Source organism: Ictidomys tridecemlineatus, chromosome 4 (genome assembly GCF_052094955.1).
Source record: "Ictidomys tridecemlineatus isolate mIctTri1 chromosome 4, mIctTri1.hap1, whole genome shotgun sequence".
In the NCBI taxonomy this organism is placed as follows: Eukaryota; Metazoa; Chordata; class Mammalia; order Rodentia; family Sciuridae; genus Ictidomys; species Ictidomys tridecemlineatus.
In genome coordinates, this window is record NC_135480.1 from 172,741,365 (window position 1) to 172,947,976 (window position 206,612).

Consider the following 206,612-nt stretch of genomic DNA (forward strand, 5'->3'; position numbering starts at 1 on the left):
TGTAGGAGCTCAGTGACCAAGATGGGGTCAGGATGGAGCCTGGAGACAAGCTGCAGTCTGAGAGGTTGGGGGTTTTTGTTTGTTATTTTGTTTGTTTGTTTGTTGGCTGTACTAGAGATTGAGCCCAAGGCTTCTCACTCGCTAGGCAAGCACTCTATCACTGAGCAACACCCTCAAACCTTTTTATTTTTTGGTACCAGCACGGCCACCCTCAACCCTTTTAAGTTTTTTTTTTTTTTAATTTTGAGACTTGGTCTTGCTAAGTCACTAGGCTGGCTTCAAACTCCCAATCCTTTTGCTTCAGACTCCCGAGTACCTGTCCTATCACACTTAGCTCCAAGAGATCTTTTAGAGTCAAATCTTGGCTGGGTCTGGAAGGACAAGGTGGCAGCTGGGGATTTGAGCAGATGATACAGTGATAAGACATAAGGAAGATGTTGTTGGTCTGCAGACCACAAGGACACCTGCCAATGGAGTGGTGGACAATAAGCAGTAAGTCCAGGGAGCTTCTGAGGTCAGCAGCCCCCGGGGTATAAAGTTCAGTTATTCAAAATCCAATCTATGTATGAAATTCCTCTAGAGGGTGCCAAAGACCAGGCCAGGTCTGGAACCTGCATAGCCTCAGTCGCTTCCGATACACCCATCCCAACATGCCCAGCAGGTGGCAGCAGAGCAGGGGAGGGGGAGGCTGCAGTACCAGGGTTCCTGAAGTCAGAAGCCCTCCTTTAGGAACTAGCTTCCATTGCAGCCCCAGAAGTCTAAGGTTGTGCCCTTAATTCCCCTCTGGAGATCCTAAGTAAAATCAAGATGCTAGGTTTCTTCCTTCAGGGAGGAAGAGATGTGCCTGGAAGAGGAGGAGACCTGCCTTTATTCCTTTCCTGTGAATATTATCAGGGTAAGAGAGAAGATAAGGTCAAAAGTGAGATGGGATCTCAGGTAAGGCCAGAGCTTGGGCAGAATTAGATGGGAGTGAATTAGGAGCTATTTTGGAGTTGGGCCCTGAGGCAAATTTTATGGAGCTGGTTGCTTTAGAGGTAGTGAAGACAGTCCCTTCCCTCTCTGTGCTACAATATGACCCACCGCTCTGATGCCTTGCACACTGACCTGGGTTTTTTGAGTCCAAGCTGAACATCAAATTCACTGTATAACCAACCCTGTTTCACTCCTTGCTTCAGATTTCTGTTCCCCAATCCACAAAACAGGGTTGGAGTATATAGCTCCCACTCAGCTATTTTGGGCATGCAGAGAGCACCCAGGAAAAGGTTTGTGAAGGCAACAACAGATGATTAACTAAAAAACTAAATTGGTGGAAATGATACATTGGTTGAAAATTAATCAGTAATATTGATGCAGCACGGGAATTTTTTTTGCAAACTTTAGTGTGTCCTTAAGCATTTGGTCCCTCTTTAAGCAATTGTTTAGTTTTCTAATTTTAATTTTGTCTGCCATGCAGGCGATTGTTAGTAAAATGTTGGAAATCACCTAATGCTCATCAACTACTCACTTATTACCATACTAAAAGTTTTACAATGTAAACTGATGATTGGGAATATTAATGTTCATCTAACCTAAAATTTAAATATATATGAAGATGGGCTGGGGATGGCTCAGTGGTAGAATGTTTTTCTAGCTTGTGACAGGCTATGAGTTCAATCCCCAGCATCCCCCCAAAAATTATTATTATTTTTTGGTTGTTGTTCCAGGGATTGAACCCACTAGTGCTTAACCACTAGCCACATCCCTTGCCTTTTTATTTTTTTAAATTTTGAGACAGGGTCTCACTAAGATCCTTAGGGCCTCGTCAAGTTGCTAAGGCTGGCTTTGACTTGCAATTCTCCTGTCTCAGCTTCCTAGGATTACAGGCATGTGCCACCATGCTGGCTCTAATCTTTCTCTATATGTGCACATATATAAATCTCCTACCTAGTGTGTCATTAATAAGTAGAATGATAATAAGATTTTGTAAAGTACTTTTTTATTATTTTATTTTTTTTAAAATTTGTTCTACTTAGTTTTACATGACAGCAGAATGCATTTCAATTCCTTGTACACAAATGGAGTGCAAAATTTCAATTCTCTAGTTATACACAGTGTAGAGACGCACCATTCATGCAATCACATGTACCTAGGGTAATGATGTCCATCTTATTCCACCATCTTTCCTACCCCTTCACCCCTCCCCTTTTGCCCAATCCAAAGATCCTCCATTCATACCATGCCCCACCTCACCCCCATCATAGATAGGCATCCACTAATCAGAGAAAATGTTCGACCTTTCATTTTGGGGGGGATTGGCTTACTTCACTTAGCATAATATTCTCCATTTCCATCCATTTACCTGCAAATACCACAATTTTATTTTCTTTTTAAAAAATTTTTATTAGTTATTGATGGACTTTTATTTATTTATTTGTTTATATGCGGTGCTAAGATTTGAACCCATTGTGTATATATACCAAAGTTTCCCTATCCATTCATCTACTGAAGGGCATCTAGGTTGGTTCCATAATTTAGCTATTGTGAATTGTGCTGCTATAAACATTGATGTGGCTGTTTCCCTGTAGTATGCTGTTTTTAAGTCCTTTGGGTATAAACCAAGGAGTGGGATAGCTGGGTCAAATGGTGGTTCCATTCCCAGTTTTCCAAGGTTTCTCCATACTGATTTCCAGATTGGCTGCACCAATTTGCAGTCCCACCAGCATGTGGGAAAATGTGCCTTTCCCCCACATCTTCTCCAACACTTATTGTTGTTTGTATTCTTAATAGCTAACATTCTGACTGGGGTGAAATGAAATCCTAGAGTAGTTTTGATTTGCATTTCTCTAATTGCTAGAGATGTTGAGCATTTTTTCTTATGTTTTTTGATTGATTGTATATCCTTTTCTTTTTTTTTTGAGAGAGAGAGAGAGAATTTTTTAATATTTATTTTTTAGTTTTCGGCAGTCACAACATCTTTGTTTGTATGAGGTACTGAGGATCGAACCTGGGCCGCATGCATGCCAGGCGAGCACGCTAACGTTTGAGCCACATCCCCAGCCCTCTATATCCTTTTCCAAGAAGTGTCTGTTAAGTTCCTTGGCCCATTTATGGATTTGGTTATTTGGTTTCTTGGTGTTAATGTTTTTGAATGCTTTAAATATCCTAGAGATTAGTGTCTCCAACACTTATTAATGCTTGTATTCTTTTTTTAATGTCATTTTTTTTAATGAGAGAGAGAGAAATTTTTAATATTTATTTTTTAATTTCTGGTGAACACAACATCTTTCTATTTGTATGTGGTGCTGAGGAACGAACCCAGCGCCCCGCGCATGCCAGGCGAGTGTGTTACCGCTTGAGCCACATCCCCAGCCCAATGCTTGTATTCTTGATAACTGCCATTCTGACTGTGGTGAGATGAAATCTTAGAGTAGTTTTGATTTGCATTTCTCTAATTACTAAAGATGTTGAATACTTTTTCATATATTTGTTGGTTACTTGTATATCTTCTTCTGAGAAGTGTCTGTTCAGTTCCTTAGGCTATTTATTAATGGGTTGTTTTTTGGGTTTTTGTTGGTATTAAGTCTTTTGAGTTCTTTGTCTATCCTGGAGATAGACAAAGAACTTTATCTGATGATCTATACAAATGCTCTATCTGATGTGCATGTGGTAAAAATTTGCCCCCATACTATAAGCTTTTTCTTCACCTCAATGACTATTTCTTTTGCTGAGAAGAAGCTTTTTAGTTTGAATGCATCCCATTTATTGATTCTTGATTTTATTTCTTGAGTTTTAGGAGACTTGTTAAGGAAGTCAGGGCCTAATCTGACATGATGAACATTTGGGCCAACTTTTCTTCTTTTAGGCACAGAGTCTCTGGTCTAATTTTTAGGTCTTTGATCCACTTTGAGTAGAGTTTTTATGCATGGTGAGAGATAGAGGTTTAATTTCATTTTGCTACATATGGATTTATAGTTTTCCCAGCACCATTTGTTGAAGAAGCTATCATTTCTCCAATGTATATTTTTGGTACCTTTGTCTAGTATGAGATAACTGTATTTATGTGGGTTGGTCTCTGTGTCTTCTATTCAGTACCATTGGTCTACATGTCTATTTTGTTGCCAATACCATGCTGTTTTTGTTACTATTGCTCTGTAGTATAGTTTAAGATCTGATATTGTGATGCCTCCTGCTTTGCTTTTTTTTTTTTTTTTTTTTTTGCTTAGGATTATTTTGGCTATTCTAGGTTTCTTATTATTCCAAATGAATTTCGTGATTGCTTTTTAAAGTTCTATTGGGCCGGGCACAGTGGCTCATGCCTGTAATCCTAGCAGCTCAGGAGGCTGAGGCAGGAGGATCGAGAGTTCAATGCCAGCCTCAGCAAAAGCGAGACACTGAGCAACTCAATGAGACCCTATCTCTAAATAAAATATAAAATAGGGCTGGGGATGTGACTTAGTGGCCAAATGTTCCTGAGTTCAATCCTCGATACTCAGAGAAAAAAAAAAGAATGCCATTGGGATTTTATTTTATTTTATTTTATTTAGGTTTTTTTGTTTGTTTGTTTTTGGCAGACACAACATCTTTGTATGTGGTACTGAGGATCGAACCCAGGCCACACGCATGTCAGGCTAGCCCGCTACCGCCTGAGCCACATCCCCAGCCCCATTGGGATTTTAATAGAAATTGCATTAAATCTGCATAACAGTTTTGGGAGTATGGCCATTTTGACAATATTAACTCTGCCTATCCAAGAGCATGGGAGATCTTTCCATCTTCTAAGGTCTTCTTCAATTTCCTTCTTTAGTGTCCTGTAGTTTTCATTGTAGAGGTCTTTCACCTTTTGTTGTTGTTGTTGTTGTTGTTGTTAGATATATTCCCAGGTATCTTATACTTTTTAAGCTATTTTGAATGGGGTAGTTTTCCTATTTTCTCTTTCAGTGAATTCATCACTTATGTAAAGAAATGCATTTGATTTATGGGTATTGTTTTTATAATATAATTATAATTAATATAATCCTGCTACTCTGCTGAATTCATTGATTGGTTCTAGAAGTTTTCTGGTGGAATTTTTTGGATCTTCTAAATATAGAATCATGTCATTGGCAAATAGTAATAGTTTGAGTTCTTCTTTTCCTATGTGTGTATCCCTTTAATTTCTTTTGTTTGTCTGATTGCTCTGGCTAAAGTACTTTTTTCATTCAAAGATTTGTTGAGACTCTTTCCATGCCAGTAGGTTCCACCTTCACCTGATACATGTGGCTGTCCAGCATTCCACCTGATGGATCTTTCATAATGTAGAAACTCTCTACTGATCGGCATTTAGATTATCTCCAGTTTTTTTTTTATTAGAGCTTTATAGTTATATGTAGTAGTTGGGTTTATCCCAGTAAACCCATACATGCATGGAATTTGATTTTAGTTCACATCCCCTTCTCCCCAATATTGTCTCCTGTTTTAAAATGTATTCAACTGTTCTCTGTTGTGAACATCATGGGGCAGACACAGCTGGCTAACACCCAATCAGGAATGAAAATACACACAGAAATTTTTAAAAATCAGGATGAACAAATAAAAATGACTGAAGATTTTTTTTTAAGAGAGAGTGAGAGAGGAGAGAGAGAGAATTTTTAATCTTTATTTTTTAGTTCTCGGCGGACACAACATCTTTGTTGGTATGTGGTGCTGAGGATTGAACCCAGGCCGCACGCATGCCAGGCGAGCATGCTACCGCTTGAGCCACATCCCCAGCCCGACTGAAGATTCTTAAAACTTCTCTGAACTTCCTCCCCAAAGGCTCCCCAAGTGTTGACATATTTTAAAAAAAAAAAAAACCTAATATTTCATCAGGCATGGTGGTACTTATCTGTAATCCCAGCAACTCTGAAGGCTAAGGCAAGAGGATTCCAAGGCCAGCCTCAGAGATTTAGAGACCCTCATCAACTTAGGAAGACCCTGTCTCAAAATAAAAAATAAAAGGACTGAGAATGCCGCTCAATGGTAGAGCACCCCTGGGATCAATCCCTGGTACCAAAAACAAAACAACAAAATTCTAGTTTCAACTAATTATTTAATTAAGCCAACATATAATTTGATTAACATATAAACTTCTTTCCACCAAACTATGTAGTTTTTCATATTCTTTTGAGCCATGTAACTCTTTGTATAAGCCTATGGTATAAACAATGGATTAAAGAGTTGCTCTGGCAGAAGGGAAAGGGATGGGGTGGGTCTCTAGGGTCTGTGGAATCACCTGAAGCCATGAAGACTCTCAGACTGCTCCAAAAATGAAAGAACTTAAACCTCACCCAGTAAGTTTCCACCTCCAAAATAATTTTTCAGGTAAACAACTTCAAAGCAAGGTGGCAACTTTCCCAAGATCACCCACAAACTAGAACATCCAGACCAGGTCTCTGCCTGTCCCTGGGCCAGGAGGCCAGGGGTCCCAGAGAGGGAACTGGGGGCAAGGATGCTAAGCTGGAGAGGGGTGGTGGTTCTTTAACCCTTTAATTCACCAACTGCCAGACTGCAACCCCCTTCCACCAACCTTGCCAGCTGGATCCTTCTCAGAGTCATATATAGGCCTCCAGGACAGAACAGAAACTAATGCAGACAGGATCAGACATGGCCACTTGCCCAAGGGCAATAATATTTTAAGTCCAGGAACTAGAATTTAAACCCAGCCCTGCTCCACTCAAAAGCCCATGTCAAGCTGTGTGTGGTGGCACATGCCTGTGATCCCAGCTGCTTAGAACGCTGAAGCAGGAGGATCACATTCAAGGTCAGCCTGGGCAACTTAGTGAGACCCTGTCTCAAAAACATAATAAAATAAATCCCGTGTCAAGCTGCTTAACTTGGTGTCAGAAAGCAGAGAGAGAGCTCAGGCCTTTCACTTTCTAGTATCAGCTGGAGCTACCAGGGAAGAATACCTGGAGTAGGTTGTCAGCACAGAAACAGCTGGGGAGAGAACACAGGAGGTATTTGCCTGTGAGAAAAGGATTTGTGACTTTTTGTATGTCTATGTGTATTTATGTGAATGGACAAGTGTGTGTTGCGTGTATATGTATGTCTATGTTTTGGTATGGGAAAGCTTCTCTGTGGACACACACACACACACACACACACACACACACACGTGTGCACACATGTGCACACGTGAGCAAGCACTCATTCTTCTGGGTTAATATTTTCCTTCCTGCGTCAGCAAGGCCCCGGTCAGCAGGCAGCTAGCTGCAGGAACGTGCCGTATCTAATCTGGTCAGGGACTATGGGCTTGAAACAGGGGGTTTGGGGTGGGCATGGAGCCCATCTCAGCTCTCCCAAGGCAAGCTACATTCTCTCTACTCTTCTGCTCAGCCCGAGATAGGAAGCAGGCCGGGAGGCCCCATTATTCCCAGTGTGGTGTGACTGATAACTCCCCACTCGCTGGAGGCTCCCCAGTGAAGAAACCTCTTTGCCTCCCTCCAGATGAGTATCCTAAGATACCCCCTCTAGCCCACTCATCTTTGTCCAAATTATGAAGCCTTTTCATACATAGCTGTCTCTTTGAAGACAGGCAGGGAGCAGCGACCCCAGGAAATGCTAACAGTGAGCCCCCTTTCAGTAAGAAAGCAGCTCTGAAATGACCATGCGAACCAGTGGAAAGATGGGACTCCATCAACAGCTTTCCAGGAACACAGCGATTTCACTAAGGGCCTGCACACAAGTCTGTGTGGGCAGCATCTGGGGCAGAGACACCTGCAGGCACTAAGCCTCAGCTAGGAAGCGTTGGTAGAACATGGGGACCCCAGGCAGGGTAGGGCCTTCCCTGTTCCTGGGCCTCTCCCTGTGTCCCTGGAGGGAACTCCCACACCCTTACTGGTCCCTCAGGTGTAGGCTGGGCTGACTGGGTTTGGCAAGCAGACACTGTCTCTTGGCACAGCCCAAAATCCAGAGTGACTCAAACCCAGGTGTCCTGGCTTCTAGCCCGGCTTGAGGATGCCCCAATGCATCTCAACCAAAGAATCAAGGATGGCGTGTGGAGGAGGGGGACGATCACCACGGGGGTCATTCCCCACAACGCAGATGGCTTTATGAGATATAGTCAAATGACAGTGTGCAAAAATATCAAAGCCCCAGTCTGTTTTACTTAACAAGGAAAACAGTAACTTAAATGCTGCACGTAAAGTCCTCTGAAGATAAGAGGCCATCGTGTTCCCGTTGGTTCATCATGCTTACACACCAAAACCAAAAATGTTTTTCACAGTTCAAAGCACTGTGGACAGAATGAAAATCAACACCTATACTTAATAATGATCTCATTTAATCAAGTAAATGGAAAACTATGTTCAATCATCCAGAATACCTTCATCTACATTGATGTCTGTGTGTCAATATCTTCTAATGCCAAATAGTTCAAACCCTCTGGTTTAAGTAAACTCTTTTCATCTTCGTTGGCTGTTTGGGAGGCCACAGTAATAGGAGTAGGAAAAAGCAGGTTTCCCATCAAGTTCCTGCTGAGCTACAGATCTTGAGGGCTCAAAGCCTTTTTCCTCTTCTGTAACATTTCTCTTTTTCTTTGATGTGATGAGCAGGTAAATTGGCCATCTTAATTGTACATTTCAGTGACGGTCAGGGTATTAACACTGTTGCACAACCAACCTCTACAACCCATTTTCATTTTTCACAAATTCCAGGAAAAAAAAACTTGCAAAAAATTTGCAAAATGAAAATTCTATACCCATTAAATAATTCCCATCTCCCCCTTACCCCCCAGGCCCTGACAACTACCATTCTGCTTTCTATGAATCTTTCACCCTAGATATGTTGTATAAGTGGAATCATACGGTATTTGTCTCTTTATGTCTGCCATTTTTTAATATTTAATTTTTAGTTGTAGTTGGACACAATACCTTTATTTTATTTATTTATTTTTATTTGGTGCTGAGGATTGAATCCAGGGCCTTGAACGTGCTAGGCAAGCACTGTACCACTGAGCCAGAACCCCAGCCCCGAGTCTGCCAATGTTTTTAGATATTTTTTGCTTATTTACTCACTGGTGTCTATATGTGGCTTATGGACCGTGCCTGCCTTAGGTTGTCCAATACATATGGTCCTTACCCGTCTTCAGATGAGCTGACCTCAGGGCGTCAGCCTCCTGTCTTAGGTTGGTACCATTGTAATTGGATCTTACCCGTCATTGACTACCGGTCCAGTGCTCCAGGCAATCCTGTATGTGCCCTGATATGTCCTATAAAGAATGGATCTTTTCTGTCCCAGATTAAACTTTGTATAGTGGAAAACAAAGAGAAAACAGTAGAAGAAGGGGAAATTCTACCAGCATCTTCAAGGGATACTATAGCATTAACTATATACTGGCTATCAGAAAATAAATTAAATACAGAATCTTTAAACATCACAAAAGTTTGTAATACTGCATTAAGCTCTACCTTTTGAGCTGATTGTTTGGGTACTAAAAATGTAAAAGTTTGATCAGGTGTAACTATTGCTGCTGTACCATTATTTGACCCATCAGTGAATATATTTGGAGCATTCATGATAGGTGTTTTTCTTGTCATTTTTGGAAAAATTACAGGATGCAATGACCAAAAAGACAATAAAGGATTAGATGGTAAGTGGTTATCAAATGAAACATTAGATTTGCACATTATTATTGCCCAAGTATTTAACTCATTAGCTAATTCATCAATTTGATTCATAGTATATGGAGTAATAATTTTATGGGGAGAAATTCCAAACACTGCCTTTGCTGTTTTTATTCCTTTGAGTATTAATTGTCCTACAGCCTCAGGATATCTAGTAAGAATAGTGTTAGGAGAATAAGATAAATGTATCCATAATAATGGACCTTCTTGCCAAAATACTCCTGTAGGAATATTTTTTGTTGGTAGTACAATAAATAATAAAGGCAAACTTATATCAATTCTATCCAAATGCATATTTTCCATATATGTTTCAATGATTTTTAATGCCTTTCTTGCTTCAGGCGTTAACATTCGGGGTGAATTTGGATCTGATGGACCTTTTAGGATATCAAATAAAGGTCCCAACTCTCCTGTTGGAATACCTAGATAAGGCCTTATCCAATTTATGTCTCCTAATAACTTTTGAAAGTCATTAAGTGATTTGAGTTGATCTACTCGTATTTGAATTTTTGGTGGACGGACCATGGTTGAGGATAATAGAACTCCTAAATAATTAATTGGAAAATTTAATTGTACTTTATCTATTGCTATCTCTAGATTATAATTTTTTAATAAGTTTGTAAGTGTGGCATAACATTCTAGCAATGTGTTTTTAGCTTTGTGTGCTAATAATACATCATCCATATAATGAAATATTTGTAGTTCAGGATTTTGATTTCTAAGTGGCTGGATTACTTTGTTAACATAAATTTGACACATAGTTGGGCTGTTAGCCATCCCTTGAGGGAGTACTTTCCATTCATATCAGGACCTTCATGATTTAGTGCAGGGATAGTAAATGCAAAACGTGGACTATCCTCAGGATGAATTGGAATTGAAAAAAAACAATCTTTAATATCTATAACTAAAACATACCAAGTTTTTGGCAAAGCAGACAATTGAGGAATCCCCGATTGAGCAGGTCCCATAATGACCATTTCATTGTTAATGGCTCTTAAATCTTGCAGTAATCTCCATTTACCAGATTTCTTTTTGATGACAAAAATGGGAGTATTATGGGGAGATACAGAAGGTTGTATATGTCCTTCCGCTAATTGTTGTTTGACCAGATCATGGGCTACTTGTGTCTTTTCTTTAGTCAAGGGCCACTGAGGAACCCATACTGGTCTTTCTGATTTCCATGTAATTTTTATTGTCTCAGTGGCCCTTTGTGAAAATCCAACCCATGTCTGTCTGTTCCTTGATCTATTTGTATTGGTGCTGCTATACATTGTTCTTGTCTTTCTAATCTTTTTCCTTTCCTAAAACCTTGTCTAGCCATAATAGTGGGTGCATTTTGATTGATATTATTTGTTAATGTCAAACCTAATTGATCTAAGACATCTCGTCCCCATAAATTTACGGGAAGATGATCCAATACATATGGCTGTATAGTTCCTTCACATCCTTCAGGATCCTTCCAATCTAATAGCATTGCACTTCTATCAGGATTAGTCGCCACTCCTAGGCCTCGAAGCGATTGAGTGGCTTGTTGTAATGGCCAATGTTTTGGCCATTCTTGACGAGAGATGATGCTAAGGTCTGCACCTGTATCCAGTAGCCCATTAAATTCATGTCCTTGAATATTTAGTTTTAGCATGGGGCGAGAATCTAAATTTAAAGAAAGCATAGCCCAATCTACACCTGTGGAGCCTAATCCCTTGGAACCTCTTTCTACAACATGACTGGAAAATTTATCATGTAGGCTTGGTATTATTAGTAACTGTGCTATTCTATCTCCTGGTGAAATTACTGATATACCCTTTGGAGAACTGGCTATAATTTTTATTTCACCTTCATAATTGGAATCAATTACCCCAGGACTTATCAAAAGTCCTTTTAGAGTAGAAGAGCTGCGTCCCAATAATAAGCCTACTGTTCCTTTGGGAAGAGGTCCTTTTACCCCTGTGGGAATGATTTGAACTCCCATCTCTGGAGTTAGTACTGATTTGGTGGAGGCGCAGATGTCCAACCCTGCGCTCCCTCTGGTTTGTCTGATGAGGGATCTGATGTGCTGGGCACTACCCTGATGGGGTTGCTGGGGTTGCTGGGTTCCTCCAGTGCTCCGTATATTTGTGGTTTGGGGCCCCGGAGCATTGGGGCCCCCTGTCCATTTTTTGGCAACGGAGCCCGATGCCTTTGTCCACGATATTGTGGATAAACACCTTGTCCTTGTTCGTTTTTTGATAATGGAGTACCCTCTATGGTGGTTTGAGGACGGTATTCATTAGCCCAATATAATGGAGTACCCTCTATGGTGGTTTGAGAACGGCATTCATTAGCCCAATGTCTCCCTCTACGGCATCGTGGGCAAATACCCGGTATTCTACTTGTTTGATACCTAGTTTTGTTAAACCCTCCTCCTATGGGGCAATTCCTTTTAAAATGTCCTGTTTGTTGACAATTGTAGCATGTTCTTGGCCTGGCATCTAAAGCCTGTTTTACTGCAGCTGCCACAATTTGCCCTTGTTCATTAATGTCTCTGGCATCTAAAACCTGTTTTACTGCAGCTGCCACAATTTGCCCTTGTTCATTAATGTCTCTGGCATCTAAAGCCTGTTTTACTGCAGCTGCCACAATTTGCCCTTGTTCATTAATGTCTCTGGCATCTAAAGCTTGTTTTACTGCAGCTGCCACAATTTGCCCTTGTTCATTAATGTCTCTACATAATTTAATATATGTGTTTAAATCTTCCTGTTTCCATGGTCTAATGATATCTCTACACCAACGATTCGCTTGGTCATAAGCCAGTTGTTTTATAAATGGCATTGCTTGTTCTGTATTCCCAAAAACTCTGGTAGCTGTTTGAATAAGCCTATCTACAAATTCAGCGTAAGGTTCATTAGCTCCTTGTATTATCTTAGATAATTGACCTTGTAAACCTCCATGTTCTTGTAAAGTCTTCCATGCCCTGACTGCATCTATAGCAATTTGTGAATATACACCAGGATCATATGCATTTTGTTGCTGCCGATCCTCATAAGGTCCCTTTCCTAACAACATATCTAGATTTCTCTGAGGATAACCAGCTGCTGCATTTCGACTAGCCGTCTCCTTGCAAAATTCCTCATTGGCAACCTTCCATAACAGGTATTGTCCTCCATTTAGCACAGCTTTACACATACTAGCCCAATCTGCTGGCGTCATGCTTAAGTTGGTAATGGATTCGACCAAGCTTACAGTGAAGGGTGCTTGAGGACCATAGGTTGTTACAGCCTCTTTTAGCTCCTTCACTGATTTGAAATTTAAACCCTGGTAAGTTCGCTGCCCTCCTACCTCAAATACAGGGCATACTTGAGATCCTGTTTCAGGATCCCAACTATCAACTGCGGGGGTTGGGAGTCTCTTAGCATATGGAGGTGGTGCTGTTGATTGGACACTTATGCCCTCTGGTGATAGAGTGCTGTTAGTAGCAGTCTCCAGTAGAGGTGGCGCTGTTGGTTGAACACTTACGCCCTCTGGTGATAGAATGCTGTTAGTAGCAGTCTCCTGTAGAGGTGGTGCTGTTGGTTGGACACTTACGCTCTCTAATAAAAAGGTCTTATTAGCAGTCTCCTGTTTTAACTTTTCCCCTGATAGATTTTTCTGCTCTAAACTTCCTTCCTCTGTCTCACTATCTCGAAAGACCTTCTCTTTTACTTGAATCTTTTCCTCTTTCTGACTAACTTGAGAGACTTCCTCTTCTACTTGAATCAATATGTCTTCTTCTTCCTCTACCTCTGTCTGAACTGAAGGCTTTGGACTAAGCAAACCAGATACGTTCATCCACAATGGCAATGTGCCAACTGGCAGAGTCCCTGGGTTGTTCTTTTCTATTCTTTTTAAATCTTCACCATGATGGTTCCATTGTGATATATCTAACAGCTCCTCCTTAAAAAGCCATGGGCTATATTTTTGTATTATATCAACGTATGCCCTGACTGCTCTTGATTTTACTGGGAAGCCTCCTTCCTCTAACAATTTACTTAACAGTCTTTCGGTTTGTTTTTTACTAATTGCTGATCCCGTATTTCTACTATAATACAACCCAGCAAGATAACAGCAAATAAAACCGAGACAGAATCCAATAAAAATGGAACCACACAAAATCATTATATCAGCCTTTCTATCCTCCTGACGTGTGCATCCGTCCTTTCTCCCTATCTGTTCCTCAGACGCAAATAGTTTTTCCTCAGATGTGAGTGGTTTTTCTTCCCTCTTACTCATCTCCAGGGACAGGAAAGTTAAAACAAAAACGAAGCAAAACAAAAGAGGACACTTAAAATGGCTACCCATTCTCTCGCCCTGCCCTCAGGGGCGAGCAGTTTACTTACCCTCAGTTGCTCCCCGTGCGAGCCACCAAATGCCGAAGTCTGGCTTGGCACAAATCAGGAGCCACTTGTCAAAAAGAAACTAACTTTATTTTTAGAACTACAAACGCCAAACAAAACAGCTCCAGGGAAAAACCCTCAGAGCCCAACTGCCACCACCGGCTTCCACAAGCCTCTCTCTCCCACACCAGCCCCTCAACCTCCCACAATCCTCCTCCTCTTGAGGCCGATTGGCTGGGTTGCGTGGGCAGAGCCAAAGAAGTCACCCAATGAGCAGCTCCGTGGAGGAGACAATCAGCTAGATGTTGCTGGGGCCGCTGTGAGCCAATCATCAGCTGGCAGTCTGAAGGGCAGGGAAACAGCCCAATGAACATCACCGCAGAGGAGCCAATCAGCTAGATGTTGCTGGGGCAGTCTGAAGCTTGCTGGCAGCTGGAAGTTTGCTGGGGCCCCTTTGGCTGTGGCTCTCAACAACAAGTATAAGACTAACCTCAGCAATTTAGGCAGACCCTGCCTCAAAATAAAATTTTAAAAGATCTGGGGATGTAGTTCAATGGTAGAGTTCCCCTGGGTTCAATTCCGCACCAATATAAAAACAAACAAGGGAAAGTAAGGGTTAGGGGAGAAACCTCTCCTGAAACAGTCTACAACTTGCTCAACTCTACAGTGATGGTCTAAGTGTCTCCATTGCCCTGTTCTGTTCCCAGGAGGACATCCAAAGAATTGTTCCCATCATCTGTGCCTATTCCCAACTGGTGCTTCTGGATAGGTGCAAGAGCTCAGCACTCATCTTCCTGCCTCATTGAAGAAGGTACCAGTGTCTGTCTGATGTCCACAACTCTGAACCTTCCTTATCCCTGATACTGGACATCTTAGAGCAGGCTTGCCCGGGCAGGAGAGATGAGGATGAAAAACAGGAAGATTTGACTGACCTCAGAGAAAGTGTGAAGAGAATTGGGAGTAGGCAGTGAATCAAAGATGCCCCCCCATGCCATGTTAGGCTCACCCAGAGAACCTAACCCCCTTTAGTGGTTCAGTTCCAAAGATTTCTACTAAGTCTATGGCAGTCAGAGGAACAAGGTTGATGAGAGTAGTACGGGCAGAGATGAATTCCCAGGTTCAGGCAACTCAGGAGATGCCAAAACCTAATACCGGGGACATGCCCCACATCCCTTTGCAGCATTTCCAAAAGAAACTTTCAAACATGCACAATAGTAGAATTTAAAAAAAAATGTACAACCATTATCCTTTGGCACTCTAGATTCATATATATATATATTTTTTTCTTTTCTTTTTAATTTTTTTGGTGAAAGCAAAGTATGAAAATGTATTGAAACTGAGCACAGTGTTACACACCTGTAATCTCAGCAGCTTGGGAGGCTGAGGCCAGAGGATCATAAGTTCAAAGCCAGCCTCAGCAACTTCATGAGGCCCTAAGCAACTTAGTTGAACCTGTCTCTAAATAAAATTCAAAAAAGGGCTGGGGATGAGGCTCAGTGGTTAAGTGCCCCTGGTACCAAAAAGAAAAAGAAAAAAAAAGAAAAGAAAATTTACTGAAGTAAAGCAAAATAAAGCTCCTGCAGCTGGGAGGGGACCCGAGAAGGTTACTAGTGAATGAATGTCACCTAGAGTTTATATAGGTCTAGAGGTTTAAGGAAGTCAGTTCCCAGCTCAGTCCTGGGTAAGGCACTCAGTGTCCACAAGGCATTCATGCAGTCTTTAGTCCAATCAAAATGTTGATCAGGTACTTTTCCTTCTTTGAAGAGGCAAGGACTCCAGGTCACATATTTCCTCATTAAAAAATATTTGGAGGAGGGGGACTGTGGCTGTGGTTCAGCAGTAGAGTGTTTGTCTAGCACATGTAAGGCACTGAGTTCGATCCTCAGCACTTCATAAAAATAAATAAAATAAAGGTATTGTGTCCAACTTCAACTAAAAAATAAATATTAAAAATATATTTTTTTGTAAGTTTCTCAATAAAAGTTTATAGCTGCAATTTGTGCTCTTCTTAGAAAGTCACCCAGCAACCTACCAAGCTATCTACCTAGCCTTATCTCTTCCTCCTCCTGTCCACCTCACTGACGAGGTAACCATAACTGCCATTAGGGAATTTGAGTTGATGACCACTCTAGCTTCTTCAGTCTAATAAGGGGCTTCAAAAGGGGAACAGTAATCCTGATCCTCTTACAGAGTCCTGTCTAATGGGCCCTTATAGAAGTCAGGTGGTATTTTCAGGTTAAGTTGAATCTTCATAACTATCTGGTACTAAATGGACTTTGTGGGCATTTTGTGCATAAGGGCAGTTCAGAGGTCCATGGTGGCAACTGGATAACTGGATAAGGTATGCATATAGTAGGGATCGTGCCTTCTGCAAATCCTAGGTAAACCACCAAAAGATGTAATGCCAAGTGTGGAGTTTTGTGGGTTCTCTGTCTTGTGAATTCAAAGAATGAGGTTCATGCACATCAGAAGGTACAAGCAAAGTATAAGAATTTACTGAAGTAACCAGGTACAGTGTGCTGCACGCCTGTAATCCCAGTGGCTCAGGAGGCTGAGGTAGGAGGATCACAAGTTTAAAGCAGCCTCAGCAACTTAGCGAGGCCCTAAGTAACTTAATGAGATCCTGTCTCAAAAAATAAAAAGATCTGGGGATGTAGCTCCATGGTTAAGTGCCCCTGGGATTAGGAAGGGAGACCCAAGGGTTACCCTCATCTATAGTTTTTCTGAAGTATTTTAAAACAAATTCTAGCTACTCTTTTCATTTTATTCAGATATTCTTCAATGTTCATCTCTAAAATATATGAGCATTTCTGGGGCTGGGGATGTGGCTCAAGCAGTAGCGCTCTTGCCTGGCATGTGCAGGACACTGGGTTTGATCCTCAGCACCACATAAAAATAAAATAAAGATGTTGTGTCCACCAAAAACTAAAAAAAATAAATATTAAAAAATTATCTCTCTTTCTTTAAAAAATATAAATGAGCATTTTTTTACATAACTACAACACCATACAAAATTAACAATTGATATATATGTATATATACAATAGTTTCAAAAATGTCTTTTTGTATTGATTTATTGGTTTGTATAAGTCAGGATCCAAACATGATCACATATTACATTTGGCTAAATGTTCTCTTAGGAGCCGTTCCCGGCAGGGTGCGATGGCACACACCTGTAATCCCAGCAGTTTGGGAGGCTGAGACAGGAAGGATCTCGAGTTCAAAGCCAGCCTAAGCAATGGTGAGGCACTAAGTAACTCAATGAGACCCTGTTTCTAATAAAATACAAAAATTGGGCTGGGGATGTGGCTTAGTGGTTGAGTGCCACTGAGTTCAATCCCTTGTACCCCCAACCCCCCCCCCAAAAAAAAGGTACGTTCCCTATTCTCCATCTTCACTGGTTCGTGTCACTGACTTGTCAAGCAAATGTGGTCCTATAGGAAGTCCCGTGATGGGGCCAGGCACAATGGTACACACTTGTAATCCATAACTACAGAGGCTGTGTCAGGAGGATTGCAAGCTCAAGACCAACATCAGCAACTTATCAAGGCATGACTCAAAAAATATAAAGGTGTCCGGGAATAATGGTGCACATCTATAATCCCAGTAGTTTAGGAAGCTGAGGCAGGAGGATTGCAAGTTCAAATCCAACCTCACAAATTTAGCAATGCCTGAGCAACTCAGTGAGACCCTGTCTCTAATTAAAATATTTGTAAAAGGGCTGGGGGATATTGCTAAGTGGTAAAAGGTCTTTGAATTCAATCCCTGGTACCAAAAATAAATAGATAGATAGATAGATAGATAGATAGATAGATAGATAGATAGATAGATAGATAAATGGGGCTGGGGATGTAGCTCAGTGGAAGAGCTCCCCTGGATTCACCATCCAATACAAAAGAAAAAAAAAAGAAATAAAGGAAGTCCTGTGTTTGGGATTTGCCTCTTTGCTTCCTTGTAATGTCATTTAACTTTCCCTCCTGTATTTCTTAGAATCTATGGGAAGTTATCTTGGTATGTTTTTATTTCAGTTCAATTTTTTTTTTTTTGGTCTGGTAGAGCAGAGAATCCTTTGCAGATGGTGCTGTGCTTCCTATTGCATCCCACCTGAAAGCACATAATGTCTAGTTGCCCCATGCATAGTGATGCCCACCGTTCAGTGGATCCTTCCATTGTCTGTAGAGTTCTCCCATCAGACTTTTGTCTTCTAGTTTTATCTTTTGATTTCTACCCAAATCAATTTCAAAATCTTCCCACAATAAAGCATTTTAAAGAAGAAGCCACAAGCATCAATTTCTTAACCTACAAGGGAAAAGTCTCATAATGGTGGGAGTCTTAGGTTCTAGGTGAATTGGAACAGAGAGGGAAATCAGAATTAGGGACAAAAACAGAGTGACATCATGGCAGGAAGGAGCAGTGGAAAAACCTGGAGACCACCTTGTCAGGAGCCTGAGTTTGGGACAGGTTTGAAGTTTCCTTATTGGGTGGGTGGGGGGCAGTTGTCCCCCACCTGGTGGTGAGCTGCTCATAACGAGCAGCTGCTCATAATAAAGCTGAGCTGCTCAGGCTTTATAGATAGGCCCACCTAAGCTTGAATCCTGTTCAGATTCCTAATTGGTGCTGGGCATCTTAAAGCAAAATACGTAACAGGGTATCTTCATCTATAAAATGAAGATCCTAATCCTCATGTCCTGGCAGGTTGGTGGGAGAATGGATTGAGTTGGTGGATGTGACAAGTGACTGGTAACACTCTGGGTGGTGAATGGAAAACTTATTTGAGGAAGGGAAACCCTGCTGACCATTCTTGGCTGACGTTAGAAGAGCTGGGGGTGGAGTATAATGTGCTCATTCCACTGATAGCAGGACCTAAACCCAGAGACTTCCACCTAGATCTCCAGCCTGCTGTTTCTGGTCTCCCAGTCCTTCTCATTGCAGCCTGGCCTCTCAGCATCTGAATTTGAACCCCTGGTGGCCCCTCTGGTCTAGGGACCCAGCAGCCTCAGGCAACTCGCAATCTCCAGCTCCATCAACAGGCAGCTTGCTCAGGCTCACTGAGTGGCTAGGGGATCCAAGCATGACAGGGAAGCAGAGAATCCCGTGGGCAGGCAGCTTCCTGGAAAGGCCCCAGCAGAGGGGGGGGGGGGGGCCGCATCTAATGCCAAACAATTCGTTCCTTACCGGGAACGCAGCAAGTTCACATTAAATGCATGTTCAGAGAATTAAGCTCTCTCTGCCCTGAGTGGAATATAGTTTTCAAGGAGGGCAACTGCCTGTGGATGAGTTGGCAGGGGTGGGAATGTCTTGGGCATCCCCAGGAATTCCTGGCTCCAAAACCCTGAGCCTTTGCGGGTAGGGAGGCGGAGGAGCAGAGAGTCAGGAGCTCCTCTCTACTGTTCCAGACTGTGTGCTGCTACATGCTGCTCCCACCCACAAACTTCTTACTTGCTTTCTGCAACTGCCAAGGCAACCAGCCCAGGGGGAGGCATCACCGAGAGCCCCCATCTCCAGGTCATCACAAGGGACTGGCAGAGACACTCTTAGTCCTGGGGTACTGCTCTGAGGGGAGACATATGAACTCCATCCATCCCAGTTCACACACTTTCGTTGTGGCGTCCAGATTTTCTTTTGCACGTCACCTGTGCTGTTTTCTTTCTTGTTTTGTTGACTTTAGTGCTATCTCTGTTTGCTCTGGCTAATCCTACAGCCCCAGGATGAAACCTCTGAATTTGGAAAGTGTGAACCTGAGAGGCAACAAGCCAGGGTGGAGGCGGCTAAATGTGAGAGAGGAGTGATGTGGCCTCAGGAGGGGGGTGCTCCTCTTCACATCCCCCTCACCCCCCTGGTGGGGCCTAGGGGTAGGGATGGGTGGAGAGACTTTCCCAGCCTCACTGCAGGCAGGTCTTAGCCTGTCATATTGCTAATTTGTTTTGAAGCTTAGCCCCAAAACTCTAAATGCTTCCCATATTCAGGAGGTTCCAACACCTTGTAGGACTTGTTGTTTGGTAAGTTACCTGCTGATAGTCCCTAGTCCTTCAACTAAATGATGCAGACAGGGTCCACCTTTTTCCATGTGAAGCCCCCAGGACCAAGCCTTCCTCACTTTCCATACACTCCATGAATCTGCTACCCAACAGCCTTATAATGTGACCCCATGGGGATTACTGCCCTCTCTAAATTTTATAATGGGAAAGTTAAAGGGACATCTCCACAGTCAATTAAGTGTCAGCTTGGAGTAGTTCAAGCTTCCTGGCTTCTGGCCCAGATTCTTTCCCCCACTTCAGGTATATCTCAGATCACAGAGCATGATGGGAAGGCAGCACCAGGCCCCAGCGCTGGGGCAGGGGCCAACATACTCAGCCATGGTGTATGCACACAGCATATTCAGGTGCACACGAACCATACTAACCAAGGGAAGGGCCCTTAAGTCCTTCCCACCTGCTGAGGGGACAAGAAAAAGCTCCATGCCCATCTGGTGTGCTTACTACTCCTGGCCTGCCTGTGTGCCCTGCACAGCGTGTATTCCCTCTCAGGGCTAGGGTAGGGGAGCCTCCCTGGCCTGAAGCTGGGGGCTTAAGGGATAAGCTTAGAGAAGCTGTCACCGTCACCAGACTTAGGATGCCTGGCTCTGCCAGCTGGGCCAACTAAGCCTTTCTTGAGAATGATGAGCTGTCACCAGGGAGCCCTCCCCACCTACCACTTCCCAGGCCTCCTCCTCTGATGGCTCACAGCCTCTGAAGCAGCATCCCTCTTGCACCCCTGCTTACGTACTCCAGGGAGTGGTGTGTTCACTCACACAACTTCTGCCTTATGCCACAGGCACTCTTCTCCATTGGGGCCCACATCCTTGCACAGTCCACATGGACTGTGTACACAGCAACTTTCTGTGTGTGCAGTCAGACACAGGCATGCATCTCAGACCCAGGTGTGTAACACAGCATATCCACCCATACAGATGAATACACAGATACAAAATTTGACATACCCCTGCCCCTTTCTGAACAAGGGTTGTTTGAGGATAAGAAGTGACTCATCTACCAACTTGTGTGACCTGCTGAGCCAGCAGGATAAGAAGCCCCAAGCTGCCACCTGTGGCCTCAGAGAACCAACACCCTTTTTGGGGCCTGCCTAGCTACCAGCCTCTAGCACCCCTTGTCCTCTACCTCCACCTTTATTGCCTCTTGCCCACACCCTCAGATAGGACTCATACCAGAAAAGCATCTCTACTCCTTTAAAATACATAAATGATAGGGGTTGGGGATTTAGTTCAGGGACAGAGCACTTGCCTAGCATGCACAAGACCCAGAGTTCAGTCATCAGCCTTGAAAAAAAAATACATATATAATGGCTGGGGGATGTGGCTCAGTGATAATGCACATGTTTATCATGTGTGAGGCTATGTCTGGGTTCAATGTCCAGCACCAAAGTACACACACACACACACACACACACACACACCTACACATACCCCACTGAGCTACACTGTCACTGTGCTTCAAAGGCTACCATCAAGCACAATTGTCCTAAAGGCAAAACCAATGTGCCATGGGATACATCCTCTCTCCTCTCCTCTGCCCAGACCCCAACCCACCTAACTATGTGCCTTCATGGATGCCCCTCCTTTTAATAATAATTCACACACACCTCTACTCCTCTTAGCTCACACACACTTGAGTAGACAACCCCATTCTAGGCCTAGAAAGTCTCTCTCCCTCCTGCCCCCTTTCACTTGTAAATTTCTTCTCAGGAGTCTATCCCCAAGAATGACAGAGGATACAAGCTTAGTCTGCAAACAATCCAAGTAAGTAGATTGTCAGATGAAGGAAGCTGGTAAAAACCCTCTTTCCCTGCTTTACTTGCACATACAGTTAGTGACAAGTCAAGTCTTGTTGGTTCTAAAGTATATCCCCAACTAAAAAGAACAAAGAAAAAAGTGTTTAAAATAAAGAATATTTTATATTTTTATTAAAGAATATCCCCAGGTCCTTCTATAAGCCAGGCATTATCTGTAAATACATGATCAACCTTGAGCACACTTTAAAATGAAGAAATATCACTCTAATTCCCGCCACCTTTCTAATCTGAAAGTTTAACATAGTGGTTAAAAGTGTGGCCTCTGAAACAAGACTATCTGCATTCAAATCTCAACTCACCTGCTCGCTAGTCACTTACTCAGTGCCTTAGTTTCCTCACCTGTAAAAAAGGAGATCTAGAATGTGGCTCAGTGGTAGAGCACTTGCATAACATGTATAAGGTCCAGGATTCAATCGCTAAAACCACACACACAGAGAGAAGGATAATATTATCTATCTGCAAGAAGTTGTCATGAATACTAAATGAATTTATAATACAAATGAAGAGCTTAGGGGAGGACCTGGCATATAGCAGGTGCTCTTAAGTGTTTGCTGCTTGCTGGGTGTGTTGACACACACTTGTAATTTCAGTGACTGAGTAGCTGAAGTAAGAGGATTGCAAGTTTGAGTTCAGCCTTAGCCAACTTAGCAATACCTGTCTCAAAATAAAAAAACAAAAAAGGACTGCGGATGTGGCTCATTGGTTAAGCTCCTCTGGCTTCAATCCCAGTACCAGAAAAAAAAAAAAAAAAGAAAGTAAGAAAGAAAGAAAGAAAAATAAGAGTGCTGCTATTATTCTCCCTTCCTTCATTAACTTAGTCCCATATTAGTCTGTGCCCAGAGATGCAGTTGTCACAAAGCTATCAGTATGATCTTCTAACTCAAATGGGACAGGGTTGCTCCTGCCTTTGCAATCCTCCCTTGGCATCCCATGGCCCTCAGGATGGTGTTGGCTTCTTAGCCCTACTCACAAGGCCCTCTGCATCAGTATTTCAGCCCCACCACTTCCCATCTCACAATGTTTCAAACACAGGGATTTCCCTAGACCCTCTCTGCCATGGTGCCATGATGTGCTGGTAAATACTTAAAAACTGATTCTCTATTTAAATATATATATATATTTAAATAGAGAATCAGTTTAAATATATACACACACACACATACATATATATACATATATATGTATATATACTTTTATATATACATATATACATGCTCATGTTTATTATAAACTTTATTGGAATAAAATTTCACAAAATTTTAAAATAGGACAAAAATGTACAATGCTTCTTATTTTAAGTTTTAGAGTGTATTGCTCCATAGATTTCTTTATAGCTCTTTCTTTGTTTTTTGCCAACCTTTGTGAATACACAGAATATGACAAAATTCAACCATGAGATTGGGGATGTGGCTCAAGCAGTAACACACTCGCCTGGCATGCATGAGGCACTGGGTTCGATCCTCAACACCACATAAAAATAAAATATTGTTTCCACCTAAAAAAAAAAACCCTAAAATTTTAAAAAAATTAAACCATGAACAAATGCTTAATTACAATCCATTACTAGTCATTCATATCATTGACTAGTTTGTGATATTTCATTTACATTAGAGTAAGACAGCTGGATATGGTGGCACCCACCTATAATCCCAGTTACTCCTATAATCCAAACAACTCAAGAGGCTGAGGCAGGAGGATTGCAAGTTTGAAGTCAAGTTTTAGCACTTTAGCGAGATGCTGTCTCAGAATAAAATTAAAAAGGCTGGGAATGTAGCTCAGTCATAGAGTGTTTACCTAGCATGCCTGAGACCCCGTGTTCAATCTCCAGCACCAAAAATAAATAAATAGTAAAACAAAAATTTTGAATGAAGATATGTTGAGACTTCAGCAACTTAGCCAATAATGTAAGTGATCATTTTTTGCTGAATTGAATAACAGTCTTCAAATATTAGAAGAATATTTCCTTAACATAAGTGCAGCAATATAAATGTTACAGGCACATCAAATACTTTTAAGTTTAATCCACACACATTATTAACATTTTTCATCATCATTTTCTTAATTCTGGACCAGGGATTGAAAAACTTTTTTTTTAATATTTTTTTTATGTTGATGGATCTTTATTTTATTCATTTTTTATATGTGGTGCTGAGAATTGAACCCAGGGCCTCACTCATGCTAGGCAAGTGCTCTACCATTGAGCCATAACTCCAGTAACTTGAAAAACGTTTTTTTGAAGAAAATGTTTTATGCTTATGGCTAGGTGTATAGCACTTTGTAGTATTCATGAGGCTCTGTGTTCAATACCCAGAACCACACACAAACACAAATATATTTTACATATTATATTATTAATACTACAATGTTATGTTACATTATTATATTATTACATATATTACAGAATAATTACATTGCAATATATTAATATTGATGTGGGGCTGGGGATGAGTCTCAATATTATCAATACATATTATATTAATGCATGTAATATTATATTACCTTATTATATGTGTAATATAATAAGTAACATATTACAATATGATTATATATAATATGCTCTAATATATTAATATTATATATGAAATATAATAACATGATATATTATTGTGGTATGTTATATCATAATATTGTGATATATTATTATATTGTGATAAGTTTTTTTCATTTTTTAAATTTTTTCAAGTTATACATGACAGTAGAATAGACTTTGACACAACATATATAACTTCTCATTTGTCTGGTTGTACATGATGCAGAATCACATTGGTTGTGCAGTCGTATATGCACATAGAGTAATAATGTCCAGTTCATGCTACTATCTGTCCTACCCCCATAACTCCCTCCCCTCCCTTCACTCCCCTCTGCCTAAATCAAAGTAACCCTATTCTTCCCTAGCCCCTCTTATTGTGATTAGCATCTGCATATCAGAGAAAACATTTGGCCTTTGGTTTTTTGGAATTGGCTTATTTCGCTTAGCATGATATTCTCCAGCTCCATCCATATGGTCAATTCCATAATTTCATTCTTTTAAAGGCTAAGTTATATTCCATTGTGTACATATACCACACTTTCTTTATCTATCCATCTGTTGAAGGACACCTAGGTTGGTTCTATAGTTTAGCTGTTGTTAATTGAGCTGCTATAAACATTGATGTGGGGCTGGGGATGAGTCTCAAGTGGTAGCGCGCTCTCCCAGCATGCGTGAGGCACTGGGTTGGATTCTTAGCACCACATAAAAACAAAATAAAGATATTGTGTTCACCTAAAACTAAAAAATAAATATTAAAACAAAACAAAACAACAACAAAAACATTGATGTGGCTGCATCACTGTAGTATGCTGATTTTAAGTCCTTTGAGTATAGACCTAGGAATGGGGTGACTGGGTCAAATGGTGGTTCCATTTCAAGTTTTCTGAGGAATCTCCATACTGCTTTCCATAATGGTTGTACCAATTTGCAGTCCCACCAGCAATGTATAACTGTATCTTTTTCCCCCATATATTTGCCAACATTTATTGTTGAAAAGCCATCCTTTTTTAAAATTGCATTTGTTCTTTTTAGATATACATGACAGTAGAGTATATAAAAAGCCATTCATAGCTTGCTGACTGGATTTAGTTTGCAGGCTGTAGTTTGCAATCCTTTGGTCCATGAAACCAACAAAACAATTAGTTAGGGCTTGATGTGTAGTGTTTGCCAATTTCACTGTGGCCTTTCTAACCACTAGTGTGATGTCGCTGAACAAGGAGTTGGGAACAGATAAGCAGAACCACATCATTATATGGTCTCTCTCCACCTTAAAAATACAATAGATGTCAATACTTTGAAGAGCACAGATAATAGTAAAATATAATAATAATTAGAAAATGATTCTATATTACCTTTGTTTTCAAAATAGTTAATTATATGTTTTTATAATTTAATTTTTGAATGGTGGCTATGTTTAACAAGCCGTCTACAAAATCTCTAAATATTTAATTGGTCCCTGTGAGCCTGATGGAGTGACTTCAGCATACCCTGCTAGTGCTAGAGTTCTTTTCACAGCTCTTCCTAGGAAATGCTAACTTGTTCTTCAAGCTCAGGATCCACATTCCTTGCTCCAGGCTCCCCTAGACTGAATGTAATGCCTTCTGTGGGCTCCCATAGCTAAATGGGCTTCTGTCTTTCATAGCCACTAAAGGCTAAGCTCCCTGGATTATTTTCTTACCTGGTTTCCTTCAGGAGGAGTAGGGGATGAGAGAGGCACAAGGACCAACAGTCCTGCTCACCACAGAATCCTCGGGATTTAGAAAATGCCAAGCAGATAAAAGACACTCAATAAATATGTGTAGAATGAAATGAGGAGGGCTGAGGAGCCCTGCAGAGAGACTCTAGGACAAAGAGGATAAGGGAGGTGGGTGGTCTAATGAGAGGGACCTAATCCAGGACTCAAAATATCTGGGGAGGCAGGGTCAGAATGTCTCTCAGTTGTGGGACCTGCGGTGGGTCTGGTCAGGGTACAAGCATCCTGAAGCATCACTCTGTCTTCATCAGGTCCAGATGTCCCTGTCCCTACTCCACTCAACCCACGATGCAGTTGTATTTTCTTCTCACTCCCCAGATCTTCAAAAACAGCAATGTAAGGGGGCTGGGGTTGTGGCTCAGTAGTAGAGTGCTTGCCTAGCACGTGTGAAGCACTGGGTTTGATCCTTAACACCACATAAAAATAAACACATAAATAAAAGTTACTTGTAATTCAGTGTTACACATTACTTGAAAAAAAAAAAGTAGCATGTAAAGAAAACTCCTCAATCTTTGGTGACCATGCCAGGGGACACTTTGTCTTTTTTTTTTTTTTTTTTTTTTAAAGAGAGAGCGAGAGAGAGGAGAGAGAGAGAGAATTTTCAATATTTATTGTTTAGTTCTCAGCGGACACAACATCTTTGTTGGTATGTGGTGCTGAGGATCGAACCCGGGTCGCACGCATGGCAGGCGAGCGCGCTACCGCTTGAGCCACATCCCCAGCCCCGACACTTTGTCTTTAGGAGCCCTTTGGTAATCAGGGACCAGGAAAATTCTCCCCATTTCACAGAGGAATAACTGAACCCCAGAGCTGGCCTGACCCAAGCCTCAATTTCCCAGGGTCTCCTCTTCAACTGTGAACTTCCAAACCCTGACAGAGGGTTATTGGCTCCCTCGTCCCCCAGGATAGCCTGTCCATCTCCCCTGCCTTCAAATAAGACAGCCCTCCTCCCCTGACATGGCTCTTCCTTTCCCTTCTCTGAAACAGCCCAAACAACATGGCACCTCTTTCTCCCTGCTCTACCATCACCTGTTCCTCCTGTGGACCAACGTGAGTCTCTCCTCTTGCATGACACCTCCTTTCCTTCCCAGAAAGGGATCTTGGCTCCCATCCTAGAAGTGACTTCACCAAGGGACTGTTCTCCACCCTCCAGGTCCTCCCCAGCCCCATGGCAGAGCCATGACTGAGCCCAGCCCAGCATCTGTTTCTGTAGTTCCTGGGGGCGGTCACCAAGTAAAGGCAGCCGGCCTGCTGGAGCCACCTCTCCCATCCTTGACCTTTGCCAGGGATCCACCCCTACCTCCCCCGTCTCCACCACACACACATGCACACCCCACCCTGGGGCTCAGGCTCCACTGTCCACCTGTCCAGACTCGCCTTCTGTCCTGCTGCCTGACACACCCAACCTAGCCAGTCCCTGCGGTAGAATGTCTCACACAGGTCAGAAGGAAAAGCAGGAAGAGGGGCCTGAGGGGACAATTCCCTTTCATCTCCATGGCGATGTACCTTCCCTGGCTTGAGAAGTTTTCACGAAACTTTTTCTGAAAGAGACCTTCATGAGGACTCTGAGGACCAGTTTCCAAAACACCCCAAATTTATGTGGGGCAGAAGTAAGGTCCTGAGTGCCAGCCTAGACTTTGGGGTGGGTTAGTAGCAAGGACAGGACTGGATCCCAGGCCAGCTCCTATGCAGACGTTCTATTTCCTACAGAGGAGGGCCTCCTTCCCCCAGATAGCCTCTAGCAAGGAGACTCAAAGGGTTCTCCTGAGGGAAATGGGGTGCCAGAGGAGCCAGAGGGAGTGGCCCCAGCTCTGGGAGAGGACACCCTATAGAGTTTTGGATGGCTGGATCCCAGCTCAGTGCTGAGGGGATAAAGACAGATCAACTCACCCAGTCATCAGGGCTGCTTATGGCTGGCATACTAAAAAGAGGGGACAGGTCCTCTCAAGTGTCCCGCAACAGGGGATGTATTGTCAGACGAGAACTCAAAAACAATGAAACTGAATAATGAGGAAGGCCCTAGGTTCAATCCCCACCCAGCACTATAAAAAAAAAAAAAGGAAAAAAACCTAAAAGTCAATCTGCTCCTATTTAGTAGAAGCAGCAATTCTAAACACTGTCAGTGATCAAACACACAGATGGTTTGGACCACTCCCACTGTCCCACCCCATAACCCATCATCCCTAACTACATATTTACCACCACATTCCACAACTTATCAAATCATAACACAATTTTATCTTTGGAGAATTTTATGGGTTCTTTTGGATTTTTTTTCTGAATATTCACTTCTGAGAATCTTAAGTATTTACCTTTTAAAAAAAACATTTTTAAGTTGGAGATGGACACAATATCTTTGTTTTATTCTGTTAATTTTTTATGTGACATTGAGGATCGAACCCAGTACCTCATGCATGCGAGGCAAGTACTCAACCACTGAGCTACAACCCAGCCCTTAAGTATTAACCTTTTTAATTTTTTTTTCCTTTCTAGTGCTGAGGATTAGACCCAGAGTTTTCTGTATGCCAGGTAAATACTGTACCACTGAGCTATATCCCTGAGACGTATTATGTATTCATTACTTAATCATTCAGCAGCTGTGGAAGCCCTCGCAGGTGCTATGTGCATTGGAGAGCAGGTCCCATCTGAGTCCTGAAGGACTTACAGGGCATGTAAGAAAGCTGGTGAGTAAACAAGTGTTACAATGCAGGAATTAGAGATAATAAAAATGATGAGAGATGAGAAGAGTTCACTGAACCAAGGGAGTGGGGGACATCAGGGAAGACTTTCTAGAAGGGACATCCACTTTGTGGCAGTGAGAAGTCAACCAGGCAAAGGAATAGAGGAGAGAAAGGGTGTTCCCTCCACCCCATCCTCTCCCCCAAAAGAAACAACTCATGCAGAGGCCCAGAGGGAGCCTAGGAAATTCCAATAGTGAAATTCTGTGTGGCTGGAGCAGGGTGGGAGCACCGTGATAAGGAGCGGTCAGCCTGGGCTGAATCATGACTGTCTTCTATTTGCTCCTGAGAGTGATGGGAGCCATAGAAGGTGTGTAAAGGGAGAGTGGCAGCAGGAGGTTATTATCTTCAAGACCTCTAAAGCATGGCTATAGCTCAGAAGGCACAGACTTAGGGTGAGCAGAGTGGAACAGAGAAGCTGGCCAGGAGGTAGCTGCAATAGTGAAAGTGAGAGATGGTGATGACGAGAAAACTAGTCACTTTGGAGATGGAAAAAGAGGTGGGGCTGGAACATGGTGAATGATTGACTGTGAGAGTACAGGAGTGAGAAGCTGGGGTAACTCCCCGGCTTCTGGCTGGGGTGGTTCCCCTCTCTGAGACAGGAGCAAAGAAGGAATAGCAGGCTTACTGAATAATCCAGTCTTGTTTCATGTCTCTGATATGATTCTCTCAAATCCACTGTGTTCCTTAAATGTACCATCATGTGTGTGTGTGTTGGTTTTGTAGATCAAGGCAACCCCAAAAATATTCTCTCTTTTTTTGCGGGGTGGGGGGTATTGGGGATTGAATCTAAGGGCACTTGCTGAGGCTGGCTTTGAACTCATGATCCTTGTACCTCGGCCTCCTGATCCACTGGGATTACAGACATGTGCCACTGCAACTTATTATTTCCATGTAGGGTGGGTTTACTCTGGAGAATTAAGGTGAAAACAGGTGAAAAATGCAGAAAAAGTCACGTTTAATGATTTCCATTGCATGTTACCCACCACACTTTCATTCAGCATTTACCAGGTGAAAGCCAGGCGCAGAGGCACACCCTGTAATCCCAGTGACTCAGGGGTTTGAGGAAGGAGGATCGAAAGTTGAAAGCCAGGCACTAAGCAACTCAGTGAAATAAAATACAAAATAGGCTGGGTATGTGGCTCAGTGGTCGAGTGCCCCTGAGTACAATCCCTGGTACTATACCCCCACCTTGCAAAAAAGGGTTGGAATGTTGCTTAGTGGTAAAGTGTCTCTGAATTCAGACCCTGCCCTCCCACCCCCCACTCCCGCTCCCAAATATCAATCAGGTCCAGTGTTAGAAAAAAGAAAAATATCCTGTTGTCATAGAATTTACAGTCTAGTAAATCAAAAAAGTAATATGGGTTTATAAAACACTGACACTTTCACATAAAACATTATTTTTGTGTTTCTTTTAAATGCATAGCTTTTATTATAAAGGTAATAATGCCCATAAAAGAAAATATGAAAACTACAAGAAATAAAAATAAATTTCTCACAATTCAGAAGCAACATAATGTCTATTAAGTGCTTTTACTCCTTTTCTTTTTTTTCTTTTTTTATAAGATTCATTTAAGGGCTGGGGTTGTGTGGCTCAGTAGTAGAGCACTTGCCTAGCATATGTGAGGCACTGGGTTCGATTCTCAGCACCATATAAATAAATAAATAAAAATACATTCACAACAACTAAAAATTTTGAAAAGATTCATTTAAATACATTTGCTTTTACTTCCTTTCACCTCTGAATCTTTTAAAGCACTTTTGATATAATTGAAAATAATTCTGTATAAGCCTGATTCTGTAATGCATTTCTCATTAATGCCATGGTTCTAGAATAATTCTCAACTCTTCAAACCATGATTTTAGTAACTAACAGACAAACCATACTTCATTTAATCTCTCCTCTGTCACCGGGTATTTATTTTTAGTTTGTTTTCAACTTTTTTTTTTTTAAGTACTAGGGACTGAACCCAGAAATGCTCTACCACTGAACCACATCCCCAGCTCTTTTATTTTTTATCTTGAGATTTTTTTTTATCTTGATCTCACTAATTTGCCCAGGCAGATCTTATGATCATCCTGCCTTAGCATTCTAAGTAACTAGGATTACAGGCTTATTCTCAACTTTTCAATGTTATTTTTTTATTTTTATTTTTTTATAACATAACATACGTAAAGTCTTTTTTTTTTTTTGAGAGAGAGAGAGAGAGAGAGAGAATTTCAATATTTGTTTTTCAGTTTTCGGCGGACACAACATCTTTGTATGTCGTGCTAAGGATCGAACCCGGGCCGCAGGCATGCCAGGCAAGCGTGCTACCGCTTGAGCCACATCCCCAGCCCCTCAATTTTATTTTCATTTTTTTGTTATTGTATTTTTATACTTTTATTTTATTTATTTATTTTTATGTGGTGCCGAAGATCGAACCCAGAGCCTCACATATGCTAGGCAAGTGCTCACTGACCACAACCGCAGCCCTTTATTTTCATTTTTAATTCATAGATTTATATTTAATGTTTAAATATTTCAACGAATATCTGGGGACAAAGGCTTTTTCTATATCTCCAATTATTTTCCCAGGGATAAATGCTAAGAAATGAAATAAATGGGATAAATGATAAGAGATATATGTAAGTTGATTTTAATTCTTTATATATTAGCCTCTTGAACCCATTAGTTTTATGGTATGAAGGATCTTCTTTTTGCTTTTCAGAGATCAGAAGGGGTCTTCTTCAGATATCCCTTCACCCCATCTTCTTAGCTCCAAGCTTCTTCAACCTCCTTTGGAAAACAAGAAATGTGAAATCAAGAAGTGATATTACAAACCAAGATTCTCTTTGTTCTAATTATAAAAGTGCTTTCCTTGTTCTATGAGTAACTGGATTTCTCTAAGCATTCTCACTTTCTGATGAGTAACTGGAAATGTGCTTCTCTGCTTGAAATTTGTCAGGAGTGTTTGTGCCAAATGGGCTAAAAAGCCCTTAAAATGGCTCAAAAAATAAATAAAATAGAAAGAGACTCTAAAATAAAAGACAAGATAATAGGTGTGAAGTACTCAACACAGTGCCCAGTACATGTTAAGGGCTCAATAAATGATATCTATTCACTCAAAAGGAATTTATTGGTCCCCTACCAGGAGCCAGGCACTACATAAAGCTCTGGAGACCTGGAAGTGACCAAGATAGATAAATTCACTGCCTTCCCAGAGTGTCTTGTCTGGTGAGCAAGAGAGCCTTAAATGTAACTACCCAAATAAGGGGTTATCATTAAATGTTACGTGTCAAGGTCCTGGGAGCTATCATAGGCAGATGAGTAGTAGTTGGAGGGGTCATTGGGGAATTCTAAAAAGGGAAATAATAGTCAACATAATAAATAGGGATTTTAGGGCCAGGCAGGACAGAAGCAATTGCCAGATGTCATAGGTGCAGTCAGAGAAGATCCAGGGCTTACTGACCTGTATCCAGTATTCTTTCACGCCCTGGGATAAGGGCCTGGCCCCAGAGCCCTGACAACTTAGGGTTGAAATGAAGCACACCTGGCCGGGGCAGAGAGCAAAGATAAGGAGCACAGCAAACCCAGGTCCGGAAGCTCAACAGAGGCCAGAAGTCAAAAGGTAGGGACAATGGCTCAAAGGTGACACATATTGCACATATCCTATTCAGGGATATTGATGAAGAGCTGGAGACAAGGAGGATGTTGATGATGATGACAAGGAGGAGGCACAGATGGGGGCAATAAAGGTGAACAGAGCGGGTGGTGCAAGGTGATACCAGACCATAATACACAGCAGTGGTGGGGACTGGATGGTGGTAAAAGCTGAGAAACTATGTTGGGAAATGTACCATAAGGTTAATTCGGTGGCAGCAAAGATGACTAAGGTGACAGGGACAGGTGAGGGCACCTCAGGTTACACAAAGGATTGAAATGGAACTAGCAAGTGATGGCTAGGGTGGAGGCAGTTGATGAAGATGACAGGATTGGTTCAAATAGCAACAGCTCTGGGCTTGGGGCTAGGGTAGGGATGTTGGCAATGCTGGAGAAGATAACCGGGAATGGGAACTGGGTCGTGTAACAGCATGAGTGTGCAAGGGGCAGAGATTGTGATGCAGGGATGATGATGAGGGTGACAAGTAAGTGACAGGTCAGAGATGAGTGACGACCATGAAGTTGACCTAGGATGACAGGAAATGTGGGTGGCGATGATGTCTGAGCTGGTGGCAAATTAGAGATACCTACCCACCCCCTCCTCTGGGCCTGTTTCAACATTGGAACTGTTTCCTAGGCCTCAGGTCCCATGACTCAGATCAGGTATTACCCATGTCCCCGATAAGATCTCTAGGTGCAGCCACAGCCGGGGGGTGCTGGCTGGGTGCCCATCTCAGCAGTGCCCAGGCCCATCTAAGGATCCAGGCATGGAACCTCAGTGTCATCTCTGTCTTCTCCATCCTGGGTCCACATCCACCCCAATCCTGGATCTTCCAAGGTCCCTTAGAATACATTGTCTGTGACAACCCTTCTAATCAGGGCCTTGCCTATTTTACCAGACTTCTTTTACAGCTGACCCCATTAGAAGTTTCTGAGTCTTCAGTCAGGCGTGGTAGCACACACTTGTAATCCCAGCAATTTTTGAGGCTGAGGCAGGAGGACTGCAAGTTTGAGAACAGTTTCAGCAAATTAGCAAGGCCCTAAGCGACTTAGCGAGACTCTGTCTCAAAATTTAAAATAAAAAGGGCTGGGAATATGGCTTAGTGGTTAAGCACCAGTACCAAAAAAAGAAGTTTCTGCATCTTTTTATTTTTAAGCAGTGCTGGGGGTTGACCCCAAGGCCTGGTACATGCTAGGCAAGCATTCTACCACTGAATTACAACCCCAGCCCATTTTGGGGGGCATCTTCTTAAGCTTCCTCATAACCATTCCTTGGTAAGAGTAAGAAATGATATCAATAAATGATATTTATTCACTCAAAAGAAATTTATTGAGCCCCTACCAGAAGATAGGAGACAAAGGTAGGCATTAGGGATATAGTCTGAATAATCCCATCCATTCATCTCACTAATATTGTTGAGCTCCTTATTACATACTAGGGACTAGCTTTTACAGCCAGACCTATTTCTGTTTCCATGGAGCACTGTCTGGGAAGCAGACTTGAAAATGGCATTCTCCATTGGGAGAGAGTACTATTCACTTATAACCAAGGAGGACTTTTTAAACCCTGCTTTTTAAACCCTGAATAGAATGAGTCCCATTAAAGGAAATCTCAGAGTCTCTATGCCAGGGATCCTTTTGCTCAACTAAACACTGTACAAGAAAGTTTAGGTTATATTAAGCAGTCAGTAGGGAGAAAGGAAGGAAGGGACAATGGGAAGGTACAATCAGCAATTTGGCTAGAGGCTAGGGTGCAGGTACCAGCAAGAAGTTTCCATTGGTGGAGAAATGAAAATAATTTCGAAGGCCAGGCATGATGGTACATACCTGTAATTTCAACAAGTGGGGAGACTGAGGGCAGGACGAACACAAGTTTGAGACCAATCTCAGAAATTTAGCAAGGCCCTCAGTAACTTAGTGAGATCCTGTTTCTAAGTAGAAAATAAAAAGGTCTGGAGATATGTAGCTCAGTGGTAAAGCACCCTGGGTTCAATCCCAGTTCCAAAAAAATAAAATGATTTTAAAGAACAAGAATGTCTAATATCCCAATAGGATGTTTTGGGTTTGCACCCAGTAAACTTCCTCCATGTCCCCAAATCTCCCATACAGTATGTTACTAACATAGATTTTCTATGAAGGAAGGATTTCCCAGCCAGGCGCTGTGGCACATGCCTATAATCCCACCTGCTCAGGAGGCTGAGGCAGGAGGATCACAAGTTCAAAGCCAGACCCTGTCTCTAAATAAAATACAAAATACGGGCTGGGGATGTGACGCCATGTTGAGTGCCCCTGAGTAAAATTCCCAGTACCTAAAAAAAAAAAAAGATTCTATAAAGGAAAGATTTCCCTTCACTCTTCCTTCCTTCTTTCCTTTTTCTTTCTTTTAATAAAGTTTTATTGAGATATACTTTACATACTGTAAGATTTACCTTTCTAAATTGCACAGTTCAGTGGGTTTTCAGTATTTTCACAAATTTATGCAATCATCACCATTATCTAATTCTAGAGCATTTAATCACCCCCAAAAGAAACCCCATATTCATTAGTAGTCATTCTACATCCTTCCCTTCCCACAGTCCTGAAAACCACTAATCTACTTTCTGTCACGGTAGATGTGCCTATTCTGGGCATTTCAGATACCATGTGTCCTTTTGTGACTGACTGATTTCACTTATTTATTAAGTATTCAAAGTTCATTCATGTTGTAGCACACAAAAAGCATTTTCTTTTCTTTTTTAATGGAATGCCGAGAAAAGGAGAAAGTTCTATTTTATGTTTCAGGGATCCTAGGGTCTAGGCTGAAGTGGTGGCAGAAATATCAGGGCCTTAGTGTTTCCCCTTTGAATCTGGCAATTTAGGATCAACTTGGGACAAAATTCTTACTGTCTCTTGGCAGGCTTCCCACTTCCCTCTGGTTCTGTTCCCAACCAGTCTCTATCGATCAACGTTAATTACCATTTTTGACATATTTTCCTAACCTTTCACTTAAATCTTCTAATTCTTGCATTTGGCATTCCAGGTACTCACAGGCAAGTCTCTTCCCATTGCTGCTGCCTTCCGGTTTCCTGGGCCAGGCACCTTCAGGAACTCCCTGCCCCAGCTGTATCTCTGTCCCTTTGCTCACTCTTCAAGGAGGGCTATCTCAATGCACCCTTGCCCTCTTTCACCTGAATCTACGAATGTTAGGATCCCAGAAAAAAATCAGATAATGCTAGGGTTGGAGAGGAAGTTGTGATTCAAATCATCTCATGCAACACCCTTGTGGTCCTGTTGGGAAAACTGAGGCAAAGCGTGGTGTTGGAACTTGCTCTGGGTCTCTGAGCAACCTGGAGCTACTGACACTCAGGCCCCTCACCACACTGTACTCATCTGGTCTCTGTCCAAGCTAAGATCTGGCCCCCAGCTGGCCCCTTCCTGCCTCCTTAGTTTGGCAATGGACGGGCCCACAGAGTCCACTAAGCAAGAGCACTAGGAAGCCTTGGTTTTCTAGACCCTCCCTCACTTGCATCCTTTCTGCCCTAGACTCACCTACCTTTCCAGTCTCATCTGGCATGCTAAGCTCCAACACTCAACCCCTTCCAACCTTTCTAGGACACACACTGACCTCCTACCTCCAGGATTTTGCACAAAAATCTTTTACCTCTATCTGGAGCACCCTGCAGGATAATTATCATTCTCTGGGTCTCAATAGAGAACTGCAGGGCCAGCTTCATGGGCAGGTCACCTGAGTCTTAGAAAGACCCCAAACTTGATTGAACTCTGTTGTTGTATTGAATTCTAAACATTTCTTTTTTAAATTTATTTTTGTAGTTGTAGATGGACCGCATGCCTTATTTTATTTGCTTATTTTTGTGTACGGTGCTGAGGATTGAACTCACTTGTGCTAGGTAAGTGCTCTGCCACTGAGTCACAGCTCAGCCCTAAACACTTCTTGAATAAGGAGCCTTGTATTTTCATTTTGCACTGGGTCCTGTAAATTAACAGTCCTGTGTAAGTGTTTTGTTCTGGAAAAACATCCTGATGCCCAGTTTCCTTTACTTGATTGTATTTGCAGTCTCCTCCACTAATTAGACATTAAGTTCCATAATGGCAAGAATCATGTGGTGGCCTCCAGTTTTCCCTTTCCTAACAGTCTTCAGTTCACATTTTGGAATACATTTTGTTCAGGGGGGATGTAGTTCAGTGATGCAGTGCTTGTTTAGTATGCATGAGGCCTTGGGTTCAATCCCTAGAACCACATACACAGGAAGGAAGGAAGGAAAGAAGGAAGGAAGGAAGGAAGGAAGGAAGGAAGGAAGGAAGGAAGGAAGGAAGGAAGGAAGGAAGGTTGGTTAAGCTGGGAAAACATAGATGAACAAACTCAGCAAAAATTCCAGCCTCATGGAATTGCCATTCTAGTGGAGATAAACAAATTGAAAGGTAAAATATTTAGGAAAAAACCTGGAAACATGCTAAATATACATCAACTAATGAATGGATAGACAAAATGTGGTATGCTTTTACCATGGAATAGTAATAATAAGAAACAAACTACTGAGTGACACATGCTACATCAGGAATAAACTCCAAAAACACTATTATAGGTAAGAGAAGTCAGGCTATTATATGACACTGTTTAGAGGAAATGTTCAGAAAAGGCAATTATAGAGACAGAGAGTAGATTAGTGCTTGATGTGAGCAGTGGGTGGAAATGGAGATTAACCGTAAATGGGCATGAGGGGTCTTACTGAAGAAATGAAAATGTTCTAAATATCTAAGACTTTCTTGCAGCGGGCAGCAATAAGCTCTGCTGGGTCCTTGGGGACCATTTGGCTGAGGGCGAGGAATAGGAACTCTGAGTCCGGCTCTCCATGTGAGCTACCTCAGGCCTTCAGGGGCTAGTGCTGATAGGTTTGCCATTTACTCTCAGCTCTTAGGATGACCTGATTGCTGTTAGGAATGGTTGATCCCAAACTAAAGGCAGTGGGATAACTTAAAACATGGCAGATGCTAGCTGTGTGCACAACCACAGAGAGCCAAAAAGAGGAATAAAATGTACACACCACCATAATGAGATTCTAGCATGTTGATCCCATTTTCAGTGAAGAATTGTTTCCAGTTACTTTGTAACCACAAGGTCCCAGGCAGCTGGCTTTAAAAACACAACAGAAAGTGGGCTCATTTTACAGTCAATTTCCAATTATGTATATCAAAATTTGGCTGTTGAAGATTGGATCCACGACCATGCAAATCTAGAAGACAAGCCAATTCTTTTCTTCTGGAAGAGTTTTCCCTCTGTTGTAATTGGTAAGCATCAGAATCCTTGGCAAGAATGTAACCTAGGGGCTGGGGATGTGGCTCAAGCGGTAGCATGCTCGCCTGGCATGCTTGCGCCCGGGTTCGATCCTCAGCACCACATACAAACAAAGATGTTGTGTCCGCCGAGAACTAAAAAATAAATATTAAAAAATTCTCTCTCTCTGTCTCTTTAAAAAAAAAAGAAAAAAAGAAAAAGAATGTAACCTAAATCTGATGAGGAAGAAGGTATAAAACTGGCCTGGAAAGGAAATGGAAGAGGAATAGTTTACTACCATATGGGTAATATCAATTTGACTTTCTTTTTTTTTTTTTTTTTTTTTTTTAAAGAGAGAGTGAGAGAGGAGAGAGAGAGAGAAGAGAGAGAGAATTTTTAATATTTATTTTTTAGTTCTCGGCGGACACAACATCTTTGTTGGTATGTGGTGCTGAGGATCAAACCCGGGCCACATGCATGCCAGGCGAGCACGCTACCGCTTGAGCCACATCCCCAGCCCAATTTGACTTTCTTTACAACCAAACACAAGTATTATAGAATGGACAATCTGAAATTAGTTGTGAGATCACTGAATGCTGTTTAAGCCCAGCTGGATGTGCAGGCTACCAAAAGATTTGTCCTTTTACTTGGTGGACAATTTAAAATTCCAGGATCAAAGTTCGATCAAACTATGGCTTTTCACCATTACACCTTATTATGTAGTACTGATGGAATCTCTTTGTCTTCGTAACTAAAGAGCCCTTACCAAGGGATAAAGAACAATGACACTACTAGCATATCTTCTGTATTGAAAAATCTTTTGGTAAAAGATCCTGTTCTACCTGCAAAGTACTGATCAAAGCTATTGCTGCAGAGCATGCTATTTATCATCAGATTGATAATCATATTGACCTAATGAGTCCAACAGATGAAACACTGTTTCCTGGAATGAATAGCAAAGCCAAAGATTGACAAACCTGGGAGTGGATATATGGCAAAACACCAAAGTTTAGTATAAACACTACCTTTAATGTGTTATATAAACAATCACACTTGGAGATTGAAGTATTCATAGATTCGAAGAAAGGAAGACTTGAAATCTGCAATGTTGAAGCAGCCGATCATTGGTTACCACTGGAAATATGTGTCAAATTAAATTCAATTTTATTGGCAGCATGTTTTGCCCAACTGAAACTACCATGTTAACAAATATATTACTTAGAATATGTCAGAAGGCCTGGAACTACATAATAAAGGGAATATTCTCCATGAAAAAAATTAAAGGTGTAATGTGATTCCAAATAACTTTCTTTATACTGACAGTTTTAATGAGAAAAATAAAACTTTTTTTTTTTTTTTTGGTAATAGGATTGAACCCAGGAGCATTTAACCACTGAGTCACATCCCCAACCCTTTTTTATTTTTTATTTTGAGTCTCACTAAGTTGCTTAGGGCCTCTGACTTTCAATCCTCCTGCCTCAGCCTAGAAAATAAAACTTTTAAATGCATAAAATGTTCTAAAATAATTTATGGTGGCAGTTGCACCATTTGATAAAGTTATTAAAATCACTGAGTTGGGCTGGGGTTGTGGCTCAGTGGTAGAGTCCTCGCCTAGCTTGCATGAGGTGAGGCACTGGGTTCAATCCTCAGCACCACATAAAAATAAAAGAGAATAAAGATATTGTGTCCATCTAAAACTAAAAAATAAATATTAAAAAAGTATGTAGTTTCATTAAATTTTTTTTTTTAAATCACTGAGTGACCCAGGTGTGGCAGTGCAAGCCTTTAATACAATCTACTCTGGAGGCCCAGGCAGGAGGAGGCCCAGGCAGGAGGATTGAAAGTTCCTCCGGCAATTTAGCAAGGACCTACCACAAAATGTAAAAACAATTTTTTGTATAATGAATCGAAAGGCATTCTGCTGTCATGTATCAATAATTAGAACAATTTTTAAAAAGTTTTTTTTTTTAATTTTAAAGGGCTGGGATTGTGCTTTATAGAAGAACATTTGCCTAACATCCACAAGGCCTTGGGTTCAATCCCAGTACTGCAAAATGATAATAATAATAATATATGGAATTTCATATTTGAAAAAAAAAAGTGTTCATGGCTTGGGAGTCTGAGGCAGGAAGATGGCAATTTCAAAGCCGGCAAAAGCAAGGTGCTAAGCAACTCAGTCAGACCCTGTCTCTACATAAGATACAAAATAGGGCTGGGGATGTGGCTCAGTGGTGGAGCACCCCTGAGTTAAGTTCTCAGTACCCCTCTCCCCCAAAAAAATGTTCAATAGTATCTGCTGAACTAATAAACAAAGAAACCCAAGGCCTTTGGAAAAGGCCAGGAGGCACTATTTTACACAGGAGACCTTCCAAGGAGCCCTTCTCCAGATTTTCTATAGGTCTCCTTGATCCTGTATATTTCAAAGGCACCTACATCTTTCTTGGTGAGAGCCCAAATCCCTGGGACAGCCCAGAATAGTCACTTTCTGTTCATTCCCAGGGACCCAGGCTTGGACTGACAATTGCCTTACCCAGTAGCTTTATGCAAGTCACCTGTATTTGAGACTCAGTTTCCTATTCTGTAGAATGGCAGGAAGGATGTGGAGTGGTGACTTCAGAAGGTTAGATAAGCTGACTCTCTGGTTGCCTAGGATTCTAAACTTCTGTGTTTAGAAAGACAGACAAATCTATCAGTTGGATATTGGAAGATTTTCATTTACTTATTTTTAGTTGTAGATGGGCACAATACCTTTACATTTATTTATTTATTTATTTATTTATTTATTTATTTATTTATTTGTGTGTGTGTGTGTGTGTGTATGTGTGTGTGTGTGTTTTACTGAGAATCTAACCCAGTGCCTCACATGTGCCAGGCAAGTGCTCTACCACTGGGCTACAGCCCCAGCCCAGATATTGGAAGATTCTGTTCGCTTAACTGGCACCTATTTGCTGACAGTTACTATGTGCCCTGCTCAGGCACTGGGACTCAGTCAGTCTTCAAACCCACTTCCTGACCCCTTGCTCTAAAACTCTGTGTTGTGACCTCAAAAGATTTCCCAATCCCACATTTGACCTGCGACTTGTTTTTAGTACCACAATCTCTCCCCTTCCCCTTGTCTCTACACTTACCCCTAAAACACTCCAATCTGTCAAACTCAGTGCTTAGATGTATGACTTCTGGCCCCCTGCAAATAGAAATGTAGGTAAGTATATGTTCAAGTGTGAGTGCACTTGAGTGTGTGCACATGTTCTAATGCATACCCAATTATAAGAGTATGTGTGATTATAAGAATATGGAGTATAGATGTGTAGCCTGTGAATGTGGAGATTCATGAATGTGCATGATTGTATCTAAGTGGTTTGAGCATCTGAGCATATGAATGAGTAACAGTTAATATCAGGGTCTGAGTGTACACATATGAATATAGATGAGTTAAGTGTGGGGTGAGTATGTGTTGGTGTAAAGGTGTTTGTGTGAACATGTACATACCCCCAGTCCTTCATCAGTCACAGCAGCCACACCCTCCTGTGAATGCAAGTATATACATACCTCCAAGGACCGAAGGTAGTTCAAGTTGTAAATACTTAATCCAATAAAGGGATGACTTTGTCCATAGGTCAGGAGTCACTTTCTCCTCACTCCCCCATACATGAAGCTGGGGATCCTCCAGCTGAAGATTACCTCTAGCAGGAAAGTGCTTCCTCAGGCTGGGGCCTACAGCCTACCTCCCCTTCAGGCCAGCCACTTCCTCCCTTCTTCAGCCAGTTTCCAGCCCAGCCTTGGCAGTGACCTGAGCGAGAAGGAAGGATGAGGGTGGTAGCAGACATTCCAGGTGCCTCCTCAGCTATGGGGGGGGGGGTGTCTCCATGGAGATGAGCAATGGACTGTATCCAGATGATTATCAGGGCTCCCAGAGTTCTCTCTCCCCTCCCCCAGCTAGACCTCCTTGGATCTGAGCACCACAGGGAAGCCTAGTGAGAGTCCACTGCCCTTCACATGGGCTTTCAACAAAGGTGAAGTGGGTATAATCCCAGTGACTCAGGTGGCTGAGGCAGAAAGATCCCAAGCTCAAGGCCAGCCTGGGCAACTTTGTGAGACCCTCTCTCAAAAAATAAAAAGAACTGGACATATAGCTTAATGGTAAAGCACCTCCTAAATTCAATCCTCAGTACCAAAAAAAAAAAAAAAGAAAAAAGAAAAAGAAAGAAAAAGTGGATTGCTGGCTAGTGGTATAGCTCAGAGGTAGGATACTTGCCCGACACTGCTAAAAAAGAAAAACAAGATGGAGGCTAGAGAGCAGTGGAGGGTAATTGAAACAGGACAGGGAGGTCAAATTAGTCCATTTTCAACCCACTCACAACCTCACAACCCCACCCCACTGTCGCATAAGACTCCCACATGAGTGCTCCCTAGATTCCCAGTGCTTTGGCTGGGTGGAGGGACAGGAGGCAGCATAGACATTTTTTCTTATCTCCAAACTGTGTGGATGAGCCAGGTGGGGTGGCACATGCCTATAATCCCAGTAGCTCCAACAAATTCAATGCCAGCCTTAGGGGGCTGGGGTTGGGGCTTAGTAGTAGAGCACTTGCCTAGCATGTGTGAGTCACTGGGTACAATTTTCAGCACCACGTGTAAATAAATAAGTAAATAAATAAATAAATATCCATCAACAACTAATAAAAATATATATATTTTTAAAAAGCCAGCCTTAGCAACTTAGTGAGGCCCTAAGCAATTTAGTGAGACCCTGTCTCAAAATAATAAAATAGAAAGGGCTGAGGGGAATGGGATAATAAACAAGGAGGGAAATGAATTACAGTAGATGGGGTAGAGAGAGAAGATGGGAGGGGAGGGGAGGGGGGATAGTAGAGGATAGGAAAGGTAGCAGAATACAACAGTCACTAATATGGCAGTATGTAAAAATGTGGATGTGTAACCGATATGATTCTGCAATCTGTATTTGGGGTAAAAATGGGAGTTCATAACCCACTTGATTCTAATGTATGAAATATGATATGTCAAGAGCTTTGTAGTGTTGTGAACAACCAATAAAAAAAAAGAAAAATAAATAATAAAAAAATTCTTTCACTTTCTCTTTAAAAAAAAAGAAAATACAGATTAAAGGCTGGGGATGTGGCTCAACTGGTAGCGCGCTGGCCTGGAGTGCGTGCGGCCCGGGTTCGATCCTCAGCATCACATACCAACAAAGATGTTGTGTCCGCCGAGAACTAAAAAAAAAATAAATATTAATATAAATAAATAAATAAAAATAAAATACAGATTAAGCTAGATGCAGTGTCGCATGCTTGTAATCGTAAATTTGAGGCTAGTCTAGGCTATTTAGTGAGACCCAGTCTCTAAATAAATAAATAAAAGCACAGTTCTCCTGTCTGACAGAGGGATCCTCTGGCTTTCCTGGGGTGTGGCTCAAGTGCAAGGTCCTGGGTTCAATGCCCAGATTGGGATTTTTTGCTTTTGCCCTCAAACTTCCTAGAACTGACTCCCTCTCTAACCCTATTCATACTACCTCTAAATCCATGATTTATCACTCCCTACCCTCAACGCCCATCAGCTCCCCTGAGCCCCACAAGATGATGAGATACCCATCTTGAGCCCCACAAGATGATGAGATCTCAGCATTCTGAGCTTTCTGAAGGAGGCTCAGAGTGAGAAAGGGCCTCCAGCTTCCAACTTTCCACACCCCAGTCTTCCCAAAGAAAGCTGATCTCACTTAACTTGGAGGAATTTAGGCTAGACTCCCAGGTGCCTTATGCCCCATGGAAGTTCCAAGCTCCTGGAGTGGAAGGAGTCGGCCTAGGGGTATCAGATGTCCCCACTTCCAAGGCTGGCTGCAAGCTCTCCCTTCTTCACAGTACACAGGGAGTTTACAAGAAGGCATTGCCATCACCCTCACCATCTTTGTCATCTTCACCTCTTCTTCTCTAGTACCTACTCCTCCACCTGGCACTGTGCTGATACATGCTAATTCATTTAATCCTCACCTTATGCAATCGAATCAGGCAGGTACTATTTTACAGATGAAGAAACCAAAGACTGAGAGGTGAAGCCAAGGGTCCAGCAGAAACAGGCTGCACCCTCAGATTGCCTCGCTGAGCACTAAGAATGTTGCTGAAAGCTCCATCCTTGTCCCTGATGCCAATCCAATATCGAGGACACAGTTGAGAAAAAGGAAAAAGAAGATTTATTGCTTTGCTGGCAAAGGAGAAACACAGGGGACTCCTTTCCCGAAAACTGCAATTCTGCCTATTAGCAGGAACAGGGGGCTTTTAAAGAGGTGAGTCAAAGGCTACATTCCACGTGTGTTCTCTCTTGGAGTTGTAACTCACTTGTTAATCTGGGAGATAGTGATTTCTGAGATCCTCTAATACCATCCCCAAAGTCTGGATTACTTCATTCCTATGATGGGTGTGTACTCGGGGACAGATAACTCTGCCTAGGATGGGGAAGAAAGGTAATCCTCTTTCCCCTGAGATTAGGGAGAGGGAGAGATTAGGAAGGAGCAGGGAGAAAGGAAGAGAAAAAAACAAGTCTATTTTAAAAATAAGTGGCAGAGCAGCAAGGGTTATATTCAAAGCATAAAGTGGATCACTGTTACAAGAACAGGCAGCCATTGCTTTCTGGGATGTAGTAGAAGCTGGAGCTCTGGAAAAGGCATGAATACCAGACCTTTCTTCCCCCACCCTCCTGGCTCTCTGACTTTCTAACTACTCAACAAAGCCAGTTGGAAGCTAGAGGCAAAAAAGCCCAGGTGAGGTGACCCATGGAGATGTGCTGGACAGAGTAGGGAAGAGACTGAATCTTGGCGAATGGAGACTCTCACCTGCCCCAGGCCCCATGGTTTGGACACCGGCATTCTGGATTCAGAGCCCTGTTCCCTGAGATGTCACCAAGTGCTGAGGGGTGGCAGTGATAAGTGTGAAAAGACTGGACTCTAGTCTGGGCTCTTCTGCATTGCACTGTTCTGTGACCCTTAGTGAGACCCTAGGCTTTGTGTTTCTTCTTTACACACACAAAAAAGGAGGTGGTCCTTCTTGACACCTGCCATACCAAGGTGCTCAGGTCACATAGCCTCTTTGCTCTTGCTGCCACCCCCTCTCTTACCTCAAATAAACACGTCACCAAAAGCCAAAGCCCCAGGCATGGAGACCCTCTCTCAATTCCTAAGAAGGCCATTCCCAGCTATTGGGCAGATATACCCACTCCTTTCTGCCCCTTAGGACTCAGGTATTCTATTGGCAAGTCCTTTCAGCCTCCCTAAGAGCTCTCTGTCTCTAAGTCTCCTTCCTTCACACTACCAGCATTCCCCAGGCCCTCATCTCAGGGGCCCCACCCCAGGGAGCACTGGTTCCTACCTCCCCGTGAGGAAGTGCAGGCTCTACTTAGGACAGTACCTCCATAGACCCATCCTTGGGGAATCTGAGCTGTCTATGGCCTCTGGGGTCTCTGTACTGGGAGGAGTAGTCCCTTTACTCCCCTTCCCACCCCACCCAACTCTACTCCACCCATGTTTCTACAAGCCTAGGGGTGCCCCGCCCAGATTTTCAGAAAAACAAAATCAAGGAGAAAGAGTTAGCAAGGAGAGAGCTCATTAACAGGAATTAAAGAGGATGAATGCCCTGGGGTAAGACGAGTAAGCGGGACTGGGCTGGCAGGAAAGTCAATCAAAGGTAGAAGTTGAAATGTGCACTGAGTACACAGAGAAATGTACTCCAAGGTGCACAGGGTATTCACTTAGAGGTACACAGAGAGTCAGGCAGTGGCAGACAGAGCCAGAGACACTCAGCCAGAAGCTCAGACACGTGAGAATGTAACTCAACATATTGAAAATCAAGCCCACTCAGAATCACTGAGAAATGGACATTGCATATGTGCATAGGGACAGTCACAGAGGCAGATATGCAAGGAAAGACCAATCAAGCTCAAGTTTCAGGGAGGCTGATTTCAACTGGAGCAAATCAGAACTTTAAGAAAGCTCAGATGCTTCCCAAGTGGACTGTGGAGAGAGCTTGGTGCAGAAAGGACAGTGATGGAGACTTTGGTGAGCCATGGGATGTGGCAATGCTTCCAAGGGGTAATTCTCTATGACTACCATAGAAAACAGATTACATTGAGTGGAACTGATACATTACCACATTCCTGTAGGAGGTGATGTTTTCTTTCAAGAACTAACAGCCAGAACTGTCAAAGGAAGGAATCACTTGCAGGCCAGGTAGAGAAGCAGGGAGCTTCCCTTCTGTCCCTGGAGAGGTTACATGATAATTGCATGGCTCCAGTCCCCACTCATTGCTCTTGATCCTGGCCAGGCTTTGCCCTTTCTCATGAGATCTGACCCTCCATTCAACACACCCTCTTGCCCTGTACACCCATGTGTGGCACCTCTAATATCTCTCCTCTTCTTCCCAAGAGCCTTCTAGAATTAAAGCAAAGGAAGGTATCACCCCACTCTTTCTCCCTCCCCTCTCTCAGGAAATTCAGAACTGTGGAAGGAATTTGAGGTGGAACAGGATGTTGAATTCAATGAGCTTTAAAAAAAAACAGCCTTTAGCATCCCTCCTCTACACATTCCCCGACTTTTGCTTCCCCACCCCATCTCTGCTTCTGCAGGAAAAAGCCTGAGGTGACATTTTTGTGTATTTACCATCCATTGGTCATTGTGTTAAGTCCTTTTCATGAATTTTTGTTCATTACTTCCTCCTTGTTAACCCCCAAGTCACAGATAAGGAAACTGAGTTCCAGGGAAAAAAATAGGAGCACTCCCAGGTCACACAGCTACAGAGAGGCCAAACTGGGTCTGGAATCCAGGTTCAACTTCCCATTAATCATGGCACCAGAAGGCCTCCCGCCAGACTGGTCAGGGTCAACAGCAGAATTTGAAATAAAGGGATGACAGATGACATGGGACACACAGGGGAAGAAAGCAGGGTGGGGGCACCAAAGGTGGGACTGGTGTGGCTGGAATGAAACTGGGCAACCACATTCCACTCCTAAGGTTTACCCTTTCTCCCCTCAGGGCCTAGGAAAGGGACACTCCCTCTGGCTCTGGTCCCTCCAACATTCCAGACACGCCTCTTGGGAGCTGGGGACAAGGAACAGTTAGAGACCCGAGGTGGAATTGCCTCCTCCCACCCCTACCTCCCAGTCAGAGTCCTGGCTGTGTGACCCTGCATTTGCCATCCACTCCTCTCTGGGCCATGGTCTCCTCATCTGTGAAGAGGCAAGAAGCTTTAGCTGGCTTAGCCTCTATTAAGAGCACAGTTCTGTCTGACCCAGGGATCCTTTGGCTTTCATGGGGTTAACGTTGCATGTTGATTTGGGGAGGGAAGCCTTCCCTTGTATTCATGGTGAAACTTAAGTAGGGCCCAATAAGGAAGGCGGAAATGAGAAGAGATTCCTGGGCACAGGTGTGCAAAGCCCCTTATGTCCCTGGGCAGTCAAGGTGCTGGCAGGCCTCGGTGTAACCCCAGCCTGACTGATCATAGAGGGGCTTCAAACCCTTCAAAAATGAAGTTGGGAGAGAATGGAACAAACATAGTCATGGTTTCTGGGCTTAGGCAAGTTATTGTAGAATTTGGAGGAAGAATAAGAAAGAGCTGGGGTATCTTACTTCTTGGAGGATTTTTATTAAAATAAGTCAGGAAGATTTTTTTCTTTTTTTTTTTAATTTTACATTTTTAAAAGTTTTTATTTGTTCTAATTAGTTATACATGACTGTAGAATGCATTTTGACACATCATATATAAATGGAGTATAACTTCTCATTTTTCTGGTTGTTCATGATGTAATCAGGAAGATTTTAACCAACAAAGACATGAGCTGGAACTTCAGAGGGAAGGCCCAAAGTAGGAAAACACAGAGTTGGTAAAGCAGTCTGGGATAGGGTGGATGGTGATGGGATGAATAGGGCCAGGGGCTACGTTCTGAAAGCCCTGAATAAAGGACTTTAAACTACCTCCAGATAGACAAGGAGAACCATGAAAAGAGTCCAGTTTCAGCAAAGGTTTCCAAAAGATCTCTGAGGGCTTCAGAGACTGAAGACATAGGCCTAGAGGCAGAGAGCCTGCTTAAGGGGGTCATAGCTGAGGTCTGGGTAGAAGTGAAAGAGCTTAAACAGTTACAGGTAGCAGAGGACAATACAGATTCCCAGTCTATTGGTCTCATCCAACAATGGGGAACTCACTCCCTCAGTTCTTCCTTCGGGCAGCTCTGCCTGGGAGATGGTTCTTCCCTCCTCGGGGCTCAGCCTGCCTTCCTATGATGATGTGTGGGTGCAGGGACTGAGTAGATGTCATTCACTATGCTGAATGTGCCATGAAGGATGGAAGAGTCAGTCTGACCTCTCTGTGTGACTGACCCCTCTCCCCTTAGGCAGGACTAGAATATAACCCCTAGCGTACCCAGACCAGATTAGATACCCAGCTAGGCCCACTGGGAATTTGGGACCAGACATACCACTGGAAACTTCTTAAGCAGCCTCAGAAAAAACAGCAGAACAAAGCTATTTCCACAATTGGCAGTTTTAGACATACATTTTATTGTTGTTGTTGTTGATTTTTTTTATATAAAAAAGCAAAGGAGTCAAGTGAAGGATTAAAGGAGTGAAGACCGTTAAGTGGAGTCTCCCAACCTCTAGCCCTAAGACAGTAACATCTACTATATATATATATTTAAAAAATAAAACAAAAATAAAACATAAGCAAACATGAAACTTGTGGCCTGGACGTCCCCTGCCATGCCTATGTTATGACAGAAACATGTTACACAGTTCCTACTCAGGGATACCAGAGATCCAGACCTGAGCAGTGGTCTCCACCTCCAAATCCCACCTCCCCCAAACCTAGAGAAGCCTCACTAAGAAAAAAGGGCAGATACACACACATACTCAGAAAACACACATTATGTGGATCCTCCTTCATGTGGAGCCCATGAAACATGCACACCCTGGCATTGTCCTCACAGGTGGACACATCGCCTTCATTGTCTTCTCCCTTCCTCTTGGCTCCCAGCACCACTAGGATCCTTTTGGGAAAGTTTAGACAAGCTTGGTCCCTTGCCCTGAATATCTGGGAAATTGTGTATGTGCGCACACACACACACACACATACACACACACACACTGCTGCCCATTCTCTCCCTTTGGGAGACAAAAGAATGTACTGGCCCTTCACCCTGTCTCACCACAGCTTGAGGGTGGTGACCTAAGGTCCTATTGGCAGGGTCCAGTGAAAATCCTGGAGGGGGCTGTCCAGCAGGGTAGGGTTATCAGAGGTTCTTAGCCTGAGAAGGGAATCATGAGGGGGCTTCTAGGGAGTAACCCCTGCACAGTCAGTGGATGCTCAAGGGAAACGGCAGTGAGGGATGGCTGCTGCCCATTCAGACTTGCTCCTTGTGCTTCACATGGGCCAGCTTCACATTCTCCTGCTCGGTGGAAGGTGGAGGCTGCTCCAGATGGCAGCCAATCATGAGCTGGTATACGAAGACTCCTGCAATGGAGCCCAGGAGTGGAGAGACGATGGGCACCCACCACCAGTGCCGGCCAGTCCTGGGAGACAGATATACATAGTTAGGGTAGGTGGGGCAGGGCAGAGGAGAGGCAGCCTGGGGTAATAAGACGGTTAGGACTGTACTCACGTGAAGACTTCGGAGCCCCAGCCAGCAATGGCAGTGAAAAGGCGGGGACCAAAGTCCCGAGCAGGGTTGACCGCATAGCCAGAGTTGAAGCCCATAGAGGTGCCAATGACCAGGACCACGAGGCCCACGGTGAAGGCCTCCAGGCCTCGGGGGACAGGGTTGTTGTAGGGGTCAACAATGGCCAGCACACACACGATGAGGGAGGCTGTGCCTATGAACTGGAGAGTGGGGAGAACAGGGTGAGGGGAAGCCCACTCCCATCCTCTGGTCCCTCCCCTTCTGTCCTCCATGTTGCCTGGAGCCAGAATCCTTTCCCATCCCCTGAACTATAAAGCAGTGGCGCTGGTATATTTGTGAAGCTAAGAACTCACTGGGGAAGTCGCATGTTGTAAAAGAAACTGCCACCATGTTCTGATGCAGGGTTCCCCACATATTGAGAAGCTCTGCTGTTGTTAGGGAGTTCTGACCCATAGCCAGCCCCTAAGCAAGAAGAGCCACTTTTCCCTCCTCCCTGTATTCCCCTCACATGTCCCAAAGCTCATACATACCTGGTCAAAGAAGCCATTGACCATGTCCAAGTGTCCAGAAGGGTAGGTGGCAAAGATGCCAGCTGTGCCATTGGGGCCCGAGACTATAAGCTCATTGTTGGCGAAGCTCCAGATTGCATCTGGTGACAGATTAGACCCAGAGTGGGTGAGGGCAGAGGTGAGCATAGCCCCCCTCTCAGGACCAGCCCTCCCCTCTCTTCCAGGGGTCTTGGTTAAGCAGAATCACAGCTGTATCATTCTGGAGGCACAAGGGGTAGGGTGGGGTGGGGTGAGGCAAAGGGCCTGACACTCTGTTGTTGCCTAACTCGTTTCTTTCCCCTCGTGCCCCCTACCTTGGGGCCTGTGCATGAATGAGTGAGTCATGTGCCTGAGGCCTGGGCAGGCCCCAGCGTCTGTCATTAAAAGGCCTGGTGCCAACAGGTCCTAAGTTGAGGGAGGATGGCAGTGGAAAAAGGCAGGGTGTGGAAAGCTTACCATAGTACAGCCCGAACACTATCCCAGCACCCAAGAAGGCTCCCAGCGTCTGAGCCAGGGTGTAGATGGGCAGCTTGATCCAGGGCTCACGCGCGAGGAAGCACATGGCAAAGGTCACAGCAGGATTCAGGTGGGCCCCTGAGCAGAGAGGAGACAGACCCTATTATTTACAGCCTGCCACAGTGGGGAGAACAGCCCCCCCACACCACCACATATTCTTCCTCTCTGGCCCCTATGAAAAGAGGCATAGAGAAGGGTTTCTTTATAGAATGGCGGTTGGACTATTTAACAGACTGGCTAGGATAATCTTGGTGAAAGTCAAAGGTTCTAAGTGTCAGTTTCTTCACCCTCCTCTCCTAAGAGCCCAGACAAAGCTGAGGCCACTGCTCTGGCCTGTCCTTGGAAACCTCCTCCTCAACAGGACACCTGGTGGGAACATGGACTGAGGGTGAGGTCAAAGCCTTACCAGAGACTTGTCCAGCGACGAGGATGCCCAAGGTGACAGCAAAGCCAAAGGCCAAGTTAATGGTGAGGAAACCACCATGGGTGCCCCGGCTGAGCACCACCTGGGCCACTGACCCACAGCCAAACATCTGTGTCAGGAAACAGAACAAGGCAGAAAGGGTGAGGCCCCTCTAAGGCCTAATAACACTCACTCCAGAGGAAAGGAGTGGCGCTAGCAACCTCCCCCTGCCACCACCAAGAGTACTGGAAGTCCCTCCTGGAATCCAACTCAAATCCCTTCCACTCCCTGAGAAAAAGAGGACCTACTCTCTCACCCCTCATGTTTCAGTTCTAATCTAACAGGACCCTCGGAAAGACCTAAAAGTAGGTCTATGTCTGGGTGCCCAGAAGATGGTTGAATCATATTCTTTGATTTTTTTCTTGAGTCCTAACAGATGGTGGGAATAGGAGAACAGCTTTCACTGTAGCACAGCTTCTGCCCTAGCACTTCTGGCCTGGCCCAAGAAGTGACCCCTAGTTGCTCAGATTGGGGAAAGAGCTTAGATGGTGACAGGGGGTACAAAGTGTATAGGAGGGGCCAAAAGTGAGGTGGAATTCACTCTTCCTCAATCTAGGATGTCAGAACCCCTGGCCCTTGCCATGTTCCCCTTTTAGCACCCTCGCCTCCTTGACATGTCCCTGTCCCAGTATCCCAGGCATCTTATCCCAGTGCCTTCTCTCTCCAGCTGTCCTGACCTCTCTGCCCTCAGGAATTCAGGTTTACCACTTATTTGGAGGTACTAAATGCAGGGATCTCAGTGGCTCCTTTCACTGAGACCCAGGACAGAGAAAGTAAGGAGATTAGTTCTAAATTTCTTCCAAGGATGGGGGGATCAAAGGAGAGCAAGGCTCCCAATATTCTGCAAGCACAGAATGTGCTATGTTTATTCTTCTTGTATAAATGCGAAAATACTTCTGCTCCAGTTGTAATGAGCTGTTGCCCTGATCCCCCAAAGATCTTTCAGCCCATCTGGGTCTCCTCTCTGACTAAAGCTGCTATGCTGACACAGCAGGCAATTTCTGGAACTGTGCTGAGGGCCCAGTTCCTTCTAATGGGTCAGTGCCTATACACTGTGCTGTTAAGCATTTTGATTATCATCCCTCAGAAAGACCAAGAGATAGTGGGAAGTCAGCAGTGGTAATGCAGGGCAAAGGTGTGCAGGCAGGTGAAAGCAAAGATCAGAGATTATGAATGTATTGGGGGGGGGGCAGGCACGTGAGGGTCTGGGGCACTGTGCCCAGCCAGGCTCTGGCCTCAGTTCTTTCCTGCCTGAGGCCCAGACCTGGCTCCATCCCAAGAAGTCTTGGAGGGAAGATCTTTCAGAGCCAGTTCCACCACCTTGGGACTAATCTTCCTCTTCCTTCCCCACCTCCCTGCCTCCAAGTTCTTGGTAAGCACTCCCCACCCCCACTGTACTAGGACCCTCCAAAAAAAGGGGCTTCCCTCACTTCAAAGACAACCCCAATTCTGTAATCACTAGCTCTAGGTCCCCAACGTACAGAGGTATAGGAGGCTCTCATCCACCTGCTGGGGGGGGTCCCCCAGTTCCAGCCCCTACTGTTATGGGCAGCGCTTGAGGTTCTGCTTTTCACTGACACCTGATGCCTCACATCTACCTGAGCCTGAAAGCTTTCTGCACAAACCTAACACCCTTCTTTTGTGGTCTGGGATAAGCCAAATGATCCTGGGGCTCAGCATGGGGAACGACTGCTACCTTGCACGGGGGAGGGTTTCAACTGAGACTTGGGAAAGGATAAGGAGTTCCCTCTATGAAAATGGAAACACTCCCTTGTCCTGGCTGCTCCAAAACAGGTGGCTGGACTCATGAATCAGAAAGGGAGTGGGGGTTCTAAGGCAAGAGGGTGATAAATGCCTCCCACTACTCTCTTTTTGGCACAGGGAGCGAGAGAGTGGGGCAAACTGATAGCACTACTAGTCTTATGAAGCCAGATATAAGTCTAAGCCCTCCACTCCCCGGAGCCTGCTCCACCACCATCACCACCACCACCATTTGGAGTAGGCTTCCCAGAGTCCTACTTGCTCCTAACTAAGCTTCCTAGTCCCCAGGGAGCTAGCTAGTCTGCATTACCTAGGAATGGGGTTAACCCCAGTAACCCACCCACTGCAATAGAGCAACAGAGCTCAGAAGCAAACAGGTGTGACCACATGAGTGATTGAAAATCAGAAAGTAACTGGGACAGGAAATGAAAACCATAACTGTTACATCTGCCAGACCCAAGAAGTGCACAGAGAACCACCCAGGAAAAACCTGAGCAAAGCTGGTGTAATGGAGGAGTAACTGGGATTGAGGAGAACCCCAGACAGGGGGAAGTACCTCCCTCAGAGATCCCATGGCAGGCCTAACTCACAGGGCCAGCAATCTTCTGCACAGAGACTGACAGCTTCTGCCTAGGTGACTGATAGGATCTGGGAGTCACTTGGCAGGAAGGGAGAAACTTTTAGTAACCCCATGTCTTTTGCGTTAGGGCCCAGCTTCCTTCCATAGCCTCCAACCAACAGGACCTATCTTCCTACTTTGCTGTCTGCAGCTTATGTGGCTTGCGCCCTCTGCCCCCACCCCTTGGTAAACTGTCCTCACTTCACTGCAACTTTTGGACTTTCTGAGGCTTAATTATTCATTAGGGGCCAGACACAGGACCCAAATAATCTAATAGAGGTCCATTTGCCTCTATCTTCACTGCCTCACAGGGCTTGGACTCTGGGAACCAACCCAAGGAGACAGGAGAAGGAGTGGGAGGTCCCACTCTGTAAGGGTGAGTTCCCCCCGGCCTCCAAGCCTGTGCTGGGTCACCACTGGAAGGGTAAAGAAGCAGAACTGTCACTGGGGAGTAACAGCTGTCATTCTGGCAAGAGGCAGAACTGTCAGAGCTGGGGTTACAATTGTGGGGAAGAGGGCTTTCCCTCGGGGTGAATCCTGGGAGTCAGAGCTGGAGAATGGCTCAGGGCTATCTTGAAACACAGCCCCTCTGGTGAACAGGGGATTGGGACACGCCAGGGCTGGAAGGAAAAGAGCTGCCTGGCTCTCTCCACTCACCACGAGGATTAGGGTCCCCAGGCACTCTGCCAGCGCCTGGCGAAGCAGCCGGTAGCGGATGTGAAGCATCTCCCCGCAGCGGGACACCAGCTCCTTCTGTCGACCCATGGCTGGGCAGGCGGCGGCGCTATCCTGCGGGCGGGCGGGCGGCAGGCGGCAGTGGAGCCAAGCACTTGGCCTGGAGCGCCTGGTGGCGCCCTTTATAAAGCACGCGAAGACACGGCCACGCCCTCCCGGACCCCGCCCGCTGAGCCCCGCGCAGGGCGGAGTAGGCAGCCACCACCCACTGCCTAGCCTGGGGGTGAAGGTGGTTGAGGGACTTAGGGTGTGAGGAGATTTGAGGTTGGGTTAGCACCCACCCCTAGGAGAGGGAGTGTCATAGGGACTGAGAGAAGAAAGACTGAGGGCTTCTAAGAATTAGCAGGTGTGGTCTAAGTGTGTGTGGAGGCAGCTTGCAGGACCACTGGGGCAGGGACAGAGGAGCTGCCAAAGAGACCTCCTGAACCCATGAGGTCTCATGATTAGCTGTGTAGACAACCCACTACTTGGGGTGACAGGACACGTGTTAGAGAGGAAAGGAACCAGCCCCAGCCCTACCTATGACTGGACCCAGGAGGTCCTCAGGTCCAGAGCGCTAGAGGGAAGAAGCTGTGGACCCCAAGTGAGAAAAGACCTTCTCACAGTCCAGACCCAGGTGGGGACACAGAACATATGTGCGGAGTTCCAGTCAGAGGTCACAGGACTTCTTTTTAGTTCTATAAGAACATATCGCTTGTTGCATGTGTTGACCATCTGTGTCCACACTTACTGTAGGTCCTGTGTGCCACATCATACTTGCTGGGCATTCCTTGTGGCTTGGTTGAACATGGCCTTGTGAACTGAACTTGTCACATGTGTACATGGGTTCACTATTCACATGATTCCAGGGCTGAGGGGCAGTTGTCTGGACATGCCACACATACATCTTGCCAGCCAGGTGAGTTCTATTGTTTGTTTTTTTGGGGGGTGGGGGGAGGGCAGGGTACTGCCCATTGAACCCAGCAGGGCTTAACCACTGAGCCACATCCTCATCCTTTTTTTATATTTTATTTAGAGACAGGGTCTTGCTGAGTTGCTCAGGGCCTTGCTAAATTGCTGAAGCTGGCTTTGAACTCATGATCCTCCTGCCTCAGCCTCCTAAGCAGCTGGGATTACAGATGTGTACCACCATGATCAGCTCAGAATTTTACTGTTTTTAACCCTCTCCTCTCCCATTCTGGAGATCTACAAATCTCTCAACCAAGTCTATCACTTTAAAGAGACTGAAGGGCTGGTGATATAGCTCAGTTGGTAGAGTACTTGCCTAGCATGTGGAAGGCACTGGGTTTGATCCTTAGAATCACATACAAAAATAAGCAAATAAAATAAAAGCATGCTGTCTATCTACAACTGTGAAAAAAAAATTTAAAAGAGATTGAGCTGGCCAAACTTACGTGTCAGCTCTATCTGAGGGGAGATCATGGGGAAATATTTGTGCCATAGATATATATATATTGGGGGGTAGGTACTGGGGATTTTAACCCATGAATGCTTTACCACTGAGACATATCCCCAGTCCTTTTTTATTTTTTTGAGAGAGGGTCTCACTAAATTGCTGAGGCTGGGCTTGAATTTATGATTCTCTGCCTCAGCCTCCTGAGTCCCTGGGATTACAGGCATATACCACCACAACTGCTTTTTTTCTCTCTGTGCTTGAGACTGAATCCAGGGGCTTATACATTGTAAGCATGTGCTACCACTGTGCTACATCCCCAGCCCCTATGCTGCATTTAATAATCAGGAAATTGGCCTGAAGTTGTAGCTCAGTGATAGAGTGCTAGCCTAGCATGTGCAAGACCCAGGGTTGGATCCACAGTGCTGTAACAAAAAGAAGAGGAAGAGGAGGAGGAGCAGCAGCAACTGAGTTCTGACAGCCTGGGCCTGAAGCAGGACTCAGAGCAAATAACCTGCTCTCATCCATGAATCTTTGGCAGCATTGCCAGGGGAGACCAAAGAAACCACATTTTCCAGAGGGACTTAGTCCATAAGGGCCCCGGGATTTGTCCCTTGAGGAATAGCTATCAGGAGGAATGGCTGTCAAAAGTGAGGACTCCCAGACCCAGAGGCAGTTCATATCCAAAGAAGTGATGTTTAGAAAAATATGCACAGTGTTGCTGGGTGTGATGGTTCATGCGAGCAGCAACTCAGGAGGCTGAAGCAAAAGGATCACAAGTTCAAAACCAGCCTGAGAAACTTAGGGAGACTCTGTCTCAAATAAAAATAAAAAGATTGGGGTATAGCACAGTGATAGAGCACCCCTGGGTTCTATTTCCAGTAAACCCCCCCCCTCAAAAAAAGAGCTGGGCACAGTGTGGCATGCTTGTAATCCCAGTGAGGAGGTTGAAGCAGGAGGATGGCAAGTTCAAGTCCAGCTCAGCAATTTAGCAAGGCCCTAAGCAACTTAGTGAGACTCTGTCTCAAAATTTAAAAAATAAAAAGGGCCAGATGCGGTGCACATTCCTGTAATTCCAGTAACTCCAGAGGTTAAGGCAAGAGGAGCTCAGCAATTTAGGAAGACCTAAGCAATTTAGTAAAACCCTGTCTCAAATATTATATAAAAAGTTTTGGGGATGTGCTTCAATGTTTAAGTGCCCCTGGTTTCAAATCGTGGTACCAAAAAAATTTTTTTAATAAAAATAAATAAAAAGGGTTGGGAATGTGGCTTAGTAGCTAAGAACACTGGGTTCAATTCCCAGTACTGAGAGAGAGAGAGAGAGAGAGAGAGAGAGAGAGAGAGAGAGAGAGAGAAGCAAAGAAATACACAAGACCCTGAGCTCAGCTCACATGCTCATAGGATCGCATTTCACATATGGGAAGCTGGCTCACACATATACGGAACCCATATATGAGGCTTCTTACAGCCCTTGGCCCAGAGAGATGCACCCTCTGAAGACACTCCTCCCTAGGCTAGGAGGCCCCATGGTGAATCAGGGAGCCATCACTGAGTGCCTGCCCACTGGCCCTATTGCCAGCCTGTGACTCAAGATGGAACCATAGACTCCTGGTGCCAGAGCTCCAACCACAGGCTATGGGAGTGGGGTAAAACTTCTTTCTAGGGGCTGGGGATGTGGCTCAAGCGGTAGTGCGCTCGCCTAGCATGCGTGCGGCCCGGGTTCGATCCTCAGCAGCACCACATACCAACAAAGATATTGTGTCTGCCGAGAACTAAGAAAAAATAAATAAATGTTAAAATTCTCTCTCTGTCTCTCTCTCTCTCTCTCTCTCTCTCTCTCTCTCTCTCTCTCTCTCTCTCTCACTCTCTCTTCAAAAAAAAAAAAAAAAACTTCTTTCTAGGCTACCCTCTCTGTTCCTCTCAGCCCCTCACTGCCTCAAGTGGGGCGGCAAGGGCAACACAGGGCAGAAATTCCTCAACACGGAAAGAAAGAAATGGGGAACCCAGTCCATAGCACCACACCCTGTTGCATTCTGGGCCTGCTGATAGCTAAATGTGGCCTGGAAAGCAGAGCAGGGGGGAAAAAACAGGGACAGCTCTGCCACCAGCAGGCACACTCAAGGTCCCTGCATACACATGTGTTTGTGCTCAGCTCACATGGGTGGCATGAGGAGGGGATAGGTCTCCACACACAACTATGAATTTGTATTGTCTTGTTCACATTAAGCAGCATTTATTTACTGCAGTTCTGGAAATTGAACCCAAGAATGCTCTACCACTAAGCTACATCCCCAAAACTTTTTGTTTTTTATTTTGAGACAGAGTTTCACTAAGTTTCCAAAGTGACCTAGAACTTGCTATTCTTTTCCCTCAGCTTCTGGACTTGCTGGGATTATAGACATGAGCCACCATGCCTGGCTATATCAAGCAATATTTATTTAAGTGTGTAAAACTACACATACTAATATTTGTGTGAATGATGTCTGTGGCTGTCTGTAACCCTGGAGCTACAGTTGACCATAGGAGCATCTTTGTGACCCACCTCCAGTTGATGCAGCCCCATATCAAGGCACTTAGTTTGGCAAGTAAAGCAAGGGTTGGATCTCAGTACCCTAGATCCCCTTATCCCCTCAATTAGGGCCCAACATGTAGGACCATGATCCCATATACTCTAACCAACTCATTCATATACATAACTATGGTGTACACACATGTTTACACATGTATGTATGCCCATTAGAATGGTTAGGGTTGGAAGTGAGAAGGTGTGAATGGTAGGTCTTCATGCTTCTTAAGAGATATGAAAGGACACACTTTTTTTTCTTTTTCTCATCACAACATCATACATGTATTCTGTATAACGATGAGGGTCTCCTTCCATCTTCCGTGCAACTCCCCCTCTCCCTCTTTTTCCCTCCCATCTCTCTTCCCTATTTAGTGGTAGTCTTCTTCTAATGCTCTTCCTCCCTATCCCATTTTGAGTCACCCCCCTTATATCAGAGAAGACATTCGGCATTTGTTTTTTAGGGATTGGCTAACTTCACTTAGCATAATCTGCTCTAATGCCATCCATTTCCCTGAAAATGCCATGATCTTATTATTTTTTAGTGTTGAGTAATATTCCATTGTGTATAAATGCCACATTTTTTTTATTTATTCTAAGTTTTTGGCGGACACAACATCTTTGTATGTGGTGCTGAGGATCGAACCCGGGCCACACTCACGCTAGGCGAGCGCGCTACCGCTTGAGCCACATCCCCAGCCCCAATGCCACATTTTTTAATCCATTCATCTATTTAAGAGCATCTAGGCTGGTTCCACATTCTAGCTATTGTGAATTGTGCTGCTATAAACATTGATGTGCCTGTGTCCCTATAATATGCTCTTTTTAGGTCTTTTGTGTATAGTCTGAGAAGGGGAATAGCTGGGTCAAATGGTGGTTCCATTCCCAGCTTTCCAAGGAATCTCCATACTGCTTTCCAAAAAAAGTGTGTCACATTAGATTGGATAGAGAGAAATGATGGGAGGGGAGGGGAGGAGTAGGGGAGATAGGAAGGGCAGCAGAATAGAATAGACATTATGATTGCTGTCTGTATATAGGTGACTCAATGTATGTGATTCTGCAATCTGTACAATCAGAAAAATGAGAAATTATACCCCAATGATTCAAATGTATGAATTGCCAAAATCATTGTAATGTCATGTGTAGCTAATAAAAAAAGAGAGAGAGAGAGATGAAAGGACCTTGCCTGGAGGAGAAGAAGGCTCCCATGTTTTCCAAGGGCCTCTTATTCCTGTCATCCCTTCTTGGGTCACCTGGCATGGAGACAGGTTAGGGGATGCCTGTACAAAAGTGCCAGGCTGGCCTGAGTATGGAGCAGAAGTGTAGCTGCCTCACTATGCAATTCTGGGGGCATCATTCTAATTGTAGTGGGTGTGTAATGCCTTCTCTGAAGCAGAAGGAAGAATCCATAATGGCTTCACAGAGAAGAGGCAGCTTGGTGAGGAGGCCTCAACCCTCTGAGTCACACAGGTTACCTGGAACCCTTTAGGCTCCCTCTTGTGCTTTGAAGGAAGGTCAGGGCTGAGTACAGGCTGGGCGCCAGCCCCTCTGGAAACTCTGGGGAGGATGCTGATGAGGAGGTCCCACCTCCTCCTAGGGCATCTTGAGCAAGGTCTGTGTCTCACCTGGGCTGGAGGCTGAGCCAAGGAAGGGACCTGGGCAGCACATCCTCCCGTGGGAGGCCATGACTCCTTTAAGGTCAGAGCTGGGGGAGTGGGTTCCCAGGCAAGGGAAGGGCTAAAGATACAAGTCTCAGCCTGCTGGACCAGAGGGGCTGGCTGGGGCCCTTTAAGGGGTGGGGGTGACACACCCTTCATTTCCTGCCCCCCAAACTCTTTCTGCCTGAATGAAAACAGCCTGAACCAGCAAAGAAGACAGGGACCTTGCTATCAGAGAGTCAGAGGTGTGGTGGAAATGATAGAAAGCAACTCATTCTGGAGTCCCCCCCCCATGTCTCCCCTAACCCCCTTACCTCTTCTAGAGCATTAGTGGATGGGAGAAGGACAGAGCAAAACAGATATACATTTTCAAGTGTAGAAAGCACTTCCTCCAACTTTGCAAAACAACCTCCAGAAGTAGGTGTGTTTTCCCCATTTCTCAGATGTACCCAGCTGAGGTTTGGAGAGAAGCCACCTGCTAAAGAGTATTGAGCTGAGATTCAAACCCTTTGGGGATGGGGAGATGGTGAAGAAGGCAGAAGTTAGGGGCCACAGGGGGAACAGTGAGTTAGGACTCAGAAACCTACTGAGCTCTTCCATGCTCTGCCCTTTCCAGAATGTGTCCCCACTCTTAGGTCACTGTCAGACACTATTATTGTTACTGGTTTCAAGGGTCGGGGGCTGGCTCTGAACTAGAATGGGGAGTGGAACAGCAGAGATGAATCACCCCATTATGAGCATCCCCAGACTGGGGGGTGGGCAGGCAGCTTCTCCTCCTGCATCAACCTAGTTACCCTAGTCTCCAGACAGGGGAGGTAGCCCAGAGCCCATGAAGGAGTGCCTTGGGCACCTCTGGATGGATCTTCAGTTGGATCTTAAGAAAATCTCCCTCTGGGTTCACTCCCTGGTGTCCCTGAGTTGCCCTCAGCAGTCTTTGGTGGGTTAGGATAGTGGAGGGTCATAATAAGGCAGCAGAAGGATGGGACTGAGGTCCAGACCCTTGAGGAAGGGCCTAGAATTATAGAGATAATGCTGATAGGGCAGAGGCCTCTGAGGCTTGGCTTGGCCACCAAGCAGTCAGGTGACCCAGACTGCTCTCTTCCTGCACCCTTCAGAATTTGTTTCTTCATCAGTCATATGGAGGTTTCAGTTATAGGCACTCCCAGAGTCTCTGTAAGAATGCAATAAGATTGAAGATATTTCAGGCTTTGAACACTGTACCACATAGTCAACATGCAAGAAAGGTTCATGTGAAAGTTCACTCTAACCAGAGCTACATTTCCCCCTGTGCATGCTTAACTAGGTGTATGCATGTGTGTATCCATGGGGGTCCATATATGCATCTGTGTGCCCTTAAGGGTCTGTGTGTATACCCATGTGTGCCCCTGTCTGGGACTGGCTGTGGGTTTGGGTCCGTGTTTGTAAAGGCCAGAGATGGGATATGGGGATGTGTTGAGAGGTCTGGAAACCAACTGCCAGATATTTGGGTCATCCCCATGCCAGCCTCAGGGGGAGGGAGTTAGTGACATGTAATTGACATAGACCAGGCCATCAGTGAAAACAGGCCTAGGGTGTCTGGAGAGCTCTGGTTCACACCTCAGGGACCAGATCCCTGGAGTTCCTGCTTTCTGGTTTCCCATCTCCCTCCTCATGGGCAGGAATAGGTTACTTCAAAAGATGAGAGGTCAGGACCTGAGATCAAGGAGGAAAGGAGAGCTCACAGGCTTCCTGGGAGGCCCAAACGTTAGCTGTCCCTTATAGACAGAAAGGGAGCATGGAGCATCCTTTGAGCCAGGGCAGTCAGAGGGCTTCCTAGACAACATTTGACTGGGCATTTTGTGGAGGTGAAAGATTGCTGGACCAAGCTCTAGCAGGGTGACTATCTGGGCATGAAGAGGGCAATAATAGAGAGGATAGGGAAGCCCAGGGCTCTCAGGAAGTTCTCACAGGTACTGCTGCAGCTGGAAGTGGGGATAGGGAAGCCAAAGAGGCAGAGCCTAACTACCTATACTTCAACTGCAGCATTTTAACCATTTTACATCAGGGTTCTGAATAAGATTACAATTGGCAATCTTTCCCCCACTTAAAAAAAAAAAAAAGTGGCTAAGGGCAGCTCTGAAGTTTTTTTTTTTTTTTTAGAATTTTTTTTTAATATTTATTTTTTAGTTCTTAGCGGACACAACATCTTTGTTGGTATGTGGTGCTGAGGATCGAACCCGGGCGGGCCGCACGCATGCCAGGCAATCGTGCTACCGCTTGAGCCACATCCCCAGCCCCAGCTCTGAAGTTTTTAAGCAGGGGAGTGACTTAGTCTCCATTTGCCATATGAAAAGTCTGGCTGCTGAGTGGAGGATGGGTTGGAGTGGGAGAGACAGCGGCCAGGAGCCTGGGAGAATATCATAAAGGAGGAAAAGAGGCCAGATGCAGGGCAATATCTGTAGGGAGGGAGAGAGGTGTGAATTTGTGATTTTGAAAGCAGGCAAGGAGGGCACATTGGCGAGAAACTGAAGAAGTATATGGTGAGCAGAATTGTGTAGATAGGAACTGAACCTGATGCGGGGCCAGGAATTAACTGGATAATTGCCTTCTGAAGGGTCTGTGGTCTAAAGGCAGGAGGTGTGCAGTGGGGGAGAGGATCTGAATTGGGCATGCCGGAAAGGTGATTAGTATGTGTGAGCACCAGTACACTCTCTTCTCACTCCAGCCCAGTCTGACAGTTAATTATAGGGCAGCCACTAGCCACCCGCCCAAGGGAGAGGAGTCACAGGGGAACGATCCAGGGGAGGGGACAGGGTGCAGCAGGAGTCTGCAGTCAGGAATAACTTTTTCTTTTTTTTTTTTTATAAAGAGAGAGTGAGAGAGGAGAGAGAATGAGAGAGAGAGAGAATTTTTAATATTTATTTTTTAGTTCTCGGCGGACACAACATCTTAGTTGGTATGTGGTGCTGAGGATCGAACCCGGGCCATACGCATGCCAGGCGAGCGCGCTACCGCTTGAGCCACATCCCCAGCCCAGGAATAACTTTTTGATGGTCTCTAGTTCTGGGAGTCAGTGGGAACTGGGCTTCAGGGAAATCCTATAAGTGGAGACATGGTGGGGCTATGTTGTGGGAAGAAGTTAGGGAAAGGCCAGGACACTATCTGAACTGTTGGTGGACAAGTGGAACAGGGGCTAGATTAGTCAAAGCCCCAATCTTGGCCTCTTAAGTCTTTGGGAGACCCAAACCCTGTCCTGCAGGTTTCTAGTCTAGCAGAATAGCAGGGAGCTTGGGTCCTGCTTTTGAGGGTCTTCTAGACAGGGAGTAGATTTCTAGTCTTGATCTTAGGTAGACCAAAGCACTCATTCTCCCACTTTCTTTCCCTAATCCTGACCCTGCTCCGATAGGTCTTTTTTGATAACAGCTGCAACTCAGACCCAACTCTTCCTCACCTCATCCTTAGGCCCACAAAGGCCAGGCTTAACAGCAGCTGCTACAGCCAGAACCCTATGATTCTCTGCAGCTCCCCATGCGTATTCCCTGTGTGACCCTGAACAAGATCCTACACTTCTGTAAGCCTCATATAAACCAGAAAAAAAATATATATATATATAATCCCCACTCACATCTGAGAAGCTGAAGTGCCAGAGAAGGAAGTCTCCTTCTGGAATTGGTACACCCTTCTTTTTGGTTCCCCTTAGTTCTAAAGGACATTCTCCTTTCCCTCCTTACTGTGGAATTAAACCCTGAGATTCTTTACCGCTGAGCTATATCCCTAACTCTTTTTATTTTTTTAAGACAGGATCTTATTAAATTGCTTATGTTGGCCTCACACTTGCCATTCTCCTGCCTCAGCCTCCTGATTATAGGTATGCACCACCATACCTGTCCCATAAGGAAATCTGAGATAGGTCTTTCTCCCTCTCTGCTGCAGGGGTATGGGCAGGTTAGTCTATCCTGTGGAGGTTAGGAGTGACTCACATGCCTCAGGCAAACTCTCCCTTATCACTCACAGGGATTAATCTGTGACTCACAAAGCAAGTACCGGATGTTGGGGGGTGGCATGTATATCAAGGGGTGACAGGTTAGCCCAAATCTGACTTAACAGGTCAGAGACTGAGCAGTCCTCAAGTCTTCATTGAATATAGCCTGTTGCATGGACCCATAGGTTTTAGGGTCTTGCTCTTTTTCTTTCAAAGTAAGAATTGGGCAGAGAAAGAGTCTTCACTTAAAAGGATTCTGGTTTAGAGGTTGTCAATACCACAGCCAGATAGAAGGACTCTTCGAGGGTTCGCTAAACTGAACTAGAGAAGATTAGAAGATCAGTCAGAACTGGGGGAACTGGAACCCCAAAATGGGAAGATTTATTTTTAGCTATAGAAAGGAGACCAGGATTCCTACCTCCCATTTGAGAGGTTTTTCTTCTAACCTACTATCCAAACATGGAGATTTCCTTTTTTTCAGCAAACCAGAGCTGAAGGCAAGAACCTACACACACTAGTGTATGTGTGGCCAACCAGCACACACACAAGACAAATCATGCCACATGTCAGAGACTCCCACCCCATCCACATCTACCTACAGTTAAGTGCAGGAGCCAGCAGAAGCAGGCACACTATCCTGTGCACACCTACACATAAATTTTCCTGACAGGCTTCTCTCTTTCCCTTTTCCTGAAGCTCCAGCTTCTGACCACCATTCCCAACCCTCCTGCATCCAATCCTTCAGCCAAAGCCAGAATACCTTCCTACTCTAGAGCCTCAGTAGACTGGGATCTGAATGGTCAGACATCAGACAAATTCATGAGACAGAAGTAAGGAGCCCAGCTTCCTCACCTAATTCCCTGACAAAGTCTGAGGAAAACAGGTTGGAGCTGCCACGTGAGGGGCTTAATGCCAAGCAGGAGCAGAGTGCAGGAAGGGATGATTTCTGAGATTTCAGCCCTCTTCCCTTGCCACGTGGGGCGCTTGACAAAACCATTACAAGCCCATTCTATAGGTGGAGAGGCAGCCCAGCAAGAGTGACTTACTCAGGACCATATTAGGAGGTAGCAAAAAGCCCACACCAGGGCTAGGATTGTGGCTCAGAGGTAGAGCGCTTGCCTAGCATGCGTGAGGCACTGGGTTCAAGCCTCAGCACCACATAAAAATAAAATAAAGGAATTGTGTTCACCTACAACTAAAAAAATGTTAAAAAAAAAAAAAAAGAAAGAAAAAAAAAGCCTGTAGCTCAGACCCCTGATTGGTACCGGTGTCTGCACCTCTTAGAGCCAACTGCTCTAACTCTGCCTGGGGTGCAAATCCCCACCAGGATAATCTTGGGTTTGTGAAAGGGTCTGTAGGAATGAAATAGAATGGTTTGAAACAGACTAGCAATCATTGGCCCTCCCCAGAGCCTTATGGAGAAACTGAAGAAAAAGTCCAAGGAATCCCCAAGGTTAACAGACACAAAAGAAGAGCCAAGAGCAATTGTGGACCCTGAGCTGCAGGGATCTGTAAGGGATGGGGTCATTTCTTTTGCTTTAAAAAAAAAAAAAAAAAAAAAAGCCTGGCACACTGATGCTTATTTTAAAATGAACACATAAGCCAGGTGTGGTGATGCACACCTTCAATTCCAGTGACTCGAGAGGCTGAAGCAGGAGGATCACAATTTCAAAGCCAGTCTTGGCAACTGAGCAAGACCCTATCTCAAAAATAAAACCAAAAAACATATAGCACATAGACAGATATAGCCAACCAATTTATTCCGTACCCCAGTTTCAACCTTGGGCTGAACTCTCTCATGACAGTGACAGATCTATAAAGTCTTAACAGAGTTCTCTTGTGTGGGCTGGGGACAGCTCACGTGATAGAGTGCTTGACTCACATGCCCAAGGCCCTGGGTTCAATCCCCAGCACCGCAAAAAAAAAAAAAAAAAAAAAAAAACTCCTCTTGTAGCTTCTCATCATTTTAAGAACAGAGATTACAGGCCAGGCATCAAAGTCCTCCCATGACTGGCTCCACCTTGGAGCTTGTTCCCTCATCTACTCAGAAGGGAAGGTTAACTGGTATTCCCATACATAAAATACAGAAACAACACCTAATTGTGCCCAACACTTATTAGACACTCAATAAACATAAACTTTTTATTTTCTTTCAGGATGTTTCACCATCACTATCCCAACTGCTCTGGGAGAGTTCACAAATGATTTCTATATCCTTGTGGCCTCCATCTGCTTGGCTGGGTGCCCCTTCTGCATATATCTGTTTCCTAATTGAGCAAAGCCCTGTACTAAGTGCCATGAAGAAAACCAAATCTGTGTTCAAACATGTTCCCTGCTCTTTCAGAGTTTAGACACAGGAGATCAGGTTAAAACCATGTGAAAACAGAGACAAGCCAGGAAAATGGACAGAATTAAGCAATTTAATTTTAAATCAGAGATCAAGACAATAGAAGGGTTCACATTGCTGTGCGTGCCTGCCAAGTGAACTCAACTGGGAGTAACTGCTCTCATAATTCAGAAGTAGCACCTCAGGCTGGGGGCAAGGGCAGGGCTTAGGAGGGGCATTATTTGAGCTGAGTCTGGAAAAACAGCCAGGATTAGGGGAGACAGGAGCAGGGAGCGGCTGCCAGAAAAGAGGTGTGGACCAAAGTCAAAGAGGGGGCATACCCCTCCTGAGGTCCCAGGAGCTCTAGAACAGAATGTGGGTCTTGTTCATGAATGCAACTCCATTGCAAGGGCAGCCTATGAGATGAATGGGCAGCAGCACAGAGCTGGTAGGACTTAATACCCTGAGAGGCCGGAGATTAGTACCCAGTGCTTTCTGTATCTCTCCTGGACTGGGACCACCAGTCCCCCGACTCCTTTATTTACCCAAACCCCTCCTGTCCTTTTCCACTGTCTCTACCCTGAGAAACAGCAGCACCAACACTGGAAGGTATTGTGCCCCTTCAATGCAGTCTATTCATACACTCACAATCCCCTTTCCATTGCTCAGTGCTCAGGCTGTGACCCTCAGGAAGAGCCACACCTTCTCTGGGTTCCATCCAGGCCTGACACTATAGTGAAGGGCACACTGAGATCTGGGCACAAGTCCTGCCAGTGGGAAGGGGACAAACCCCAGGCACATATCCAAGTGCTCCAAATGCAAAATAAAGAACAAAATAAAATGAAAAGGTACAGGCCCATGGCTTCCAGGCAGATGGATCTCCTGGGTTCAGTTCCCTCTGAGCTGGCTCCTACTTCTCTTCTGAGAGTTTAGGTGGTCAGCACCAGAAGACTCCACAGGACCTCGAGGAAGGGAGCATCAGACAAAAAATTGGACAGGACTTTCTTTGGGGATGGTTCAGTATGTTCAGGCCAGCAGACCTTCCATGGAGGGTCCACATGCAGCGAGGGTGGCCATCTCATTGACATCTTGCTCCAGAGGTGCTGAGTCTGGATGTCCATCTCAGCCTGTTCCAGGGCTGATCACACAGTCCACCTCTCACTTCGGGCTTCTACAGCCTGCACCAGGCCTTCTCCCATCACAGCAAAGTCCTCAAGGATTGCTTCTATGTTGGGCAGCAGCACTAACTCTCCACTCTGAGATACAACCATGTGTCCCTTTGTGCTAGAAGCCTAAGGGAAATCAGAGAAGACATGTGGGTTGAGGCATCACAAGGCACACCCTAAAATACCAGGTTGGGGACAGAACAGGGGTGGTGGAGTAAAATACACGTCCACACACTCTGCACCTAACCCAGATCATTCATGGTGCAGATTACCCACAGATAAGCAAGTCCACAGGGAACCATATGTACACAATCAGAAAGACACACATTCTGTCATTGGCCAGCATACCTTGAAAGGCTGGGGCTGGAAGCTGGTGGGCTTCCAGAGGACACCAATCACCTCTCCACCATGCTGGTCATAAAAGAAAAGGGCCAGATCCCCAAATGCCGCCTAAGGAGGGTCAGAACACAAGTAAGATTACACATGGACACCCTAGAGCCTCCTCCATGGCCCTAGCTCTATCTGAAGTCCCCTCCTCAGGTCAGCTCCCCTTTAGGTTTTACCCTGAGCTGTGCAAGGTAGAGTTGAGGAGGATCATAGCCCAACACAGGCATCAGGGACGAGGGCCCTGGCTTATTGAGCAAACCACGGCAGAAGGAGGCAGCTGGAGAGTCCACAGCCTGGCGGTGCCGAGGAATATGGCGGGCATACAGGTGGATCAGCACATCATACATGTCCAAGGGTGGCCGGAACACGGTCTAAGGAGAGAATAAGTAGGAGTCAAAATAACCCCTTGAGTCACCCTTCCACATACCCACCCTGCTCCCCTCCTTCACCTGTGAATAACCATCTATCATGGGCCTTCAAGCCTACATGAAGGCAAGAACAGTAAGAACTACAGAAGGAAGCAGTTGATGCCAATTTGAGGCCATCAGGGGAGTAAAAGGTTTTATTCATGGTGGCTTCAATCCCATCTCAGGATTCAGTCTCACTAGACAACGGGACTGAGTTTCCTGTGTGGGGCCCCTTGAACTCTAGATTTCTAGGGTTCAAGGACAGAACCCCCAGAGCCCCTGGAGTCATTGTCAGTCAGAGGCTTACCCTGATGTCCCCAGGGCCCCAAGGATCCATGAGCTGCTTCTCTAGGACAGGCAGGGCCTTGGCTGCTAGGATCACAAGCTGCTGAAGGATCTGGTGGGTAGAGAAACATCAGGCTAGAATTGACCATGTGTCTCTCCTAGCTCATGATGGGCCTGTGTTTTTTTCTTGGGACAGAAAAAAATCAAATTTGGGGTCAGGCATGGGGTTGAACCTGGGCTGACGGTCCATCTTGTGTCCACACAGAGCTTTTACGGTCCTGGGGAGTAATAATGACCATGACAGGGAGTCGTGTCCGAGCTGCCAAGAAGCTACTACGAATCTCCACCTGTTCCTCCGCTAGAAAGAAAAGAGGGAAGGTCCTAGATCAGCCTTCCTCTGCCCAAAAGTCATATTTTGCTGCTCCGGGCCCTCCTTCTGTTTACCCAGCAGCTATTCATCAGGGATTTTCCTGTAACCTCCCTCAAGGGGCAAAGGTGAAGAAAGGGACACCGCATTTGCCTTAATTGTGTGGATGTTAATCTCATAGCCTCAACACAGAGTCAGAATTTTCCACTGCCTAGCACCCCATGTCTGGTTTCTGAGCCTGCACAAGCTGAGGCCTGCCCCTGGCCCCCTCCCACCTTGTGCTCCCACACACCTGCAGAATTAGGAACTTGACACTCTGCTCTCTGCTGAGACCCAGAGCTCCTCAGTTTACAACTGGAAATCAGCTAAGAGGTGTGTGCATCTAGTTGATGCCTCATTGCTCCCCACAGGATTTCTTAACTGTGTTCAGGTTCCTCCTTCTACCCTCCTCTAACTTCCACATTCCCCCAGGGAGCCTGCTCACCATCCCAGTCCAGTCTGTCTTTGACCACCAACAGGCAAACTAACCTACAGTCAGAATTATTTTCCTGATAATTCCCCACCCAAAGATAGGCAGTCTTAAATATCTGGACTGGAGAAGGCACACAGAAACCATAACAGACAGGGAAAACCCTTCCTGTACTACTCTGAAATCCCTAAAGCGTAGTTTTTCTAGTGTTCTGATACCTGTCTTACCACTTACCAGTAAGCTCATTGTTGAGATTGACAATGAGGGGGTTGTTCTTCCAATCGAAAGTTGATACCAGGGAAAGGAATCGAAGGAAGCCAACCTGTGGGGAGCTGAGTGGAGGGAGTAAGAATCTTACAAGGATATTCCCACAAGGATATCCCCAAAATCAAGAAAGTCTAGATCCCTAAGTATGGGTTGTGGGAGTGGAGTGTGGGCTGTCTTAGAACTTCCCCCCTAACTATTTTTTGGCGGGGGGTGGGGGGGTACTGGGGATTGAACCACATCTCCAGCCCTTTTAACATTTTATTTAGAGTCAGGGTCTCACTAAGTTGCTGAGGCTGGCTTTGAACTCGGAATCCTCCTGCCTCAGCCGCCCAAACTGTTGGGATTACAGGTGTGTGTCACTCCCTCCCATGTGGACAGCGGGTACAGTGCAAAGGATAAAAACCAGACCTAAGGGGAACTTCCTGGCTAGGGAAATAGAAGGAATTACCTAGGAGGGGTGAAGGGCTCAGGGTGCAGGAAAAGGGCAGCAGCCACCAGATCCAGGCTCTCATCAGAAAACCCCTCACCTAGAAGCTGGGCTCGCACCCACCGCTTGGCCAGTCGAGCCACACCAGAGAAAGCTGGATGCTGCTGTTGGAGTCTGAGGAGAGGAGGAAAGTGGCAGTGAGACTCAGAAACTCAGGAACAGTGGCTCAGTCCTACTGCGACTAATTATTCAACCCTGTTGGCCTCAGTGCTAGAGGTCTCATACTGCAGCCTAGAATGAGAACTGTCCCTCCCACTCCCTCCTAAGAGCCCTCTTACTGGACATGGGCTCCACATATGCTGGGTAGGGTTTATCCAGCCGCGGCAACAGATGCCCGTTCCCGGAGTTGCTCATAGAAGGAGCAAGCTGGTTGGACTGGGGTTGGTAGGAATACCTGTGCTAATGCATTACATGCATTATCTTATGTCTTCCTAACAAATGCCCTAAGGGATTGATCCTAGTATTATTCCCATTCTACAATGGGAAAACTAAAAAGTCCAAAGGGATATGTAAGTTGCAGGGCCAGAATTCCAGGACTTATATCCCTAACTATTATACCATCTGGCTTCCCAGAGAGACAGACATACAAAGGAATAAAAGCAGAAGGCGGCCTACAGATAAAAACAGTCTGCGCAGGTAGCCTTACCCATGCAGAGCACTCGTGAGCAGGGGCAAGTGCCTTGTGTCTCTCTCAAGACGGAGAGACTCAGGTGTATCCCTCAGTGAGATCATCCCCTGAGGGCTCCGCACCTCCTTCAGGATCTGAGGCTCCCGCTGATAGGCCACACGAATGCGGAACACAAACCCATCCTGTTGGAAGAGGGAATAAGACAGGAAGTGAATGTAAGTCTGGGTCCTGGAGGTACTAATACCTACACCCTTGCTCGCCAGCCTGATGCCCCCAGGGTATATCATCTTTACACCCTGACATCCCTGGAGGCCTTGTCTTGGGAATTTCCTGCCCCACACCAGTCTGACCTTGAGGACATCAGTATGTGTGGCAGTGGCACGGCACAGCAGTCCGTGCTGCTGCCTCAGCAGCTCTGCCAGGCGTAGCTGGAAGGCAGCTCGGACTCGTCGTATGGCCTCAGCTTCCTGTGGCCACTGACCACTGCCTTCCAAGTGACAAACCACTGAGGAAGAAAAGGAGTGACAGGTCTCATACTGCAGCCTAGAACGGGAACTGTCCTTCCCACTCCCTCTTAAGAGCCCTCTTACTGGATATGGGCTCCACATATGCTGGGCAGGGTTTATCCAGCCGCGGCAACAGAGATGCCCGTTCCCGGAGTTGCTCATAGAAGGAGCAAGCTGGTTGGACTGGGGTTGGTGGGAATACCTGTGGGAGAAGGGGAACTGAGGAAGGTGCCTGGGGTTGAGAAGGAATGTCCAGACAGGAGAAGGGAGGGATACTGGTAAACTAGGGAACAGGCCGGGGGAGTCATGCAGAAAGGGTTCCTTCCCCACTTGCAACTCACCTCTGTGTAGCGCAGCACTGGATGAGCTCCCTGAACAGCAGACACAGTCAGTGGGAGACCTTCCAATCCCCACAGCATGCGGCTGAGGTCGTCGTAGTAACATATGGCCACTGCCAGGGCCTCCTCACCTGTGCTAGAGGTCTGAGGGGGAGAGGACAAACAGGAGACTGAACTCTGAAAACTCCATAAAGGATTTTGCCATGGCTCAGGCTGAAGCAGAGCTAGCGCCCCCCCTGCTGGACAACCCAGGAAGTGCATTCTTGCTAGGTTGTAAAGGGCTTTCTCCCAGTCTTGCCACATAGATCTACAATCACTAGTTTTGACCTCAAGGTCCTTACCTCTTTCAGGCCTTGGAGCAGTGCATCCAGAAAGCCCCCCACATAGTGGACACAGTTATCTGGGATGTCAGCATGGCTGAAGAACAGATACAGACATAGTAAAGGAGTGAAGAGCCATGCTACCAGTAGGAGCCTAGGCTTCCCCCAAGAGCCTAGGCAAGATTCTCTTAAAAGCCTCTCTGACCATGACTGCCTTCTGGCATGCAGACGCTAATACTCACAGTGCCAAGAGGTGGGTGACCACTTTGTGGGGGATAAGGCGCTTCTGGCACAGAGAGGCTGCCTCCCAGACCACAGCTTCCCGAATGGCTCCATCCTGGAAACGCCGAAGCTCTGAACGGGACCCCCAGAACTGGCGGAATTCAACAGCCTGAAGAGAGGCAAGGGTTAGTGGTATCTCAGAAACCTCCCTGAGAGGGGCTGGGGTTGTAGCTCAGCAGTAGAATGCTCGCCTTACAAGTGTGCGGCCCTAGGTTCGATTCTTGGCACTATGTAAAAATAAATAAATAAATGGTATTGTGTCCAACTACTACAACTAAAAAAAAAACGTCCATGAGAAGTTAGCTGTGGTAGTACATGCCAGTAATTCCAGCTAGTTGGAAGACAGAGGCACAAGTTCAAGGCCAGCCTGGACAACTTAAAAGAAACACAAGCCTAGAGTGGTGGCACACACCTGTAATCCTAGGCTTGGGAGGCTGAGAAGGAGAATCATGAGTTCTCACAATGGTGAGTCTAGGTGCTAAACAACTCAATAAGACCCTGTCTCTAAATAAAACACAAAATAGGGATGGGGATATAGCTCAGTGGTCAAGTGCCCTGGAGTTTAATCCCCAGTACCTAAATAAATAAAAACCCCAAAAGGGCTAGGGAATGGCTCAGTGGTCGAATGTCTACATGAAGCCTTGGGTTAAAAGGAAAGCAAAGGAAGGAAGGAGAAAAAGGAGGGAAAGAAGGAAAAGGAAGGAAAAAGGAACCAACCTCTAACAGGCCTCAGCCCTGGTGGCATGAGAGCAAATCCACTCACTTCTTCCAACATATATGATGGGATTCCTCACCTCAGGCTGGTCAGCCTCTGGACCCAGCTCAAGGACAGTGGTCAGTCCCTCAGGCTGGAGGAGCAATCCCAGGGTCAGGGTCCCAGAGTCTTTGTGCTTTGGTGGATCTTGATTGATGTCCCACTGTAGGGTATAAAGAGGCTGATCTCAACCCAAGAACCCCCAGCCTGGACTAGAAAGGTCATGATAGAGGAATACCATGTCCTTTGTGTCCTTTAGGACCCTGGCTCCAGCCCCACTTAAGGCTCGCAAACTCCCCAACCTTATACCATCTCACCTCTGGGACTGGGGGCCGAGAGTGGGCCAGAAGCTGCAGCCGGGACCCCAGACCCTTCTCCAGGAGGGTAGTTAGTGGGCCCAAAGAAGCAGAGATATAATCACCACCATTGTCCTGCAGCTCAGGCCAGAGCTTCAGCTGGTGACATGCAGCCTGCAGGCGACTCAGTGGACGGAGACTGGAGGGCACAGAAGGACAAAAAGGGGGAAGGAATCAGGATCTGCTGGCCCCTCATACCACCTCTTCCCTGGAAGATGTGAGCCACCTGCCTCAGGATCTTTGTCCAATCACTTCAGGAAGACAAGACCCACCAACATATCCTGTCACCCCTAAACTCACTGCAGGACATGGTCAAAAGCCCGGATCATGGGTTTAGGAGTCATCAAGAGCAGCTGGAATCCATCATCAGTTTTGCTGTCCAGCAATGTCATAGATAGCCGTGCCTCATGCTGTACCTGGAGCCACAAGGTAAGGAGATGTGCTTCACCTTACCTCTTTGGAGAGGATTTTCTGGGGTCCTGGTACTAACAGATGGGACAGAGTCTGAGCTGGGACATCTGAGGAATATAGTAGTGGGGGCCCATTAGTACCTGGTGGTAAGTGGAGGCAGTGACATCAGCACAGAGGTTGAGACGGCCTGAGGGGTCCAAGAAGACAACAGGAAAGGCCTGGTGGAAATCAGCTAGAGCCGGCTTAGGGAGTAGAGAGAAGCCAAGTCAAGGGTTGGGTCTTACCTTCAGGCCTCCTGGAATAGATCTGGCCCTTCCCCAACTCACCAAAGAGGGATCTGAGCTGAGACATAAACTGATCCCATTGACTGTCAGATCTGTGGTGGCTGGAGTGACACAGAAAAAATGGATACATCAAAAGGTTCCTACCCTGGGGTCCCAGCCCTAATGACCCTCCCTCAGCCTAGGTAGCTACAACTGCATGCCTCCAATATTCAGTTTGCTCATCTATCTGATGGCAAGGAACCAAATCCCTAATGGAATGATAGGATTCCTGGGATGAAAGAAAACCTTGGTCTTTTCCAGGTTTTAGTTGCCTCACCCAGAAACTGCAAGACACTTCTCAGGACCTGGTAGCCGCTCATGGTGGTGTGGATCTTGCGTGTGGACACGAGGAAGGCAACCAACATGGAGATTAGGAATCCACTAAACCCACCTAGGCCCTGAAAGAGAGATAAAGAGAAAGGCCTGAGCTCAGAGCCAGCTCATTACAGAGCAAGAAGAGGAGGGTGGGTCACCTCCAACTTACCTTGTCCAGCTCCCTCTGCCTCAGCCAGACCTTCAGAAGTGCCACACCATCCTTCAGTCCTGGGGCAGAGCCGAGCACATTTGATAGCAGCTGCACATGGGACCCTAGAGCTGTATCCTGCAGAACCCATGTGTTGTAGTGGGGGGTAGGGGGGTCTGGTTTACCTGTGAGAAGAAAAGGCCATGAGAAGAAAAGTCTCCAACAGATCCCTTTCTTCCTGCACCACCTCAACCCCAGTGCCTGCTCACCATCCTCTGGAGGACTCTGCCCTCGGTACCAGGCAGAACGCACATTGTTCTTTGTTGGCAACAAGCGGCATGGGCGGAAGAAATCAGATGGAGGGCATGGATGCAAACGTACAGTGACCAAGCGCTCATCTTTCCCTTGGTGGAGACAGGGACTGTTAAGACCCTCCAGCTCTGGAACCAGGAGTCCCAGTACCTACCCTCTCAGAGTTGAAGGTCATATACCTTCCCATTTTTTTTTTTTTTTTGTCAATGGATCTTTTATTTTATTTACTTATATGTGGTACTGAGGATCGAACCCAGGACCTCACACATGCTAGGCAAGCCCTCTGCCACTGAGCCACAACCCAAGCCCAGGCCTTCCCATTTTGAGGTCCCTAATTCCCCACTCAACCTTGAGGCCCATGCCTCTCACCCTGGCCTTAAGGCTCCTATTCCTATTCCCCTAGTCCTGAGTACCCTGTGTCTTTCCCTTTAGATTTATCACCCTGTACTGTGTCCTTAGCCCAAGGTGTGCTTCCCACCATGTGGCCGCAGCAGCAGTGAGGGTTTCATGTGACAGCCATTGGTATAGGAGAAACGAACGCTGCCAAAGAGTGGATCTTGGGCCAAGTGGTGAGCCAAGTGGGCCAGGTAAAGAGCACGCTTGCGGAAATAGCGCTGGTTCAACAGGTCTTTGTCCTGTAGGATTTCCTAGAGGGGCCAGGGAAGGAAAAAGAGAACCAGGCAAATAAGCGCTTGGAGGCTAAGAGGCAACAGGTGAGAGTCCTGGGGCTTCTCTGTTAACAGTGGAGAGCTTGAGCCAGACTTGTAACACTATACCAATTTTCAGACAATGAAGACAAAGTTCCAAAGGCAAAACTGGCCAAAAGCCCTTCTAGGTACCCTCAGGATGACTGTAGTGGCTTGCTCCTGATTTAGAATTTGGATTTCTAACCCCTGGACAGATGGAAAGAGAGGGACTTGGATTTTTAAGTGGACAAGTAGTGGGCTTCTTTATTTCCCAAGCCCTGGACCTTACCCTGGGCATGGTCAGTGCCATATCCACAGTGATGTCTGGCCGAATGCAGGTGCCCAGAAGATAGCTGCCCACAACAGTGACCTGGGCTGGAGGAAGGAAGTGGAAAGAGCCCTTCACAGTATAGGGCACTTGGTGAAAGGGAACTCGAATTCCAGCAGGGAGCCATGCCTGGTCAGTGAGCTGTGGGTGCAAGAACAGTGACACATGGATTCTACTGCCTTCCTCACATGGCCTCTTGATGTTCACTAGACAAAACATGCCTTCCTCATGAAGGTAACTCCAACAGTTGCTCAAGCCAAAACTACCTTGACTTATCTCTGTTAAGAAACTATACTTGGGCTGGGGATGTGGCTCAAGCGGTAGCGCGCTCGCCTAGCATGCGTGCGGCCCGGGTTCGATCCTCAGTAGCACCATATACCAACAAAGATGTTGTGTCCGCCGAGAACTAAGAATAAATAAATAAATGTTAAAATTCTCTCTCTCTGTCCCCCTCTCTCTCTCACTCTCTCTTTAAAAAAAAAAAAAAAAAAAAAAAAAGAAACTATACTTGGGGGTTGAGGTTGTGGCTCAGAGGTAGAGCACTTGCCTAGCATGCGTGAGGCACTGGGTTCAATCCTCAGCACCATATAATAATGAAATAAAGATATTGTGTTCACCTATAACTAAAAAATTTAAAATTTTAAAAATTTATTTATTTTTTTAGTTGTAATTGGACATAACACCTTTATTTCACTTGTGGTGCTAAGGATCGAACCCAGGGTCTCACACGTGCGAGGCCAGCACTCTCCCGCTGAGCCACAACTCCAGCCCCTAAAATTTTTTTTTTTTTAAGAGAGAGAGAGAGAGAGAACTTTTTAATATTTATTTTTTAGTTCTCAGCGGACATAACATCTTTGTTTGTATGTGGTGCTGAGGATAGAACCCAAGGCCGCACGCATACCAGGCGAGCACCCTACCGCTTGAGCCACATCTCCAGCCCCCTAAAAAAATAAAAAAATACTCATTTTCTTAGGCAGGTGGAGCGGCACATGCCTGTAATCCCAGTGACCTAGAACACTGAGACAGAAGGATTACACATTTAAGGCCAGCTTCAATAATTCAATAAGGCCCTCAACAACTTAACTTTGTCTCAAAATAAAAAAATAAAAAGGGCTGGGCATTGGCTGGGGTTGTGGCTCAGTAGCAGAGCACTTGCCTTGCATGCATTGAGTACTGGGTTCGATCCTCAGCACCACATAAATGAATAAAATAAAGGTATTGTGTCCATCTATAACTAAAAATTAAAAGGCAACAGGGCTAGGTATGTGGTTCAGTAGTTCAGCACCCCTGGGTTCAATTCCCAGTACCAAAAGTAAATAAATAAATAGGGTTGAGGATGTAGCTCAGTGGTAAAATACCCCTGAGCTAAATCTCCAGTAACAACAACAACAAAATACCTCATTTTCTTTACCACAATGGACCTAACTGCCAGAACACAGGTATCATAAAAAACACTGCTAAATCAAACTCAAAATGGGAAAGGAAGGATTCAGGTGTAGAACACTTTCCTATCATGGGCAAGGTCCTGGGTTCAGTTTCCAGCACCATAAAAATAAAAACAGAATAACAAAAACAAACAACCCCAGCTCCGCAATAGAAGACTCATATCAGTGATTTACCAAACACAGAGATTTAGGTAAATCCTCCACTAACTGGCCATCTGATGTACAAATGTGGTAGAATCAATAAAAGGACTATCAAAAAACTTGAGAAAAAGGTTATGGAGTTGGAGAAGCCTCCTTCCAATAAACCTCCTTTCAAGTACACAGAGTCCATATCAGAAACGTTATTACATTTACATCTCAGGCTGACTGTATTGTCCTGACTGCTGACACTGGCAAATCTGAAGATGGTATCTCAAGAATGGGCAGACCCAAGAGCAAACTTCTGTCTTAAATACTGGCTGTGAAACAACTAATTTTTGGTGTTATCAAAATGGATTCCACTGAGCCACCAGATGGATCTAGATTGCTCCTACCAACTCATTCAACTGGTAAAATTTGAAGGGTATGGTGAAACAGACATATAATCTCAGCAACGTGGAGGCTGAGACAGGAGGATCCCAAGTTGGAGGTCAGACCGAGCAACTTAGTGAGACCCTATATCAAAAAATAAAAAGGTTGGTATGTATCTTACTGGTAGAACACCCCTGGTTTCAAACCTCAGTAGTATAAAACAAAAACAGTGAACAAACAAAAATAAAGTGGTGTACTATAAAACCCTCAAGAGAAGCCAGGTGCAGTGGCACACGCCTATAATCCCAACAGCATGGGAGGCTGAGGCAGGAGGATCCCAAGTTCAAAGCCAGCCTTTGCAAAAGTGAGGTGCTAAGTAATTCAGTGAGACCCTATCTCTAAACAAAATACAAAATAGGGCTGGGGACGTGGCTCAGTGGTTGAGTGCCGAGTTAAATCCCCAGTATCAACAAACAAACAAACAAACAAACCCTCAGTAGAAAAGACATGGGGTTTCACTGTTACCCAGGATGGCCTGAACTCCTGGGCTCAGGTAATCCTCCTGTCACACTTCCAAATTAGGTGGAACTAGAAGGCACACACCTCCAAGCCTATCTTTAACTTTTTAGTTTTAAAAATCATTACTTTTTTTTTTTCCCAGTGCTCAAGATCCAACCTGGAGCCTTGTGAATGTGGAGAGCATGCAACTACTGAGCTATATCCCCAACCACTAAATCAAAATGTAAATATACTTGTTTACACTATACATGTAAATATATATACTTATACATATTTTATATATATATTTTTTTTTTTAATTTTTTTTTTATTTTCATGTGGTTCTGAGGATCAAACCTAGGGCCTCACACGTGCTAGTCAAATGCTCTACCACTGAGCTACAAACCCAACTCCTCTAAATGTTTTTAATAAATAAGGTTTTGTTACCGGGGATTGAACCCAGGAACTTTACCATTGAACTACATCCCTAGTACTTTTTATTTTGAGTCAGGGTCTTACTAAGTTGCCTAGGATGATCTTTAACTTGAGATCTTCCTGCCTTAGCTCTCAAGTTACTGGGATTACAGGGATGTGCCACTACACCTGACTCCTAAATCAATGTTTTATTTATTTATTCACTCATTCATTTTTAAAGTTTTTGATACTGAAGATTGAATCCAGGGACACTTTTACCACTAAGCTACATCCCCAGTCCCCTTTTTTTAAATTAATTTTTTTATTTTCAGACATGGGGTTCTTGCTAAATTGTTGAGGGTCTCACTAAGATGCTTAATGAAAGAACTTGACCAAAAATCTGTTATAGAATTCTGAAAACCATTAAAATAGCTGGGGCTGAGGGTATAGCTTAGTGGTGCTGGAGTGCCACCAAAAACAAAATAAAACAAGAATAAAAAAACAACAATGAAACAAAGTTTAATGAGGGGGGAAAATTTATTTTATGATAAAAATGTATTCATCTATCTACTGTAGTTTGAGGTACCACATTTTTTCAGTGATCAACAGGTAACTAAGTAGTCCCCCTGATTTTACCTTTGTTTCCCTCCATTATACTTTCATCATAAGCCTGAAAAAAAGAAAATTTTTTTTTTTGGTACTGAGGATTGAACCCAGAGTCACTTTACCACTGAGCCACATATCAGTGAGCCTTTTGGTTTTTTATTTTGAGACAGGGTCTTGCTAAATTGCTTAGGGCTTTGCTAAGTTTCTGAGGCTAGCCTGGAACTCACAATCCTCAGTCTACTGAGTTGCTGGGATTACAGGCATGTGCCTGAATGAATTTTTTTTTTTTTTTTTTTTGTACTGGGGATTAAACTCAGGGGTATTTAACCATTGAGCCACATCCCCAAGCATCCATTCCCTCTGTTTTTGAGACAGAGTCTCACTAAGTTGCCAAGGCTGGCCTCGAACTTGAGATCCTCCTGCCTCAGCCTCCTGAATCACTGAGATTACAGATGTATGCCACATGGCTGACCTGAATAAACTTTAAAATCAGGGCAGGGGGACACAAAACACTAGCAGTAGTTTCTCATTTCACCTAGAGCAATAGCCAAAGTGCTTATTTTAGTGCACAAGGCACTACATGATATTCAACCTTCTCCTATAACCTGCCTGAATTCATCTCCTCTATCTTTTATTCCAAAGAGCATAACAGCACACTCCTGCCTTTGTGTCTTGGTATTGCTTGTTTCTCCCTCTTGGATGCTTACTCTGTTAGATATCTATATGGCTAACTGAACTCCTTCAAATCTTTACACGTAGTCACTTCAGTATTGTCTACTCTGGCTACACTACTTAAAATTGCAAACCACTCCCATTCCCAATACTCCTAATCCCTTTACCTTGTCCTGGTTTTTCCTTTTTCCATAGTATTGACCATCTTCTAACACTGCCATGCAGTTTATTATCTATTATCTATAATCCCAACATCATAACATAGGCTATTTTGTTTATTGACATATCTAAGAATACCCAATTAGTACCACACACCTCAATGCTTTCTAAGTGATAATACACGAATGACAACAATCCCAGCTGAACTTCCTTGCAGTGAGAAAGAACTCCCTAGCACTCTAACCTCTCAAGAGACATAGCAAGGCCCCTGAAGGCCTTGCTTCCCAGTTCGCCAGGCCATCTGCCTTACTTCTGACTCAGGGGTTGAGGGCACCCTCTTGATCCGATGGTTGACCTCCAGTAGGAAGGCATCAATCCGATCCTTCTTCTTTTCTGATAGCCTCACTTCCTTTAGTAGCTCCTCTACCTGTAAGGAGGGTGAGGAAAAGTCCAATGACCTCAGAGTCCTAAAAGAGCTCCTCTACCACAAGTCCCAACCACCTGAGTACCTGTAAACGAAGCAAGCTGGAGTGGAATAGGATCTCGGTTTCCCGAAGGCGATTTAGCTCCTCATTGGTAGGCTCCTTGTATAATTCTGCCTTGCTGAGCTTCACTGGTTGCAGAAGGTTCTCTGCTTGGGACTCAGTCACTCCACGCTTTCTTGAGGATGGCTTCTTCCCCTTCTTACCTGTGCCTTCAAAGGATGGTTCTATCACCTGTGGCCAGAGGCAGAAACCAACATGAGGTCACAGGTATCGAGCATCTGCTAGCTAAAGCGCCATAATATGCTGTCGGTAAAGGATTCACCTGCTTCATCCTTTCTTTGGACGTCAGACTCTGTTAAACTCACGATAACCACTACTTGGAGTAACACTATGTTCCCTAGACTGAAAATACCTTGCGTGTTCCCAGTCTATCTGACAGCACAAAAATGGAATTCTGCTGGGAGTTGGTAGAGGCACAAGTCGACTGGGGAGTGCCCTAAGCAATGCCTAAGCCCCTTTTTAGATACCATGAATCCCTGTTTCCTCTTCTGTTGCTACAGGCTTGAAAAGTCTAAAATGCCTTCTCCACTCCTGCTTTATCCAAATCCCGGCTTCACCTTCCCTAACAAAATCTCAGACTATTTTCAGTGCCCTAGGCTGAAAAAAATCATGGGAACAGGACTCCTCCAGAATGAGCTGCCCTCGTGTCTCCCACCAGCTAGCTGTCAGGCCACACCATCTCTGGTTCTGCAGTCAAGTGGAACCACATTGAGCCTTTTCCTTCAATTGGCTCAACCCACCTCGGGGCCTCCAGTTGCTCCGCGCAGCTGCTGTCCTGTAGGGGCTGGCCCCATCACTCTAGTCCAAATCGCTCTCGCTCACTTCGTTTTCAAGCCGCCTCTACACAGAACAGCTTCCCACGTGGGCTAAAGGCCTAATTCCAGGGCTCAAGTCCGGGGCAGCCCTGTACCATAGGACTCCACCCACTCCAGTGCCATTGGATATTGCTTACGTATCGTTCACCATTGGTCAGTTATTTTCCAGGACAGCCCATAGCGGGAGGAGCCAAACAAGTTTCTCGGACTTACGACTTCTTTGCGACGCTAGACCGGAAGGTGCGAGTAGTTCGGCGGTCGCTTCCTTTTCTTCACTTCCTTTGCTTTGGGAGGAGCCGGAAGGGCGGAGCTCCTGTAAGGACTTCTGGTGGGAATTTGTTTGTTTACACTAGTGATTCCGCCCGTTTTCCTCAGCCGTCACATCTTGTTTATTAACAAGTCTTGTGTTTATTAATAAATATTGTGTTTTTTTCCTCTTTTTCTCGGTACTGGAGCCTCATATAGGCTATGCAAGCGCTCTACCATTGAGCTTCATTCCCAGCCCAAGTCCTGTCATTTCTTCCTCCAAAGTATATTTTGAATTTGTTCATTTTTGACATTTCCTTGACTTTATTGTCAGGTGTCCTCTAAGTAACATCACTTTGTGCCTAGATTATTGTAATAATTTTTCTCTGTCTTTTATTAAAAATTTAAAGCAAATGCTTCAAGAGTAATAATTCAAAAATAATGTAATGAATGCCCATCTAGACCCACTTATTATTTATATTTTACAAAATTAGTTCTTTATGTATTTACATATTATTTTACCAAAAAATTGAAAATTAATTGTACGCAGCCGAGTGTGGTGGCTTGGGAGGCTGAGGTAGAAGGATCCCAAATTTGAGGCCAGCTTGGATAATTTAGCAAGGCCCTAGGTAATTTAGTGAGGCCCTATCTTAAAACAAAAAAAGAGGGGGGCTGGGGATGTGGCTCAAGCGATAGCGGGCTCACCTGGCATGCGTGCGGCCCGGGTTCGACCCTCAGCACCACATACAAACAAAGATGTTGTGTCCACTGAAAACTAAAAAATAAATATTAAAAAAATTTTAAAAAAAGAGGGGCTGGGATATATCTCAGTAAAGTGCTTGCCTCGCATGCATAAGGCCCTTGTTTGATCCCTGAAAAAGGAACTGGCAACTTAGCTCAGAGGTAGAGCACCCCTGGGTTCAATCCTTGTGCAAAAAAGAAAGGTTTCCTAGGCAAGATAAGGATTGTGCTAAATCTTTTTTTTTAAGCAGGGAAGTGTACTGGGGATTGAATCCAGGATGCTTAACCACTAAGCTACATCCCAGCCAGCCCTTTTTATTTTTTATTTTCAGATAAGTTCTTGGCAAAATTGCTTAGGGCCTTGCTGAGGCTGACCTCAAATTTGAGAGCCTCCTGAAATCCTGGAATTACAGGCATGCACCAACACACCTGGCACTTGAACCATGATTTAGTTTGAATTGACAAAGAGGAGGCAACACCACTGAGAAAAAAAGTCTTGAGAACAAAACAAAGAGCTGTGAAATTTGTTGCGCTTTCCTTCACACCTAAAAATGTTGAAGCCCTGTAGTCAAGAATGATCAAAGCAGGGTGATGCCTGTAACCCAGCTACTTGGGAGGCTGTGACAGGAGAATCACAGGTTCAAGTACAGCCTGGGCAACATTGGGAGAAAAAAAGATCCAGTCTCAGAAAAAAAAAAAGTCAAGATTTGACATCTGGGCTAGGGCTCTAGCTCAGTGGCAGAGCATTTGTCTAGCAGGTATGAGGCACTAGGTTCCATAATTAGCACCAAATTTAAAAATAAATAAAGACATGCTGTCCATCTCCAAATAAATAAATAAATAAACAAACAAAGGAACTGACACCTGGTCTCTGTGGTAGAGCATGTGCTTTGTATATGAGAGGTCCTGGATTCAATTTCCCAGCACCACAAAAAAATAAGTAATCGATAAGAAATGTCAAAGCCCTGTGCCTAGTGTCCATTATAGAGAGTTAAATAAGCCTAATAGCAAACCAGAAACCTGGGAGGATGTTCTCACTCTCCCATTTCACAAGTCAGTTCCCTTCATTCATTTAAATGTAACTTCACAAGTTTCTCCTGTCCCTGTCCTGCCCTCCATATAGAACTACATCCTGCCCCAGCATATTGTTTTAGGCACCCTTTTAATCACTTTGATTGGTACTCCCAAAACCTGTAACAATGTTATTTATCTACTAACTACTTGTTTTTGTCTGTTTCTGTCTTAGCCACTAGAATGTAAGATTCATGATGGCAGGGACCAATTATTTGTTTCATTCATTATTGTATCCCTGGCATTTAGCACAGGGCCTATCATGTGGGAAGCACTCAAAACATATTTGTCCAATGAAAGAAAGAATGAATAAATGGCTCTTTCTCAAGAGCACATCAGAGACTAGGAGGAAGAAAACAATTGCATTATAGTGTGTGGGTGCTGTGACATGCATAGATTGCTGTAGGAACATTAGGAACATTACAACATGGTAATTAAGGGCAATCACATTGGAGTAGGTTGGTTGAGGTTAACTTCAAGTTCTGCTATTTACTCTCTGAGTGATCTTGAGTAATTCTTTTAACATCTTTTTAAATGTTTTTTTTTCTTTATTTAGGGAGTGGAGGTGGGGAATTAAACCCAGGGCCTTGCATGTTAGGCAAGTGTTCCATTGTTAAGCTATACCCCAGCCCATATTTTCACCTCTTTAAGCCTTGCTTTATTCAGTAACATAGATATTCTACAAATAACCAGGTAATTGATTCTGCATGTAAAAATCCTGTCACATGGTAATGCTTAGAAAATGTTAGCTATTATTATTAGAGGAATATTGTGGCTTCTAAAAGCAGTGTCTAAATCTTACATATATGTTAATATGTTGAATTTGAAAAATGTTGGCCTCTTAAAAAGAGTCATTCTTAAAAGTCAGAATTATCCTTCCTAACCCAAATGTATCTTCCTCCACCTTAACTTACCAAGATTTCCTATCCTTTGTGTGTGTGTGTGGGGGAGGTGAACCCAGGGTCACTGGACCAGTTGGCCACATCCCCAGCCATATTTTGTATTTTATTTACAGACAGGGTCTCACCCAGTTACTTAGTGCCTCTCTGTTGCTGAGACTCGCTTTGAACTCACGATCCTCCTGACTCAGCCTCCCCCAACAGCTAGGATTACAGTTGTGAGCCACTGTGCCTGGGTAAGATTTCCATATTTTTTCTTAATTTTTTTTAATATTTATTTTTTTAGTTTTTCGGTGGACACTACATCTTTGTTTGTATGTGGTGCTGAGGATTGAACCCGGGCCGTACGCATGCCAGGCGAGCGTGCTACCGCTTGAGCCACATCCCCAGCCCCATATTTTTTCTCTTTGGAAGAAAGATAATGGATTATTTGCAAGTTCCCAGGTTTGCAAGTACTAAGTGATGCCTTAGTGACTGAGGGGAAGGACAGGTACAGTGGTACACACCTATAATCTCAGCTACTCAAGTCCAGCTACTCTGGAGGCTGAGACAGGAGAAATGAAAGCTAAAGGCAAACCTGGACTACTTAGCAAAATTCAAAATAAAACAGAAATAGAAAAAGGGCTCAGTGATAGGCACTCCTGGGTTCCATCCCCAGCATGGTGGGGGGCAGGGTGGAAGGTTGTTTTGTTTTCTTTACCACAAGAGGGCACTAATCAATCAAGTAAATTTCAACCTATCATTAGAAAACAAAGAAAGCTCTAGGAAGTTATTTCTACTATTTTCCATTAAAAAAAAAATGCCGTCCTAGCAGAATAAAATAGACATTATTATTGCTGTATGTACATACGTGACTTTATGACCAATGTGATTCTGCAACCTGTATACTCAGAAAAATGAGAAATTATACCCCAATTCAAATGTAAGATATGTGAAGATCATTGTACTGTCATGTGTAACTAATTAAAACAAATAAAAAATTTAAAAAAGAAAAAAATGCTGTCCTCTATATATCTAGATATATACACCTATCTAGTAGTTCTGGAGACTGAACCCAAGGCCTTGCACATAGTAGGTAAACTGCTGTACCATTGAGCTACTTCCAGCCCCTATTCTTTGTTTAGACTACAGTGGCTTAGTACTAAAGATTGAACCTAGTGCCTCCTGCATGATACGTATCCTGTATCACTAAGCCACAGCCCCGCTGCCCCCCCCCAGCCCCAGGCAGGATCTAACTAAATTGCCAAGGCTGGCCTCAAACTTGTGAGGAATCTTTCTGCCTCAGCTTCCCAAGTAACTGGAGTTATAGCCATGAACCACCATGCCTGGAAAAAAATGTTTTGAGCACTTAGTATGTGGCAAACATTGGGGTAGGTGGTAAATGGTTATGAAATTTATAGTCCTGAATACCTACTGTGTGTCTGAGAGTGCCTGAAAGCCTAGACTTGCGAGTGGAGTCCAATTTTTTTTTTGTGTGTGCATGTATGTGTGTGTGTATGTGTGATACTGATTGTCTTTCTGCCCTTGGCCATGAGTCTGAGAACAATTACTTAGTGTCTACTTTGTGTCACACTGTGTGCTGGTTTCATGAGATACAAGGATGAATAAGACACAGTTGCAGCCTACCAATAGGTAATGTTTTACTTAAGCTAGTTTTGTAGAATTGCAGTTCCTCTGACTTGAGAATTGGGAAGACTTGAGTACAAAACTCATTACCACACTAAGCTGCCAGCCTTCCAGCTTAGGATCATGTCCATAGTGGATACTTAGTATGAGTTTGTGAGTTGAACTCAGGGGACAGCTTCTGGTCTGGGTGGCAGATGTATATTCAAGTGGGTTAGGTGAGAGAGCTATCATTGTATAGATCAGGGTGAGGCTATGATTTCATATAGGTGAAATGCTTTGAAGATGAACTTTCTGCCTATTTGTCTACTCACAACCTTGCTATTAAAGGTGTCAACACCATCTCCCACATTTCCAGGTCAGCAATCTTCATGTCCCTAAATTGGTGGAGGACTGGAAGGCTGAAAAAGGCATACATCATTATTTTGGGAGGAGGGTTGCAATGAATAGGAGGACACTTCACCCTACTAGCTTCCAACTTAGGCCTGACAGTTCTCTACACTGAGCCACATCTCCAGCCCAACACTTCCCTTCCTCTGACAAGAGCTCTAATTCTAGTGGAGTTTGGTCTCAAGACTTAGATGGTAGGTAAGGCTGGGGGTTAGAGAATATTTATTTTTTCTTTTATTATTTTTTTTTTTAAAAAGGAGAGTGAGAGAGGAGAGATAGAGAGAGAGAGAGAATTTTTTAATACTTATTTTTTTAGTTTTCAGCGGACACAACATCTTTGTTTGTATGTGGTGCTGAGGATGGAACCTGGGCCATACGCATGCCAGGCGAGCGCGCTACCGCTTGGGCCACATCCCCAGCCCTAGAGAATGTTTAAAGTATGGAGACCTCATTCATTGAAAACAAACCCAAGAAAGAAAGAAAGAAAAAAAAGAAATAAAAGAGAAAGGCCCTTTATGATTTGTGCACACTGATTTTCTTTCAAAGAGTACAGTATAGAATGATGAAGAAGGATGAAGCTATACTTCACAATGAAGAAACCTGATATACTTATTACCTCAGCCAGGTGATCAAGGTCAACATCAACAGTGTTAAGTCATGTTGCTTTATCATGTGTCCTCGATATGGTATGATGAATATGGCATTTTTATCTCTATGATTTTTTCTCTTAAAACCCATAACCCCAGTCTTATCACAAATCCCAGGTGAAGGACCACCTACAAAACATTTGAGGCCAGAGGTGGTGGTGCATGCCTATAATTCCAGCAATTTGGGAGGCTAGGCAGGAGGAACAAAGTTCAAACCCAGCAGCTTAGTGAGGTCCTGTTTCAAAATAAAAACAAAAAGTTCTGGGAATATAGCTCAATGGTAAAGTTTCCCTGGGTTCAATCCCCAGTACACTCCCTACTATAAACAAAATTGTTTTGACCAATATTTTTCAAAAGTATCAAGGCATCAAACACAAGAAAAGTCTAAGAAACTGTCAGAGTCAAGAGGGAGTCTAAGAAAACATGAAAACTACAGTCTGGTAGCTTGGATGGAATTCTGGGACAGAAAAGGGACACTAGGCAAAAACTAAGGCAATATGAATAAAGCATGAACATTAATGATAATGTATAATACATTAATAATAATGTATCAATATTGGTGATAAATATACTACATTAATATGTTATTAGGGGAAACTGGGTAACAGGTACATGAGAACCCTACTGTCTTCTCACTTTTTCTGTAAATTTAAAACTGTTGTAAATATAAAGTGTATTAAAAAAAAATGAAGAGTGTATCCACAAAATAACTATACTGTTCTTTAAAGCTCCTAGTTATGGGCTGGGGATGTGGCTCAAGCGGTAGCGCACTCGCCTGGCATGTGTGCGGCCCGGGTTCGATCCTCAGCACCACATACCAACAAAGATGTTGTGTCCGCCGAGAACTAAAATAAATAAATCTCTCTCTCTCTCACTCTCTCTTAAAAAAAAAAAAAAAGCTCCTAGTTATGGATCACTTGCCAGTCACCAAGCTAAATGCCATACATAGATGACCTCATTTAATCATTACAATTGCTTGTGTTAGGTATAATTAATATAAGTGGTGGAACCAGGGTTGAAACCAAGATCTCTGTGATCTCAAAATTGAATGGAACTCTCAGTATGCTGGCTTTTCTGGGAAGAGGTTTACACAGTTACAACACATGCTTTTCTAAGAGAAATAAGTATTCTTTTTTAAAAATATATTTTTAGTTGTAGATGGACATAATACCTTTATTATTTTTATGTGTTGCTGAGGATCAAACCCAATACCTCACACAAACACTCTACCACTGAGCCACAATCCCAGTCCAAGAGAAAGAAGTATTCTAAATAATGGGGACTGAAGACTGTCTCCATATTTTACTTCAGTTATGATTATCTCAGGAGTTGGAGGTTGAACAATCAAGCTGAAGGAACTATAGGGATGGGTGTCAAAAGTCCAATCTCAGTAGTTTCACAAACCGGGATAAGCAGAGCAGTTGTCCATCCCATAGCACATTGAGAAGGGCCAGGAAACCAGGTTTAGTTTAATTCTCTTTCCTCATAACTTCCTCTTTGTAGTTATTAAGGGAAGCAGGAACTGGCCTTCCTGCCTTTTCTCTTTTGAAAACATGCCCTCTCTAAGATGGGTGATTTGCCCAGTGGCACACAGGCCAGGAGGTTGGATCTGCGGGAGATTAAGTTGGGAGAGAAGTTGGGAAATAGATGGACATAATACCTTTATTTTATTTGTTTTTATGTGGTGCTGAGGCTCGAACCCAGTGCCTCACACTTGCCAGGCAAGCACTCTTCCACTGAACCACAACCCCAACCTCAAGCTGGGAAATCTTGTTCCCATCGCTATGACCCATATTATCAATCCTTCTTATTCAAGCACCTACTAAGTTCAGGGACTGCAGACTAGGTGTCGCGGGGGTGGGATGGGGTTGGGGGTGGTCTGTAGAGGACTAGAGCTCTTTCGAGGACTAGTCCTAGAACTGCTGTTTGGAGGCCGGTGAATACACGTTGGGGGAAGTCACTGAGAGCTCTTGGACCTGAAAGTCCCTTCCGGGACACGCCTCTGGAACCGCGGCGCCAAGCCACAAAACCGACCCTTTGGGGCCAAGGCGATTCTCGACCGCCCGCCCTCAGGCTCCTACAGCCATTAGCCCTTTAAGGGCGGGGGACACGCGCCGGCGTCACAAAGCGTCGCCACAGCCACCGCGCGGGCGGGAGGGATGGAAGCCGGGAACGGAGGGGAGGAGGGGAGGAGGACAAGGCAGGCAGGCGGGCGGGCGGGGGAGGGAGGGGCGCGCGCACGCGCGTCGGGCCGCCAGCCGCCAAGAGCCGCCCCCCTCCTGGCGCGCGCCCCTCCTCCCTCTCTCCCTCCCTCCTTCTCGGCTCCGTCGCTCCCGCGGCGAGAGGCGCTCTCGTTCTCCTCCTCCGCCCCTCCCCCCGCGCAGCCGCCGCCGCCGCTGCCGCGAGACCCCCGCGCGCCACGCTCCCCCTCCCCCTCCGGCCCCACGCGCCCTTCGGCCCCGGCGGCCCCCGAGGCGAACGAGAGGGCGAGCGAGCGCGGCGCTCCCGGGCCGGCCCGGCCCCCTCCGCTCACCATCGCCGGCCCTTCGCCGCCTTCCTCGGCTTCCACCTCCTCTCCCCCCCCCCAAGTAGAGGCCCCCTCCGGGGGGGGGAGGCCCCGGACCGGGAGCGGATTCCCCCAACTCCTTCAACCCCTCCCCCACCCGGCCGGAGTGTGAGGAGAAGGGCCCAGCCCGGCCCGCGACGCGTGTGAGGACACCGGGCCGGCCCACGGGCCGTCTGGGGCCTGGTCCGGCCCGCCGGGTGTGTGAAGACCGGGGCCCCGTGTGGCCTGGCCCGAGGGCGAGCGGAGGGGAGGGGCCTGGTCCGGCCCGGCCGGTGCGCGAGGACTGGGGCCCCGGCCCGGCACCGCCGCCGCCGCCGCGATGGCCCAGCAGCAGATGACCAGCTCGCAGAAGGCCCTGATGCTCGAGCTGAAATCCCTACAGGAGGAACCGGTGGAGGGCTTCCGGATCACCCTGGTGGATGAGTCCGACCTCTACAACTGGGAGGTGGCCATCTTCGGACCCCCCAACACCCTCTACGAAGGCGGCTATTTCAAGGTACCCTCACCCCCTCCTGGACCCGGCTTTCCCCGCCGAGGCCTCGGTTCCTCCCCGCGTTGGACAGTTTTCGGGGCGGAGAGTGTGAGCGCGGGTGCGTGGAGGGGGCTTCTCGCCTCGTAGCCCCCTCCCCCATCCGTGGAGGCAGGAAGGCCTTGCTCACCAAGTGCCTTTTCTTTGTCATGGGGCGGGGGCGGGAGGCCAGACTGCACCGGGAAATAGGAAAGTCTCTCCGGCTGGGGTAGTGGCTACAGGGGAAGGAGGGCTGTCTTTGTTTCCCCAGCTGAGGGTGTGTGGAAAGAGGTGGTCTTTCTTTTCTTGCTCTCCCATTAGAGCTCTCCCTGCGCAGGCTGGAACTGCCCCAGAGGGCAGGGTGACCTGCACTTATTGGATTGGACTTTTCTTTTTTTGGGGGTGGGGGGTGGGGGGAGGGGAATTAGCCTGTCATTCCAGAGGCTGCCAGTGCCCTGACATTTTGAGGTTTCATTGGGCTTCTTGGATAGTGGTAGTTCCAACTTTGCATTCCAGTGTGCTGTAATAAAGGACCCTAGGGGTGGTTTAAAAAAGAGGTGCTTGCGTTGTCTTGCCATTTATCCACTTGAAGGAACTTTAGCCTTCTTTCTGTCCTCATTCTCCATTTACCTCAGTCAGTGCTTCTTTAAAAACGCCCTTTGTCCTCACCCCGCCATCAAGTTTACTAGCATTTTTTTTCTTCATGTAGAAACACCCACAAAGGGTGGAACGTGTCTTGAGAGGAGATTGATAGTTTCCCACTTTAGGGAAACAAAATGGAAAGATTTTGCTCAGGTAGAACTCGAGCGAGTGGAGTCATTTCACAGATGAAAAGTATCGCAGGTGAGATGGTTTTCTCTGGGTGGGATGGCTCCTTAGAGACCATAGACATTGTTTCTATTGTTTCCTGTGATTTTAGAACAGTGCTTCCAAAATTATTCTGGAATCCAAAGTATTTTTCTAAAAACTCCAAGGTAGATGACTTGGAGGTAGTTTTTCTTTTGTTTTGGGTTTAGCATTTTTGCAGGGAGGAATCCCAAATTGAGGATTTGAATTTTTAAATTTTGATGGCAAGACAGAAGAAATGAGTACTTAGGAATCCATTTTATTTTATTTTTTTATTTCCAAAATTAAGTGAAATAGGCCAGTGAGTCAGTTTTAGTTTGTTTTGAAGGGAGGGGTTATCTTGGCACAGGTTTTAAATGAGTATCTTAGTCATGTAGTTGTGATGTGTATTTTTAGGACTTAACCAATTACTTAACTCTTGTTTTCTACCCTTCTCTAAAGGTATAAGCTTTAGTTTCAGGCTTTAAATTGGGTCAACTTTGTAGAAGATAGTATTGATATGGAACTGTTTAATAGTGACACCATGATACTAGGAACACCTAGTAAAAAACACATTTTTAGAATATTATGTAACAGTGATATTCCTACCGTTTGCTTCATTTTTTTGAATATAAATTACACTTTATGTATGTGTGTATATTTGTCAACACATGCTATATTTTTCAGATGCAGGAATTTAAAATTACTAAGTAAAGGTGCAAGTTATTAGTGGCAAATGGAAAAGGTATTGCATTGTTCATGTTGAGGTACACTCTACTTTTTTAAAAAAAATTTTTAGTTGTTGATGGACATTTATTTTATTTATAAAATAAATTGAATTTATTTTATTTATAAAATAAATTGAGAATTGAACCCAGTGCCTCACGCATGCTAGTCAAGCACACTACCACTGAGCCCCAGCCCCAGCCCCATACACTATACTTTTAAATATAAATTTTTATTTATAGATATTGGAAATATTTTTGCACAAAACGGAATTTTTTTTATAAAAGCATTTTTAGCAAAATATTATTTAACTTCAATGGATAAAGTTTTAACCTTTAAAAAGTCTTTGGAATAACTGATGGTTAAGGCAAATGAGTACTAGTTAGAATAATCTTACTCCAATACAATTTTGTTAAAAAAAAAAAAACAGTGAAAGAAAATAATGGGTTGCAAATTGTAGTGTGGTTAAAAAAAAACCTCACAATTTGGGGCTGGGTTATAGCTCAGTTGGTAGAGTGCTTGCATTGCATGCACAAGGCTGCAGGTTCAATCCCCAGCACCACACACAAAAAAACCCCCACAATTTGGAATTGGTAGTATGCAAGGGTTCCTTGTAGCATACACACTGATTTAAAACAAAGGCTTTTTAATTTCAGTCCTGTTAAAAATAATGGCTTGAGGGGCTGGGGATGTGGCTCAAGCAGTAGCTCGCTCGCCTGGCATGCATAGGGCCCTGGTTTGATCCTCACCACCACATACAAACAAAGATGTTGTGTCCGCTGAAAACTAAAAAATAAATATTAAAAAAAAAAAAAAAGAATGGCTTGAACTGGGGTTGTGGCTCAGTGGTAGAGCACTAACACTGGGTTTGATTCTCAGCACCACATAAAAATAAAGGTATTGTGTTCATCTACACCAAAAAAAATAAATAAAGTTAAAAAAATGAATAGCTTAAATCTATTTTGTTGTATGTGTTAGATTTATTAGCCTTTGAGAGTGTTTACCTTAAATTTGATTTTTGTTTTTATTTTTGTACTGTGAATCTAAGTGCCTTGCCATTCTACTACCTCCAGCCCCTTTACCTTTAATTCTGAAGTGTAAAAAATGTGTGGAAATTTTTTTTTTTTTTTTGAACCCAGGGGTGCTTAAGCCATTAAACCACATCCCCAAGCCTTTTTAATTTATTTTTTATTTTGAATCAAGATCTCACAAACTTGCTTAGGGCCTTGCTAAGTTTTTGAGGCTAGCTTTGAACTTGTCCTGCCTCAGCCTCCTGAGCCATTGAGATTATAAGCTTGTGCCACCTTGCCCCACTGAAAATTCTTGTTATTTGTGGTGCTGGGCAATGAACCCAGGTCAGGGTTTTGTGCATACTAGGCAACTGCTGTTCTACCGAGCTACATCCCGAATCCTTTTACCTTTATTTATTTATTTATTTATTTTTTTTTAGAGAGAATTTTTAATATTTATTTTTCAGTTCTCGGCGGACACAACATCTCCGCTGGTATGTGGTGCTGAGGATCGAACCCGGGCCGCACGCATGCCAAGCGAGCGCGCCACCGCTTGAGCCACATCCCCAGCCCTATTTATTTTTTTTTTAAAATTTATTTTTTTAGGTGTAGATGGACATAACCCAATGCCTTTATTTTTTTATGTGTTATGCTGAGGATGGAACCCAGGGCCGTGCCCGTGCTAGGAGAGTGCTCTACTGCTGAGCCACAATCCCAGCTCACTCTTTTACCTTTAATTTTAACTTGTAAAAAACGTATGAATATTTTAGTCTTGTATGAAAATTTATTCAATAATGTTTTCTTCTGTTTTGTCCTTTATTGTATTGCCTTTTATCTCATTCGTCCTTTGTTGGAAAAAAGGCAAATTTAAATTTATGGTCATTGTTTTTTATTCCACTGCTTTTGTCTTAAAACAAGGCTTTTGGTGTATTCCACTACAGCTGCAGTTAAAAGTTGGCACAGAGCTTTTTGTACAACTCTTCTCCCTTATCAAATGTTGTTAATTTTTGAACATTTGGTATAATTTATTTTCAAGTTGAATTCTTTTTTCTGTTGGACATAATTGTTTGAATAACTGCCAATCATTCTTTAAAATTCTCACAGTATAACTTCTTTAACTTTTAGGTGTTAGTAGATTTCTTTTTTTTTTTTTTTATTTAAAGAGAGAGTGAGAGAGGAGAGAGAGAATTTTTAATATTTATTTTTTAGTTCTCGGCGGACACAACATCTTTGTTGGTATGTGGTGCTGAGGATCGAACCCAGGCCGCACGCATGCCAGGCAAGCGCGCTACCGCTTGAGCCACATCCCCAGCCCGTTAGTAGATTTCTAACATCTTTTCACCATGCAGTGGTTGGCACCACAGGAACTGTGGTGGAGACTGTAAGACTTATACTGTTTCTTAGTATTTTTGTTTTTTTATTCATCCTTTTTTCACTTTTTTAGTACCTCTAAATTGATTCTTAGCTTTGGAGGCAATGAAGGTATGATGGGAAAAGGTAGTTTCTTCTGTTTTGCATATTATAAAATTCTGCCCTCACCTTTTCTTGATGTTATTGAGGGAACATCTGAATTTCTTTGCTTCTTGGAATTTTTCCTCTATTAGTTCATGGTTTAGGACATAGAGAACACCCCTGAGCTCATTTTGATACTATGGAGCAAGCTGGAATTTTTATTATGTTACTGTTGATCAAGGCAGTAGTTTCTCTCCTTTAAAAGGAACTATCTTTTCAAATACCTTCTGATAATGATTACAATGAAGTGTGAATGATTTGGTATAGAACCTCCTTGGAATTCCTGCATTATTTATCTAAAAGCATGATAGTGTGAGATTATAGTCAGAAATCAGAGTGCCTTTCATCATATTCATAATATAAAAGTTTAGATAATAAAGAAAAACTTAAAATATCATAGGTAACTTCTGTAGATTTTATTCAGTAATCTGAGATAATGAAATAATAGATGCATTCCATTTTTAGAAAACCCCAACTGACAAAAAGTATTTGTTAAATACTTAAAATTTTCCCTAATAGGAGTACTTCCTTATCAGAACAACAAACTCTTCAATTCTGTACATGTGCGTGCACACACACTTTTTTAAAATAAAGGAATATGCATATTCTCTAGGCTGCATTTGTTCTAGGATAAAATAATCTGTTTTCTGCCTCTCCTTTACCACCGGCCCCAGGCTCTTGAGCTGCTAGGATTACAGGTATGTGCCACCTTGCCCAGCAATAATAATTCTTAATTCTTGTGGTTTTTTTGAGGGGGTGTAGGGGAAATCTTGTGTGTATGTGGTCCTGGGGATCAAACCTAGGGAGCTCATTGTACCCCTGAGCTATATTCCCAGCCCTTTTAAAGAATTTTTTTATACTGAGACAGGGTCTTGTTAAGTTGCCCAGGCCGACCTTGAACTTTATTAGTATTGGGAAACCTAGGGGTACTTTACCCTTGAGCTGCGTTCCCAACCCTTTTTAATTATTTTTTGAGAGGAGTTCTCTCTAACTTGCTTAGGGCCTGGTTAAGTTGCTGAGGTAGGGCTCAAAGTTGTCATCCATCTCCTGAGTTGCTGGGATTACAGGAGTGCACTACTGCACCCAGGCTGGCCTTGAACTTTTGAAACTTCTGCCTCAGCCTCCCAAGTAGCTGAGACTACAGACACCACAAAGTTCAAGCCCCACTCTTTTTTTTTTGTTTGTTTTTGGTACTGATGACTGAACCCAGAACCCAGGGATGCTTTACCACTGAGCTATGTCCCCAGCCCTTACATTTATTTTGAGACAGGGTATCACTAAATTGCTGAGGCTGGTTTTCAATTTGTGATCCTCCTGTCTCAGCCTCCTAAGTTGCTGGAATTACAAGTGCATACCACCACACCTGACCCAACACTTAACTACTGTGTAATTCTTAAAATGTAGTTGCAACAATTCTTAAACTTTTTGCCATATGAATCCTTTTGAGAAACTGATAGGTTTTTATCCTCAGGAAAAAAAATGTACATGTAAGCCAATTTGTATAGATTTTGAGGCCATTAACTCATGGGTTAAAAATCCCTGATTTAGTCAGGCACAGTAATCCCAGCGGTTTGGGATGCTGAGACAGTAGAATCACAAGTTCAAAGCCAGCCTCAGCAACTTCGAAGTGCTAAGCAACTCAGTAAGACACTGTCTCTAAATAAAATACAATATAGGGCTGGGGATGTGGCTCAGTGGTTGAGTATCCCTGAGTTCAGTCTCCAGAACCAAACAAAAAAAATCCCTGATTTACCCTGGTGTGATGGCATATCCCTAAAATCTCAACCTCTCAGGAGGTGAGGCAAGGGGTTAAAAGTTGGAGCCCAGCCTGGAACACTTAATGAGACCCCTGTCTTAAAAATAAAAGGGAAGATACGCAGCCCAGTGGCAAAGCCCTGGCAGGGTTCAATAACCAGTACTCCCCCTGCCCCCTGCAAAAAAAAAGAAAAAAAAGCCTGTTTTAAGGGATTTGAATAGGCAATTTGAAAAACAGAATTGAACTTTTTTTTGCGGGGGAGGATACTAGGGATTGAACCCAGAGGCACTTAACCATTGAGCCACATTCCCAGCTTTTTTTTTTTTTTTTTTTAGTTGGACACAATACCTTTATTTTTTTATTTATTTTTATGTGGTGCTAAGGATTGAACCCAGGGCCTGGAATGTGCTAGGCAATCACGCTACTACTGAGCCACAATCCCAGCCCTTTTTTTAACATTTTATTTAGACAGACGATCTTGCTAAGTTGCTTAGAACCTTGCTAAGTTGCTAAGGCTAGCTTTGAACTTGTGATCCTTCTGTCCCAGCCTCCCAAGTCCTGGGATTATAGGTGTGTACCACTGTGCCTGGAGGAATTGAACAGTTTAAAAATTATAACCTCCCTCCCCCCACATGAAGGTTTTGTCAGTTAACTTTGAGCTTTGAAAATTTACCTTGAGTTTTAGCAACATTATAAATGGAAATAGCTTAAGTCCAAGGGTTTGACACTAAATGGCATTTAGTTTAGTTTAGTTTTTTGTTTTTTAAAATTTCAAAGCAAACATGACAGATTTTTGTTTCCTTTTCTCTGTGTGTGTATCTGTGTGTCCGTCCCTATGCGCATGTTTTGCTGGGGTTGAACTCAGGTCCCTGTTCATCAAGGCAAGTGTGCTGCCACTGAGCTACAGTGTGTCTTAGAATCCATGAAATCTTTTTTTGAAATCACAAGTTGCCATCAGCCAATGATAGATAGGATTTAATTTTAAGAGAATCTTTCATTGAAATCTTTTATTTTTAATACCAGAATCGTTATCTTAGATTTGATAAAAGGAGGATTAATTCTTCTTGGAACGAAGGATTTGAGTCCTAATTTATATATATGTATAAATATATATAAATTTTATATATATATATATATATATATATATATATAAAAATATGTGTGTGTGGGTGGGGGGGTCTGTTTTGTTATTTTGGTAATGCTAGGGATTTAATGTAGGGCCTCCTGTATGCTAAGCACCCCCGTTGTTAAGCTAAACCCTGTCATCCTAATTAAACTTTAAAAAAAAAATATTGTTGTTAATGGACCTTTATTTTATTTATTTGTATGCAGGTGCTGCGAATCAAACCCAGTGCCTCACATATGCTAGGCAAGTGCAAGTGCTCTACCACTGAGCTACAACCCCAGGCTTGCCCCCCCCCATTAAACTTTTTTCACCATGTTGATTCTCCTTTCTTCAGAGATTTGTTTAGTAAATGGTGTTTATTGACTACTCATCAAAGGCCAAGTAATGTAGGAAAAGGCACTTCCTTATAGGTACTGAGGGAAAATAGTAGATAGGACATTGATAACTTTAGAAGAGAAAGTAGTAGGATGTTGATAACCTTAGAGCTTTTATGAATGATTCTCATAAAAAAGTTTAAAAATTTTTTATTCTTTTTTTTTCTTGTTTGTAATTGGACACAATACCTTTATTTTATTTATATATGGTGTTGAGGATCGAACCCAGGGACTTGCACGTGCTAGGCAGGCGCTCTACGCTGAGCCACAACCCCAGCCCCTTTTATTCTTTTTAGTTATGTTACATGACAGCAGCATGTATTTTGACATTATACATACATGGAGTATAACTTCCCATTCTTGTGGTTATACATGATGTGGAGTTATACCAGTTGTATGTTTGTATATGAACATAGGAAAAGTAGTGTCCGATCCATTCTACTGTCTTTTCTTGTCTCATCCTCTCTTCTCTTCATTCCCCTTTGTCTAATCCAAAATACTTCTACCCCCCACTCCCCATTGTGTGTTAGCACTAAGGCTTATCAAAATTTTTGTGTGAATTTTACTTATTTGAGATATTGAAGATTGAACCTGGGTACTCTATTACTGAGGTACATCTCCAGCCCTTTGTTATTTTGAGTCAGGGTCTCATTAAGTTGCCGAGGCTGGCCTTGAATTTATGATCCTCCTGCCTCAGCCTTCCAAGTACAGTTGATCACAGGTATTTGTGGGGGTTGAACCCAGGGGTACTCTACCTACTGTTGACCCTAGCTTTTTACTCCTTTCCCCTCTCCCAACTCTTTCCTGTTTGTAGTACTGGGAATTGAATTTAGAGCTTCATGCATAATAGGCTAGTGCTGTACCACTGAGCACATTACCAACCCTTGAATTTAAAAATATAGAAATGTGAGGTATAAGTGTTACTGATGTAATTATAAATGTTTATGAAAAGCAAAGTTTTTAAAGCTTCAAGGCCAATTAGAGAATGATAATTAGGTTGATAAGTATTATCCATCATGATAAAATGTTCTGTTCCCTCTTTCTAATTTAGTGTTAGTGATTCTAATCTAAAGTTCCATAAGAACTTGTCTATGGGGGAGACAAGTGGAGAATAAAGGAGGTTCACAACTCGATTCACCTCTGTTAATCTAAATATGGGAAAATAACAGGAAGAGTACAAAATTCAGAGTTTTAGGACTATAGATCTCCACCCTCTGGGAGATTACATTTAAATGTTTTAATTCTTTTGTGTTCCTGAACTGCTTTTGGATCGTTACACATATAGCTATAAATGTCTGAGTAGGCTTGGAAAGATGGTACATGCCTATAATCTGAGAGACTCAGAAGGCTGAGGCAGGAGGATTCCAAATTCAAGGCCAGCCTTAGCAATTTAAGCTTGTCTCAAAAATGTAAGAAAAAAGGATTGGCTTTATAGCTCAGTGGTGGAGTACCTCTGGTTTTAATCCCCAATACAGGGCTTGGCGGGGATGAGATTAAGCCTCTGTGTTCTGTCAACATAGAATTAAATTTCATCTTTATTCAGGGAGATGAGAAATTGTTATTTAAAGTTCATGCTAATATGCTTCTGAAGAGTAATTTTAGTTTGGATTGCAAGCATTTGATATTATTTAATAATCTTTCTATATGAGAATCAGGAAATTCACGTTAATAATGTATTTAAAATGTAAAGTAAGTAGTCCACTTTATTCATTTTATTTATATTTGTGATGCTGAGAGTTGAACCCAGGGGCAGTCTACCTACTGTTGACATCCTTAATCCTTACTTTTTATTTTTTTATTTTGAGAAAAATATTGCTAAGTAGTAGAGACTAACCTTGAGTTTGTGATCCTCTTGCTTAACCTCCCGAATAACTGTGATCACAGGCAGGTACCACTGTGTCCAGAAGTAGTCTACTTTTAACATATTTACATGATTTTTTTTTTTTTTTTGGTACTGGATATTGAATCCCAGTACCAAAAAAAAAAAAAAAAAAAAACCTCACTCAACCCCTGAGCCACATCCCCAGTCCTTTTTTGTATTTTATTTAGAGATAGGGTCTTGCTAAGTTGCTGAGGCTGACTTTGAACTTGGAATCCTCTTGCCTAAGCTTCCGAAAGCCTCTGGGGTTATAGGTATGTACTACTGCACCCAGCACATGATTTTTTTTTTTTTTAATTAAGAAATATAAAAATGTTTGGGGCTGGGGTTTAGCTCAGTAGGAGGATACTTACCTAGCATACAAGAGCCTGGAGTTCAGTCCCCAGAAGTGACAAAAAAAACAAAAAAAGTTATTTCTTAGTTCAGGCTATTAAAATAAATTACTGTAGACTCTATGGCTTATAAATAATAGAAATTTTATTTCTCAGAGTTCTGGAGGGTATAAGTTAGAAATCAAAGTTTAAAAATAAATATTTTTAAAAAAGTATCTCTCTCTCTTAAAAAATACAAAAAAAAAAAAAAAAGAAAGAAAGAAAAAGAAAAAAGAAATAAAAGTTTCACCGTGGTCAGATCCTGTTGAAAACCCTCTTCTGGTGTGCTGATAACTTCTCCTTGGGTCATCCTCCATATGGCAAAACAGAAGAGAGAGATTAGCTCTTTTCCTCTTTTGTGGGGGTTGGAGGCAGAGATGGTGGTGCTGGTGCTGGGTATACTCGGAATGGGCTCTACCATTGAGCTACACCTGAGTCTTGGTTTTCTCTTATAAAGAAATCCTATCTGGCGATTTTGCCATCATGACCTAATTACAAAGGCCTCACTTTCTACTATCATATGGGGTTAGTGCTTCAATATATGAATTATTTGAATGAACACTTAAAACGGTAAAATGTGGAATGCCGTTATCTGTTGCATATATATGCTATTAGTACAGTAGTGTAGGTATCATTGAATGCTTACTATGTGTTGTATACTTTACATAGAATATCTCGAGTAATCCTCCCATGAGATTATTACTGTTAAGTGCATTTAGCATATAGAGAAACCATGTCACATAGAGCTCATTTATTTTTTCCAGGGGTCTTCAGATAGAAAGTTGAAATATAAAGCTGTACTACCAGACTACTTAACTCTAAAGCCTGTGCTTTTTAACTGAGATCTTAGACCAGTTTGGAAGATACTTGAAGTTATGAAAGTGGAGGTTTTTGTTTTTTAGTAAAGTAGCAGTTTATATTTGAACAGGAAGCCAACCTTTCCAAAGAGAGGTCTTAAAAGGGTTGCTTGAAAATAGGGTTTTAAGAAAAATCAAAATCAAACTTAAGAGGTGGTTTTTTGTTTTGTTTGTTTGTTTTCAGTCCTGGGGATTGAACCCAGGGATATTTAACCAGTGAGCCACATCCCCAGCCCTTTTAATTTTTATTTTTGAGTTAGGTCTCATTAAGTTTCTTACTAAATTGCTGAGGCTGGCCTGGAACTTGTGATCCTTCTGCCTTTGTCTCCCAAGTCACTGGGATTACAGGTGTTACCAAGCCTGGTAAAATTTGATTCTTGTTTTTTTTTTTTCTTTTAAGAGAGAGAGAGAAAGAGAATTTTAATATTTATTTTTTAGTTTTTGGTGGGCACAACATCTTTGTTTGTATGTGGTGCTGAGGATCGAACCCGGGCCGCACGCATGCCAGGCGCTACCGCTTGAGCCACATCCCCAGCCCAGAACTTGATTCTTATACTAGAAGCTTTTGCCTTACTTTTAGTGGAGGGTGGGAATGGTGCTAGTATTGAGAGATGTAATCCCAAGAAGTTAGTTTGTGATTAGAAATGATGATAAAACACTTCTAAAATGACTGTGAGAACTTCATAGATGCAGTTAATTTTCTCAGTTCAAACTAGGTGTGGTGGTTGTGGACCTGTAATCCTAGCTACTGAGAAGGATCACAAATTCAAGGCCAGACTGGGCAACTTAGCAAGATCCTGTAAAATAAAAATGGCTGAAGTTGCAGCTCAGCGGTACAGCACTTGCCTAGGTCCTGGGTTCAATCCATAGCCCTGCCAAAAAACCAAAAAAGTCAATACAGTATTGTATTTATGAATTAAAAATAATGCCTTACACTTTTCCAAGTATATTTAAACAGCATGGGGAAACATCTTTTTTGATTATTCTTATGGTTGAACCCATTAAAGGATACTTTTTACCTCTATTACAGCTGTCTCCATTCCTTGTGCTAGAAATCAAATCAGGCCCTTGTCCATGCCAGGCAAGCATGACCACTTAGCTATCCTCCCAGCCCCTATTATAGCATCTTTTTATTTTAAAAAAAAAAATTGTTCTTTTTAGATATACGTGACAGTAGAGTGCATTTTGACATATTATACATACATCGAGTATAATTTATTCTAGGATTCCATTCTTGTGGTTATGCATGATGTGGAGTTTCACTGGTTGTGTATTCATATATGAACATAGGAAAGTTATATCTGATTCATTCTACTCTTTCCTGTTCCCATCCCCCTTCCCTTCTCCTCATTCCCCTTTGTCAAATTCACCAAACTTTCTCTCTCTCTCTCTCTCTCTCTCTCTCTCTCTCTCTCTCTCTCTCTCTCTCTCTCTCTCTCTCTCTCTCTCTCTCTCTCTCTCTCTCTCTTTTGGTTCTAGGGATTGAACTGAGGGGCACTCAACCACTGAGCCATATCCTCAGCCCTATTTTGTATTTTATTTAGAGACAGGGTCTCACTGAGTTGCTTAGCGCCTCACTATTTCTGAAGCTGGCTTTGAACTCGCAATCCTCCTGTCTCAGCCTCTCAAACCACTGGGATTGCACCGCGCCACTCTGTACCTGGCTTAATTCACCAAACTTCTTCCTTCCCTTCCTTATTGTATGTTAGCACCTGCATATCAGAACATTCAGCCTTTGTTTTTTTGGAATTGGCTTATTTCACTTAGCATGATAGTCTCTAGATCCACCCTTTACCAGCAAAAGTCATAAAGTCATTTTCTTTTTTATTTTTAGTTGTATGTTTTGGCTTGCTGAGGATCAAACTCAATGCCTTACATGTGCTAGACAAGTGCTCTACCACTGAGCTACAACCCAGCCTTAAAGTCATTGTTTTTTTTTTTTTAATGTGGTGCTGAGGATCGGACCTGGTGCTTCATCTGTGCTAGGCAAGTGCATTACCATTGAGCCACAATCCCAGCCCAATGTCATCCTTTTTTATGGTTGAGTAATATTTCATCATGTGTATACATCATTATTTTATTTATCCATTCATCGATTGAAGAGAACTTAGGTTGGTTCCATAGCTTAGCTATTGTGAATTGAGCTGTTGATGTGGCTGCATCACTTTAGTATGCTGATTTTAATACCTTTGGGAATATACCAAGGAGTGAGGTAACTGGTTCGATACCAAGTTTTCTGAGGAATCTTCATACTTCTTTCCAGAGTGATTGCACCAATTTTAGTCCCACCAGTAATATATGAGTGTACCACTTTCCCTACATCCTTGCCAACATTTATTATTTATTACTTGTATTCTTGATAATTGCCATTCTGGCTGGAGTGAGATGGAATCTCAGTGTAGTTTTTTTTGGGGTGGGCGGTAACTGGAGATTGAACTCAGGGACACTCAACCACTGAGCCACATCCCCAGCCTTGTTTGTATTTTATTTAGAGACAGTGTCTCACTTAGACCTTTGCTTTTTGCTGTGGCTGTCTTTGAACTTGTGATTCTCCTGCTTCCATCTTCCAAGCCACTGGGATCAGTATAGTTTTAATTTGAATATCTCCAATTGCTGGAGTTGTTGAACATTTTTACATATATTTGTTGACCATTTATATTTCTTCTCTGAAGTACCTGATCAGTTCCTTGGCCCATTTATTGATTGGGTTACTTTTGGTGTTTTTTTTGTGTTTGTTTTTGTTTTTTGTTTGTTTTTTGAGTTCTTTATATATCCTGGAGATTAATGGTCTATCTTAGGTGTAGTGGCAGTGATTTTTCTCCCATTCTGTAGGCTTTCTCTTTAGGTTCTTGATTGTTTCCTTTGCTGTGAAGAAGCGTTTTAGTTTTTGATACCATCCCATTTATTGATTCTTGAGTTTGCTTCTTGTGCTTTAGGAGTCTTATTGAGAATCAAACTCAGTGCACTCACACATGCTGGGCAAGTGCTCTACCACTGAGCTACATTCCCACCCTCAGATTATTCACTTTTTTCACTAGAGATGAATCTTTTTTTTTTTTTTTGTGGTTGTTATTTTTTATTTGTTCTTTTTAGTTATACATGACAGTAGAGCATATTTTGACTTTTTATACATACATGGATTATAACTTCCCATTCTTGTGGTTGTACATGATATGGAGTTACACTGGTCATGTATTCATACATGAACTTAGGAAAGTTATGCCCGATTCATTCTACTGTCTTTTAGAGATGAATCTTAATAACCTTCAGATGAAAAAGTGAAACAAAATTGATTCCACACCAAAAATATGGAGCTTTGCCATAATGACAGTAAGAAAAACATGTTTGGAAGGCAGTTCTCAAAACATGAATCCTGAGAAAAAATCTTGAATTATCTGGGGCAGTGGTGGTATAATACTGTTTTAGTGGGTATATGGTATAGCCATCCCTTCAAGTTATTTGCCTTGAAGAGGTCGATTCTTGTGAGTCCTGGTAATTTGGTTTAGAAGTAGAAGCTTTCAGTATCCTTGTTGGTTTTTTCACTCGTACTATTTTCCCACATTGTCTAAATAGGGGGAAAAATGAAATATATTTAATCAGATGCTATCTGCTGATGAGAAAATTCAGTGCTGACGTTGATTAAAGCAAGTATAATAATTCTGCTACTATGATGTAGATATGATTTGCCTCTTTCCCCAACTAATGCAGGAGTTTAATCCCCATAGTCATATGTTAATCATATTAAAAGTTGGAAACATAATTTCTGATGTTTAGAGGGGAAGTCTGGAAAGTGACTAGATTAGGTCATTAGGGTGGAGTCTGCATGATTGAATCCTGATGGCTTTACTAAGAAAAGGGAGGAGACAGCTGGGATACAGTGATGCATATGCATTCCTGCCATGATGTGATGCAGCCAAGGGGAGCCCCCATGAACTCATTTAGCTCACACTTTTTAATTTTCATTCTTTTAAAAGTAACTCTGGGGCTGGGGCTCAGCAGTAGAGTGCTCGCCTAGCACTGTGTGAGGCCCTGGGTTCGATCCTCAGCACAACATAAAAGTAAATAAATAAGATAAAGGTATTGTGTCCAACTACAACTAAAAAAATAAACATTTTTTTAAAAAAAAAACTCAGATATTTCATTATAATCAAAATCTGACTCATACATGTGCTCAGGGTTCCTATGCTGAGTTCTTTGGAAGTTTGTTAGTTGTGTTTAAACATTTAATACCAATAGGAAATTTGCTAGGTAATAACAGTTTCACTGAAAATATGGAAATTCTATAGAATTTAGATTTACTTAAGTAACCATGTGTTAAAATGTGTGTGAGGGGGTTAATGTTTTCTGAGTTCTGAATGGGTAAATCTCACCTTTCAATATAAACATTTCTAAAGTTGCTTTTTATTGGTAAACAATGAAGCAAATCTTTTATTTATTTATTTATTTTTAGTACCAGGACTTGAACCCAGAGCACTTAAACACTGAGCCATATCACCAATCCTTTTTATTTTGTTTAGAATTTTTTTTTTAATATTTATTTTTTAGTTCTCGGCGGACACAACATCTTTGTTGGTATGTGGTGCTGAGGATCGAACCCGGGCCGCACGCATGCCAGGCGAGTGCGCTACCGCTTGAGCCACATCCCCAGCCCCAACCAATCCTTTTTATTTTTTATTTGAGATGGGGTCTTGCTAAATTGCTTAGGTTCCTTGCTAAATTCCTGAACTTTTGATCTTCCTGCCTTAGCATTCCAAGTTGCTGGGATTACTGTTATGCACTGCAGAGCCCAAGTTTAATTGTGCTTTTTTGGGGGGTTGGGGGCCATTACCTGGGATTGAACTCAGGAACACTTAATCACTGAGCCACATCTCCAGCCCTATTTTGTATTTTGTTTAGAGAGAGGATCTCACTGAGTTGCTTAGCACCTTACTTTTGCTGAGGCTGGCTTTGAACTCATGATTCTCCTGCATCAGCCTCCTGAGCCGCTGGGATTACAGGCGTGCACCACCACGCCCAGATAGTTGTGCTTTTTGATAAGAAATTGTATTTTACTTGGGGTTTTTCTACCAGTAGTATTTATCTAGTTGCCAGGGTCACTTAGATCTAATTTTATTTTGTTTTTTGCCCTACTTGGAGCTTGAACCCAAGGACCTCACACATGTTGGCTCTACCATTGAACTATATCTATACCCAGCAACTGATCTACTGATCTTAATGACTGAGGGTTTAACTAAAAATTAATTATGGTTAAAATCTTGGTTATATAGTTAATATAACAAATTAGTATCTTTCTGCAAATCTCCTCTATAATTAAACTTATGTAGGGGTAAAGGTTAAGAATTCTGCAGTAGTGATAATGGAGGACATTAGCAGAACCTGCCAGCATGTAGTCCCATGAAGATAAAGATCACTTAACCACATTTGAACAATCTAATGAACAAAACAAACCCAGTTCCATTTTAGCCTTTATTTACTTTTAAAAAATACTTTTATTTTACTTATCTATTTTTTTTACCTTTGTTTTATTTATTTATTTTTACATGGTGCTGAGGACTAATCCAGGGTCTCACAGGAGCTAGGTGAGCACTCTACTGCTGAGCCACAACCCCAGCCCTGCTTATCTATTTTTATGTGGTGCTGAGGATCAAACCCAGGGCCTCGTACATGCTAGGCAAATGCTTTATTGCTGAGCCACAATCCCAGCCCCTAGCCTTTATTTTTTAAGGAATTGGAAGAAGTTAATTTTTTAAAAAAAAAAAACCTAGAAGTACATTTTTGAAGTGAATTTCTTAAAAAGTGGAGAATTTTTTTTCTTCTTTATTCTTTTGGTACTGAAGACTGAATTCAGGAATGCTCTGCCATTGAACTACAGCCAGCTTTTTTTTTTTTTTTTTGTACCAGGGATTTAATCCAGGGACACTTTACCATTGAGTCACATCTCCAGCTCTTTTTTATATTTTATTTACAGGCATTGTCTTGCTAAATTGCTTAGGGCAGTTTAGCCCAATAAGTTGCTGAGGCATATCCAGCTGGTTTTTAAATTTTGAGACAGGGTCTCCCTGAGGTGTCCAGGTTGACCTTAAACTTGCTATCCTCCTGCCTCAGCTCCCTGAGTAGCTGGGATTATAGTCACATAACCTGGTCCAGCCCCAAAGTTTTGTGATTGATTGATTGATTGATTGATTGATTGATGCTGTGTGGATGGAGCCCAGGGCTGTGCACATTCTGTCACTGAGAGCTATATCCCCTGCCCTAAAGTTGTTGAGAATTTTAAAATAGTGGCCTGTTATGAATATTCTGATGGGATTGGGAATGTGGCTTAGTGGTAGAGCACTTATCTAGCCAAATGAGGTCCTTGGTTCTTTCCCCAGCACTGAGGGAAAAAGAAAAAAATTTGATGGCTCTTTTTTGGGGGATGGAGGCAGGGTGGTGGTGTGTACCTGGGATTGAACCCAAGGGCATTTAACCATTGAGCCACATCCCCAGCCCTTTTCATTTTTTATTTCAAGACAGTCTTGCTAAGTTGCTTAGAGCCTTGCTTAATTACTGAGGCTGATCTTGAACCTGTGGTCCTCCTGCTTCAGCTTCCTGAGTTGTTGGGATTACAAGCATGCACCAGCATACCCACCTTTAATGACTCTTTTTTTTCCTTATAACTTTATTTATTTATTCATTCATTCATTTTTTGTGGTGCTGAGGATACCAAACGCAGTGCCTCACATAGCCAGGCATGTGCTCTACCACCAGGCCACAACCCCAGTCCTTTAATGACTCTTACTGTATTAAATGAATTATTATTATTATTGTTATTATTATTACATAGTGCTTGGAATCAAATCAAGGGCCTTGCTTATGTTAGGCAAGAGCTCTGCCACTGAGCCTCACTCTTAAGTATAAAAATACATTTTTATAGTTGAATTTATGTTTTTTTTTTTAAAAAGAAGTGGTGCTTCATTTATTTAAAAAGCAGGTAATTAATGACAAAATATTTCCATTTCATGTATAACTTGTTCCTACCTGTTATTGAAATTAGTATAGTAAGTAAGGTTTCTACAGCCTAACTGGCAAGATTTATGGACATCTGCCAGACAGGTCAACATGGACACTTCCACTGGGTTATATTTACAAAAGTGGTCAAATTCTTTTTTTTTTTGAATATTTATTTTTTAGTTGTAGTTGGATACAATATTTTTATGAGGTGTTGAGGATCAAACCCAGGGCCTTGCACGTGGTAGTCAAGCGCTCTACCACGGAGCCACAACTCCAGCCCAAAAAGCAGTCAAATTCTTCCTAACTCTGTTGCTCCAGTTCATGCTATAAAGTTTAGTGCATAGTTCCATGAAACAAAAGCACAAGTGCAGACACATAGAGAGAAGCCATAATGAATAAATACGTGGTTTGAGTAAAACTTGAACTCTGTGAATTATATGCTTTGGAACATAAATAAGACAAAAAAATAAAAAGCTAAATGACTATCTCCCCTATCCCCCATGAAAAACAGGCCTTTTCTTTTTGGTGGTATTGGGGACTGAACTTGCTAGGAAATCACTGTACCACTGAGCTATATCCTCAACCCTTTCTTTTTTTCTTTCTTTAATTTTGAGACAGGCTCTAAGTTTCCCAGACTGGCCTCAAACTTGTGATTCTTCTGCTTTGGCTTCCCAGGTAGCTGGGATTTTAGGTGTGCATCTGGCCATCTCTTCTCTTTGCCATGGTTGCTAGAATGCTCAGTGCTAAATTTGAATTTATGCTGTGATAATACTCTCTATGCATGCATTTTCTCAAAGAATCTTGATATTTAGCCAATTTTTTTCTATTCATAGTATATATTAAGTCTCTTAGTTATGGAGAATAACTGCATATAGCACATTTCTCTTTATTTGTATACCTTGAACAAATTGATGTTTTTTTTTCCTTACTTTCCTTTTTCCCCTCCTTTATTTTTCTTGTTTTGGTACTGAGGTTGAACCCAGAGGCACTTTACCAGCCATATCCCCAGTACTTTTTTTTTTTTTTTTTAAGAGAGAATTTTTTAATATTTATTTATTTATTTTAGTTTTTGGCAGACACAACATCTTTGTTTGTATGTGGTGCTGAGGATCGAACCAGGGCCGCACGCATGCCAGGCGAGCGCGCTACCAGTTCAGCCACATCCCCAGCCCCATCCCCAGTACTTTTAATTTAATTTTTAAAAAATATCTTTATTTATTTTTTGTTTACTTTTATGTAGTGCTGAGGTTCAAACTCAGTGCCTCACATGTGCGAGGTAATTGCTCTGCCAGAGCCACAATCCCAGCACCTCCAGTCCCTTTTAAATTCTTTATTTTGAGATAAGGTCTTAGCTTAGTAACTCAGCTAAGTTACTAAGACTGGTTGCAATCTTGCCTTAGCCTCTCAGTTGCTAGGATTACAGGTGTGTGTTGAATTTTTTTTTCCCCTTTACTGGTTACCACTGGAGATTTAACCCAGGGTGCTTTATCACTGAGTTAAATCCCCAGCCTTTTTAATTTTTTATTTTAAGTTGTTGAGGCCCTCACTAAATTGCTGAGGCTGGCCTTGAACTTGGAATCCTCCTATCTCAGGCTAGGATTACAGGTATGTGCCACCATGCCTGACAAAATTTTATATGGTGCTGAGAGCCAGGTATGATGGCGCAGGCCTGTAATCTCATCTATTGAGGAAACTGAGGCAGCAGGACTTACAAGTTGAAGGCCAGTTCAACAGCTGTCTCAAAAACAAACAAAAAATAGCTTAGGGGTAGAGTACCCCTGGTACTCAAAAAAATAGAAAATGATGCTGAGGATGGAACCCAGAACATAAGAGCATGCTGAGCAAATACCATTCCCATTCCCAAATTAATTAATTCTTCACAAGGAGGTACTCCTTGCTGGAGGGAACTTATGTTTTTCTTTTACTGGGTATTGAACCCAGGGGTGCTCTAACTGAGCTACACCCCCAGTTCTTTTTTATTTTTATTTTTAGACAAAGTCTTGCTAAGTTGTCAGGGTTAGCCTCAGCCTCCTGTTGCTTGGATTACAGGTAAGAACTGCCACACCCAACTTGGAGAAACTTTTTAGGTAGGGTAAAATTCCTGTGATGTACAAATGATTACAAACATGTTCTCTTGTGGTTAGGTCATTTATTACTGTTCTAGCTACCATATATGTCCTGAAAATGTTTGTTAAGTCTACGTCTCTAATTAGATCTCTTTTGAGTTTTTGCCTGCTTGTTATATATTTCTATGTTGTATTGACACTAAAGACTTAAAATACAGATGAGGGGGCTGGGGTTGTGGCTCAGAGATAGAGTGCTCACCTATCGTGCGTGAGGCACTGGATATATTCAATCCTTAGCACCACATAGATATAAAAAATATTGTGTCCACTTATAACTAAAAAATAAATATTTGAAAAAAATGCAGATGGGACTTTACCTTTTTCCATAAGCCTTCTATTCTCACTCTCCTGGATATTGGACACTACCAGGCCATGTAAGCATTAGAAATTGGGAATCATTTCCTCTTTTCACACATCCAGTTATTTTTTAATACATTGAGACCCTGGTATTTAGCTCCCTCCTGTCATTGCTACTGCACCATATAAGTCCACACTCAGTTGTCACTCACTTGAATTGTAACAGTGGCCCCATAACTTTATCTTACGCCCTTCTAGCTGTGATGCCACCAAAGTAACCTTTCTGAAACCCTAGTCTGACATATAACCCTGACCACATACACAAATGAAAAAAACCTATCAACTCATCATTTTCCACAGCATTAAATAAATAGAAATTTCTTTGTGTGATATACAAAGCACTCATGATCTTTTTTTTTTTGTTGTTGTTGTTTGTTTGTTTTGTTTTTTTGGTGCTGGGGATTGACTTGGGCACTTAACCACTGATCCACATCCCCACCTCTTTTTTGGATTTTATAGAGACAGGGTTTCACTGAGTTGCTTAGGGTCTTGCTAAGCTGCTACGGCTGGCTTTGAACTTGCAATCCACCTGCCTCAGCTTTCTGAGCTGTTGGGATTACAGGTGTGCACCACCTCACCCCCAATAATTAGGTTCTTGATTATTTTCCAACTTTATTTCCTATTTTTGTTCCATAGGTGGTCTCTGAAGGTACCATTGCCTAAGCTGTCCTCTGGAATGTTTTTTTGTCATGGGACTTTGCCTTTGCTCCCATTAGTGCAGTGAACTCCAGATATTAAGATCCAGTGCACTGTGAATGACCTCTTTAAATGTACTGGATTTCTCTTTACCAACTCCTTTTCCCTCTTAGATTGTTTTAAAGCAAACCCCAAACATATCCACAGCCCGTCATCTCTAAATATTTCAGTTCCTAAAATATAGGGATGCTCTTTTTTGGGGGGGTGGTAACCAGGGATTGAACCCAAGTGCTCTTAACCACTGAGCTACATTTAAAAATATATATAAATATTTAGAGACAGGGTCTCACTGAGTTGCTTAGGGCCTTGCTCACTTGTTGAGGCTGGCTCAGCCTGCTGAGCCACTGGGATTACAGGCATGTGCCACTCCTGCCTCAGCCTCCTGAGCCACTGGGATTACAGGCATGGGCCACTGTCCCTGGCTCTGGACACTTTTTTTTTTAATCATATTTTTTTCACTTAAAAATAAATAGTAATCCCTTTATATCATCTAATATCTGTCTACTCAGTGTTCAGATTTCCCTGATTTTTCTCGTAGTTTAAAAAAATTTTTTAAGTATATATATATTTTACTTACAGGTGGACACAATATCTTTATTTTATTTTTATGTGGTGCTGAGGATTGAACCCAGTGCCTCATGCATGCAAGGCAAGCACTCTTCCTCTGAGCCACAATCCCAGCCCCTCACAGTTTAAAATTTTAAGACAGTCTGCAATTAAATTTGGTTGAAATGACTCTTAAGATGTAATCTAAAAATTTCCATGTTTTTTTTTTTTTTTTTAGTGAGAGAGGAGAGAGAGAGAGAGAGAATTTTTAATATTTATTTTTTAGTTCTCGGCGGACACAACATCTTTGTTGGTATGTGGTGCTGAGGATCGAACCCGGGCCGCACGCATGCTAGGCGAGCGCGCTACCGCTTGAGCCACATCCCCAGCCCTCCATGGTTTTTTTTTGAGAGAAAATTTATAATATTTATTTTTTAGTTTTTCGGCGGACACAACATCTTTGTTTTTGTATGTGGTGCTGAGGATCGAACCCGGGCCGCATGCATGCCAAGCAAGCGCGCTACCGCTTGAGCCACATCCCCAACCCCAAAATTTCCATGTTTTCTTTTGCCTTTTTTATTATCAGCTTTACTGGTTATGATTCACATACCATTCAACTCACCAATTTAAATGTACAAACCAACAGTTTTTAGTATAGTCAAAGTTATACAACCATTATTATAATTAATTTTAAAAGCATTTTCATCATTCAGAAAGGATCCAAATATCCATTGATGGTTACTCCTAGTGTTATTTCTATGACTGTGTATTTGCCCATTCTGAACACTTCATATGTATAGGATTTTTAAAAAATATTTACTTTTTAGTTTTAGTTGGACACAATATCTTTATTTTATTTATTTATTTTTCATGTGGTCCTGAGGATTGAACCCAGGACCTCGAAAGTGCTAGGCGAGCGCTCTACTGCTGAGCCACAACACCAGCTCCTGTTTTTGTTTTTTGTTTCTGCTTTTTTTAAAAAAATATAGTCTTGCTGTATTGCCCAGGATACTCTCAAACACTTGGACTCAGTTGATCTTTCCTCTCCAAAGTAACTGGGACTATAGTCATGCGCTACAATGTCCTGTTTGGGCATTTCATATAAATGGAAATCATACATTTTAGTTTTGGGTTTTCATGACTGGCTATTTTCACTTAGCATGTTTTGGGAGAGGTTCATTCATGTTGTGGCTTTATCAATACTTACTTCATTTTTATTGTTAGTGTAAAATTAAATATTTTATTTATCTGTTAGAAACTTGAGTGGTTTTCACTCTTTGGTTTTTATGAGTAATGTTGTTACCAGCATTCATGTGATAGTGGGGACATAAGTTTTTATTTCTCTTGGGTATTTACCCAAGAATAAAATTGCTGGGTCATTTGATAATCTTACCTTAACCATTTGAGGGATTGCCAGACTGTTCCATGGTAGCCATACATGTTATATTCCCATCATCAGTGATAAGCAATTTCTCTAGATACTCCCAAATACATGTACACTTTTTTTTGGGGGAGTGATCCTGGTTATTAAACGCCTAGGCCCAGTCGGTCTCACTGGAAAAGCACTCTACACTGAGCTACATTCCTAGCCTCCTCCTACTTTTTTTTCTTTCTTTTTATTTAAAAAATTTTTTTTGTTGTCTGCCTATGTTGCCCAGGCAACTTGAGATCCTCCTTCTGCAACCTTCTGGGTAGCTGGGATTATAGATATATGCCACAATATTTGGCTCATTGTTTTTAAAATTAATTATTGGCAGTTGAAAGTACTTAACTGCTGAACTGCTGCCTTCAGATTTAAGGAATTTACTATAGGACTGGATATAATGACATTTTATTACAAATTAATTTATTCAGCACTAATATAATGGGAAGTTATTATGCTTCTAAAACTGGAGGTTAGGAGATTTGTGAATTATGGGAAATTCTAATTTCTTTCTTTCTTTTTTTTTTTTTTTTTAGTATTTTACACCTTTATTTTATTTATTTATTTTTATATGGTGCTGAGGATTGAACCCAGGGCCTTGCATGTGCTAGGCAAGCGCTCTACCACTGAGCCACAACACTTCTCCAGAAATTCTAATTTCTTTTTTTTTTGAAAGAGAGGGAGAGAGAGAAGGAGAGAGAATTTTAATATTTATTTTTTAGTTATTGGCAGACACAACATCTTTGTTTGTATGTGGTGCTGAGGATCGAACCCGGGCCGCACGCATGCCAGGCGAGCGCGCTACCGCTTGAGCCACATCCCCAGCCCAGAAATTCTAATTTCAAACTTAGCTGCCTTCTTGGTTTTGGTACCAAGGATTGAACCCAGGGGTGCTTAACCACTGAGTCACATTCCCAGCCCTTTTAAATTTAAAAAAAAATTTTTTTTGCGGGGGACACCAGGGATTGAACTCGGGGCACTTGAGCCACATCTCCAGCCCTATTTTGTATTTTCTTTAGAGAGAGAGTCTCACTGAGTTGCTTAGCCCCTTAGGGTAGCTGAGGCTGGCTTTGAACTCTTTTGATTTTCTTGCTTCAGCCTCCCGAGCCCTTGGGATTATAGGTGTGCACCACTGTACCCGGCCTAGCCCATTTAATTTTTAGGGCCTTGTTCATGCTAGGCAAGTATTCTACCACTGAGCTCTATCCCTAGCGCTAGAGACAATATTTTAAATATATTTTCTTTTGAAAATGTATCATCCTCACTAATTTATTTTTTAATAGTATGTTCTTTTTAATTTTTTAAAAAATATTTCTTATTTGCTGATAGACCTCTATTTACTTATTTATATGTGGTGCTGAGAATCGAACCCTGTGCCTCACACATGCTAGGCAAGCACTGTACCATTGAGATATGACCCCATCCCACGATCTATTTTTTTTAAATGTTTTTTTAGTTGTAGATGGACACAATACCTTCATTTTATTTTTATGTGGTGCTGAGGATCCAACTCAGTGCCTCACATGTGCTAGGTAGCATTCTACAATTGAGCTATTAACCCCAGCCCCCTAACAATCTTTTTTTTTTTTCCCCCCTTTGGTACTGGGCATTGAACTCCGGGGTATTCAACCACTGAGCCACATTTCCACCCTATTTTGTATTTTCTTTAGAGACGGTCTCACTGAGTTGCTTAGTGCTTACCATTACTGAGGCTGGCTTTGGACTCGATTCTCCTGTCTCAGCCTCTTGAGCCACTGGGATTATAGGTGTGTATCACCGTGCCCAGCCTAAGAATCTGTTTTTAAATTTAGCATTTAGGCATTGCCTAATGGTGCACACCTGTAATCCCAATGGCTCGGGAGGCTGAGGCAGGGGGATCATGAGTTGGAGATTTAGTGAGGCCCTAAGCAACTTAGCTGTCTCAAAACAAAAATATCTGGGGATGTGGGTTTAATCCTTGGTATCTTCCCCCCCCAAAAAAAAATCCTCAAGTTTTCTTTATTTAATTGCTTTCTTTTTGTTGGAGCTGAAGATTATTTTACTTTCTAAACAGTATATTGTTAGGCATTTATTTTTTCTTTTTGGTGCTGGGGTTTCAACTCCAGGACCTTGTATATGCTAGGCAAGTACTGTACTGCTGAGCAATATCTCCAATACTTGGACACCTTTTTTTTCCTTTTTGGGATCTGAATATGCTTGCTCATGCTGACCTCAAATTCCTGGAGTCAACAATCCTGTGGTCTCACCCTCCCAAATAGCTGGGATTTCAGGCATGTGCCATTGTTGTGTTTTTAAAACGCCTTTCAGTCTAATATCTAAGAATCACAACTAATTTTTATTTTTTGTATAGAGCTTATAGCTGAAAGAAATCTTAATGATTATGTAATTGTACAAATAAGGAAGTTAAGGGCTATATGGAGGAAAAATAACTAGCTCAGAGTTACATGGGGGAATTTATTTTAAAGCTAACAATACAACTCTGGTCTCTTTGAGCTCTATTTATTGAATCAGTGATGGCAATCACTAATAAATTATTTTATACCCCCTTGGACTTTTTCTTTTCAGCCTTCCAAGTAGATGGGATCACGGGTATGTGTCACCATACCCAGCTAATTTTTTAAAAATATTTTCAGTTGTGGATGGATACAAGAACTTGATTGATTGTGTGTTGCTGAAGATCTAACCCAAGGCCTCACAAATGGTCTACCACTGAGCCACAATCCTAGTACCCCAGCTGAGTTTTTTTTGGGGGGGGGGTCGGGGGAGGTTCTGGGGGTTGAACCCAGGAGTACTTAACCACTAAGCCACATCCCCAGCCCTTTTATTTTTTGATAGTATCTTGCTAAGTTGCTTAGGGCCTCATTGATTTGCTGAAGCTTGTTTTGAACTCACAATCCTTCTGCCTTAGTCTCCTTAGCTGCTGGGATTACAGGTATGGGTCACTGTGCCTGGCTTTTATTTATTTATTTATTTATTTTTTTAAAGAGAGAGAGAGTGAGAGAGAGGGGGACAGAGAGAGAGAGAATTTTAACATTTATTTATTTTTTCTTAGTTCTCGGTGGACACAACATCTTCGTTTGTATGTGGTGCTGAGGATCGAACCCAGGCCGCACGCACGCTAGGCGAGCGCGCTACCGCTTGAGCCACATCCCCAGCCCAATGTGCCTGGCTTTTAAATTAAATTAATTTTAAAAATAATTATTAAAATTGTGATAAAATATACACAACAAAATTTAACATTTTAACCATGTCACAATTACCGCTTAGTGGCATTAGTACATTCTATTATTGTGTAGTTCCAGAGAGTTTTTACCCATTCTTGTCTTTATTTTTTTGGTGGTTGCCATTGTAATTCTTTTTTGTTGTTGTTGTTTGTGAGTAGTCAGCCAACCCAGAGCTATCATAATTCTAAAAAATGTATTTATTAATTTTTAATTTTTGTACTTTTTTTGGGGGGGGTACCTGGGATTGAACTCTAGGTACTTGACCACTGAGCCACATCTCCAGCCCTATTTTTGTATTCTATTTAGACAGGGTCTTACTGAGTTGCTTAGCACCTTGCTTTTGCTGAGGCCTGCTTTGAACTCATAACTTTCTTTCTCAGCCTCCTGAGCTGAGTGTGCGCCACCGCACCTGGCTCAAATTTCTTTCTTCTCTTCTATTCCCACCCCTCACACACTGGATGTCTCCCGTATACATGCATGTACAGTTCTCTGGTCTGCCAGTAAAAATATGTCATAATTATAGATATTCATTGCTAATAATATTAAAATGTAATAAAACAATTTTATTTCCCACATATTTTGTATTCTCTGCACTGTTTGTGTGTGTGTGTGTGCCACTTTGTATGGTCCTGGGGATTGACCCTGGGCCTTGTGCATGCTTGCCAAGAGCTCTACCAGTGAGCTATACATCTAGCCCTATTTTCATTTTCTTTTTCTACTCATCTGTTAATAGATGCTTGGATTCTTCTGCTTTTTGTCTTACTGTGAATCATGTGTCTGTGAACATTCATGTATACTTTTAAAAGAAATATTATTTTTTAGTTTTAGTTAGACACAATACTTTTGTTTTATTTATTTTTATATGGTGCTGAGGATTGAACCCAGGGCCTTGAAGGTGCTAGGCTAGCACTCTATGCACGAGCCACAACCTCAGCCCCTCATGTAATCTTTTTTATGTAAAATATACTATCATTTCTCTTGGTTATATATCAAGGAATAGAATTGCCAAGTCATGTGGTAAGTATGTTTAACCTTTTGGGGAACTGCCAGATACATTTTTTTCGTGTTACTACATCATTTACCTTCCCATCAACCCACTAGAATTCTGGAGTGAGTCTGTTGTTGTTTTACAGGTGCTTTACCACAGAGCCACATCCCCAGCCCTTTTTGTATTTTTATTTTTGAGACAGGATCTTACTAAATTGCTTAGGGCCTTTCTAAGTTTCTGAGGCTAATCTCAAACTTTGGATCCTCCTGCCTCAGCCTCCTGAGTTGCTGGGATTACAGGGCATATGCTAACACACCCAGTGCTGCATTCTGCATGGTCATTGTTGTTAGTCTTATAATATTCCCTTTACCATCATACTGGGTGGGGATTTCTTCTCTTTCTACTTTTGTAGGAGTATCTGTTTTCTGAATCTTGTATCTGCTTTGGTTCATTCTCTTGTTTGAACATATCAGTCCCCCCCCCAAACCCTTTTTTCTTTTAAGTTGTTGATGGTACTTTATTTATTTGTGGTGTTGAATCAAACCCAGTGTCTCATGCATGCCAGGCAAGCGCGATACTACTGAGCCACAACCCCAGCCCCTTGTTGTTGTTTTTGTAGAAATAGGGGAATGAACCCAGGACCTCACATGTTAGGGAAGCATTCTACCACTGAGCTAGCTACATCTTTCACCCCAATTTTATTGATTTTTAATTTGAAACTGAAATTTGCCTAGGCAAAACTGAAATTGCCTAGGCAGCCTCCTAAGTAGCTAGGGCCACCAAACCTATTAACTTCAGAATTTTACGGTTATTATTGTTATTGACTTAGTTCCAAAGCTATTGTTAAAAATCCTGTCTGTTTTGGTGAACTGTGTGTGTGTGTGTGTTTCTCCCCTCCTCCCCTTCTTATTCTGGAAGTTTTTCACACTTCAAAATTTTCTGACATTATTTCAATTGTATTTTTTTTCTGAACAGTTTTGCTGTTTTGTTTAGGGAGCACCCATTTTCTGGGTATTGGACTGCCTGAATTAATCCTGTAATTTGAAAAATATTTTTTTACTAATTTCAATTTGTGTTTTTGTTCTTTTAAATAATTACTTCATTCTTATCTTCCATTTCTTCTGTGGAGTTTATAATTTTGGTTGTCTTATAAACTTATTATGGTGTAATTTATATGTAGTACTGATTGTAGAAAAGTAGTACCCCCTTGTGGTACTGGGGTTGCGCCCCAGGGCATACTAAGCAAGTACTCTACTACACTCCCAACTCTTATTAGTTGTACCAAATGTGTGTGTACACACACACACACACACACACACACACACACACAGCTTCTACTACAAATTATGGGCCATTTCTATCATCCCTGAAAGTTCCTTCCTCTTCTCCACATACTACCTAGTATCAGGTATTTTGTAACAGAATGTGAATTAATGTAAATGTTCATGTGATTTTATACCTCTCTTTTTTCCATACCCAAAATTCTGGTTCTTTTTTTTTTTTTTTTATAATATTTATTTTTTAGTTTTCAGCAGACACAAAATCTTTGTATGTGGTGCTGAGGATGGAACCCGGGCCGCACACATGCCAGGTGAGCGCGCTATTGCTTGAGCCCCATCCCCAGCCCCAAAAGTTCTGGTTCTTATAGAATATAATAAATTAGAATATTCTCTCTTTTTTTTTTTTTTTTAAGAGAGAGAGAATTTTTAATATTTATTTTTTTTTAGTTCTCGGCGGACACAACATCTTTGTTGGTATGTGGTGCTGAGGATTGAACCCTGGCCGCATGCATGCCAGACAAGCGTGCTACCGCCTGAGCCACATTCCCAGCCCCAGAATATTCTCATTGTTAATTACTCATTTATTTCTCAAATATTAGGTAGTATCTCAGCATATCAATTCTAGTGTTAGCATTACCAATATAACATTACCAATATAATAGCTAAGGATAGTTGTATATATTGATTTTATTGTTTTAATCTCTGTTTGTCTATTTATAGTACCAGGGATTAAACCCAGAGGCACTTAACTATTGAGCCACATTTCCAGCCTCCCCGCCCCCCTTTTTTTTGAGACAGAGTCTTGCTAAATTGTGTAGGATCACACTAAGTTGTTGAGGCCAGCTTTGAAGTTGAGATCTTCCTGCCTCCGCCTCCCAAGCCACTGGGATAAGTGTGTGACACGGTATCCAGCAACATCCCATTATTTTAATCCTACAAGTAATCATATAGTTCAGTGATTTACACACTTCTTTTAAAAGGGGTAGGTAGGCAGATATTTTAGGATTTGTGGGCCAAGAGACAAAATCAAAGGCGTTTTTTAGCTATTTATATCATAAGAAAAAACAAATTTTCAGAAATCATCTTTGACAAAATATTGAGCTTTTTTTCCTCATTCTTTTGATGAGGATGATGGAATTCTGAGAGGATGCATGTTTCACTTAATAAAGCTACTGTTCATTTTTATTAAAATAGATTGCTAATGTTAATCTTTGAGATTTCCTCTCTGGAAATGTCTTTTCACACAGATTGGTATTGCCTAACACAGATATCAGATTTTAATTGCTTATTTATTTATTGCTTGCAAGGCAATAAGTATCCCAATTCTATTAGATATTTCTCTCATTCACTCTTTCCTTTGGTACTAGAGATGGAATCCAGGGCTGACATTTTCAGCTCTTTCTATGTTTTAATTTTATTTAATTTAGAGACGGGGTTTCACTAACTTGCTGAGGCTAACCATTTACTTTCAGTCCTCCTGCCTTAGCCTTCTATGCTACCACACCCTGGGCTAGTCACTTGTCTTGAAATTTGCTTTTTGGCATGTGGTCATAGTACACATTAACCATATCCAATTGAAATTCCTCAGTTGCACAATTAACTGGGTTTAAACTTCAGTAAATTTCCTTTGTACTTCTAAAGTTCTGAAGAACAATGCTAAAATTGCAGTTTGAACTCAGACCATATATCTGTAGCAAAACTGTGTTAACTTTAAAAAAAAATTTATTATTTTTTAGTTGTAGTTGGACACAATATCTTTATTTTTATGTGGTACTGAGGATTGAACCCAGGGCCTCACACGTGTTAGGCAAGCCCTTTACTGTTGAGCCACAATTTCAGCCCCCTGTGTTAACTTTTGACAGCACAGAAAGTGTACATAGCATTTGACATTTATTCAAATGACATTATTTTTGAAATCTTTTAGGCTTTACCCCACAGTATGTTTTGCACATGAGTACTATTTTTCTTATTATTTTAGTTTAAATTCATTGAGAAACATCAAGTTTTCAGCAACACCTAATTTCTAATTTCCAAAGCTATAACAGTGTTCTATAGCAGTGGTTGAGAGTAGTTCTTCTTCTTTAGAAAAACTTGTCTTGGCTTTGAGCCCAAAAAATAAAACACCACTTCCAAGCTATCAAACTGCTCTGTATAAGGGCATAATCAGGATATTCAACTTCTTTGCATATTGCTGATGGTTTAGTACATGAAAGAGAATTAATTTCATCTTTTGGCACTATGGTCAGTTATGTATGATAGATTCAAATATTTTCTGCAAAGCTGGGCATGGCAGTGCACACGTATAATCCTAGCTCCTCAAGAGATTGAGGCAAGAGCATCCTAAATTGGTAAATTGGAGGCCAGCCTCAGTAATTAGAAAGATACTGTCTCAAAATAAAAAAAATAGGGCTGGGAATGTAGCTCAATGTTAGAGTGCCCCTGGGTTCAATCCCCATTACAACAATAACAACAAAACAAACATATTTTCTGCAGAGTACCTACCAATGAACAATGTAAACAGCTCTAAGCTTAAACAATTTTCATAAATTTCTTTAATTTATTTAAGATATTCTGTTCCACACATATTTTTTACCACTACCAATTGTAATGTTTCTTAGTACAATCATCTTAAGGTTGTAACAAAGTATTGTTTTCTCAAGTTTGAAAATGTTGTTACCTGTAGTTCCAAACGGACATGCATAGAGGCTAATTCATTAGTCATTTCAAACTCCGTATCTGACTGCTCAAATAAACAGCAACTGAGCAGTATCAGTAACATATGCTGACTCATCTAGAGCCAAGGAAAACCTCTTTGAAATCATTTGCCTTGTTTTTTAATTTATTATTGCTGTTGCTCCCAATATTCTCAAGTTGCTGAACAAATATTATCACCACAAAGCTAACAATCTTCTTTGACTGCTGTAATCAAACACTATCTAATTAACCCACCATCAGTAAACGGCTCTCCTTGGTAGGCTAACAAATAAGCCACTCACTAAGTTGGTTTTTTTTACAGTTTCATTTTTAATTTCAGGAAGAAATTTTGTTGTAATGAAGTATTCCACTTAAAATTTTCTTTTTTCTTTCCTTTTTTTTTTTTTGTGATGCTGGGGAACGAACCCAGAGCCTTGTGCATTGCAAGGCAAGCACTGTACCAACTGAGCTATATCCCTAGACCTTCCACTTACAGTTTTCTAATGAATATTGTTTCATTAGAAACAGTGAGTTGGAGACAGCTGTAATGAGATGACTGCAGTCTGATAATGGCTATGCATTCTTTTAGCATAGTGTCATTGCATAATAAAGACAATGCTTTGCCATCTTTTTTTTTTTTTTTTTTTGGTACTGAGGATTGAATTCTAGGGGCAGTGGACCACTGAGCCACATGTCCAGCCCTGTTTTGTATTTTATCTGGAGACTGGGTCTCGCCTTGCTTTTTGCTGAGGCTTGCTCTGAACTTGTGATCTTTCCTCAGCGTCCTGAGCAGCTCCACTGCACCTGGTTTACCATCTAATTTGATGACAAAATAAAGCACTCCATTGTGCCTAAAAGTGTGACATAGGAAGTCCACTTTTTTCTTCTTTGACATGGTGGGTTATGCAGTGATAATAAAACAAAAATGTCTCAGTACAACTGAGTGCAGTGGCACATGCCTGTAATCCCAGCATTTGAGAGGTTGAGGCAGGAGGATCATGAGTTCAAAGCCAGCCTCAGATATTTAGCAAGGTGCTAAGCAACTCAGTGAGACCCTGTTAAATAAAATACAAAAATAGGGCTGGGCAGTGTGGTTCAGTGATCAGCTGCTCCTGAGTTCAATCCCTGGTACCAGGAAAAAAATATTTTTTGTAACTCGAGTCTGCTGAAAACCTGTTAGTTTTTGTTTCCCTGAACATATTTTTGTTTTCTATTAGTTTTTTATTTATTTTTTTGGTAGTTGCAGATGGACAGAATGCCTTTATTTTATTTGTTTATTTATTTACTTATTTAATATTTAGTTTTCGGTGGACACAACATCTTTGTATGTGGTGCTGAGGATCGAACCCGGGTCACACGCATGCCAGGCGAGCGTGCTACCGCTTGAGCCACATCCCCAGCCCATTATTTTTGTTTATTTTTATGTGATGCTAAGGATCGAACCCAGTGTCTCACACATGCTCAGCAAAGTGTTCTGTCACTGAACAGCATCCCCAACCCTTTGTATTAGATTTTGATTTGTTTTTTCCCCAAACAAAATTGGGGATTGGACCCGGAGTCTTGCACCTGCTAGGCAAGTGTTCCATCTCTGAAATGTACCCTTGGTCCCACAATTATTAGTTTTTGAAGGATTAAAAAAATAATAATATATATAAAATTCTAGGCTGGCATCTCCCTTCTCCACATTTTCAGTCCTTCAGAGTTGTCATTCATTGTTTTCTGACTTTCATAATTTCTTTTAGCAATGCTGTTATTGCTACATATGATTTTCTTTTTTCTTTTTTTTTTTTTTTTGTACTGGGGATTGAACTCAGTGGCACTTAACTACTAAGCTGCATTCCAAGCCCCCCCTGCCCCCCTGCGGTTTTTAAAAAAGTTATCAGTGGATCTTTTATTTATATATGGTGCTGAGAATTGAACTTGGTGCCTCACACATGCTAGGCAAGCGCTCTGCCACTGAGCTACAACCCCAGCCCTCCCAAGCCCTTTTTATATTTTATTTTGAAACAGAGGCTTTCTAAGTTGCGGAGAATGAATTTGAACTATGATCCTTTTTAAAGCTGAATTATATTTCACTGTGCATCATATCACTTTTTCTTTGTCCATTCATCTGTTGATGGACATTTAAATTGATTTCATATTTTGGCTATTATGAATAATACAATGAACCTCACCGAAATTGTAGATTGAACCAGGGAATTCTCTTGAGCTATGTCCCCTTTTTATTTTTTCTTTTGAGATAGGATCTTCCTAAGCTTCCAAGGCTGGACTGGAACTTTGAACTCTTTTGCTTGAGTCTTGAGCTTCTGGGATTACAGGCATGAGCCACTATTCTTGGCTACATATGTTTTTATACAAGTGAATACCAGTTGTTTCAGCACCATTTTTTTTTAAAGACTTTTTTTTTCTCCCTTTTAAACAAATGGGCATTCTTAATTTGCAGTATCTTTCTTTTTTCACCTAATAAATATGAATAAACTATAAAATTACTAAAAGAAAGCAAAAGGGAAGGTTTCAGGATTTTGGTCTTGTTGGGTGACTTTTAAAATAAGATCCTAAAATCAGGTAACATACAAAACTAGGCAAATGGAATTGTATAAAACTAAAGAACTTAACAACAGACTAAACAGTTGCATTAATGACACAATCCATAGAATGGGAGAATATATTTGCAAACCGTACATCTGATATGTGTTAATATCCTAAATATTTAAGGAATTCAAACAACAGTAAGAAAAATAACCACAATTTTGGAAATGGGCCAATGACCTGTATATGTATTTCTCAAGACATATAATTGGCCAAGAAGCACATGGGAAGGTGTTCAGCATCATTAGTCATTAGGGAAATGCAAATTAAATCCACGATAAGATATTTCCTCATACCTGTTAAAATAGCTTTTATCAAAAAAAGTTGAAAGGTAACAAATCGTGGAGACAATGGAAAGAAAAGGGCACTATTGTACATTGTTGGTGGAAATATAAGTTAATATGGAAAACTCAAAACTAAAAAATGAACTACCAGGGAAGTGGGTGTTATTGCTCAGTGTTATGCTTTTCTCATATATCCAAAGCCATGTGTTCAATCCCCAGCACCTTGAAAAAATAAAAATAGAGCTGTTGTATGACCAGCAACTGCATTTCTGGTACATATCCAAAAGAACTGAAGCCAGTCTTTTGAAGAGATATCTGCTTGTCCATGAACATTGCAGTGTTATTCATAATAGCCAAGATATAGAATCTGCCTAAATTGTCTGTGAGCAGGTGAATGGATAAAGAATGTTTTATAATGTATGATGCACAGTGGAATACTGTTTAGCCTGAAGAAAAGAAAATCCTGTCATTTTTTTTAAGAGAGAGTGAGAGAGGAGAGAGAGAGAGAGAGAGAGAGAGAGAGAGAATTTTTAATATTTATTTTTTTTTTAGTTCTCGGTGGACACAACATCTTTGTTGGTATGTGGTGCTGAGGATCGAAGCCGGGTCGCACGCATGCCAGGCGAGCGCGCTACCGCTTGAGCCACATCCCCAGCCCAATCCTGTCATTTTTGACAAGGTGGATGAATCTTGTCAAGGAGGATATTATGCCAATTGAAATAAGCCAAGCACAGAAAGTTATGATCCATTTATATGTAGAATATGAAAAAAAATTGAACCCATGGAAATAAGAAAGCAGAATGATGGTTTCCAGAGACTAGGGAAAGGGAGGGAAGAAGGGAATTGGGACTCGTTGGTCTAAAGTTACAAATTTTAAGATGGGAGGAACAAGGTAATTTTTGTCATTTTTGTATTGGAGATTGCACCCAAGAAGGAATTAGTTTGAGATGATTTTCACAGCAAAATGGCTATAATTCATCATAATATGTATTTCAAAATAAGTAATAATAATTTTAAATGTCTTACCACAAAAATAAGTGAGGTAATGAATAAGTTAATGAGCTTGACTTAATCATTCTACATTGTATGCATATATTAAAATATCCCATTATAATTTATAAATGTACAATTACAATTTGTAAGTTAAAGCTATTTATAAAAATATATACACCTATGACCTTACCATATCATTAAAGTATCTTCCTCAGTTTTCTTCGGTTACATTTTAAAATTATTTTGCATATTTATGTTGATTGCTAATGTAACTTCATTGGTGCTATTTTTAAATAAAATATCTTCTGACATTTTTTCTGATAGATCATTGGTATATGAGCATTCTATTCATTTTTTTGTGTTAATGTGTGCCACCATTCTTACTGCATTATCTTACTATCTGGATTTTCAGTTGATTCCTTAAAAAAAATTTTTTTAGTTACACATGGACACAATAGCTTTGTGTATTTATTTTTATGTGGTGCTGAGGATCAAACCCAGTGGCCTCATACATGCCAGGCAAGCGCTATGCCACTGTGCCACACCTAGCCTTGATTCTTTTTAGGTTTCCAAGTAAAGCATATAATTGGAAAATCATGATAGTTTTAGAGTTTCCTAAATTTTACACTTTTCTGTTATCTGATTCCATTGGCTGTACATGAAGAATAATGTCAAATAACTTAAGGTGAAGGGTATCAAAAAATCAAGATTTTTTAACCTCTGATTCTATTAATCGTTAAATCACTTGCTAAAGATTGTGACCTGATAGTGTATGGGTATATTTAGAATCAGTTAAGTAAGGTGGAGGTCTGGGCCTGGCATCAGATTTGTCCTTATGGTTGAAATAAGACTGCTTGGACTGAGCCAACCTCACATGTACAAAAACAGTCCAATTTAATTTACAGTCAAGCAATTTTTTTATTTTTAGTTCAGATACTTTTTATTTTTTGAGGAGTCTAATCTTTGTCTTTTAGTAGTTGAGGTCTCACTGTATTGCCTAAGGCTGTCATTGAATTCCTGGGCTCAAGGGATCCTCCTGCCTCAGCTTCCTTGGTAGATGGGACTATAGGCACATGCTGCAGTGCCTCCCTGAGTCTAATGTTAGGATGAGAAAATTGTTTATAGCAACAGAGAACTACAAAATTAATCATCACTACTATTATTGAGTTATTAACATGTACAATGCCCGTGCTAAGGGGACAGTGTCTACATCTATTTGTGCACACATTTATATATTACAGCTAGAGAGAAAGAAATACCCACTTTACACAAATATCAAGATTCCTTTATTAACTGTGTGACCTGCTGCAAGTTTCTAAAACTTTGAATTAATTTTCCTCATTTATAATATTGGTTTGATACTAAATTGCCTCATAGTGTTATTTTAGAAATTAAATTATTTACATTTAGAGGATTTAGAAGAGAGCGTGGCACAAAATAATCACAATAAGTGTGAGTTGTTACTGCTGTCATCCTGATGAGATCTCACCAACCTAGTCCTGTGGATGTGGGGAAGTTAAGGCACACAAGGAGTTTAAGAAACTTGTCTAAGGTTACACAGATTAGTTTGCATCATTGGTTCTGCATCTTATTGTTAAGTTTGTCTGCCTAAACTATATTTTGCTCTGCCTCCCAAAGCAGGTATTATTTGAATATTCCGACAGGTAAAACCAGACAGTTGTTTGGTAAAAGGATCCGTTAGGGTTTAGAGTTTGGGGGCTGGGGATGTGGCTCAAGCGGTAGCGCACTTGCCTGGCATGCTTGTGGCCGGGGTTCGATCCTCAGCACCACATACAAAGAAAGATGTTGTGTCCGCCGAAAACTGAAAAATAAATATTAAAGAATTCTCATTCTCTCTCTCTCTCTCTCTCTCTCTCTCTCTCTCTCTCTCTCTCTCTCTCCCCCTCCCCCTCCCTCTTTCTCTCTCCCCCTCCCTCTTTCTCTCTCCCCCTCCCTCCCTCCCTCCCTCCCTCCCTCCCTCTTTAAAAAAAGTTGTGGATGTAGCTCACCGGTAAAGTACTCCAGTGGTTTCAATACCCAATACCAAAAAAAAAAGGGGGGGGGGATGGTTAGCGTTTGGGAAAAAGTACAGCCTTCAGGAAGAGATACTGACCATGGCAAACAGAAACTAAATAGTCTCCTTTTTTATGTGTATATAATTTAAAAAGTTATAAATGTATTTGGGGCTAGAGATTGAATCCAGAGCCTCCCCCATGCTAGACAAGCCCTCCACCACTGAATAGTACCACTAGCCTGATATACTTTTAGAAGAAAATTAGAGTTGGGGCACACACAGGAATTCATGCTCCAAGAAAGAGGTTGGAGTCAGTAATTAGACCATTTAGAATTGGAATTAGGTTGAGGATCTAGGCTATAAAAATAAAGGTATAATTGCTCCTGGGAGTCAAGAGTGCAGTGATTCTGTGGGTATGTTTAAAAAGTGGCAATAGCTGAAAGAATTGCTACAAACACTGGGAACAATGCTGTCATTAGTTACTTTATTTCTCAATCACCTGTAACCACTCTTCTTCCCATGATAACCAGCTGTGAGGTAAGAGTCAGCTGAATTGAGGAGCTACTGAACTTACTGTTTAGATACCAAGTTTCATTTATGTCCTCATGCTAGTGACCTAATTGACTTGCCTGTTTGGATTTCTGACTTCTAGTTTCATCTTAACCTCTTATAATTTGCCTGCCCTTCCAGATGCTGCTAATTGAGGTTCTTTACTGCCTTCATATTACTGATTTAACATTTGCGTCTTTCCTTTAATTTTTACTTATGAAAGTATTTCATATGTATAGTTTTAAAAGTCATACTTACTGTGTGATTTAAAATAAGGAGGGACTGGGGTTGTGTGTGGCTCAGTGATAGAGTGACGCACCGGGTTCGATCCTCAGCACCACATGAAAAATAAATAAACCAAATAAAGGTATTTAAAAAAATAAATAAAATAAGGAACATTTGTCCCCTACCATTCCTCACTCCCAGTAGCAACCTTTTCCAGTTTTATAAAGAAATGGATAGAATGTCTTTGGTTACCTCCAGCAAAATAACCACACCTGAAGTGAGTCCTACCCCTAGATCTAGTCACATGTGCTAACATTTACTTATAACATTTTATTATTGTTTCTAGGATTGAGTTAATAATCATATACTTTTCAGTTCATGATTCTTTTTTCTTCTTCCTCTCCCTCTTGGGCTGGATGTCAAACCAAGAGCCTTGAGCATGTTTAGAAAGCCTCTAACACTGAGCCATGCCACCTGCCCCAATTTATGATTCTTTTTCATTATTTTGGCCATTCTATGCGATTTCTTGTGTGTGGTTGGTATGTATGTACGTATTCAATTCTTTCTCTTTACTCCTACTTTTTTTGAAAAAAAAACTTTTTTTGTAGTTGTAGATGGACAGCATGCCTTTATTTTTGTTTATTTTTTATGCGGTGCTAAGGATTGAACTCAGTGCCTCACACATGCTAGGCAAGCCCTATGCCACTGAGCAGTACCACCAGCCTGATATACTTTTAGAACAAAGTTAGAGTTGGGGCTAATGCCTCTCCCCCCGCACCTTCTTAGGTACCCATTTCTAATATGTTTATATCATTTTTTTCCTGAATCATTTGAGGGTAAATTGCCAACATTTCTCACTATTCCTCTGAATATTTTATAGTGTGTATATCCTACACCAAGAGTGTTCTGCACAATCATAGTTATTATCAATAATCAGAAAATTAGTCTTAAGATTCTATTCAATTTTGCTAATTATCGTAATATTCAGAGTCAGCTATTGCTTTTAGTTTTCTTGTGTCTATAATTTAGCCTTAGTGAATGCCCTTTGACTTAGGTTTCAAAAATTTCCTCATGTTCTTTATATTATATTCAGGTGGCACATAATTTTGACTTGTCTCATTATCAGTAATGTTCACTTTGGTCACTTTAGAAGATGTCTGACAGGTTTCTTCACTGTAAAGTTATTCATCCCCTATGCAATTAAAAGTCTTGTGGTGAATCTGGACGTGCTGGCATACCCCTATAAGCCCAGCGACTTACGAGGCTGAGGCAGGAGGATCTCAGGTTCAAGGCCAGCCTCGGTAACTTAGTGAAGCCCTAAATAACTTGTTGATGACCATTATAAAACATAAAATAAAATAATTTTCTCCAAATAAAACACAAAAAGAGGCTGAGGATATAGCTTCAGAGGCAAAGTGCCCCCAGGTTCAATCCCCAGTCTCCCTTCTCCCCCCACAATTCTTTTTTGTGTGTGGGGGACAATACTTTGAAACTGTATAAAGATTCTATTTCTACTCATTTGTTTATTTATATCCTTATGGACTCATTTTTTGCTTTATTAAATGGGTTATAATTATGCATTTGGATAAAATACATTTTTAATGACATAAATGGCATTATTGACAAATGATATTTAATTTTAATATGTAATTAAAAATATTAAAATATGATCTAAATCCAGAAGATCATATTCTAGAATGTTTAGGATGATTATTTGGTGATAAGTAAACTTCACCATAATAGGATAAATGGGGTCAAAAAAATTTCGCCACCGGCACTGGGGTTGTGGCTCACTGGTAGAGTGCTTTCCTAGCATGTGTGAGGCACTGGGTTCTATTCTCAGCACCACACATAAATAAATAAAATAAAGGTTCTTCAATAACTTAAAAATATATACATATAAAATTTAATCACACAAAAGATGAGGTAATGTTATTTCTCTCTGTCCTACAATTAGAGAACTCTAGCTTCTTGCTCCAACTCTGACCTGGTCCAGCCTACTGTTTGCTGCCACCTGGAGGTAGTTGTCCATATTACTACAAATATAAATGGGGACAAATTTGTCTTGCTAATATTTCCAGGGATTGGCAGTAGTTTCAGGAGAGGTTAGTTGATGCCTGGTTCTTGGGCACAATCCTGGGAGATTGGGCCAGGAAAATACTGGGTACCAAAAAGGACTTTTCTACCTTCTTGCTTTCTAAGATATGGCGGCCTGCTTTTCATTTCCAGATCTTGCCTCTGTGAGAATAGAGGGAAAGGTGGTGGATGTGTTAACTATTTTCTACTGATAATTATTATTTTCTCTCTTTAAAAACTTGTACTCTATATTTTTCTATAAATTAACATGTATGAATTAAGAATAAGACTAATTTTTAGCAAGGGGAAAATGAGTTAAGATGGAAGGACCAATTGTCTCAAATAAGGGGAAATAATATTAAGTGGGTAGTTTATGTTGGAGACATTTTCTAGCACTTAAAAAAAATTTAAGAATTAGGTAAAATGGGGCTGGGATTGTGGCTCAGCTTTAGAGTGGTTGCCTAGCATATGCGAGGCCCTGGGTTCGATCCTCAGCACCACATAAAAATAAATAAATTAAAATAAAGATTGTGTCCAAGTACAACTAAAAATATAAATAAATTAAAAAAAGATTTAGGTAAGGCCTACTATCAGTACTTGCTCTGAGGAAAAGAGCCTCTCTTCCAAAGTAAGATCTACTGGCTTTCTCTTTCCTTTTTAAATTCTGTGATGTATTCCATTATTTTCAAATTCCTGTTAATTCATTTACCCACCCACAAACATTTTAATTATTTCTGTATCTCGGGTATGGAGTTAAGTTAATCACAATCCTCTGTTTATGGCCCATGTTTTTACTGATAACAGTAAGCCCCCTCTCTTGGGCTACTTACTTCTTTTTGTCAACATAACCTATTTTTAATTTCTCTCCTGCCATAGGCAACCATTCTGATACGTAAGTTTTGACTGTTCCTTCTTCCTATAAAGTACATATTGTTAGTATGTGTTTATGTAGTTTAGGTATTTTTTTTAAATACTTTTTATTTTTTTTTAGCCACTAAGCAGTATTATTTTAAAGATCCACTATATGCTATTTTATCTAATCTGTCACTTATGACTAATTTCATAATACATGAAATTGTAATTTCATTACAGTTTAGCTATTTTGGGGGGATAACCACCAGGTTATCATTTTATAACAATCAGTGCCACAGTGAACTTCCATCTTGGCTCCTGTTATGTACTTTCATGAAATTTTCTTTAAAATATAGATTCAGGAGAATTGTTGTATTGTACATGATGTATACTTAATGACTTAAACAGTAGGATTGCTTTTTAAAATAGATTTGTGAACCTTTACTCTCAAAAAGACATGCTATTTCCTTATCTCTGCATTATTCCAACACCTGACAATACAGCTGTCTCATTTTTTCCAACTAAATAAACATAAAATTTCTCATTTAAAAAAGTGTTGTCTTTGTATAAAAATAACTGTTTTGAGCACATTTTCACATTGTTGTTATTGGGTTTCCTCTTCATTTAAGTTCCTATTTACGTTTTTTTGTACTTTATTTTCAAATGCACTTGGTATTTCCTTGTTAATTTATAGGATTTTTTGTATATGAAATACAATTATTTAAAAAGAATCTTAAAACTGAATTAATTTTTTGCATGATAAGTTTTTCTGCTTTTTTCATTGAAGTTGAGCTTTTAGCTTTTATATATATACACACACACACACACACCCACACACACCCCTTTATTTTATTTATTGTTATGTGGTGCTGAAGATTGAACCCAGTGCCTCACACATGCTAGGCAAGCACACTCTACCACTGAGTTAAAACCCCAACCCAAGATTTTAACTTTATTGTTTTACTTTTCACAGAAGTCTTTCATCCTTCTTCCTCTTTTGTTACTGGTGATTTAACCCAGAAGTGCTTTTACCACTAAGCTACATTCCCAGCCCTTTTTGTTGTTTTGAGACAGAAGACACTACAAAAACCATGGTGGGGGCCGTTTGTATGGCTACCATCACACCTAGCCCCAGCTTTTTTATTTTGAGACAGGGAGTTATTAATTGCCCAGGCAAACTTACAATCTTTCTGCCCCTTCCTCCTGAGTAGCTGGGATTATAGGTGTATGCCACCATACCAGGATTATTGCTTTAATTCCCAGCAACTCAGGAGGGAAGGACCACAAGTTCAAGGTCAGTCTTAGCAACTTAGCTGAGGGTATAGCTTAGTGATAAAGCTCTTCTAGGTTTAATCCCCAGCACCAGTAAATAAATAAGTAAATAGATAAAATAACACAAAACATAATACAGCATGTGTTGGTGCATGTCTGAATCCAGGTTATTTGGGAGGCTGAAGCAAGATCACAGCCTGGGCAACTTATTTGAGAACCTATCTCAAAATAATCAATAAAAAGGTCTGGGGGCTAATTTGCTATTAATTCTATATATAAATAGATAGATTATCTCTCTATATATATATATATATCTATCTATATCTGTATATCTATCTGTGTGTGTGTGTGTGTGTGTGTATATATATATAATTTTTTTTTTGATACTGGGGATTGAGCCCAGGGGCACTTAACCATTGAGCCACACACCCAGCCATTTTTATTTTTTATTTTGTCACAGGGTCTCGTTGCTAAGTTGCTGAGGCTGGCTTTGAACTTGTGCTCCTTCTGTCTTAGCCTTCTGAGTTGCTGGGATTACAGGCATGTGCCACCATGGCTGGTTAGTTTCTATAATTATTTTTGCTGTTGATATCTAATTTTATTGCATTGTGATCTGATAGGAAGCACAGAATTATATCCCTTTTTTGGTTTATTTCTAAGACTCACATTGTGACCTAGTATATGGTCTGTTTTGGAAAAGATTCCATGAGCTGCCGAGAAGAAAATGAATTCAGCTATTTTGGGGTGAAATATTCTGTAAATTTCTTTTAGGTCCATTTGTTTTATGTTGTTATTTAGGTCAGAAATATCTGTATATTGATTTTGCCCTTTCTGTTCAGTGGTAGGGGTGTATTGAAATTGTATTGAAATGAATTGTATTGAGAGGATCTGGGATTTAACGTCGAACCTTTTTTTTTTAAATGTAATTAGGTACAATGACATTTAGGCATACATATTTACTATCATATCTTCGTGTTGGATTGTTCCATGTACCAATATGTAGTGTCTTTTGTCTCTTTTGGTTAATTCTTGCTTGAAATCTGCCTTTTCAGATAGGATAATAGCTACTCCCCCTTGTTTTTAGATTCCATTTGCATGGAATATTCCCCCTCCCCCCCATTCTTTTATTTTCAACTTGTGTCTTTGCCTATGAGATGTATCCCTTGGAAATAACGTATAGTTGGATCAGGCTTAGTAATCCATTCTGCCAATCTGTCTTCTAACTGGGGGAGTTGAGGCCATTTCCATCCAGTGTTATTGAGGTTCTCTTTGTTATTTCTGCTATTTTGGTTTGTTTATTATATTTGACTTGGTCTTGTTTCAAATTAATTAGTTGTTTTTCCGGTGATCTTTGTGTTTCTTAGGAGCTTGAATTTTGTTTTGAGTTCTTACGTGTGCAGCATATCTATAAGTATTCATGATAGTGCTGACTTTAATGGTCATTAATTCATTTAGTTTATTGTGGGATTCTTTTTTTTTTTTAGTTCTTCATTAATTCTGAAAGATAGTTTTGCTGGATATAGCGATCTTAACTTCCCCACCCCTTCTCTTCAGTGTTGGGTATTGAATCCAGGGCCTCATACATACATTATTTTTTTTTTTTTTTTTTTTTAAAGAGAGAATGAGAGAGGAGAGAGAGAGAGAATTTTTTTAATATTTATTTTTTAGTTCTCGGCGGACACAACATCTTTGTTGGTATGTGGTGCTGAGGATCGAACCTGGGCCGCACGCATGCCAGGCGAGCGCGCTACCGCTTGAGCCACATCCCCAGCCCCATACATTATTTTAATAATCTTTTTTTAATACTCTTTCTCTGAAGTTTTGTCCACTTTCATATTTGTGGGTTCTTTTGTTTGTGAGAGTCTGAATTTTTTGAGATTTGTTTGCCTGTTACTTCATGTTTTCAGAGGTCTTGAACTTGTACTCAGTTGACATAGATTCCTCTTCCTCTTTTATACACTTGTTCTTTGGTGTGTAGTTGTAATTTTTATTCTAGGGACATTCTGTTTCGGCTGTATGAGTAGATGTCCCGGAGTGGAACCTGAGGTTCCCCTCTTGTCCTGTTTCTGGGCTAGCTGTTGGCTTGGGGTTTTTGTCTCCCCTATTTATTTGTTGAAGTATTGTTGAGGTTCAAGTGGAGCTAGTTCATGTATTAAGTGAGCTAGTTCATGTATTGTTGTTACTCGGCTGAGTTGTGCATGTTATTCAGTAGAAAGAACTCTATTTTGTGAACTTGAAGTGTCCCAATCACTTTCAAGCCCCACTTAGAGAAAGATGGAGCAAGGAATAACAATGATGTTCAAACCAAAGAACAGCCTTAATATCAATGTGTCTAACATCTGAAACATTAATTAACACCTGTAGGGGAATGGTGTGTTAGCATTTAACATCAGCACCAAAAATAAATAACCTCCATAAACTAGATCAGACATAAACAGCAAGTGTCTGTTATCTCATCCACTGTATTTATAATCACAACAACATGAATAGGATAAGAATTACATATATTGTGTAAGTCTGTCAGATAGTTGACTTACTCTTCTTTAAATGAAGAGAAAATAGGGTAGGAAGATAAGAGAAATATTTAAAAAGTGGACAGAGGAGAAGCAGGAGATAGCAGACGATGACTATAAATATGGAGGAGTAAAATGTAAGGGGTTATAAGAGAAACAAAGATTAAGACACAAACCAAGAAACAAATATAAGATCAAAACAAACCAAACTCAGGTAAAATTTACCCCACCAAAATCAAACCAAGGCTAAATAATAAATGGGTGAATAAGAGAGCAATTAAAATGAAAGAAAAATTATGTGAATATATGTATGTTTTCATGCCTATCTCCACAGTGAGAATGCACACCAACACACAGAATAGAAAAATGTAAAATAACTAAATAAGTGAATGAAAATAAATTAAAAGTAAGTAAAATTTAAATTTAAAAGAGGAAAGGGGGGGATAGAAAAAATAATCTTAATAAAAAATAGCTTGTTTCCACTGAGGTGGTTAGAATTGCTTATGCTGTTGTGTCATTCATCGTATTCATTTGGGGGGCTTTCTAATCCTTGGATCAAGTGCTGGGGGTTAAGTTCTCCCATCTTTGTGTTTTTCACTGAGCTGCCAGCCATTATTGTAAAGTGCCATAGGTGATTTTAGTAGCTCTCAGCTTTAAGTATAGAATGGGATAATGGGGCGTTCTGACAACTGCTGTACTCTCTTAGCAGGGCTGGTACAGAGTTCCAAATAGGAATATCTAGTAGTTGGGGTTTGGTCTTGGTTAACCTTTGGTACTTTGATGGTGGTTATCAGAGATTTGACCCATATCTTCTGTTGCTGGGGAGATGTCAATCTCTGCTGCATGTCTGGGTTTCAGGGATCTCGTGAAAATTCTCCCTTGGGGAAGCAGTTTAAACCTCAACATTCTTCACATATTTTACTTCCATGGATGTGAATTTCCCAGGATCAGACCTGGAGTGCAGACACACTCATTTGACCAGTTACCGGTGTCTTCCCAGATTCTTGTATGGGGTACCAGGGCCAAAGGGGGTTCTTTCTCCTCTGTATCCCCAACCTGTATTGACCCAAGCACAGTACTTTCTGTGCCTGTTTTAATCATGAGTGTCCAAATGGACTCTGGATCCCAGACAGATTCTGGATTAGGTTGGCATCTTCCTTTATGAATTCCCAGTGTCCAGCATTTGCTTGCTGTTAGTGGCCACTCAAAAACTGTTTCCACCACGGTGACACTGATTTTTGCGCAGTTTTCTTTCCCCACTAATTCTTGGTCAGTTAAAATCAACTGCCCTTTCTGTTTCACAAGTTCCCCCAAGCCAATTTTATTTGCCACACTTTCCTCTCTCTCTGCCTATGCTCCCTCTTACCTCAGCAGTGGGCAGGCAGTGCTGCTGTTGCCACTGGCTGAGTTTCAGACACATTTCTTATATTATGTTAAAAGTTTCTGACTGTGTGTGTCTGATTATTTTGCTATCCAATGTTGAATTTCATTTAAGTTTCTTAGACATCAACCTTGCTGAGGAGCAGTCTTCCTGCTTTTTAAATCTTCATTTGAAGAACTGGTGGGGAATGCACCCTATATCTAAGCTGCCATCTTCCAATTCTTTTATTCTTATTTTTAAAACTTGCTTTGTTGGTGGGAGCAACCCCCCCCCTTTCTTTCTTTGAGGTCTGCCTGTTTGGTTTATTTTCAAATGAGCCCCCCCTTTTTTTGCAGGGGTGGGGGTGGGGCAGGAATTGAACCCAGGGGGCACTCAACCACTGAGTCACATCCCTAGTTCTATTTTGCATTTTATTTAGAGACAGGGTCTCACTGATTTGCTTAGTTCCTGGCTGTTGCTGAGGCTGGATTTGAATTCATGATCCTCCTTCTGTTTCAGTCTCTGGAGCTGCTAGAGACCTTTTGTTTTTGTTGCTGTTTTTTATATTTTGTTGGCCTGTGTTTGATTGACTTCTCCCCTTTATTGTTTTCCTTTTGAGAGATGGAACTTAGGACCTGGTGCATGCTAGGGTTTTCTCTGCTACTGAGCTATACCTTAGTTCCCTATTTTCTTCTCTTTTGAATCTTTCAGTTTGGTATGTTCATTGTTAGGCCTCTTGAATTTAACACTCTTTTTGCTGTTTTTTGATTTTTTTTTTGTGTGTGTGTTTGTGTGTGTGTTACTGGAGATCCAACCTAAAGCTTCATACATGCTAGGCAAACACTCTACCACTTAGTCATCACTTATTTTAATATCCTATTTTATTTTTATTTATTTATTTAGTATCAAGGATTGAACCAAGGGGAGCTTTGTCACTGAGCCACATCCCCAGACCTTTTTTTATATTTTATTTAGAGGTAGGGTCTCTCTGAGTTGCTCAGGGCCTCACTAAATTGCTGAGACTGGCTTAGAACTTGGGATCCTTCTGCCTCAGCCTCAGGGGTATGTACCCAGCCCATTTTATTTTTTAGAGACAGGTTCTCATTAAATTCCCCAGGCTGGACTTGTGATCTTCCTCCTTCAGCCTCCTGGGTAGCTTGGATTACACCATCATGCCTGGCTGTTGAGGCTTTTTTTTTATGGCTGCAAACATACATGCTTGAAAATATTTTTTTTTCTATAGAGTTCTATAAGATATGCATTAGTTGTTTACACTTAATTATATTGTTTAGATATTAATTATTTATACTATTTTTGTCTATGTGATCTATTAGTTTCTTAGAAGGGGAAGTTAAAATCTCCCAATGGAATTGTTAGTTTATATATTTCTCTCTGTTCCTTCTACATGTTTGTGACATAATGTCCTTCTTTTTTAATTTTATCTTAATCCAGTTTTTTTGTGGCTCTGTCAAAATATTGGTGACTGGGTAATTTCTTAAGAACAAAGATTTATTCCTTATAATTTTGGATGCTGAGATGTCCAAGGTTGAGGACCTGCATCTAGTGAAGGCCTTGTTGCTGAGTTGTACTGGTGTGGAAGACAGAAGGACAAGCGAGCGTCTTTTGTGTGTGGGTGCAAGTAAGAGGGGCAGTGAACTCATCTTTTTGTCTGGAATTTATTCCCATGGTAATGGCATTAATCTATGAGGACAGAGATCTCATGACCTAAGCACCTCACAAAGAATCCACTTCGTAGGAATGGGGGCATGTTCCTGTCATTCCAGTTATTCTGGAAGTTGAGGCAGGAGGATTGCAGGTTTGAGACCAGGATGGTCAATTTAGCTAGATTCTGCCTCAAAATTTAAAAAGTTGGGTAGGGAGGCTGGATATAGTGATAAAGAGCCTCTGGGTTCAATCCCTAATACTGTAACCCTCCATCCCCACCCCATAAAAAAGGAAAAGAATTGTTGCATTGGGGATTGAATTTCCAAAAATGAACTTTGGGGGGCATACTCATATCTTATGGCATATCTGGTCTTGAATTCCATTTATCCGGTTGCTTTTCCAGCATTCTTTTAGTTTATTTTTTTCCAATTATATTTTTCTGTCTTTTAATTTTTTTTGGTCTATGTTACATCTTGTAGATAACATCTAGTTGGATTTGGGAACAGATGGACCAGGAATTTAAAATAAGCATTATATATATTTAAGGACATAGAGGATTCGGAATGGTATATGTTGTCTGGCTTTTGATTGTCTCATTATTATTGTATGTATTCTTTAGATAATTATTATGACACGAGTTTCTTTTTCTTGAGGTGTGTTTGTTTGTTTGTTTGTAGTACTGGGGGTCAAACCCAAGGCCTTATGCATATTGGACACACACACTGTCACTATGCTACCCCCCAACCCTAGCCTTTTGCTGAAGTTTTTAGCTACTGTGGTTGTTAATGTGATTGGGAAAATAATTGAAAGCCAGGTTGAAGACTTTGTGTATTTCTTGGGGGAGGGATGGTTCCCAGATGCCACAAATGTGTGATCATTTTCGTTTGCTGCTACTTCACCATGCAACAACACTAGATAAGTTTTTTTTTTTTTTTTTTTTTTGGTGGGAGTGGTGGTGGAATGGGGTGGGTAATGGGGATTGAACTTAGGGACACTCGACTACTGAGTCACATCGCCAGCCCTATTTTGTATTTTATTTAGAGATAGGGTCTCACGGAGTTGCTTAGCGCCTCTCTGAGGCTGGCTTTGAACTCGGGATCCTCCTGCCTCAGCCTCCCAAGCCCATGGGATTACATGCATGTGCCACTGCTCCCAGCTAGACAAGGTGTTACTTTGAAACTTTCAGACAGTGATGGAAGAAGACCTTTTTTTTTTTTTTTTTAAGGTTATATAGTCTACCAGCCTTTGAAAGGGGAAGGGCTTTAAGAATAAATGCTGAGGGTGGTTTATCAGCCTGTATCTGTTTTCATCTATGCCTTATAGTAGCAGAGCTGTTAACACTGTCCTGATTTTACCCTGTATACTGCTGCAAACTGATATGACTTTTGTTTGGGAATATCTTTGCCTATTCCTTTCTCCAAAGTTCCAGTTGGGAAGAACCAAGGACAGAATGCAGAATTTTATTCACTTGTTCATTTAACTCTCCTAGACAGCTTTCCTGTTCCTCAGGAAAGCATCATTTTCCAAAGCTTTTTTTTTTTTTCTTTTAAGTTTTGTCAAAGTAATATATGTATATAGAAGTTTCTGTACTCCTACTGGGGGTTGAACCCAGGGCTACTTTGCCAATGAGCTGTATCCCCAACCCTTTTCAGTTTTTTTATATTATGGAGACAAGGTTCTAAGTTGTTGAGGCTAGCCTCAGACTTGGGATCCTCCTGCCTCATCCTCCTGACCACTGGGTTTATAGGCATTAGCCACAATGCTCAGATTTATGATTTAAAAATTTTTTAAAAATATACTTCTAGGCTTGTAATTATACATAGTAGCTCCCTGCTTTACCTATTCCCTCCACATTTCCTCTTTCCGGTCTTGTTTGTAACAGTATTTGCTTTCAGATTTCTAAATAGTATGCTTATACTGGTACTTAATGATTTTTTAATTTTTAACATTTTCTTTTGACTTACTACTATGGAACCTGAGTTTAACCCTCTTATATCACTATCCCTGACTATAGTCTCCCTTTTATTTTTTTCCAATATAGTTGTGATAGTAATATCTACTGTGTATTTTGAAGATATATATGTAAGTATTGTGTTGACTCTCTTCCTAGTTATTTTCTGTTTACATTTCTGTTCTTAGAAATCTTTTTCCTAGAGTTAATATTTGTCTTATTTTTCCATTTTACCTGTTTTCCTTTGTTACTCTCATTCATGATTCTAAATTCTCTTAACAAAACTGTAAGACATATTCACTACTGTTTTTCATATGGTCAAATAGATAAGGTATTCTCAGTTTCAAACTATTTCAGGTTTTTAATTACTTGGAGGCTTCTTTTAGCTTGAAAACTCCAGTCTTTCAATTCTGGAAAGCTTTATTAAATTATTTCTTTAATTCTCTTTCTTCTGTTTTCTTTTTTCTCTTTTTCTGGAACTCATTAGTTAAAAAATGGTTATTGATTATTTAATTTTGACAAATCTGATTATTTAATTTTCATATTTGTTTTCTTGTATTTTCTGTATCTTTGTCTTTTCCTTGTACTCACTAATTGTTTCAACTTTAATTTTCTTGATCTTTTAATTTATAGTTGTCCCTTGATATGGGGAGTGGTTGTTCCAGGACATTTGCTGTCCCCGCATAATACCAAGATCTGTAGATATTCAGGTCCTTTATATAAAATGGTATAGAATTTGCATATGTTCTACTGTAATCTCCATTTTATTTATTTACTTACTAGGGATTAAACCCAGAGATGCTTTGCTACTGAGCTATATATCCCCAGTTCTTTTTATTTTTATTTTGAGACAGGATCTCACTGAGTTGCTGAAGTTGATCTTGACCTTGTGATCCTCCTGAATCTCAGCCACCTCAGTCTCTAGAATTATAAATATGCACTACCATGCCCAGTTCCATTTACTTGAAATCATCTCTAGATTACTGGTAAAACCTGATACAATGTAAATGTAAGGTAAATAGTGTTATACTCCTGGGAGAGGTGGCACATACTCTTGATTCCAGCTGAAATCAAGCTGAAAAAAAAAAAAAGCTGAGGAAGAGAATCCCAAATTCAAGGCCAGCCTAGCAATACCTTGTCTCAAAAATGAAATTTAATGCGCTGGGGATGTGGCTCAGGCGGTGGCGCGCTCGCCTGGCATGCGTGCGGCCCGGGTTCGATCCTCAGCATCACATACCAACGAAGATGTTGTGTCCGCCGAGAACCAAAGATAAATATTGAAAATTCTCTCTCTCTCTCTCCTCTCTCACTCTCTCTTAAAAAAAAAAAATGAAATTTAAGAATAGGTCTGGGGGGCCTGGGGAAGTGGCTCAAGCGATAGCGCGCTCGCCTGGCATGCGTGTGGCCCGGGTTCTATCCTCAGCACCACATACAAACAAAGATGTTGTGTCCCCTGAAAACTAAAAAATAAATAAATAAATATTAAAAAAAAAAAAAAAAGAATAGGTCTGGGGCTGGGCACGGCAGCACATGCCTGTAATCCCAGCTACTTGGAAGGCTGGGGCAGAAGGATTTAAAGTTCAAGGCCAACCTCAGCAATTCAGTGAGACCCTGTTTCAAAATAACACCACCACCCCTGCCACCCCCGAAAGGGGGGAAAGAAAAAAGGTCAGAGATGTAGCCATGGTAGAGTGGTTTATTCTTCAGTAGTGCCAAACAAGACAACAAAGCTGTCCTCCCTGCCCCCCCCCAAAAGGGCAAAATCCTGGTTTACCTATTACTAAACTTACTGATACACATTGTTTTAAAAAATATATATATATGTATTTTTAGTTGTAGATGGACACAATATCTTTATTTTTATGTAGTGCTGGGGATTGAACCCAAGGTCTCACGCATTCGAGGCAAGCGCTTTACCACTGAGCCACAAACCCAACCCCTGATACACATATTGTTTTTTTGTGTTTTCCTAGTTTCTTGAGGCAGATTTAGGCATTATGCCTCATGCCATTTACCCATAAGTAATCTAACATGCATCTCTACTGTGATTTTTAAAATTCTTTTCTAAGAAGGCAGTTTTTTTCTTTCATAATTTACTGTTCTGGTTTTATGAAGTAAAAACTGAAGGCTGGGGGTGGATCTCAATGGTAAAGCGCTTGCTTATTATGTGCAATGCCCTGGATTAAATTCCTGGCACTGCAAAAACAAAACAACACCCCTCCAGTATATTAATTATAGTGTTTTCTAATATTTGTGTGTGTGTTGGTTTTCTTTAGGATGCTTTTTAAGTTTTTAAAAGAACTAAGAAAAAATAAATAAATGTTGAAATTCTCTCTCTCTCTCTCTGTCCCCCTCTCACTCTCTCTTTAAAAAAAAAAAAGGGCTGAAAGAAGAGATCTGGGTGTTTAAAGTTTTTAACTTTATTTATATATCCTTCCATCCTTTTATTTTCAGCCCCACCTCCCACCTTAACTTTCAAAAGTACTAACTGTTCTGTTCCTAAGCCTTTCCAGTTTTCTCTTACACTTGAACTTGTTTCAACCCTTCTTCCGCCATCTCCCACACACTTAGATTTCAACCTTCTGAGGTCTGCTAAATTCCCTTAAAAAAAAAAATTGCATAATTCTTTTTATTTCATGTATTGTCGTCTCCCCTTCTCTTTCCTCTCCCTTTCTTTCTTTTCTTTCTCTCTCTCTCTCTTTCTCTTTCTCTCTCTCTCTCTTCCTCCCTCCCTCCCTCCCTCCCTCCCTCCCTCCCTCCCTCCCTCCTTCCTTCCTTCCTTCCTTCCTTCCTTCCTTCCTTCCTTCCTTCCTATCTTCCTATCTTCCTATTCAGGGATGCTTAACACTAAACTACATCCTCAGCCATTTTTATTTATTTATTTCGAGACAGGGTCTCACTTAGTTGGCTTTGAACTTGGATCCTTCTCAGCCTCCTGAGTTGCTGGGATTACAGGCATGTACCATCAGACCAGGCCATTCTCTTTATCCTTAATGAGTTTATATGTTGTTGTTTTAATTACTCTCACTTTAATATTAAAAAGTTCTTTTGTCTGTATTTAAATTGAAGTTAGTGTTTTTTTTTTTAATATTCATTTTTTAGTTCTCGGCAGACACAACATCTTTGTGTGTGGTGCTGAGGATCGAACCCGGGCCACACGCATGCCAGGCGAGCGTGCTACTGCTTGAGCCATATTTCCAGCCCGAAGTTAGTGTTGACTTAATTTTATATTAGGAAGTGTTGCTTATTTCAATAAACTATAAATAAAAGTCATATTTAGCCAATATTTTTCAAGGTAATAATGTTTAGCTTTGTGTGCATATGTGTGAAAATACAACACAGCTGATTACACTGGCAAAATTCTTAACCTTTTATGTTTTAACTGTATAAAAAATAACATTTTTGAATGGAACATGAACTTTTTTTGCCTATATATAGGCTACAGAGAACTTGTTGAGAATTTGTTGTTTAGTTTTTCTTTAAGAATAGCTAAATCTGGGCTGGGGATGTGGCTCAAGTGGTAGCCCGCTCGCCTAGCGTGTGTGCAGCCAGGGATCGATACTCAGCACCACATACAAATGAAGATGTTGTGTCCGCCGAGAACTAAGAAAAAATAAAATAAATGTTAAAATTCTCTCTCTGTCCCCCCCCCCTCACTCTCTCTTTAAAAAAAAAAAAGAAATAGCTAAATCTCGGCTGTGGTTGTAGCTCAATTGGCACAGTATTTGCTTAGCATATGTAAAGCCCTGGGTTCAATCCTCAGTACCACATAAAAATAAATAGAAAAAATAAAATTATTTATATTTTTTTCCTTTAATCTCTGATTAGAACATGAAGGTAAAACATCTTCCAGGAGAGTAAAAAGCACCATCTTGTAATAATGGCAAGCCAACCTTTGAATATTACATATTAGACATATATGTACAGGGGTTTGGGGTGCGGGATGAGGAGGGAACTGAGTGACACTAAATCACTGAGCCACATGACTGGCTCTTTTTAATTTTTTAAATTTTGAAATAGGGTCTCATTAAGATGCTGAAACTGCCTTTGAACATGTGATCCTCCTGCCACTGGGATTTACAGGTGTGTGCCATGGCACCCAGCTCAGATAATTTACACTGAGAGAATTATTGTGTGGCTGGCAGGGAACTGTGGCTTGCTGCTATTATCCAACATCCTGAGAGAGTATGGTACCATATATTGCTGACTCAGAAAAGATCAGAATTTGAAATAAGGTTTCCACTGAATGGGTATTAATCGCCTCCCCTGACCTTTTCTTTCTTTTTTTTTTTTTAATTTCCTACTGGAGATAGAATCCACAGGCACTTTGCCATTGGACATCCCAGCCTTTTTAATTTTTTGAGACAGGGTTTTGCTAAGTTGCCAAGACTGGCTTCAAAAGTGCAATCTTCCTCCCTCGATCTCCCAAATTACTGGGATTATAGGCCACCTATGCCCAGTAGTATTTGCTTTTATACCATTTGAAAGTAGAAAATTTTTAAGGTGTAGTAAGTTAGGAGACCATCTATATGCTGTGAGTTATGGTTCATAGTATAATGAAGCTATTTGAAAACTGTTAAACCTTTGTAAGTTTCTAGTTTCAAAATTATTTACTAAATTTGTATTGTTACTGTATTATCTTTTCATGTAATGTGTCTTTGGCAGATAAAGAATGCTCTGATTGCCCCAAACTCACATGCTTGCGTATTTATGAAAACTAAGCTGAACTATGAAGGATGTTTATATTTAAATTTGTTTAGGTTCATTGCTCCCAAATTTATTTTACAATCTCTGTCCTACCTCATAGTTTTAGACCCCTGAGAATATCCTGTTTTAACATTGTAGATCGTATATTCAAAGTGAACACAGGAATGATTTATGATTTTAATGGATTTATAAATTCCTGTGACTTCCTTGATATGATTTTTCTTCCTTCCATCATTATTTTAGAAACATTATTAGCACTAGAATTGTTTTTTCCCCTTGAATAGCTAAAGGTAAAAGTTACATATGTATTTGTGTGGTGTTAGGAGCCTTTAGACTGTGTCTTTGACTTTTTTCCAGAATGCTTTTGGATTCAATAAACTATATTTTGGTTACTTAAATATATTTTTTATATATATAATTGCATTTTTAGGAAGACACATTTACCATCATTCCGTTAAAAGAAATTTTTGGCTTGAAAAGAAAAGTTTCATGCTAGCCCAAATATAATGAGCTTATTTTCCTTTTGACATCTTAGCCTTTGGTATAAGTCTGTATTGTATCATCCTGTCCTTTCCTCTAATTCCTAGTGGCTTTCCTTTCATATTTTCTATTGATGATTAGGTAACATATGGCAGATAGCTTTTTTGGGGGGAAGATACCAGGGATTGAACTCAAGGGCATTCAACCACTGAGCCACACCTCCAGCCCTATTTTGTATTTTATTTAGAGACAGTCTCACTGAGTTGCTTAGGGCCTCGCTTTTTGATGAGACTGGTTTTGAACTCTTGATCCTCCTGTCTCAGCCTCTCAAACTACTGGGATTACAGGCGTATGCCACCACCCCTGGCAGCAGATAACTTTTTAGAAGAGTGATAATCCCATATCTTGAGAGAATAGCAAAGCATGTATTTCATACCACTGTACCTCTTTGGCTTGGTAAAAACATTACCATCAATAACTTTTCATTTGTTCAAACCTTGAATTGGTGTGTATTTAAAATCAGAATTGAGATCTGTGGTTGTATAACATCAAATTTCTATTTTTTGCCTGTTTGGCACGTCTGACACATGTATTTCTTCTTTCCTGGGGGTGGTTTGGTAAAAAGAACATGAGTTAGCTCAGTCTTAACAAGTTATTTTTCAGTAATTAGTAATGTGATACATCAAGATCTAACAGGCACTCTTTAATTTTGGGTACTGGGTGGGTACTGGGGATTGAACCCAGGGGCAGTTTACCTCTGAGCTGCATCCCCAGCCCTTTTATTTTTATTATTTTGAGACAGTTTCACTAAGTTGTTTAGAACCTCATTACTTTGCTGAGGCTGGCCTGGAATTTGCAGTTCTCTCAGCCTCAGCCTACAGGTTTAGAGGCCTGCACCACTCTGCTCAGCAGCCCTCTGCAGTTTTGTTTTGTTTTGTTTTCCAGAGCTGAGAACCAAACTCAGGGCCTTGTATGTGCTAGGCAAAAGCTCTGCCAATGAGTTAAATCTCTAACCCCTCTCAGCAGTTTTTTTTTTTTGTGTGTGTGTGTGTGTGTGTGTGTGTGGGTGGTGTATAGAGATTGAACTCAGGGGAACTCAACCACTGAGCCACATCCCCTGCCCTATTTTGTATATTTTTTTAAGGATCTATTTTCTATACCTCAGAAATTGATTTAAAAAAAAAAAAGATTTAAGTTATGCTTTGTTAATATTTGACAGTGAACTATGGACTGATGACCACATGTGGTAGCTACTCAGGAGGCTAAGGAAGACTGCAGGTACATAACCAGCCTGGGCAAATTAGCAATATCCTGTCTCAAAGTAAAATAAAATAAAATAAAAAGTTTGGGTATATAGCTCAATGGTAGAGTGCTTACCTAACACACACGTAGACCTGAGTTTAATCATCAGTGCCACAAAAAGCAAAAATGAAAAAAAAAATTGATTCATGAAGTAAGGGGTTTAAAATTTTTTTCAGTTTATTGTTCTCTAAAGGACTGTCACCAGGGGCTGGGATGTGGCTCAAGCGGTAGCGCGCTCGCCTAGCATGCGTGCGGCCCGGGTTCGATCCTCAGCAGCACCACATACCAACAAAGATGTTGTGTCCGCCGAGAACTAAGAAAAAATAAATAAAATGTTAAATTCTCTCTCTCTCTGTCCCCCTCTCTCACTTTCTCTTTATTAAAAAAAAAAAAAAAAAAAAGGACTGTCACCAGAGGTATCTGCTTTGGTAATAAAACTTTATTGCTTGTCATTTGGTATGATAAAATCAAAGAGTTAGAGATTTCTTCCTTTTTTGTTATTACTATAATCTAGAGCTTCCTCCCCCCCCCCTTCCTTTCTTTTTTTGATGGGGGATGGTACCAGGGATTGAATTCAGGGGCACTTAACCACTGAGCCACATCCTAGCCCTGTATTTTATTTAGAGGCAGGGTCTCACTGAGTTGCTTAGCTGAAAAGGCTGGTAAGTAGCATATTTTTCCTTTTTGGCTTGTTCATATCCTTTGCCTGTTTACTATATACATGGGTTAGTTTTTTTTTAAATATGTATATATTTTGAGTTGTAGATGAACACAATACCTTTATTTTATTTATTTATTTTTGCTAGAGTTGATTAACCTTTCCACCTCACCTAGTGCCTCACACATGCTAGGCAAGCGTTGTACCACTGAGCCACAACCCAGCCCTGATGGGTAGGTTTTTATGCTTTGATTTAGTGTGCATCTTATGTAATTCTTTGTGAGGAGCTTTAAACATTTACCCCAGTTTGGGTTTCCCTTTAGCCATATTTATGGTATTTTATTACACAGAATTGTTGAGTTTCAGTGTTATAAAATTAATTATTTCCTTTAGAGTTTTTAAGCTTTTTGTGTCATTCCTATCAAAAGTACCTAGTAGAAGTGAAGCATAGTATTCCCGTAAACCCATCTACTCAGTAATTTCAGCTATTTGGGAAGCCAGGCAGGAGGATCACAAATTCAAGACTAACCTCAGCAATTTAGCAAGGGCAGTGGATGTAGTTCAGTGGCAGAGCACCTCTTGGTTTTTTTGTTTGTTTTGTACCAGGAATTGAACCCAGAGGTACTTAACCACTGAGTCACATCCTCAGACTTTTAAAATATTTTATTTAGAAACAGTGTTACGCTGATTTGCTTAGATCCTCACTAAATTGCTGAAACTGGCTTTGAACTAGTCTCCTGAGCTGCTGGGATTACAGGTGTACTGGGATTACAGGCTACCCTCTGGGTTTAATCTCCAGTACCACCCCTACAAAAAAAGTTCTTACATGAAAAATTTAGAAAGAATATACTTATTTATTTTTATCTTAATATATTACTTTTTAGACTTGATACATTATCATTTTAAATTTTAGAATTATTGACATTCTCCTAGCATAGGGACAAACTTTATTAGTAAATTACTATATGATTTATAAGATTTAAAACGAAAATCAGTGGATCACTGCATTAACCCTTTCCTGCCCTTAACATCTCTCCCCAATTACTCTGAATCATTTCTGTCTTGTATTATTCCCATATTTCCAAGTATCTTTATGACTGTTTCTCTTTTTTTGTTGTTGTTATTTTGCCTTTTTAGTTTGCTATTACCTATTCAATTTGTACTATGAAAGATGAGAATTTCCCTCATAACACCCCATCCTATAAATACATTAATTAACCCCATATACCATTTTACATTTTCATTTACATGTAGTATTTCATTTTTGCTAGAGTTGATTAACCTTTCCACCTCACATTATTTAGTTTTCTAATGTGCTTGTCAGTAATTTATATCTGAACTGTCAGAAATATAAATCTCATCTCAAAATGTTGAAAAACACAAGGTTATTGTACTTTTTAAATTTTTTTGTGGTGCTGGGTATTGAACCCAGGGCCTTGTGCATGTGAGTCAAGCACTCTACCAACTGAGCTGTATACCCAGCCCCAACACAAGGTTATTATTAATATATATTTTTTGGGGGGTAGGGGGAAAGGGGTTACCAGGGATTGAACCCAGGGGAGCATAACCACTGGGCTACATCCCCAGCCCCTTTTATTTTTTATTCGAGATAGAATCTCTCCAAGTTGCTTAGGGCCTCACTGATTGCTAAAGCTGGCCTCAAGCTTTTGATATTCCTGCCTCAGCCTCCTGAGTCACTGGGATTACAGGTATACACCAATATGCCCAGGAATTTTAAGTCTTTTATTACAATGATAAATTTTTAATCTCATCAAAACATGAATACAGTAAGGCACTTAAAAGTATATAGATGGGTGAATTTTCACAAATTTTGGGGGGCATATATTTATGTAGTACCAAGATCATGAAAAAAAGAACATTACTAGCAATATAGAACACTTTCTTGTGCTTCTTTCCATAACTGTTCTCCCATCCACTGAAATAATTACCATCCTGATTTCTAACAGCATAGATTAGTTTTGCCTTTTTTTGAATTTTATAGTAGATTTGTACAATGTGAGTATTTTATGTCTGGCTTATTTGTCTCAAAGTTGCAATGTGTTTTATTTGTAGTTGTGTAATTGAGGATCACTTATTCTCATTGCTGTTATGGTAATCTATTAAGTAACTAGTTTATTTTATCCATTCTTTTTCAGCTATCCATTTGGGTAGCTTCAAATTTGTCCTTTTGTAACTGTGGTAACATAATATCAAATTTCATCATCTTTTAGCATGTGTCAGAATTTCTTTTTTAAGTTAAAATATTCTATTCTATGTATACCACATTTTCTTTATGCACTTATCCGTCAATGGACATTCCAGTTGCTTTACCTTTTGGTCGTTGTAGGTAAGCTGCCATCAACATGAATGGGAAAATCTCTCTTTGAGGCAAGTGCTCTACTACTGAGCTACACTTTGGTCCCATCATACTTTTTTTTTTTTTTTGTCATAAGCACATGCAACATATTACATTCCTACCAAGAGTGCACAAGATTTCCAATTTCTCCATATCCTCTACAATGTTATTTTCTAGTTTTTGTTTTGTTTGTTTAGTGGTTCTGGGGATTGAGCACAGGGCCTTCTGCCTGGTAAATACATACTCTACCACTGAGCTACATCACAGTCCCTGTTTGTTATGAGTGATAGTAGCCATCATAATTGTGAAATATATCTCATTTCCCTAATGATTAGTGATGGTAAGAATCTTCATGTGCTTATTGACCATTTGTGTATTTTCTTTAAACATCTACTTATGTCCTTTTTCCAATTTGATTTTTTTTTTAAATCATAATTTTCTACTATTTTAATTTTTATGTGTTCTTGTTATTAACCTCTTATTGGGTAGATGACTCACAGGTTGCCTTTTCACTGTTTATAGTTCTTTGATGCACCAAAGTTTTAAATTTTTCTGCACTTCAGATTTTCTTTCATCAGTTTGGTTTGGAATTTGTTTCCAAGAAGTCATTACTGAACTCAGTGTCATGAAGCTCTTCCTTGTTTTTCTCTAAGAAAGACCTTATATGTAGGACTTTGATGAAGTAATTTTTGTATATGGTCTAAGGGTCCATATTCAACCTTTTGCAGGTATCACTTATTGAAAATATCGTTTTTTTCCCCCCTATTAAATGGTCTTGGCATTCTTCTTGAAAAATCATTGGACCATATATATGAGGGTTTTTTCCTTGGAATTCTTTTCTATTTCAAAGATGATCCTTATGTCTGTCACTATGCTAGCTCACAGTGTTTTGATTATTGTCGCACTTCTTTTCTTTTTCTTTTTTTTTTTTTTTTTGAGAGAGAATTTTAATATTTATTTTTTAGTTTTCAGCGGACACAACATTTTTGTTTGTATGTGGTGCTGAGGATCGAACCCGGGCCGCACGCATGCCAGACAAGCGCGCTACTGCTTGAGCCACATCCCCAGCCCCAAATTGTCGCATTTCTATAAGTTTTAAAATCAGTATGAGACCTTCAATTTTGTTCTTTTCAAGATTGTTTGGCTACTTAAGTTCCCTGAAGATTCCATTTTTAGGAATTTTAGGATGGATTTTTCTATTTCTGTACAGATCTTGGCATTTTGATAAAGATTGCATTGAATCTATAGATCACTTCAGATACTACTAACATTTAATAATAATGAATTCCAACCCATGAGCTTGAGGATGTCTTAATTTTTATTTCACTTCGGGTAGTTAGCAATAACGAATTTTAAAATTAATGAATTCCATCTGGGAATGGTGGTGTTCACTTGTAATCCCAGTGGTTTGGGAGGCTGAGACAAGAGGATCACAAGTTCAAGGCCAGTCTCAGCAATTTAGTGTGATCCTAAGCAACTTAGTGAGATCCTGTCTCAAAAAATAAAAAGGGCTGAAGGTGTCACTCAGTGGTAAAATGCCTCTGGGTTATATCACCACAAAACAAAACAAAACAAAACAAAACAAAAAAAAACAACAGCCTATGAACTTGTCTTCATTTGTGTCTTTTCAAAAGATTTTCAGTATTTCATAGTTTTTAGTGTACAAATCTTTGGTTTCCTTGGTTATGTTTATTTCTAAATACTTTATCCTTTCTGATGTTATAAATATAATTGTCATATATGTCCGGGCCCCGGTCCCTGCCAGTATTGGGGATTGAACCCAGGGCCTCAAGCATGCTAGGCAAGCACTTTACCAGTGAGTACATCTCCAGCCCTGGGATTGTTTTCTTAAGTTTCTTTTCAGATTCTTGATTAGTTTACAGAAATACGGTCGATATTTATTCGTTTATTTATTTTTATATGTATACATATAACATACATACTGGGGGTTGAACCCAGGGGCACTTTACTGCTGAGCTATATCCATATCCCCAGTTCTTTTTACTTTTTATTTTGCTATAGGATTTCACTAAATTGTAGGCTGGCCTTGAACTAGAATTGTTTTGGCTATTGTTTTCTGTGTATGTGTGTGATGCTGGAGATTAAACACAGGAGTGTTCTTTACCAGGCTATACTGAGTAATAGAGAAAATAAATCCAAGGAGTCACACTACTGTTAACATAAGTAATTTAGACCCTGAGACACAGTTCAGATTCTTTTTCAAGTAACACCTTAAATCTTTGACTAATCTGCAAACTTGAAAGTGATAGTAACACCAAAATAATATCTGTACCATTACTACTATCTATGTCCTCCCTAAAATGTTCAGGTCACTTCTAGAATGAGGTTTAAAAAAAAAAAAAATCACCAAAGACTCCAGATACCTATTACAAATTTTAAGGCATTTAATTTGTATCTACTAGGTGCCAAGAGATCATTGTGAAAGAAATGCCTATTGCTGGCTGAGATGTTGAGGGAAGGTTCACAATGAAGGATGATGCTTTAGTTAAGCTGACAAGGTAGAAAGACACCATACAAAGGGAAAGGAATGTGTGTGTGTGTATATATATATATATATATATATATATATATATATATATATATATATATATATATATATAACAACACATCTAAGCAAAGACAGGAAAAGTAGTAACAAACGCAAGATGTATTTTGAGGCATGTAGGAAGTATTATCAATGAGACTTAGGAAATATAATCAAGGACAAATTGGGATGTGCTGCAGTATGGCTGGGCACAAATAACCGAGCTGCTTTGGTGATGCACACCTACAATTCCAGCTACTCTAGAGGCTGAGGCAGGAGGATAGCAATTTGAGGTTAGTCTTGGCAACCTAGTGCGAGAGCCTGTCTCAAAATAAAAAAGAAAGGGCCTGGGAACATAGCTCAGTGGTAGAGTGTCCCTGGGTATATCCTCAGTATGGGGAGATTATGAGAAGCCAAGTCACTTTTGGACAAAATCTTGATGACCTCCGATGTGCAATATTAAAGTAATTTTATTATCCCATTAACTATTCTGATATGAGGTTTGAACAGTAACAAAAATACCTGTATGAATAATGAAATTTATCCCAATTAAAACATACTTTAAATAGCCCTTTTATATACTTTTATTTGAACTTTATAGTCACTTTGCTGAGTTCCATCATATTTATTTACTTGGATAGTAGAGGTACTTAATGCATAAATATAATTTTGGTAATGGAAAGCGTCCTAATACTTTTTTTTTTTAAGTAATTGTGCAGGGGCTGGGGTTATGGCTCAGTGGTAGAGCTCTAACCTTTCACATGCAAAGTCCTGGGTTCAATCCTCAGCACCACATAAAAATACATAAATAAAATAAAATTATAAAATAGCAATTGTGTATCGGTCAACTTTTTTTTAATATTTATTTTTTAGTTTTCGTTGGACACAACATCTTTATTTTTATTTTTATGTGGTGCTGAGGATCGAACCCAGCGCCCTGCGCATGCCAGGCGAGCGCGCTAACACTTGAGCCACATCCTCAGCCCAAATTCAACTTTTTCTCTTTTGTCCTTGCTTCCTTCCTTCCTTCCTTCCTTCCTTCCTTCCTTCCTTCCTTCCTTCCTTCCTTCCTTCCTTCCTTCCTCCCTCCCTCCCTCCCTCCCTCCCTCCCTCCCTCCCTCCCTCTTTTGCTCTATGTTTAAAAATTTCCATAACCAGGAGGATGGTGACACTCAGCCCTATTTTATATTTTATTTAAAGACAGGGTCTCACCGAGTTGCTTAGTGGTTTGCTTTTATTGAGGATGGCTTTGAACTCATGATCAGCCTACAGGGCCGCTGGGATTACAGGGGAGTGTCACCATCCCCCTGGTTATGGAAATTTTTAAACGTAGAAAGCAAACCACTAAACAACTCAGTGAGACCCAATCTTTAAATAAAATATAAAATAGGGCTGGGGATGTGGCTCAGTGGTTGAGTGTCCTGAGTTCCAATCCCGGTACAAACACCCCCCCCACCCCATCCTCCAAAAAATAATAATTCCAATATGAAAGTAGAGAGCTGGAGTTGTGCTTGGTGGCAGATTGCTTGCCTAGCATGTGTGAGGCACTGGATTTGATTTTCAACACTGCATATAAATAAATAAAATAAAGGTCTGTTGACAACTTTAAAAAATTAAAAAAAGAAAAAGTAGAAATTGGAGTATATTCAACTATTATGTACCTGTCACACAGTTTCCATAACAAACTCCTGGCAAATCTTGTTTTTATCCATACCCTGTACATCCAAAGCCTCACATTATTTCAGATATCCTGTAATTTCATTTATGAATATTTTAGAATGTTTTATTCATTTATTTGTTTGTTTATTGCTGGGGATTGAACCCAGGGGCACTTAATCACTGAGGCACATCTCCAGCCCTTTTTATATTTTATTTAGAGACAGAGCCTATCTAAGTTGCTTAGGGCCTTGCTAAGTTGCCAAAGCTCTTCTCCAACTTGTGATCCCCCTGGCTAGTTTTTGAAAACTAACTGTAATACAATTAGCTAAAAAAAAAATTAATTCCTTAGTCGCCAGTCAGTGCTTTAATTTCTTTTGCTCTCATTAAGTTTGTAATCTATTCAAGTCATATTTTGATTATTACTAGGATTGAGAATGAATGAGAACAAGTGTTCTGATTATGCTTGAAGATTTTCTCATTTTACTTTTGGAAAATATTTTAGTAAACAGTCTTTTAAAATTTGTATCCTTTTGATAACGTTGTTTGTTGTTGTTTCTCTGGTATTGGGGATTGAACCCATGGGCACCTAAGGCACTTAACCATTGAGCCACATTCCCAGTCTTTTTATGTTTTATTGTGAGACAGGTCATATTAAGTTACTTAGGATCTCACTAAGATGCTGGGGCTGACCTGGAACTTGCAATCCTCCTGCCTTAACCTCCCAAATAGTTGCGATTGTAGTATGTGCCATCTTGCCCCTTATAACTTTCTAGTCATTGTTTTTTCACTATTTCATACAAAAAGGAAATTGAAGTCTAGAGATTTAAGTGATTTGCCAAAGGTAGAGGACTAGAAAAGAATACCAGGGCCAGAACTCAGGGGTACAGAATCCAGTGTCATCATTTTTCTTCTTCTTGCTTCTCTTCCCCCTCCCTCCATTGAAATGTTATAAGACACTTAATGCTTTCCTTCAATCCTTTGAAATGTTTAATGTAGTCTTTCAAAGTCTTTGTTCAGTAAATTTAGCATTGGGACCTTTGCTTTATACTGATTATTTTTTCCTTGTTTATGAATTACGGGTTTTTTTTAATGACTTGTAATACTTAAAAAAATGTTTTTTTTTCAGTTGTTGATAGACCTTTATTTTATTTACTTGTATGCGGTGCTGAGATTGAACCTAGTGCCTCAAACATTCCAGGCAAGTGCACTAGTGCTGAGCCCCAGCCTCAACCTGTAATACTTTTTTATTGGATATTTAAATAATATAATTTGACAGTTGTAGAAATTAGAGTGTTCCCTTCCTCAGGTTTGTTTTTGTTAACTGTTGAAATTGCTTGTTTAGTGACTTTATTTTAGACTATTTTATAATACCTCTATTTTTTCTTATAGCCAGTGAATTCTTTATTCTGTCAGCTAGTGATTATACAGAGATTTCCTTAATTTGCTGGAATCAGTGGATTACCTGGGCTTTGTGAAGAGGCTGTCTGTGTGTTGGAACAGCCAAACTGTTGCAGACTCTACCTTAGCTTTCACTTCCTACTTGCGCATAAGTCATAGATGTGAGCTTGAGGTCTTCCCAAGTTGTTCTTGAGCATATGTAGAACCTTAAGAATGTACCTATAAACATTGGCATGGTCTTGTAGATCTGTAGAAACTTGTGAGAGCTTTACAAATGATATGTACTCCAATTTTTTTCTTTCTTTTTCTTTTAAGATACCTTTCTTTTTTAAATATTTATGTTTTAGTTGTAGTTGGGCACAATATCTTTATTTATTTTTATGTGGTGCTGAGGATCGAACCCAGGACCTCGCCTGTGCTAGGGGAGCACTCAGCCACAACCCCAGCCCCCAATTATTTCTTTTTCCTTAGTGTGTTTTATTGTCCTCCCACTCCCAACTCAGGCAGCTTTAAAGTTGAACAGGCAAGTGCCTCCAGGGAAAATGTTTTCTTATTGGTCAAGTTCCAAGTCATCTAGGTTATCAGTAGCTGTGTCTAATAATAACAGTTCCCTGGGGATAGTAAGGTTTAAGGAACTTCCAGGCCATAGTGTTTTCTTCTATGCCTGTTAGGTTTGAAAATGAGTTTTTTGTTTTTTTGGGGGGGGGGCGGGGTACTCAGGGATTGAACTCAGGGGCACTTGACCACTGAGCCACAGTCCTAGTGCTATTTTGTAGTTTCTTTAGAGAAACTAAAGTTGCTTAGCACCTTGCCATTGCCGAGGCTGGCTTTGAACTCAAGATCCTCCTGTCTCAGCCTCTTGAGCCACTGGGATTACAAATGTGTACCACCACACCCTGTGAGGTATTTGGTTTAAGGCTACTGCAGAGCTATAGTATTGAACTAGGCAGAATTAAACTTAGAAAGCTTGTTGTTCTTATTGTGCCTTAGACATTTTCATTGAATATATACTCCCTGAATTGCTACAAGCTTTTGGTTGTCTTCTAGAATTCTGAAAACATTGATTCTTACAATTTTGGGCAATTTTCTCATTTCTTTTGTACAAGAGAGAATTTTCAAGGGTCATTTTTCAGAATTCCCTGCTATTTTAAATGAGAATCTTTCCACGGACATTCGCTATGATAGTATTCATGATAACCGAAGAGTAAGAAAACAGTCTAATGCCCCCAAATCAGAAAATATTTTTTAAAAATGATTCATCTAGATGGAATAATATGTTAATACTAACAACTTATGACATGAAAGGATACTTATGAGATTATAGGTAATAAAAAGCAGAGTACAAAATAGGGTATGTTCAAATATTTAAAGATGAATTTTATAAGGAAATGAACATGTATAAACCTAAAAACTACTGAAAGGAACTACATCAAGGTGTTCCATTTATTTTTTCTGAGTAAGGGGGTAATTTTTAAATTAAAAAGTTAAAAACATCTTTGTTCTGTATTCTATAAACGGATACAAAAATACACATATCAACCTATGAATTAAGAATTATAATAGCTGTAAATGGCTATGAACTTTGATTTAACATAAATATTTGAAGGCATGCTTTGAGAACATGCTCGTAACCCTATGGCACTGGGGATAACATAGTATAAATGAGTTGTTTTATTCTTAGGTTTGTATTCTATAGAAAGAAGCTTTGATTCTGTGTGGTGTAATTGGGTAAATTATTAGGCAGATGAATAACTTGTCTCATTTATTAGCATTTATTTTTTTTCCTTTACAGGCACATATTAAATTTCCTATTGACTACCCATATTCACCACCTACCTTCAGATTCTTGACCAAAATGTGGCACCCCAACATTTATGAGGTAAGAGATGTCCATCATATATTTCTCTGCATATTTATTTCCCATATTAATACTTTTAAAAATAGCCTGTTGGCTGGGGTTGTAGCTTAGTGGTAGAGCATGTACTTAGCATGCTTGAGGCCATTGGTTCAATCCTCAGCAACACATGCGTGTGCGCGTGCGCGCGCGCACACACACACACACACACACACACACTGTATATCTCTGTATGTCGTGATGGTAGTGCTGTAGCTACAGAGAAGTATTCATGATTTTTCACTTTTATTTAGGAATCTCTGATTTAATTATTTAAAAATTGAGGGTAGTTTTATAATAGCCCGCATATATTCAAGTTAAGATTGAGGCTTGAAATCTTCCCAGCTGGTTGCTAAAGATTATTATGCACATGTGTTAACATTTGCATTTTTTAAATTTAATAGATAAAGTAATACAAATTTATTTGTGTACTTATCCTCTAACTTTACAGCAAGGGTCACCTGTTGCTATGTCAGAGATTCAGCTTTTTGGGGGGATTTATCCTACTACATTTGGACTGGCCTCCTTTCAGGAGTTGCTGCTGAGCATTTGAGAGCCTCTTTTGGAATAAATCCAAGGTGAGGTTATTCTGTTGGACAAGTCAACATGCCTGAAGGAAGCATTTCTAGTTTTGTTGATTGAAACATACCTAGCTTTGGGCTAATTCATGAGGATGTTAGAATAATGCATTAGCACTTTTGAGCAGAATTATTATTTTCTACAGTTTGCTTTTTCTGTAAGATATCTTCAGTTTTCTTTGCTTTTTCACACAGGACAAACTAGTGCTGAAAGGTAATGTAGTTTTCTTGCCAGAAATTAGCTCCCTTAATATTGTTTCTTCTTTTTTAGTACTTAGCATAATCATAATTCGGTGATTCTACTGTCCTGTGTATCAAAGTTATTCTGTTGTAGGGAAGGGTCTGTAGAAATAACTCATTGTTTCATGAATTTAAATTGAATTCAATATTCACAGAATTATTTTGGTATTTATCTTAGTCTATCTGGGCTGCTACAACAAAGTATCTTAGACTGAGGAATTTACAACCAACAGAAATTTATTGTTCACAGTGCTTGAAACCTAGGAAGTCCAAGATAAGCCATCAACAGATTTGGTGTCTTGTGAAGCTCTTGCAACTATAGTAACAATAACAAAACCTACACAGTATAGCTAGGCTTAAGGTAGCAAGGGAAAAGTGAAGACCAGCCTTTTGTCTTGCTATCAAGAACAAAACCTTAAAGTCATATACTAATTTATTCCTATCACAGTTATCTGAGACCTCTCTTAAAAAAGACATAAAACAAGAAAAAGGACTCAAAGCTCTAAAGAAGGTGTAGTTGTTAATTAAATTCCTTTTAGTCTTTCACAACTTAAGCTATTGACTTCTCTCAAGAGTTAGCATTAGATGGTGATATTTAAAAATACCTTTTGCCTGGCACAGTAGTGTATGCCTGTAATCTCAGTGACTCAGGAGCCTGAGGCAGGAAGATTGAAAGTTTGAAGCCAGCCTCAGCACCTTAGCCAAGACCCTATTTCAAAATAAAAAATAAAAAGCTAGGGATGTAACTCAGTGGTAAAGCAGCCATGAGTTTAATTCCCAGTACCAAGTTTTAAAAATATGTATGTATAGAATATAATATTCATAATAATTTTTTCTCCAATAAAGTACATACATTTCCATACTTTTTTTTTTTTTTTTAAATAATGGGGATTTAATTCCTGGGCACCTTATCACTGAGCTGTATCCCAGCCCTTTTGATTTTTTTAAATTTGGAGACAGTACTGCTAAATTGCCTAGAGCCTCACTAAGTTGTTGAGGCTGGCCTTGAACTGCAATCCTTGATCCTCTATCTCAGCCTTCTGAGGGCTTGGGATTATAGGTATGCACCATCATGCTTGGCCAATTTTTTTTTTTAAAGAGATAATTTTTTTAATATTAATTCTTTAGTTTTCGGTGGACACAACATCTTTGTATGTGGTGCTAAGGATGGAACCTGGGCCGCATGCATGCCAGGCGTGAGCGCTACCACTTGAGCCACATCCCCAGCCTCTAATTTTTGTTTTTAATGAAGCAATAGATCATAATTAGAAATAAAATTTGAAGCTGGATATAGTGGCACACGCCTATAATCCCAGCTATTTGAAAGGCTGAGGCAGAAGGATTCAAGGCCAGCCTCAGTAATTTAAGAGAGACTTTGTCTCTTAAATTTCAAAAGGGCTGGTCTAGGTACTAAGTGGTAGAGCCCCTTGGGTTCAATCCTTTACCAAAGAAAAATTTTATATATAGTCAAAAGCATCATAAGTGACTGTAATCACATGATTGGCTGTACTTGGGAAATGATATTAGAATGATATTTTTTGAGCCAGTGTCAATATTCTACAAATCTGGGATTGATGGTTCTTGGCCAAAGGTATGCTCTTGAGTTGCTTTTTTCTTACCCATGATATAAACAATGGACCTTGATATCAAATTGCTAGTCACTAAATTACATACTGCAAGGATATTTGTATCTGAGGAGGGAGTGTGAAACAATTGTCAACAACAAAACAAATACAAAAGCACAATCCAATTTAAATTCTAAAATATATGAATTGATGAATTAGTTTTTGCAGGTTAACAAACATTTAAAAATGAATATTATAAAGATTGTTATCAATAGAAAATAGATCAATTGTTACATTAAGTTTTTTTTTGGGTGTGTGTATGTGTGATACTGGGGATTGAACTCACAGCTTTTGTGTATGTGAAGCAAGCACTCTGAGAACTGACCTATATCCCCAGCCCTACATCTAGTTTTAAAAATCAGGAACTTTGGTTATAATTTATTAAGCACTTCAGTTCAAAAAATTGTAAATACTACTCTTTGAATGAATTTAATTATTTAAAAATTTCCCGTATCATTACTGTGTCTTTGAAATTTATGATTAATCAAGGGAAAAAAAGAAAGGAAGGAATTTAATATGAATTTTCTATATGACTATATTGCACAATTCATTCTCTGCTTTGCAATATGTTAAGTGAGTTTTTAAAAGTAATAGTATGCTGTTACATATTATTGTGAGTTCAAAAGTGGATGATCAGTGGGTCTCATTTGCTTCACAAACCGTATTAAAATCACATATTCACATACATTTCACTGAAAACCTCACAGATAAGGGAACTCAAAGTCTCACTGCTCATTGTATTAAAAAAAATTTTAATAGTGGACTTTATTTTTCAGAGCAGTTTTTGGTTCAGTGCAAAACAGTGAAAGTATACAAAAGTATTTAATATTTAATGATCCTTTTAGTTCTAGCGTGTATAAAACAGTATAGAGCTTTCCTTCAAAAATATAAAGATCTTGGGCTGGGGATGTAGCTCAAGCGGTAGCGCGCTCGCCTGGCATGCCTGCAGACCGGGTTCGATCCTCAGCACCACATAGAAACAAAGATGTTGTGTCCGTCGAGAACTAAAAATAAATATTAAAATAGTTTAAAAAAATATATAAAGATCTACATATTTTTGAAGTACTGTACAAATCATTTCTCCTGTATAATGCTGATAAATAAATGTCACTTACATAGTCACAAAATAAAGCTTATAATATAATAAGATATTGTACCTCAGACTACCTGGTAATCCATATGAAAATATTTTGCTATTTTACATTAGCCTTTAATTCTGGAGAATGACTCTTGATTCTTTACCCAGTTGAGTCTAATACTAATCTCTATAGCCCCCCACAGTGTAAGGGTATTCTAATTTGACTATTCCAGTAGCATCCAGCCAGTTTGTGTGTGTGTGTGTCTCTGTCTTTTAATATATTTATATACACACACACACATATATACTTTTTAGTTGTAAATGGACACAATACCTTTATTGTATTTATTTATTTATTTGGTGCTAAGGATTGAACCAAATCAATCCTCACATGGGCTAGGCAAGCACTCTACCACTGAGCTACAACCCTAGCCCAGGGCATTTTGTTCTTATTTATTTATGTATATATGTGCTGGAGTTTGAACTCAGAGCCTTGTGCATCTTAAGCAGCATCTGTTACTGAGCTATACCATACCCTGACTGTGGACATGATTTTTAAGTAGTAATTGATTTAATAATAGTTTTAAAATAGACCTTATGATTTTAATATGCTTTTTCTAAAGCGTTGCCTTTTTTTTTTTTTTTTTTTTTTTGTACTGGGGATTGAAGTCACGGGCACTTGACCACTGAACCATATCCCCAGCCCTATTTTGCATTTTATTTAGAGACAAGGTCTCACTGAGTTGCTTATTGCCTCACTTTTGCTCAGGCTGGCTTTGAACTCATGATCCTCCTGGCTCAGCCTCTACAGCCACTGAGATTATAGGCTTATGACACTGCACCTGGCCTAAAACATGTTCTTTTAGTCACTTGTGGCTAAAAATATAGATGGGTGGCCTAGATGCTACTAATTCATTTACTCAGTCTTTGTGCCCTCATTGTGATGGAGAGTGGGAGCTAGTTCTCTATTGTCTCTTATTCTAAGGGCACTAATCTCATTAGACCAGGGCTTTACTTTTATGTTCTCATCTAACCCCAAATAAATTTTGAATTCAAAAATCACATAGGGGGCAAGAACCTAATATATGAATTTGTGGGGAGTATACAAATACTCATTTCATAACATCAGATAAACTGATGTTATGAAATGAGTATTTGTACTGATGTTATGAAATGAGTATTTGTATACTAATTTGTATACCTAAATTTCCTAAGAATTTGCAGTGTTAAAGGTTTTTGCAAATTCTGTAGAACCATTGCTTTTGAAATAAAATTTAGGCCAAAAATTCTGTTTTTTTTTTGTTTGTTTGTTTGTTTGTTTGTTTATTTATTTATTTATTTATTTATTTATTTATTTATTTATTTATTTATTTATTTATTTATTGTGGTGCTGAGGATCAAACATGCTAGGCAAGCACTATGCCAATGAGCCACAACCCCAGCCCCAGTATAGTTTTTTTTGACAATATTAATTCTGCCTATCCAAGAACATGGGAGATCTTTACATCTTCTAAGATCTTCTTTAATTTCTTTCTTTAGTGTTCTGTAATTTTCATTGTAGAGGTCTTTTCACCTCTTTCGTTGATTCCCAAGTATATTATTTATTTTTTTGAGGCTGTTGTAAATGGGGTGGTTTTCCTAGTTTCTCTTTCAGGAGATTTGTCACTGATGTTCAGAAATGCCTTATTTTTTATGTGTGTTGATTTTATATCCTTCATGTTTTTATATGTAAATAAATAAATGAACAGGGACGGAAAGAAAGAAAGTATATAAGTATATGGGAGGGCTGGGTTCTCTGACATGTATCTTGTGTGATAATAATAAAATTATTTATATGTAATAAATGGCAATATTTTTAGAATAAAACAAATGGAAGCACATTCTGCTCCATTTCTTTTGATCATTTGCATGATTGAGTCTGTATAATTAAGTATTGAGTTATTCTTTTCCTGGTGGAATTTACTTGTAGAGGTCTTACGATGACTTCTCTGAGAATTAACTTTAATGTTTATACTAAGTAGAAATTAATAACAAACCAAAGGAATCACATTAGGATTGATTACATAGAAAATTGTAATATTGCATTGCCTTATGATTTTTCAAACTAGGAAATAACTGCCTAAGTTCATTATATTAAATATACTTCATGTAAGTTTAAAATAAATTTTTAAAATTCATTCTTTTGGGGCTGGAGATGTGGCTTAAGCGGTAGCACGCTCGCCTGGCATGCTTGTGGCCCAGGTTCAATCCTCAGCACCACATACAAAACAAAGATTTTGTGTCCGCCAAAAACTAAAAAGTAAAATTCTCATTCTCTCTCTCTCTTAAAAAAAAAAAAAAAAAAAAAGAATCATTCTTGTTTTTGTAGTACTGAGGGTGAAACCCAGAACCTCACATATATGTTGGGCAAGAGTTTGATTACTGAGCTCCATTCTCAGCCCTTAATATAAACTTAAAAAATTTTAATTCAGTATGGTAATGATTAAAATGCTGCAGTATTTCAGTGTCTATGTATTTTTTACATCCATTTCTTTAAAAAAAAAACATGTTTTAAAGGCTCTACTTGGTGGTAGCTCCCTTGCCTAGTATGTGTGAAGTCCTGAGTTCCATCTCCACTGCTGCAGCAACAACAAGAAAGTTTTGAGATCATTTTAAAGTTACAAAAATAGTACAGACAGTTCCCATGTATTCTTTATTCAGTCTTCTCAGTGATAAATCTATTTACAACCATTTTAAATTTATCAAAACTAAGAAATTTCATTTAGTATTATCAACTAACCAACAACCTTTGGACTAAAGTACAGAATGGGAAACTTACAAACACATATTAATTGCCATATCTACTCTATTTCTCTGGGTATTCCAAACCATACTTTCATTTTGTATTATTATTAAATAATCAGAAATGAGGTTGAACTATGACTTTTTTTTTTTTAAACTCTGTGATTTACTCACATAAAAGTGCCAAGTGTTAAGATTTTGTTATGTTGGGCTGAGGTTGTGGCTCAGTAGTAAAGCACTTGCTTAGCATGTGTGAGGCACTGCGTTTGAGTCTCAGCACCACATTAAAAAAAATAAATAAAGGTATTGTGTCCATCTACAACTTAAAAAAGGAAAAAAAACCCACAAACTTTATTTTTAAACAAAGACAGTGTTTGGGGGGGAAAAATAAGATTTTGTTACGTCGTCAGTAATAATGTCCAGAAGCAGTGGTATGCACCAGAAATTGGTAGACTGAAGTGGGAGAATCACATGCGTCCAGGAGTTAAAGACCCTGTCTCCCACCCTCACCACCACCCCCCAAAAAAAAATAAAACAAAAATTAGTATTAATGATGTTCATTTTATGTATATTTGTATTGTAAATTATAGATTTCAGTTTTACATGATTTTACTCAGTTGTATTTAAGAAGGGACCTGAACACATGAACATGAATATTTTATTATTTAATCAGAAATGTGTAAGCCAAGTAGTATCTCATTTTGGTTTTGATTTGCATTTCTCTAATGACTAATGATGTTGAACATCCTTTCATTCTCATTTTGGCTAGTTGTGTATTTTCTTTGGAGAAATGTCTGTTGTTTGCTCCCTACTTCCCTTTCCCTTCCCTTTGCCCCTCTCTGCTACCCTTCCCTTACTTTCCTTTCCTTTCTGACAGTCTAGATATTGAAATCATATATATGATTTGCAGATATTTTCTCCCATCCAATAGGTTGCCTACTCACTTTTTTGTTAAATGTCCTTTTTTGTTGCTTATGATTTTTTTGTTATCTGAAAATCTACCAAGTCTGAGGTCATGAAAATTTATCCCTATGTTTTCTTTTAGGAATTTATGATTTTAGCATTTAGATCTTTGATCCATTGTTGATTTATTTTTGTATATGATTTCAGGTAACAGTTCAATTTTATTCTTTTGTTTAAGGAAATCCATTTATTATTTGTTGAGAGACCAGGGACCATTCTTATCCCATTGAATAGTCTTGGTTTCTTCATCCAAGATCTGTTGACAAGCCACCAGTGGTAGAGCTCACCTGCAATCCTAGCAATTTGGGAAGCTGAGGCAGGAGGATCACAAGGTTGAGATCAGCCTCAGCCACTTGGCCAAACCTTGTCTCAAAATAAAAATCAAAAAGGGTTGGGGGACTGGGGTTGTGGCTCAGTGGTAGAGCACTAGCCTAGCATGTGTGAAACACTAGATTCAATTCTCAGCACCACATATAAATAAAATAAAAATAAAGAGTCCGTTAACTTAAAAAAAAAATTTAAAAAAGTGGGGGTTTGGGGATGTGGATCAGTGGTTAATCACTCTTGGGTTCAATCCCTGGCACCCCCCACCCCACCCAAATGTCTATTGACTATAGACATATGGGATTATTTCTGGACTCTTAAATTCTTTTCAGTTGATCTATATGTCTGTCATTATGGTAGTATTAAACTGTCTGGTGACTGTAAGCTTTGTAGTACATTCTGAAACAAGGAAGTATGAGTCTTAAAATTTTGTTCTTTTTCAAAACTATTTTGACTTTAGTTCACTTAAATTTCTCTATAAATTTTAGGATGACCTTGTCAGTGTTTGCAGAAATGGAAGGTAGTGTTTTGATAGGGTTTGTGTTGAATTTGTAGTTTAAATTGTGGAATATTACCATTTTAACAGTGTCTTTACATTTTTTGGGGTCTTTTCAAGTTTCTTTGAGCATTGTTTTATTTTTTTCAATGTACAGGTTTTTCATGACCTCAATTAGATTTATTCCTTTAAATGCCTATAATGAATGTATTTTAAAAAATTTTTTAGTTGTAGATGGACATAACTTTAATTATTTATTCATTTTTATGTGATACTGAGGATCAAACCCATTGCCTTACATGTGCTAGGCAAGTGCTCTACCACTGAGCCACAACCCTAGCTTTTATGAATGGATTTTTAAGAAACTGTTCTTTTTAAGGGTGATTTGCTGATATATGGTAATAACACTGATTTGAAGACTAGGCACATGGTATGCACCTATAATCGCATGCACTCATGAGGCTAAGGCAAGAGGGCTCAAACTTAGGGAGACCCTGTCTCAAAAATGAAAGATTAAAAGGATTGTAGATGTAGCCTTGGGTTCAATCCCCAGTACTGTTAGAAAAGAGAAGAAAAGAAAAGAAAAAGCTGAGGATTTACTGTGTGTCTTAAAACTTCCTAAATTTCTTATCTCTAGTAGCTTTCTTATTGATTCTTTGGGATTTTCCATGTGTAGGATCATGTCATCTGTGAATACAAATGATTTTAATTCTTCATTTCAATTCATATTTCTTTTATTATTTATTGTCTAATTGTACTGAGTAGAAACAATATTAGGCTGGGCCTGGTGGCATGTACCTGTAATCCCAGTGACTTCAGAGGCTGAGGCAGGATCACAATTTGAAGTCAGCCTTCACAACTTAGTGAGATATTGTCATAAAATAAAAGAGGGCCTGGTGGTATAGCTTAGTGGTAGAATACCCTCTTGGTTAAATCCCCTGTACCATGAATGAATGAAAAAAAAAGTAAAAACTGTTAGATAGCAGTAGTTCAAGTGAGTGTCCTTTTCTTGGTCTGCTCTTAAGAAGAAAACTTTTATTGTTTACATTTAGATAGGAATGTAGCTCTGGATTTTTTTTTATTTTTTAATTTTTACAAATGCCCCTTTTCATGTTATGATAGTTTCTTTCTGTTCATCGTTGAAATTTGTCAAATGCATTGTTTGTATTAATTAAAACACTCCCCTGTTTTGGGAAGGGATATTGGAGAACACACTCAGGGTGACTTTCTTGCATGCTAGGCAAGTGCTGTACTACTGAACTATATCCCTATCACTTTTTTTTTTTCTTTTGAGACAGGGTCTCTGTAAGTTGCCTTAAACTTTCCATGCCTCATCCTCTCTGGCAGCTGGGATTACAGGCATGTGCCAACCCCTGGCTAAGATGCCTATTTTAAAATATGCAAATCTGTTTATGTTATTCCATTACCCAGAATTTTTAGTTACATACATTTAAAATTCCAAGCAATATATTATTCTGACTTGATTTTTTTGTGCTGGTTTTACTGTTTTGTTCTGTTTTTGACTTCTGTACTCTTTTCTTCGGCAAAACTAGAATGTTCACTGTTAAAGTAGGTAAAATAATGATTCTCCCCAAATGCTGACATCTGAATCCTTCAAATCTGTAAATATATTACATGTCAAGGGGTAATTAATATAGATAACCAGCTGACTTTAGGAAAATTATTTGGGATTATCTGGGATGTCTGATGTAATCAGAAGAGTCCTTAGTAGAAGGAAGAGACAGAAAATGAGTTAGAGGAAATGTGATTCTGGAAGAAAGGCCAAGAAAAATAAAACAATGCTTTGAAGATAAAGGATGCTAAGGGGAAAAGGTAGTTTCTCTCTTTTTTAAAAATGGTATGTTTTGCTTTATAAATTGGCCTGTCAATGTAAGATAATGAATTTGTTGTTGTCAATGTAAGATAATGAATTTATTGCAATAAAAAACAAATACAAGTACCAAAGCATTATTTTACCATTGTGTTGGTTTATTTCTCCAAACTTATGTCTAAATTTCCTTTAAGTTGTTAAAGTTGTATTTGTTATTACAGACCCATCCCAAATCCCCACAACTACAAGTCCTTCTACTTTACCTCCCTTTTTTCATCTGCCCATATTTAGTTTTTCCTTTGGGATCTACATGTACTACAAAGTTTTAGAATATAGTTATTTAAATTTCATTTTATTAAAAATATTTCATCTTTTAAAAACGATACATTTATATAAATGTGTTTTGTATATCTGTCTTATCTATTGAATTAATACTCTGCATTGCCCTTTTTATGCCATCCTTATGTATTTGAAATAATCTTAATGTAATTCTGGATTAGGTCTTTAAGTTCTATAATTTACGTTTGTGACACTAAATAAAATAACCATAGTGGTGAGTTCTTGTAACTGTATATTTAGGAAGTATCATGTTTGTCTTTTTTTAAATACTTTTTAAAAAATATTTATTTTTTAGTTAGACACAATACTTTTATTTATTTATCTTTATGTGGTGCTGAGAATCAAACCCAGGGCCTCGTACATGGTAGGCGAGTGCTCTACCGCTGAGCCACAACTCTAGCCCCTCATATTTGTCTTTTCTTTCTTTCTTTTTTTTTTTTTAAAGAGAGAGTGAGAGAGGGGAGGGAGAGAGAGAGAGAGAGAGAGAGAATTTTTAACATTTATTGTTTAGTTCTCGGCGGACACAACATCTTTGTTGGTATGTGGTGCTGAGGATCGAACCCGGGCCGCACGCACGCCAGGCAAGCGCGCTACCGCTTGAGCCACATCCCCAGCCCCTGTCTTTTCTTTTTTTTACTTAATAGTTTATTTTATGGCCTTATAGGTGTTTCTTTTTTTAGCTAAGAAATATGTTTTAGAGATGGTTCAAATGAATATTATGCTAGAAAAAGAATTGTTTTCTCCCTTAATTAATAGCATGCACGTTTTTAGGAACAAAGGAAACTTAAATAGAACTGATATGTACCTTTTTGTATGGTATGGCACTGTGGGATATTTACTAAATATGATATTGTGTTTTGTAGAATGGAGATGTATGCATTTCGATACTTCATCCTCCTGTAGATGACCCACAGAGTGGAGAACTGCCCTCTGAAAGGTGGAATCCTACTCAGAATGTGAGGTAAGGTGTTAAATTAAGAAAAAATTTTTAATTTTTGTTTTGGTTTTTGCTCTGGCTGACCTTGAACTTTGCTTAAGCAATCTTGCCTCAGCATCCCAAGAAGTTACTAGGATTACAGTTACATAGTTACACACTACCTTAATAATGGTCTTTTTTGTGTGTGAAATTCTCATTTTTCCTTTTTTTTTTTTTTTTGCCTCTAGTCAAATAAGATTATATACTGTTTTTTTAAGCTATTCAAAAAAAATCCTTCCTGTTTGAAGTTGTTTATCTTCATTTAGAACTTTATGTATGTTTCTTTCAAAATGTTTTTATTTACTGAGGAATAATGCATGTGATTTTTATTTCCCTGTGTTCACTGTGGAAGGAATTTTATAAACATGGATTCTTCCTCTTACATTGTCATAAGTTCTACCTTGCTTCTTTGGACCCTGTGACTTTTGTTATTTCTTTAATATTCTTATTACTTTTTGCAGACAGATCTTAAGACTTTACAGACTCAACTGAGTTTATTTATCTGATGCCTTTTATTTATTTAGTTAGCTTTGTGTGTGTTTCTTTTGAAGTTTGGAAGACATATTTCATGTGATTTCTCCTTTGACTACTCATCTCTTGATTATTTATCTAGATTGATATTTCATCATCTTTCGTTTTTATGTATAGGGGATGGTCATACTGCTTAAGAAATTTTAAAACCAGTTACACTGTTGATCCTATTAAATATATTTAAGAAATCACTTATACAATTAAAAACTAATTTTGTGCTGGTATAGTTTATATGAGGTCCTAGGTTCACACCCCAGCACACCCCCTAATTCTATATTGAGTTATTGCCATTATCATTAATGTACTGTTGATTAAAAACACTGTCATTTGATGATACTTTTTCTTTCTTTCTTTTGGGTAGGGTAGCAGGGATTGAACTCAGGGGCACTTGACCACTGAGCCACATTCCCACCCTTATTTTGTATTTTATTTAGAGACAGGGTCTCATTGAGTTACTTAGAGCCTCACTTTTGCTGAGGCCTGCTTTGAACTTGCATTCCTCCTGCCTCAGCCTCCTGAGCCACTGGGATTACCAAACTCAGGGCCTTAGGCTTGCTAGGCAAGCACTCTATCAGTGATGTATACCTTTAGCCTCAGGAAATATATTAATCAGATAAACATTTGTTCTATATTAGTTCATAGATCCATGTATAATTTATATGGTTCTAGAATGTGGCAAAGAATGGCTTCAATTTTATTTACATATACATGCATACATATTCAAATGTAACAAAGACTAGTATTACTGTATATTAGAAGAGAAGGACTAAGAATTCACAGTGAAGTAATGTTTTAAAATAAAAATTTTAGGACATAAACTAAATATTTCTATTCTAAGTTTTTTGGCAAAAAAGAATTTATAGTGTTCTAGTCTTTTTTTAAAAAAACTTTATTGAAGTATAATTCACATACCATACAAGTCACCCATTTAAAATCTACAATTTAAAAGTTTTTTAGTATACTCACAGGTTTGTGCTGTTAATATGATCAACATTAGAATGTTTTCATTACCGTTAAAGGAAACCCATACATTAACAATTTCTGTTCATTACTCCCCAAATTTCCCAGCCCTAGGAAACCACCAGTTGACTTTCTGTGTCTGTGGATTTGCCTATTCTAGACCTTTCATAAGGATACAAACATAATGTGTATTATTTTGTGACTGACCTCTTTCATTTAGCATAAACTTTTCAAGATTCATTCATGCTGTGGTATGTATCAATACTTCAACTCCTTTTTTTTATAATTTTTTTTTTAGCTGTAGGTTGACACAGTACCTCTATTTTATTTATTTATATGTGGTGCTGAGGATCGAACCCAGGGCCTCACACATGCCAGCTGTGTGCTCTACCACTGAGCCACAGTCCCAGTGGCACTCCCCCCCCCCCCTTTTAAATTATACTAAGGATTGAACTCAGGACCTCCTGCATACAGGTATTCAACCACTGAACTACATCCTTAGCCTGTTTCATTTCTTTTTAAGGCATTTATCCCTTTGTATGATTAAATCACACTGTATGATTAAATCACACGTATTCATATATGTGGTGTGGTTATACCACATTTTATGCCTCCAGTTGAGGGACATTTGGGTTGTTTCCACTTTTGGATTATTATGAATGATGTACTATGAAAAGTATGTACACATTTTTGAGTGGTTATCTATTTTCATTTCCTTGGATATTTACCTAGGAGTGGAACTGCTGGGTCAATTGGTAACTGTGTTTAATGTGTGTTCTGCTGGGGGTTGAATCCAGGGCAGTGCACATGCTGAGCCACATCCCCTGCCCTCTGTTGAAAGTTTTGAGGAACTTCCCGACTGTTTTCCAAAGTGACTACAATAGTTTTACATTTCTTCGAGTAGGTGTGTGTACCAAAAAAAAAAAAAAAAAAAGTATAATGGCAAAACGGGTTCGACATGTAGCTCAATTTTCCCATCTCCTTTAACACTTTGTTTTCTATTTCACCTGTCCTAGCTAGGTACAAAATGGTTTCTTACTGTGCTTTCTCATCAAGTTCTTGTTTATTTTTATTCGTTTATTTGTTTATTTTGTGCTGGGGATTGAACCTAAGGGCACTTCACCATGGAGATACATCCCTAGTCCTTTTTATTTTTTATTTTTAGACAGGGTTTAATTAAGTTGCTGTGGATCTCACTAAATTGCAGGCACTTCAAACCTGTGAAGCTCCTGCCTCAACCTCCTAAGATGCAGGGATTAGAGGTGTTGCCAATGCACATGGCTAACCTTTTATTTTAAAAAGCTTTAAACTTTATGAATAAATTTCATAAATATGAAATCACTGAGAGTGCCTATTTACCCTGCTGTTTTCCTTTGTTACTAACATCTGCCATCAGTTTTGTTCATTTATTAAAGTTAATGAACCAGTATTAACATCTTGTTTACTAATGCCCATACTCTTTCACCACATTTCCTTGTTTTTTTTTTTTTTTGTTGTTGTTGTTGTTTGTTTTGTTTGGTGGTACCATGTATTTGAACCCATGTAGGTGCTCTACCACTAAGCTATATCTCTAGACTTTATTTTTTAAGGCAGAGTCACTAATTTGCCCAAACTGGCCTCAAACTTGTGATCTTCTGCCTTAGCCTCCTCAGTGGCTGGGATCACAGCATGTGCCATTGCCACACACCCCCCACCACATTTCCTTAGCTTTTACCAATGTAACTTTTATACTCCAGGATCCCATGCATTATGACACATTATATTGAATAATCCTCTCTTCTTAGGCAACTGTTTTTAAAATTTTTATTTTATTTGGTGGTCTGGGTATTAAACACAGTGTCCAGTGGTAGTCTACCACTGAGCTGCATCCCCAGCCCCTTTTAGTTTTTGTTTACGTCTTTTACTTTACTTACATCTGTTACTTGAGTTTTCTGCATAAAATTATATATCAGTGCTCAGATATTAAGCAAAATGTAATCAGCATACCAATGCCCAGCAATGTATAAATATAATTCTTTCTTTACAATCAGCATTATAAGATTTTGGTTTATATTACTCTGTAGCATTATCCTAATTTATTCTTATTTCTCCTGTTAAATTGATTCACTGCTGTCTATTGTTTTACTCTCGTCATCTGTTATCTAGCTAAACTTGTCTTAGTGGTAACTTCTGCAAACATACTTTGTGGTAGCCAACATTAGGAGTCTTTTCATATTCAGAATGTTTTGTGCTTGTATGTGTGTGTGTGTGCGCTCGCGCGTGTGTGCATACATGCTTATGTTGTTTTGCAGAACTGGGGATAGAACCTGTGACGTTGCACATGCTTAGCAGGTCACTGAGCTATGTGTCGAACCTGTTTTGCCATTATACTCCCTCGCCCCCCACCCCCCATATAGGGGATTAAACCCAGAAGTGCTCAGCTATTGAGCCATACCCTCAGCCTGTTTTATTTTTTGTTTTGAGACAGGGTCTTGCTAAGTTGCTTAGGGCCTTGATGAGTTGCTGAGACTAGCTTTGGGTTTGTGATTCTCCTGCTTCACTTTCCAGAGTTGCTGGGATTATAAGCGTACGCCACGGAGCCAGTGCCATTGTTCTTTAAATGACATTTTGTATAAGATTTCAGAATCAATTCGTCTTTCTTCAGTAATATTATAGGCATTAATCTGTGTTGATTATTGATGTAAAAAAGCTTGGCTACCCTGTTTGCCCTCCTTTCTACCCCACATAGGTGACCCATATTTGTGGAATCAGTTTTTCTCTAGGTTTTTTCTGCCATCTGTCACTGTTACAGGCTGAATTGTTTTCCCCAAAAAAGATTCATTGAAGTCCTTACCCCTTACAGCATGATCTTATTTAGAAATAAATCAATTGCAGATGTAATTAAAGTTCATTAAAATGAGGCTGCGGTATAGAAAGGTGGGTCCTTTTTTGAGGAGTGGTTCACTGAGGATTGAAACCTTTACCAGTGAGCTGTGTTCTCAATAACCACCCTACACACACACACACACACACACACACACACCCCTCCCTCCCTACCTACCTTTTTTTCCTTATTTTGAGACGGGGTGTGGCTAAATTGCTTAGTGCCTTGCTAAATTGCTAAGGTTAGTCTTGAACTTACCATCCCCCTGCCTCAGCCTTCTGAGTCTCTGGGTTTACAGGCACATACTAGCCTGCCTAGTAACGATGGGTCTTTAATATACAGTATGATTTGTATTCATTAAGAAGAGAACAAGGGGGCAGGGGTTGTGGTTCAGTGGTAGAGTGGTTTCCTAGCATGTGCAAGGCATTGGGTTTGATTCTCAGCACCACATATAAATAAATGAATAAAATTAAAAAAGATCTATCAACATCTAAAACATACATTTAAAAAAAGAAGAGGACAAGGGCTGGATTACGAGTTCAAATCCAGCCTCAGTAAAAGTGAGACACTAAGAAACTCGGTGAGACCCTATCTCTAAATAAAATACAAAATAGGGCTGGGGGTGTAACTCAGTGGTTGAGTGCCCCAGAGTTGGAGCATCAGTACCAAAAAAAAAAAAAAGAAGAAGAAGAAGAAGAAAAGGAGGAAGAAGACAAGTAGGTACAAAAGGGGGAGGGAAAGGTTTTATGGTAGTAAAGGCTTAGAGGCAGAGCTTGGAGCGATGCATCTAGAAGCTAGGAAATGGTCCTCAGAGAGAAGGCAATGGTAGTCTTGGAGATAGGCCACTTCCTTATTGGTTTCAGAGAGCTGATAAACTACTCAAGTCCAAAAGGGTGGGGTTTACTTAGAGCCCAGAGGACAGAGTGTGCAGTCCAGGGGATTTTCTCAGGCCTTGAAAGGTAATAGAATTTACCATGCTAGGTTTGGATTTGTTTGTGACCTACAATTCCTTTTTTCTGATTTTTCCCTTTTATAAGAGAAAAATCTGTCCTATACCTATTCTAATGTTGTATTTTTGAAGCAGATAATTTATTGTTTTACCTCACAGGGTTACAGATGGAGAGGAATTTTGCCCTAAGTTGAATCATACCCTAGTTCTTACCCATAAATTATTTCAGATGGTAAAATTTGGGACATTGTATTTATGGTATTTAGATGGAAATTTGGGGTTTAAATTTAATGCCAAAAGTGTTAAGAATTTTGAGAATGTTTGTACCAGGGAAAGTATTTTGCATATAGAAAGGATGTGATTTTTGGACAGCCAGCAAGGTGGACTATACTATGGGGTTGAATTGTGTCCCCAGAAAGATGATTATGTTGAAGTCCTAACTGCTAGTACCTCAGAATTTGATTTTATTTGGAAAAAATCTAATTTTATATGTAATTCCTTGAAGTGCATACTAGAGTAGAATAGGTCCATAATCCAATACTATAGATGTCCTTTTAAAGAAGATAAGAGGGAGCTTCAAAAGAAGAGCCCTAAAAAGAAAGAAGACACACACAAAGACAAACCTGACCATGTGACAATGGAGGCATCACAGGCATTTCTGCCCCCCCCCAATACTTTTGTTTTATTTATTTGTTTTTAATGTGGTGCTGATGATTGAACCCAGTGCCTCCCACATGCTAGGCAAGTGCTCTACCATTGAATTACAACTCCAACTCCTCTGTTTTGATTGTTGCCTTTGAAAGTTTGATTACTGTTTGCCATCGTTTTCTACCCAGCATAGATGACTTGATTTTCTTTTTGTTTCATTTTGTGAGAGCTTTTCTGAACGGTATTTTTTTTAAAAAAATATTTATTTTGTTGTAGGTGAACACACAGTATTGTTATTTATTTTTATGTGGTGCTGAGGATCAAACCCAGTGCTTCACACATGTGAGGCAAGTGCTTTACTACTGGGCTACAGCCCCAGCCCTCTGAACTGTATTTGTGGATTCAGTTTTTCATTGGCTCCTTTCTGCCTTCTGCTACTGATGTTGTATCCACACAAAAGATATGTTGGAGTACAGAGATTGGAGGGAATGGATTTATAAGCTGGGGAATGTTGATTATTGATTGCAAACACCAGAAGCTAGAAGGAAAAAAGAAACAGTTGTTCCCTACATATTTCATGGAGCACATGGCCTGGCCGCACCAACACTTTGGTTTTGAACCTATTCTTCAGAGCTGAGACAATAAGTCACTGTTGTTTTAAGCCACCCACTTTGTGGTCCTTTGTTATGGCAGCTTTAGGAAAGTAATATAGCTGTCCAAAGCAGGGGTTTACTTTTCAGCTTAACTCAAATTCATATTTTCTAACTCCTTGTGCACCTAACAATTAGGGCGTATCTCCAAAGCTTAATAAATCCTTGATGTGCCAGAGTATCAGTGGGAACATACTTTTCTGGTGTCAAGTCATCTCCTTTTTTTTTTTTTTAATTTATTTTTCAGTTTTCGGTGAACACAACATCTTTATTTTTTAATTTTTATACAATGCTGAGGATTGAACCCAGGGCCCCGCGTATGCCAGGCGAATGCGCTACTTCTTCAGCCACATCCCCAGCCCTTGAGTCATCTCTTAGTTTCTGGCACCCTGTCTTTCTAGTTTTGTTGTGTTAAATACATACAGTTAGCCCTCTATATCTGTGGATTCAAACAACTGTGGATCAGAAATATTTTGGGGAAAAAAAGAACTCATCTGTATTGAATAGAGATGGACTTTTTTTCTTTTTATTATTTCTAAACCATACAGTAAAGCTAATGTTTACATTATATTAAGTATTATAAAAATCTAGAGATGGTTTAAAGTATATGAAAGAATGTACACAGGTTATATGCAAATACTATGCCATTTTATGTAAGGGATTTAAACATCCATAGATTTTGGTATCTTGGGTGCTATCCTGTGCTTTTGGTAATATTATTTCCCCAACTTAGTCTTTGGTTCATTTAACTGTTTTCTACAGTTTGAATTTAGGTAATTTTCAATGTTTTGCTTATTTATGGACTGACTAATAAAATTTTAAACTTCATTGTCTTTACCATTCTCTGAATCTTGAATTGATCTCTTCAGATATCAGTAGTACCATGTGTGAAGCTAGAATAAACATAAATGATTAAGCTTTTTTGCACTATTTTTCATTATTTATCTGATGACATGAAAGAAGTGTGAGGTATATACCTTTTTGAAATTGCTTCTCTAATATGAACTGAATCTGTTTAAAATAATGCACATTTTAAACACATTATATTCATGCTAATGTTTGTTTTCTTGTTTTGAGACAGGGTCTTGTGTGATCCCTACACTGATCTGAAACTCCTGGGCTCAAATAGCCCTTCCAATCTTAGTCTCTGAAATGCCTGGAATAAGGTTGTTCTCCACTGTATTGGGCACTTATATTAAGAGATTTTTGCATGAAACAGGAAAACTCTTCTTAAACTATAAATTAATGAAATGTTAGTTTTAGATGATTTTTTAGAGATTTCAGCTTCATATTTGTCTTATTATTTGTGTTCCAGTAAATAATAATTATGTGTCTCTTGTCTAAATATTGTCTTAACATTTCTTCTACATTTTATACTTTTTCTGACAGATTCTTTTCTGATTTTTTCTAAGTGAATAATTAAGGATAGTTTTTAATTGTAAGAGATGGACTTGTAAAACACTAGGTTTTATTAGTAATCTATTTCTAATGAAAATAAAAAATGTTAATTTTTGATTCTGTTATCTGAAAGCCAAGAATAATATCTACCTCAGTTGACTGATGAAAAAATTAAATGAATAATCCATGTAAAGCCATTAGAATGGTGCCTATTATCTAGCTGAGTGGGGTCATTGCTATTTTTTTTTTAATGTTGTAGATGAACACATAGTATCTTTATTTATTTTTATGTGGTGCAGAGGATCCAACCCAGTGCCTCACTTGCGAGGCAAGTTGCTTGACCACTGAGCTACAGCCCCAGCCCCTCATTGCTATTTTTCTATGGAGTTTTTTGTTGTACAGATATGAAGTAATCATTTTCTATATGTTAGCAAAAAATTCATTTCTTAATTCCTCAAATAAATTTATTTTGGCTGTTGGGAGACAGTTGTTAGATGCCTATATCACAAACAGTTCACTTTATGTAGTATAGGATTTAACTAAGTTGCTAAATACATGAAAATAACTAAGGTAATTTTTTTCAGAATTTTATTTTAGATATTTTGTAATATAAAATGTACTTTAAAAAGTACCATCTAGCAAATGATGCATATATGAGCACATCTTAAGACTTTAATCATTGGATTTAAGTAAATATTGAAAATTCTGAGCACTGTATGGTATGATCCCAGGTACTTGGGAGGATCACAAGTTAGAGGCCAGCCTGAGTAACTTAGTGAGACCCTGTCTCAAAAATTTAAAAATAAAATAAAATGAAAAGGGATGAAGCTCTAATGTAAAGTGTTCCTACGTTCAATCCTTAGTACTGTAAAAAAATTAAATTCTGAGTTTTATTTATTCCACTTTAAGTTCACTCAGGAACATGCTTATGAGAGAGCACTATGCCTTCAGAAGTAATTTTTGCAGTACTGGTGATTGAACCCAGAGGCATTCTGCCAAGGACCTGCATCCCCAGTCCTTTTAAATTTTTTCATTTTGAGACAGAGTCTTGGTAAATTGCCAAGGCTGGCCTGAAACTTCAGATTTTTCTGCCTCAGCATCCTGCATCACTGAAATTACATGTGCACAACACCACATGTGACAGCCAATATATTTTGACAGTATAATTTAACAGGGAGGTAGCCCAGAGTAGTCTCCCACTGTTTCCTCACGTCTCTGGTTATACTTTTTACAGTTTCAATTACTCATAGTCAACCACAGTATGAAAATATATTAAATGGAAAATTCCAGAAATAAACAATTCCTAAGTTTTAAACTGTATTCCATTCTGAGTAATATCCTCCTCCTCTTGCCTGGGATGTGAGTCAGCCTTTGTTAAGTATATCCAGGCTGTGTGTGCTACTTACCTGTTAGTCACTTAGTAATACTTGTAGTATTAGTTGTCATGTTGTGGATTTGTACTGCTTGTGTTCAAATTAACTCTTAGTTTACTTGAGTTTACTTGAACCCAAAACAAAAGAGCAGTGATTTGGGGAAGGGGGAGGTATGCCCAAGAGAAGAAAACTATAAAGTGCTTCTTTAAAGGGAAAAGGTGAAAATATAGTGAGATGTTTTGAGACAGACCACATTCACATAACTTTTATTATTGAATATGTTATAATTGTTCCATTTTATTATCAGCTATTGTTAATCTCTTACTCTACCTAATTTGCGAATTGAATTTTATCACAGGTGTGTGTGTGTGTGTGTATATATATATATATATATATATATATATGAAAACCAGTATATATCTAGGGTTTGGTACTGTCTGCAGTTTCAAGATACACTGTAGTGGGGGCGGGGCTCTTGGAACATAACTCCTCTATTAGTCAGCTTTTTCATTGCTGTGACCAAAAGAACCAACTGAAACAATTTTAGAGGAGGAAAAGTTTATTTGGGTCTCATGATTTAAAAGCTCTCAGTCCATAGATCTGTGTCTAAGGTGTGGGAAAACATCATGGTAGGAAGAGTGTGGTGGAGGAAAGTAACTCAGGACATGACCACCAAGAAACACACAGAAAGACTTCTAATCATGAAATCCAAAATATATACATACCCAAAGGCTCACTCTGGGTGACATCCTCTTCCGGCCACACCCTACCTGTCCAGTTGATCCATGTAAGGGATCAAATGCTCTGATTAGGTTAAGGCTCCCATAACTCAATCATTCCACTGTGAACTTTGTTTCATTGTATCACACATCAGCTTTTGGAGGGACACCTCATATATAAACCATAAACACCCCCAAGGATAAGGGGAGATTGTATGAAAGGTTTATAGAAAAATTTTGGAAGATTTGTTGAAAATTTGAACCAAAAAAAAGGGGCAGGTTTATCTAAGATACTAGTGATTCTAATTTTTGTTTTGTTTTGCAGTACTGGGGACTGAAGCTAATGATACTTCACAACTAAACTACTTCCCAGCCTCTTGTATTTTTGAGTTTGAGATGAGGTTCAGTTATCCAGTCTGGCCTCTAATTTGTGGTAATCCCGCTTCAGCAGTTGCTGGGATTACAGACATGCATCACAGACATGCATCACCATGCCCAGCTTGATTGTTTTTTGGAGGTTGAATGTTGAATGAAATACTTAAACATCTCCCCTAGAAAACAAACCTCTCCTTTTTTTCACATACAAAGCCCTAAACAAGGATTTTCTCATTGCTTTCGTCCCTAGAAAATGTATTGCTGCCGCCCACAGGAATTCAAGATTTTTTTCTCCTTGATTAAAATATACAGACTCTGTCATTTGCATTGTCTGATCTTAATATTTGTAAGCTAAGCCAAATTAACCTAGTTCTTTGACAGAGGATACTTTTCATATTAATCTGCCCCTCTGAAATTGTCCTTTGCATTTTGGTACCAGCATAGTTTTTCCTCCCCAGGCCCACAGGCTCCTTGAGCCCCGATTTAGGGAAGTTCTTCCAAAACACCACAGGAACTACTTTCTCTGACTTTATGTCTTTTTTGTTTAGAGGCTTCACAACTATTAACAGGTTATCTCGGAATCACCCCTAAGGTCTTTTTCTTTTCTTTCTTTCCTTTATTTTGTGTGTGTGTGTGTGTGTGTGTGTGCACGCGCGCGCGTGCGTGTTGGGGGGATACTGGTGCTTGGACCCATGGGAGCCAGTGAGCTACTTTGTCAGCACCTTTTTTAAAATTTTGAGACACTTTCTCACTAAGTTGCTTAGGACCTGCTAAGTTGCTGAAGCTAGCCTTGAACTTGTGATACTTCTGCAGGGTATCACTCATAGTAGGCAAGTGCTCTATCACAGGGCCACACCTCAGCTCCAAGGTGGTCTTAAGACAGTAAATTATCTTCAGTTGGATCTCTATTTATTTATTTATTTTGAGAAAGAGAATTTTTTAATATTCATTTTTTAGTTTTCGGTGGACACAACATCTTTATTTTTATGTGGTGCTGAGGATCGAACCCAGCACCCATTGCATGCCAAGCGAGCGGGCTACCGCTTAAGCCATATCCCCAGCCCTCAGTTGATCTCTTTGAAGTCTTGGCCTCAGCATGGCACTGGTATCTGAAAGTGGTTTCATATTCTCAAAAATGTTTATACTTCTCCCTGACCACTTTTACTCAAGTCTGTCATTCAGAACCTAAGTGGACATATTTGTAAAATAAAGGAACACTCTGAGGGCTTTTGTAGCCTAAAGAAATACAATCTGTATCAGAAGACCTTGTGAGTAATAACAGTTGTTGACCAGAGAAAAAAAGATGTTAGAATAGTAAGGATTCAAAAATTCATCTAGCTACTCATTTGTTTGCTACCTTCCAGGTGAAGCCTGGATCCAGACATCTTGTGGGAAGGGAGGTGGTGCTGATCTGTCCTTATGGAATTGGAAAGTTTTAATAGTAGGCATTAGTCAGCGGAAGATTGGGGTTGTGGGCAGTATGAGTCCCTGATGCTGACCCATGTCTGATTAGAAGTATACAGCACCACATACCTTTTGCCACTGAGCTACAGCCTGAGCTGTGGAAATAATACACACCTTAAACTGTGTTCTGTCTATAAATAAGTGGGAGAATTTGGGGGCAGAGGTGGACCTTGCCGTTAGAGTTCACAAATGCTTTGTCTGAGGTACCATCTCTGGAAGTATTTGTCATTCTTAATGTTGGCTCTAGGATTGGAAAGTGGTCTTGGCAGGATTAGATTGATAATTCAGTCCAGCAGCTACTGTTTCATGCAGAAGGGTCTCTTTCAGGAGTAGGGTAGGAAATTTTCTTCTTGGGTCTTTTCTATAACTCATTGAAATGGCAGAGCACCAGGAATGCCCCAAGCATTGGGTGACAGAGTAGGTAAGGCCAGGAAACAGCTGTAGTAGCCCTAGGGCTCTTTTAAGCCTGGCTCTGGACCAGGGTTATTTTATTTGCTTACTTCCTTAATTTTTCCACATTATATGCCACTGACATTAACGTGCCAGTTTCTTTCTTTGCATACATATTTTGTGTATTTAAAATTTTTATTTTTTAAGCTAAAATACTCCATTTTAAAATTTTTATGCTTTTAAATCTGAGATTCTCATTCCTTCTTTGTATTCTCAGGAATACATCACTCAGCAGTAGTTACAACATTGCACAGCAGTTAAATTTCTTAGTTGCTTTAGAAGCATTAAGAAATGTTGTTTCTAGTAACTATACCAGTTGAACCTACTGTATTTTATGAGTAGCTGCCACATTTTCCTAGTTACAGCTGGCTTCTTTGTCATCATGTCCTCTTTAAATCCCTCTTCCACATAGAAATGTGAATGAGTTTTAACTGGGTCATCTTCTAGTGTTACTGGCCTTTCCTTTAAAAGAGTAGGAATGAGATATTAAAAGGACCCTGGATAAATTAGAAAGGTCAGAATAGAATTCAAAGTCAGTATAAGTGGAAGCAACAGTATGTAGTGTTCCCTTTTGTTGCCAGAGAATTGGACCTCACTTCTCTACAAGTCAACCAGAAATTATGGTAGGTCAATAAAAGTGAAAAGTGTGGGGCTGGGGCTGTAGCTCAGTGGCAAAGTGCTTGCCTAGCGTACATGAGGCACTGGGTTCAATCCTCAGCACCACATAAAACTAAAAAATAAAATAAAGGCATTCTGAGCATCTGTAACTACAAAAAAAAATTTTTTTTTAAAAGAAACTAAGCCGGGGATCGGGGGCGGGAGACGGACAGACAGAGACACACACAGAAAATAATATAATCTTAGGTGTTTTAAGAATGACTTTTGCAGGGTGCTGTGGCACATTCTGGTAATCTCAGCAGTTCTGGAGTTGACAGCCAGGAGGAAAACAAGTTCAAGACTAGCTTCAGCAATGTGTTGAGACATTGTCTAAAAACAAACTAATAAGAGCCTGAGGGTGTAGTTTAGTGGTAAAATGCCCTTGAATTCAGTTCCCAGTACCCCCACCCCCTCAAAAAAGTCCTCCTCTCCTCACATGCTTCCTTGGAAGGGTATATGTGTACGTTGAGGAGAAACAGCAGTCTTCAATCCTGCAAAAAATTGAACTTTCCTGACTTAAGATGGTAAGACAAGTAAAATTTCTATCCCATCACAAACCCTTCCCAACCACTCACAGAATGGATCACATGCTCCTTTATATTGGGATCACCACTTAAACAACACTTAATAGTTCTCCTGCCTTGCCTCTTTTGAAGAAAGAAAATTGTTGTTTTCCCATTGATTTAGCTTTATGAGATTCATCTCATCACCATTCTATGGATTTAAAGCTGTTGTTGGTAAAAGTGCCATTTCATTTTTCTCTTTATTAGTCAGCACTGGCGAAATTATGATTGGCTTATGTGTAAAGCTTTAAATACTGTTTTATTTTGAAACTTGTCTCCTTTGTTGTGAGGATGTCCTGGCCACCCCTTCTAGCTAAGATAGTTCTCAGCAGGAAATACACTGGCAGTGTGCTGATGTTGCAGTTTCTTTCTATATCCAGTACCCTCTTTTTGGTGAGATTTCTGTGGGATCTATTTAGGTGTACATCCTGCAGTTTATTGGCTTAAAATATACTCTTCTTTGATGTCATCTCTTTGAGACCAGTTGGAAAAATGAGAAATTGATAGTGCAACTCTTATGAATTGAACATTGACAGGTATCTTTGAAATAAAGAAACAATCTCTCAGCCAGGTGTATGCCTATAATCCCAGCTACTCAGGAGCCCGAGTCAGGAGGATCACAAGTTTAAGGCCATGCTTGACAACTTAGACCCTGTCTTGAAATAAAAAAGAGGTGGGGATGTAGCTCAGTGGTATAGTGTGTTTACCTAGCATGCGGGAGGCTCTGATTTCAATCCCTGGCACCAACAAAGAAAAAAGAAAGAAAGAAAAAAGATAGGCTCATAGCAAATACAGTGCAGAATCCCAGCAACTCTGGAGGCTGAGGCAGGGCGATTACAAATTCGCAGCCAACCTCAGCAATTTAGTGAGGCGCCCTAAGCAGTGTAAGACTCTGTCTTCAAAAGGGATGGGTTGCAGCTTAGTGGTAAAACATCCCTGGGCTCGATTTTCCATACCACGACAGAACAAAAAAAATCCACACACAACCAAATAAACATAAACTTTTCTTGAAGACCCTTGAGCCTGGTCTTACTTGTTGAGCTAGGGTGTATTGTGTCCTACTAAAGTTGTGCTTGTATTGACAGGTAATTAGCAACAGAGGGAGAGCAGACCAATACCACCAACTGGTGTCTATAGGTTGAAAGGGAGCAAATACAGTAATACCTGTTGCATTATGTATGTAATTCTGATTTCCTATGTTCCTTAAAAATACTACCCCCCCACCCCCTGCTTTTTTTTTTTTTTAACCTTTTTTTCCACTCCTGGAGATCAAACTCATGTCCTAGAAAAGATGTGTGCCACTACTCATGCTACCTCAATCCATTTTAAGTATTGTTTTAAAAAATGAAATTTCTAGAAAGTAACATTTGCCATTTTGTTATTTGCTTCTGTGTATTATATCTCCCACCCACTTTGTACCATGCTTTGTCATTATCCTGTTTTACTGATTTTGTTGTCTTTTGAAGAAACTCTAATGTGATTTTCTGCCCACATTTTCTTCTTTCACTTCTATGATGTTATATCAGTCATTTTCCATTGTAGCAGTGATGACTTTCTTTCTTTCTTTTTTTTTAAAGAGAGTGAGAGAGGAGAGAGAGAGAGAATTTTTAATATTTACTTTTTAGTTCTCGGCGGACACAACATCTTTGTTTGTATGTGGTGCTGAGGATCGAACCCGGGTCGCACGCATGCCAGGCGAGCGCGCTACCGCTTGAGCCACATCCCCAGCCCAAGTGATGACTTTCTTTAAATATCTTTCATGTACTTACTGAAGAAATTAAGAAAGTTCCTGAGGATTATCCTTAGTCTAACTGAAAAGTTTGTAACAAACAGATTTTAACTAGAGAGAGGAAAGTTTTCTTTCTTTGAAAATGCTTTTCATTAATCCTGAATAATCACATACCAAAATTCTTTACCTCTTTTTAGGAACTCAGAAATCTAATTACCTGTTTCCTTCCCTTTATTTTTTCTTGGAGCCAGGAGCAAAAGCCTATTTTGCAACAACAGCCACCTCTAATCTCCCACCAGTGAGGAAAAAGTGGAGAAATTTACTATTTTCTCTTTTCTTCTTACACACATGTGCAACGCTTTAAGGAGAAAAGCACCTAGGAATAATTTGAAGGCTGGCATGTTTCCTTGGTGGTTTTCTCTAATAGAAATTTTATTCCTCCTGATTTACTATTGAAATTTCAAATTTTGATATTTGGGTAAAAATTGCCTGTTTGTATTTCCCACTAGACTTAGAAGCCCTAGGAAATCAGGAATGGCATCTAACTTGCTCACCATATCTTATTTAACATCTTACTTGGTGCCTCTGGCATATAGTAGGTACTTGGTAAATATTTTTGAATAGAGATTTCTATCATTCAGAGGATTATTTTTCTATGTCAAAGCTTTGCTTTTACTCTTCTGCATATATTTTGTTTCCCTTTCCTTATAGGTGTGAAGATTTACATGTAATACTATTTTTCAGATCTTCTAAGTGGTCATGATAAAAATTGGATGAATAATATCATTTTTACCCTTTCCCATGAAAAAATTGCCTTAAAGCTGTTTATGCTTTTTTTTTCATTATTTAAGATTAAACCCAAGACCTCCTACATGCTTCACTTATACTCAATCATTTAGCTAAACCCCTAGTACCCCTACACTACTATTTTTTTTTAGATATTTATTTTTTATTTGTAGTTGGACGCAATACCTTTATTTATTTGTTTTTATGTAGGGGGGTGGGCTGGGTTGTGGCTCAGTGGTAGAGCGCTCGCCTCCAACTGAGCCACAACCCAGCCCACCCCCTTACACTACTATTTTGAAATTTTTAATTTCACAACATTGTCTCACTGAGTTGGCTAGGCTGGCCTCAAACTTACAAGCCTCCTGCCTCAGCTTCCTGAGTAGTTGGTTTTACAGGTATGAGCTACCACACCTGGTTATGATTTTTTTAACACGATATTTGAAAGCTCTTTTTGCAAACTAGAACATGCAAATTGTGCATTTCACAAAGTCCCGTTATACCTCACAGCATGGCTATTATGCTAGAAACATATTTCCTGTTCCTTTCCCTCCAGATAGTTGCCATACAGTTGAGTACTGGAAACAAAATTTTATGATCATCTCCTGAAGGCCTCAAATATTATAGTATCAAATAAATTGTGTCTGAAAAATTTTAAGGGAAGGAAAACTTAAGATCGGATTGTACTTTCCAAAAAACCAGAATATGGAGTATGTGTATTCATGGTTGACCCTTTTCCCTTGTTTTCAGGACTATTCTGTTAAGTGTAATCTCACTGCTTAATGAGCCCAACACCTTCTCCCCAGCCAATGTGGATGCTTCGGTTATGTTCAGGAAATGGAGGGACAGTAAAGGAAAAGACAAAGAATATGCTGAAATCATTAGGTAAGGTACATTGTTCTGCCTTCTGTTTGATGATAGTTCAAGCCTTCATACAAACCAAAGTGTATGCTGGAACCAAGGATTAAATAAAATTTAAATATCCTGTCCTACTCCAGAATAATTTCTCACAATTAGATTTGTAGTGTGGGAAGGGACAATTACTTCCTGAACTTAATAGCTTGCAAATTGAGGGAGCATCCAATAAAAAAAAAAATAGTGCAGCAGATTCAATTTTCTAGGAACTAGTGCTTCCAGGTTCTTGACTAATTGTTTGTAAACTCTCCTTCCTGGCCATTTTAGGGAATTACCCAAGGTATTCCAGACATTTCAGGCATATGAAAGATTTTCTTTTTCAATTTTCTAATTAATGAAGTACTATAACTTATTGGTATTTTTGGCCCTAGTAGCAAGTACATATTCTGGATATCTGCTTTATTAGCAACACTAATGTATGGCATGACCAAGACCTAGATAAGAACCAGAAGTCTTGGAATCTATTGTGGCTTTGCTACTTGTCCTGTGACCATTTATCAGTTAACTTTTTGGTTTAGTTTTCTTCATCTATATAAAAAATAGAAGGTGTCAGCCTCAGCCTTTTATTTCCTAATAACAACCCTAAGGGAGACATAAGATTTTCACAATAGGGATGGGGATATAGCTTAGTTGGTACAGTGCTTGCTTCAGACACACAAGTCCCTAGGTTCAGTCACTAGCTAAATAAATATTATAATAATAGCACATAAGAATTGTGCAAAATATTCAACCCCCCTTAATAATATTATACTTTCAAATAGGGTCCTTCTCTATAGGAGAATGTTAGAAATTTGGTTATTACTAGAATTTATACAAATGGAATCCCTCTCTATGAATGAATCTATTTGGCATGATACCATGTATAGACCAAAAAAAAAAAAAAAAGAAAGAAAGAAATCATGTGTGACTATAGATCTGTTTTCTGCTCTTTGGAATCACTTTTAGACCCTCCCTCAACCACAGCTGTGAGATTTCAAGGATAGAGTTTGGGTTTCCATAGTTCTCAGCCACCCAAGTGACTGTTGCATACCAAAAGCTTAGAGTACTCTGCTAGATAGGTATGACAGGCCTTTCTCCTGAGGGGGAACTCATACTTGGCATTTGCAAACAAATGAAATAATAAGTGCAATTATAGAAGCCCAAACAAGATACACTGGAAGGAATATATAAGGCAATAGAGTTCCTAGGAACGATAATTCTTTATAACCAGAAATTTTTCATGCTTAAAAAAAGGGGGGTAAGGAAAAATCTTTTAAGAGATACAGAAACATGTTTAACTAAGACACAGGCGCATAACAGTATGGTATGTCAAGGACATTATAAGTAGTTTTACAATGCTTGAATGTAAATTTTGATTTGTAGTAATAGGAAATTAAGCAGGATCGACACTACATTTTAAGGGACATTGAAGTCATGATAAGAAAAAATAGTTCTTAATTTCAGAAGAGATAGTGTGTCACTTCATGATTTTTAGGGAGGTAGATAAGAGATAATTCTATTTGAGATTGACCAGAAAACCATGGACTAAACTATGAAAATTAGGCTTCAGAGCTTCAAAGGAGAAGGATTTATGATTTAGAAACCAATGCTTTTCATGAAAAATGGAAAAACTGGCTGTGCAAACAGAAAATGAAAAATGCACTCTTGCTGAGTGTGTGTAGCACTGAAAAAAATGTAAGCTGGAACCATCAGTATAAAGGGGAGCGTCAGTAAAAACTTTGGGAACTGGTAAGATGTCTTAGGGCTAAAGAGTACAGAGATTGAAGCCTAGAAGCCTCAGGAATATCAGTATGTAAGGAATGACAACAACTAAAATTCAAAGAAGAACTTAAGAGGTCTTGATTGGGGATTATTCGAAACCCCCCATCTTGATGACTCCAGTTTTTATATTTGTTTGGTAGATAGAAACTATTCTTCATTCAATCAAAATATTTATTGCATACCTGTTGTATGCTAGCCTGTTGTTATAGGCACTGGGAAAGTAGAAGTAACTAGAAAGGTATGACATCTGCTCTGATGAAGCTTATATTCTGATAAGGAGATACAGAAGAATGAACAAAAAAGATCATGAAAAGAAAAAAAATACTAAAATAGTGATCAGTAGAATATAACAAGAAGCTGTGAGAGAGTGATGCCTAATTTAAATGGTTGTTTCTGGGGTTGGGTTTGTAGCTCAGTGATAGAGCACTTGTGTAGGATGTGTATGGCCCTGCATTCAATCCCCAGAATGTGGGGCTGGGAGTTAGCGGGTACTCTGAATGCAATTTAAGTCAAGATATGACAAAAAGGAAACACACAGATCAGGAAAACTAGTGGTCCAGACAGAAAGTTAACTAAATGTGTTCAAGGCACAAAAAATGGACCAGGGTCGTCTAAATGTTAGAATTGGAGAAAGCAATGTGACCGTGAGAACCAAGACTGGGTCATAATAAGACTTTGGAATGTAAGCACAAGATTACATTTTTACTCTGAATATAGATTAGGATGATTATTGAGCTACATTTATTAGGTCAGGTTGGTGATGATAAAAAATATATTTATTTTAGTTGATATCTCATTAATTCTTGAGAATGACTGTGTTTAAGCTTCCTTCTTGTCAATATTTATCCCCCACACATAAAAAAGTCATTATTAAAAGTTTCCTTCAAAATGATAACGAATGGGTTGAGACTGTTTAATATAGTGTAATACGTAATATCAGATGCTTTCAGGTAGGAACTTGAGTTTGAAAAGCAGTGTGATAAGGAATCTTGACTGGGGCCAATTATAAATCTATTTTCAAAACAGAGACAATAAACTACTTGTCATTCACTCTTCAGGAAACAGGTTTCAGCCACTAAAGCCGAAGCAGAAAAGGACGGAGTGAAGGTCCCCACAACCCTGGCGGAATACTGCATCAAAACTAAAGTGCCTTCCAATGACAACAGCTCAGATTTGCTTTATGACGACTTGTATGATGACGACATTGATGATGAAGATGAGGAGGAGGAAGATGCCGACTGTTATGATGATGATGATTCTGGGAACGAGGAGTCGTGACGTGCTCCTTTGATGCCCCTGTACTGCCCTGCCGTCTCAGGCCAAAGGGAGGGGAGCAAGTGGGGACCTAGCAGCGGCCCCTCAACAAAAACCTATTCACCGGGGGTGGGGAAAAAAAAAAAACACAGCTCCTGCTGACTCCCCTTATGGATCTCAGTTTGCTCCTTTTTATGGACCTTTCATGGAGAGAAAGTAACCCTCCACAGAATGTCTGAATTCTTGCATTCTTTACCCTTCCATCACTGTATTGATTCTTTTTTAAAAAAAAAAACAAAAACAAAAACAAAAAACAAAAAAACAAACAAAAAAAACAAAAACCAACAACCCAAACTCCCGCCTCACTTCGTCTCTGCAGAATGTTCACAGCAAAACACGTTTGCTCTGTTTTTAGATTCCTGAAGAATTAGTCTTTTCAAGACATTAATGTGTTTAAAGCTGGAAACCGTTGGGAGTTCACAAGTGCTGCATATACTGGGTAGCAAAAGAAAATGGAAAAAAAAAACCCACAAAACAAACTTTAAAAAAAAAAAAAAGCAAATTTGCCAAGGTTTAGCTGCTCATTTACATTAGTGTGTATGCATTCATTCAAGTCCCATGGTGGTGAATTTTCTTTGTTTCCCTTCCTAACCAGGATACAGTGGGCATCAGGGACTTACTTCATGCTAAGCCTGATGAAATGTGCTCCTTAAGCCTTCATGAAATCATCCTAACACGGAGGCCTCAGCTATTCTTGAGGAGAGAAATCAGATTTTGTTTTTTGAAATCGATTGGGAATCTAAAGCCTGAAATAAATATTCATACTTTACATAGAACTAAGCACTTGGTTGCTATTTATTCTTTAAAGGCAGGGTTATTTTTTCCCCCACTAGGGAATGGAGTGTGTGGGGAAAAAGTGGAAATTAGTGTGTGTGGATTTTTAGTGTTAAGAACAAAGTTAAAAATCACGCCAATTTTGGTTGATGCTGCTGAGGGAAACTCAAAACTACTGGTGGCCACTGGGAGAGGAGACACCTGTTTGTACTTAACATGGCCTTCCCCTCAAAGCTATTCTCTCACTGTGGGGTGGGTTTTTTTTTTTTTTTAAGTAGCCACTTTTAATTACTCAGTATTAATCCTAGGTGCATGTGTTAAGATTTTGATTTTCATTGAGCTGCTTATACTGATAGTGATAAATGTGGATATGTATGAGACATGAGTGACCAGTTCTGACTTTTTTTCTCCTTTCAATATACTTTTTGGCTTTGGAGTGCAGCAGAAATTGTGCATGGAGCTTCCCATGGGTTTTTGTCTCTTCTGGCAGGACCAAGGGAGTTGACTGCAGGCAGTTTCCAGCCATGCGAGGCTAGATCTTCTAGCCATGCAGTTGCTGCAGGTTTGATTCCCAGGTCTCTATCATGTATTGCTTCAATTAAGATTGAGATCCAGCAGCCTTCATCATCCAAGTAGGTGATTTTTGTCATTGAGGTATGTGAGTTCATGGTGTTCTGAGTGGGGAAGCTGGCTATAAAGTCAGGTTTCAGAAGGAAAGTAACTGCAAGGTGACAGAAGTCCTACTTAAGATCCCTGTGCACCAGTGTCATCTCCTTCTTTAGATCACACTCAGAATGAACCAAAGGGCAGATTAGGGACAAGGGTAGGACAGATCCTAGGGTGGTCAGAGTAGGTGATTGATGCTTATTTCCATAGCTCCTCCTTCCTTTCTGATCTCAGGGTTTTCATTGCTCTTCAAACTTTCTCTCAAACATGCGCTATTTCTCAGCAGTCCTCTCTGGCCTCTAAAGTTTGGTCTGTTATTAAATGAGGTTGTTATGGGATATTGTTGAGTCTGATCCCAGAATCTTTGTGTAATCTCCACAGGGCCCGGGCTGCTAATTGCACCCTTAAATCTAGTGATTCCACAGATTCAGGGAACAGAGCAGCTCTATAGGACAGTGTTGTGATTCTGTCCAAGTAAAAACTCTAAAGGATGTTGGAACTAGCCGTTTTGATCCCCACACTTCTTAAGTAATGCTTCCAGATACCCTGCAAACCTTCTGGAGCCAAAGCCTCTCAATATTCTCTTGATTTACTGCCTCACCCCCTGCTTTTATCCCCCTTCCATCCCCATACCTGTCCTATACTATACAAGTTTACAGCCAGTAGCTCGTCTGACTCTCTTGGAGCCCTAAAATAAAGCCTTTCGTTCCCCTTACTGCTAAAGCATCTCACTCCCAGGGCAGGCCAGGCATCTTGGCATTATGGGAGGTGCTGTGCTATTCAGCTTTGTCCCATTAGACCCTGTTGGCCTCTTGCATGTTGACTCAGGGAGCCAGAGCGCCAAGTGGAGGTCATACCTCTCAGCCCTTCAGGGCAATATTATTGTAAGTTGGGTTTGCCTCTGATGAGAGTACAATCAGTTCCAGAAGCCAGGGGTATGTTGATTTATTGGCAGGTAGATATTCTGATAGTTTAGACTGACTTATAAAACCCAGATGCTGGTTCCAGACTTCTGTCCCTGAGAACATATCCTGTGGGAAAAAATACTTGTGAATCTAAGTGTTTATTTTTTCTTTTGGGAGTGGATGGAGGTCTCTGGCTTATGCCAAAACCTCATGAGTACAGTTGTGCTAATTATTTGGTGTGAAGTAAACTCAAAAATCCTGCATATTTCTTTTGGTTCTAATTGAGGCCTCACTAGAGTGGAGATATAATATCATGATTCCATTGTTGGCTTCTCTCACAGTCCCCCCCTTCCTTTTTTATCATTCCAGAGTTCTTTTCTACTAGCCGAACTTTTGTAGTTCCTTCTTTACAAAACCTTCCTTGGCAATTATTTGCTTCTTTACCTTTGCTGGTTTCCTTGTTTGAGGCAATGGAGTAAGAGATTGGAAGGGAAAATGTATAGTACTCTGCTGAAAATTAACTTTCCACCCCTCTCATCCTGATAAACAAGGTTTACATTTACAACTAAACAAATTCAGATGCAATTTTCAACTATTCTGAAACCAGCAGGACACACCTGACTTTAATAGTTTTCTTAGCTGAAATTGTAGATGTTTTTCTTCAGTTTAACTTATGAGAAAAGATTATCTTGATGCATTTTTGTGTTGACTTCCCCTTTAGTGGTTTATTTTGTCTTTTTCTGCCCATCTGTCTACTAATAAAATGTGAAATAAAATATACCTGTATTGCTACTTCCCCATGGGATGATCCTCTTTTTTTTTCCTTGTGTTAAAACTAAATGGTGGTCTGAACATTTTCATTATTTCTTTGAAAATTATGCCCAGAACTCAGCTGAAAAAACAGGACCACCACCAAAACTGGCTGACCTGTCTGTCGTCATGCATCCTGTCCAAATCCATCTCCTTTCCTAGAGAATTATCCCAATCCACACAAGATTTCAAGGAAAGTTTGTAAGGGCATAGCCATTTGTTAAGTTTGACTCAATTTGATTCCAAAACAGAACAGAGTCTTTGGAGGGATTGGACAGATACGGGGCTGCCTTCCTTGGGTAAACATTTTATTTTCATTGTTATTTGTGATCCCAACTTCCTGCTGCTAATAATAACAGGAAATCAAGCAAAAGATAACACGGTTTGATAAAAGTCCCCATTTAGTTTTAGTTGTGAATTCTAGCGGGACCCCTAGCTATATAATAGCCATGTGATTAGCTAAAACACTGCTCTCAACTACAGAGCCCCAACGAAGAAAAGGTAAATTAAACTCACCTTAGTTGGCTGGTTCTTCTGCCACATTAAGTTGACCAATACAGGTCAGGCATTCTAATCTAAGCCCTACAACCTGTGGTCAGAAGCACAGAAGTTTCTGCTTTATTAAGCCCAAGATGTTTCTCCCAGGGCCATCCCTCAGCCACACCACACAGAGACCGTGCATGCTCTCATAACTTTATTAGGTGGAGATTGGGCAAGAGAAAACCCCTGACACCGTTGCCCACCTGTTTTAGGACAACTGGAATAGAGGAGTCTTTGCTTGGAGATGGGCTTTCACTGAAGTGGAAGCAGATCTTTGATTTTTAAAGGGGAGCTGATGGGCTGAACATCTCTCTGAGACCAGATTTTTTTTTTTTTTTAAAGTGGTCAGCCAGAAGGCAGCAAGTTTCTAGGGACTGGACCAGACCAGAAGAAACCCCTGCTCTATGTGAAGACAGGGCCCAGGTTTACGTTGGGCAGTAGATGATGAGCTCTGCTATTCTCAGATCAAGATACCCTGGAATGGGAGCATGACAAATGACAAAAGGACCAATCTCTCAAAAACAGGTATAAAGTAATTGGAAGCTGAAGAAAACTCAAATAATGGTTACAAGGGACTGAAATAAGTCGTGATTCTTCATTGGTATCTGACCATTGCACAATGTGCCTCGAACCAGCCCTTCCAGTGGCAGCCCTTAGCAGCCCATGGAGTAGGGCACCTGTGGAAGGCCTGAAGGCATCAGAGGTGCAGGGGCCTTACATGGCTATAGTGAAAGGGGTCTGGATGGGGAGAACAGAATTGGCTGCCATCTGCAGCTATACCCCCACTCCCCTGGGGCTTCTCATACATTTACAAATACATACATAAATACACTACATACAATATAGTGAGTCTGGGAGCTCCCCACTGAGAGGCTCAGCTGACAGTTACATGTCTCAGAAATTCTAGGGAAGGGTACCAGGCTCCCAGAAACGTGCTCTCCTGTCCAGGGTAAGCCCTACCCCCAAAGCCCACCCCTCTTTTGGAGGTCTAGTTTGTCCAGTATGGAGAGTTGCCATAGGTGGGTTTGGAGGCTTGAGACTTGGGCTGCAGGGAGCTGGGCTGGCTGCGTTGACCTGAACCACTCTGAGAAGAATGAGAAGGAAGAGAAAAGGCTGTCAGGGCTGGGATAGAATCCCCTACCCAGGAAGCCACCTCCATTACTGCACTCACCTGAGTGTCCTGGGGAAGGTGGTGGTGCAGCAGCTGCGAGTGTGGCTGCTGGTGGGCTGGCAGGATGTGCAAGAATGGTGGTGGAGCATAGCCAGGGGCTGCTCCAGGGGCCAGGGGTCCAGTTGAACCCAAGGCCGAGGGCAGGCTGAAAGGTGGAGGGGTTCCTGCATGAAATCCCTGCTTGTCAAAAGTCTGCAAGGCAATGAAGACAATGCTGAGGGTGAGGTTGCACTCTTAACTCTCACAAACCTACCTGGCCATCTTTGTCCTTCCTCACCTGTGTTTTGTAGACAGAACCAGTCATATCAGGCAGGCCAGTGGTACTTGAAGATACTGATACTCCTAGGAGGAAAATCAGGTAGTAGTTCCCATAGACATTTGGTCCCAGCTAGGGATACTCTGAGGGAGCTCTGCCTGAGAGGACAGGCAGAAGATAACTATTCCAAGCTTTAGCCCTAGAAAGGAGGGGCAAACATTACCTTTCCCAGGCCCAGAACCTGTAGACTTGTTTGGTGCCTGTGATGATCCACCATAGCCACCCTTGGTGTAGTCTCCTGCTGCTGTTCCCTGGGTCAGGTCATCATAACCTAGCATGGCAGAGAACAAGAGGCATGTGTGAGCTAAGCAAGCCTCTGCTACACCCTGTGTCTCTGTGCTGGAAGCACCTCTCACCTGTGCTGTAGCTGTGCTGGCCATAACCACTGGCCTGTTGGAAAGGGGTGGTGGGGGTGCTGAGGTTCACACCATGTTGCTTGGCTGATGCTGGAGGGACCTGGTGGGCACAGGTGGGGCAACAGTGTAAGAACACAGGCAAGATAGAGCAGGTCATATATCCTCTGCATAAGGTAGCAGATTACATACAACCAGAGGGGATTCCTTTTCATTAGTGCAGCACATGATATAAAAGCACATGAGGAATATAACCTCACCTGAGGCTCAACAGTTACTGAGGGTCACATGAGACACTCTGAGTAGTATCATGATCTGCCCCCTCCCTGCTGCTCCAAGGAGCTGGATTACAGGTCCAAAGTTTCAACCTTCCAGGGGTATAAGGCCTAGGGAGAAATAACACCACCCACAAATACTCACAAACATGGTGGGCCCATATTGGAAGGCACTGGGCACGCCTGTGTAGTAGGGGAGGCCAGTGTAGCTGTAGCCAGGTGGAAGAGCGGGATTCAAAAAGGGCTGCTGGGCTGTGTGGTGGGTCTGGGATTGGCTCTGCTGTGGCTGAGCTAGCGTGGTGGGGGGTGCAGGGGATGCAGAGTCACCTCGGCCAAACTTTGTGACATCACCTAGGATAAGAGGAACACTGACATTTGTAAATGAGGGGAAAAGCCAGACTGGCTCCTGCAAACAGGAACAGGTCTGGCTACCAGTCAAATACGGATAGTGAAAAGGCCTCTCACCTCTTCAACACCTGCCTTTCAATCTCCTGGGATGAGCTACAGCCTTGTCCACACCCTCCCACTCTCAACCACTGAGCCAACTAACCTGAATATGGATTATTAGTTAGGCTCCCATCTCGGCTGGCAAGGGCTGTGGGTGCAGCAAAGGGAATTCCATAGTAATCCTAGGAAAGACCAGGGGGGCTTATTCAGGAAAAGGTCTCACCCCACTCCCAAGAGAGCACAGCCGGAAGGGAACAGGCAGATGGCACTCTGAGTGACTCCATACTCCTGAATACAGGCTGCATAACTTAAAGGTAGCACTCACAGACAGCTGCAGTTATAGGTTGCCCTTGTGTGTAAGCAGCTTGGTAGCCCTGCGTAACTGACTAGCATGCAGACAGACTGACCAACTGGGCAGCATTCACCAGGCAGAGATGTTGGAGATCCAGTCTCTCAGCCACACCACAAATAGGTACCTGACCAATGTCACAAGCTGAACTAACTTTATTGGCTTTTCATATATTGGAGTCTCTAAAGACCAGTTAAGAAAATTGATGAAATGTAGGAAATTGGGAAAAGGAGTCAGTAGGAAAGGAAAAGCTTACAAAGTTTAAAGAGGGCAGAGTGCAGTGCCAGGTAGGCGCATAGCATTTCAGGTCTAGGACCCCAACTAGCCTCTCCCTACTCTGCCTTAGCAACACTGACACTGCAGAGGACTTAGGACTAAGAATAGTGGATATAACATTGTATGGAGACAAAGAGCAGTGGAACTGTGTGAAAAGGAGACCTGTCTGGCATTTACTTGCCATCTAGGGCTTTGGCTATCCTGGACACACTGAGTAAAGGACCTTGGGCTGCCCTAGAGCTATGGTCACAGCCAAACAAAAGCCACCCTGCCTGGAAATGTCACTAATACCCTTCTTTGGACACATCTCCAGGTAACCTCCAGGAAACCCACAGTATCCTCAGCCTAGAACCCCAGGAGGCAGCAAGACTGGGTAAACTGCATGGACCTATAAGGAGCACAACTGGGAACAGGTATAAAAAGCCCAGAAGGGGGAGTTCATTCACAGATATGGAAATCTAAAGGCAGGCATTAGGCATAAAAGAAACAAAGGCAAAAACATAATCAAGGGAAAAGTAAATGAAAGGTATATGAAACTTGGGCTCAGAGGGGATTTCTTCTAAGGCACAGAGAAAGGAAAGGAATCATCTGAATAAGGGAGGAGAACCAAGGAGAGTCCCTGAGACAGAATGAATTTCTGCTGGCATTTCATGAAGGGAATACTGGGAGCAGAAACATCTCTTTTGCTCCACGGACTCCCAGGAGACCTCTAGCAGAAGACCAAGCTGTCCTTCAGTCATTCTCTGCCTCTCTAAATAACTTCCACTGGTGGAAAAGTGCTTCCCTTCAGACACAGGAGTCTGGTGGGTAGAGGTGGGACCTGCAGCTCCCAGCTTTTGGTGACTTGGCACAAGAAGTACGAATCCCACAGGTACATTAAAGAAGGAAAGGTAACACCTCATTGAGGATAAATCCCCTTCCTCTGGGAACAGGAAAGACCACATCCAGTGGTCTGACAGTCTCTTCCAGGAAATGTCAGGCCAAGAAGAGTGTCTAAATAGAAGGAGATTCTGTCGGCTGGCAGAGGAAGACGTGGTCCTTCTCCAACCACCTGCTTCTGTGTTATCCCGGGGATGGCCCAGTGCTTCATCCTTATTCAGAAGGAAGAGGCAACTATGCTCTGAGAGCCAGGCGACAGAAATCCCAGAGTGAGCATTATTGCACATAAAGATGCGAGACCAGACCAGAAGACACCTTAAGGATGGTCAGTTCCAGCTATTCATTCATCAGAGGCAGAAGACTAACACTTCTATCCCAACGTACCCACCAGCCACCACGGTCCAGAGAACCAAATGGTGCTTCAAGCAAAAAAATATAAAACTCCAGGGCCTACCAAATAACCGGTATATCTTGGGTCACATGATTTTTTTTCCCCCTGCTTTTTTTCTTTTTGGTACTGAAGATTTACCCAGAGGTGCACTGAGCTACATCTCCAGCTCTTTAGCCTGTCTCAAAATACAAAAGAACTGGGGATATAGATACTGGATTCAATCCCTAGTACCGCACACACATGCACATGCAAGGGTACAGGGGAAGATAAAGACCCACATTTAGTAGGGAAGGCATGGTTTACTGGGGCTCTTGGTAACGAAGGCCCTTAAGTTTCCCAGGGATGATCATAGATCATTCATCTGCCAAAGCTATTGGCACACCAGGCACAATCACCAAATGGAAACCAGCTTTCTCAGCAGTAATGTTGAGGCAATTCCTTTGAGGCAATTCCATAAGCCAAGGACCCTAAGGGCCAAGCAGTATGGCAGACACGGGAGGAATGAGAACTGCCATTGCCTTTGCCTCACTACTCCCACTTACCATAGGCAGCCGTGACTGAAGCATCTGGAGCTCATCATACCCGTAGATCTGCAGAAGAACCAGAAAGGGTATTAGGGAGCAGGCCCATTAGTGGCCTAAACAAGATTGGGAGGATAAGATACCCACAAATAGGACCTAGCTCAGTTGCTATGGAACAGATCCCTCCCAGATGGAATCTACTGCCCAGATGGAGTCTAGATTTGAAGGAACATCATGAATCAGAGAAGCAAAGACAGAGGGCTCAGGGAAGAAGAGCAGCCCAAGGTGGGCAGCTCCGACCTAACCCAAGGTTCCCCTCACCAGGTCCTGCCAGGTGCCAGCCCCTGAGGCCAGGGGAGCTGGGGCTGGCCAGGAGTTCCACCGTGCGCTCACCGGGTAGGCAGGTAGCAGTCCTCCAGGGCCCATGAGGTACTGGTTGTGCAGCAATGGAGGCACCCCCTGAGGGAGGTTTGGGGGTGCTTTGCCTGCACAGAGAAAAATCAAATGGAATGGAAATCTACCATAGAGAAGTTCTTCAGCTACTGGAGAAGAGATCCAGGTCTCATGAGCTCGCGGTCTCAGTGCTAACCCTGATGGGTCCACGACAAAAGAACATGGCAATGGCCGTCAGATACAGAAGGTCATGCCAGAAAGGGGCTTGAGTGAAGACAGAAAGCAAACACCACCAGATTCAGGGTGTTTCAACATCAGAGGGTTGTTTCAGAGAGAAATACCTTTTAATTCCTCAGTCACAAAGGTCAAAATATCAAATGAACATAAAAAACAATCAACCTCCTCAAAACAGAAGGAAGCTACACAGTGTCTTAAGAGGGCAGGCTGTGTTAAAAGTGGGTTTGGACCATTTCCACAGGCAGTCATATAACTTGGGCAAGAGATACCCATCTAAATTAGGCCTGACCCCTGTCCCTCAGTCATCTTTTGATCTCAGCTCTGGGTATGAATGAAGACAGAACAATTGGGGATCTAGAAACACAAAAGTTGTTGAGAATCCTGCCCCAGGGAAGGCTACCCAAAAACTCCAACTGCAAGCAATCCCCAGAGGCCAGAGTGAGCACATTATCTTCTAATGTTTGTGGCCATCCGCTGAGCCCTGGCAGCCACCACTAGACACAGTTCCTGGGAAGCCAGCTGTGCACGCTGAAAGTGGCATGGGTGAGCAGGAAAGGTCCCTGGAACACATACCTGAGGTCACCAACGGTGCAGCCCTCGTATTGCTGACTGTGTTCACAGTGGTCCCTCCCAGGCAGAGGCTGCTTGCTGTGCTTATGCTGCCAGGCAGGCTGACACCTGAGGGTGGGGTGCTTGAGGTGGAGGTCGCTGCTGTGGAGAAAGCAGCTGAGGACTGCAGGGAAGGGGCACTCTCCATGCTGTTGTGCTGTCAAAACAAAAGTCCAGACACATGGATCTGGAGGCACAGAGGGAGAGGCTGGCCTGGACTTTGAGCCCACAATCTCATGGCTGAACAGGTAGACAGATGACAATACTAATATCCAGGAACTCTAAGGAAAAGGGTTCTGTGTTCAGTGATCACTGTTGTTTCTTAACACTGCATGAAGATTCAGCCACCAGGACTCATAAACTGAATATCAATAACACTGAAATTGAGCTCTATGACAAAACCCTCTTAAAACGCCTTCAAATTGATCAAGCTTTGTATTTGAAACAAGGTACAGAAGCAACAAACTGCTGATCACAAAAGTAGAGACTCAGAAGAACTAACGTCAGGACCTCAGGCAGCCCAGCCAAGTCAGAGTCTTTGAGGTATTTCTGTCTATTAAGCACTTTAACTATTCTGGTCCATGCCACAGGAGGCCACCAAAGTCCTTTAATCCAAAACCCCAGAGTCTAACAATGCCTCATCAGGGACTACTCCATAAAGACCTGCTCTTATTCATATTCAACAAAGTCCACCCAGAAAGGAAGGGCAATAAACAACAGAAAATTCTGTGAGACCCTAAGTTCCAGAAATCCAGCAAAGCACCTTGAGTCTAATAACAAGGTATCATGAAAAATTTCAAGCACTAAGGAGGTAGAAGAAGAGATCTACTGAATTGGACAAAGCAAGCCCCAAATAGGTAAGAAAAATTTCTCTAAGACTGACTTAAGGGGATTGAGGTGGTGGCTCAGTGGTAGAGTGCTTGCCTAGCATGTGTGAGGCACTGGGTTTGTTTCTCAGCACCATGTATAAATAAATTAATAAATAAAATAAAGGTCCATCAACAATTATAAAATGTTAAAAAAAAAAGACTGACCTAAGTCTTCAAATCAAAAGTTGTAAAGAATATAGTACAGAAACTCCTAGAGGAAAAGCAGAAAGTGGCATCAGGATCAAGGGGTCCAACATGCAAAGTTTCTGTGGACATCTCATCCCCAAAGCCTTCCATATCAATCTGAAGAACATACAGAAATGATTCACCAAGGGCCGGGACTGTAGCTCAATGGTAAAGTGCTTGCTTTGCATGTGTGGGGCACTGGGTTAGATCCTCAGCACCACGTTAAAAATAAAGATAATGTGTGTTTATCTACAACTAAATATATATTTTTAAAAAAAATGATTCACCAAGATTAGGACAGTTGAGGGGCTGGGATTGTGGCTCAGTGATAGAGCACTTGCCTAGCATGTGTGAGGCACTGGGTTTATTCTGATCACTACATATAAATAAATAAAATAAAGGTCCATCAACAACTAAAATATTAAGACAAAAAAAATTAAGACAATTGAAAACAGTTTCTCTGAGGCTACCAGGAACTGTTGCTTTTTCAGCATGGAACCAAGACAAAGGGTGTGCTGCCTGCCCAGAACAGATGGACTTCCACTTGAGACCACCCACCAATCCCTTGCAACAGCTCTCATCAAGGCACCAAGCGTTGTTGGCCATCTAGCCTTTCATAGGAGACAAAAAATGAACCTTCCTCATCCACAAGAAGTGTCCGCTAGAGAATAGTTCCTGATATATTGAAAGGAACTCAATTCCTCCAGAAAGCCTCTCCTCCCTTCTGCTGCCCCCCAACTCTGTCCCTCACCTCCAAGTAATGAGAAAATGCCCAAGTGTGGACCTAACTGACCTACACACCATTTAAAGGGTCTCATTAGTCCATCCAACCAGTCTACAGTTAATCCAAAACCTGGTGCTATCTCACAGTCTACCAAGGGTGGGACCAGAGAAGCCAGGGAAGGAGAAAACAATGAAAGTCCTTCATTCTTTTATGAGGAAGAATTATGAAAGAGAAGAAATAGATCTACTTTATTTCTTAAAAAGCTACACTATTTGTAAAATGAAAAATATAAGCCTGTAATTCCAGTGACTCATGAAAATGGGGTAGGAGGATTGTAAGATCAAGGCCAGCCTCACCAACTTAGTGAGACCTTATCTCAAAATAAAAAATAGAAAGGGCAGCTGGGGATACAAATTAGTGATAGAGCACTCTAGAGTTGAAAACAAAAAATCTGTACCTCCCATCACAAATGTCTATTGGTCTCCCTAATACACAGAATACCTAAAAAGATATGAAGGACTCAACACAAGGAACCAAGAATATAAATAGTTTACAGGAAAAAATTCAATGTCTTTCAAATATATAAAAAAGATGTCCAACTCCAATTAAAAAATACACAGAGGCTAATTTTCCTAATACACTGCAAAGTACAAATATAAGACAATGCCATGCTGAGGAAGCCTGGAGAGATGAGGCGTGTCATTCACTGCCCACGGAGGATCAGGTTGACATCACAATGCAGGGCAGTGTGTATGGAACAACAAATGCACCAGGCATGGTGAGACATGCATGTAACCCTGTGATTCAGAAGACAGAAGTAGGAGGATTGCAAGATTGAAGCTAGCCTCAGCAACTTAGTGAGCAAAATAAAAAGTAAAAAAGGGCTGGGAATGTAAGCTCAGTAGTTAAGAATTCCTGAGTTCAATACCCAGTATCAAAAAAAATAAAATTTAAAGTGACAAATGCCTAATAGTTCCACAATTAGACCAGATGTAGAAGGTCATCCACTCAACACTAGTAGCAAGACTAAAACAGTCCTGAATGGAGGACACAGTCCCTACAGTATAACTGGGAAGAAAGAATAAACAGCCTGTCAACATAAAACTAGCAAAAAGGTATTCCATTAGGGGCAAGGACCACTATGTACACAATACTCTCATTTATGTCATAGGACAAAAGGGAGGATAATTGTTGCTTTTTCTGGGCCTAGGGCTGGGCTAAGTAATAGCACACTTGCCTGCCATATGTGAGGTTCTGGGTTTGATTCTTAGCACTGCATATAAATAAATAAAATAAAGGTCTATCAACAACTTAAAATTTTTTTAAATTGTTGCTTTTTCCTTTTATATGTTTTATTACTTTTTTAAAAAGCTACTAAGGATGGAGAAAATAGGCAATCCAGGGCTAGAACTAAGAAAGTTTAAGAGACCAGAAGGCCTTTACAGTACATAGCTTTTTATAACTATCAATAACAATTATTTTGAATGTTTAACAATGTGACCATTCTGACACACAGAGTGTGGAACTGCATGGGCAGTTCTGGCATCTGGATTACATGACTTGGGAGTTTTCAGTTGGGAAGCAGAGCATGCAGCTCCCAATCTGGTTCTCAGCAAGAGAGCTATGGGCACAGAGGTGCTCCTTATCCTCATGGTGGGGTTAGCTCATTGTTTCCACACCAAGAAGAAAGAGACAGGTGGGCAGCTAAGAGCCTACAATACTCTACCTAGAAGATGGTGGACTCTGAGTTCTTTTGTTATCTTTCATTTTGCTGGGGAAGCGATACTAGGGTTTAAACCCACAGGGGCTTTACTACTGAGCTACATAACTAACCCTTTTTACTTTTTCAGATAGGGTCTCAGTAAGTTGCTGAGACTGGCTTGAACTTGCCATACTCTTGCCTTAGCCTCCCAAGTCACAGTGATGATAGGTGTGTGCCACCATGCCCAAAGCTATGGGTTGAATAACAAAGGAGTTTATGTAAGATTTCACATGGAAAACTGTAGTTTGAAAGTCACAGTATTTGATACCAATACAAGACAGGACTGCCACTTTCCAATCCCTCATCCTTTACTTGCCCTGATTCCTTCCTCGGAGGAAACAAATTTCACCAATTTCCTGCCTCTCTCATTCATTTTCATCCAAAATCCTCCCTGCTTGTAGATCATCCCCTACTCCAACGTTCCCTGAAGCTTCCATCACCTGGACATTCTGCTGTCTCGGCATCTTTCAACTTACCCAACTCTCAGCTACTCAGCTTTTATTTAAACACCTCCAATAACATCCCCTCTCCTTTCCCTACCACTCATTTCTTAATCCACCACCATCTGGCCAGACCATTTCTATACCACTTGAAACTACACTCCCAACTTCACAACTGATCAAGTCAGAATTCAGAACCATAATCTAGTGTTATTCTTAGCATACAAAAACACTTCCTAGCCAGTACTTCCTTTTTCGATCTCTTCCAGCCTGGCTTCCTTGACAACATAATTTTGCTTCCATTTTTGCCCTTCCACCCTTCAGACTTCCTTCTTCAAAGTGTGCACCTCTGAAACAGGGAAGATTGCACAGGCACAAATCAATAGGACACCAATGGCTACCACTAGGAATGTCCATGACTACCAAAAGAATGGAACATAGTTACATTGACTGGGCCAATAGCTAGGAATGTCAGTCTCAGAGAAAAATGTGCAGGTGTTTGCAGCGCAGGATAGGAAATCCTTGCCTAAGCTAAGCACTCCCTTTTCCTTTTAAGTATTTGCTCTACACCAAGTAGTAGAGGGTTCAAGGAACATCGATCTTGATTAAAAATGGTTTTTAGAGGAGTACAAAGGTCAAGTTAACAATGAACCTATTTCTCTCAAAAAGCTACAAATGCCTCAACATAACAAGTGCCAGAAAATAAAACCTCCTCTGTTGGGTAGAAACATCTCATATATCGAATGGGAACTCAGGAAATTCTTGGGGAGCTCACCACCTGACATCCCTAGTGATATCATGTGTGGTCTGAGGCAATTCATGCAAAGAGCCACATATCAGAAAACATGTCCTCGTATCAAACCCAGAAAACCTATGGTTGAACCATGTAACTACTCAAGACACTTCATGCAAACAAATCCATATTATCTCAGATTTGAAAATTAATAAACTAAAGTTCCAGGTATGCTAAGGAGGGGTGTTGGGGAGGGAGCCTGTGGACACTTACTGTGTGTGGTGTGCTCGAGGACAGTGCTGCCTGCGCAGAGGAGAGGCTGCTCTGGTGACTGGAGAGTGAACTAGAAGACAAAATAGAGCACCCTGTGTCCATCCAAACAGGTACCCAAACAGGTTATTCCAAAAGAACGAAGCACACTGGGCTCCCAAGGTTATATTCCTGCTTGGCCCTATCCCTGGGGAAGCCTCCACATCAGACCTCATGCCCTTGGAACCAAGTGACAGGATCCTGGTTGTGAGAAATGATCTAAAGTCTCACTCACAACAAGATCTGATATCTCCTGGCCTAGGAAATCTATAGAGGAAAATTCAGTAAACTATAACTCTTTCCTCTTCAAGCAATAGAAAAAGTGAAAACAGGTCTCTATGAATACTGTCCTGCGCTAAGAGCTCATAAAATCTTTGAATGAGTGAAGAAAGGTCTGTGTTCAACCACATATGCCAGAGTCAGAGCCTGAATTTCAATCAGATTCAGAGTTCAAATAAAAAGCTTTTGCTCCCAAGGGAAAGGGTCAAGATGGAGCGCTACACAAAAGATATAGGTAATAAACAACCCCATTTTCCTACACCTATTCAAATAACTTCTTCTCTGGAGTCATGACAAGTATTAAGTCAGACACCTGCTCAGAAATCCAACATCATTCACATTATATATCAGTGATATGGGTCCAGAGCAGGGGACAGGCTATACTCAGGGTGTCTGCCTGATGTCCAAGAAGAGTCACAGGGAACCAAAGGCCCATTCGATTCCAGGAGAACCAGTGCTCTGTGCCAGCAGAAGCATTATAAGACAGCAAGATTTTTCTATCTGGTGGTATTTGACTTGATCTGGGCAAAACCTAAGCTAGAGTATTAATTCAAAAGCCCAAGATGTCATGTCAGAAGCAACAAGTATGTTTTGTTCGGGGAAACAACCTTCTACAGAGAATCTAGGACTTTGCCCAATGTACTTCTCACTCTGGGCCCACCTTTCCCCCATACCTGCTAAGCTGAGAGAGGGGGTTGCTGGACAGGTCACCAGGCTGGGACAAGGAGGGCAAAGTGGCAGTGTGCTGGGATGCGGAGGGCAGAAGCACGGTGCAGGAGGTGGTGCTGGGCAGGGAGCTCACAGATGGGAGGGCAGAAGGAGGGTCTGTTGTCTTTGGAGCTGGAACGGATGAAGTAGCTGTAAGAAACAGATCTGTTTAGCTCCAGAACCAACCCTGAGTATCAGAAATCTGTGCAGTATCTTGTGACATGTCACACTCAGTGAAATATATACAACGTTAATATTTCCTAGGACAATGCCCAAGCATGATGCCAAGATGGTTCCATCTCTGTATAATAAGACTACCAAAAGGACAGGTGATGCTCAGACATAGAAGATTGAAAGAGAAAGCAGTGACACTTTTATAAAAGTAAACTGTCCTATAGAAACCTGACCCTTGGCAGCAAACAGGAAGGAAGAGATGTTGAGATTGGCAGATATATAGAGTGAAGCAAATTTTCCTCCAAAGGACAGTAAAGGAAAGTAAAAAATTGACTGGCAAGACCACCAAGAGTACATATCATATACCCATTCAGGCTGACATTATCAAAAGCTCAGAGCCAGTTCAGGGCAGAGGGAAAAAGGCCTGAATGTAGACACTATGAAGAGATCTATGTGCCTAAAATCGACAAGAAGAATACGTACCTGCAGTCCAAACACATACTTTTCAAATGCTTAGTGAGAATTTCCTTGGTACATGCATCAACAGATTAATCTCAGAGCACATAAGCAAGCTTATCAATTACTAGGCTTCAGAAAGCATGTGGATACAATCAACCCCACCAGTGGAAAAGACTCAGTTTTTGTGCTATCCACACATACAACTCAGATATGTGCTTGGAAATACATCACCGTCTTTTCCAGTTAGGAAGGAAAACAGCTGTACCTTCCAGCATGACTCCTGTGAACCCACAGGGAATTCCGTACTCAATAGTCTAACTGGAAGGGGAAGTTCAAAACAAAAAAAAAAGGCAGGTAGGCACACAGCCAGGTCAACTCTTTCCAGGATCTTCCCCACTGATAGTCTATTCCAAAGATGAAACCAGATGAAGATACCACTAATGTACCTCCCCGACAACTAAGACCCCAAAAGGTACTTCCCAGGGCAATGGATGACATTGCTAACAGACTCATAGTGAGCCATTCTCTCAAAGAACAAGAAATAGGGCCACAAGAGGAAACAAAGAACAAATTATGTAAAATAAAGACAGCTGGGCCCAGTGATACATGCCTATAATCCCAGCAGCTCAGGAGGCTGAGGCAGGGGGATCACAAGTTCAAAGCCAGTCTCAGAAACTTACTGAAGCCCTGTCTCAAAGATAAAAAACGCTGAGGAGGTAGCTCAATGGCAAAGTACCCCTGAGGTTCAATCCCTAGCACCCTAAAAAGAAACACATACCTTAAATGCATACTATGTTTTGCAGATACTTCATATCTCATGATCTCATTTTAAAATATCTCCAAACCACTTAGAACCCCTATATGCCTTCATGAACCTCCAACAGGACAAAAGAAATTTGCTACTTCTGCTGCTAGAATGAAGTCATCCAACAAGCTCAGAGCTGCCAACATTTCTCTGAATAGCCCTGGCAACCCAACTTTACCACTAATACTAAAAACAAACCCTGGTGCATCAATTCCATTATTTCAATTTCAACTGTGTCTGCTAGAGTTCCATATTAATGCTCCCCAAAATCCTAATTAAAAAATGTCATTCTGGCTTTCAGACTCAAGAGTGGATAGCCATCATCTCACTGAAAGATCAAACAGAAACAATATAAATAATCACAGATGAGTGAGCCAGGCACCAAGGAATGAAAAAAACATCAGGGATTCACCCACACCACCTCCAGTGATCACTGAGCTATTGTGAGGATAGGATACCCCTCATCTTTCTCCAGATCATCACCAGCGTACACTTTCGGTCTCTTCCTAAGCAGCAGTCCTTCAGGTTCCAATAGCAACGAAACACGAATAGCAATTTTTTTGCTTTAAAAGTCCATCACAATCCCCATTTACCAACCTGTCTCTAAGCAAAGCCCCTTTTAAATGAACATAATACACTGAACTTCAGAAGAGTCCAATCAGGACAGAATAATACCAGATTATCACCATCTTGCTGTAGCTACAAGATTTCTAATAATACCCTCAACCATCATCTTGGACGTGGGAACTAGCCAACCTTTGTTAGCTCTGCCACAGAAATAAGACTAGATTTCAATTAACCAATGAATATGGCTTTACTCTGTTCCAGTGATGAATCAGAACAGCAGTTTCCAGAAAAAAATACAACTGGTCTGTTTTTAGAGAAGTAGCCGTTGCCCAACTGTTATTTTCCCCAAGACATCCACCATACTTTCCTCTAATTTTTACCAGCCATGGACAAGAGTAGATAGTTGGTTGATATACTTACTGTCTGCTGTCTGCTGATTTCGACCACCGTCATGCCCATTCTACAAGGAACAGAAGAGAAAATAAGTCAACCCACACATCTACTCAAATGATTATCTATTTGACATTCTACTGAGACTCAGAGACAACCATATGAAGTATAGGTTAATGGAGGGGCAAACTGTCTATTTTATTCTGGTTTGTATGTTTGTTTGTTTTTAATAAGAGAAAAAATAATCCAACAAACAAATGAGCCCCAAGGAACCAATATTTTTGAAACTAGATTGAGTATTTGTGGAAATAAAAAGGATAGAGGAAGCAATTAATCAGTCCTAAAACAATTATTAAAATATCCAACTGAGACAGGTGTGATAGCACACACGGGTCATAGTAGCAACTCAGGAAGCTCCACCAGGAAGATCACAAGTTCAAGGTCAGCCTCAGCAAATTAGCAAGGCCCAATCTCAAAACAAAAAATAAAAGGATTGGGGATGCAGCTCAGTGGTTAAGCACCCCTGGGTTCAACCTCCAGTACATTCCCGCATTCTCCCAACACACAAACTACACCATTTCAATGTATACATTGAAATCTTCAGGCACTTTCCTATCTAGGGCAAGTTTTATCTCCTGGATGTCATGTGTGCAAAAAAGAAAACATGTGCAAAATAGAACAAAAGAAAACTTTATATCACTTAAAAAAAATGGGCCTCAGAGAAAAAGACATGAGACCTCAAAATAGATTTTCTGAAGGAGGAAGTACAAAGTGAGGATGATGTGAACCCTGAATCAAAATTCAAAACCTGAAAACAACTGGTATGAGGAAATTGCGAACATTTCAATGGAACTAAGGTGCAAATAAATGCATTTTTAAAAAATATTTTTAGTTGTAGATGAACACAAAACCTTAATTATATTTATTTTTATGTGGTGCCAAGGATTGAACCCAGTGCTTCACATATGCTAGGAAAGGACTCTACCATTGAGCCTCAACT

At 40.9% G+C, this 206,612-nt stretch overlaps 4 protein-coding genes, 1 long non-coding RNA gene, 1 other non-coding gene and 1 pseudogene across 13 annotated transcripts; 2 read left to right on the plus strand and 5 right to left on the minus strand.

Moving 5' to 3' along the window:
* Nucleotides 1-31,461: 31,461 nt before the first annotated feature.
* LOC144377300 (uncharacterized) lies at nt 31,462-41,584 on the minus strand. Of its 2 annotated transcripts, XR_013438158.1 has the most exons (4): nt 41,303-41,584; nt 40,882-40,937; nt 37,524-37,612; nt 31,462-31,617 (listed from the first exon to the last, which is right to left on the minus strand). It is a non-coding gene; the product is annotated as an uncharacterized LOC144377300 (long non-coding RNA). The 2 variants fall into 2 exon arrangements; XR_013438157.1 differs by lacking the exon at nt 37,524-37,612.
* On the plus strand, nt 37,993-39,048 carry LOC101978390 (lipoyl amidotransferase LIPT1, mitochondrial-like; annotated as a pseudogene).
* A 6,697-nt stretch (nt 41,585-48,281) lies between the features above and the next one.
* Aqp3 (aquaporin 3 (Gill blood group)) lies at nt 48,282-54,163 on the minus strand. 2 transcript variants are annotated; one of them, XM_005326192.5, is made up of 6 exons: nt 53,985-54,159; nt 50,891-51,017; nt 50,425-50,562; nt 49,951-50,069; nt 49,403-49,620; nt 48,282-49,313 (listed from the first exon to the last, which is right to left on the minus strand). In XM_005326192.5, exons 1-6 carry the CDS (start codon nt 54,090-54,092, stop codon nt 49,145-49,147), a joined length of 879 nt encoding a protein of 292 aa, XP_005326249.1. In that variant the 5' UTR covers nt 54,093-54,159; the 3' UTR covers nt 48,282-49,144. The 2 variants fall into 2 exon arrangements, with proteins under 2 accessions (XP_005326249.1, XP_021582600.2); XM_021726925.3 differs by lacking the exon at nt 49,403-49,620 and having other exon boundaries at nt 53,985-54,163.
* Nucleotides 54,164-66,039: 11,876 nt separating this feature from the next.
* On the minus strand, nt 66,040-81,774 carry Nol6 (nucleolar protein 6). 2 transcript variants are annotated; one of them, XM_005326193.5, is made up of 26 exons: nt 81,095-81,774; nt 80,319-80,525; nt 80,120-80,236; nt 75,467-75,646; nt 74,970-75,138; nt 74,449-74,583; nt 74,201-74,364; nt 73,994-74,114; nt 73,720-73,778; nt 73,534-73,635; nt 73,283-73,398; nt 72,944-73,121; nt 72,667-72,789; nt 71,833-71,981; nt 71,612-71,687; nt 71,274-71,414; nt 71,017-71,134; nt 70,777-70,931; nt 70,445-70,608; nt 69,760-69,912; nt 69,279-69,376; nt 68,442-68,566; nt 68,231-68,320; nt 67,693-67,887; nt 67,478-67,579; nt 66,040-67,255 (listed from the first exon to the last, which is right to left on the minus strand). In XM_005326193.5, exons 1-26 carry the CDS (start codon nt 81,146-81,148, stop codon nt 67,106-67,108), a joined length of 3,441 nt encoding a protein of 1,146 aa, XP_005326250.2. In that variant the 5' UTR covers nt 81,149-81,774; the 3' UTR covers nt 66,040-67,105. The 2 variants fall into 2 exon arrangements, with proteins under 2 accessions (XP_005326250.2, XP_021582601.2); XM_021726926.3 differs by lacking the exon at nt 81,095-81,774 and having other exon boundaries at nt 80,054-80,236; nt 80,319-80,337.
* A 7,291-nt stretch (nt 81,775-89,065) lies between these two features.
* Ube2r2 (ubiquitin conjugating enzyme E2 R2) lies at nt 89,066-190,440 on the plus strand. 5 transcript variants are annotated; one of them, XM_078047746.1, is made up of 7 exons: nt 89,066-89,848; nt 118,172-118,237; nt 131,935-132,033; nt 155,861-155,947; nt 167,081-167,178; nt 184,056-184,190; nt 187,040-190,440. In XM_078047746.1, the coding sequence occupies exons 1-7, from the start codon at nt 89,672-89,674 to the stop codon at nt 187,257-187,259; spliced, it is 882 nt and encodes a 293-aa protein (XP_077903872.1). In that variant the 5' UTR covers nt 89,066-89,671; the 3' UTR covers nt 187,260-190,440. The 5 variants fall into 5 exon arrangements, with proteins under 5 accessions (XP_077903872.1, XP_077903873.1, XP_077903874.1 ...); XM_078047747.1 differs by lacking the exon at nt 118,172-118,237 and having other exon boundaries at nt 89,069-89,848; XM_078047748.1 differs by lacking the exon at nt 131,935-132,033 and having other exon boundaries at nt 89,070-89,848.
* Nucleotides 190,441-191,131: 691 nt separating this feature from the next.
* On the minus strand, nt 191,132-203,248 carry Ubap2 (ubiquitin associated protein 2). Its single transcript, XM_078047745.1, has 12 exons — nt 203,184-203,248; nt 202,195-202,264; nt 197,172-197,364; nt 196,362-196,453; nt 195,990-196,037; nt 193,656-193,734; nt 193,251-193,456; nt 192,834-192,933; nt 192,641-192,748; nt 192,439-192,503; nt 192,162-192,353; nt 191,132-192,074 (listed from the first exon to the last, which is right to left on the minus strand). Exons 3-12 carry the CDS (start codon nt 197,353-197,355, stop codon nt 191,979-191,981), a joined length of 1,170 nt encoding a protein of 389 aa, XP_077903871.1. The 5' UTR covers nt 197,356-197,364; nt 202,195-202,264; nt 203,184-203,248; the 3' UTR covers nt 191,132-191,978.
* Nucleotides 203,249-204,014: 766 nt separating this feature from the next.
* LOC120890204 (small nucleolar RNA SNORD121A) lies at nt 204,015-204,093 on the minus strand. Its single transcript, XR_005734446.1, has one exon. It is a non-coding gene; the product is annotated as a small nucleolar RNA SNORD121A (small nucleolar RNA).
* Nucleotides 204,094-206,612: the final 2,519 nt, after the last annotated feature.

Bases quoted from the DNA above. Each gene is read 5' to 3' on its own strand.
- Aqp3 (XM_005326192.5), bottom strand. From the start codon at position 54,092: ATGGGTCGACAGAAGGAGCTGGTGTCCCGCTGCGGGGAGATGCTTCAC. The intron at 50,070-50,424 runs GTAAGCTTTCCA...ATCTGTCACCAG, and splicing joins AGTGTTCGGGCTGTACTATG to ATGCAATCTGGAGCTTCGCC. The intron at 49,314-49,402 runs GTGAGTACAGTC...TCTGTCTCCCAG, and splicing joins TGGGGCTCCGAAGTCTTCAC to GACTGGCCGGCACTGGTGGT.
- Nol6 (XM_005326193.5), bottom strand. From the start codon at position 81,148: ATGGGGCCAGCCCCTACAGGACAGCAGCTGCGCGGAGCAACTGGAGGC. The intron at 72,790-72,943 runs GTGAGATGGTAT...TATACCCTACAG, and splicing joins CTCGGCCCCCAGTCCCAGAG to TGGGACATCAATCAAGATCC. The intron at 69,377-69,759 runs GTAATTCCTTCT...CCCTCCACTCAG, and splicing joins GAGCCCTTCACCCCTCCTAG to CTCCCCACAGGTTGGCTTCC.
- Ube2r2 (XM_078047746.1), top strand. From the start codon at position 89,672: ATGGCCCAGCAGCAGATGACCAGCTCGCAGAAGGCCCTGATGCTCGAG. The intron at 118,238-131,934 runs GTGAGCGCGCTA...ATTTTGTCACAG, and splicing joins CCGGGCCGCACACATGCCAG to GGTCTCGTTGCTAAGTTGCT. The intron at 184,191-187,039 runs GTAAGGTACATT...TTCACTCTTCAG, and splicing joins GAATATGCTGAAATCATTAG to GAAACAGGTTTCAGCCACTA.
- Ubap2 (XM_078047745.1), bottom strand. From the start codon at position 197,355: ATGGAGAGTGCCCCTTCCCTGCAGTCCTCAGCTGCTTTCTCCACAGCA. The intron at 196,454-197,171 runs GTATGTGTTCCA...TTCTCTGTGCAG, and splicing joins TGCACCGTTGGTGACCTCAG to GCAAAGCACCCCCAAACCTC. The intron at 192,354-192,438 runs GTGAGGAAGGAC...ATTGCCTTGCAG, and splicing joins GTTCTGTCTACAAAACACAG to ACTTTTGACAAGCAGGGATT.